At 38.4% G+C, this 251608-nt stretch overlaps 1 protein-coding gene and 2 pseudogenes across 7 annotated transcripts; 2 read left to right on the forward strand and 1 right to left on the reverse strand.

Moving 5' to 3' along the window:
* Positions 1-19825: 19825 nt before the first annotated feature.
* LYST (lysosomal trafficking regulator) lies at positions 19826-243389 on the forward strand. Of its 6 annotated transcripts, none has more exons than XM_033198012.1 (53): positions 19826-20344; positions 72356-72445; positions 75610-75808; positions 93377-93467; positions 95927-98009; positions 99999-101028; positions 102391-102552; positions 103991-104147; positions 105041-105267; positions 105771-105837; positions 112536-112645; positions 115053-115479; positions 118563-118707; positions 120006-120179; positions 124221-124381; positions 125244-125434; positions 135092-135337; positions 137312-137485; positions 138400-138549; positions 142040-142177; positions 146346-146544; positions 149778-149909; positions 152805-153432; positions 154930-155107; positions 156662-156831; positions 158992-159222; positions 160094-160260; positions 160906-161058; positions 166106-166297; positions 168204-168382; positions 170713-170919; positions 178108-178284; positions 178859-178935; positions 179070-179258; positions 181574-181719; positions 181808-181904; positions 182931-182992; positions 184443-184498; positions 188431-188583; positions 190166-190410; positions 193190-193256; positions 194614-194770; positions 197790-197930; positions 200678-200895; positions 204508-204738; positions 209860-210049; positions 213428-213564; positions 217580-217678; positions 227086-227225; positions 227608-227705; positions 239822-239978; positions 240377-240448; positions 241329-243389. In XM_033198012.1, the coding sequence occupies exons 3-53, from the start codon at positions 75617-75619 to the stop codon at positions 241465-241467; spliced, it is 11409 nt and encodes a 3802-aa protein (XP_033053903.1). In that variant the 5' UTR covers positions 19826-20344; positions 72356-72445; positions 75610-75616; the 3' UTR covers positions 241468-243389. The 6 variants fall into 6 exon arrangements, with proteins under 6 accessions (XP_033053903.1, XP_033053906.1, XP_033053907.1 ...); XM_033198014.1 differs by lacking the exon at positions 19826-20344 and adding an exon at positions 36635-36753 and having other exon boundaries at positions 152961-153432; positions 241329-241929; XM_033198011.1 differs by lacking the exon at positions 19826-20344 and adding an exon at positions 36690-36753.
* On the forward strand, positions 41715-41764 carry LOC117076929 (annotated as a pseudogene).
* Positions 173628-176266, reverse strand: LOC117075557 (annotated as a pseudogene). Its single transcript, XR_004434052.1, has one exon. The product of XR_004434052.1 is annotated as an L-lactate dehydrogenase A chain-like (transcript).
* Positions 243390-251608: the final 8219 nt, after the last annotated feature.

Below are 251608 nucleotides of genomic sequence, written 5' to 3' on the forward strand. Positions count from 1 at the left end.
CCCGACAGGCCCTGGTGAGTGATATTCCTCTCCCTGTGTCCATTTGTTTTCATTGTTCAACTCTCACTTATGAGTGAGAACATGCGGTGTTTGGTTTTCTGTTTCTGTGTTAGTCTGCTAAGAAAGATGGCTTCCAGCTTCGTCCATGTCCTGCAAAGGACATGAACTCATCCTTTTTTATGGTTGCATAGTATTCCATTGTGTATATGTGCCACATTTTCTTTATCCAGTCTATCATTGATGGGCATTTGGGTTGGTTCAAAGTCTTTGCTATCGTAAATAGTCCTGCCATAAACATACATGTGCATGTGTCTTTATAACAGAATGATTTATAATCCTTTGGGTATATACGCAGCAATAGGATTGCTGGGTCAAATGGTATTTCTGGTTCTAGATCCTTAAGGAATCGGCACACTGTCTTCCACAAAGGTTGGGCTAATTTGCGCTCCCGAAAGTAGGAGAATTTCTATGCATGACAAGTAAAATGCCTCCATCCCCACAGGGAAAGTACAAGAAAGCATGTCTTCCAGCTTAGAAACAAAAACCCTTTAAGGCAGTCAGAGCCAATGGCATAGTTTACCTTTTTTGCTTTTATTATAACATTGTTTGGCCCAGAACCCACCACCCATTTGCTGAGGAAAGTGTGCTGGCTGACTTTCAGAGGCAAGTGGGGCAGGAACAGGTGAAAAGGAAGAAATCCACTATCAGTATTTCATCATCAACTGGGCAGAACAGAGCCTCAACCTGGATCTGCCTTTACCTCTTCCGGTGCTGTGAACTCTTGGCTTGTGCCACATTTTCTCTCAATGGGCCACACTTCCTTTCTTTACTGACATTTATGCCTAGTGCAGTGGAGGGACAAGAGGATAGGCAGCAGGCCAAGTCGTTCTGGGTGGCCCTGGGTGGCTGGACTCACCAGATTCTTGGACTTGCCATCTGACCATACGCAAGCCACTCCTCTTTCAGTTTCTGCGCCTATAAAATGCATGACTCACCTCACAGAGACCGAGAAATTCGAAATGTTCCTGTCTTTCAAGGGAAAGAGTTATAAAAAAAGAAAAAAAAGCTACTGTAGATGTACCTATCAGGCTATTACTAGACCAAAGCTAAAGCCAAGGCCAAAGCCAGCTTTGATTTCATTTCAAAGCCTGAAGCAAGGAACCTAGTGTCGGAACTTTAAAGAAGCATGCTGTTGAAAGTAAGCCTTTCCAGCCTGCAATTTAGATTCAGATTCACACACATCCCACAGTGGGGACCTTAGTTCCCCTACAGGTACACACAGTAGGACTTGAACCAGCAACTTTGCCTTTTTAGCTAAACAGTAATGTGTTGACTGCACTTACAGCCAGAGCCCGATTGGCATACCGGCCATATTTGCTGACAAAATTAAGTCACATAGTCTGCAAACGAATGTTTTAATTATTTGTGAATTTATTTCTATGAGAAGTTTACAAAGGAACACATATTAAACCAAATGTGTAGTTATGTATTTTACAAGTCACTCTATTTAGGAACAAATTGTATACTCAGCCCATCATGAGCTCCTTAAAGACCACTGTGTTTTATTTATTTTTAAATCTCCATCTTTAAAATACCCTTAAAATAGTTTGTGATCAATAAATGTTGACTGACTGACTAGTTATTCCGTCAAACACGATTTCTATAGTCTGTTGTAGGGATAAGAGGGAAATAGAAGATGTAGTCTTTGCCACCAATTGGAGGTGATGGAGCAAACGGATTAAACAGACATACAGCGAAAGGACATTGCACAGTGAAAACCAATTTGCGTTTATATGGAACTTGCCTGGTTTGGCAATATTGATCATTCATTCATTTAATCTTTCATTTTTATCATTCAATACATATTTTGTAAGCACGTTTGATGAGATAACAAGAAGAAGGCCATGTTAACTCTGAATTATGCTCAGTTCTTGAGTCTTCTTTGACTAAATAGGCAACACATGGGCAGTTCCATGGACAGTGTCCAGAATCGCTACTTTAGAGAAGCAAAAAGATACTACAAGAGCTCAAGGGAGAAAATGGATCCAATCTAGGGGTGCCGGGTGGGTCCATCTCAACCACCAAAGAGCACCTGCTTTCAGGGACATCATTTCAAACACGGAGAGTAAAGAAGGGAAGGACAACATGGAATTTAGGAAAAAAGAACTCCTTCCAAACTCAGGAACCTTAATAGTCTGTAAGCAGGGATTTTGACAAATGCTTTTGACTCAGAGATTGAGAATTGTGGTTTAATAAAACTAATAAACTAAAAACTAATAAAAATGACACAAATGACCTTGTACTGTGGATAAAGGCAATCCCACTGTCGTTCATTTCACTACCAGCTCTGTCCAGAGGAATAAAGTTCACCTTCAGCCCCTCTTTACATCTGTGGATTCCTGAAACTGTGGCCAACCAAATCCCAACTGCCCAATTTCTCCTGTGTCTCCGGTGGGGTTCCCAAGAAGCAGGAGGATTCTTGAGCAAGTGATTCACTGGGGCAGTGGTCTCAGGAGGAGGGGAGTGAGGAGGCAAGAGAGCACAGGGTGGGTTTGGGGAAAGACAAGCAAGGATGTGGTCTCAGCTGGAGACCAGCTTCAGGTTGATCCCTCCAGGGAGCTCGGGAAGCCCAAAGTGCACCGCAAAGGTAATGCCCCCTTGATGCTGGGGGCCGAGCTTTTGTATGTTTGGGCCAGACTGCCTTTTGGGAGCCATGACTCCCAGGAGAAGAAGGGGCTGTGAGTTGTCATCAGCCAGCCCTCACAGCAGCTGGGGGTAAAAGGGACCTGGATGGGGTACCCCTATCACCTACCATGGTGAAATATACTAACCGCTGAATACAGGTGAGCTCAGTGAAGGGAGATGCTAATCCGCAAACCATACATCTTGCCATTATATTACAAAAATAAGTAACTCAAAATCAAAGCTGTTTGTACGTCCCCCAAGCACCTCAGATTCAACATATCCCAAACCTAAGTGTCACCTCATGTCCCTCATCTTACCAAACTTCTTCCCTGGTATTCTGTTTGTCGATGGGATTCCATCATAATGAGGTCATTCAAGCTACTGATTTCTCTCTCTCTCTCTCTCTCTCTTTTTCTCTCTCTCTCTAATCTGTTCCACATTTAATCAATAATGAAGTCCTACCAGTTTTACTTCTTAAAGGTTCTTAAACCTATGCCTGACTCTCCCTCTTCATTACCACTGACCCAGGGCAGATCCTGGTCATATCTCACCAGATCTCCCTGCCTCCAAACGCGTCCTCCCCAAATCCAACACCTCCCACTCCATTCCTGGCTAAAATGTTCAGTGACCTCTTTCTATAGAAATGTCCAAACTGCCGACCTTAACTGCCAGCAGCTTCCCTGAACAGGCACCAGCCCATCTCGCTGACTTATTTTTCAGCACTTTCTGACTTGCACTTTATTTTCTAACCACACTAAACTGCTGACTGTTGCCTTGCCCACAGAGTGCTGCTCTCCATCAGGCCTGGGCTGATACTGTTCCCTCTTCTGATAATGCCTTTGTCCTCTTTATCTGGTTCACTTGGATCAGATGGCACCTCTCCAGGAAGCCTGCTCTTCCCTCAGACTGGGTTCAGTATCCTTCCCCTGTGTGGTTTTTTGTCTTTTTTGTTTGTTTGTTTTTTGAGACAGAGTCACTTCGTCACCCAGGCTGGAGTACAGTGGTGCGATCTTGGCTTACTGCAACCTCTGCCTCCTGGGTTCAAGCGATTCTCCTGCCTCAGACTCCTGAGTAGCTGGTACTACAGGCATGCACCACCACGCCTGGCTAATTTTTGTATTTTTAGTAGAGATGGGGTTTCTACTAAACCCCTGGGTTGTTGGCCAGACTGGTCTCGAACTGATGGACTCAAGTGATCTGTCCACCTTGGCCTCCCAAAGTCTTGGGATTACAGGCATGAGCCATGGCGCCTGGCCCCCTTTGTCTTTTACGTAGCAAGCCACTGCAATTGCTACATAATATTACCTTCCCTAGACTGTGCGCTCCCTGAAGTTCGGAAATGCTGTACCTTATTCGTATTTGTACCCTAGGTGTTTAATATAATAACTGGTACTTTGTAGGTGCTTAATAAATGAATGCGGAATGGACGAATATTTTATTGAGCTCTCCCACCCTCTTGAGACAGTTTGCCATTTGAAGAAACTAGATTAGTGTAAACTAATATATGGTTCCCTAAGGTGGCAGGAGGCACTTCCAACACTAAAAGAACAGTACAAGACAGTATATATTTCATTTCAGAGCTGCAGAAGGTGATACAGTCAACAACTTGGGGATGTGGGATAAGAGAGATCAGAAATGGTCTGGGGAGATTTCAGATCAGGAAGAGAGCAGCTCAGAAGGACGGGTTACAAAGAATTGGCGGCTATCTCACCCTGTTACGGGGTGTGGGTTTACCCACCACCAAACTGGAGGAAAAGTGAAATAGTTATTGATTCATTTGTCAACCTTAAGTAACATGATTTAGAACATATGATTATGTATAGAGTTCATTGGAGCTCAAAGCCAGGAATAGCCACCAGGAAGCATGGACTTCAGAGAAATGGAGCCAGTGATCTAAAGTAAAAAAGTTAAAGTCAGCTGGGTGCGGTGGCTTATGCCTGTAATACTAGCGCTTTGGGAGGGTGAGGCGGGCGGATCACGAGGTCAGAAGATCGAGACCATCCTGGTTAACAAGGTGAAACCCCGTCTCTACTAAAAATACACAAAATTAGCTGGACGTGGTGGCGGGCGCCTGTAGTCCCAGCTACTCAAGAGGCTGAGGCAGGAGAATGTCATGAACCCAGGAGGTGGAGCTTGCAGTGAGCTGAGATCCGGCCACTGCACTCCAGCCTGGGCGACAGAGCAAGACTCCGTCTCAAAAAAAAAAAAAAAAATTAAAGTCTTGCTTATATAGGCAGAAAGCAAAGAAATGTAGTAGGATTAGAACATTCCATCTTAGACAATGAGATGATTGTAAAGACTGTGTCAGCAAGTTAAGAAGGAAGTGAATCTATAATGAAGATCAATAGTGAAGGTGGAAGGGATCTTCCCTGGCCCTCTTTTACAACATTTTACAAAACAATGTGGTAAGAAAGAAGGCTAATCTATAATCAGAGAGACAAAGGTTACAGCTGCCTGTTTATGTAACTTGAGTCCCATAATCACACTCCTTCAAGGTTCATAATATTTTAAAGTTCCAACAGCCTTTATTTTGAAATACTTATTTTCACACATTCAACAAATACTTGTTGAACATGTACAATGAGGCACAGGCCTAGGTGCTGGAGGATATAGCAGCAAACTCAGAAGGCCTTATCTCTGCTCTCATTGAGCTTACCAGGTGGTGGGGAGAGAAAACACAAAAGTAAGCAAAGAAACATGTCATTACACATAGTAATAAGAACGTGAAGGGACTAAACAGGATGGTGGGAGAGAAAATAGCAGGAGGACTGGGAAGGTCTCCCTGAGGATGTGGTTTTAAACAGAAGTTGGCAAGGACAGGAAAGAGAGGAAGGAGGAGCACCCCAAGACACAGGCCTGAGGGACTGCCCATTCAAGAAACCCAGAGGCCAGTGCAGCCTCAAAAATGTGGGCTGACAGGGCACAGTGGCTCACAATGTAATCCCAGCACTCTGGGAGGCTGAGGCAGGAGAATTGCTTGAGGTCAGGAGTTCGAGACCAGACTGGCCAACATAGTGAGACTGTCTCTACAAAAAGTAAAAAATAAAAATTAGTGGCCAGGCGTGGTGGCTTACACCTGTAATCCCAGCACTTTGGGAGGCCAAGGTGGGCAGACCACCCGAGGTCGGGAGTTCAAGACCAGCCTGACCGACACGGAGAAACCCCATCTCTACTAAAAGTACAAAATTAGCTGGGTGTGGTGGCACCTGCCTGTAATCCCAGCTACTTGGGAGGCTGAGGTAGGAGAATCACTTGAACCTGGGATGTGGAGGTTGCAGTGAGCCAAGATCGTGCCATTGCACTCCAGCCTGGGCAACAAGGGCAAAACTCTGTCTCAAAAAAAAATTAATTGGGCTACTTGGGAGGCTGAGGCAGGAGGATTGCTTGAGCCCTGGAGTTTGAGGCTATAGTGAGCTATGATCACACCACTGCACTCCAGCCTGGGCAACAGAGCAAGATCTCATCTCTAAAAAGATAAAAATTTTAAAATAAAAAAAAAAATTTGAAAAGTAAATCACAATAATAATTTTTTAAAGGTGGGCAAAGGACATCAAGGCCTGACCGTATCTACAGTGGGGCAGGCAAAGGGAGAGCAGGTGGACCCAAGTCAGCCAGGATAAGTTTAGATTTTGTTCTAAGTACTACAGCTGGCTGGGGAAGAGTTTTAAGACAGAGATGACGTGGTGTGATGTATTAATCAGTGCAGTTCTTGCACTGCTATAAAGAAATACCTGGGACTGGCTAATTTAGAAAGAAAAGAGGTTTAATTGGCTCACAGTTCTGCAGGCTGTACAGGAAGCATCAGTTTCTGGGGAAGCCTCAGGAAACTTACAATCATGGTGGAAGGCAAAGGGGAGTAATGAATCTCACAAGGCCAGAGCAGAAGGAGAAGAGAGAGAGGGGAGGTGCCGGACACTGTTAGACAACCAGATCTCATGAGAACTTACTCCTTATACAGTACCAAGGGAATATTGTGCTAAACCATTCATAAGAACTCTGCCTCCATGATCCAGTCACCCCCCATCAGTCCCTACCCCTAATACTGAGGTTACAATTTGACATGAGATTTGGATGGGGACACAGATACAAACCATGTCATGTAATTTACATTCATATGGGGATCCTCAGGTTGCTGGGAGGAGACAAGATTGAAAAGGAGTTTGGGAAGAAGGGAGAGCCATTGGGGGTGGGTAGGACTAGGATTAAGCTATTGAGCTTTTCTCTTTGGGAAAGACTATTATTTACCCCATTTTACAGCTGAAGAAACTGTCTTTTATTTATTCATTCAGAGTTGGGATGGAGCCCCAATTCTGTTCTATCCCTGAACTGATTCTTAAAACCCAGCTGTCCCTTTTTTTTTCAGACAGTGTCTCACTCTGTTGCTCAGGCTGGAGTGCAGTGCAGAGATGCAATCACAGCTCACTACAGCCTCAACCTCTTGGGCTCCAGTGATCCTCCCACTTCAGCCTCCCAAGTAGCTGGGACCACAGGTGTGTGTCACCATGTCTGGCTAATTTGTGTGTGTGTGTGTTTTGGTAGAGACAGGGTTTCATCATGTTGCCCAGGCTGGTTTCAAACTCCTGGCCTCAAGTGATCTGCCTGCTTCAGTCTCCCAAAGTGTTGGGATTACGGGCATGAGCCACCACTCCTGGCCTCTTCTGTAATTCTTGTGTTCGGTTGCACATAACTTCCAGACTGGCAAAGATGAAAAGAAATGATAATATCCATTTTTGGAAAGGATGTGGGGGAAAGGGGACTTCTCACCCACTGCAGGTGGGAATGTGAATTTGTTCTGTCTTTCCAGGGGAAACCCGATGACTGGAAGAGGTGCATCCTCCTAGAGCCACCACATCCAGTTTTAGGAACCCTAAAAATAAATAAATAAATAAAAAATAAATAAACTGTCTACTTAGCCAAGATGTTAGAAAAACTCTTGTGTGTCAGTATTTGTAAGAGTGAAATAGGATCCAGTGAGAAAATTGGGTTACCCAAGGATGCACGGTATGATCCCATTTTGTAAAATGTATGTTTATACCTATAGAAAAAATTCTGGAAGAATCTATGCCAAAATATTAAGAGGAGTTATTTCCAGATATTGGCATATCTGGAGATTTTGTTGTTGCTGTTTTTTAAAATTTAATTTAATTAAATTAATTAATGAATTTACTTTTGAGATAGAGTCTCCCTCTGTCGCCCAGGCTGGAGTGCAGTGGCGTGATCTCGGCTCACTGCAAGCTCCGCCTCCCGGGTTCACACCATTCTCCTGCCTCAGCTTGCCAAGTAGCTGGGACTACAGGCGCCTGCCATCACGCCCAGCTAATTTTTTTTTGTATTTTTAGTAGAGACGGGGTTTCACCTTGTTAGCCAGGATGGTCTTGATCTCCTGACTTCGTGATCTGCCCATCTTGGCCTCCCAAAGTGCTGAGATTATAGGTGTGAGCCACCGTACCTGGCCTGTTGCTGTTTTTTTAAAAATCTGTCATGTCTAATGTTTCTAAATCAAAAGATGTTAACATTTTTAAATTAATAAATAATAATTGTACATATCCATGAGGTATATAGTGATGTTTTGATATTTATAATATATAATGATCAGATTACAGTATCAGTATATCCATCATTTCAAACACAAAAAATGTTAACTTTTCACTGACGTATAACATATGTACATAGAAAACAGCACACATCTTATGTTCACAATCTGATGAATGATCACAAACTGAACACACTCACGAACAAGACATTGATCAAGAAATAGAACATGACCAGACTCCTAGAAGCTCTCTTCACAAAATCAGATTGCATCTACTTTGCTGTGTCTGGCTTCTTTCATTCCAGATTATGTTTATGTACATTGAGTGCACATGGACACAAAGAAGGGAGCAATAAACACGGGGCCTACTTGCATGTGGAGGATGGGATAGGTATGAGGATCAAAAAACTACCTATTTAGTACGTTGTTTATTACCTGAGTGATGAAATAATCTGTACACCAGACCTCCATGGCTTGCAGTTTACCTATATAGCAAATCTGCACCTGAACCTCTGAACCTAGGATAAAAGTTAAAATATAGGCTGGCGCGGTGGCTCACACTGTAGTCCCAGTACTTCGGGAGGCTGAGGTGGGCGGATCACCTGAGGTCAGGAGTTCGAGACCAGCCTGACCAACATGGTGAAACCCCGTCTCCACTAAAAATACAAAGATGAGCTGGGTGTGGTAGTGCATGCCTGTAGTCCCAGCTATTCTGGAGGCTGAGGTGGGAGAATCGCTAGAACCTGGGAGGTGGAGATTGCAGTGAGCCAAGATGGCGCCATTGCACTCCAGCCTGGGCAATAAGAGGGAAACTCCACCTCAAAAAAAAAAAAAAAAAATTATGTGTGTGTGTGTGTGTGTGTATCTACACGTATATGTATATATAAATATAACTTTTAAAAAAGATTATGTTAGCCAGGCACAGTGGCTCACACCTGTAATTCCAGCACTTTGGAAGGCCAAGGTGGGCGGATCACCTGAGGTCGGGAGTTCCAGACCAGACTGACCAACATGAAGAAATCCCATCTCTACTAAAAATACAAAATTAGGCGTGGTAGCACATGCCTGTAATCCCAGCTCATAGGGAGGCTGACACAGGAGAATCACTTGAACCAGGGAGGTGGAGGTTGCATGAGCTGAGATCGCACCATTGCACTCCAGCCTAGGCAACAAGAGCAAAGCTCCGTCTCAAAAAAAAAAAAAAAAAAAAAATTATGTTTATGTGATTGATTCTTTTATGTAGCTGCATTTAATTGTAGTAAGTTAATCGATTGATTAAAATCTTAGAATGGTCACACTTTGTCTTCTATAAATATGACACTGCAGAATCTGTGATATCATAAGCATTTTGTCACCTGATGAAGCACTTTCCATCTAGACTAGCTCTAGGCATTATCATTATCCTCATTTAATAGAAAAGGGGCCTGGGATTAAAGGGTGATTTGCCTTGCACAGGTGGCCAAGCCAGGACTGGCTCTTATCTAAATCCATGCCCTTTCTGCCCCACCCCATTGGATTAAGAGCAAAGGTAGCAGTGGCTGAAATGAAAGGAATGTTTTGCTCACCATTAGACCCTTTAGACATTGAGACAAAGTTACCAGGGAAAGTTGTCTAAACTTCTTTCCTGAAAATCGTTGTGAAAAATTGGGAAGGCAAATGTCCCATAAATATTCATCCAGCTTCAGTATTAATTATCTCCAGAGAGAATTTCTTCTGCTAATACTATGATATCAACATTTCTCATTTAATACTATTAATCATAATGCCTTCATGAATACATTGCATATGTAGTATATGTTTATGTATCATGTGGATTTTACATTTGCATATGCCCACTTTCCTCTCCAGCTTAATGAATGTGAATGATTGCAGCCTCTTAGCAATAAAGGAGTGTCACTTCTCATTCACAGATGAGGAAATTGAGGCCCACTATCAAATAGATGGTTACAGCAGAACTGGAGCAAAATTCAGGTCTTTAGGCTCCCAGTCCACAACTCTTTGGAGCACACATGACTACATAAAATGAGAAACTTTGTTTCTACTTGGAAACATAAACAATGATAATCCTAATTGTTATTAAAACTGTGAAAGTTTTTTTTTTCCAAGACAGTAGGGCTGCGTGACTTAGTTTTATGTTATCATAAAATCATGATATTGTACCCTAAGATAATGATCCTTCTTTGAAACATGATTCAAGTGTCCCTATGAAGAAACTAATTTCACAATCCAGTACACTTCATAGGAATTTCGGAAGAAATTAGGCAAATTAGCAGAGAAAACATGGACTTATCACCTCAAATATTGACTTAAGCGCTAACAGAAGTAACCTTACCTTATATAGCTGTGGGACTTCAAAAGCAGAAGTGAGGCCATAGAAGAGCTTAGTCTAAACTCGTCCCCGCCTTCCCCATTCCTACTTCCGCTTCTGTGGATATTCCTCTTTTTTCGGTAATTTTAGAAAAAAAAAACAAACATGAAATAGTTCACATCCGGAGTCTTCCTACCTCTGAATGCAGAATTCACTGCGCTGAGAGCTTTTCCCCAGGACGTTGGGCTTTGCTCTCACCTGGTCACCTTTCAGGAATCCCAAAAATGGAAGGTCTGTTTTACCCTGCAAAAGAACAGTATGTGCAGGTCAAAGGACAACAGATAAGCCTATTTATTTTCCCAGAGACCTTGGCCAGGCCCTACTGTCTTCTCTTCCCTTGTCGTCAGGTTGCGGGTCAGCCTCAGGTCATGGGTCAGGTCGGGCTTGCACAGCCTTGATCAGGTCCCAGGGCTTCCCTCCCCACCCTCCCTGGTGGGCTTTCTAGGCTTCTTCTTTGACAGCCTCTGTGAACCTCTGTCCTCCCAGTTACCTTTATAAATAGACAATAGGGAAAAACAAATATTTCAATAAATAGTTGAATAAGGTCTCAGAGCTGTTGCCCTTCTAATGACTGTTAGACACCGGGAAATACCTCAAATTTCAGAGCTCTGGGCCATCCCCTGTCCTAGATCTGGGCCTCCTAGGGTAGCGCTGTGGTCGGGTACACACCTTGAATGCTGAGTAAATACACAACTTTCTGGGCTTCCGGTGGGAACTCTTAGAACACGCTATATGGCATGAATATTTTCTCTCCTAGAGAAGACGGCTGAGCCCTGGGACTCTTGTCTGCTGACCTAGACTGTAACAGAGCCTCACAGAGGTCTTTTTTTGTCCTCAAGCCCAGAGAACTTCAGAGCCAGCTGCCTTCATGTGGGTGAGTGGGTGGTGCACAGCTTAGGCAAGGCTGAGCGACAGGAGCTGCAGGGAAGGTGTGGCCTCCTTTGTGGGGTCAACAGTGGGCCCAAGTCTGGGCTGGGTAGTTGGTGAGAGTGAAACTGGGTTGATTGGGAGAGGGACTCCTGGCAGTGCCCCTGTCTGAAAGGGGGGCAAAGTCTCTCAGAAGATCCATGATCCTGATCCCTCACTGAAACTCAAGTGCCTTGAGAAATCCTCTGCATTGCTCATGACTAACATTTAATATAGCAATAGTTGTGTTAGGCCCTTTGAATGATAAACACCACGTTCTGGATGAGGATGATCTCTAGGAAGAGGCCATGGGAGAAATATATCAATGAAGTTTCATATCCATAACGTTGTCATTTTTAATACAAGTCTTATTTTGGGATAATTTATAGAAAAATTACAAATGTAGTCCAAAGAGTTCCCATATACCCCTCAATCCAGTTTCCCCCAGTGTTGACATCTTACATAACCATGGTACAGAAATGAACATAACTCAGAAATTAACACTGGTACAGCTAAACATTAGGTTTTATTCTGATTTCACCAATTTTTTAAATAAATGCCCTTGTTCCTTTTCAGGATCCAGTCCAGGACCCGACATTACACTTAGCACAGCCATATTGTTTTATGTTTGAAAAGTTTTAAAAAAAGATGGCAAAATATTAAGATATGATGAAACTTTCCGGCAAGAACATAAGCTTCATTATATTGCTTTCTGGCCATTATTGGAGAGAACTTATAGTGCTTATGAAGGAGGCTCTGGAGATAAGACAAGCAATTCAGCTTCAACTTCTGGCCCAAACACTCTAGCTGTGTGCTTAATCTCTCTGAGCCTAAATTTCCTCAACTCAAAAATAGGGAAGATAACAGTATGTACCACTTAGGCTTACTCTCTGAGGTTTACATGGATTAAGTCACACAAGGCAACTAGAATAGTGCTCAAAAAATGTTAGCTATTATTATTAATTGCATATGTAATTCACAATACAATTTTCCTGAAAATAGCTCCTTTGAGAGTCTCTGGAGTTCATTTTAATAAGAAACCACAACCTTCATTGTATATCTACTCCCCATGATAAAACTTGTTACATTGTATTGTAACTATGTATTTCTGTATCTGTCTTTAACAGTATTATAACTATTTGTTTCTGTATCTATTTTTAATAATATTGTAACTATTTGTTTCTATATCTAACAATATTGTAAATATTTGTTTCTGTATCTGTCTTTAACAGTATTGTAACTATTTGTTTCTATATCTGTCTTTAACAATGAACTCTACTTTGCGCAGCCAGGCATATACAGGAGGAAAGTGTGTTTAGTATGAAGGAAGAAAGAAAACATGGAAAGTGGGTAGGTATCTCCTCCAGATGCTCTAATGGGGGACTCGGGGCCAGAGTGGGGCACAGCATTTGTTCAGATCAAGGGAGCTGCATGTTTCAGGGCAAAGATTTAGCAGGGATGAGAAGATGAAATAACAGTGTAGAGAGAGCTACAAGCACTGAGCAGAGGGGCAGGGGGTACGTGGGTCTAGATGCAAATAAAACACTTTCTGACCTTAAGAGCAGGCACAGTACAGGAGCCTGGAAGTACTTTTCATCCCCAGGGCTGAACTGAACATTCCACTGAACTCAACTGGGACAATGGCTGCAGTCAGCTTTCATCCTTGATGCTGAGTACTGAGCAACCCCTCCCACACTTCACCTTTTATTTATTTATTTATTTATTTATTTATTGCTTGATTGAGATGGAGTCTCATTCTGTCGCTCAGGCTGGAGTGCAATGTCCTGATCTTGGCTCACTGCAACCTCCACCTCCTGGGTTCAAGTGATTCTCCTGCCTCAGCCTCCCGAGTAGCTGGGATCACAGGCATACACCACCACGCCTGGCTAATTTTTGTATTTTTAGTAGAGGCAGGGTTTCATCATGCTGGCCAGGCTGGTCTCAAACTCCCGACCTCAGGTGATTCTCCCACCTTGGCCTCCCAAAGTGCTGGGATCACAGGCCTGAGCCACCACGTCCAATCTTTTATTTATTTTTTTGAAACAAGGTCTCACTCTGTTGCCCAGGATGGAGTGCAGTGGTGTGCCATCACCGCTCACTGTAGCTTCGACCTCCCCAGGCTCAGGTGATCCTCCCACCTCAGCCTCCCAAGTAGCTGGAACTGCAGGCATGGGCTACTATGCCAGGCTAATTTTTGTATTTTTTTGTAAAGACAGGTTTCACCAAGTTGCTCAGGCTGATGTTGAACTCCTGGGCTCAAGCATTCTACCTGCCTCGGCCTTTCAAAGTACTGGTATTACAGGTGTGAGCCACTGGAGGGGAACCACCCCATCTTTTTTTAAAACAATGTAACCTTTCTTGTTTGTTTTTTGCTGTTTTTGTTTTTGTTTTGTTGTTGTTTGTTTGTTTGTTTTCTGTTCTGAGCTAGAGTTTTGCCCTTTCACTCAGGCTGGAGAGCAATGGTGCAGTTTTGGCTCACTGCAACCTCTGCCTCCTGGGATCAAGTGATTCTCCCATCTCAGCCTCCCAAGTAACTGGGATTACAGGTGCCCGCCACCATGCCCAGCTAATGGTTGTATTTTTAGTAGAGATGGGGTTTCACAATGTTGGCCAGGCTGGTCTCGAACTCCTGACCTCAGGTGATCCACCTGCCTCGGCCTCCCAAAGTGTTGGGATTACAGGTGTGAGCCACCGCTCCCAGCCTTTTGTTGTTGTTGTTTTGTGAGATGGAGTCTCACTCTGTTGCCCAGGCTGGAGTGCAATGGTGCAATCTCAGCTCACTGCAACCTCTGCCTCCTGGGTAAAAACAATTCTCCTGTCTTAGCCTCCCAAGCAGCTGGGATTACAGGCACACACCACCATGCCCCACTAATTTTTGTATTTTTAATAGAGACGAGGTTTTACCATGTTGGTCAGGCTGGTCTCGAACTCCTGACCTCAGGTGATTCACCTGCCTTGGCCTCCCAAAGTGCTGGGATTACAGGCGTGAGCCACCAAGTCTGGCCACAATGTAACCATTTTTAAGTGTACAGTTCAGTGTCATTAAGTACATTCACATTCTTACGGCAACCTCACTACTATCCATCTCCAGACTTTTCATCTTCCCAAAGGGAAACTTTGTACCCACTAAACAACTCCCCATCCCCCTCTCCTAGCAGCCCCTGTCAACCAGCATTCTACTTTCTGTCTCTATTAATTTGACTACTCCAGGTACCTCATATAAGTATAATCATACAATATTCATCCTTTTGTGACAGGCATGTTTTATCATAACGTCCTAAGTGTTTATTCATGTTGCAGCATGTCTCAGAATCTCTTCCCTTTTTAAGGTTGGATAATATTCCATGATATGGATACATCACATTTTGTTGTCAATTAATCCATTGAGGGACACTGGGGTTTCTTCTACCTTTTGATTACTGTGAATAATGCTGCTTTAGACATTACTGTACAAGTATCTATTTGAGATTCTACTTTCAATTCTTTTGAGTACATACCCAGAAGTAGAATTACTGGATCATATGATAATTCTATGTTTAACTTTCTAAGGAATGGCCTTTTTATAGCAAGAAAGGGTTCTGGGGTGTGGGGGGTGGTGAGGAGGAGGGATGGTAGTTCTGAGAATTGAGATTACTTCAACATTCGTAAGAACCTCAAGGATGGTAGGTTGGAGGGATCTGAAAGTTAATGTAGCACAGCTGCCTTCTAACACTTACAGACTCGCTTCTATGCGGTGTTTCTTCTAGGGCTGAAATGCTCTGAGGTCTCCCTCTGCTGCCTTTACCTCTCATGGCCACAGAGATAACGTGAATCTGTCTGCTTTGTGACAGCCCTCAGGCCTCCGAAGACAGCTTTCTTGTCTCCCTGTCTTTTGTCTTCTAGAGAAAGCTTTGTGCTTAATTTTTTTTTATTTTTATTTTTGGTAGAGATGAGGTCTTGCTATGTTGCTCAGGCTGGTCTCAAACTCAAGGCCTCAAGTGATTCTCCTGCTTCAGCTTCCCAAAGTGCTGAGATTACTGGCATGAGCCACCATGGCCAGCCTGCTGGTTTTTAACTGTTCCTCCTATGACTCAGTTTTATCCTTATCCTAGGTACTCTCTGAATGAGTTAATTTCTGTACAATACTTATAAGAGTGGTATTCTCAGCAGAATGAAATACCCCTGGCAAAGTCCAAGCAGCATGGCCTAGAGAGAGTTGATCACTTCCTTTATTCTAAATCCGGGCACCAAACGACTGCTTGGGCAGGGCAGGGAACAGACAGGTACAAGTCAGGCCTCTGTGAGACAGCTGGGATTGGTAAAACCCAGGGTTAAATGGGAAGCATGCTGGCTTGCAAAGGTATTTACCTGGACAACAGCAGCAGCCCCAACCAAAGAGAGGATGTACGCCAAGGACAAACCCTCCAGCCTGTTGTCTCCTTTATTTTTTGATAGGTAGGTAAAAGACGGATGAGGACTGCAACCATCACAATGTGGCCTCATATGGAGCTTGCTTTCAACTAAAACCCTGAACACCTTTTCCCACAAGTGCTGCAAAATACCTCCCACCTATTCTTTACTCAAACCATTGATGTTTTTGATTCAATGGCAGAGCCCGACATGGCACTGACCTCTATTAAATGCCATGTTAGAATGAGCTCATCTCTTTAACCTTCAAGATGCGTCTAGTCTTATTCTGCCGTCCTGTGTATTTAGTCCATCTCCCAACTTTATGTCTTAGCTTGTCAATGATGAAGGAATGCTTAGCAATGATGAAGGAATTTTAGGAGCTTAACTGACTTTTTCAGTCCTCTCCATAAAGTAGTGCGGTATGTACCACCTCAGCTGGACAGTTGCTCTTATATCTTTCATATTCAGTTGATCTCTGAACTCTCCCAAACAGCCTGGCATAGAATGAAGCCTTGTGAAGGATCACAACTTGAAGTCTGCCTAACACTTCACAACTTCCCGTAACTTCTGATATATTTTTAATATGCCATTCTCTCTTCTCTAATAAGAATGGCAGACAACCTGTGAGTAGGCTATAATATTTAATGAGTTACTATGTTTTTCTGTGGATATTTTTAAAGGAATACAGTAACTCTTTAGGAGACAAATGCTTTTTTCCTCCTTGCATTGAATGCCAAGTAAAATTTGGGTAAATTTATAAATATTTCTTTCTTTTTTTTTTTTTTTGAGATGGAGTTTCACTCTTGTTGCCCGGGCTGGGGTGCAATGGCATGATCTCTGCTCACCGCAACCTCTGCCTCCCAGGTTCAAGCAATTCTCCTGCTTCAGCCTCCAGAGTAGCTGTAATTACAGGCATGCGCCACCGTGCCCGGCTAATTTTGTATTGTTAGTAAAGACGGTGGGGGGGCGGGGGGGAGGGCGGATAGGTTTCTCCATGTTGGTCAGGCTGGTCTACGAACTCTCAACCTCAGGTGATCCGCCTGCCTCGGCCTCCCAAATGCTGGGATTACAGGCGTGAGCCACCGTGCCTGGCCTATAAATGTTTCTTTATCAAATAAACCTGGTGGGGGCGGTCAGCCCTATATTATCCATCTTTTCTTTTTACCTTGATTACCAGTAATCTAGGCCAAATTCAGAGCTCAGATAATCAGCTCATCTCAGGCAATTGGTTATATTCACCCCATTTACAGAGCCCCTACTGTATTTTTAATCTTAAATTACCCTAGTTTTGGAATCGGTATCAACTTTCTCAAGCCAATTAGTATCACTCTGCACATCAGAAGAATGTTTAAGTAAACAGTAGCCACCCAGAAAGGATTTCTGTCTTCCAAATTAATCATTTGCATCCTGTTCATTAACAAGGGACTCTAAGTTCATAATAAGGCCAAGATGTATTTTTTTTCAAAACATCTTCAAGAGGAAAACATTAATTCAGTACATCAAGTTATGATAGGTGATCTAACATTAGTAGAATTAAACGAGGCAGGAAGTGCTATGAGAAATGCAAGTAACACTTAAAGAGGTAAAGCCTTCACAGCTCTTCAAAATGCTTCAGGGGCTTTTTAATATGTATTACAGCATGAAACAGAGCTAACCGACATTTCAAAGGAAAGAAGGCCTTTTTCTCCTAAAGGTATACATTCACAGTGACTTTATTATCCACAGCATTCAGCCAGTTTTCATGTTGAATACATAAAGAACTTTCTCTCAGTACCTTTGACCCTTAACATCTCTGCTGGGTGTGAGTTAAACTCAGCTGATATGAGAACAGTAAATACAGTCAAACCCACACTCATTACACCGAGTGCAGCTGGGGGAATACATCGACATGGCCTAAACAGTGATAAAAAGGGACTGCAATAATGATATATTGAAGAAATGTTTATCAAGAACCTAATACCTACATGGTACATAATATACTAGAATACATTTATAAATATTTGTTGAGGAACTAATTATAAAGACTATGCCACGTGCTTTAGGGTTCAGCCATAACCTATTATAAGTAATACCTGTTATAAGTGGGTACTTGTAAGAGGTATTACCATATTACCTAAGCACTCGCTTTAATACTCATTGTTCTAGGCTCCACCTGATGTTATGATATGAATCTTTTCAGCTATACTCTGCGTCCAGAAGATCACATGATTAGCATCAATTTCTAAGGACAGTAATAAACTTGATAGTTCTGAGCGAATACATACACTATAGAATGGTCATTCAACAAATATTTATTGTCTGCCCACTATGTAGTCTATATATACATATACATAACACACGTGCAAAGAGCAGTCTAGTCAGTAGTTTGGGAGGATGGAATTGGATGTTAAAGAGGCCTGGGTTCAAGCACCAGTGCCACCATTTAAAAGCAGTGAGACATTGAACAAGTCTTAGATTTCTTATCAGTAAAATGGGAATAAAAGTACCTATCTGGAAGAATTGTTGTGAGGATTAAACACAATAACACTGATGAAATACTAGCCCAGGACCTGGCATAATTGCTAATTTGAAAAGAACAACTTGGCAAAGTGCTAGTTGGGAGGCCAAGGTGGGAGGATTGCTTGAGCCTGGGTGTTCAAGACCGGCCTGGGCAAAATCGCAAGACCCTGCCTCTAAAAAATAAAAATAATTAGCTAGGCATGGTGGTGTTTGCCTGTAGTCCCAGCTACTTGGGAGGCTGAGGCAGGAGGATCACTTGAGCCCAGGTGTTTGAGGCTGCAGTGAGCTAACGTCATACAACTGTGCTCTGGCCTGGGCTTCAGAGCAAGACCCTGTCTCAAACGAAAAAAAAAAAATGGTGACATTGTTTATACATATATGTACAAAAGTTTCTAAATAAAAATATTAATTCAGAAGTCCATAACAGGCATGGTATTAAAAAGATGACAGTAGGCCAGGCGCGGTGGCTCACGCCTCTAATCCCAGCACTTTGGGAGGCCGAGGTGGGTGGATCGCGAGGTCAGGAGATCGAGACCATCCTGGCTAACACAGTGAAACCCCGTCTCTACTAAAAATACAAAAAATTTAGCCGGGCGTGGTGGCAGGTGCCTGTAGTCCACTCAGGAGGCTGAGGCAGGAGAATGGTATGGACTTGGGAGGCGGAGCTTGCAGTGAGCCGAGATCGCACCACTGCACTCCAGCCTGGGTGACAGAGCGAGACTCCATCTCAAAAATAAAATAAAATAATAAAAATATGACAGTAGTTTTTAATTACAATATTTTAAAGGTAACAACAGCAGGAGAAAAAAAAAAAAGAAAGGTATATTTTAGCATAAAGCAAGGGCAAAAAAAAGACACTAGGAGTTTGGTGAAAGTTTGCCACCAGAAGGCTAGTGGCAATATTTAAGCTTCAAACTCATATTCCGGGCCAGGTACAGTGATTCATGTCTGTAAACCATGGCTTTGGGAGACTGAGGCAAGAGGATGCCTGAGGCCAGGAGTTCAAGACCAGCCTGGGCAACGTTAAAAAATAAGCCGGGCATGTTGGCTCATGCCTGTAGTCCCAACTACTCAGGAGGCTGATGCAGGAGGATCTCTTGAGCCCAGGGGGTCTAGGCTGCAGTGAGCCATGATTGTGCCACTGCACTCTGGCCTGGATGACAGAGCGAAACCTTGTCTCTGAAGAACTCAGATTTTGGGGTTTAGTTCTATGTCCTCCAAGGATTGCAGCCTTCTCAAACCAAGAGTAATGATGGTCCTCACAAGGACAAACTTAGGTCCGCCCCCTCTGCAGAAGAATCAGGGAATTATGACTCATAGGAGCCACCACAAAATCACTAACTGGAAATCCTTGCTGCAGCTACACTGCAAAAGAATCGGACTTGATTTGCCAAATTCCCCATGTGATACAAGCATGGCCACCTGCCAAAGAGCCAGAGGGAGAGAGGGCCACTCGCCTTCCTGGTGACACAGAGATTTCCTAGCCCCGTTACCAAACAAAAAAGCAACGCAAGGGCTTCTAAGAAGCCATCCCAATGACATTTTGGCTTTGAGAAGAGCAGTCTTCATAGCAGAGGGTTTGGGCTTTTGACCTCTTTCAGCAGTTTATTCACTCTTACATGGGGAAGTTGTATTCTGAGGTTTCTGTGGTGCGTGAAGCTTTTGCCTTCACCATCTGTTCCTGTGTCTTCCTTGGGTGACATCAGAGTACAGCAGAAATTTCCCTTGCCATCTAACGGGGTTTTGGGCTGTTTGACTCAACCGTGCATGTTCCTCAATGCCAGGAGAATAATCCTACCCTAAGTCAGCTGAACAGAAGCCAGGATCTAACTGCAAACAAGAGACCCAGCTTACCTAACAGCATGGAAGAGACCAGTTTCATTGCAGCTACCTGGGAAGATGGTTGCTAATTAGCCTGCAACAAAGAGTTCCTTGCTCATCTAAAGAAGGTAATCACTGTTCAGGTAGGTTAAAGTATTTCTGAGACTTTTCAGTGCCAGCCGAGAGCATGGGCAGCTTGGGAGGGCAGGCTGGGTGCAGACTGAGAGCTTTAAGTACCACAGAAAAAGATGACTGGTGGATGAATTCCTGGCAGTCCTGTTGCCTCCAGGAGCTGGCCCCTGCAGACTACTTGCTCAGAGAGTGGCCAGGACTGCAGAGAAACCGTAGGGGAGAGTATTTGAGGAGGGAGAATATGGATACTTTTCTGGAGTGGGGTGAGCCAAATACATTCATTGGAGAGATTCCAATCTGAGTCTCGGGTGCCAGTAAAATTGAGATTATTTGTCTGGGTCATGGCATAGTTATAAGGACTCACTCAATACACGTGTGCAGATGGACTCATGTGGGATGTTTTTAGACAAGGCACATGAAACTGAACATATCCAACATGGACTTACTCTTTCTCTCCTTCTCACTTCTCACTGCTAGCCCTCCCTAACCCTTCAGCCTCTGTTATATTTCTGATCTATGCTAAGGCTATCTCACACCCTTAGATTTCACTTACCACCTCTCGTAGGTTCCTACACCCTCTTAACACCTCTCTCCGTTTCCACATACTCTCAGCTGGGGCCCTCCTCATCTTTCTCTTAGGCTATTGCAAGAGTCTCCTCACCATTGTTTCTGCCTCTAGTCGCTTTCACCTCCAATCGTCTCTTCATGCAACTGCCCACATTCTCTTTCTGAAATGCAAGCTTGGTCATGTCTCCAGCTTAATGGACTCCAGTAGCTTCCCAGTACCTATGCAATGAAGTCCAAAGCTTCTGCATGGCACACAGGAGCTTTCAAGATGGGCTCCCTCTGCCATCGCAGCTTTATCTCCAGCAAGAGTCCGGGACTGTCATCATCTGGATTACCTGCTGTTCTCCTAATATGACCTTGGAATTGCCTCCTTACTTCCTATGCTATTCCCTCAGCCTGGAATATCTTTCTCTTGTCCTGCCTGCCAAACTCCTCTTTTTTCAAGACAAAGCCATCTCCTTTGTGAAGCCTTCCCCATCCTCCTTCCTCCAGATCTGGGTTAAGTATTCTGCTTCCTATTCGTGTGTGTGTGTGTGTGTGTGTGCACGTGTGTGTGAGTGAAAGAGAGTGTGTGTGTGAGTGTGTGTTTAAATATACATAACATAAAATGTGTCATTTTAACAATTTTTAAATGTACAGTTTAGTGACATTAAGTACATTCACATTCTTGTGTAACCACCACTACTATCCATTTCCAGGACATTTTAAACTTCCCCAGCTGAAATTTTATACCCATTAAACACTAACTCCTCATTTCCTTCTATCCCCCAGCTTCTGGCAACCACCATTCTATTTTCTGTCTATGTGAATTTGACTACTCTATATATGTTATATGTAGGGTTTATCCTTTTGTGATAGGTTTTTCTCACTTAGCATCATGCCTTCAAGATTCATCCATGTTGCAGCATGTGTCAGAATTTCTTTTCTTTTTAACGTTGAATAATATTCCATTGCATATATGTATATATATGTAAATATATATACACACAGTGATATATATATGTGTGTGTGTATATATATATATATATATAAACCATGTATCACTTTTTCTTTTTTCATCTATCAATAGACACTCGCATTGCTTCCCCTTTGGCTTTTGTGAATAATGCTGCTATGAACATGGGTGTACGACTATCTCTTTGAGATCCTGCTCTCACTCTTTGATACGTACCAGAAGTGTAATTGTTGGATGGTGTGGTAATTCAAACCCCTATTATTTTTCCTCAAAGCTGATTGTGCATGTTAAATATGCATCTTCAATGTGGTAATGTAGACATACACAAATTCCCAAGGAATAATTTTAGATAATTAAAGCACAACAAAGACTCTGCAAAGAACATCTGACTCTTCCCTGCGGTAAAAGTATGTTTTCCACACAGTAGAACTTGCAAACCTGTTGAAACGTGACAGTGTGAATAACACTTGCAATCTAAAATTAAACTCTGGCAAAATACTTCTAAGGAGAAAATCCTTTTAAGAAAACCAGTGGGTAAGTTTTGTAGTTATCACTTTGTTATGACCTGCTTGGGAATTTGGAGTTAGGAACCCCAGTTCCAGCCCTGCCCTGCACATCACGTTTAGCAAGTCACTTAATTTCCTAGGCTGATTTTACCCTCAGTAAAGTAACAAGCACCCCTTTACATTCATGATAATAAGGCAACCCAAGTGAAAGCATTCTGGTAACCTCAAAAAAGTGGGATCATCTGAATTATCACAATGACCAGCACCCCATGTAACACTAGGGATCCTTTCCTTTCATTGCAGACTCAAATGACAGTAAATTGGACTCATGGTCCTCTCTCAAAGGAAGCTAAATTGAATTCTTTTTTTTTTTTTTTTGAGACAGGCTCTGTCACCCAGGCTGGAGTGCAGTGGTATGATCTCAGCTCACTGCAATCTCCACCTCCTGGGTTTAAGTGATTCTCCTGCCTCAGCCTCCCAAGTAGCTGGAATTACAGGTGCCTGCCATCATGCCCAGCTAATTTTTGTATTTTTAGTAGAGATGGGATTTCACCATGTTGGTAAGGCTGTTCTTGAACTCCTGACCTCTGGTGATCCACCCACCCTAGCCTCCCAAAGTGCTGGGATTACAGGTGTGAGCCACTGTGCCCAGCCACGAAATGGAATTCTTTAGAGGACAAAATGCAGCAATACTTGATCTTCCCATTTGCATAAGAAAAATCTTTGAAGATGAAGTAGAATCGTAGGGACATTTAGGGTGATAAGATAAGTGCTGGTGGGATTTTAAAACATCGCAATTGAGACATTTTTCCATGAAAAAAAAAAAAACAGGCACAGAGAAGGAAAGCCCTGAGGCAAGAATAGAAAAAATACTCTTGGTAAAAACAGACAGTAAGTCCTACATGGTATGTGTACATTCCATCTAGGCAGTATTGGTTATAGCATTAGAATAAATACCCTAACCCACTTCCCATGATTCTTTCTGGTTTGCTGTACATATCAGGTGTGGCAAAGATGTGTGTATAGTCACTGTTATGATGGTGTCAAATGACGACACTTTTACCGAGTAATAAATCAACATGGGATCCTTGACTTAGAATAACTGACTAATCAACTTACTTGTACATCTTACCACCTCCATTCTTACCGTCCATGTTTTCAGAATGTCTATGTTATTGATTCTCCACAACGGAAAGCAGTATAAGGCAAGTCTGCTGAGTTTTTTTTCACATATATTGCTAAACTAATATTGAGTGAGATATAGTCTTCCTTCTTCTCTGAAATTGAGGCAGTGGTCAATACAAAACAAAAACAAAAAACAAAAACAAAAACAAAACAAAACAAAAAAAACCATGTTTGAGATAATTGGAGAAGTCAGACAGCCTAACCAATGACTTGTAAATACAAGACATAAAAGGTATAGTGCTGTGCATGTAATTGCTGATAACTCGAAGAAAAAATGAGACAAGAGTTTGCTCTTCTGAGAAACTTAGATCCGTTCTCAATCTGGGCATAGCGGCTCACACCTGTAATCCCAGCACTTTGGGAGGCTGAGGTGGGCAGATCTCCTGAGGTCAGGAGTTCGAGATCACCCCAGCTAACATGGTGAAACCCCGTCTCTACCAAAAATACAGGAATTAGCTGGGCATGGTGGCGCGTGCCCGTAATCCCAGCTACTTGGGAGGCTGAGGCAGGAGAATGACTTGAACCCAGGAGGCGGAGCTGGCAGTGAGCCGAAATCGTGCCACTGCACTCCAGCCTGGGTGACAGAGCGAGACTTTGTCTCAAAAGAAAAAAAAAAGAAAAGAAAAAAGCTAGATCCATTCTCAGAGCTTTCAGTTTATGGTTCCATATTTCTCTGTTTTAGAATGCTCAGAAACAGCCTGGAAAACTGAAGGGCAGTTAACATGTAATAAAAGTGGCATTTCTGATTAGAGGGGAAAAGATGAGTATAATGAATGGTGTTAAAGGAACAGACTATGTAACTGGAGGAAAATATTTTTCGCTGTTCTCTTTCCCTTCAAACAGTGTCCTCCACACATGTTGTTAGGTGTCTGGTTAGGGAGCCAGTCAACACAGGTAGCACCTGGAGTGCCACTCAGCAGTTCTTGAGGTGAATATTGTTGGCAGGCAACCATTCCTGCCATATGCTCCCTCCTTTTGCAAAACCAGTCCCCAGTGGCCAAAGATTTGTCTTGCCTTCAGACATCTATTATATGCCCGCCTTGGTCAGAATTCACCCCCATACCTGCAAATGTATTCTCCCCAGTGATAAATGCTCTAATATCATTTCTGTGTATTAAGAGTCAGCCACAAGTGGGTAGGGATACTCACCTCATAGTTGTCTTCAATGTGTGAAGAATGGCTGATAGTGGTGATTTACACCTGTAATCCCAGTGCTTTGGGAGGCTGAGGTGGGAGGACTGCTTGAGCCCAGGGGTTTGAGGTTACAGTGAGCTATGATTGCACCCAAAACTCCAGACAGGGCTATAGAACAAGACCCTGTCTCTTAAAAAAATGTGTTACCTATTGGGTACGATGTTCACTACTCAGGTGATGGATACACTAACAGCCCAGACCTCACCACTACTCAATATATCCATGTAATACAATTGCACTTGCACCCCTAAATCTATAAAAAAAATTTTTTAAAATATTAATGTGCGAAGAACTGTGTTCATTGGATTGCCTAAGCCCAGCATGGTGGGCGGCAAGCACGGGTTAAAAGCCAAGTTTCCAACAATTAGCAAAAGCACAGCTGCCAGTAAATATGGTATCATCTGTATCCCATCAGGAAACCCTTGCTCTCCTATTAGACCTAATTATCAGTCAGCAGCTGAGTTCCAAAAATGGTGCTATGGGTTTGGCAGGAAACAAGTCAGGAGAGGTTATCCTGTTGGGTGAGAGGTCCTGTGACGGTGTTTTACAATACATTTCCTGGTCAGCTATTACTGTGATTTGGTGACCTCAAAATCTTGGCTGGTGCTTTTGTGTCTGGAGGAGGAACCTGGGCAGTAGGAACCACAATGGTGGAAGCAGGGCGGCCATCATTATTTTTACTTCAGGTTGCTAGTATCTGACTATTAGGGAACTATTAGGTCCAAGGAGGTGGAATCAGGGAGAGTGGGATAGAAGGGAGACTATCTTCTTGAAATCACACAGAATTCAGGAGAAGCTGAGTTCGATGGCAGCTTGCACACTGGCCACAGAGTCCACTTGCGGAGCTAGAGTTGCTCTGCCACAAGCCACTCCCTCATTGCTCAGGGTGGGAATGCAATTTGCCAAAACTGCCTCCTGGCCTGAAGTCCCCCCTGCAGCTGAAGGCGGAGCTCACCTGCTCCTGGGGATGTGGCCTTGGGGCTTTGCTGATTACGCTACCCTACCTTGCCAACATGTGCGAAGTGACAGGATGATTTTTAAAACTATAAAGATCCAGAAGAGTACATTATTAAGTGGGCCCAGACATGTTTAAATGCCTTGCATATTTGAGGCCCTTCCCAATTCACAAAGGTGATTTGGTACATCTTATCTGAGTCAACGGCCTTCTTCAGATTTCTAGAATCTAGTAACACCCTGTTGCCCTGTCTTCTTGATATTCTATTTCAGTGATTGGTTTTCCAACCTAATGTCTGCATTTGCTCCAATATCAATGTGGGTTTTAGATTTATTATTATTTTTTTTCTGTGGCAGACATTGTCAGATACTTCAGAATAGATCACACATTTTATTTTCCATAAGATGACCCACCTGGACTACATCTACACTGTTAAGCAATATAATTGTCTCAGAACTGTACTCACGGAATAGAAACGTTAAAAAAAAAAAAAAAGTTCACCAGCCAGGCGTGGTGGCTCACGCCTGTAATCCCAGCACTTTGCCAGGCCAAGGTGGGCGGATTACCCGAGGTTGGGAGTTTGAGATCAGCCTGACCAACATGGAGAAACCCCATGTCTAACTAAAAATACAAAATCAGCCGGATGTGGTGGTGCATGCCTGTAATCCCAGCTACTCAAGAGGTTGAGGCAGGAGAATTGCTTGAACCTGGGAGGCGGAGGTTATGGTGAGCAGAGATTGTGCCATTGCACTCCAGCCTGGGCAAGAAGAGTGAAACCCCATTTCCAAAAACAACAACAACAACAACAACAAAAAGTTGACCATAAGTGAACTGTTCACAAACTGAATTCTGTGTTCCCATGATTCCTATATTTCTTCCTCTGATGTCAGCACAATCTGGGGAGGGAGAAGGATTTTTCTTCCATTAGAGGCTCCAGCAAACACCTGATAGACTGAGTGACCTCTCTCTCTCATGGCTGGTGTGTGGTGCTGGCCCCTCTGGATAGCAGGACAGGGCCATTCTCTTTTCTCTGGTATAACCACCCGGTTATATGGATAGCATATCAGTGCTGACTTTGACCAGGGATCCCACAGACATTTTAGGGAAAATAAGCCTTTCTGTTTTAAATCTCAGATGCTTTTGTCCAGGACTGGACATAGAAATATCTAGGGAACAGGTAAGGAGCAAATCTGGATGCCAGACCCTCTGTCGTGCTTACAATCACCTGCTCCATTCTGCAACCCAACTTTTATTATCAGATAAGCTTTTGTACCTGGGAAGGTCTGAATGAGAGTTCTTCAGTCACTCATCTGAACCAATGCCTGGGGTTGCCCCACCAGGACTCCCATAACTCAGACCATCTAAATTCTAGTGGTAAACATAGGTTAGGCTTAAAGTGGACCATGCTACACTAATATTCAGTTTCAATTCCAAATATGACAGGCCTGTGCCTCTCAAATTAGCTTACGTAGTGAGCTGCGCAAATGATTGTGTCATTTTTACTAGTTTAGTTTCTCTTTGCAGAAAACAGCACTTTACTAACAAACAGGATGTCGCACCATAGTGCACACAGAAGTCAAATACTCCGATCTGCCAGGAACAAAAAATCAGAATTTAAATAAAATCTCCTCAAGTATGAGAATCAGCTCTAGCAACTGTTGGCCATGTGGCTACAGATCATAGAGAATTCATTCAACTATTTGTATTCTTCTGTGTCATCAGCTTCCTCGTTTATCTAAAAAATTAATTGAGCAACTACTATCTTGGGCACCTGGGAACACAAAAAGTCAAAATGCAGTTCCCACAACTTAATAAACTCAAGGTGTATTTGAGAAGACAAACCATTTTTTTTTTTAAGAAAATAACAATAGAAATACTGTGGGAAGCAAGAGAGGGAGGGAAAACGATATTGGATTGTGTTTTGGTTTTTTGGCCACGTGGGATGTTCTTTGCCTTTTAGCAGATAAAAAAGAAAATGCATTTTCTTTTTTTCTGGAGACAGTCACTCTGTCACGCAGGCTGGAGTGCAGTGACATGATCTCGGCTCACTGCAACCTCTGCCTCCCAGGTTCAAGTGATCCTCTCACCTCAGCCTCCTGAGTAGCTGGGACTACAGGTGCTGCCACCATGCCTGGCTAATGTTTGTATTTTTAGTAGAGATGGGATTTCGCCATGTTGGCCAGGCTGGTCTCAAACTACTGGACTCTAGTGAACCACACACCTCAGCCTCCCAAAGTGCTGGGATTACAAGCATGAGCCACCATGCCCAGCCTAGAAAAAGCGTATTTTAATTTAAATCCTAACTCATAAATAGGGAAAGATCATGCCTTTAGTACATTCAATGCAGTTTGTTTGTTTTTGTTTGTTTGTGTGTTTGAAACAAAGTCTTACTCTGTCGCCCAGATTTGAAAATCATACCTCACTACAAGCCTCAAACTCCTGGGCTCAAGCCATCCTCATGCCTCAGCCTCCCATGTAGCTGGGACCACAGGTGTGTGCCACCATGCCTGGCTAATTTTTTACTTTTGTAGAGATAGGGTCTCGCCATGTTGCCCAGGCTGCAGCACAGTTCTTATGCAGGTATAGGATGAAAACTAATTTAGACAACCAAGCAATTGTGTGGGGCAGGACTCCTTCCATCAGCATGACGTAGCTGCCCCCTGGCTTAGGGTAAATTTTTATCCTTTGGTGTCTGGTCCTTATTAAAACAGACTCTCCACCAGCCACTCTGGAGAGTCAGAATAACTTGTTATTACAGTTATGAAATGCTTAATCAGCATCCCACTAATCGCCACACAATAGGCCCAAGATATTTGTCCCAGGATATTTAACCTGTGCTTTGAGGTTTTTCAATAAGTGATTGGACATTGTAAGCGACATGGAACATGCCTTAGTTAAAAATGACCATAGGAAATAGGGAACAGTGATCTATGCAGCTACAGTGGGAGCAGAGGGAAAACACAAATCATCTTCCTCCACCCTCCTGCCTGCCTTCCCAGCATCACTCTCAGCCTCCCTGAATTGTGGCCTTGACTCTTTCACTTTGGAAAAGATCTTCAAACCACCGTGATCTTTCCCACCAGGCTTTCCCCTGCTGTTCCCTCTATTCTAGGAATAGAGGGAACAAAATGCACTTTAACGTGCATATAAATCACCCAGGGATCATGTTAAAATGCCAAGCCTGACTCAGTAAGTCTGGGGCATGGCCTGAGATTCTGTGTTTCTCTCAAGCTCCCAGGTAATGCTGATGCTGCTGGTTGGAGGAGGAGCCTGGGCTTGGAACAACACCCTTGCTGTCCATCCCAGCTCAGCTGTCAGTTGTTTCTGGACACGTGGATTTTACGCACACACGTCTAGGCACACACACGCACATACAAATAACAACCATATCAACACAACCAACAAAACAACAAACTCTTTCAGGGACCAATCAAATGTCCAACTCTTAATTGTCAACTGATTGGTCCAGAAAGGCTATTTGAGATATCCAAACTATTATTTCTGTATCATAAAAGGAAGATTATTTAAATTCTCCAAAAGTAGGAAGGTCTTAGTTTCAGAATAAAGGACAGTCCTTTGGATAAAATTAGCTTTATGAAAAACCCACTGCATTACTCTTATTTTAAAAAATTTATCCTAGACTGGAGGTGCTTAAAACATTAGGAAAAACTGGCCTGCTCAAAGCCCGCTGAGTGTTTGCATCTCAAGTTTAGAGGCTGCCTTTCCAAGAAGCTTTTTATGATCCCGGGACGGGGGCTGGATGTTCCTTGGTGCTGCTCCAGAGAATCCTACGCACCATGTTGCCATAACCTTCATCTCCCTCTACTCTAATTGCTTGTTTACTTGTCTGGAGTCCAAGCAGACCCAGAATGCCTTTCATTCCAAAGCCTTGAACATTGCAAGTATACAGAAAATAAATGAAGGTCTGAAATAACAGATCAACCTTGCAATCTTACTACTGTAGTGGATTCTGCATGTGGGACTAGGTAGAGTTGGAGACATTTTTTGAAATGGTGCAAAATTGTGGTGTTTATAGAATGGTGAAGTGTACATATTCAGAATCTTTTTATGTAGTACCATTTTTCGAGGAGGCAGTGAAACACACATGTATATCTTTACCTGTTCCTTACCTTGACTCTGACTCACCCTTTTCAACTGCTGTTTTGAAGTGGTCAAGTGATATTCTGTTCTATGCATCTGCTGAGAACTTATGCTCTCTGTGTTTTTCCATTTCCTTCTGAATAAGTGACCGAGAGTTTTAGCGAGTCCTTGTAATTTTTAATCTGCTCAGATAACCTGGGCTCTTGGCTTTATAAACAGGAATGAATAGGAAACCTGTATTTCAAATGATAATGTTTCTTAATTTCCTCGCACTTCTTAGCCTGTCTATTGTGTAGGACAGATTTAGTTCGCTCTTCCAAAATAAACAGCTAGTGTGGTTTCAGGTGAAAGTTACTCAGAAATGTGTAGACGGCAGGAATATATTGGGAATTAAGATAGACAAATATTGGCTATTAAAGTAAGTAATGCCAAATAAACCACTTGGCTAAGAATTATGCTCAATAATGGACCCAAATCCCTCTTTTTTCAATGATAGTGGTGGTGATAGTAATAATAGCACAATAATAACCACAACTCTGTGTTTGTGTGTGTGTCTACTAAAACACCTGTGGGCATGTCCGTCAATTACCAATGATTGTCTCCAGGGTGAGGTCATGGAATACTTCCATTTCCTACATTGTATATTATATATTTCTCTAGTGTTTGAGTTTATTACTATAGCATATATTTTCTGTTGTAAGCAGAAAAACAGGTCAGAAATTTTAAATGGAAAAAACAAACGTGTATGAGAATTAACGACACTGTTGCCCACAAGTACAGTCTTTCCTATATATGAAAGTAGAACACCAAGACACATTCGGCCTGAGGTTTCCACAGGAGAGGGGAAGTTTCAGTTGTGTTAACACTTTTGGTTGGTTGGAAAGGTCACCTCAAGGAAATAGTTTTTGATGTTTATGTCAGGACTCAACACAATACCCCAAAGTTTGGTGCCTTGGCATGCTGAGTACTTTGAAAGAGCTGCAGGAAACCAAGAGAGCCTCAGAAGCAAGATCTGTTTCACCTTCTCTCCCCCTCCTTTCTCCTGCTTCTCTTTCTCATTCAAGATAGGCCGTGGAAACTCTAAGGCAAGCCATAGAAAGTAGAACTCCTCCACCACAAAGCAAGCCATAAACCTGGAAATATTATTCTTTTTCTTCCCAACTTTCTTTTTGTTTTTTGAGATGGAGTCTCGCTCTGTCACCCAGGCTGGAGTGCAGTGGTGGGATCTCGGCTCACTGTAACCTCTGCTTCCCAGGTTCAAGGGATTCTCCTGCTTCAGCCTCCTAAGTAGCTGGGACTACAGGCGTGCACCACCACACCTGGCTAATTTTTTATATTTTTAGTAGAGATAGGGTTTCACCGTGTTGGCCAGGCTGCTCTCGAACCCCTGAACTCAAGTGATCTGCCCGCCTCCCGAAGAGCTGGAATTACAGGTGTGAGCCACTCTTTCTTCCCAACTTTCTGTATAAAAGCTGGCCATAAAAAAATTCTCTGACCTCCCCTGTTGGATGATTCTAGGTCATAAGACCTTCATTCCAGAGGCATCCTGCCCTGTATCCGGGAAGAAGGAATGCTGCATAGAGATGCCAAGAAGAATCGGAACAGACAGGCATTGCTGGATTCCCCCTCAGTCTATTACCATCAGATCAAACTCCTCTGTCCAATCACATTTCTACAGTGCTGTCAATTCTTCATTGATTCTAAGCAGAAAAACGGGTAGTTATCCCTGGGTCTTCTGGTCTTCATTTCTGAAGTCTTTCATGTTACATAAAACTTTTTTTTTTTTTTTTTTTTTTGAGACAGAATCTCATTCTGTCGCCCAGGTTGGAGTGCAGTGGTGTGATCTTGGCTCACTGCAATCTCTGCCTCCCAGTTCAAGCGATTTTCCTGCTTCAGCCTCCTAAGTAGCTGAGACTACACACACGTGCAACTACGCCTGCCTAATTTTTGCATTTTTAGTAGAGACTGGGTTTCGCCACATTGGCCAGGCTGGTCATAAACTCCTGACTTCAGGTGATTCACCCACCTCGGCCTCCCAAAGGGCTGGAATTACAGGCATGAGCCACTGTGCTTGGCCCCATGTTATGTAAAACTTTGATTAAATACATTTATATATATTTTTCCTGTTAATCTGTCTGTTTTATTTCAGAGTCAGCCAGGAACCCTAGGAGGGTTGAGGAAACTTTTCCTCCCCCACATGTATAAATCTCTTAATGCAAGAACATGAGAGTTTTTGAGTAAAGTATAGATGCTGTCACCAGAAAACGAATCTTGTCCCAGACCTCAAGAGCAGGTTCTTGGATCTTGCACAGGAAACAATTCAGGGTGAGCTGCAGAGTATAGTGAAGTTAAGATAGTTTATTAGAAACTACTCAATTACAGAGTAGGGTGTCCTCAGAAAGCAAAAGGAGGCACTCACTACCTTAAACGTAGTGCTTGCTTATATAGGTTGTTAAGAATAGTGTACTTTATTACAAAGGCTTGTGATCAGCTTGTGACATGCTATTAGTATTGTTATTTTCCTATGTTACTATTGATTTCAGCAAGAATTAATTATATTATATTATAATCTTTATATAATAATCTTTAATTTATATAATTATATTAATTATAATATATTATAATCTTTATATAATTATATTATATTACAATTTTTTAATATTACAATCTTTAAAGCAAAACCTAATCTTAAACTAAGAATGCTTTTTGTTCTTAAAGTACTAGGACAGTTCCATAAATTCTGGGTCTTTAATTAGTTATTAGCATCTTAACTCATTCCCTCAACCATAAACATCTTGTGACCAACAGTGCCCAAGCCCTTGGCAATGTAACACAGCAGGTTTGGCTTTATCTGGCCTTTATTCAAGATAGAGTCGCTCTAGTTAGGACGCCTCTGACAATACTTTCAGGTATTTCAAATGCTATCAGTGATTTAGTAGAGAAAATTACATGAAAGAATCATACTACAACCAAATCTGATAACTTTTGCAACATGAAGTGGATGTTGGTAACAACTTAATGAAGACATTAATTACGAATTGACCTCTTCATAAAGTTTCAAGGTGGCTACCAAGATGCACCATTTTAAAAGATGCATATGCATCCTAATAAGGTAAAGCACTTCAAAATTAAATTATTAAGTGACACTCAAAATGAAATTGATGCAGGTCTTTAGTCAAATGCATAATTTATTCATCTGTATAATTCTGAGCTTCTTGCTATTGCTGAAATCGCAGTCTTGTATTCCTCTACCACTTCACAAGTCCATTTCTGTTCCCATGCATTGTAGTAGACAGTAAGATTGTCCAGCTCCAAAATTATGGTCAACTTACTGTTTGGATATTTATTTGAATTTTCAACAAAATTTTCTTAATTTAACTATTTATCCAAATATTTACTGAGTGTCTACTAAGTGCCAGGCACTGTTCTGGTCCTTGGGATACAACAGAAATAGAACAAAGATTGTTGCCCTTGTAGAACCCATAGTCTAAACAGGGGTGACAATGAAAATAAGCATAAGAAATAGACACATTATGTAGTATGTCAGACGTTGATGGGTGCTATGAAAGAGATGATGTTTAGAGTTACAGGTTACACTGTGATAAAAGAAACACTTCAACTGAATTAAATTTGAAGGAGTTCAACCAAACAACAAATGATTCGTGAATCAGGCAGCCTTTTGAGCCAAGGGAGGCTCCAGCGCAGCCACATGGTGGGAGATTTACGGACAGAAAAAGGAAAGTGATGTACAGAAAATGGAAGTGAGGTATAGAAACAACTGGATTGGTTGCAGCTAAACATTTGCCTTATTAGAACACAGTTCAAGCATTTGATTGGCCAAAACTCAGGAACTGACACAGTTGTGGGCTACGGCCTGTTTACACCTTCATTTGTTATAGCTCACGATGTACAGAAAAACCTTTAGGCTGAACTTAAAATATGCAAGGAGGCAGTTTTAGGCTAAACTTGATTTAACAACTGTGTCAACTCTCACCAATGCCACTGTTCCCTCCCCCAAGAAGTGACAATGTTTCAAAATACAACTATTTTAGGGAACATTTGTGAGATGAGGTCCATTCATGTGTGGGGTCCAGGGCAGAGGCCCCTCTTAACTAGTTTAAGGGTAGTATTGAGGGTAGACTTCACTGAGAGGTGAAATTTGAGCAAAAACATGGAGAAGATAAAGGAGTTACAACTGCAGCCATGTGGAGAAAACAAATTTCAAGCAGAGGCGCCAGTCAGTGCAAAGTTCTTAAAGCAAGACTGTATCTGGCATGTTTGGTAAACAGTAAAGAAGCAGGTATGTAGGTAGTGATGGGAGAGTAGAAAGAGACGAGGTTATGAGGAGCCAGATGATCTAGAGCTCTGTAGGCCATTGTAAGAACTTCGACTTTTATCTGAGAGAAGTGGAGAGCCAATACAGAGATGTGACATGATTTGATTTATATATCCATTTAGTCACAAATACTTTTTAAAGGTATTTTGGAGAATAATTAAATGTGAAATTATGCACATTTACATTGGCTGAGTTGTTTTAAGCTGGGATGTTACAATCCCATTTAAGATTATAATTCTGGAGTCAAATTAGCTGAAGACTTTCTGGCTTAAAAAGTTTTCCAGCATGTGATACATGCATAAGTAGAGCTTTCTTCTATATACTTATTACTTTACTTTTTTCTTCTTTTTCATGTTCTTCACTACACATTTTGTGTGTGTTCCTAGGAAATCTTTTAAACTAAGTTTTATTTGATATGTATATTTAGTATCGATGTTCTAAAATACTATTGAATAAAATACACACTGCAGTAGCTTAAAATACTAGAACCGAAGCCAGGCGTGGTGGCTCACGCCTGTAATCCCAGCACTTTGGGAGGCAGAGGTGGGGGGATCACCTGAGGTCAGGAGTTCGAGACCAGCCTGACCAACATGATGAAACTCTGCCTCTACTAAAAATACAAAATTAGCCAGGTGTGGTAGCACATTCCTGTAATCCCAGCTACTTGGGAGGCTGAGGAAGGAGAATCACTTGAACCCAGGAGGCAGAGGTTACAGTGAGCCCAGACTGTGCCACTGCACTCCAGTCAGGGAAAAAAGAGCGAAGCTCCATCTCAAAAATAAAATAAAATAAAAAATACTGCTACCAAAAAAAAATAGTCACAAATGACATTACTTTGTGCCTTTTACGAACAACTAATACTTTGAGGGCCAATTGTATACCATTATCATCTAAAGTCTGTTTCATTTTCTTCGCTTTAATGAAATCATGATAATCTATTATTTTCTACTCAAGGTTAACAGAAATTAGCTTGTTACTTAATATTTCTTTGACTTGTTTTGTCCATTAAAAAAGGGGGTGTTTTTAAGATTAGTGGGTGAAAGTTAATGTATAAATAAAAGTAGACACAACTTTAGGTAAAACTATGAAACAGGTTAAGTTTGGCTTCCTCTTTTTGTCTCAGTTCAGACACACGCACCTAGCACAATAGTTAGCGCATTGTAGGTGCTCATTAAATACTGGTTAAATGAGTGATAAGTTCCCTGAGGCATTTGCTTCCTGCACTTGTTAGGGTTCAGTGAGCTGAGATCCCTCCAGCCTGGGCGACAGAGCGAGAATGTGTCTCAAAAAAAAAGATAAAAAATAAAAATAAAAGACTGCCTGCCAGAGGAAGTGGGCAATCTTCGCCTAAAGATATGAACTGCTAATGGTTAAACATCAGACCTCAGAGAAGACATATTTTAAAGCGGGGAGTTTTCTCCAAGAGCACCCTGTAAACCACATCAGTGGGCAACTTAACGCACTTTGCTTGTCATTGGGTCAGATGGGAGTTTGAGGAATTGAGAGTAACATTTGGTATATAGACTTGGGACATAATATCTTGAATTATTTCTATTTCATAATTCCTGTGCAAAAAATTATGGGAGTTGTTGATTCTACAGCAATTCCTGTCAATTTGTAGATTATCTGCTTATTAATAGTTTGCATTGTTTGGTAGAACTTGAAAACTACCGAAGGATTACAGTTCAGGCTTTTTCCCAGTACCTCTGGCGTTGCTGTCTCAGTGACTAGAAGGTGAGGCGGGTGGCCCTTGAAATGCCAAACCGCCTACCACAGCAGTCTGCCAGCCGCGTGCTGGGCGCAGAGCCAAGGATGCAGCCAAAACATCCTGGGTTTAACCTACAGCTCTCACTCTTTGGAGGGACTGGTCTATTAGGGCATATGACACTGACAGTGCGCACTGTATACAAACCGTGTTTGAACAGGAGTCGGTTGGAAAATACACCACTGCACTGAATTACTTCTGCAGTGGCTTTGCAAAGCACTTGTTTCTTGAAAGAAGCCGACAGTAACCATTAAAATATAGCTTTTCCCAAGGCATCCCTAGGGGTGCCTTGTGGGTAACCCTTTCTCCCTCTCCTGACTCCTTCCCGTTATTTCTTTTATCCTCATCCTCTAGACCTACACAATGCGACAGGTTGACAGTCTGTGTTGAATGGAAGAGGCGGATGCTGCGCTTGTGTTTGGTGCTTCTCAAACGGTGCTCGCTCTCCCCAGGGTCTGACACTGCCCACTACGCAGAGCCCTGGGTGGTAGTGCGTACGCATGGTATAACCCCCCACCGCTGAGAAACCCAGACCCGTCCCCGGTCTCAGACTTAAGGGTCGGCCCGCCCCCCTGCCTTCCCTATTGGCTCGTTGGTTCCACGCGTCACGCCTGCGACGCCGGCGCTGTCCTCCCAGAGGAGGCGGGGCTTACACGCGCGAGGCCGAGCCAAGAACGCACGCGCAGACGAGCGGGTCTGGGTCCGGGCGAGGGGAGGGAGGGGGTGGTGTTCTCGGTTTCCTGGGTTACCTGAGCGGGCGGGGGTGGGGTGTGCGCGGCGGCGGCCAGCAGCGGCGTCGGCTCGGGGTTCTCCTGGAGAGGGGGAGTGCGCGGCGGCCGTAGCTGCCACAGAACAGGTAAAGGCGGCCGCCGGGCGCCGACGCTGCCGGCAGAGGGTTCCGGGTCCCGGCCCCTCTGCGTGGCTTGGAGGGGAGGCGGTTTGGGGCTGGTGGCAGTTAGCCTGGGCTGAGGGCTGGGGCCGCCGGGCTGAGGGCGCGAGGGCACTCGGCCTGACGCGCCAGCTCGGGGCGTCCTCTCTGGCTTCTGGGCTCTGGGACTTCTCGCGGCGCCGGGCCGCCTTTGACAGCCGCCGAGCCGGGGGCGGGAGCTCAGCTGGGCCCCTCTGGGCCATTGCAGCGGCTACTGGGCACTAACTTTATTTCGCAGCGCGCGGGGGGCGAGGTCGAGCAGGCTGACGGCGCTGTGTTGCTACCTTTATTTTATTTTTTGATCCTGTGCCGCTGCACTACTCAGCCCAGCTGGGCCCCGGCTGTCAGGTTGACGATGGGAGTTGACGGTTTCCGCGCCACCACCCAGCCGGTCATTCCCCGCGCTCCTGCCCTGCGGTGCTCGCCCACCTGTCACCTCTACCGTGCGCCTCGGTCCGCTCTTTCCTCCTGTCCGTGACACCCTTTGACTGGGCGAGAGCCTCTCTTTCCAGGGGATCCCCTGAGACATCTGCTGTCTGTCTCCGGCATCACCGGAGCCTGACTGAGATGCCCCTTCGCTTCTGATGGGTTAAATAAACTGGGAAATTACCCAAGAAGACTCCGGTGTAAAGCCCAGCGAAGGGGTTGCTTAATGGTCCAGGGGACACAGAGGCGTTAAGAAACATTTCCTTAACGCTACTTTTTATCTGGTTAAGCAAAACATAACAAAACATCCCCGATATGCTCAGTAGACCATACACACCCAGCGACAGCCCTTGATAGTTAATGGGGTTTGTTTTAAGCAGATAGAAAATTTTAAGGGAGTCGAATTCTGTGTTGAATGCGTTCGTGTTGAATTTGGGCCAGTGTTTCCTTGAAGATCAAATGCAGGTTGCATTTTCCTTTTGTTTGTTTAACAGATGGATAGGGCAAACTGAATTAGACTTTTCTTCCTAATGATTCTTGGCTCTTCTGCGCTATTACTTTAAAATTCCATGCCTAGATACCCTATGCTAATAAAGATGTTGACTTTAAGCTTTCAATTTATAGATGTAGTTGATTAATATGGGGTATCGGTTTTAAAGAGCTTTATTAAATAGCCAACAACTCTTTTTCTGATAGCTCTTTGCTGTCACCCATATTGTTACTACAAAGATTGGAGAATTTGGAGAAGGGAGGGCATAAGGAAAACTGAATTGCTGTAATTTAATTTACATGAACATACTTCATAAACTATATAATTATATATATGTATTTAGTAAACATTTATTGAGCACCTACTGCATGTTACTTTTCTAAGAATATAAATATCCTCTCCTTCATGGAGCTTATATTCTAGTGGGGACCTCAGATAATAAACAAATAAAATATGTGCTGTGTCAGATGGTGTTAAGTACTACAGAGAAAAAGCAGGGAAGAGGGAGGGCAGGGAACCGGGAGAGGTTGGAATTTTAACTAGAGGCAGTCAGGGAAGGCTTCCTAGAGAAGATGACATTTGAGCCAAGACCAGAAGTAAGTGAGAGGTAATCCGTGCGCCTCTCTGAGGGAAGGATGTGCTACCAGAGAGGAAGGCATAAGGGCTTGCGGAAGCCCTGTGTGCTGGGCATGTTTGAGGACAGCAGAGAGGCTGATTTGGCTGTGGTGGAGAAAGCAGAGGAGTAGAAATAAAGTCAAAGAGGTTAGTGTGGTGGGAGATTAGACTGTGTAAGGCCTTGAAGGCCCTTTTAAGGACTTGAGTTTCTACTCTCAGTGAAAAGGGAGTCCACCCTTTGAGTAAAGAATCTTACCTTTTATTTATTTATTTATTTTGATGTGTTTCTTTATTTTATTTTTTATACTTTATGTTCTAGGGTACATGTGTACAACGTGCAGGTTTATTACATATGTATACATGTGCCATGTTGGTATGCTGCACCCATTAACTCGTTATTTACATTAGGTATATCTCCTAATGCTATCCCTCCCCCCCACCCCACCACAGGCCCCAGTGTGTGATGTTCCCCTTCCTGTGTACAAGTGTTCTCATTATTCAATTCCCACCTGTGAGTGAGAATATGCGGTGTTTGGTTTTCTGTTCTTGCAATAGTTTGCTGAGAATGATGGTTTCCAGCTGCATCCATGTCCCTACAAAGGGCATGGACTCATCCTTTTTTATGGCTGCATAGTATTCCATGGTGTACATGTGCCACATTTTCTTAATCCAGTCTGTCATTGATGGACATTTGGGTTGGTTCCAAGTCTTTGCTATTGTGAATAGTGCCGCAATAAACATATGTGTGCATGTGTCTTTACAGCAGCATGATTTATAATCCTTTGGGTATATACCCAGTAATGGGATGGCTGGGTCAAATGGTATTTCTAGTTCTGTATCCTTGAGGAATTGCCACCCTGTCTTCCACAATGGTTTACAGTTTACAGTCCCACCAACAGTGTAAAAGTTCCTGTTTCTCCACATTCTCTCCAGCACCTGTTATTTCCTGACTTTTTAATGATCACCATTCTAACTGGTGTGAGATGGAATCCCATTGTGGTTTTGATTTGCATTTCTCTGATGGCTAGTGATGATGAGCATTTTTTCATGTGTCTGTTGGCTGCATAAATGTCTTTTGAGAAGTGTCTGTTCATGTCCTTTGCCCACTTTTTGATGGGGTTGTTTTTTTCTTGTAAATTTGAGTTCTTTGTAGGTTCTGGATATTAGCCCTTTGTCAGATGAGTATATTGCAAAAATTTTCTCCCATTCTGTAGATTGTCTGTTCACTACTGCCCAAGGTAATTTATAGATTCAACGCCATCCCCATTAAGCTACCAATGACTTTCTTCACAGAATTGGAAAAAACTACTTTAAAGTTCATGTGGAACCAAAAAGGAGCCCGCATTGCTGAGACAATCCTAAGCCAAAAGAACAAAGCTGGAGGCATCATGCTACCTGACTTCAAACTATACTACAAGGCTACAGTAGCCAAAACAGCATGGTACTGGTACCAAAACAGAGATATAGACCAATGAAACAGAACAGAGCCCTCAGAAATAATACCACACATCTACAACCATCTGATCTTTGACAAACCTGACAAAAACAAGAAATGGGGAAAGGATTCCCTATTTAATAAGTGGTGTTGGGAAAACTGGCTAGCCATAAGTAGAAAGCTGAAGCTGGATCCCTACCTTACACCTTATACAAAAATTAATTCTAGATGGATTAGAGACTTAAATGTTAGACCTAAAACCATAAAAACCCTAGAAGAAAACCTAGTCAATACCATTCAGGACATAGGCGTGGGCAAGGACTTCATATCTAAAACACCAAAAGCAATGGCAACAAAAGCCAAAATTGACAAATGGGATCTAACTAAACTTACCTTTTATTTTATTTTATTTTTGAGACAGGATCTCACTTTGTTTCCCAGGCTGCAGTGCCAGTGGCATGATCACAGCCTACTGCAACCTTGACTTCCCAGGCTCAGGTGATCTCACCTCAGCCTCTGAAGTAACTGGGACTTCAGGCACATATCACCCACCGTGCCCGGCTAATTTTTTGTAAAGATGGGGTTTCGCCATGTTGCCCAGGCTGGTCTCAAACTCCTGAGCTCAAGTGATCCATCCACCTTGGTGTGTCAACATTCTGGGATTATAGGCATGAGCCACTGCACTCGGCTCCAGACTTGCCTTTTAAAAATGATAATTCTGGTGGCCAGATGGAGAATAGACTTTGTTGTAGGGAAAGGGTTGAACAGGAGCAGAAGCTGGGATACCAGTCCAGAACTGTTGCCGTAATCCAGGCAACAGAGATAATGTAGAGATAATGTAGCTTGGACCAGAGTGGAATTGGTGGAGGTGGTGAGAGGTCATTGATTTCAGGGTAAATTGAGGGTAGAGGATAAAAGACTCCAAAATGTAGTTCTGAGCAAGTAGAAAGATGGGGTACTTGTGTACTGAGATTAAGTTTATAAGAGGAGTGGGTTTGATGGGGAGAAGGTTGGGAGTTGGTTAGAAGACAATAAAATTAGACATCCTAGTTTTTAAAGAAAAAAATTATTCAGTGATACTTGTTTAAGAATGGTAAGTAAGACTTTATTCAGGACCATCTCAATAGGTATAGAGACCTTTGCAGAGTGGGGCCCTGCAGTAGGGGAGAGAGACTGGGCTCAACTCCGAATACAGCATGGGAAAATGGGAATTGATAGCCAAAGAGCAGTGTGGGGATCCGTGGATGGAAAATTGCTGAAAGGAAACATCAGGGATAAGGGGGATTCTGGCTAAGCTGACCTAACGGGATTCTTGCTGAAGACAGGCCAGGGTGATCAGACATTACCTGGGGAATGGTGGAGGATGAAGAACCTGATCAGATATTTAGGATGATTAGATATCCAGGATGTTATGCTAAACAGGCTTAGCAGGGTTCTTTGCTAATACTGGATTTTACAAGGAAGTGCACAGATGGGCCTCACAGAAAATTCAAAAGCCTAAGTAAGTTCGGCCAAGCAAAGAATTTTTGTCAAAGCTGAGATTATTAGTAGTAAACGCAAGTGACTTTGTTTTGAAGAGACATTTTACATTACCTTGACTATACCAGGGGGTTAAAATTTTCACCCATAAACAGCCAACTTTGGTTTCATGATTATTTTCTTCTTAGTTCTTTTGGCCCAACCTAGTCATTCTTTTCCCAAGTGTAGTTTTATTTTTGTTTGATTGCACTCACATAATGTCTTTGTTAGTTTCAGTTGTAGAGAAAGCCATATAGTCCAGAATTTCAGAGTACCTTTTTGGTCTGTTGCTGTATTTAACTTGAACACCTTCATCTGATTAATCTTTTCCTCAATTATCTTTAGTTGCTGGCTTAAGTTCAAGATTTTTTTTTTTTTTTTGAGACAGAGTCATTCTTTGGTTTCTCTTCAAATCGTATAAATCTTTCACCTTTTACCAAAGATTTCTGTGGAGACAGAGTCCTGCTCTGTCACCTAGGCTGGAGTACAGAGGCGGGATCTTGGCTCACTGCAACCTGCACCTCCCGGGTTCAGCCAATTCTCCTGCCTCAGCTTCCTGAGTAGCTGAGACTACAGGCGTGTGCCACCATGCCCGGGTAATTTTTTGTATTTTTAGTAGAGGTGGGGTTTCATTGTGTTAGCCTGGATGGTCTCAATCTCCTGACCTCGTGATCTGCCCTCCTCGGCCCCCCACTGTGCTGGGATTACAGGCATGAGCCACTGTGCTGGACCAAGTTCAAGATTTTTTTTAAGCCCTAAAATGTTATCAAGTGTGGCTTTACTTGGCCATTTGCAAAAGTACAATGGAAATGACACATTTTTAATACTTTGTAATGTCAAAAGACAAAATTACAACAAATTTAGCTAAAAGATCTTACTTCACCTTTATTTGCCATTCTAGAATCAGGCAACACCTCATTCTATAAAATAGAACAAGTGTTCTGATGAGCCAAGCAAAAGTGATTGGTTTTATGGTAGTCTTACCTTATCTTGAAGGGATGTGTGTGTGTGTGTGTGTGTGTGTGTGTGTGTGTGTGTGTGTTGAGATGGAGTCTTGCTGTGTTGCCCAGGCCAGAGTGTGGTGGTGTGATCTCAGCTCACTGCAAACTCTGGCTCCCAGGTCAAGCGATTCTCCTGCCTTAGCCTCCCAAGTAGCTGGGACTACAGGTGCCTGCCACCATGCCCGGCTAATTTTTGTAATTTTAGTGGAGATGGGGTTTCACCATGTTGCCCAGGCTAGTCTCAAACTCCTGACCTCAACTGATCTGTCCACTTTGGCCTCCCAAAGTGCTGGGATTACAGGCATGAGCCACCGCACCCAGCCTTGGGGGGATATGTTCTAAGATCCCCAGTGGAAGCCTGAAATGGTGGATAGTACTGAATCCTATATACACTATAGAGCATGATGGTATGAGACTTCATCATGCTACTCAGAACAGGGTGCAATTTGAAATTTTGAATTATTTCTGGAATTTTCCATTTAATATTTTCAGACCGCACTTGACCTCAGATAACTGAAACCTTGGAAAATGAATCTGTGGATAAAGGAGTACTACCATATAGACTGAAAAGGGGTGAGGAAAGCAGAAACAGAAAAGAAAAAGCAAATTGGTCACATGTCTTATTAAGGTTAAAGCAGATGGGACTTCCTTATGTCAGTCTTATCATATCATATCATATCATATCAACTGGCATGTTTGGAATTTGACTACTAACTCTATCTCTCCTGATTGCTTGGAAAGTCAGATAAATAATTTAGTTTTGGCTTGGTGAAGTGGAACTTCAGCATGCGTGACTCCATTTTTATTTGATCTGTTGGCCCTAGTGCAGGAGGAGCTCAGTCTAAACCAATAACCTCCTATAAATTTCATTTAACACTGATAAGTTAGTAATATGCAGGGATTAGCCTAATTATTTTGTTTCAGTAAAGATGGCTTGAAATAAATGGGCCATCACATGTTAAATGGAGATCTTTTAAATCAAATTATATAGTATTTGTAGCAATAGAATTTGCCCTGTAAAACTTGGATTAAAAAGTCTATCAGTCTCCGAAGCCAGGTGCTGTGGCTTGTGCCTATAGTCCCAGTTACTTGGGACACTGAGGTGGGAGGATCGTTTGAGCCCAGTTCGAGTCCAGCCTGGGCAACACAGCAACACATCATCTCTTTTTTTTTTTTTTTGAGATGGAGTCTCGCTCTGTTGCCCAGGCTGGAGTGCAGTGGCCCAATCTCGGCTCACTGCAAGCTCTGCCTCCTGGGTTCACGCCATTCTCCTGCCTCAGCCTCCCGAGTAGCTGGGACTACAGGCGCCTGCCACCACGCCTGGCTAATTTTTTGTATTTTTAGTAGAGATGGGGTTTCACCGTGTTAGCCAGGATGGTCTTCATCTCCTGACCTTGTGATCCGCCCCTCTCAGCCTCCCGAAGTGCTGGGATTACAGGCGTAAGCCACCGTGCCCAGCCAACATGTCATCTCTAAACAGAACAAACAAACAAAACATATGTATGTATATCTCAGTCTCCTGGAATTTAAAGTCTGCACTTTAAGAACCAGGAAATAAGCAAATTTTTTAAAATGGATTTTCAACCTAAATATATCTTTAAAATGTGTAAAAATCTGTCAGATTAATAACTAATTATAAACTGATCTTGGAGTCTTTGAGGACACTGTATTGTCTTTGATATTGCTTTCTTTTGCTGCTGCATCTCACCAGTATTTGGCTTTGTACCTCTTAATTCCCTGGCTTTATTTACAGTAATGAGAGAGGTCTGATACGTTTGGAAATGTTGAAGGCGTTCCAGGTGTAACTGCTGAAAAACAAAAGTCTTACCTAATAACATGAAAGATTAATGCTTAAAATTGATCATCTTAATCAAGAAAGGAATAAAATAATTTTCAAAAGGCTAGTCATTTGTTCTATTCAAATATGATTCTTTGAAATTAAAACACAAAATGGATGAGGACACAAGAAAGCTTTTCACTATTTTAACTGAATGGAAGAAATAAATGAACACTAGGGTAGAGTACTACACATATTAGAAATGTTTATAAAACTAATGCTACTCATCTTTTAAAAGCAGTGTTTATATAACAGATTACTACTTAGCAATAACAAATAATGAACTTTAGATCACACAACAACATGGATAAATCTCTAAATAATTACACAGCATGAAAAAAGCCAGACCAAAAAGTAAAAAAAAAAAAGTACATACTGCATTGTTCCATCTATAAAATTCTGGAAAATGCCTATTAATCTAGAATGGCAGAAAGCAGATCAGTGCTGGCCTGGAGATCAGGTACAGAGGGAAGGGGCGGGAAAGAGGGCGAACAGAACAGTAGAGTACTAGGAATCTTCAGGTGGTACTAGATATGTTTGCTATCGTGATTTGATGATGGTTTCATGGGTGTACACATATGTTGAAACATATCAAATTATGCACTTTAAATATGTGGTTTGTTACATGTCAGTTATACCTTAGTAAAGTCGTGTTTAAAAGTGGCTTGACCATGAAAAGACATGGGGAAACCTTCAGTGCATATCACTAAGTGAAAAAAGGCAACCTGAAAAGTCTGTATACTTTATGATTACAAGTATATGGCATTCTGGGAAAGGCAAAACTATGGAGACAGTAAGAAGATTAGTGGTGAAGAGAAGGAGGGATGAATAGGCAGAGCACTGAAGATTTTTAGGGCAGTGAAACTGTTCTATAGATACCACAGTAGTGGCTACATGTCATTGTACATTTGTTGAAACCCATAGAATATACAACATCAAGAGTGAATCCTAATGTAAACTGTGGACTTTGGGTGATAATGACCTGTCAGTGTAGGTTCATTGATTATAGCAAATGTACCAGTTTAGGGGTGCTGTCCATAGTTGGGGAGGCTGTACATGTGTGAGAGCAGGGTATACATGGAGACTCTGTACTTCCTACTCTATTTTGCTGTGAACCTAAAACTCTTCTAAAAAATAGTCTTTTTTAAAAATGAGGATAGAAGATTTTTGCCAGAAACCTGAAGAATTGCATATTTTACATTTTAAAATGGGGGGAGAGGAAGGTAAAGTCAAGAAACTATATATTGAAAATCTTGACACTGATTGATTCCTAGAAAAGCTGTAGACCAGCTTGCCAAGTGCTTAGTGATTTGTAATTAGAAAAGAAAGCACTGATTACTAATACCCAGAATTTGTTTAAGAACAAGTCATATTAAGGTAACTTCATGCTTACTTATGCCAAAGATATAATAGTATTTGTATGATAATCTTTGTATAGTACTTTATAACTTACAGAATACATTCCCATTTATTATTTTATTTAACCCTCACAACATCCCTTTCAATTAGTGTAAGATGAGAAAGACTTCAACAGTAATAATCCCAGGAAGGCACAAAGGGGACAGATGTGAGAGATTTTAGAAAGGCCTCGTGTAGTTATGGATAAAGGAGAGGGAGGAATCAAAGCAGGCTTTAAGGATTCTAGATTGTCTGAGGGTGAATGGTGATGCAGATAATTACTCATAATTTAAAAAATACGGGTGGAGGAATGGATTTGGAGATGTGAAATCTCCATCGGTTTTCTTCAGTTTGGTGGAATTAGCTGTTTTATTTCCTTTGTTGAAACTGAGTCAGATATAAATACATTAAGAACAAAAAGGCCTGGTGTTCAGGAGAGAAGCCTAAACCCAATAAAACAATCTTCATTTATTCAGTAAATGTATTCTTTCAAATCCTTTTGGTAATGTAGGGAGGTTAGTGGGTGGAGCTTGAGGAAGTAGATGTGATCATTGGGAAGGTTTGTTTGTTTTAAGGATGGAGAAGCCAAGGACACTTTAGTGGATTGAGGGAAAGGGTCCACTGAAGAGGAAGAAAATTGAAGTCACAAGAGATAGAAGATAATTGATCAAATGTAACCAGAGGAAATGGAAGAGTCAGGTCCAAGAGGACAAATGAAAGAGTTACCCTGAAGAAGAGGAATGATGTATCTTCTTGTTTAAAAACGAAAAGGAAATAGTGGGTAGATATAGATATAAGTTAGTATCCAGGATGGCATCTCTTTTCTCTGTGAAGTAAGATTTCCTGCTGAGATTGAGAAGGAAGAACATGGGTTGGAGTATGCTTGAGGGCAAAAGAAAAGTTACTATTGAGATTGGAAAAGAGACTTAACTAGGGGCATGTGACCTCCTTGCTGAATCATGATGAATACCCTTCCAAGGCTTGAAATCACAAATGTACAGAGGCCAACAGGATGGTTAAGCAGTGTTCTCCAGCAGCCTGCCTGCTCCCACTCCCCTTCCCTGCCCCCCAATAACAATGCAGAAAACAAATAGACTGAACCTGGACCACTCCCCTTCCCCACCCCCCATAACAATGCAGAAAGCAAGTAGACTGAACCTGGTTTGAGATTGGAAGGGAAGATGTAATGGAAAACTTGAGTAGGGGGTAGTGGGAAGTCAAGGAATAGAGAGTGGTAATGAGGCTGCTAATTGAAGGGTTGAGCCATAGGAATCCTACTTATTAAAGAACAAAGCCAAGCCAAGACAAGGCTGGTAAACGTGGATAATGAAGAGGATGAAGAATCTAAATGAGTAAAGGGCAGGATTAATGGAAATAAAAGAGTACTAGAGATGGAAAAATTGGCACATATGATGTGAGAATTCTCAATTTAAGATTCTGGAGTTAGAACAGTTTCAGGTGATGATAAGGGCCAAAGAATGACCAGTGATGGGTGGATAGCCAAGATTAATAGTGCTAATTATAACAATATTAATAAAAGCTACTATTCATTGAACACTGTGTAGTAGTCACTATACTAAATATTTTCCATAGGTTATTATGCTTATGTTTCACATATTAATATCAACATTTTACAGATGAGGAAACTGGGGCTCAGTGAGATTAAATAACTTTTCCCAAGGCACACAGCTAGGAAGTACTTGTGTCTTTCTGAGTCCTTCTAGCTTTGAAGCACTTATGCCTGACTACTAAACCATGCTAGCCTTCTGCAAAGCAGGGGTCATTGAAGAAGAAAAAGGCAAAGAGCTTGAAGTCCTGTGTGTTGGGATTAATTGTTCTTATGGATAATGAAGTCTTCAGAATATATAGCTCCTGTGTGGAAAGGAAGATAGTAATGTGACAAAATTCCCAGTAAATGGAGATGGCTGACTCAAAGGTCAGTAGGTGACAACTGTAAATATAGCTATAATATAATCTTAAAAGTGGATAAAATCGAATAATAATGACTCACAAGTCATCTTGAGAAACTAGGAGAATACTGACTTGTCTTCCTGACCCCCAATGTGATGCATATGAAAATATTAACCATTCATTTCTTAACCCTCTGTTCTCTCTTGACTTGTGAAATTTTATGTATATATATGTGTGTGTGTATAATTACATGTTTATTTGTGTATATATATTTACATATGTGTGTGTATATATATCTATACACCTGTGGGCACATGCACGCGTGCGTGCACACACACAAACACACACACACACACACAACTCTGTTTTGGTTTTCCTCCTACCCCTCTAACCACTCCTTCTGAGTCTCCTTGGCTGGATTCTTCTTTGCCAGCTCCTTCATGTTGGTGAGCCTCTAGATTTGCTCCTCCTCCTCACTTCTTTTTCTCTGTGCTTTCCTTCGACGATCTCATCTATTTCTAAGGTTTCATATACCATCTATATGTTAATGTCTTTTGAATGTTCATCTAGAGATGAATCTAGAACTTTCTTCAAATCCCAAGATCCTTATATAGGAAGATGTACCCAGAAGAAATAGCCCGTGATATTTCAGGGCAATATCATGTGACTAGAAAAAAACATCTTAGGCTAGTAATCTCCACTCATGCCCATCTAGTTCAGGGCTCAGTTCACTTATTCTGAACATCCACAACCCATTTCTAAGGTGATAGCTTCTCTGGTTACTTATCACTGATATGACCAAACATCTTGATTTGCCTAAGATGGCTCTGGTTTATGCCTATTGTTTGAGACCAACCTGGCCAACTTGGTGAAACCCCATCTCTGCTAAAAATACAAAAAATTAGCTAGGTGTGGTGATGCACACCTGTAATCCCAGCTACTGAGGAGGCTGAGGCGCAAGAATCGCTTGAACCTAGGAGGTGGAGGCTGCAGTAAGCCGAGATTGCACCACTGCACTCCAGCCTGGGCAACAAGAATGAGATTACATCTCCAAAAAAAAACCAAAAAAACAAAAAAACAGTGTATCCTGTGTAACTTGTAAGAGCTGCTTATATCCATTAGCTCACTCTTATCCTACTTTACATATTTGAGTGTCTAGACTTCATGGCACCTTTACTGTATTATGACTTAGAGTTTGTTCAAGATTAAAATCTTTTGCCATTTCCTGAATTTCTGCTTAATGATGCTTCCAAAGACAGTAATACTGATAATTATTCTTGAAATATTTCTCTATTAGCCTTATTTAAACATTTTGGAGAATGTTTCTAAAGTCATTTGTTCCACATTACTGAAATATATTTATTTTCTCTTCACCTTATTTTTTAAAAAATAGAACCCAGTAAGGCAGTTTTGATAAAACCTGATTATGCACAGTTTAAGGAAACATTCAAGATGTATAATTTTAATCTTAAATTAATCTTGATACTGACTACATTTTCTGAATGTTGTATTCTCATAAAAGTTCACAACTCAAAGAGGCATTTAGAGATCATCTACTTTTTGTTTTTTAAATCTCTGTAAGAATAATGCGCATCAGAAAGGTTAAGCACCTTGCCTGAGATTCTAAAGAGAACAAGGCAAAACAGAAAACTGAGAATCTCTTGACTTTTAGTCTACTATTCTTTCTGTTATACTACCAACCTTTTGAAAATTTTAATGTATTTTAAGAAAGTGATCTCATAACCAAAAGATGCCTGTGCATCATAGAAACCCAAAGTGTTTGGTTTTCAATATGTAATTTGCTTATTTTAACCCTTTAACTTTAACCTTTTTTTCTTCACACAAGCCTACATTTAGACCACAGTGATAGAAACTACCCAGTATGATAGAAACTACCCAGTGTGGTGGGAAAAAAAATTATGTGGGTGGAATTTGAAATGCCTTTGCTCAGAAAATATTTATATGTATTCCTTTCTTGTTTGTGTTCTGTGCCCTGCTCCCCTAACTATCCATCTCCACACATGATTATAGAACAATACATTCTGCCACCGGATCTCAGTTTGATCTTGTGGTTATCTTTCTTGGTGTGAAATGTTTTACAACAGTAAACACATTTTTCTGTAATTGACTGCCTCAATTATTATTTTTTCTTTCTTTTGAAGGGAAGCTAATTTTTTGTGTGTCTTAAGAATTATGAAATAAGAGGGAACGTGCTATCTATACATGCAAGGTATATTTAAAACATAAATATCTGTGTTCAGTATGTCTAAAACTTATTTTGCAGAATCTTCTAAAACTTATTTTGCAGAATCTTCTAAAACTTATTTTGCAGAATCTTTAACCTTATGCAAAATATATATGAAAAAAGTTTATTATTATAGTACAGCTACATAAATGATTTTCATTATTTTCATTTCACATTTAGGATAAGGCTCCAAGCTGTGGTTTTGGCATTCCTCAGGAGGTGTGGAAAACCATCATGCTTATAATTGATTTTCAAGAACGTTTAAGCTGTGTGCTCTGAATTGTAATCTTTAACACAGTGTGAATAAGCATCCAAAATTTTATTGCTGAAGGTTTTTGGTTTTAATATGAAAAATGTTTGGTGAGGTTTTTTGGTGTTTCAGTAGTGCCTTAAATGCTTATTGTGGAATAGAGAAAGGCTTTTGTAAATGTGACTATTAATTTCTCACAGCCTTAGCTGTGGGAAGATTTCCTAAAGGTATTTGAATACTAAAATGTTTTCTATCAAAGTTAGTATTAAATGAATTGGTGTTTATTTATTGAACTCTTATATCTGTGGTACTGCATTAGATGCTAATATTTTTCTGATCAAATAAGATCTGGTTTCCTTTCTTAAGAAAAGTATAATCTAGGCCGGGCGCGGTGGCTCAAGCCTGTAATCCCAGCACTTTGGGAGGCCGAGACGAGCGGATCACGAGGTCAGGAGATCGAGACCATCCTGGCTAACACGGTGAAACACCGTCTCTACTAAAAAAATACAAAAAACTAGCCGGGCGAGGTGGCGGGCGCCTGTAGTCCCAGCTACTCGGGAGGCTGAGGCAGGAGAATGGCGTAAACCCGGGAGGCGGAGCTTGCAGTGAGCTGAGATCCGGCCACTGTACTCCAGCCCGGGCGATAGAGCGAGACTCCGTCTCAAAAAAAAAAAAAAAAAAGAAAAGTATAATCTAGTTTTAAAAGAAACAATATAATACAGTGTGATGAGTAATAAGATAGAGGCATGTGGAAAAGTAATTAATTGGGAATTAATGGGAATTTCCATAGCAACATGATAAATTAATTGAGAAAGTGTATACCCTTTGAAGGAATTCCAGAGTGGTACAACGTGTTATGTGTTGGGAGTTTGGAAAGGTAAATTGTGGCAGGTATTGCATACTTTGATAATAAGCAGTTGGGATCTTCTTCCCTATGAATTGGAGTGACGTTTGTCATTCCAAGGGATATGACTGACATTTTTAGTGGTTGTATATTTAGATTAGACAAAAAGTAGACCAGACAAGGTGATCAAGTAGGAGGTTGTTAGTATTGCAAGTAAGAGAGGAGTTGAAGGTCTAAGGATGCTTAGGTGTAAGGTTAGAAGGGAAGGACCAGATTCAAGGCGATGATGATAATATCGAATAATTACTGATCTTCCTGCAATCTGCAGGCACTGTGCTATGCATTTTACATGAGTTATCTCGTTTAATGTTGATATTCACAACAACTGCAGGTACTCTTATGAACTCAGTTGTATAGATGAGAAACTGAAGCTTAGAAAGAGGAAGTTGAGTATGCAAGGTCATAGAGCAGCAGATGCAGAGGTGAACCAGTAAGTGGTCAAGAGGGAGAATTGACTAGGCGCTAGATGAAGTGCTGTTCTGGTTTCTCACCTCAGTGACTGGGTAGAGACCATTAACTGAAAGAGGAATGAAGAAGGAAGAGCTGGCTTATTGGGGAGAGAAATCAGTGTTTGCTTTGGAGAATAGAAATTTGTGTATAGAATACAAAGGGATTGCATGAGCCTGAATCCTGGCTCTGACACTTAGTAACTCTGCGACTTTGAGCAATGACCTAACCTTACTGTGCTTCAGTTTCCAATATGTGTCACCCAGGGGTAATAATTACTTAGGAGATTGTTTGGAGGAGTAAACTAACTACTTAACTAGAATGCTTACAGTAGTACTTGATGTATAGTAATCAATCACTGTAGGTGTTAGCCAGGTTATTATCGTCATGCTATAAAAATCCAAAGGTCTGTTTTGAGGAGGGATGAAGTAGTCAGTGTAAAACATCTAGCACATTCCTTCTAACAGGTATAGAAAGCTGGGGAGATGATTTACCTGGATGAACCTTCATAGTTCCTTTAAATGCTGTCTCTCTCTCTGTAACTACAATGTCTCAGAATTTCCACCCTTGTATGGTGCTCAGGGCCGAACACAGGTTCTTCCTGAGTTCTATACCTGGTTGCCGAATTTGTTTTTAGGAAAAATGAACTACGTGTTGAAAGGTTTAAGTTTGTTGCATTTTAGTGTGACTTCCTCTGAATTTCTATTAAAATTTTGCCTGGCTGCCTTGTGCCTGAGATTCCGTTATTTCCTGCCCAGCTTGTCCTGCAAGGAGCCAGAGTAACCTCTCCTTCCTAGGTCAGCCCCAGGTTTCAAGGCAGCTGGAATGGCGTGTTAACCAAGATTTCATGGGCTTGGGGAGAGGGGCAGGGAAATAGGGAAATAGGCAGTGTTGTTTCTTGACACCCTGAAATACGAAAAAATAATAGGTACACTTTTCTGGGCCATTGCTTTCTTAGATTTCCATTCTTCCCCCACAACTACTGCTCTACTGCTGCTATACATGTTTTTTTTTTTTTAGTTTTCTTTACACAGTTCTACATACATTGGAAATATTTCATTAAACACATTTTTCTACTTTAACTTAGCCTAAATGCATAATACAGAATAAATATAGGAACAGCACAACCATTTATTTCCATATTCACTAGTTAAGGATTATTATATTCCCACATTTTAAATACAGAACATCTAGTTCAGAGCCAACTCTTACCCCTCTGATGCTGAAATTTCTGATGCTGTTTAGAGCTGAAGGTGTTACTTTTTGTTAAAATGTAAATACTTCTTTTCAAGAGGAGCAACATTTTTTTTTCCAAGGCATTTACTTTTTGGTATAAATGTACAGTGTAGAAACATGGAAAAAGATAACAAAGCTGTAAAACACCTGGAGAAGTTTGGGGAGGGGCAAGAAGTTTGTGGTGCTTGGAGGCCTGCTTGGGAGTTGGCACTAAGTACAGCTGTAATTAGTCAGTTTTCTGTCCTGTCCATAGGGAAAACTGTCTAATTACAGTTGTAAGTTGTGCCAGACCTAATCACTAAAATGCTCTGAAAGATAGAATTCTGAAAGATATAGTTTGGTTGTGAGTAGTCTGTCCAAAATTGCATGCAATATTAGGAAAAACATTGGATAGGAATCTGCAGACCTAGCTGTTAAGTCCTCTGACTTTTGGGAAATCTCTGAACCTCTGTTTGCCTTAGTTTATCTGTAAAATGTTGAGGGAGGTGATATGGTCATTAACCCAGAGGTCATTTAACTCTCTGAATGTTGATTGTAGAATGGATTCTCATTTTAAAATAATTTATTAAATGCAAACTCTGGCAGTTTTCCTTTATTGTCAGTCAACTTGTCACTTACCTCAGTATTAGTTGAAAAAATTTGTTTTGAGTATGGCAGTTACATCTTACGTATGTCTGTGTTCCAGAGGCTCATTTCTAAGATGGTTGTTTAGAATGTTTAGAATGCATAAGATTTACCCTTACAGACAAAATAAACTACAGTATACTGGAGTGTTGCATTGTGAGACTTCCCCGGGAAAAAGGTCTGGCAAAGTGCTGAGATTACCTCAACAAGTGTAACTGGCTTACTGTTTGCCTTACGTGCTGCTATCCAACTTTTGGAGCCTTTCCCCAGATCGTTGGAGCTACCACAAATGGCTTGGAGGTACAGGAATCTCCTCTCCCTCCCTGACAGGCAGGGTGCTGGGGGAGAATGGGGCAAAATATATCGCTAGCAATTCAAGTTGGAACTCTGAATTCATTTTCCAATTGAAGTATGAGTTGTTACTAAGATTCTGTAGGGTCTGTAGTTAAAGCCTTAACAGCATTTCCTTCCTGAAGCTGTCCCAATGTTAGTATCTACGGAACTGGAGACCACATCCTAACTTCCTAAGACTACATGACATCTTGACTTCTAGTCAGATGCTCCTTAATGCACTATTCAGAGAAGCAAGTTCGGTAGTTGTCAAGAAGGGCCTGGGCTCTAAACAACTGCTATCATTTCTTTTAAAGTTAATAGATTCAGTGAAAGTTGAACATACCCCCAAGTATGGTGAATGAATAGTCAGTAAATATGGGATCATGATTTGTCTTACAGAAGATTTCAGTTTGTGAAACCATTCGTATTATTGTTAAAGTGGTTTTCATGAATTTTCTTATTCAGTTATTTAATTTAGAACTTTGTGTCATATCTTTCCCTGATCTGCATTTTAAATTCCAAGAGGAATTTGATCACACAAAGCCCATTACATATTTTAATTTCCCTTATTTAGTGAGTACCATATTTTGCTTCAGTATTCTCGAGAGTGTATTTATTATATACTACAAAATAGATTATAAAGGTTTTTATATTAAAGTAAATATATGAAAATAAATTCCTAATGAACTTTCTGTTTTGTCTTTAGTTAGGAATCATTCTTTTTTTCCCAATAAACGTCATATTTTTAATTTTTATTATTTTTAGTTTTTCCGTAAGTTATTGGGGTACAGGTGGTATTTGGTTACATGAATAAGTTATTTAGTGGTGATTTGGGAGATTTGGGTGTACCTATCACCCAAGCAGTATACACTGTACCATATTTGTAATCTCTTAATCCCTTGCTCCCCTCCCATTCTGCCCCCCAAGTCCTCAAAGTCCATTGTGTCATTCTATGCCTTGCATCCTCATAGCTTAGCTCCCACATATCAGTGAGAACATACGATGTTTGGTTTTCTATTCCCAAGTTACTTCACTTAGAATAATGGTCTCCAGTCTCATTCAAGTCACTGCAAATGCTGTTAATTCATTCCTTTTTATGGCTGCGTAGTATTCCATCATACATATATGTACATACATACATATACACACACACACATATACATACCTACCACAGTTTCTTTATCCACTTATTGATTGATGGGTATTTGGGTTGGTTCCATGATTTTGCAGTTGTGACTTGTGCTGCTGTAAACGTGTAAGTATCTTTTTTGAATAATGACTTCTTTTCCTCTGAGTAGATACCCAGTAGTAGGATTGCTGGATCCAATGGTAGTTCTACTTTTAGTTCTTTAAGGAATCTCCATATTGTTTTCCATAGAGGCTATACTAGTTTACATTCCCACCAGCAGTGCAAAAGTGTTCCCTGTTCACCACATCCACGCCAACATCTACTGTTTTTTGATTTTTTTATTATGGCCATTCTTGCAGGAGTGAGATGATATCACACTGTGGTTTTGATTTGTATTTCCCTGATCATTAGTGATGTTGAGCATTTTTTCTTGTGTTTGTTGGCCATTTATATATCTTCTTTCGAGAACTATCTATTCATGTCCTTAGCCCACTTTTCGATGGGATTGTTTTTTTCTTACTGATTTGTTTGAGTTTGTTGTAGATTCTGGATATTAGTCCTTTGTCAGATGTATAGATTTTGAAGATTTTCTCCCAATTCTGTGGTTTGTTTACTCTGCTGACTGTTCCTTTTGCCATGCAAAAGCTTTTTAGTTTAATTAGGTCCCAGCTATTTATCTTTGTTGTTATTGCATTTACTTTTGGCTTCTTGGTTATGAAATCCTTGCCTAAGCCAATGTCTAGAAGAGTTTTTCCAATGTTATCTTCTAGAATTTTTACACTTTCAGGTCTTAGGTTTAAGTCCTTAGTACATGTGTAGTTGATTTTTGTGTAAGGTGAGAGATGAGGATCCAGTTTCATTCTCCTACAGGTGGCTAGCCAATTATTCCAGCACCATTTGTTGAAAAGAATGTCCTTTCCCCACTTTATGTTTTTGTTTGCTTTGTCGAAGATTAGTTAGCTGTAAGTATTTGGCTTTATTTCTGGGTTCTCTATTGTGTTCCATTGGTCTATGTGCCTATTTTTATACCATTACCATGCCATTTTGGTGACTATGGCCTTCTAGTATAGTTTGAAATCAGGTAATGTGATGCCTCCAGATTTGTTCTTTTTGCTTAGTCTTGCTTTGGCTATGTGGGCTCTTTTTTGGTTCCATATGAATTTTAGAAATTTTTTTCTAATTCTGTGAAGAATGATAGTGGTATTTTGATGGGGATTGTATTGAATTTGTCGATTGCTTTTGGCAATAGTATAGTCATTTTCACAATATTGATTCTACCTTTCCATGAGCATGGGATGTGTTTCCATTTGTTTGTGTCATTTGTGATTTCTTTGAGTAGTGTTTTGTAGTTTTCCTTGTAGAGGTCTTTCAATTCCTTTGTTAGATGTATACCTAAGTATTTTTTTTTTTTTTTTGGAGCTATTGTAAAAGGGGTTGAGTTCTTTATTTGATTCTCCACTTGTTTGCTGTTGGTGTATAGAAGAGCTACTGATTTGTGTACATTAATCTTGTATCCAGAAACTTTGTTGAAATCTTGTATCCAGAAACTTTGTTGAATTATTTTATCGGTTGCATGAGCTTTCTAGAAGAGTCCTTAGGGTTTTCAAGGTAAACAATCATATTGTCAGCAAACAGTGAAAGTTTGACTGCCTCTTTACTGATTTTGATGCTCTTTATTTCTCTTGTCCTACTGGTCTGGCTAGGACTTCCAGTACTGTGTTAAGGAGGAATGGTGAAAGTGGGCATCCTTGTGTTGTTTTAATTCTCAGAGGGAATGCTTTCAACTTTTCCCCATACAGTATTATGTTGGCTATGGGTTTGTCATAAATGGCTTTTATTACATTAGGGTACGACCCTTGTATGCCAGTTTTGCTGAGAATTTTCATAAAGGATGCTGGATTTTGTTGAATGCTTTTTCTGCATCTCTTGAGATGATCATGTGATTTTTGTTTTTAATTCTGTTTATGTGGTGTATCACATTTATTGACTTATGTATGTTAAACCATTCCTGCATCCCTGGTGTGAAACCCACTTGATCATGGTGAATTATCTTTTTGATATATTGTTGGATTCTGTTAGCTAGTATTTTGTTAAGGATTTTAGCATCTGTGTTCATTAAGGATATTGGTCTGTAGTTTTCTTTTTTGGTTATGTCCTTTCCTGGTTTTGGTATTAGGGTGATGCTGGCTTCATATAATGAATTAGGGAGGATTCCCTCTTTCTCTGTCTTGTGGAATAGTGTCAAAAGGATTGGTACCAATTCTTCTTTAAATGTCTGGTAGAATTCTGCCTTGAATCTTTCTGGTCTTGGACTTTTTTTAGTGGTAATTATTAAATTACCATTTCAATCTAGCTGGGTTTGTTCAGAGTATCTGATTCTTCCTGATTTAAGCTAGGAGGGTTGTAGTTTCCCAGGAATGTATCCATCTCTTCTAGACTTTCTAGTTTATGTCTGTAAATGTATTCACAGTAGCCTTGAATGACCTTTTGTATTTCAGTGGTAACAGTTATAATATCTCCCGTTTCATTTCTTAATGAGGTTATTTGGATTTTCTCTCTTCTTTTCTTGGTTAATCTTGCTAATGGTCTATCAATTTTATTTATCTTTTCAAAGAACCAGCTTTTTGTTTCATTTATCTTTTGCATTTTTTGTTTGTTTCAATTTGATTTAGTCCTGCTCTGATCTCGGTTATTTCCTTTCTTCTGCTGGGTTTGGGTTTGCTTTGTTCTAGTTTCTCTAGTTCCTTGAGGTGTGACCTTAGATTGTGCTCTTTCAGACTTTTTGATGTAGGCATTTAGGACTGTGAACTTTCCTCTTAGTACTACTTTTGCTCTATCACAGAGGTTTTGATAGGTTTTGTCATTATTGTTATTCAGTTTGAAGAATTTTTAAATTTCCATCTTGATTTCGTTTTTGACCCAATGCTCATTCAGGAGCAGGTTATTTAATTTCCATGTATTTGCATGGTTTTGAAGCTTCCTTTTGGAGTTGATTTCCAGTTTTATGCCGCTGTGGTCTGAGAGAGTGCTTGATATAATTTCAATTTTCTTAAATTTATTGAGACTCGCTTTGTTGCCTGTCATATGATCTATCTTTGAGAAAGTTCCATGTACTGTTGAATAGAATGTATATTCTGCAGTTATTGTATGAAATATCTGTATATCTCTGTCAAGTCCATTTGTTCCAAGGTAGAGTTTAAATTCATTGTTTCTTTGTTGACTTTCTGTGTTGATGACCTGTCTGGTGCTGTCAGTGGAGTATTGAAGTCCCCCACTATTATTGTGTTGCTGTCTATCTCATTTCTTAGGTCTATTAGTAATTGTTTTATAAATTTGGGAGCTCCAGTGTTAGGTGCATAAATGTTTAGGATTGTGATATCTTCCTGTTGGACAAGGCCTTTTACCATTATATAATGTCCCTGTTTGTCTCTTTTAACTGCTGTTGCTTTAAAGTTTGTTTTGTCTAATATAAGAATATCCTGCTGGCTTTTGGTGTCTATTTGCATGAAATGCCTTTTCCCACCCCTTTACCTTATTTGAGTCCTTATGTGTTAGGTGAGTCTCCTGAAGGCAATAGATGGTTGGTGAGTTCTTATCCATTCTGTGGTTCTGTATCTTTTAAGTGGAGCATTTAGGCCATTTACATTCAATGTTAGTTAGCATTGAAATGTGAGGTATGTTTGCATTAATCATGCTCCTTGCTGCCTGTGTACTTTTTGTTGTTGTTGTTTTTTTGTTTTTGCTTTTTAACTTGCATTTTTGTTTTATAGGTCCTGTGTGATTTATGCTTTGAAGAGGTTCTGTTTTGATGTGTTTCCAGGATTTGTTTCAAGACTTGGAGCTCCTTTTAGCAGTTCTAGTGGTGGCTTGGTGATGGCGAATTCTCTCAGCATTTGTTTGTCTGAAAACGACTTTATCTTTCCTTCATATATGATGCTTAATTTTGCTGGATACAAAATTCTTAGCTGATAATTGTTTTGTTTGAAGAGGCTGGAGATAGGGCCCCAATCCCTTCTAGCTTATAGGGTTTCTGCTGAGAAATCTGCTGTTAATCTCATAGGTTTTCCTTTATAGGCTACCTCCTGGTGCTTCTGTTTCACAGCTCTTAAAATTCTTTCCTTCATCTTTTTTTTTTTTTTTTGAGACGGAGTCTCGCTCTGTTGCCCGGGCTGGAGTGAAGTGGCCGGATCTCAGCTCACTGCAAGCTCCGCCTCCCGGGTTTATGCCGTTCTCCTGCCTCAGCCTCCCGCATAGCTGGGACTACAGGCGCCCGCCACCTCGCCCGGCTAGTTTTATTTATTTATTTATTTATTTTATTTTTTAGTAGAGACTGGGTTTCACCGTGTTAGCCAGGATGGTCTCGATCTCCTGACCTTGTGATCCGCCCATCTCGGCCTCCCAAAGTGCTGGGATTACAGGCTTCAGCCACCGCGCGCGGCCTCTTTCCTTCATCTTAACTTTGGATAACCTGATGACAATGTGCCTATGCGAAGACGTTTTTGCGATGAATTTCCCAGGTGATCTTTACGCTTCTGTATTTGGATGTCCATGTCTCTAGCAAGGCCAGGGAAGTTTTCCTCAATTATTCCCCCAAATATGTTTTTGAAGCTTTTAGAATTCTCTTCTTCCTCAGGAACACTGATTATTCTTGGATGTGGTCATTTAACAGAATCCCAGATTTCTTGGAGGCTTTGTTCATGTTTTCTTATTCTTTTTTCTTTGTCTTCGTTGTATTGGGTTAATTCAAAGACCTTATCTTCGAGCTCTGAATTTCTTTCTTCTACTTGTTTAGTTCTATTGCTGAGACTTTCCAGAGCATTTTGCATTTCTAAAAGTGTGTCCGAAGTTTCCTGAATTATTTTTTATTTTTGTTTTCTTTATGCTGTCTATTCCCTTGAATATTTCTCCCTTCACTTCTTGTATCATTTTTTGGATTTCCTTGCATTGGACTTTGCCTTTCTCTGGTCCCTCCCTGATTAGCTTAATATCTACCCCCCTGAATTCTTTTTCAGGTAAATCAGGGATTTCTTCTTGGTTTGGATCTATTGCTAGTGAGCTAGAGAAATTTTTTGGGGGTGTTGAAGAGCCTTGTTTTGTCATATTACCAGGGTTGGTTTTCTGGTTCCTTCTCATTTGGGTAGGCTCTGTCAGAGGGAAGGTCTAGGGCTGAAGACTGTTGTTCAGATTCTTTTGTCCCACAGGGTGTTCCCTTGATGTAGTATGCTCCTCCTTTTCCTATGGACGTGGCTTCCTTTGAGCCGAACTGCAGTGATTGTTGTCTCTCTTCTGGGTCTAGCCACCTAGCAAGTCTACCTGGCTCCAGGCTGGTATTGGGGGTTGTCTGCACAGAGTCCTGTGATGTGAACCGTCTATGGGTCTCTCAGCCGTGGATACCAAGGGCCTGTTCTGGTGCAGGTGGTGGAGGGTGCAATGGACTCTGTGAGGGTCCTTAGCTTTGGTGGTTTAATGCTCCATTTTTGTGCTGGTTGGCCATGGTTTAATGCTCTGTTTTTGTGCTGGTTGGCCTCCTGCCAGGAGGTGGCACTTTCTAGAAAGCATCAGCTGTAGTAGTACAGAGAAAGATCTGCGGTGGGCAGGGCCCTAGAACTCCCTAGAGGGCTAGATGGGCTTGAAAACTTCCCCGAGGCTATCCGCCTCTCAGCTGGGAAAGAAAAGGGCTTTAGTTCTTTCCTCCACCTGTGAAGTCTGCTAGCTGGATTTGCACCCTCCCCCGAGTTCTGGCCAGCAGGCTTCTCACCCAGTTCAAATTATTATAAAGTTAGGCTAGAGAATTTCTTCTCCTTGTGGAGTTTTACCCCCGCTCCTCTGGCCACCCTCCCTATGGATCTTTGTGGTGCCAGGCAGGAATGGGCTACTTAGGGACCCAGGGAGCTCCTAGGGCCTTTCTACTGCATTCTCTACCCTTGTATTTTGCTCAGCTTGGCTCTCTAACTTGACTCAGCTCCAGGTGAGGTCAGAAACTTCTCCAGCAAACAGACCTTCCGCTTCTCCAGTGGGAGTGTGTGTTCGGGAGAGGAGGGTCTCCCTTTCCCACTTGCACAATTGGGGCACTCACAGTATTTGGGGGTTTCCCGGGGCCTGCAGGAGCAATCTGCTTCCTTCAGAGGGTCTGTAGGTCCTCTCGGGATTGCTGGTTGGGTCTTGCAGTCGATCTGGAGCTAAAATTCACAATGCGAGCCCCCGCATGCTGCTCTGTCCAGAGCTGCAGTCTAGTCCTGCCTCCCATCCGCCGTTATCCCAGGAGCTCCTCTCTTTAGTTAGGAATCATTCTGATGGTTGTTGCTTAGCACATCTAGTATTGACTAAAAAGTTACACAGTAAAGCTTAGATTAACAGATATTTTCTTGCTTAAATATTGTACAGTTCAACGGATATGCTTTAACTGGCTTATTCTTTAAAGAGAATTATATTAATCTGAACAAATGCAGTTTCCCCGCCCGCTTTGGTCCCCTTCCGCCCACAAGCGTCCTGCATTTCAGACATATAGTTCTATGTTGTAGTTTAAAAAGTTTGTAGAGAGAGGTTTAAAAATCTTGTTTCCAGGTGTATGTATTACAATCCAGTGGACTTGAGTAAAGGCTCTGGGTACCATTTAGAGGTAGTATTTAGTGTTAGGGAAACACCTTTGCCTGTTGTCTAATTACTAATTGACCTGACAGAAGAGGAGAGGCTATGTATATTCTAAACTTGCTTATTTCAGTTCAAGTTAATTAGCTCCAAAAACATATGTAACTCCAAGACAACTGGGATGGGGGAGTCCGGTGACTAATCATTTCTGTGACCGTGGACCTGTAGGCCTCAGTTTTTGTCAACTGTAGAATGTGGGGTTAGAGAATATGATATCTAAAATTTCTGACATTATGACAACATATGATTCTAAGTTATTCATGTTTATTCCTTTATTCATGTCATTTATGAAATGGCATAGTGTTTTCTTTTTTCTCCTAACGTGTTGTAAAGACTATATGAGATCTTTGAGAAAGTTGCTAATCAATCTGTCATCAATTTATATTAAACTCTGGAGAGATGGGATTTAGAATAGTTAAATCCATATAAACTAACCTTTTATTTTCAAGAAGGCTGCTTCAAATCATGGCAGATTTTGATTTGACAGAATTTATTGGGCATTTATTATTCTGTACATTATTTTGCCTAATTATTACCATAACTGATTTATCGCAGTCTCCTCTTTGGCACATAACATTTTTGAAAAAAAGTCTTTCCAATGGCAATTTCTCTAATACTACTGAATTAAGAAAATTAGGCAAGCACATAGTGTTATTTTAAAAGGGAATTTTCCAGGATTTTTGGCATTTGGTGAAAGACTAACAATCAAGTCTTTTGGGTGTTACTGTTTAATGAGGAAAAAGTGTGCTTTCTAATCAAGCTATAAGAATAAATATCATTATTATAACCTTTTTTGCTGTTTTTTCCTTTGACTTCTTCTTTTTTTTTCTTGTGGAAGCCGCAAGACAGGGAAAAAGCAGAAAATACAGGGACTCCCTATTTTTTTTTTCAGTGCTTCCTTGGAAACCGCGTGATGAAGCAGAACATCATTTTCCTCACACTCATCTGAGGAAAGCTTGCAGTGATCTTTTTCTTCCTTCAGATGGCACTGTCTGTCATAAGGTGTGCAGCTAGTACTGAGACATAGAGCCGTAAAATTTGTCAACAATGTTTACTGAGGTTATGTAATTTCTTGGGCTCCCACATAGCAACTCTGTGGGGTAGTTTATGGAAGAAGAAGCCAAACTTCACACAGCTCTGTGTGACTAGCTAGATATTGCTAGATTCCTGATGTGCTGCTTCTGGGTCCTATTTCACTACTGTTATGATGCCTACTGTATGTATATCCCACTATTCAGAACAGATTCATAAATAGTGAAAATAAAATGAGCTAGAGCATATTAATATTAAAATATTTAAGAAATAAATATTGGAATTAATGAATTTGTGAAAAAGGGAACTGTAGCACAATGGACCCCTTTCCCTTCTTATCACTGTGGCCACTGGCTATTTGATATTTATTGAAAAGGAAACTCAGCCACCTAGGGACCATTTCTTGCCCTGTTGTTGAGCTTGAGATTGTATTTTCAGTGGTACATGTAATGTCCTTGGTAGCACTGCCTAGAACACAAACATGACAAGGCATCTAAAAATGCCATTATATGAGGAGCAGCCCTAAAAGTGAAGAATATATGTGATCATGACTTGGTGTGAGGGGCAGGTGTAGTAGTTCTCTATGTCAAGAAGATAAATGCGTGAAAATCCACAAGACTGAGGGTGATAGCTTAATTCTGTAATCTTTTATGTGGATAATAAGTTGTGGAAATTAATCACAGAACCAGAACAGAGCTAAGATGTCAAAGTTAACTATGCAGATGTCTGCAGGAAGTCTTACTCAATGAAAGCAGAGCCACTGTTGACTTACTTTAGTGACCATTTCATTTCCAGAAGGTAAAGGAAATGATCCAGGGAGCCAGTACTCTGAGTCTATCTTTGGCCTAATTTGACTACGAGGGACTTAATTAGACAAGTTAACCTAATGAAAATCCTGAGAGAAAGGCCATGCCATTCATTCAACAAATGAGTAGCATTGAATGCCTTATGTCAGCTGTGTTCTGTTCTAGATGCTAGAGATTTAGCAGTGAATACAATAGACAAAATCTCTGTCATTATAGAGCTTTCATTTTAAGAACTTACAATGATCTGTTGTCCAAAAATACTAGCTTCATGGTTACTTAACTGCAGGGACCTTAACTTTCACTTCACTTTAGACATCTGCTTGCAGGGCCACACTCTGGATGTTGTTGTCATCTGGGACTGCTTGTTTCAGAAATCTAAAAATTCCAACATCTTAATTCCTACATTGTGTACTCTTCAGTCTTGTAGAGATCCACACTTCCTTGGTTGCCTGGATTTTCTCCTTGTCTATCAACACTTATTTTCCTGGCCTCTTTCTTTTTCCTACACAGACTGTGTCTCGTTTTTGGCCATAAGGACTGTTCTTCCACCCATACTCTTGGGTCCCTTTCACTTATGCTTCTGCTGCCTCCACCCACCAAAACTCCCATTTCCAGATCAGTGATAACAGTCTGCATTGTCTACTATTAGACCCAAGCAGTTGAATCCTGCTGTTGAATCTGAAATATCTGAAAAAATCCATACCACTAGAAATTCGTGGTTTTCCATCTCTGCTAAGCTAGTAGCCAACCAGTAAATCCTTTTGTCTGTCATCACTACTTTCCCCCATTTGACTATTCTTCCAATAATTATTCTAAATTACTTAGCCTTTAGCCGCCAATCTCTAGACCCCCCCCCCCTTTTTTTTTTTTGAGACAGAGTCTCGCTCTGTCATCCAGGCTGGAGTGCAGTGGCCCGATCTAGGCTTACTGCAAGCTCCGCCTCCCAGGTTCACGCCATTCTGCTGCCCCAGCTTCCCGAGTAGCTGAGACTACAGGTACCTGCCACCACACCCGGCTAATTTTTTGTTTCTTTAGAGACGGAGTTTCACCGTGTTAGCCAGGATGGTCTAGGCCCCCTTCTTTAAGCAGACGACTTTGCCTGTTACTTGAATGAAAAAAATTGAGGCTGTCATTCTTGAGCTCTCTCAGTTTCTGGCCTTCCACCTGTTTTCTATATCAGCAACTCTCCCTACCTCCTTTCCCTCAGCCTCAGAGAATGATGTGTCCCCTCCTGCTTCTCCCGCCCCAGCCTAACCTCTTCACCTATGCCCTTGATCCAATCCACACTTATTTTCTCTATGAATTTTGTCCTTCATTCATTCGTTCTCTTGCCCCTGTCTTCAGTATCTTCCCTTGTGCTGGCTGCAGTGATATGCTAGTAAATTGGCTCTCCTGGAGAAAGAAACACAAAAGACCCTAATATGTAGCATTTGCCCATATCCGTGGCGTAAATACTCTCACTATGGTGATTTTAAGTTACCAACATGGTGCCAGTGATGCTGGGAAGAAGTACACACAATCGGAGCTAATAGGGGATGGCTGCCAACGCCACACCACCTCTTATTTCTTATAGCCTAAAAATACGGTTCTTCCAATTCCTTTAAAAAAAAAAATCAAAAACAAATACTTAAAAAAAAAAACCTTCCTTGACCTATGCTTCTTTCTCCAGCTCCTCTCTCTTTTCTGTTTTTCTTTTCTAATCCTGCCTTCTCAGAAGAGTCTATACTTGCCTATTTCCTTATTCGGTCTGGCATTGGAAACCATGAGATGGAGTTAAGGATGGTTGTTGAGAAGGTATATGTTTTGAGCATTGCTGAAATTGGAATGAAAGGCATGCTGGATTTAGTCTTAGTAGTCAGTGTAAAGAAGTTGGTCACTGGCCTAGTATACCGAAGACTCAGCTCACCTGGTGTGGAGTGGTTTTGTCCTGACAGCAGACTCTGCACACATTCCTTAGTTCTTCTTGTGTGTGCTTCGCAGGTGGCAGTACCATTTAGCCAGTTAACCAAGCTAGTATTCAGAGAGTTGTCCTGATCCCTCCCTTACCACTCACTTCTCCATCCAATTAATCACCGAAATTGTGCTCATTTTGACTCTTGGATATTTATCAAAATTATATTATTCTACTGTTGCTTTAGAAAAAGATCTCCTTACCATTTTCTTGGAGTATTATACCAGTCTCCAAAGTGGTTTTCATGCAGCTGGAGTCTTCTTCATAAAATGTGTCTTCCACATTGCCAGTAGAATGACCTATGTGTTCAAGATTGATCATGTCACTCACATGTTCAAAATAATTCATGGGCTTCCTGTCACCTGTAGCAGTGGGTCTCAGCCCTGACTGTTCATTAGAATCACCTATGAAGCTTGTTAAAAATACCAATGTTTAGGTCTTGCTGTGGGTTTAGCGGATTAGGGTCTCTGATGATGGGGCCTAGACAAATTCTATAGGTGATTCTGATAAGACTTACTAGCCAATAGATTAAAGCCCAAGGTTCTTAGCATAGTGTACAAAGCCTTTCACCATCTGGTCTTTGCCAGCCACTCCCTCCATCCTCAATTTTCCTGTTTCTCATTTTGTAGTTGTGATACCAAACTTACTGTAATTTCCTCAGTGACTTAACTTGAGCTGCTCCTTCCATCTCTAATGCTTTTCTTCCCTTCTTTTCTCCCTTTACCTGTACAACTTCAGTTTACTCTTCATGAAGCTTCCCTGGCCACTCAAATTGGGTTAAGTGTCCCTTAGCAGTACCTAGTACCCTATATATTGATTTGCCTTTGCCACCATAATGTAATCTTCTTGAGGGCAGAGACTGGAATTACTTTATGTTCTTAGTGTTTGATTCAAAGTGGTTGTTTTGTAAATGATAGTTGGCAGACTAATAAACAGGAAGAGGAGTATGGAACAAAGCCGGAATATAGAGAATTGGAATACAGAGTTCCTAAAATTCAAAGAAAAGGTACGTAAGATGCCAGAGATAGTCTCTTGAAGCGAAAGTTGTTGTAAGGTGATCATAGGCAGTATCTGTACTAAACAATTGGAAGTAATATGTGAAGGAAAGGGATAGGATAAGTGGCCATATGAACTAATCATTTTATTTATTTATTTATTTATTTATTTATTTATTTATTTATTTTTGAGACAGAGTCTCGCTCTGTCGCCCAGGCTGGAGTGCAGTGGTGCGATCTCAGCTCACTGCAACCTCCTCTCCTAGGTTCAAACGATTCTCCTGCCTCAGCCTTCTGAGTTGCTGGGACTATAGGCATGTGCCACCGCACATGGCTAATTTTTGTATTTTTAGTAGAGACGGGGGTTCTCCGTGTTGGCCAGGCTTGTCTTGAACTCCTAACCTTAGGTGATCCACCCACCTTGGCCTCCCAAAGTGCTGAGATTACATGCATGAGCCACTGTGCCAGGCATGAACTGATTTTTAAATAATATGCACAAGAAAGAAAGAAGGATACGAAACTAAATGGCTGGGTGCAGTGGATCACGCCTGTAATCCCAGCACTTTGGGAGGGTGGAAGTGGGCGGATCACCTGAGCTCAGGAGTTTGAGATCAGCCTTGCCAACTTGAACCTGGGAGGTGGAGGTTGCAGTGAGCCAAGATATATATATATTTATATATATAGATATATATATATATGTGTACATATATACACACACACACACATATAAAACCTATGGAATAGGAACACAATCCTGGTGGAATAATGAGCTAAAATTTTGAAAAAGGTTGGCCTGACCTTTTACATTTTATATGTAGAGAATGAAGATGAGGCCAGGTGCAGTCGCTCATGCCTGTAATCCCAACACTTTGGGAAGCCAAGGCGGGAGGTTCACTTGAGCCCAGGAGTTCGAGACCAGCCTGGACAACATGGTGAGACCCTGTCTCTACAAAAAGAAAGACAGTAAGGGTGTGGGGATGGGGGGTGGGGCAGTAGAAGGGGGGGAGAGAGAGAGAGAGAATGAATATGTCAAATAAATAATAGATTCTTATCAACAAATGGACCCAATAATCAGATACAGAGAACAAATGAAACTTCTTAGCTTTCTTGTCTTCTCTGACATGGAGAAGGAGCTATACACAGACTAATAAGGGTAGAAGTGAGAAAAATAATAGGAGAAAATTGAAGCCCAAGATTGGGGAGGAGATTGTATCAGAACTCTGGATGCTCTAAAATGAATTCACATCTCAGGGTTAGATTCTGAGAGCAGTTGTTAATGTCATTGCTGAACTAATAATCTTTTGAGTAATTATGGTGAAATGTGAAAACTTGTAGAAGCCTGTAGAGGAATAATGTTCTAAAATAAAAAATAATGTAGATTCCATAGATTTTTGTAAACTTGATGTTACTTCCACAAAAGACTCTAGAGATCATTTTTAAAGATTTTCAAATATTATACTTAAAGAAAAGATGAGCAATAAAGGTTATGTGGGCTCTCTAAGAATTCATTCCAGATCACCCAGTTTCTACCCATAGATTCTACATTTACAGATTAGGAGGATGCTGCAGCTGTAATATGTCTGGATTCCCATTGGGTATTTGACAGTCTACCATTCTATACTTGGGAACATGAAGGAGAATTGGATTATAGTATGGGTATAGTTATTGAACAATGGAACCCAATCTTAATTTAGTTACTCATTGGCAGCCTGGCAGGAAGTCTCTTATAGGCTGCTGTTTTTTGACCCTGTCACACTCATGGGTTTAACACCTCCTCCCCGCTTCTCACTCTCAGCTGGCAATCTTGCTGTTTATTGCACCAAGAAAATAGAAGCACCTGAAAAAAACTTCTTGGTCCTCCTACTGCCAAATATACTAATCTTCCTACGTCTATACTCGTATTCTCTGACATGCTTCTTATTCAATTGGATGAACTGCCACTGTTCCTTCCACTTGTACATTGGTCCTCTTCATTTTGCCTACTCATTGTTCCTAGAATTATCTCTTCTCATTCTAGTTTCTCATCTATTTTCTTTTCTCTGTTAGAGAAATATGCTATATTTCAGCTTAGAAACAAGCTATAATATTAATCAGGTGTTTTTTTAACCTCACTTATCTCATGTACCCCTCAAGCCACCTCCCATTCCCTTGCATGCTTTGTGGCAGAACTTCTCAAAAGAGCTGTCTAAATTGCTTGCCTTCATTTCCTTACCATTCTTTCCCTCTCCATAAAGACCGTTCTTTGAAAAGATTGTCAGTAACTTCCATGTTGCTAAATCCAGCGGTCAATTCCCAGTCTTCATCTTACTTAACTTCTCGGAATTCTTTTTTTTTTTTTTTTGAAACAGGATTTCACTCTCACCCAGGCTGGTGTGCAGTGGTGCAATCTCAGCTCACTGCAACCTCCGCCTTTCAGGTTCAAGCAGTTCTCATACTTCATCCTCCCAAGTAGCTAGGATTACAGATGCGCAGCACCATGCCCGGCTAATTTTTGTATTTTTAGTAGAGATGGAATTTCGCCATGTTGCCCAGGCTGTTCTTGAACTCCTGGCCTCAAATGATTAGCCTACCTCAGCCTCCCAAAGTGCTCAGATTACAGGCTTGAGCCACTGCACCTGCCAGCTTTCTCTCATAATTTTGATACCATTGATTACTCTTTTCTGTTTCAAGCTTTCTTCACCTGGTTTCTGGGAGATACCACTCACCTGATTTTTCTCCCGCCTCACTTGCTGTTACTTCTCAGTCTCCTGTGTTGGATGCCTACCCTCTCCCTTGACTCAGCCATGCTAAGCCCAGGGCTCAGTCGTAACACTTCTCTGCTCCCTTACACTCATTCTCCAGGTCCCCATTGTTCATTATGGTAGCCCCTAGCCACATGTGGCTTTTGTCTGCTATATTGTGTGGCAGAAATTATAGAACATGCTCATCATCTCAGAAAGCTCTGGTGAGCAGCACTGCTCTGGGTTATTTAATCTGTCTAGTCCCATGGCTTGACAAATTTATCGATGACATGCTGATGATTCCCAGACTGATTCACTAGTTCCAGCTTCCCTGCCTGTTTCGATCTTCAGCTGCCTGCTTGATTACTTAATTTCCAAGAAAGCTGCCACACCTTACGTAGCTACAACTGAACATTATTTTCCCTCCCAACTGCTCTTATGTCAGTCTTACCCATCAGTAAAGAGTACTATTCTTCACACAGGCTAAAACACCTTATAGTCTTTTTTGGGTGGACATGGGGAGGGACTTCCATTCTTGGGGAGAAATGGTTTCAGGGGAACACTTCTATTTCCTCTTTCCATGCCTTACTTTAGTTCCTGAGAAGCAAGAATGGGTTGACTTTTCTCACTTTTTCCTTTGCAATTATTTTTTACCTCTTTTCCTCTTGCACTCAATATCCAGTGCATCCAGCATGCATTTGTCTCAGTGACTTGGAACATACATTTCCCAGATACCCACATGGTCCATTTACTTATTCCATTCAAGTTTTTGCTCAAATATTACTGCGTCAGACCTTCTTTGTCTATCCTATCTGAAGCAGCATTCCTATCACTCTATACCCTTACTTTGTTTTACTTTTTCATCGAATTAACATGACCTGACATTATAGTGTATGTTTGCTTTTCATCTGTCTCTACCCCACTGTAATACATGATGGTAAGGATTTTGATTCTGCTGTAAACTCAGTGTGTAAATTAGTAGCTCACATACAGTAAATGTTCAATGACATTTGTTGAATTAGATGACATATTGATGAAATTTCTGATGACATAAAATGAGGCGATGTAGCTAATACATTAAATTAGCATTTGTTTATGTATCTTTTGTTTTTGCTTGTTCATATTTTACATTTTACCAGTCTCTATATGAGAAAAAGTGAAACATTATTTTACTGAGAAGGTCATTTATATGATTGTAGGCATTTGTTACTATGTTTTTCATTTATGATAAATGTTAAGGATATAAAAATTCTAGGAATATTGTTGGGGCAAGCTTTATTATGACATAACAATTGTTGTATTAGAAATTGAAATTATAGTAATAAAGTTAGATTTAAAATTGGGCATTATAGCTATAAAAGGTAAAAAGTAATAAGACAGGGTCCCTGGCCTTAAGTAACTTGTGACCTAGAGGGTGAAACAGTTATAGATAAGTAACTACAGGATGTGTCTATGTAGTTTGGAAGCAGAGGCAAATATATGATGGCCTAAGGGCATCGTTATTAAAAATGTATCTACTTCCAGACGTTCTGGACACCTAGAATGATACAGGATGATAAAAATTAGAATACAGGTGTGTATAAACAGTGCTGGCAGACTGAAGGAGGACACATGTGACTGTGCTGGTGGTTAGAATTAGGATCTTGGATAAAATGAAACTGCATAGATATCCAAGTGAGGCTTTGTAAAATACAGAGATAAAGAAGCCATGCCAGTTTAAGAGCATTAGATAAATCCCTCAGCTTGGCCTAGAAAATGTCCCTCAATAAGAGAAACAGACAGATCTAGCTGACCAGCTGCCAGCTTTCACTTCTTACCGCCATGCTGAGTTAGCTGGAATCGTTTTAGCATCGCAAGATAGATGGCTCTACCTTGTGGCAGTCCAAGCTGGAGGGTGGTAGTAGTCAGAGCAGCTAATGTAATACCATCTTTAGGCTCATAATTTGACCCATAATTTCCCTCCCATAATTTTATTTTTTCCCTTTCCATAATTTTAAAGTTAAAAATATCTGCATGGGCTGGGCCCAGTGGCTCACATCTGTAATCCTAGCACTTTGGGAGGCCGAGCTGGGTGAATCACCTGAGGTCAGGAGTTTGAGACCAGCCTGGCCAACATGGCGAAACCCCCTCTCTATTAAAAATACAAAAATTAGCCATGCATGATAGCGGGTGCTTGTAATCCAGCTACTCGGGAGGCTGAGGCAAGAGAATCGCTTGAACCCAGGCGGCAGAGGTTGCAGTGAGGCCCGAAATCGCGCCACTGCACTCAAGCCTAGGTGAAAGAGTGAAACTCCTTCTCAAAAAAAAAAAAAAAAAAAAAAAAATTGCATGGTATTGATTAGCTCAGGAGGCAGCAGGAACAGGTATGGAAGGTGTATTAGGACTCTATTCCAGGGCTATTTCACTTGGTTGAGCAGTTGATATACTGCTTTCTGGTGCTCTGCCAGAGGAGTGAGGGGGTGGGACTGAAATACACCCTGTGCTTTGATAGCTGTGTGCCCTGCTGTGAAGCTGCTCCCATCAGGAAGGGTTGTTTTTTCCTAATTCACAGAAAGCCCTGCGTAGTCTAACACAGCTGTTTTCTGCCTGGTTTATCTTCAAGTGCCTAGAATAATGTGTGGTACAAGAACCGTTTGGCAAGCTGAAAGAAACTCAAGACAGTTTTCCAGATTTGAGCATTTTGAAGTAATTAAAGATCACTCTGGGCCAGCTACAGTGGCTCACGCCTTTAATCCCAGTACTTTGGGAGGCTGAGGCGGGCAGATCACTTGAGCTCAGGAGTTCAAGACTAGCCTGGGCAACATAGTGAGACCCTGTCTCGTTTTTTTTAAAAATAAAAATAACTTTAAAAAAGTCTGATTTAAAAACTTGTAATTCAAAATATCTTCCTGTTTGCTGCATAACTTGGTAAGGAAACATTTTTCATGCTTCTTCCTGGTAAAAACTATAGAGAAGGGGAGAACAGGTAACTAAAGAGAAATATCCTGTTGCTATCCCAGAAATAGAAATTTATCCTTTAGTCTTCTAGAAATAACCTTCATTATATTGTACACAAAAGATTAATTCATTTAAAAACTTCAATAAAGATATGAAACTTGATGATGATTAATAAATTGATGTTTGGTTTTAGTATTGTCTAAGTTCTTATGTATCCTCAAATACCTTTCATCCTAACAGGAAAGTAATGGCTGTACCTAGGAACTTTGAAGGCCTTTTTTTCTTGATAGTATTTAGATATTCCACTGCCTCCTAGATTCTAGTGTTAAGAAGATTGGTCTAATTCTCCTTTGCATTTAACTTGTGATTTACCTGGAGGTTTTAAGTTAAGAACTGGAAGAGGAAAAGTAGAGAGCTATTATTGAGTTGCTTTTTCAGACCACTGTGTTCCAAGATTCCCTCTCAAGAGGAATTCTTGAAGTAGGCATTTTTTTAGTGTGCTCCTGAGATTTAAAAATTTCACTGGTTGCTTCATACATCATGTATGAAGAATGGCCACTGATTACGTCACAACTTTATTTGTTAAAATTATTTGTGGTTTACTATTGTCATTAATATTTTTGTCTTTTTTTTTTTTTGTAGGTGAAGCTTTGTTCTAAGAATATTTGTTTCATCTAGTTTATGAGCCCAAATGATATAGACTCTAAATGTTATAGCAGTGGTGAAAGACTGGTAAGTATATAATGTAATAAATATTAACCATCAACATACTTGATTTTGAAGGCTTCAAACTACATAATTATGTGACATTCATTAAACCCCAAAGTTAAAACAGCTAAACTTTTCTTAGTAGAGATGGATGTATAGTTTGTGGTTTATCCATACAATGGTATATTGCATGATGGTTTAATGGAATGAACATAACATTAAGAGGAAAAAGCAAAGTTGCCAAAGGATATATACAGTGTACTATTTATATCTGGTTGTTGGCTATAACCTCATGTTATATATTCTTTGTTTCTGGTTACATTAAATATTAGAAAAAAATTTAAAGAAAATACTGTGCAATCATCTTTTCAGTTGACATTCAAAATGGCTGAAAGTCATTCAATTAAATTCAATATTTCTGTTAGGAAGAGGCGAATGCTTCCTAATGTACAAAGCAAAAGTGTCCCCATCACCACAACTGATGTTGTTCTGTTAATGCAAACTAATACAATTAGATAGAATAATGGAAATTATATGAATATTGGATAAGATAATTCAGAATTTTTGTTATTTGTAGATTATAGAGTATTAAATCTGGGAAATTCAAAACAAAATAATAAAAAAGCTCAGAAAGAAGTTTAGATATATGATTATTATATCAAAAGAAATCCGCTTCCTATGTGCCTACTATATACCAGTTTTAAATCCTAGAATATATAATGGAAAACAAAATCCCATTCATAATAATGGCAAAAATATAAAGCACCTTGAAGTAAACCTAACAAGAAATATGTAAAACCTTCCCTATGAAATAACAGCAATTTCTACTTCAAGGAAATAATAAGATAAAGGTGCAAGTAGTATAAGGGTGTTAATTGTAGCTTTGTTTATGATAATAAAAGACTAGAAACAATCTATTCAAAAATAAGAGATTGGCTGCATAGTAAACTATAATATAATGCAATATATGTAATATTTACATGTAGCAGTATGCCATACAGCTATTAAAGAGTGAGAGCTCATGTGAAATGTTTTTCAGTATATCTGAATGAAATAAAAGCAAGTAATAGATCATGTGTATACACTAGCCTATTCATATAAACATGTATATATTTTATGTACATTTTTAAATCAAGAAAAAGCATACATTTCTGTTGAGATTATAATGCCTTTTACTAATATGGCGTTAACTGTTATATCTAAAAATTTATATTGATTTCCATTATCTTAATTTCTAGAAGATAGACTTAATTATTCCCGTAATTTTTCAGTTTTTCACATTTTTAATATTTCTAAAGTTGCAGTGTATCTTTCAATGGATGATGCCGTACAAGCACTTGTGAAGTAGTTGACATGGTCTGCGCATGAGTGCACTTGATCATAGACTTTCACATTGTCAGCACTTCAGCAGACTTTGGTGCATTGCTGGTACTATACCTGTTGAGTTTTAAGTGTCTTCCTGGTTGTTTTCTGAAACTTTCTGCTGATACCATTTGGTAAGATCAAGAAAGCACCAGCATATAAACTTATAGAATGACATTGGTAGCTTTGAAGGAAAATCCCGGAAACAATAGTGCAGTACTCTTAAATGCTGTGTCATGAATGGTCTTGACGGCCCAGAAGGTGATATTGTAGGGAAATTTTATGTGATAAGAAACATTGTGTCATAGTTTAATTCTTTTTTAGTAGTGTACTAAATAATTATGTATCCTAAAATTATTGACAGATTCAGTGAAATATATTAAAATTGGATAAATATGAACTGAATATAAATGAGGTTATTGGATTTATTGAATAATTTTACTTTCTGAAAGTATGTAAAGAACCAATATTAATATATAATAGAGGTTATTGCCACATTTTAGAATGAGAGATGTACTTTATACTTTTCTGTCTTCTTTCTAATGTTCAAAAATATTAAAAATAATGATGTTTGTTATACTAAGAGTTATTGTAACACCTAGAATTCTGATGGAAATCAAATAATTAAACTATGAGGTCCCAGAATGAACAGGAACTAAGTTAGTATTGGGAATTTCTCTGGTATTTCCCTTTCATGTTTATCTACTCCTCTTTGTATCCCGTTGGTTCATTTTTACCTAGTTGGCTTCTTCTGACCCTCAGCTACCTCATATTGACAACCATAGCCCCATCTGTATGTGACCTTTCAGCACATCAACTATATTATCCCTTTAGTTTAAATTCCTGAGAGAGAAAGAAAACCTGATTAGTCCAGTTCCTCTTTGCAATCCACACTATACAAGTCACATCTTGTGATGAGCATGCATTGTAGCTGAATTGGGGCCCAGAGTCTGACTGTGCCTCTTGGCAAGAGGCATGATCATATGCCCACTGCCCTCTCAGCAGGGATTGTGGGGAGGGCTTCCCCCTGAAGCGGGTGAAGGGAGGGGAAGCAATACATGTCTTATTTAACTTAACATCTCTACGTTAAACGTCTTTTAAAGGTTATTGGATACTCAAAATTACTTTTGGCCCAGAGATGAAACTATTTTGAAACTCTTTGGGGATTTTGTTGTTCATGGTTTTTCCCTTCTGAAAATTTGTACATTTTTCTCTGTATTTATGTTTCCCCATTCTGTTTGCTGTACCTTATTTCCCTTAATCTTAAAATGTCACATTACCCTTTATTTGATTTAAATGTCGTAAGAAGTGAAGTGGCATAACTTTAACTGTTAGAATTATTCAGTTTTTATTCACCTGACTGGAAATCCTGTTATTAACTGAACTTTGGTGTTTGGGGAGGATGGGGCAGTGATTGTGGGCTCTATCAAGTGAAAAATGGGTTATAATTTAAAAATGTCAATTTATTATAAAATATGTAAAGCAAGAACATTTTATAAGTAATGGGTTTATTTTTATAGTATTTAAGAAAGAAAGTCTTCTCTCTTAAAAAGAGAAAAATGTCTTCCTTCCAGGTGCTGTCACTTACCCATTCTCAGCTATGCTTAGGTATTTCAAACCTGGGACTCATTTCTGCCATGGCAGGAATTATTTAAGAAGCACCCAACTAGGTTAGAACTATGCCTGAAAATATTATAGAGTTAAGTACCAGTTCCCAATAATTTTAAGCCAATCTTCAGTTAGAAACAAACAACAAAAACACATAGTTTTAAAAGTAAATTTGTATTTATTTTCCTAATCTTTTTTTTGTAATATTTATTTTATAGCTCGGTCATGAGCACCGACAGTAACTCATTGGCACGTGAATTTCTGACTGATGTCAATCGGCTTTGCAATGCAGTGGTCCAGAGGGTGGAGGCCAGGGAGGAAGAGGAGGAGGAGACGCACATGGCAACCCTTGGACAGTACCTTGTCCATGGTCGAGGATTTCTATTACTTACCAAGCTAAATTCTATCATTGATCAGGTAACATGTTTATATCAAATACTTATTTTCATCAGTATATGATAGTTAACTATAGCTACATGGTTTTGGATTACATAGTTTCTGAAGCCTCCTTGAGATAAAGTCTAGTCTTTCACATTATTCCACTAAAAAAAAAAAAAGTGGACCTATTTATAACCATATTGTTTATTTGAATACTTTCAAAACATCTGAAATATCTTAGGATTATGAATGGCCTAAGAACTAAATGGTTTCATATATACTGTGCTTTTTATCCTAATATCAGTGAGATAACTATGGTTGTTAGTAGAAATATAAGATATAACCTTATATTCCTGCATCTTATGTCGGAAACATGATGAATTTTCATTTTCAATGAATGTCAAGTATGTTTTTGAAAAAGTTTTGGAGGCTGCTAATTCTGGAGTGAAAGCAGAGAGTCCTTTTATGTGAACTAATAATTACTGAGTCTTTTAGCTTGTATACATCTAATTTTTCAAACATTGTTGTTTTTGGCTTAATGTATGGTATGACCATATGGTTTTGCTGTTTTCTTATTATAAAATTAACAGAGTTTTAAAACTAGTTGAGACTAGATGTTTTCATCTAACCTTCTTTTGCAGATGAGAAAACAGATCTAGAAACATTAAGTACTCAAAGAAATTAATTTTAAGGCCAAATGTGATTTATATCTTTATTTCATTTTAGTAGAAAATGAATAATTGTTTTGTGAATGTAAAACTCTACAATCTGCTTTCAGGGAACTAATTAATATAGTTAGTTGAAAAAATAATACAGTGTTTGTAACACCAATATGATGGATTTTTTTTTAACACTTTGAGTGTTACCAGCTTTAAATGTAAAACTGGCCATCATTAAATAAAATTTCTTTGCTATGAAAGCACTTTGCTAATAAATACATATATTGAGTAAATATGGACACTAAAACAGTACCTCTGTTTTCACTATAAGCTAAGGAACATAGCAAATACAAATTAGAAAGCATTTACTTGTCGTGGAATTTTTCAGGACATTTGTAGGTTTATGTTTTTTTTCTAAGACAGAGTCTCGTTCTGTCGCCTAGGCTGGAGTGCAGTGGTGCGATCTTGGCTCACTGCAATCTCCACCTCCAGGTTCAAGTGATTCTCGTGTCTCAGCCACCTAAGAAGCTGGGACTACAAGCGTGCACCACCACACCCAGCTAATTTTTGTGTTTTCAGTAGAGACGTGGTTTCACTGTGTTGGCCAGCTAGTCTTAAACTCCTGACCTCAAACAATCTACTGCCGTTGGCCTCCCAAAGTGCTGAGATTACAGGTGTGAGCCACTGTACCCAGCCAAGTTTCTGTATTTTTATTCTTTTTCATGAATGTGATTTGTTAAATGAATGATTAAATATAATTTGATTTTTATATATTTGTATGAATTTTCTTTTTTTTTTTTTTTTTTTTTTTTTGAGACGGAGTCTCGCTCTGTCACCAGGACTGGAGTACAGTGGCCGGATCTCAGCTCACTGCAAGCTCCGCCTCCCGGGTTTACGCCATTCTCCTGCCTCAGCCTCCCGAGTAGCTGGGACTACAGGCGCCCGCCACCTCGCCCGGCTAGCTTTTTGTATTTTTTTAGTAGAGACGGGGTTTCACCGTGTTAGCCAGGATGATCTCGAACTCCTGACCTCGTGATCCGCCCATCTCGGCCTCCCAAAGTGCTGGGATTACAGGCTTGAGCCACCGCGCCCGGCCGAATTTTCTATAAATAAAATTTAAAATCAAAAAATTATGTTAGACCATGTGTAGTGATTTTTTATTTTGAAATTTTGATTATTTAATATGTACACCATGCTGTATTCTTCTTCTTCTCCATGTTAAAAAAATTCAGTGCTTTGTCTTTTTTAAAATATACCATATAAATAGCATCAGAAATAGTAAATATCCAGGAATGACTCTAATAAAATATGTACAGTACTTCTGCATGGAATTCTCTAAAAGATTATTGAGAGACACTAAAGAAGACCCAAATAATTGGAGCATTATATAATGTTCATGTATTGAAAGAATCAATATTATAATCATACATCTTTCCTCCAAATCTGTAGATCCCAATTTAATCCAAATCAAAATCTTAATAACAGCATTATTAAAAATAACATTATTGAGATATTCACATATCATAAAATTCACCCATTTTATGTGTACAATTCAATGGCTTTTAGTGTTGTCACAGATATGTGCATCTGTCACCACAGTTAATTTTAGAATATTTTCATCACCTCCAAAAGAAACTCCATACCCTTTAACTATCATTCCCCTATCCCTTCCATTCGCCTACCCCTAAGCAAGCACTAATCTACTTTCTATCGCTCTAGATTTTATGCTTTCTCTTTTATGTCATGAAATGTCTTTTAATGTATTACTGAATGATTGAAATAATTCATGTCATAACAGCAGCAATAATTTTTCTTTTGGGAATATTTTGCCAGTCTGTAGTGTTAGCCATTCTAAAAGAATATGAAGTAGTATCTTATTGTAGTTTTAGTTCACTTTCCGCTAACAACTAATGATGTTGATAATTTTTTCATTAGCTTATTGGCCATTTGTGTATCTTCTTTTATGAATGTTTAGAAGTTTTGCACCATTTTTAAGGTCAGGTTATTTATTTATCATCAGTTGTAGCAGTTCTTTATGTATTCTGGATACAAGTCTATTGGATTACAAATACAGTATTTTCTTTGTATATATAGTAAAGAGAATACTTTCTCTTTTAAGTCATAAAATATATTTTAAGGTATTAAATGACAATTATTTAGGTCATAAATTAAATAATTTTTTTACTGTGGTGGTATTTTTTAATCCCTTCTTTCCACCTAGTCACTTTTTGGAATATCTGTATCAATAATAGTAGGAACAGTAGATGTGCCTTTGGAGTGAAAATAAATAGCCGTTTAAAACATAGGCCTTTATCAACATTCAGTTCTTTTAGTTAGGAAATGGAGAATGAATGTTTGAGTTTTTAAGGGGAATTAATTGAATGAGATTTTATCATTTAAGATGAAATCATAACACTAGGCACATAGTTGTATGTTTTAGGAGGAAATTTAGTTTTTCTATCTCTGCTTCTCATGAATAGGAGCACTTCTTGGGTACTCTGGGGTGATTTAAACCCTTTCTCACCCACTGGAGTCCTTTTGCTTTATTAATATTTATTTATTTATTTTTGAGACAGAGTCTCACTTTTTCACCCAGGCTGGGGTGCAGTGGCACAATCTTGGCTCACTGTAACCTCAGCCTCCAGAGTTCAAGAGGTTGTCGTGTCTCAGCCACCTAAGTAGCTGGGATTACAGGCATGAGCCACCACGCCTGGGCTAATTTTTAAAAATATTTTTGGTAGAGACAGCGTTTTGCCATGTTGGTCAGGCTGGTCTCAAACTCCTGGCCCCAAGTGATCCGCCCATCTTGGCCTCCCAAAGTGCTAGGATTACAGGGGTAAGCCCCTGTGCCTGGCCTATTAATAGACATTTAATATAAAGAACTAAATAGACTTCATTGAGGTACAATTTACATACAGTAAATGCACAGATATTGTGTATATAGTTAGATGAATATTGACAAATACACCTCACATCAGTAGTCCCAATCCTTTGGGGGGCCGAGGTAGGTGGATTACTTGAGGCCAGGAGTTCGAGACCAGCCTGGGCAACATGGCAAAACCCCATCTCTACAAAAAAATACAAAAATTAGCCAGGTGTGTTGGTGTGTGCTTATAGTCCCAGCTACTCGGGAGGCTGAGGTGAGAGGATTACTTGAGCCTGGGGGAATCAAGGCTGCAGTGAGCCATGATCGTGTCACTGCATTCTGGTTTTGGTGACAGAGTGAAACCCTGTCTTAAAAAACAAAACAAAATCCAAATATTTACACCTGTGTCATCACCACCCAGATCATTGTTCAGAATATTTCCGTCACCTTAGAAAGTTTTGTCATGCCTTTTTTCAGTCAGTCCCACCCCTTCACTTACTGCAAGACCACCACTGTTGTGACTTTTAGCATCTAAGTGTAGCTTGGAATCATGTGGTATGTACTCTCATGTCTCTGAAATTCATCCATGTTCTTGCATAATTTAGTAGTTCACTACTTTTTAATTTCTGATTAGTATTTCATTGTAAGGGTATACTGTAATTTGTTTAACCATTCACCTGCTGTTTAATCTTTTGAGCTGTATGCATTTGGCCATTATGAATAAAGCTGCTTTGAACATTCTTGTAAAAGTCCTTGGATATGTTTTTATTTCTCCTGGGTAAATATGTAGGCATACAATTTGTGGGCAAAGGGTAATGTTTGTTTAATTTTGTAAGAAACTGCCCAACTGTTTTGCAAACTAGTTGTACCATGTTTCATTCTTAACAGCAGTGTATGAGAATTCCAGTTCTATATCCTCTCTAATATTTGATATTGCCAGTCTTTTTAGTGTTAGTCGTTCTAAGTGAATATGAAGTAGTGTCTCATTGTAGGTTTAATTTGCATTTCTCTGGCAATTAATGATGTTGAGCACTTTTTCTTTTTCTATATTTATGGATCTTTCTAGACTGCATTGTGTTCCACTGATCTTTGATGTCATCTTTTATCAGTACCCTGTCTAGATTACTGTAGCTTTTATATAAATAAGTTTGGAAATTAGGTGTTGTAAGTTGTCTAATTTTGTTCTTGTTTTTAAAGAAAGTTTGGCCATTCTAGATCCTTCATATTTCCATATAAATTTTAGAATCAACTTGTTATTTCTACAAAATGCACACCAGGATTTCAGTTGAGATGATGTTGAATCTATAAATCAATTTAGAGAGAATTGACACTTAACAATGTTGAGTTTTCCAATGCATGAACATGATATCAAACTCTATTTATGTCTTCTTTAGTTTGTTTCTCTGCACTATTGAGTGGTTTTCATTGTAGAGGTCCTGCCTGTTGTTTGGTTAAATTTATTCTAAATATTTTATTCCTTTTTGATGCTATTATAAATGGTATTTAAATTTTTTTATTTTCCTGTTGTTTGTTGCTCATAGAAATACAATCGCTTTTCATATGTTGACCTTGCATCCTGTGCCTTTGCTAAATTCATTCATTAGATCTTGAAACTTTTCTGTAGATTCCCTAGGATTTTATATGTAAATAATGATGTCATCTGTGAATAATGATAATTTTACTTTTTTCTCAATTTGTATGCCTTTTATTTTGCTTTCTTGACTTTTGCACTGGCTTCTAGTACAAAGGCAGATGGAAGTAGTGAAAGTGGACATCCTGGTTTAGTGTCTGACCCAAGGAGAAGCATGAGGTATTTCACCATTAAGTGTGATATGAACTCTCAGTTTTTCTTAGACGTGTTTTATCAGAATGAGGGAATTTTCTCCCATTCCCAGTTCACTGAGAGTTTTTATACAGAATGGATATTGAATTTTGTTAAACGCCTTTTCTCCATCTGTTGAAACTAACATATGATTTTTCTTTTTTATTCTGTAATGTAGGTGAGTTATCTTGATAGTTTTGTTTGTTTGTTTTTGTTTTTGTTTTTTTTGAGACGGAGTCTCAACTCTGTTGCCCAGGCTGGAGTACAGTGGTGTGACCTTGGCTCACTGCAACCTCTGCCATGCAGATTCAAGCGATTCTTCTGCCTCAGCCTCCCAAGTAGCTGGGATTACAGGTGCCTGTCATCGCGCCTGGCTAATTTTTGTAGTTTTAGTAGAGACGGGTTTCACCATCTTGGCCAGGCTGGTCTTGTACTACTGACCTCGTGATCCACCCACCTCAGCCACCCAAAGTGCTGGGATTACAGGCATGAGCCACCACGCCTGGCAATAGTTTTTAAATGTTTGCATTCCTGGAATAAACTCCACTTTGTTCATAATTTATTATAAAAGAAATTTAAATCTATTATTAGGGAAAAATACTCTTTTTAAATATCAAAAACATTCTTTTTAAAGGTTAAAGATGACAAAGTTGAATATTTTCACCACACCACCATGCCCAGCCTATCTTTGCTTTTAATCTTGGCACCTGTATCAACTAGATGAGTGACTTTAGTCACTTAATTGCTCCAGAGCACAGTATCCTCATCAGTAACAGGACATTCAGCTGGATGACTTAAGGGATCCTTCCAATATAAAAATGGTCGCTGTGTAATATTTGAAAATAATGGTTTCTGGTTTCTTCTGTGTCCTATTGCCAACATATATGTCAAAACTGGACTGGTATACATGACCATGTGTTATAAATACTACTGTCTAAAATTTCAGTGATACATAATTTCCATACCTATTGCACTCTGTGGATGTTTTATAAAGTTATTTATTTTGCTGAGTAAAATATGAAGTTTTATCGAAGGGGGTTGTACATTTCTGAACAAAATATAATTCAAACATTATAATAGGTTTTTAAAAATCTTTGACTATTTTCTGTGTAGGAGAGTACTTTATTCTTCCTACATTTTTGTAGTATTATCACTTTAATGTATAGTACTGCAGAAATGGCCTACCTATAGTGATACATAAAATAAATAGAAAAACATCAGACCTTTAAAAGTGTGACTACAGTTTATTCACTGCTTTACTCAGCAGACCATTAAGTACCTACTATGGCCCAGCACCTCTGCTAGATGCAGAGATGAAAGGACAGCAACTGTCTTTACCAGGAGCTCTTCGCTTTTGAAGAGATAGACAGATAAATAAATGATGACAAAACAGTGTAAAAAGTATTTGGTGAATGTGGTGGAGAGGGGTCATCAGGAACTGCTTTTTAGATACTGACATCACTAAGTAGGAATTGGCAATGTAAAGAGGCACGAAACACCAGACCAGAGGAATTGCACATGAAAAAACACGGGGGCTAGAGAAAACACAGCACATTCAGTGAACTACAAGTAGTTTAGTGAAGTTACAGCAAAAGCTGTATTTTGCTTTGCTTTTGGTAAAACAGGGATTGGCTAGTGAGAAGACCTGAAGGGCAGAGGCCATGACATGGCAAGCCTTGTATTCCATGTTAAGAAGTCTTAATTTTATTCTGAAAACATTGGGGAAATTTTTAAGCAAGGGAATAGGCAATGAGAATTATTCTTCAGATTTGACAAGTGAGTTAATGGTAAAATTGGCAAGAGTTGTTTCAATAGGAGAATAATGCAAACTTTTAAATGTAGTAAAGGTAATAATAAATGAACATTAATTTACTATATCTAGTTCTATAGTTTCTGTTCACACACAAACCTAGATCTGTCTATGCATGATTGGTCTGACAGGAATGAGAGGGTGTGGGGGATGCTGGCATTCCTACTTCTTGGAGTAGTGAGAGTGTGATCGCAGTGGAAATCTTACCCACTCCACAGTGGTGCTATCCATAGAGAGTAGATAATCATTGAATGATATATCCCCCTTTAACACCCAGACTCACTGAAGCAATGAATATATCAGTTGATTGTGGTGTAACAGACCATGTTCTAAAACTTAGTGGCATAGAACAATGATTTCTTTGCTCGTGATTCTGTGAGTTGGCAGTTCTGGCATGGCTCAGCTGGAATAGCCACTTTGGCTCCTTGAGATATCAGCTGGTCTTACATCTGAGTTTGCAGTCAGTTAGCAGATTAACTGAGGACTGTTGCATGGGGCTGTTGGCCAGACTGCCTCAGTTCTCATCCACATGGCCTCTCATCTTTCAGTAGGCTAGACTCAGTTTCTTTACATGATAATGGAAACATTCCAACAGGGTGCAGAAGCTGCAAGAAGTCACGTAACAACATGTTGATCACATTCTATTGGTCAAAGCTAGTCCAAGGTTAGCTCAGATTTAAGGGATGGGGAAATAGACTCTATCACTTGATAGAAGGAACTGCAATTAATTTTTAGCTGTGTTTAACCTACCATGGTCTCTTCTCTGACCAAAATTATTATTATTCCTCCTACACTCACTCCCCTCTAGGCCTCTTGAAGTATTATTCCGTCATGGCCTCAGGCTTGAATTGATGATCTCATGGTTTACATCAGTTCTGGATACACACAAGGCTTTCACATATAGTGATTTTGTTTCAGCTCTTCTTGATTGAGAAACTTGTGAATTAGACAGGTTATCTGCTCCGCATATGCCCTATATACAATAGTGAGATAGGAATAAGTTAATTATAATAAGAAGAGGGACAGGAGAGGAATATAGCGATCTCTCGGCCATAGCAGTCCTGAAATCCAGTCAGCACATGTTGTCATGGCCCCTGTTCTAGGGTCTGGGAATATATTTTTCTTCTATGGCAGTGGTTCCCTAATCCATGTTTCTCCAGGACTCTTGGTTCCACCCTATGAAGTGTCTTCTCTTTTCTATAACACAGCTTTCTCACCCTGCTTCCTGCCTGTTGAAGAGTGGGGGCCCAGAGGCCTTTTTTCATTTTGAGCTGTCTCTATCCTATCCCTTTTAGGCCAAGCCGTTAGTATTTTTTAATAACCAACTTTCTTTAAAATGTTGTGAGTTTCCTGCGAATCTTAATGGGGTTCACTCTATGCCTCAAAAGCCACATCTATAATAGTCTTTGAGATAGCCCTCTCTGCTTTGTATAGAACAATCCCCTGAAGATTCCTAGTAGTACTTTTGTCTAAGTGATAGGGTCTACTAGGTACCACCTAAGTCTTTCTGGAGTCTTAACAAAGAGTATTATGGCTATTTAATAACCACTCTGCCTGCAGGGGAGGTGGGGCAGATGGGAGCTGGTTGAGCAAACTATGGCCTACAGGCCAATCCTGTTGCCATTGACTTGTTTTTGTACAATGTACAAGCTAAGAATAGTTTTTGCATTTTTAAAGGATTGTTAAACAGAAGAATATGCAACAGAGACCATATATGACTCACCAAGTCTAAAATATTTACTATCTTTTTCTTTACATAAAAAGGTTGCAATTCCTGGTCTAATTCAAGAAAAACTGTTAGTATAATGTTTATCACTAGGAAAAACAGTGCATATAACATAACTATCCTGACTCATCAAAAACATTTGACAAAAGGTCTAAAAACAAATGAAGCTTAGCATAGAGGATTTCTTTCATATACAAAGATTAGAAGAACCAATTTTTTTGTTTTTGTTTTTGAGACAGGGTCTCAGAAAAAAAGACTCTGTCACCCAGGCTGGAGTGCCTTGGCACAATCTCAGCTGTCTATAACCTCTGCCTCCCAGGCTCAAGCAGTCCTCCCACCTCAGCCTCCCAAATAGCTGGGATTACAGGCATGCATCACTGCACAGCTAATTTTTGTATTTTTTGTACAGATGGGATTTCACTGTGTTGCCCAGACTGTTTTCGAGCTCCTGAGCTCAAGCAATCCACCCTCCTTGGCCTCCCAAAGTGCTGAGATTATAGGCGTGAGTCACCATGCCCAGCTGCCAATAACATTTTTAATAAGAAGTTCTACTTGGGACCAATACAAGCATCATTCTTTATTACTATTTCCATTTGATATTATGTTTTAAATACATGTAGTGGTAAAGTGGAATATGAAAGCTAAATGTGGGAAAGAAGGAGAAATAAAAATACTATTTTTTAAAGTAATGTGTACAGAAAAATCCAAGAACTCATCCAGAAAATTATTCACAAAGTTATAGAGTAAAAGGCAAAGATGTTTGTTTTTAGCTGCAGCTATACAGCTAGAAAAGAAAAGGAAAGAGAACGATCCTATTTGTAGTACTAATGTAGAAACTTTCAGATATGTATATACACACATATATTAGAAATAATTATACAATTCTGATAGAAGAAATAAAGGACTTAAATAGTCCATACACATATATTCCTGCTTATGCATGGAAAATAAAATTTAATTAGCATGTCAAGATACAGATTTAATGTAATATCAAAAATACCTATTAGGCTGGGTGTAGTGGCTTACCCCTGTAATCCTAGCACTAGCACTTTGGGAGGCCGAGGTAGACAGATTGCTTGAGCCCAGGAGTTCAAGATGAGCTTAGGCAACATGGCAAAACCCCATATCTACAAAAAAATACAAAAGTTAACCAGGTGTGGTAGCATGTGCCTGTAGTCCCAGCCACTTAGGAGGCTGGGGTGGGAGGATCACCTGAGCCTGGGCAGTGGAGGTTGCAGTGAACCATGATTGTGCCACTGAACTCCAGCCTGGGTAACAGAGTGAAACCCTGTCTCAAAAAAAAAAAAAAAGAAAAAAGAAAAGAAAAATCTATTAGCTTTCCATCACATTCTGGATAGAGTCCAAGTTCCTTATCATGTCATCCAGAAGTCCTTGAACGCTAGCCATCTGGTGCCCATCTTCCTGTGCAGCTTCCTAGTCCAGTTTGTGATCTCAGCCCTTTCCCCTTTGACTCACTTGCCCATTCTCTCCCATCCTGCCACTTCTATTTCTGAATGGCTAGGATAGGCAATTAGTTTAAAACCCAGTCTAAACAGTTATGAAAAGGGCCAGTGCCTGACACCTTGTTGGTACTTGAAATATGTTTCTTGAATGGAAAAATTACCTCAATGAAAGTTACTTTACTGTTTGTTTCTATGGGGAATTTTATAAAGGTGTAACACAGTTATTTTCCCTGTAGAAAGGAAGACATAAAAATATCAGTATTGGCTGGGCGCAGTGGCTCATGCCTGTAATCCCAGCACTTTGGGAGGCCGAGGCAGGCGGATCATGAGGTCAGGTGATTGAGACCATCCTGGCTAACATGGTGAAACCCTGTAGCTACTAAAATTACAAAAAAATTAGCCGGGCATGGTCGCAGGCACCTGTAGTCCCAGCTACTCAGGAGGCTGAGGCAGGAGAATGGTGTGAACCCGGGAGGCGGAGCTTGCAGTGAGCTGAGATGGCGCCACTGCACTCCAGCTGGGCGACAGAGCCAGACTCCATCTCAAATAAATAAATAAATAAAGTAAATATTAAATATGAGTGGTATGTTATTGGCTGATTTCTCTTGATTGAGTGGTCTAGAAATAGCAGGGAATGGACCTGTTCATGGCATATATTGTCTAATATGGCACATTGGGAACTTCCCAGTTGAATGTCATGAGGGAACACTTAATTCCCCTGGATTCTGTGACTATTGTGTGTACATAGGACCTTGGGTAATAAAACTTGGGAGAAAGATCTTGGTTTGAAATAGAGGGCTGCAAATTCTAATTTGCCAGGGTGCCCACAAATTAAGAGTAAAGGATCATATCACTTCTAAAAGGACAGATTTACGAATGTGCTTTCTTTGGAACCAGAAAGGATAAATCTGGGAATAAATCGTGCCCGGATACGAATAAAAAAGTAATACACCCAGAGGATTGAAGAGAACTTTCCCAGTGATTAATTGTGTTTGAAATTGTGGTAATCAAATGTGAAGCAAAGACTCATTTCCCCCAGTGCTATATTGGGCAACGGTGGTGCGGGATGCCCTCTTCAGGACTACAATTCCAGCAGAGGGGCCAAAACCCAAAAATCTGCACTTGCCTCAGTCTCATTATTTCAAGGTCCATGGTTTGCAAGAGCTAACTCACTTCGTGAAATGGGGGCAACAGGAATGTTCTCCCTTTCTCTTGAGGGGAAGAACAACAATCTTGGGTTCGTGTGGGAGGAGAAGCTCCACAGAAGAGGTATTGCTGGGTCTGAGCCTTAAAGGTAGTGAGAAGCCCTCAGCTGAGTAGGAAGGGCCTTGTGTCATGCAGAGCTCTGCCAGGAGTCGGGAATGCCTATTCACGCAGCAGTGATGATTTGCCAGTATACTCTCGTGGAGCAAGGGCTAATTATCAGTACAACATGTCTGCAGCACTTTCTCAGACCCTTGAGGTTTCTGCAAGCTCCATTAGAATGCTATTAGTTCACCTGCCACAGATAAAGACTCGTATAAGAGGACTATACAGGAAAGATGTGCCAAAAATTCGTTTATCTTTTTTTTTTTAAGACCATGTATATTTTTATTGGCATCTTTAAAAATGTTGAGTATGAGCTATACACGGAAATGTTATCTGTACGTCTTTAGTTTTATTATTTGGAAGTAAAGCACATAGAAATGGGGCCCTTTTATATGTTTTATTTTGCATCTAAAATTTAAAGTCATTCATGTTATTGAATACCAAACTCCATGTTAGGCATTGGGTGGCAGAAAAGGGGGTGATTGCTAAGGACTAGGCCTGAGCCCTGGAGTACATGCCCTGAGAAAAGACTGAGAAGTGTGTTTGGGAAAGTTTCCCATCATATTTGGAGATAAACCTGAACTCCTTTGTGTGGTCCCGAAGGGCCCATTAGATCTGAGGCTGCCTGCGCGTCCAACCTGCACCTCCCAGCCTTGTCTCCTAGCCCTCTCCCCCTTGCTGTGTATGTTTCAGCCACTCTCCTTCTTTCTTTCTTTTTTAAAAATAGGATGTAATATAGAATTCCTAAGTTAAAATAATCATGAAAGTAATCATGAAATGATTAAAGTTAATTATAATCATGAAGTGACAAATTAAAAATAGGAAATGACAAACTTCTAGAAAAATATACATCGTAGAATTGACAGGTGTGTATAAATCTCAAACAGTCATCACAGAAAATATTGTAAAACTTACGTATTTTCTCCTTCAAGGGCTTAAGGGACAATTCTATTGCCAGTGGATTCCTTCAAACTCTTTGTGAATAAAGAGTTTGTGGTAACAAATAAGTTTTTTAACTTTTATTTTAAGTTCGGGGTGCATGTGCAGGTTTGTTATATAGGTAGATTGCATGTCACAGGGTTTGATGTACAGACTGTTTCGTCACCCAGGTAATAAGCATGGTACCCAATTGATAGTTTTTTGATCCTCACCCTTCTCCCACCCTCCATCCTGAAAGAGGCCCCAGTGTCTCTTCCCTTCTTTGTGTCCGTGTGTACCCAAGGTTTAGCTCCCACTTATGAAGTGAGAACACGTAGTGTTTGGTTTTCTGTTTCTATGTTAGTTCACCTAAGATAATGACCTCAGCCTCCATCCATATTGCTACAGAGGACATGATCTCCTTCTTTTTTGTGGCTGCACAGTATTTCATGATGTGTATGTGCCATATTTTCTTTATCCAGTCTACTGTTGATGGGTATTTAGGTTGATTTGCTATCGTGAATAGTGCTGTGATGAACATAAGCATGCGTTTGTCTTTATGGTAGAATGATTTATATTCCTTTGGGTATATACCCAATAATGGGATTGCTGGGTTGAATAGTAGTTCTGTTTTAAGGTCTTCGAGAAATTGCCAAATTGCTTTCCACAATAACTGACCTAACTTACGTTCCCACCAGCATTGTATGAGTGTTCTCTTTTCTCCACAACCTCACCAGCATGTTTTTTTTTTTCTTCCATTTTTAGTAGCCATCCTGACTGATGTGAAATGGTATCTCATTGTGGTTTTTGATTTGCATTTCTCTAATGGTTAGTAATGTTGACCATTTTTTCATATGTTTGTTGGTGCATGTATGTCTTCTTTTGAAAAGTGTCTGTTCGTGTCCTTTGGCCACTTTTTAATAGGGTCATTTGTCTTTTACTTATAAAGTTGAAGTTCATTATAGATTCTGTATATTAGACCTTTGTCAGATACATGGTTTGCAAATATTTGCTCCCATTCTGTAAGCTGTCTGTTTTACTCTGTTGATAGTTTCCTTTGCTGTGCAGAAGCTCTTTAGTTTAATTAAGTCCCATTTGTCAATTTTTGTTTTCATTGTGATTGCTTTTGGCATCCATGAAACCTTTGCCAGGGCCTATGTCCAGGATGGTATTTCTTAGGTTATATTCCAGATGGTTGTAGGTGTGCAGCTTTATTTCTGAGCTCTCTATTCTGTTCCCTTGGTCTCTCTGTCTGTTTTTGTACCAGCACCATGCTGTTTTAGTTACTATGGCCTTCTAGAGTAGTTTGAAGTCAAGTAATGATGCCACTAGCTTTGTTCTTTTTGTATAGGATTGCCTTGGCTATTCAGAGTCTTTTCTTGTTCCATATGGATTTTAAAATAGCTTTTTCTAATTCTTTGAAGAATGTCATTGGTAGTTTGGAATAGCATCGAATCTGTAAATTGCTTTGGACAGTATGGCATTTTTTTTTTTTTTTTTTTTTTGAGACGGAGTCTCTCACCCAGGCTGGAGTGCAGTGGTGTGATCTTGGTGCACTGCAGCCTCCACCTTCCAGGTTCAAGTGATTCTCCTACCTCAGCTCCCGAGTAGCTGGGACTACAGGCACATGGCACCATGTCTAGCTAATTTTTTGTATTTTTAGTAGAGTCAGAGTTTCACTGTGTTAGCCAGGAAGGTCTCGATCGCCTGACCTTGTGATCTACGTGCCTCGGCCTCCCAAAGTGCTGGGATTACAGGCGTGAGCCACCACATCCAGCCTTTTTTTTTTTTTTGAGAGGGAGTCTCACTGTGTCACCAGGCTGGAGTACAGTGGCATGATCTTGGCCCACTGCAGCCTCCTCCTCAAGTGATTCTCCTGCCTCAACCTCCTGAGTAGCTGGGAATATAGGCACGCACCCCCATGCCCAGCTAATTTTTGTATTATTAGTAGAGAAGGGGTTTCACCAGTTGGCAGGGATGGTCTTGATCTCTTGACCTTGTGATCCACCTGCCTCGGCCTCCAAAGTGCTGGGATTACAGGCGTGAGCCACCACATCCAGCCTTTTTTTTTTTTTTGAGAGGGAGTCTCACTGTGTCACCAGGCTGGAGTACAGTGGCATGATCTTGGCCCACTGCAGCCTCCTCCTCAAGTGATTCTCCTGCCTCAACCTCCTGAGTAGCTGGGAATATAGGCACGCACCCCCATGCCCAGCTAATTTTTGTATTATTAGTAGAGAAGGGGTTTCACCAGTTGGCAGGGATGGTCTTGATCTCTTGACCTTGTGATCCACCTGCCTCGGCCTCCCAAAGTGCTGGGATTACAGGCGTGAGCCACCATGCCTGGCCCCATTTTAACGATACTGTTTTTTTCTATTCATGAATGTGGAATGTTTTTCCATTTGTTTGTGTCTTCTCTAATTTCTTTCAGCAATGTTTTATAATTCTCATTGTACAAATCTTTCACCTTCCTGGTTAGCTGTATTCCTAGATATTTTATTCTTTTTGTGACTGTTGTGAATGAGATTGTGTTCTTGGTTTGGCCCTCAGCTTGGGTGTTGTCGATATATAGAAATGCCACTGATTTGTGATTTTGTAGCCTAAGACTTTGCTGAAGTTATTTATCAGATCTAGGAGCTCCTGGGCTTTCTTGCTTTCTATGAAAAAGCCAAACCCATTCCCAACACTTCATATACTTTCTAGGAGCCCTTTTCCTCCAAATCTTCGCACAGATTCCTCCTTCTCATCAATGAAGTATCTGCTCAAATAGCCCGTCCTAAATAGCCTATCTAAAATGTTACCCTTTTTGTCACTCTGTAATCTCTTTCCTAGATAATTTCCTTCATAGCACAGTTTTATATCTGAAATTTTCTTATTTTTACCCATTATTTTCTGTCTCTTGTGCTAGGAAGTAGGCTTCATGAGGATATGGATATTGTGTTCACCACAGCATTTGAAGTACCTGACACAGTGCCTGGCCTGTTTAGTAGGGGGATCAAGAAATATTTGTTTAATGGATACAAGAGGAAAATGGGCATTCAGACAGTAACACTTCAGCAGCGTGTTTGCTGGAATGGAAGCAAATCAGGAACATGAAAGCTAAGTTTACTAAGGGAAGCAGGTAGGGTGTTAGAGAAGTCTCCCCACAGAGGAAATAAAAACCTAGAGAATGAGTTGCAGTTTGGCAGATGGGAGGATGGGGTGGAGAACTGCCGAAACAGTGTATGTGAGGAAGACCTACTGGGAGCACAGAGACCAGTAGTTTTCAGGGGAAACCCTTACCAGCTAGATGTATGGGGACGGCTCATGTGTGGTGGAGGGACTTGAGCCTTTTCACAACCAGGACACCAGAAGGAATAGTCCGAATGTCCTGTCTTTACTTTCTTACTTCCTTTGACTCTTCAGCCTATTATAATTGGACTTGCACCCAAATCACTCCATTAAAACTGTGTTAGTTAAGGGGCATTCCAGTTGCTAAATGCTTTTCGGCCATCATGTCACACAGTGAGAGGGCAACAGCTTTGGCCCTGCTGACTCCTTTCTTTCCTGAACTGGTCTCTTCCTTGGTTTCTCTGGTTGTACTTCTCTTTTTTGGGGCTACTTTTCAGTAGAAGCCTTTTCAGGCGTTTCTTTAGCATTGCCCATCTTTAAGTCTTTAAAGTCCAGAGTTTCATTCTTGGTGGTCTCCTATTATTCTATATTCTCACCCTGGGAAAACTCACATATGTTCTTGCCTTCTACCCCAATGACTCCCAAATCTTGTTATTTACTTCATATTTTTTTTTAAGTTCCAGATCTATATATTTACTGTCTACTAAAAAGCTGCCTTCATTAGGATAGCCCATAGACATCTCAGACTCAATATGTCTAAAAAGTGAATCCATCATCATTATCCCAACCTAATACCGCTTGTAAATTTCCTGTCTTGGTGAATACATTATCAGCTACCTAGTTGCCGAAACCAGAAACCTGTGGGTCCTTTTAGATCTTTTTTTTTTTTTATCCCTTATGTACCACAGATAATCAACTGCAAATTATTTTAGTTCTACCTTACAGTTTCTCAAATATGTCTCCTTTCCCTTCTGTTGTTGGAGTACTTCAGAAAGTCATCATCTCTCTCATCTGGATTATTGTTTCCCTGCCTCTAACACTGCTTCCCCTTCCACCTAATTCCGTTCAGCAAATCTGATTGCATCATCATGCCGACCCCCTCTCTCACTGATTGGTGTAAGGCAAGAACTCAAGCTTGAGTTGTTATTAAATCCTTTACTACCCATGTCCCAGGTGTCCCAGGTCTAGCTCTCTAGCTCCCATTCTACTTCCATACTTCTGATAATGACTGTTCCTTTTTCTGAACTCCTAAACTGAATGCTTATACCACCCCTGGATACTTACTTATACTACATGCTTTCTGCTGTTCTTTAACTGTTTATGTGTATGTATTTTATGGACCAAATGAGGGGACCTTCTCCAGGGCTTGGACCATTTCCTCCAGAAAGGGTAAGACAGTATTTTTGTGGACATAGTGTGCAGTCAATAAATATTTATTGGATTACATTCACTAATACGTCTTTCTCTCCTTATATATTATTTATTAATAATGTCAATTTCTCTTTAAAATTGTCTCTGAGTTTTACATTTAACTGCATGAAGGCTTCACATTTTTTTAGTAACTTTGTGGCACTGGTTTGCTAATTAATAGGACTTAACTTTTCATTTTCACCTAGCAAATCTGTTTCTTCATAGGTGAGGAATTCTTGCAATGTGCATGGTGGTAATAACAGCTATTTTTGGAAATATCAGCAAGAGTGTGCTAAATACTGTCAAATACTCTTAGATTCTTCTATGATTAGAATGGCTTATAAACTTAAAAGTATCACAGCTTTAATTAGATTGAAGATAGGTTAATTTGCTTCTTAGCTTTTCAAATGCAGCCTTTCAAGAAAAATGATTTTTTAGTCAGTTTAAGACAAGATATTAGGAATTGATGTATCTTATTGCCTTAGAACATGAAGGATTCTTTTGTTAACTGACACAGGCATTGACATGTAGAGAAGAACTCCTGACTCTTCTTCTGTCTCTCCTTCCACTGGTATGGAAGATACCTGTCCAAGAAGAAAAAGCAACAGGTATGCTTTTTCCCTTTATCATATCACTTGTGTTATCAAAATCTCATAGAAAAGTTACTTCTGCCTGAATGTTTGATTCTGATTCAGATTCAGGACAGTATATGTTATAGTGATTTATTATATACTAAATATGAAAAATTCTTTAGGCAAATACATTTTTCTTTTGATAATACAAAAACCATGGTGCTTCCTGAGGGAAGTACTTGAATGTACTGATGATTAGAAAATGTATGAAGAAGCAGAACACTTATCAGAAGGAGTGAATCTAGGTGTGTAGCATACATCAGAAAAATGGATAGTGAAAAGTTGGAAGTGAAAAATCTGAATAAAGCAATTAAAGTTTCTTTGCTTATTTTAAAGACTGCTTACCAATATTCTTTAAGTGACTTTTGCAGTATTTATTTTAGTTTAGTTTTTCTAGTGTTGCCTTTAAAGGATAATTTTTATTTTATTTTATTTTATTTTATGTTATGTTATGTTATTATTTTAATTTTTAGACAGAGTCTCACTCTGTCACCCAGGTTGGAGTGCAGTGGAGTGATCTTGGCTCACTGCAACCTCAGCCTCCTGAGTTCAAGCAATACTTGTGCCTTAGCCTCCTGAGTAGATGAGATTACAGGAGTGCACCACCATACCAGACTAATTTTCGCATTTTAGTACAGGTGGGGTTTCACCATGTTGGCCAGGCTGGTCTCAAACTCTTGACCTCAAGTAGTCTGCCCACCACAGCCTCCCAAAGTGCTGGGATTACAAGCATGAGCCACTGTGCCCAGCCTAAAGGATAAATTTAATATAATATTTTGTTTCAAGCTTGGGTAGAATTATTACACATAAGGTCAATAGATATTTTTAATTTATGATTTTGAAGAATTCATATGTCTATAAAGTACATGAAACTTTAAATGTTTCATTGGCGAGTTTTCCTCTTGACGCTTTCTTGTGACATGTGACTTGTGAGATGTTTGAAGATCTCTCAGGTTAAAAAAAAAACTATTGTATTTTAATTCCTGTATTTTTAGTGAATTTCATGGAGATTTTTTTAAGGAAGTATCTAAGGTTTTGTAATACTGTTTTTCTGCTTATTTATTGATTCACTAACTCTCTGCTTTTATTTTTTTCTGAGTTTGCAGAATTCACACATTGTTAATCACTTAAGAAATCTGATTAAGGCTCTTTGGGGGAAGTTGTCTTCATTGTCTGCATCTTTTGCTTGGGTGGAATTTGTCAGACTCCTTTTAATTTCTCCTCTTCCCATCTGGTTTGCTTTCCCTGTCTCAGTAAAGCACAGATTTTTTATTTACAGATTTTAATTTACTCACTCTAAATTACAAATACTTTTTTATATAGCTCTTATTACATACTGCAAAGAGAAGGACTGATTTAATTATCTTTTTAGTTAAAAGGAGAATTCATTCATTTCCCCTAAGAAATAGTTACTGAGTGTTGACCATATGCCATGCCCTATCTAGGCACTGGGAATGAAATAACGATGTCTATACCTGGTGCCTAGTTTCTCAAATGCTGAAACATTTAAGAAATAATTTGAATAAAGAATTCTTTAAACCTCAGTTTTGGAGAACATTTGGCATATAGTGTATGATTTTGAAATAATTTTAGGAAAATCTTAAAGTAATTACGTTCTATCAGGTCTATGAATACTATTTTTGAGAATATAATACATCCTTATATCTTAATTAGGGGACTATGGGAGGAGATTTGTAAACAGTATGAACAACAGCACTAAATACCAGATAATCTACAGCATCTCTTATGTTGAAGTTAGAATATAATATATAGTTTTAAATCAGATTTACTTTCTTAACTTTGTTCTCTTTTGTTTGTTGTTGCTGTTTTGAGATAGAGTCTCACTCTGTCACCTGGGCTGGAGTGCAGTGGCACGATCTCATCTCACTGCAACCTCCGCCTCTCAGGTTCAAGTGATTCTCCTGCCTCAGCCTCCCAAGTAGCTGGGGTTACAGGCAGGTGCCACCACATCTGGCTAATTTTTGTATTTTAGCTAGAGACAGGGTTTCACCACGTTGGCCAGGCTCATCTCAAACTCTTGACCTCAAGTGATCCACCCGCCTCAGCCTCCGAAAGTACTGGGATTACAGGCATGAGCCACCTCACCCAGCCTCTCTTTTGCTGTTTCAAAAATCAGTTTGTATCCTTTGAAGTAATGTCAGCTAGTGTTTAGAGTAAGGATAGGTGAGCCTCTGTTTTGTTGTTTTAAAAATCAATTTGTATCCTTTGAACTAATGTCAGCTAGTGTTTAGGGTAAGGACAAGTGTGAGAGGAAGTAACCCAGAGATATGACATAAATGAAGGAAATCAGCCCTGCTGCAAAATACATTGAGGATAAACTCCTTTAGTGAGTGATAAATAAGAGGGCTGTCACCTTAAAATTGAATTTTAAAACATATTGAGGTATTCTAAGTCTTCTTTCTTCATTCTGTTAGATTTTAATCTACCGCTCTCAGCTGATATAATCCTGACCAAAGAAAAGAACTCAAGCTCACAAAGATCCACTCAGGAAAAAGTACATTTAGAAGGAAATGCCCTGTCTAGTCAGGTCTCTGCAAAAGTAAATGTTTTTCGAAAAAGCAGACGACAGCGTAAAATTACCCATCGCTATTCTATAAGAGATGCAAGAAAGACACAGCTGTCCACCTCAGATTCAGAAGCCAATTCAGATGAAAAAGGCATAGCAATGAATAAGCATAGAAGGCCCCATCTGCTGCAGCATTTTGTAACATCGTTTCCTAAAGAAGACCACCCTAAAGCTAAACTTGACCACTTAACAACCAAAGAAGAACAGACTCCTCCAGATACTATGGCTTTGGAAAATTCCAGAGAGATTATTCCAAGACAGGAGTCAAACGCTGACATTTTAAGTGAGCCAGCTGCCTTGTCTGTTATCAGTAACATGAACAATTCTCCGTTTGACTTATGTCATGTTTTGTTATCTTTATTAGAAAAAGTTTGTAAGTTTGACATTACCTTGAATCATAATTCTCCTTTAGCAGCCAGTGTAGTGCCCACACTAACTGAATTCCTAGCAGGCTTTGGGGACTGCTGTAGTCTGAGCGAGAACTTGGAGAGTCGAGTAGTTTCTGCAGGTTGGACCGAAGAACCAGTGGCTTTGATTCAAAGGATGCTCTTTCGAACAGTGTTGCATCTTCTGTCAGTAGATGTTAGTACTGCAGAGATGATGCCAGAAAATCTTAGGAAAAATTTAACTGAATTGCTTAGAGCAGCTTTAAAAATTAGAACATGCCTAGAAAAGCAGCCTGACCCTTTTGCACCAAGACAAAAGAAAACACTGCAGGAGGTTCAGGAAGATTTTGTGTTTTCAAAGTATCGTCATAGAGCCCTTCTTTTACCTGAGCTTTTGGAAGGAGTTCTTCGGATTCTGATCTGTTGTCTTCAGAGTGCAGCTTCAAATCCCTTCTACTTCAGTCAAGCTGTGGATTTGGTTCAAGAATTCATTCAGCATCATGGATTTAATTTATTTGAAACAGCAGTTCTTCAAATGGAATGGCTGGTTTTAAGAGATGGAGTTCCTCCTGAGGCCTCAGAGCATTTGAAAGCCCTAATAAATAGTGTGATGAAAATAATGAGCACTGTCAAAAAAGTGAAATCAGAGCAACTTCATCATTCGATGTGTACAAGAAAAAGGCACAGACGATGTGAATATTCTCATTTTATGCATCATCACCGAGATCTCTCAGGTCTTCTGGTTTCAGCTTTTAAAAACCAGGTTTCCAAAAACCCATTTGAAGAGACTGCAGATGGAGATGTTTATTATCCTGAGCGGTGCTGTTGCATTGCGGTGTGTGCCCATCAGTGCTTGCGCTTACTACAGCAGGCTTCCTTGAGCAGCACTTGTGTCCAGATCCTCTCGGGTGTTCATAACATTGGAATATGCTGTTGTATGGATCCCAAATCTGTAATCATTCCTTTGCTCCATGCTTTTAAGTTGCCAGCACTGAAAAATTTTCAACAGCATATATTGAATATCCTTAACAAACTTATTTTGGATCAGTTAGGAGGAGCAGAGATATCACCAAAAATTAAAAAAGCAGCTTGTAATATTTGCACTGTTGACTCTGACCAACTAGCCCAATTAGAAGAGACACTGCAGGGAAACTTGCGTGATGCTGAACCCTCCTCAAGTTTATCCACTCCTTCTTATAGATTTCAAGGGATCCTGCCCAGCAGTGGATCTGAAGATTTGTTGTGGAAATGGGATGCTTTAAAGGCTTATCAGAACTTTGTTTTTGAAGAAGACGGATTACATAGTATACAGATTGCAAATCACATTTGCAGTTTAATCCAGAAAGGCAATATAGTTGTTCAGTGGAAGCTATATAATTACATATTTAATCCTGTGCTCCAAAGAGGAGTTGAATTCGCACATCATTGTCAACACCTAAGCATTACTTCAGCTCAGAGTCATGTATGTAGCCATCATAACCAGTGCTTGCCTCAGGATGTGCTTCAGATTTATGTAAAAACTCTGCCTATCCTGCTTAAATCCAGGTTTGTATGTGTTTGGGCGGCAGGGGCGGGTGGGGTGTGCATGTCTAGATCTTTTTCATTGGATGCCTTCAGGTGAGTGATGAAATGTATGCATTTAAACTTCTGACACTGATATCTCCAGGGCCTTGGCAGTAGTGTGATTATATTTACTGTTTATTCTTTCCTAGGATTTAATTTCAATTTGTCAACAAAAAATGTTCTCCTTCCACATCAGATTTGTTTTAACCATTTGTTTATGTATGTATGTATTTTTACTGAGCTGTTTACAGAGAAGAGGATAGAGCCATTGATTTTAATTTCTCAAGAAAAGGACAAGTTTTAGATATACTTCTGAGAAAAACATAGATGAAACACAGATATCCAAGAGCAGGGCAAGTTTAATTACTTTATATTTCTTTGATACAATATTATTGACCATTGAAAATGTTTACAAAGATCATATTGGAATGTGAGAAAATGATTATACTATCTTATGGGTAAAATATAAACAATTAAAATAGTGTTAGGCTGGGCGCGGTGGCTCAAGCCTGTAATCCCAGCACTCTGGGAGGCCGAGACGGGCGGATCACGAGGTCAGGAGATCGACACCATCCTAGCTAACCTGGTGAAACCCCGTCTCTACTAAAAAATACAAAAAACTAGCCGGGCGAGGTGGCGGGCGCCTGTAGTCCCAGCTACTCAGGAGGCTGAGGCAAGAGAATAGCATAAACCCGGGAGGCGGAGCTTGTAGTGAGCTGAGATCCGGCCACTGCACTCCAGCCTGGGTGACAGAATAAGACTCTGTCTCAAAAAAAAAAAATAATGCTCACTTATTTATAACTGCGTAAAATATGTAGTATATGTAAAATACATAAAATGATTATTGAGGCAGTGGCATTAATGGGATTGTTAATTTTAAAATATTAAATTTATATTTATAACCTCTGTAATATATGCAGAAAAATTAGAAAATATAGATAAGCAAAAATAAGAAAATTAAAATTACTTTTAATCATATCAGTGAGTTTTCCAGACTTTGTGATTGTCAAATCTGGTGCATTTAAAAATAATTTTATAAATAAAGCTTGCTTCTGATAGGTAGACTGGCCTTTCAAATTAATGCATATAGCATTTTAGAAACTTATACAAATATATCCTATCATTAATATCTTCACGTGTGGCATTTTTTGGTCCATCTTAGTACAACTACTTTAAAACTATTATTGACATTAAATCATTGCCTTACAGTCATTTAAAAATTTTTCTGACGTTTCGACATCATTTAAATAGAACTGACTGATTAGAAAGTTTTGTAACTCTTTGGCATATTTGTAGACAACCTAGATCTTTGTGATGGGAGGGCTGAGAATCACCTAGCTGCCTTATGTTAAAGTTATTAGTAGGATTCCAATGATCTAGACACAAATCTCACCTGAGACAGAGCTGAAAACCTTTTATAGTATTTGTACTATTGACTCTGTGTAACTAGCCCAGTTAGAAGGGAAATTCATGTGATGCCGAACCTTCTGAAGATTTTCAGCTCTGTAGTGTGGTTCTTTCTCTTCATAAGGCATAGATTTAAAATAAACAAAAATTCCCAAATGAACCATCAGGCAGAAAAACTAATGAACAAACACATGCTTACCTGCCCTCAGAGTGTCTATCACAAGTGTGGTGGTGGCTGTGATGTTCAGAATTTATGTAGAATTTGCCATTTGGAGAAAAATATTATTCCTTGAATTGCTTCATTTAATGTGTGGACAGGTAATCTTTTGCTTCTAGACACTGCTGGAGCCATATATACAAATATTTGAAGAAGGATATCAGAGTAATTAGAAAGTAACTTGAGGTCCTGATTATATCTAACTTTAGCCTGATAATTGATGGATAAAATTAGGTAGTGGTTAGTATATCCCACATGCAATACCAATATGTTAAATACTATATGTACCTATTTATAAATGATGTTTCTTTATTTAAAACTTTTTATATGCTTTTTTTCTTTCACAGGGTAATAAGAGATTTGTTTTTGAGTTGTAATGGAGTAAATCAAATAATCGAATTAAATTACTTAAATGGTATTCGAAGTCATTCTCTAAAAGCATTTGAAACTCTGATAATCAGCCTAGAGGAGCAACAGAAAGATGCCTCAGTTCCAGGTATTGATGGGACAGACAGTGAACAGAAGGAGTTGTCCTCTGTACATGTAGGTACTTCTTTTCATCATCAGCAAGCTTATTCAGATTCTCCTCAGAGTCTCAGCAGATTTTATGCTGGCCTCAAAGAAGCTTATCCAAAGAGGTGGAAGACTGTTAACCAGGATGTTCATATCAACACAATAAACCTATTCCTCTGTGTGGCATTTTTATGCATAAGTAAAGAAGCAGAGTCTGACAGGGAGTTGGCCAATGACTCAGAAGATACTTCTGGCTATGACAGCACAGCCAGCGAGCCTTTAAGTCATATGCTACCATGTTTATCTCTCGAGAGCCTTGCCCTGCCTTCTCCTGAACATATGCACCAAGCAGCAGACATTTGGTCTATGTGTCGTTGGATCTACATGTTGAGTTCAGTCTTCCAGAAACAGTTTTATAGGTTTGGTGGTTTCCAAGTATGCCATAAGTTAATATTTATGATAATACAGAAACTGTTCAGAAGTCACAAAGAGGAGCAAGGAAAAAAGGAGGGAGATACAACTGTAAATGAAAACCAGGATTTAAACAGAATTTCTCAACCTGAGATAACTATGAAGGAAGATTTATTATCTTTGACTATAAAAAGTGACCCCATACCATCAGAACTAGGTAGTCTAAAAAAGAGTGCTGACAGTTTAGGTAAATTAGAGGTACAGCATATTTCTTCCATGAATGTGGAACAAATTTCAGCTAGTGAAGCTGCTCCCGAGGAAGCAAAGATACTTACAAGTCAAGAAAGTGAGACCTCACTTCAGAGTATACGACTTTTGGAAGCCCTTCTGGCCATTTGTCTTCATGGTGCCAGAACTAGTCAACAGAAGATGGAATTGGAGTTATCTAATCAGGTAATACTGTGTCCTTAGTTCAGCTGTTATGTAATATATATACATAAATAGATATATTATGTAATATATATTATATATAATGTAATATATATTAGGTTTTATATATATTACGTTTTATATATATATACACACACTTACACAGTCATACACACACACACATTTTTTAAATGTCAGATGAAGAATAATGGATATTGTGTTTCAAAGTTGAAAGATCTAAATCTTTGTGTGATGCTGTTGGCTGCCCTGCCCAGATCTCCTTTACCAAACTGATCACCCATTCACCAACTGCACATCAGCACCCGTCTTCCAGGAATCGCCCTTGGCCAATGGGAGATGTCTCCCAGGGAGTTGCCCGGGAAGGATGCTCATAGCTAATGCTGATAGATGTGGCTCTAAGAAGTGGCGACAATCACTGTGGGGCACTTCAGGCTCCAGAGCTTCCCAGGAAATGAGGACTAGGACTAGGAAATGAGGCTTCTCCTAAAACCACATCTTTGTCCAGATTCTTCCCCTAACCTTTTCTGCTTTCCCTCACATTCTTACAAGTTTTCTCCTGAGATCATTTCTCTACTAAAAAGGAATCCAGGGGCCCGGCGCAGTGGCTCAAGCCTGTAATCCCAGCACTTTGGGAGGCCGAGACAGGTGGATCACGAGGTCAGGAGATCGAGACCATCCTGGTCTACACGGTGAAACCCCGTCTCTACTAAAAAATACAAAAAACTAGCCGGGCGAGATGGCGGGCGCCTGTAGTCCCAGCTACTCGGGAGGCTGAGGCAGGAGAATGGCGTAAACCCGGGAGGCGGAGCTGGCAGTGAGCCGAGATCGCGCCACTGCACTCCAGCCTGGGCGACAGAGTGAGACTCCGTCTCAAAAAAAAAAAAAAAAAAAAAGGAATCCAGGGACTGGGAATATGGCAGACCTCTTCTGTCCTCACTAACTTACCCCTAACTGTTCAGCCAGCCAACAGGCTCTTCCTACTTCAGTTCCAGCCTCCATGTTGCCTTATCTCTAAAAAGTCCTGATGCTTCCACACTGAATTTCCACAATTGAAATTCACATGCTTTAACACAGCGCACAAATCTCTTCAGTCTTGCTTTGACTTCTTTGCTTAGCTTCATTTCTTGCCATTCTTTACCATGCTGCAATGAAAACCAAATAAGATGAACTAAGTATTTTATCAATAAAAATGTTATTAATTTTAACAGGATGTTTGTATAGAGCTAGATATTTATATAGTCATTTTACTTTCATATCAACTGCAAGTAAATGGATTAGCTTTATAGTTAGGTAAATATTTATTTTTTCATCATTTAGTTTTTTAAATGGTTATTAATATTCTTAGTCTCTTTTATTTTACCTTAGAACTTGTCTGTGGAAAATATATTATTTGAAATGAAGGACCATCTTTCCCAGTCAAAGGTGATTGAAACACAACTAGCAAAGCCTTTATTTGATGCCCTGCTTCGAGTTGCCCTCGGGAATTATTCAGCAGATTTTGAACATAGTGATGCTGTGACTGAGAAGGTATGAATAACAACATATAGTTGTGTTCTTTGGGTATGACCAGCAGAGGTGGAAGTTGGGATGAGACTAGGATGCTGATGAATGTCATTAGAGCATATGGACTAGGACTTGGTCAGATGAGTTCAGTGGATCTTATCTCCACCTGATGGATATATGATGGGATGAACAGTATTTTGTCATTGCCCTGTCTTATACATAACAGGAGAGCAATATGATATGCTTTTCCTTATCTAATCTGGAAATTTACTGAGAATTGCTTCCAGTTAAGACAAATATATTACTTGATTTGGTGTATTTTACATATACTTGATAGTTTATTAAATGCTAATTCAGGGATGGTGATGATTTACCTATCCTATCTAGTTCTTTGGTGGTACAGCTAATATTTCCAGAACTCTCTACTCACATTAATTTTAAATCGTTCAACATAAAAATGACTAATATTTACATAGAAAATAGCAATCACAATGTTTTAGTTGTTTAATGTTTTTTCCTAAAACAACTATTTTATTTTTCTTTCCTAAAATTATATGGTGCATAATTAGCTCATTTCCCTCTCATTTTATGTTTATTTTACCTTTAATTGCCATCTGTCCTTTATTTTTTATATAACTTCTCTTTTAATTCCTTGATCTAGCCATGTATATGATGTTTTATAAGGTTTTGAAATAACATTGTATGTTACTATTTGGCATAAGTTAAAAACATGCTGAAATAGCTATTAATATGTTCATCATATTACTGAATTGATTAACTGTAAAATGTTAAAATACCTACTTTATTCTACCTTTTATTTTTGTTACAATGATGAAGTATTCTGAGTTTCTTTAGGTGAAAATGTTTTCTGAAATGAAGGTATTAGTGACATTTTTATAAGAAAAGGAAAATTTCTTTCTTACACAGGAAGTTAATACTGGAACTCTTGATTTCTGAGATGCTTGTTATGTAGACAGTTGCATTCCGAGATATTTTAATTAATCCCTTTGAAAAAAATGTCTTGTCTGCTCTAGTACCTAATTTATGAGGCATTTATAAAAATCCTTATGAAAAAATCTTTATTATTAACAAATGTGCACAAATAATATATATTAGTATTAAATCGTATGAGGTAAAATTTCACCACATTGTGGTTTTTAGTCATTTCCTATTGTATAACTAGAATGAACTTTCTTACATATATTTATTTATTAATAAATAATAAATAAATGACCTATAACTTACTTTGTTAGAAACCCCCTTTTTTGAGGTATTAAGTTGTCTGAAAGCATCTGGGAAATTTTGCTGAGTGAATTTCATAATTTATGATGATTCATATTACTAAGTTTTTTTCTTTAAGAAAATATAGAAACTGTCCTTAACATGACTTTTGAATAAGTATTCTATAACTAAAAACAAGCAAATATTATAACTTTTACCTTTGAATTACACTGATTTATAGAGTCATCAATCTGCAGAAGAATTGTCATCCCAGCCTGGTGATTTTTCAGAAGAAGCTGAGGATTCTCAGTGTTGTAGTTTTAAGCTTTTAGTTGAAGAAGAAGGTTATGAAGCAGATAGTGAAAGCAATCCTGAAGATGGCAAAACCCAGGATGATGGTAAAATATAATTGAAGTGCTTGTGATTAGATCTGCAAGCCAGATCATTGAATAGCAAAATGGTTCATAATAATACCACTTTAGAATTTTGTATTGCCTTACAGTTTAACAAGTGTGTTGCATTATCATTTTATTGATCTTCCCAACAGTCTGGCATTCATACATGCAACAAAGTGATATAGTTTGTTATCACAAACATCGTCTGAGTGCCTAAGAACATGGAGTGAAGGACAACTTCCCCAGTTTCATGTATATTCTAGTGTGAAAGACAATAAATACTAGAAATAGATAATAAAATAGAAATAGATAACCTGGGTGATATTGTAATCGTAACTGGTTGGTAAAATTTATAAATTTCTTAACTATATCAACGTTTTATTAAGAGCACAGCAGTCTTAAAAGATCTTATAAGTCAATTTTTCCAAAATGCAATATTCAATAAAACAGGATTGTTTCTCAGTTATGAAGTCGGCAAAATCGATAATTCATCCAACCAATAGCCAAGCCTGCTATTTTCACAAAGATTTGGGTAGGCAAATTGAACTGCTCTATGATTTAGGTATTTGGGGGGTCAGAAAGTTTGAATAGTTTTTTTTTTTTTTTAAGTTGTGTCCATGGGATGTGTTAAATCTGTATCATATGTCTGTAAAAATTCTTGTTTATTTGTAAAATTTGTAGTTCTACTGAAGATGAAAATTGCTTTTAAGGCAACTTACTAATCTTCAGAATACCCATATCATCGTCATAAGTTGTGTTGTAGGAAAAGATTGGAAAAGGTTTTGTAAGCATCCTCTGAATAGTACTTTTGCCACTAGATCTTCTAAATGATTAATAAAGTTTGAAATATTTAGTGTTTAGGGAATAAAAATAATCTTTTGTTTTTCTCTTTTCAGGGGTAGACTTAAAGTCTGAAACAGAAGGATTCAGTGCATCAAGCAGTCCAAATGACTTACTCGAAAACCTCACTCAAGGGGAAATAATATATCCTGAGATTTGTATGCTGGAATTAAATTTGCTTTCTGCTAGTAAAGCCAAGCTTGATGTGCTTGCCCATGTATTTGAGAGTTTTTTGAGAATTATTAGGCAGAAAGAAAAGAATATTTTTCTGCTCATGCAACAGGTAAAAGATTCATTTAGTTAAATATGATCAATATTTATCAGACCCATCACCCAATAATATCTCCTTATGTATAACCCAACTTTTCTGAAAATTATTTGAGATGATTACTTATCTTTTCTGGTACCTCAGGTGTGTTTTTACCTACAAGTGGTATTCCAAAATCTTCTAATTCCATAGTTTTTTTAAAGTAGCATAAAAAATTAATGTCCTTTGCTAGCCAGTAGTAAAATCTCATCTATTTCCGAGAATGGGTAATATTTTTTTAAATGCATTTAATTTGAATATATGCTCACTGTTTTGAAAAATCAGAAAATTTAAAAACGGTATAAAAAGAAAATGAAAATTAGTATAATCCTACACATAGTAGTCTTTTTAGTCATTTTAAAATACATATATACATATATAGTAGATACCCTATCATATAATTTATTATGACATTACAGTTGTTTCATGCTTCTGTGAGGTAAGTAATTTAATTTTGTATTTTTTTTTGTAATCTTCAGGGAACTGTGAAAAATCTTTTAGGAGGGTTCTTGAGTATTTTAACACAGGCCGATTCTGATTTTCAAGGTAAGTTGAAACTGTTTGCTTTAAACAATAGCTCTGAAATTATTTTATGTAAAAAGTTGATAATAATGGCTTCTGGCTGGATGTGGTGGCTCGGGCCTGTGATCTCAGCACTTTGGGAGGCTGAGGTGGTAGGCGGATCACTTGAGCCTGGGAGTTCAAGACCAGCCTGGGCAATATAGAGAGACCCCATCTATAAAAATCAGCCAGGTGTGGTGGCGCGTGCCTGTGGTCCTAGCTACTCGGGAGGCTGAGGTGGGAGGATCACTTAGGCCCAGGAGGCCAAGGCTGCAGTGAGCCATGATCGTGCCACTGCACTCCAGTCTGGGTGACAGAGCAAGACCCTGTCTCAAAAAAAAAAGTCTTCTATTGGCATAGTGCTCTGTGATTTCAAAAAAGCGTCTTTATATGCATTATCCCATTTGTTCCTCAGATCCACACAATGAAATAGACAGAGTGCAAGAATGTTCATAGAGAGGAAAATCTAGATTCCAAGGGGTTGAGTTGTTCCGGGTCATATACATAGAAGTGGCATTGTGGGGACTGTAACCCAGTCTAACGCCATGTTGTTGCCATATCTGATATTGATTACTCTGTACTTGGTACTTCCTCAGACATTTGAGGAAGTCATAATGAATGTATAATATGATTGCTAATCACAAGAAATCTACATTTTAATTGGAGAATTTAAGGCTAGCCTACACGAGACGTTAATTTTGGTTTGTGTGATGTTTTCTCATGATTAAATTCAGGTTATACATTTTTGGCAGGAATACTCAGAAGTGATATTGGGTCCTTCTGAGTGCATCAAATCAAAAGGATTTATGATATCTGGATCTTACTACTGGTGATGTTAACTTTGATCATGTGGTTAAGGAGGTGTTTGCCGTTTCTCTATTGTAAAGTTACTATTATCCCTTTATAATTAATAAGTATCTTGTGGGAAGATAACTTGAGACTATGTAAATATACTTTTTCTCATTCTTTTATCCACTAATTTTAGTATTATGGAAAAATATGAAAGTATGATGATTCTTGACTGAGACAGTTAATTCTGTGGTATCTGCCAAATAGTGATTTTCTATTTCCATCATTCCTTCTGCATTTATTCACTGAGATTGTACTGTAAGGAAAAGCTTTCTCTTCTCATTCATTTACTTATTTAGTATATGGGTGTATTTTTATTTATTACCCTAGGCACTTAGTGAACCCTTATGTTCTGAATATGTGTTTCCATTTTAACTCTGAGAAATTATGTTCCATTATTTAATAACAGCTTTATTGGGATAGAATTCCCATACCATAACTTTCACCTATTTAAAGTGTAGAGTTCAGTGTTTTGTAGTAGGCAGTTTATTTACAGAGCTGTGCAACCATCACCACAATTAATTTTAGAACATTTTCATCACCTCCAAAAGAAACCCTGTACCCTTAAGCAGTCATTGCCTATTGCCTCTTAACCCTCCCCTACACGGATTCTTCTGCAATTACTCATCTACTTTCTCTTCTGGATGTTTTTCCATATACATGGAATATGTGGTCTTTTGTGACTGGTTTCTTTCACATAGCATGATGCTTTCAACCTTCATTCATGTGGTAGCATGTTTCAGCACTTTAGTTCTCTAATCATGTTTTAAATTTCTTACTTTGTATGGCTTCGTTTTTTTCAGTTTTTTTTGTTTTTTATTTTTTTCTTGTAGACAGAGTTTTGCTCTTGTCGCCCAGGCTGGAGTGCAGTGGTGCGATCTCAATTCACTGCAACCTCTGCCTCCCAGGTTAAGCAATTCTTCTTCAGTTTTTATTAATAGACTATTTTTTAGAACACCTTTAGATTTACAGAGAAATTGAACAGCAATTATAGAGTTCCCTCATTACACCCTTCCCTGCCAGTTTGCCTTATTATTAACATCTAACTTTTTGTGATATATGTATTATAATTAATGAACTTATATTGATATGTTATTATTGACTAAAGTCCATAATTCAGATTTCTTAAATTTTTACATAATGTCGTTTTTCTGTTCAAAGATTTTATCCAGGATAATACTACATAATAGTTAGTTGTCATGTCTTCTTAGGTACCTCTTGACTGTAACAGTTTCTCAGACTTTCCTTGTTTTTGTTGGCCTTGATAGTTTTGAGGGGCACTGGTCAGGTATTTTGAAGAATGTCCCTGTATTAGAATTTGTTTGGCATTTTTCTCATTGTGCTATCTTGTGATTTTGATTTGTATTTCCCTAATGATTAGTGATGTTGAACCTCTTTTCATGTACTTATTGGCCATTTGTATATCTTGTTTGAAGAAATGTCTATTCAAGCCCTCTGCTTATGTTCGAATTGGGCTGTTTCTTTTTTTGTTGTTGAGGTTTAAGAGTTCTCTATATATTCTGGATATTGATTCCTTATCAGATATGTGATATGTTAATATTTTCTCCTATTCTGTGGGTTGTCTTTTTACTCTGTTGATAGTATCCTTTGATGCACAAAAGTTTTTCATTTTGAAGTCCAATTTATCTATTTTTTTATTTAGTTGGCTGTACCTTTGGTGTCATATCTAAGAAATCATTGACAAATCCAATATTATGGAGTGTTCCCTGTAAGTTTTATTCTGAGAGATATATAGTTTTACATGTAGGTCCTGAATTCATTTTGAGTTAAATTTTGTATACGGGGTTAGGTAAGGACCCAACTTCATTATTATTTTTTTGCATGTGAATATCCAATTTTCTCAGCACCATTTGTTGAAGAGGCTGTCCCTCCCCCATTGAATGAAAGTTTTGGCACCTTGGTCAAAAGTCATGATTACACTAGGGGTATGGGCTTTTGAGAGGAAGATCATAGAAGCCAAGTGCCATTGTCATTAAATCATATCAAGGGTACATATTGTCAACATGATTTATAATTGCTGATGTTGACCCTGATCACTTGCATTAAGTAGTGTTTGTCAGGTCTCTCCACTATAAAGTTACTTTTCCCCTTCTCTGCTTCTTTTTTTTGGCTGAAATAACATTCCACTGTGTGGGTATACTGCATTTGATTTTTCCGTTCTTCAGTTGATGGACATTTGGGTTGTCCTACTTTTTTGCTACTATGAATAATGCTGCTATGAACACTCATGTACAGTTTTCTTGTGTGAACATATGTTTTCATTTCTCTTGAGTCATTTCTTTTGGGTCATATGGTAACTCTGTGTTTAATCATTTGAGAAATTGACAGACTATTGCCCAAAATGGCTATACCATTTTACATTCTTACCATCAGTGTATAAGGGTTCTAATTTCTTCACATTCTTGCCAACACTTGTTGTTATATGCCTTTTTAATTATATCTATCCTAGTGGATATGAAGTGGTATCTCGCTGTGGTTTTGATTTGTATTCCCCTGAAGGCTAATGTATTAAGTATATCTTTGTGTGTGCCTTAGTCCCTTTTGTGCTACTGTAAGGGAATACCACAGACTGAGTGATTTATAATGAACAGAAATTTATTTTCTCATAGTTCTAGAGACTGAAAGTCCAAGATCAAAGTGCCAGTGTCTGGCAAGGGTCTTCTTGCTGCATCCTCACATGGCAAAAGGCAGAAAGGAAGAGAGGCAAAAGGGGGCTGAACTCTCCCTTTCATAAGGGCATAAATCCCACCCATGAGGGCAGACTCCTCATGACCCAGTCACCTCCTAAATATCCCATCTCTTAACACTACCACAATGGAAAACCAAATTTCAACTTGAGTTTTGGAGTGGACAGATATTTACACCACAGCAGTGTGCTTATTAGCTATTTGCATATTTTCTTTGGATTTCTTCAGAGAAATGTCTATCCAAATCCTTCAGCCATTTTTATACTGGTGATTTGTGTTTTGATTATTGAATAGTAAGAGTTTTTTATGTATTCTAGATGGAAAGTCCTCATCAGATATGTGGTTTGCAAATATTTTCTCCCATTATTTGTGCTGTCTCTTCACTTTCTTGATGGTTTACTTTGATAGCACGTTTTAAAAGATTTTTATGAAGTCCTATTTGTCTATTTTGACTTTCATTGCTTTGCTTTTAGTGTCATATCTTAGATCTAATACAGGATCATGAAGATTTATTATTTTAAAAAATAATTTTCTCCTCTCCATATTCCCTCCTCTTTTTCTTCTTGTATTCTAATTGTAATCTTGAGCCTTCCCAATTGATCTTGCAAAGATAAGATTATCTTTCCTGTTGTATTGACTGTGTCACTGTTTTTATGCTACATCTTGAGACATTTTTTCAATCCCAACCTTTTATTTAACTTTTCATTTTGGTAATTTTAATATTTAAGAACTCTTTTTTGTTTGATTGTTTTCTGGTTATTTCTTTTTCATATAAGGATATAATATCTCCTTGTATATATTTGATTATAGTAACAAACATCTTAAAGTTTCTTCTGTCCCCAAATTATCTCATTTTCCTCTGGGGTCAGTTTTGTCTGTTTCTTGTTTTTTAAGTATTGTTTTTACTGCTTTAGGTTGCTAATTCTCTAATATTTTTATGAGCCTTTTTAGCCTATTTGTATTTAGTAAAACTGTTGGAGATTTCCTCTAATACTGTGAAAGTGAATTTATTTTCTATTTTGGCCTCTTTCCTGAGTGGGTAGTATGTTGACCTCAGTGTGAATGTGCCATTGGATGATTAGGGGCTTCCCAAACACTGTAATGAAGAGAGCTTTACTTTAGGGGACCATTAGGGATACTATTACCCTGCATGGCAGTTTGCATACCTTAGAAAAATGCGTCTTTCACATATAGGGCTTGGCTGGCTTATAGTACCTTTGTGCTGAGAAAAAAGGCATCCCTTTCTTGATCCAGGCATCACAGCCCAAAACTAGGATACATGGCTTGGCATACAGCATTCATGCTTTATTTTAGTCTCTGCTTTTCCCTCTGGTTAGGCAGTTTGTTCAGTCTGCAGACTGGACAGTTACACTCGGTAGCCATGATGCTAAAAGCCTATATACACCTGAGCTTTTGCCTGGTAATCCATTTCATTTCTTTAGAGAAGAGTTATGAGGTTTGGGACCTAAAAGTGAATACTGAACTATCTGTGCTCTGTACTGAGAAACAGGAGAGAGGTGGATATTCACAGACAGACCTTTCATTAATCCCTGTATTGTCAGCTGCACTCTCACTTTCTCTCCAGACCTTAGATGGACAGCTCGGCTTCCTACTGCTCTGAACCTCTTTTTAATTCAAAGGAATTCTAGGTTGCAGCTTTGTCTTTTATCCATCTGCTTTTCCATCTTCAAGAAATATCTTTAAATCTTCCACTAGATGTGCCCCAGTGCCCACTGCCCCCACATATTTTTGCTGTTAATGGGTTTCTTCCTTCTTATAATTCTGTACTCTAATGCTGTGAGTTTTCAGTAGTACACAGAAGCAAGTGTATATATCCATTCCCCCATTTTTAACTGGAATCTGTTAGTTTTGAACTGGAAAAAAAAAAAAACAAACTAAGCACACACACTTTGATCATATTATTTTCCTACTTAAAAACCTTTAATGGATTCATGTTATGTACAGGACAAAGTCCATGCTATTTTATGGTCTCATTGCAAGTAGTCTCTCCAGATGTATGTACTATTTTGCTACTGTGTCAGCTCATTGCTTCTGCAAAATATGTTGCTTAAATACAGCTTCTATTCTCTAACCTCTAGGTCTTCCAAAACTACCAATCTTTTACAACTTATCTCAGGTTTTAAATCAAGATTATTTCTTTCAGGTCAAAGTGGAGATAATATTTATTTTGTAGGGTTTTTTGTTTTTGGTGAGGATCAGCTGAAATAAAGCATGTAAAAATACTTTGAACACTATAGTTTGCTCTACAAATATTAGTTATTATTTTGCTCTAAAGAATTCTGTGAATTTGTGTATCATCATTTATGTTTTATGCTAAACCTATGATGGAATAAAGAAAATGTTCAAACTAAATAGTTGGTAATATTTAAGTATTTAAAGCATCTTTAATATTTCCACTGCTTGTCATCTAATTTTGTACTTAAAAAGTGATAGATATAATTTAAACGTTTTCAAGATTAGCAGTTAGCAGACTATTTTATGATATAGAAGTATTAGCTTAACAAATATTATATTGATTTATGCTTCTTTACAGAATGCCCTTAGTTTACTTGTAGCTAATTAATCTTTAAGAAAAGTGAGCTCATGCCAGCCGGGCACGGTGGCTCACGCCTGTAATCCCAGCACTTTGGGAGGCTGAGGCGGATGGATCACCTGAGGTCAGGAGTTTGAGACCAGCGTGGCCAACATGGCAAAACCCCGTCTCTACTAAAGATACAAAAATCAGCTGGGCGTGGTAACACGTGCCTGTAGTCCCAGCTCCTCGAGAGGCTGAGGCAGGAGAATCACTTGTACCTGGGAGGTGGAGGTTGCAGTGAGCTGAGATCATGCCATTGCACTCCAGCCTGGGTGATAGAATGAGACTCTGTCTAAAAAAAAATAATAATATTAAAAAGAAAAGTGGTTTTTGTTGTTTTTGACGGTTGGTTGGTTGATTTACATTTAGTTATATGGCTATTTCTTCAGCAAATTTTGTGATTGCTATACTAGATTTTTTATAATCCATTCAAAAAGTGACAATAGTATTTTAGCTCTTTTGGTGAAATTGCTCATTTGTTCCTCTAATTGTGTACTAGCCTTAATTTTTTTCCTCTTTCTTTAATTTAGCATGCCAGAAAGTATTGGTGGATCTTTTGGTATCTTTGATGAGTTCAAGAACATGTTCAGAAGAGCTAACTCTTCTTTTGAGAATATTTCTGGAGAAATCTCCTTGCACAGTAAATATGCTATAATTTTTACATTTTTCACTGATAAATTCTTTCACTTATAATTTTTAATAGAATGTATTTTTAATTATTTAGAAATGTTACTAAGCTCTTTTGATGTGACAATTGGTATAGTCAATTTCATGTTATTATGTGTGAAATGCTCAATTACTTGCATATATTTTAACCATTTCACTTTAATTTTGATTAACCAGACATATCACTGAGATTATCTTTTCTTTACCCACCCCATCCCCAATTTTTGTGCTTCAGAAAAGCTGAATAATTTTAATTACTAAAGAGAACTTAATTGTAAATAGTTATAACCATCTTAGGGATTATCCTTCTCAAAAGGTTATTATCCACTATACTCTTCAGTTATTGTCTACACTTCCCCTTTCCATTGGTGTGGCTTAGTGTCTTTTAAACTATTATTTGCTAGGAAACCCATTTTTATAATGAAACCTTGACTAGAAGCATAAGCAAATAAGAGAGAAAACTTTGGAGCTGTTTCATAGTGGGATTTGGATGTTCCAGAGCCCTGCCCACTTTATCACCCTGCTCCAGTCCCAAGGTTCCTAAGGGAGCTCTGTGGAACATGGGTTAAAAACCACTAGTGTAGATCATTGAAAACTGGCTGCTATATTTGTGGAATGCTTTTTTATTACTTCTTCTGAGTATATTTGTCATTATCATAATCAACATCAGGTATTATTTTAAGCATGACTAGAACATTGTACTAGGTTAATCTTTTTTATTTTTTTCCTTCTCTCCCCTTAGTCATTGTTCTTGCCTTTAATTAAATGTGCATTTCCTCTTGTATTTTCTATAAATTCTACATTTCAGTTTAACCAAAAACTTGTAATATAAATAAAAGTTTAAAACCTTATTTCAGTTTGCCAAACACAGATGAAAGAAAATTTACTTGATATGAAAAAATCATGTGAAATAAATTGGAAAGTAATTGAACACTCAGTTTTATGAAGACAGTCATGCTCTAAAGTCAGAAATCTGGAGAATATGTAATGTCTCTGGCTATATCTCTGATTTAAAAATAATTGGGAGAAGAACCATAGTTTACTTAGAAATAAACATTTTTCGTTGGTAGAAATGATTCTTGATATAAGTATTATTTTTAATTTAAAATTTAAAACCAAATTATAACTATTAAATCTAAATATGTATCAAAAAATCTAGGTACCCCATAAATATATGTACCAACTATGTATCCACAAAAATTAAAAATAAAAAAATTTTAACAAAAAAAATCTAAGGCAGGGCACCATGGCTCACGCCTGTAATCCCAGCATTTTGGGAGGCTGAGGCGGGCAGATCACCTGAGGTCAGGAGTTCGAGACCAGCCTGACTAATGTGATGAAACCCCGTCTCTACGAAAAATACAAAAATTAGCTGGGCGTGGTGGCATGTACCTGTAATCCCAGCTACTCAGGAGGCTGAGGCAGGAGAATCACTTGAACCTGGGAGGCAGAGGTTGCAGTGAGCTGAGATCGTACCATTGCACTCCAGCCTGGGCAATAAGAGCTAAACTCAGTCTAAAAAAAAAAAAAAAAAAAAAAATCTAAACATGAAACAAATTAACCACAAAAGATAACATATTTTAAGAATGAAGGCTGGGCATGGTGGCTCACGCCTGTAATCCCAGCACTTTGGGAGGCCAAGGTGGGTGGATCACCTGAGGTCAGGAGTGTGAGACTAGCCTGGCCAACATGATGAAACCTTGTTTCTACTAGAAGTACAAAAATTAACTGGGGGTGGTGGGGGTAATCCCAGCTGTAATCCCAACTACTCCGGAGGCTGAGGCAGGAGAATAGCCTGAACCTGGGAGGCAGAGGTTGCAGTGAGCCGAGATCACGCCACTACACTCCAGCCTGGGCAACAGAGTGAGACTCTGTCCTTTTTTTTTGAGACGGAGTCTCGCTCTGTCGCCCAGGCTGGAGTGCAGTGGCCGGATCCCAGCTCACTGCAAGCTCTGCCTCCCGGGTTTATGCCATTCTCCTGCCTCAGCCTCCCGAGTAGCTGAGACTACAGGCGCCCGCCACCTCGCCCGGCTAGTTTTTTGTATCTTTTTTAGTAGAGATGGGGTTTCACCATGTTAGCCAGGATGGTCTCGATCTCCTGACCTCGTGATCTGCCTGTCTTGGCCTCCCAAAGTGCTGGGATTACAGGCTTGAGCCACCGCGCCCGGCCGAGACTCTGTCTTAAAAAAAAAAGAATGAAATCTGTTTCATATTTTATCTCAGCTATGAAAATTTTAAAGATGTGGGAGATAGAAAGTATTTAAATAGGAATACTGATATATATGGGTATGTTTGTATTTTCATTTATAATGTAAATTTCAAGATTATTATGTACTTTATTACGTGATTAGAAAGTTTCATTTGTTTTTCCTTTTCTCTAGAAAATTCTTCTTCTAGGTATTCTGAAAATTATTGAAAGTGATACTACTATGAGCCCTTCACAGTATCTAACCTTCCCTTTACTGTACACTCCGAATCTAAGCAACAGTGTTTCATCACACAAGTATCCTGGGATTTTAAACAGTAAGGCCATGGGTTTATTGAGAAGAGCACGAGTTTCACGGAGCAAGAAAGAGGCTGATAGAGAGAGTTTTCCCCATCGGCTGCTTTCATCTTGGCACATAGCCCCAGTCCACCTGCCATTGCTGGGGCAAAACTGCTGGCCACACCTATCAGAAGGCTTCAGTGTTTCACTGTGGTTTAATGTGGAGTGTATCCATGAAGCTGAGAGTACTGCAGAAAAAGGAAAAAAAATAAAGAAAAGAAACAAATCATTAATTTTACCAGATAGCAGCTTTGATGGTACAGGTATGATGACAGGATTATCTGATTTGTACACGAAGAGTTTTCAGACTGTAATTTTCCTTGAGCAGTAAAAATGTAGTAGTGTTCTTAACACTGTCAACATGTTCTTCACCTTAAATGCCTTATTTAGTGATGGTAGGTCCTGACTTATCAAAGCCTGAGTTGTCATATAGCCTTGAATCTCCATTACAGATACTTTAGTTTTCTATAGGGGTGAAGGGAACACCACATATACAACTTTTTCTGGGGTCATCAGCCCCTAGAGTTCCTTATGGAACTTCTTTCCTGGTCCCATTACTGGATTAGGGTGGCTCCTGATGTTAGAAAAGGATAAAACCCTATAGCTGCTCTTCTTTCTGTTATTTCCCAGCCCCTATTAGACAGTCTGCATTTCATTTTCTTTCTCTTTTTTTTTGAGGCAGAGCTTCGCCTAGGCTGGAGTGCAATGGCGCGATCTTGGCTTACTGCAACCTCCTTCTCCCGGGTTCAAGCGATTCTACTGCGTCAGCCTCCCAAGTAGCTGGGATTCAGGTGCCGGCCACCATGCCTGGCTAATTTTATATTTTTAGTAAAGATAGGGTTTCACCATGTTGGCCAGGCTGGTCTCAAACTCCTGACCTCAAGTGATCTGCCCGCCTCAGCCTCCCAAAGTGTTAGGGTTGCAGGTGTGAGCCACCTGCTTTTTGTTTTTGTTTTTGTTTTTTGAGGCTCATTGCAACCTCTGCCTCCCGGGTTCAAGTGGTGCTCCTGCCTCAACCTCCCAAGTAGCTGGGACTACAGGCATGTGCCACCACGCCCGGCTAATTTTTTGTGTTTTCAGTAGAGACGGGTTTCACCGTGTTAGCCAGGATGGTCTCAATCTGCTGACCTTGTGATCCGCCCGCCTCAGCCTATCAAAGTGCTGGGATTACAGGTGTGAGGCACTGCATCCAGCCTGTGAACTTCCTTCTCTCTTTTATTTCAAGTTCTCCTCCTCATGCCATGTCTTACCTCAGTGACCCTCCCCTAGTTCCTGTCACAGAATGTTTAAATGCATCAGCCATCCTCCAACATTAGAATAAATGTCATTCCAGTTCCTTCTTTAACTGAAGAATTGCTGTTATGCTGCACCTTGTTTCTCATATGACTAGGGCAGAAAAAAACTGTTCATTGAAAAACAGTTTATGGTGATGGAAAGTGAATTAGGTGGGATAATTCTTAAGGCCTATGGAATGAATGAAATGACTGGATGAGACAGATGTTTAGGGTTTTATATGTACATGGAGACGTAGGCCTCAATTCCACAAATCTTTCATTATTCATTATTATTAGCTCTTCATTCCACAAATCTTTCTCATCCAGTGGAACCTCTGTTTTAGGACACTATGCCTTCACTAGAATTTTCTGTTGTGGATTGAGTTTTGCCACCTAAGAACTGATAGCTCTACATGTGATAATATTTATTATGATGCTATCTAATGTGCATTGAGTGCTTTCTGTATGTGTGTCACTTTGCTCAGCTGTTTCTATATACATTTTTAATATTAACAAGTTAGTAAGTGCTCATACTATCTGTATTTTTAGAGGAAGTTAAGTAGCATGACCAAATTATATAGCTGGTAAGTGATGGAAAGGAATTGAAACCCACCTGTTTTTAATTCCAGAGCCTTGACATTGCTACTATACTATAAGCTATGCAGATTGCCTTCTCATGTTTTAATGGAGGCAATCTCAATGTAAACAGTCTCTTATAAAATGAATAAATGTACATAGTGACCTGAGAAAAGTAAAGATTAGAAAGTTTTTTCTTAATTTTTTATTTTAAGGATATATTAGAAAACATATTTTAGAAAGATGATTTTGTATAAACACTTAAAAATAGTAGACATATCTAAAAATTTTTGAAGAAAGATAAAGAATATTTTGCTGTGATACCACATCTTTTACCTCTAACTGATGCCTTTGGACAAATTAACCTCTCAGTGCCTCAATTCTGTCACCCTGTATATATTTACCTTATAAGATGGTTGTGAGCATTAAGTTAAATATTTGTAATATTCCTACTCTATAATTCCTAGGTACACACTGGTTTTGTCCTACTGTTTTATTTGTACAAGTTCATATTTGGTATGGAACATTTTAAAAATTTCATGTCAGATATGAGTTCTCTATACATCTTATATCTTGGTCAGTAGCCTCAAAATAATCAGTTACTTTAACTCTTCTTTTTAAAAACTATTGTCATCGCTACGGGGAGTATTTTTTTTTAACATCGGTCATGGTTTTACCTGTTGAAAAATAGCAACTAATATGTATGCAGTCTAGTAAGCAGTAGTGTTCTTTAAAAGTCTGAAACTTTGGACATGCATTTTGTATTATGATATAACATAGCTTTACATAAAGTCACAAGTATTATAATGACAAGTAGATCATCATACATCTTCAGGTAGTGCTGTGTTTTGAAAGATGAGAAAGAGGAGTCAAGATGAATAACCAGATAGTCCAAACCTGTAAGCATTTACCCTAGCTTGCCTTAAAGAAACACTAGAGATTCTGAATCACTTAGCAATTATATTCAAAGACCACTCACCAGGGAATATAAATTATGAATATATTCAAACACTAGAGTTTTTCCTTAAAATTTGTAATATGAATTCAAATTTAAAAAATCATGCCATGTGATAATTCTAGAATGATTTTTGGTAGTGTGAGACAATAACACACATTGACAGTGATGTGTGCTCCCTGGACCAGGGTCAGGGAAGTCATAGTGACGCAATCCAGCTGAAGAAAGAAGCTTGGTACACATTGTAATAGGTTGTCACATAGCAGTCTGGTTATGCCCACAATTGTCCTCAGTTATTATACATTTTTAAACATTTAACAGCTTTTAAAGTACTGAATTACCGTTTTTCATCCCTTGTGCTTTTTTGGAGTTAACATCTATACTCTGGAAATATGGTTGTTTAGAACAGATCAGGCTCAGACATTCTGGGTAGGTAACCTACTACAAATGAACAAACGTGCTTTGTATTCCTGTAAATTCACTTTTCTACTCAATTGTTATGAACCATTTTACTGATCATTTTAACATCTTTTTCTTATAGGGAGCGACAGACCGGAAGGTGCAGAGTACATAAATCCTGGTGAAAGACTCATAGAAGAAGGATGTATTCATATAATTTCACTGGGATCCAAAGCGTTGATGATCCAAGTGTGGGCTGATCCCCACAATGCCAGTTTTATCTTTCGGTATTGATTATCCTCAGCCTCCCATGAATAGATAATGTATTTAAATAATTTATGTAAGAGACATTAATGTGAAATCTGCTAATAAAATTCCATTATAGCAAAACAAAAAGTCTCATTTAAAAATATATACATTCTAACAGCTATTAATACCACTTTTGTAATAGTGTATTATTCTATCCAAAAATCCGTAAAGTCTAAAATATATTAATTCTCGGCTGGGTGTGGTGTCACACCTGTAATCCCAGCACTTCGGGGAGCCAAGGCAGGCATATCACCTGAGGTCAGGAGTTTGAGACCAGCCTGGCCAACATAGTGAAACCCGATCTCTACAAAACAAACAAACAAAAACCGCAAAAATTAGCCAGGCATGATGGTGCATGCCTGTAGTCCCAGCTGCTCGGGAGGCTGAAGCAGGAGAATTGCTTGAACCCGGGAGGCAGAGCCCAGATCGCATGCCACTGTGCTCCGGTCTGGGTGACAGAGTGAGACTGTCTCAAAAAATAAAAAAAAATAAAAAAAAAAAATAAAATACATTAATTCTCTGTTAGATTTTAGATCAAATACTTATTGAAGTCTTATTCTATGGAAATATTCTATCAGATTGTAATGGTCTTAAGGTGTTATTAACAAACATATGTTTTCCATGTGGGTTATATATTTAATAGCCATTACCTGATAAGCTTGGGTTCTCCTTGTTATCTTGTCCTTTTATACTATCTCATTTATTAAGTGGTATAGATACAGGTCTTTTATTTGTATTGAGTATGAATAGTATGATACTATTTGTCTAAAACTCAAATCTAAACAAACCAGTATGTTATTTAGGAATACATACCTTGTAAACGTTACAAACATTACTAGATGCCTTATGTACATTATCTCCTCATTCTTTCAGTAATTCCACAAAGTAGATTAGACCTCCAATACAGTCTGGTATTTAGACATTTATATTAATTTTTCTGTGAACCAAATAATACATTGTAATTTCTAAATGAGCGATGACTATATAAATAGTAGTAATATATATATTTTTACAAACTGAATTCTGAAAATTATTGCCTAAATTATGACTACCAGCCAATGAACCTAATCTATTTCAGTTCGTGAATTGAGGTAATAATAGAATAACTAAGTAGCTTATGGTATAAAACGAAGACCTACTGACTTTTCAAGCACTTAAAATAGAACTGATTTTTAATCTTACTTAAATATTTAGAATTATAGTTACTATATATGTGTTAAATACTGAGGTCAGAATTTTTATGTTTTCAGCCTATGCCTTTTCTCTTTTTTTATAGTGTGTGCATGGATTCAAATGATGACATGAAAGCTGTTTTACTAGCACAGGTTGAATCACAGGAGAATATTTTCCTCCCAAGCAAATGGCAACATTTAGTACTCACCTACTTACAGCAGCCCCAAGGGAAAAAGAAGATTCATGGAAAAATCTCCATATGGGTCTCTGGACAGAGGTAGGAAGCATTTTGAGGAAATGCATGTCAATCTCATTTACAATGTTACGTTTCATTAGTCTACTATAACTTCTGAAACAGATTACAGAAAATTCTAGGTTTTTACTACAATAAAATTTACTATACTTTAACTTACAAATCTGTCAGAGTTGGACTTTTTTTTCCTATTGGTCATTTTCATGCAAAATAAGCCTCCTGTAGAAGTGACTGTTGAAAATTAATATTTGGGTTTGGGGAGCATGCAGGTACCTAGAAATTTAGACATTTATGTATAACTATATATGAAAGAATAGAATCTATAATTTTATCCCACAAGCCTATATATTGTAAAACTGAAGCCATGATAATTATTTAAATTAAGTGGCTAATAAGGTTAATACCTAAATTAAATTAGACTTTCAAAAGAAATTAGAATGACTAGCCTATGTATAAGGTGATAGATTCAGACAGAGTGCTAGACATATACCAAGTGATAGATTCAGGGAGAGTACTGTATGATTTTTACCACATAGGATAATTGTGAGCCAAGTTAATAAGAAACGTCTTGTGGAATATCGTAATGTAAAATTTTAGCCTGTAGGAATTATAAGGTATCTTCGATTTGTAAGCATTGGGAAGTATTGTACTGAATGAAGTAGCATGAAAGAAGATGAGAATTCGAAACTGTAATGTAGCATGGTAGAGGATTAAGCTGGTTGGATGAGTTTAAGTTGAATAATGAGAAATACAAAAGAATGGGCATGGTGAGACTACTTAACAGGCTTTGAATGCCAAGCTGAGAAGTCTAGATTTAATCAAAGGGAACATAATATATTGCATACTTATTATGTTGCAGATCTTTTGCTGGATGCTTTATATACATAATATAATTCTCTCAAAAATCCCTCAAAGTAGATTAGACCATGGAAATAACATATACCCTTAACACAGATTAACCTATTTTTATTCATTCATTTGTTCATCCATCACATTTATTGAAGAATCAGAGTGTTTTGAGCATTTGATATATTAATAAGGCCTGGGGGACAGTGGTAAACAAGATGGACACATTCCCTGCCTTCCTGGAGTCACAGTCTGGTGAGGAATCAGACAACAAGCAAACACAATTAAATGAATATTTGCAAATGATGACAAATACTGTGAGGCTCATGCTTTAAAACCCTGAGACAGAAAATATCAAGTTTGACACTTAACAATGGGTGGATCAGGGAAGGCCTATCTAAGAACAGGGTATTAAAGCTGAGACCTGAAGGAGGAGATGGAACTTGCCCTGTGCAGGTGGGAGGAGGACAGTTTGAAGTGGCGGACAGGGCATCACTGCAGGAGGCTGCAGCAATTGATTGCTTATAGCCGTCCAGCCTCAATAATAGAGGGAGACAGGGAACAGGGGCTTGTGAATTGCTTTATAGTCCATGGTGTCCGCCACAAGCAAGAACATGCTTTGGAAATAAAATTAAGAGTTCAGTTTTGTTGTATTCGTTTAAAAAAAATGTAAAAATACATAATTGAAGCCTAATTTCCATGTTCCATATTCCAAATAAAATACAGTCTGTGACAGTCTCGATCTTCACGCCTGCCATGGCAGCTGTAGCCAATTAGCAAATTTGTTTCCAGAACCTACAGTTAAATTAGATAGAGCTGGGGCTGGAGTTGTAAGTAGAGAGCCCCTTTCTCCTCCTAGACACTCTCCTCTCAATTTCTTAAGCTTTCAACATGCGCCAGGCACTGCATTAGACACTTTATACAGATTACCTAATTTAATCCTCCCAGCAATACTATGAAGTAGATATATTATTATCCAAATTTTACAGATGAGGCAACTGAGACCTAGAGTGACTTGCCCAAACTCATGCCACAAGTAAGGGATAGAGCTGAAAGTTTAAACTCTGACCCTAGGGAGGGCCCATGTTTTCAAACCCTATGCTTTACTGCCCCTGCAGCCTTTTTCTGAATTATGTCAACTGACAGGTATAGGAACCATAAACTAACTATTAGACATGTTCAGAATGAGAGATTAGATTTTTATTGTGGACAGTCTGAAAATTAGTAAGCATAGTCACTTGAGTCACACATCACTCTGTTTTTTTACCCACCCACTTAGGTCTACATTCCTTTGAGAGAATTGTTTGCCATTTGGCACAAGTTAATTTCATTGGTTAACAGAGCAAGTGACCAAGAACAAATATTTTATTCTGTTGACTTACACTTGGTGCTGTAATATCTTCATCACCTTATAAGCTATAGAATAATTTCTAGGCCAGGCATGGTGCTTCATGTGTGTAATCCCAGCACTTTGAGAGGCTGAGGCAGAAGGATTGCTTGAGCCCAGGAATTGAAGACCAACCTGGGCAACATGGAAAAACCCTGTCTCTACTAAAAATAAAAAAATTAGCTGGGCATGGTGATGCATACCTCTATAGTCCCAGCTACTTGGGAAGCTGAGGCAGGAGAATCACCTGAGCCCAGTAAGTCAAGGCTACAGTGAGCCATGATTGCACCCTTGCACTTCAGCCTGGGTGACAGAGCGAGACCCTGTCTCAATTAAAAAAAAAAAAAAAAAAAGAATTTCTAAAAGAGTACGTTTGAAAAGGCCTTTTAAAATAAGGTAACAATACTGAAAATGAGTTAATACTTTCTATTGTTATTAACAGCTTACAAATATGGTGGAAATATCTGGCACATAGTAGATACTTAATATTTGTTTAATTCATTTTGCATTCATCCTGCAGTAGGTTTTCTTTCACCCTTAAAAACACTATTTTATTATTATTTTATTGTTATATTTTCATTTTACTTTAGTTCTGGGATACATGTCAGAACATGCAGGTTTGTTACATAGGTATACATGTGCCATGGTGGTTTGCTGCACCTATCAAGCCATCGTCTAGGTTTTAAGCCCCACGTGCATTAGGTATTTGTCCTGATACTCTTCCTCCCCTTGCCCCAACACCTGCCGACAGGCCCTGGTATGTGATGTTCCCCTCCCTGTGTCCATGTGTTCTCATTGAAACACTCTTATTTTTTAAAATAAAAAATTTAAAACTATTTTAAGTCATAATGCCACTAGATGGCGATAGAGGAGTTTCAGTCACAGCCATTTATTTGGTCAAGGAGAAGTGTGTCATTGAACGTATCTCACATCTTTCCTTTATTTAAAAAAAAAAAAACATGAAAATAGTTAGGTTTATCTGTTACATGTGAAACAGAGAGCCTTAGGCAAAACTTTTAAAATAAATATATACAAAGTTGGATTTCTCATTAAGAGCTACCCATGTTAGCTTATCCTGTCTTCATCTTACAAATTTTAGACTTTGCCTTTATAGATTATCCTCATTGTCTTACAATGGAGTTTAAAACATTCCTAAACTAGGGGTAGAGCTCTGTGGTTTCACTAGTTGATGAAGTCCTCCCTGCTTTGTGTGTCTTTCTGTGAGAAAGCCTTATTTTGCCTTTGCCAGAGCTCTGTCTTTTGTAAGCATTCCTTCACCGTTATCCATGAAGCAAAAGAGACTAATCAAAAGCTGCGTAATCACTTAGCATTAAGAAAACAGAAAATGCAGAAAGCATTGACATTTCAGTGGCTAGACAGAAGAAATTTTGAAGAAGTTATGTTTTTACGGATTAGTTTTCAGAGGCCTCATAGATGACATAACATTTTTGGAATGTTATGGATTCCAATTTTTGGAATTGTTTGTCAAGATGGAAGACTTCTTGGCAAAATTAAGGGGAGGTGGTTGGTTTGTATCTGTAAACCAGGAATGTGCACATGCAGAAGTCAAATGGCAGAGAAAACTTGCAGCAAATGTCTCATCACATTTCCCATGGCCTGCTGTGAGATCATCAAGTATCTCTGGCTCCCCTCTTTCTGCAGCACCTTTGACCAAGAGACAAACAATTAGCCCTCCTCTGGTGCCCCAGTGCCAGCTGGTAATGACCCAAGAAAATTGTTGAAGAATTCCCCATTGTTAAATATTCATGCTTTAAAAATACTTAGTACTAGTACTTCCTAAAGTCATTGCTTTAACTTTGTTTTTAATGTAGGAAGCCTGATGTTACTTTGGATTTTATGCTTCCAAGGAAAACAAGTTTGTCATCTGATAGCAATAAAACATTTTGCATGATTGGCCATTGTTTATCATCCCAAGAAGAGTTTTTGCAGTTGGCTGGAAAATGGGACCTGGGAAATTTGCTTCTCTTCAATGGTGAGTAAGCCATGATTGCACCACTGCACTTCAACCTGAGCAACAGAGTGAGATTTTTTCCTTTGAAACATTTCCAATTTTTTTCTCAGTTGACAAGTATTAAACTAAGTAAATTAACCTGGCTAAAATATCTATCTCTGTTCCTTTACTTGTGTTTAATAAGTACTGTATTTCCAAGATTCTAAGATATACTTTTAAAATATTTTAACATTTTTGTAGTCTAGTTGTGTCTTACAATTGATATATACATTTAATATAAAAATGTATTTCCCCTACCCTCAAAAAAGAAAAGCTCATATTAGCATTTTTTTATACTGGATAATGTAGTATCATTACTAGTAAACTTATCTTGGTTGTCTCCTTTATAATTTTATTATTTCTTATACAAATATCAAATTTTAGGGAAAAATGAGATATATGATTTTTAAAAATATGTCCTTAAACCTGATACATAATAGCATTCAGACAGTGTTTATTGACTAAATAGGAAGGAATAAAGATATTGATTCAAATTTTAGTTAGAAATGGAATTTACCAAGATACAGCTTCCATTATTAAAAAAAAATAAAAAGTAAAATAAATCAGAAAACCTGTTTTCTGGCTAAGGAGCAAATAGAAATATTATGATTTAATTAAAAGCTTCACGATTAACTTTATATACATGAATTCATCTTCCATCATAGTTGGCATAGGTTATTTTCTCATTACACCAATTTGGAAATTGAGGCTTTATCAATTTCATAAAATATAGTGAACAGCTGAAAGAATCTGGCTAAAAAAAATAACTCGTGGTTTTTTGCTTTCTATGAAATATTCTGGTTAGAGTGTTTTAAATAACTAACTTTATTTTTCTGCTATTCAGGAGCTAAGGTTGGTTCACAAGAGGCCTTTTATCTGTATGCTTGTGGGCCCAACCATACATCTGTAATGCCATGTAAGTATGGCAAGCCGGTGAATGACTACTCCAAATATGTTAATAAAGAAATTTTGCGATGTGAACAAATCAGAGAACTTTTTATGACCAAGAAAGATGTGGATATTGGTCTCTTAATTGTAAGTTTTAATTTTATAACTTTTAATTTTATAGTAACAACTGTATTTAGGTGTATTTATTGAAATGTATAGTTATGAATTAGATTTCTAAAGATTTTCATATGGTTCCTTAACATTGTCTTATCTTAGAATTATGTTTTTTTCTGAAAAAAATTGAAACGCTTTGACCTTCTTTCAAAATTTGTTTCAGGTTTTATATTTATGTCTCCATTTCCTTGAAATTATATTTCCATAAAAAGTTTATCAGTTTAGTTTATTTTATACCTACTAATTATTCAGGAAAAATGTTTATGATACAGTGAAAATAACACTTGTTAGTTTGACATGCTCCTAAAAAATGTTGCTCATTATATTTTCTTTCCATACTTATAAATAAATAATACCCATTTATAATGTTAGTTTTAGTTATGTATATTCAGGTCTTAGAAAACCTACTCTTTTTTATTTTTTATTGTTTTTTTTTTTTAAGAGATAGGATTTCACTCTGTCACCCAGGCTTGGGTGCAGTGGTGTGATCATAGCTGACTGCAGCCTTGAACTCCTGGGCTCAAATGATCCTCCCACCTCAGCCTCCCAGGTGGCCGGGTCTACAGTCAGGCACCACCACACCAGGCTAATTTTAAATTTTTGTAGAGATGGAATCTCGCTATGTTGCCCAGACTGATCTCAAATTCCTGGCCTCAAGCGATCCTCCCATCTCAGCCCCTCAAATGGTGAGATTACAGGCATGAGCCACCATGCCTGGCCTAAAAAATGTATTGTTTAATATCAGTACAAGGGGCGGAGCAAGATGGCCGAATAGGAACAGCTCCAGTCTCCAACTCCCAGCGCGAGTAACACAGAAGACCGGTGATTTCTGCATTTTCAACTGAGGTACTGGGGTCATCTCTCTAGGGAGTGCCGGACAATCGGTGCTGGTCAGCTGCTGCAGCCTGACCAGCGTGAGCTGAAGCAGGGCGAGGCATCGCCTCACCTGGAAGCACAAGGGGAAAGGAAATCCGTTTTCCTAGCCAGGGGAACTGAGACACATACCACCTGGAAAATCGCGTAACTCCCACCCCAATACTGCGCTTTAAGGAAACAGGCACACCAGGAGAATATATCCCACACCTGGCCGGGAGGGTCCCACGCCCACGGAGCCTCCCTCACTGCTAACACAGCCGTCTGCGGCGATCTATCCGCAAGGCAGCAGCGAGGCTGGGGGAGGGGCGCCCGCCATTGCTGAGGCTTAAGTAGGTAAACAAAGCCGCTGGGAAGCTCGAACTGGGTGGAGCTCACAGCAGCTCAAGGAAGCCTGCCTGTCTCTGTAGACTCCACCTCTGGGGACAGCCCACAGCTGAGGTCCAATAGGGAAAGCAGCGGGGGCGGTGCAGAGGCGAACGACTCTGTCTGACAGCTTTGGGGAGAGCCGTGGATCTCCCAACGCGGAGGTTGAGATCCGAGAACGGACAGACTGCCTGCTCAGGTGGGTCCCTGACCCCTGAGTAGCCTAACTGGGAGACATCCCCCACTAGGGGCAGTCTGACACCCCACACCTCACAGGGTGGAGTCATCCCTGAGAGGAAACTTCCAAAGGAAGAATCAGACAGGTACACTCGCTGCTCAGCAATATTCTATCTTTGGCAACCTCTGCTGCTGATACCCAGGCAAACAGCGTCTGGAGTGGACCTCAAGCAATCTCCAACAGACCAACAGACAGTCCTTCTGACTGTCAGACGGAAAACTATCAAACAGGAAGGACACCTATACCAAAACCCCATCAGTACGTCACCATCATCAAAGACCAGAGACAGATAAAACCACAAAGATGGAGAAAAAGCAGGGCAGAAAAGCTGGAAATTCAAAAAATAAGAGCGCATCTCCCCCTGCAAAGGAGCGCAGCCCATCGCCAGCAACGGATCAAAGCTGGTCAGAGAATGACTTTGACGAGATGAGAGAAGAAGGCTTCAGTCCATCAAACTTCTCAGAGCTAAAGGAGGAATTACGTACCCAGCGCAAAGAAACTAAAAATCTTGAAAAAAAAGTGGAAGAATTGACAGCTAGACTAATTAATGCAGAGAAGATCATAAACGAAATGACAGAGATGAAAACCATGACACGAGAAATACGTGACAAATGCACAAGCTTCAGTAACCGACTCGATCAACTGGAAGAAAGAGTATCAGCGATTGAGGATCAAATGAATGAAATGAAGCGAGAAGAGAAACCAAAAGAAAAAAGAAGAAAAAGAAATGAACAAAGCCTGCAAGAAGTATGGGATTATGTAAAAAGACCAAATCTACGTCTGATTGGGGTGCCTGAAAGTGAGGGGGAAAATGGAACCAAGTTGGAAAACACTCTTCAGGATATCATCCAGGAGAACTTCCCCAACCTAGTAGGGCAGGCCAACATTCAAATTCAGGAAATACAGAGAACGCCACAAAGATACTCCTCCAGAAGAGCAACTCCAAGACACATAATTGCCAGATTCACCAAAGTTGAAATGAAGGAAAAAATCTTAAGGGCAGCCAGAGAGAAAGGTCGGGTTACCCACAAAGGGAAGCCCATCAGAATAACAGCAGATCTCTCGGCAGAAACTCTACAAGCCCGAAGAGAGTGGGGGCCAATATTCAACGTTCTTAAAGAAAAGAATTTTCAACCCAGAATTTCATATCCAGCCAAACTAAGTTTCATAAGTGAAGGAGAAATAAAATCCTTTACAGATAAGCAAATGCTTAGAGATTTTGTCACCACCAGGCCTGCCTTACAAGAGACCCTGAAGGAAGCCCTAAACATGGAAAGGAACAACCGGTACCAGCCATTGCAAAAACATGCCAAAATGTAAAGACCATCGAGGCTAGGAAGAAACTGCATCAACTAATGAGCAAAATAACCAGTTAATATCATAATGACAGGATCAAGTTCACACATAACAATATTAACCTTAAATGTAAATGGACTAAATGCTCCAATTAAAAGACACAGACTGGCAAACTGGATAAAGAGTCAAGACCCATCAGTCTGCTGTATTCAGGAGACCCATCTCACATGCAGAGACATACATAGGCTCAAAATAAAGGGATGGAGAAAGATCTACCAAGCAAATGGAGAACAAAAAAAAGCAGGGGTTGCAATCCTAGTCTCTGATAAAACAGACTTTAAACCATCAAAGATCAAAAGAGACAAAGAAGGCCATTACATAATGGTAAAGGGATCAATTCAACAGGAAGAGCTAACTCTCCTAAATATCTATGCACCCAATACAGGAGCACCCAGATTCATAAAGCAAGTCCTTAGAGACCTACAAAGAGACTTAGACTCCCATACAATAATAATGGGAGATTTCAACACTCCACTGTCAACATTAGACAGATCAACGAGACAGAAAGTTAACAAGGATATCCAGGAATTGAACTCATCTCTGCACCAAGCGGACCTAATAGACATCTATAGAACTCTCCACCCCAAATCAACAGAATATACATTCTTCTCAGCACCACATCGCACTTATTCCAAAATTGACCACATAATTGGAAGTAAAGCACTCCTCAGCAAATGTACAAGAACAGAAATTATAACAAACTGTCTCTCAGACCACAGTGCAATCAAACTAGAACTCAGGACTAAGAAACTCAATCAAAACCGCTCAACTACATGGAAACTGAATAACCTGCTCCTGAATGACTACTGGGTACATAACGAAATGAAAGCAGAAATAAAGATGTTCTTTGAAACCAATGAGAACAAAGATACAACATACCAGAATCTCTGGGACACATTTAAAGCAGTGTGTAGAGGGAAATTTATAGCACTAAATGCCCACAAGAGAAAGCAGGAAAGATCTAAAATTGACACTTTAACATCACAATTAAAAGAACTAGAGAGGCAAGAGCAAACACATTCAAAAGCTAGCAGAAGGCAAGAAATAACTAAGATCAGAGCAGAACTGAAGGAGATAGAGTCACAAAAAACCCTCCAAAAAATCAATGAATCCAGGAGTTGGTTTTTTGAAAAGATCAACAAAATTGACAGACCGCTAGCAAGACTAATAAAGAAGAAAAGAGAGAGGAATCAAATAGACGCAATAAAAAATGATAAAGGGGATATCACCACCAACCCACAGAAATACAAACAACTATCAGAGAATACTATAAATGCCTCTACGCAAATCGACTAGAAAATCTAGAAGAAATGGATAATTTCCTGGACACTTACACTCTCCCAAGACTGAACCAGGAAGAAGTTGAATCCCTGAATAGACCAATAACAGGCTCTGAAATTGAGGCAACAATTAATAGCCTACCCACGAAAAAAAGTCCAGGACCAGATGGATTCACAGCTGAATTCTACCAGAGGTACAAGGAGGAGCTGGTACCATTCCTTCTGAAACTATTCCAATCAATAGAAAAAGAGGGAATCCTCCCTAACTCATTTTATGAGGCCAACATCATCCTGATACCAAAGCCTGGCAGAGACACAACAAAAAAAGAGAATTTTAGACCAATATCCCTGATGAACATCGATGCAAAAATTCTCAATAAAATACTGGCAAACCGGATTCAGCAGCACATCAAAAAGCTTATCCACCATGATCAAGTGGGCTTCATCCCTGGGATGCAAGGCTGGTTCAACATTCGCAAATCAATAAACGTAATCCAGCATATAAACAGAACCAAAGACAAGAACCACATGATTATCTCAATAGATGCAGAAAAGGCTTTTGACAAAATTCAACAGCCCTTTATGCTAAAAACGCTCAATAAATTCGGTATTGATGGAACGTACCTCAAAATAATAAGAGCTATTTACGACAAACCCACAGCTAATATCATACTGAATGGGCAAAAACTGGAAAAATTCCCTTTGAAAACTGGCACAAGACAGGGATGCCCTCTCTCACCACTCCTATTCAACATAGTGTTGGAAGTTCTGGCTAGGGCAATCAGGCAAGAGAAAGAAATCAAGGGTATCCAGTTAGGAAAAGAAGAAGTCAAATTGTCCCTGTTTGCAGATGACATGATTGTATATTTAGAAAACCCCATCGTCTCAGCCCAAAATCTCCTGAAGCTGATAAGCAACTTCAGCAAAGTCTCAGGATACAAAATTAATGTGCAAAAATCCCAAGCATTCTTATACACCAGTAACAGACAAGCAGAGAGCCAAATCAGGAATCAACTTCCATTCACAATTGCTTCAAAGAGAATAAAATACCTAGGAATCCAGCTTACAAGGGATGTAAAGGACCTCTTCAAGGAGAACTACAAACCACTGCTCAGTGAAATCAAGGAGGACACAAACAAATGGAAGAACATACCATGCTCATGGATAGGAAGAATCAATATCGTGAAAATGGCCATACTGCCCAAGGTTATTTATAGATTCAATGCCATCCCCATCAAGCTACCAATGACTTTCTTCACAGAATTGGAAAAAACTGCTTTAAAGTTCATATGGAACCAAAAAAGAGCCCGCATTGCCAAGACAATCCTAGGTCAAAAGGACAAAGCTGGAGGCGTCACGCTACCTGACTTCAAACTATACTACAAGGCTACAGTAACCAAAACAGCATGGTACTGGTACCACAACAGAGAAATAGACCAGTGGAACAGAACAGAGTCCTCAGAAATAATACCACACATCTACAGCCATCTGATCTTTGACAAACCTGACAAAAACAAGAAATGGGGAAAGGATTCCCTATTTAATAAATGGTGCTGGGAAAATTGGCTAGCCACAAGTAGAAAGCTGAAACTGGATCCTTTCCTTACCCCTTATACGAAAATTAATTCAAGATGGATTAGAGACTTAAATGTTAGACCTAATACCATAAAAACCCTAGAAGAAAATCTAGGTAGTACCATTCAGGACATAGGCATGGGCAAGGACTTCATGTCTAAAACACCAAAAGCAACGGCAGCAAAAGCCAAAATTGACAAATGGGATCTCATTAAACTAAAGAGCTTTTGCACAGCAAAAGAAACTACCATCAGAGTGAACAGGCAACCTACAGAATGGGAGAAAATTTTTGCAACCTACTCATCTGACAAAGGGCTAATATCCAGAATCTACAAAGAACTCAAACAAATATACAAGAAAAAAACAAACAACCCCATCAAAAAGTGGGGAAAGGATATGAACAGACATTTCTCAAAAGAAGACATCCATACAGCCAACAGACACATGAAAAAATGCTCATCATCACTCGCCATCAGAGAAATGCAAATCAAAACCACAATGAGATACCATCTCACACCAGTTAGAATGGCAATCATTAAGAAGTCAGGAAACAATAGATGTTGGAGAGGATGTGGAGAAATAGGAACACTTTTACACTGTTGGTGGGATTGTAAACTAGTTCAACCATTATGGAAAACAGTATGGCGATTCCTTAAGGATCTAGAACTAGATGTACCATATGACCCAGCCATCCCACTACTGGGTATATACCCAAAGGATTATAAATTACTCTACTACAAAGACACATGCACACGTATGTTTATTGCGGCACTATTCACAATAGCAAAGACTTGGAATCAACCCAAATGTCCATCTGTGACAGACTGGATTAAGAAAATGTGGCACATATACACCATGGAATACTATGCAGCCATCAAAAAGGATGAGTTTGCGTCCTTTGTAGGGACATGGATGCAGCTGGAAACCATCATTCTTAGCAAACTATCACAAGAAGAGAAAACCAAACACCGCATGTTCTCACTCATAGGTGGGAACTGAACAATGAGATCACTTGGACTCGGGAAGGGGAACATCACACACTGGGGCCTATCATGGGGAGGGGGGAGGAGGGAGGGATTGCTTTGGGGAGTTATACATGATATAAACGTTATGCACATGTACCCTAGAACTTAAAGTATAATAAAAAATAAAAAATAAAAAAAATAAAAAAAAAAATATCAGTACAAATAGGAATTTTGCTTTCAAAGTATTGCTAATTCTGCTTACATGAGACTCTATTGATTTTTATATATTATTCCAGTATTTTGTTCTTCTGGTATACAATTTAGAAGCTAGTGGTGAAGTTTTTTGTTATAGCAACTAGAAAACTGAGCCTTCATAGTCTTAGAAAATCTACTAAAATCTGGTAGATCTGGCCATGAAACTGGGTTCCTCTTTCTCTTGCTTCTTGTGAGAAGTACAGATATTTCCTACTTGAAGGAGACTACTGTTTTGGAATGTATTTTGTTGTTGTTGTTGTTGAGTTGTGGGGAGGGTAGATGTGGTTGTCAGTAATTACTGGGTAGTAAGGGCCAGGGATGCTAAATGTTCTACAGTACATGAACACTATTATACAACAAAGAATGATTCTATCCTAAATGTCTCACCATTAAGAAAACATCCTTTAGGGAAATGGTTCCTCAAACCTGAGTGTGCACCAGAATCATCCAGAGGACTTGTTAAAATATAGATTGCTGGTCCAGAGCTTCTGATGTCGTAGGTCTGAAGTGTGACCCTGGAATTTACATTTTTAATAAGTTCCTAGGTGATGCTGATGCTGGTTGAGGATCACACTTTGAGAACCTCTGCCTTAGGGAGATTGAGGAGCTCACATAGATGTTTGTTCAAGTAATAACTTTAACTCAGTAGTTTTCGGCTAACGCATTTGTTTTCATAGAAAAATTTCCCTAATCCTTTTATTTTTCCTGAACGATATATAGGTCATATAAGTTACAAAACTCAACATAAATTATCATGAATGAAAATTCTGAGGGTTTTATGTGAAAACTATTTTTAGAGAGCAAATTCTTTAAGCCTGATTTAGTGATTTGGGAGTTACAAGTTTGTGAAAGAATGGTCAGGGAGAAGGGGTACCCTTGGCTGGGTGCTGTGGCTCATGCCTGTAATCCTAGCACTTTGGGAGGCCGAGGCAGGCGGATCGCCTCGGTCAGGAGTTTGAGACCAGTCTGGCCAACATGGTGAAACTCTGTCTCTACTAAAAATACAAAAACTAGCCAGGCATGGTGGCAGGCACCTGTAATCCCAGCTACTCAGGAGGCTGAGGCAGGAGAATCGCTTGAACCTAGGAGGCGGAGATTGCAGTGAGCCAAGAATGCACCATTGCACTCCAGCCTGGGCAACAAGAGTGAAACTCCGTCTCAAAAAAAAAAAAAAAAGAAAGAAAAAAAAAGAAATGGTACCCTCATGTCAGAGTGTGGTGTCAGATTTCTGATTGAAACTACTGCAGGTTTGAAACTTTGCTTTTCCAGCATAATCATACACAACAGAGAGTATAATTGGTTTAACTGGTGCACAGATACACTGGATGGCATGTCTGATTGCTGTGGGTCATAAATAAACCTCAGGCCAGACACAGTGGCTCATGTTTGTAATCCCAGCAGTTTGGGAGGCTGAGGCAGGCAGATCCCGAGGTCAGAAGTTCAAGACCAGCCAGTTTGAGACCAGCCTGGCCAACATGGTGAAGCCTCATCTCGACTAAAAATAAAAAATTAGCGGGGTGTGGTGACACATGCCTGTAATCCCAGCTACTCAGGAGGCTGAAGCAGGAGAATTGCTTGAACCCAGGAGGCAGAGGCTGCAGTGAGCTGAGATCATGCAACTGTATTCCACCCTGGGCAACAGAGCAAGACTCCGTCTTGGAAATAAATAAATAAAATAAAAAATAAATAAATAAATATCAAAGCACAAGGCCCCCATCCAGTTCTGAGAGAAGACACTGAAGCTATATGATTTCCTGAGCCTGAGTTTGGCATCCACTACCACTAAAACCACCTTAAAGTACACTATGGGCCAGACACCAAGGTTCATACCTATAATCCCAGCACTCTGGGAGGCACAGGCAGGAGGATCACTTTAGGCCAAGGGTTTGAGACTAACCTGCAACATAACAAGACCATGTCTGTACAAAAAAAAAAAAAAAATTGATGTGGTGGCAGGTGCTTGTAAGTCCTAGCTGCTTGGGAGACTGAGGTGGGAGGAGCCCTTGAGCCTAGGAGTTCAAGGCTACAGTGAGCTATGGTCATGCCACTGCACTCCAGCCTGGGTGCCAGAGCGAGACCCTGTCTCTAAGAAAAACATACATTCTGCATTTAAAATTAACTTTAATTTTTAAAATAGTTTAGAGAGTCTTGACAGGAGGCCACACACTGATGGAAACTATCCTTTGCCTGGGAGAAATATTTGAAGTTCTATTTTATTTTTAGTTAGGTGTGCTGACTATTGACAATCTGAAATTTTATTCCAGTAGAAAGAAAGATCTAGTTTAGAGTTGCTTTTAAATAAATAGTCAGCCCATGAGCAAATGCAAAGCAAAAATTTCAGAAAAGTTGACCTGACCCTGAGTTCCCAATATTTTTAAGTGCTTAGAATAGTGCCTGGTGTGTAATAAGTGTGGTTTAAGACTTAGTTGATATTAGTAGTAATAGCATAATTTAATATTTATTCTAAACCGAGCAAAGCTGGAATCCTTCTCAACCTTGGTGTGATCTATACAATTGATCACTGCTAAATAAATCACTGATCATTTGCTTTGTGGGAAACTGCCTTGCTTCTAATGTTTATCTTTGTTTAGTATAGTAGCTGTTTTCTAAACAAAGAAAAGGATCAGCTGAGTGTGTTTTCACTTTGGAATACTTACTTGCTAATTGATAGCTTGCATTTTAAACTTTATGTCATTACTGAATGAAAATATTTGTGTTTCAGGAAAGTCTTTCAGTTGTTTATACAACTTACTGTCCTGCTCAGTACACCATCTATGAGCCGGTGATTAGACTTAAAGGTCAAATGAAAACCCAACTCTCTCAAAGACCCTTCAGCTCAAAAGAAGTTCAGAGCATCTTATTAGAACCTCATCATCTAAAGAATCTTCAACCTACTGAATATAAAACCATTCAAGGCATTCTGCACGAAATTGGTGGAACTGGTGTATTTGTTTTTCTCTTTGCTAGGGTAAGAATCACTGGTTATAGTTTTGTCTAAAGAGAAATGACTTATTTATTGTTGATAAATTAAAGGATTTCTTTTGGACCACACGAAAAAGCTACACTCAACTATATTAAACTTTTAAGATAAAAAAATTACATATTAAATATGTTATTAAGCTTTCAGCCATAGATGATTCAGGTTTCTTCTAATTTATGAATATTTTAGAAGTTTTCTATTAAACAAAAATGCAGTTAGTACAATTAAGTGTTAAATGTACAAGATTTTAAATGGAAAGGAGGATACTTTTAAAAATAAATTTATGAAGCTTTTATTCCTTAAATGTTTCCAATGCGTAGGAAAAAACTAAGGGTCAGCAAGTATTTTTTTTTAAAAAAACAACAAAACTTTAATTTGTTTGGGTTTGGAGTTTTTTCAAAAAGGAGAAATATAAAGTTTGACTCAGGCCGTACGTACCATTTTAGAATAAATCATTTAATTATCTGTCCTGATGCAGAGTAGACAGTAATGATAGACTATTTCAGGGATTGCTGAAACCTATATTAGGGAGCACAGATAGTCTCACTTGGGTAAAAATCATTTCTACTTCCTCTGGGTCCACATCCCTGTTTAATTAAAGCAGCTTTGATCTTCCTTCATCCTCGGAATGCCATCTTCATTTTATCCCGAAATATAACTTCTGCAACACGATCAGGTTTTCATAGTCTCCCTATCTAGTTTTCTTTAATGGAAGCATCTTTGATTAATTTTGCAATAAGAAGCATATCAGCATTTGTTGTTGTTAGGGTTCTTACAAATATTTTGTTAGCATTTGATCCCCCATGCTTTGTAATCTGTCTTTTCTTCTTCACCTCTTCCTTTTTCATATTTTTTAAATCTACTGTCTAGTTGAATAGATTCTCTCCTAGTGTTTTAAAATCAAAAGCCCTTTAACTCCTCACCAATATTTTGTGATCTTTTGTACCACTGTATAGTTTCAAAATGTATATCCTTGTTTTCTTCTCTTTCATCAAGGTATTGAATATAATTTTGTTAGTTACATAAAGATTGGATCTTAGATAAAATGTTTACATTTTTGTCTTTATATGTTTAGTATCTTGCCAGTAAGACTTTTAAAGTATGTTTCTAAGTCTAAAACTTAGAAACCTTGTTCAGTATCCTTCCTTTTCCCCTACAAAAATAAAATTCAGTGTCCTTAAAATCCTTACATGCATAACCTGCCTTGTGAGCCTGGTCTCTACAATCCAGCCAAAGAGGCAACCTGCAGCTTCCTAGATGTACTCTGAACTTCCAGTTTAGGCTTTACCCTTCTCCTGGCTGTGCCCTGCCCCCAGCCACCCCTTTATTCCTGCTTTCCAGGATTTGGCTCTCTTCCGAGGCCATCTTATCTCTGTGTAGCCTTCCCCTAAACCAAGCAGAGAGGGGTCAGAATGGTTTCTGTGCTCTCCTGGCATACCTATTGTCTCATTCTTCTTTGGCCTTCAGCATGATAATAAGTATGTGTTTCTTATGTATATAGTAGTTGTCAGAAAGTGTTGGTTGAAGTAAATTGAAGTACAAGGCACAACATATGGTTTTTAGCCTCTTATCTCTTTGACAGAAAAGTAGACCCCATTGGAAACAAGTATCATGTATTTTACTTCTTTTTATCTCCCTTACCACATAGTGCAGAGCCTGTTTGTCTGTTGACTAATTTATCAAAAACTTGTGACACTTTAGATCACTAGTTATAAAATGCTACTGACCACTAAGATTGTTCATGTCATTGTATACTATAGCATATGTAAGAGACTATAGAACATGGAATTTATGCCTTACTCTCAGTTTTGTTTATTCACAATCCTTAAATAGGTAGAGTATGAGCATTAAAAAATTACTTTGTAGAAACTACTGGATTGATGTTACATAGTGGAAGATTATACATGTTAAATTTTTACTCAGCAAATTGGGAGAAAACTATATCCACCCATTTTTTTTTAGGTCGTTGAACTCAGTAGCTGTGAAGAGACTCAAGCATTAGCACTGCGAGTTATACTCTCATTAATTAAATACAACCAACAAAGAGTGCATGAATTAGAAAATTGTAATGGACTTTCTATGATTCATCAGGTGTTGATCAAACAAAAATGCATTGTTGGGTTTTACATTTTGAAGGTATGTCTTCATAAAATTTATTCTTATAGTTTCATATGCAATGATACTCATCTCGTCATCAAAGTCTTCCAATAATAGTTTTGTGTTTCAGTTATTCCTGAAGAAAATGGAGGAAACTTATTAGTGTATAGTTAATAAAACTAAGGTACTCTTCTAGTTCTTTTCATCATTTAAATAATTACATTTTTCTTTTTTTAAAAGCATTTTTTAAAAGTAAGAAAAAACAAACTCATTGAATTTTAGATCTGGGTGGGCCATAGATAGCTCCCATGCTGTCCCCTCATTCCATAGATTGATAAGATCTTTGCTTTAGCCCCCACCATTATGGCAGAGAACCCAGTTCTCTAGGCACCTAGAGGCACCATTCCATTAGGCACTGCTGCTACAAAGTTAATTTTTAAAGTCACAGATATTCGTGCTCCTTTTTATTATCCCGCTATCATTATATATTTAAATACTTTTCTAGATAAAAGCATTTGGTAACATTGTGAAAATATTTCTCTCTGAGACTTCTAGTACTAAGGCAAAAGATGATTGCTCTACCCTTGCCCCCACCCCTACCTCTTTAAATTGCAAGATCCATACATTGGTGGCATGAATCCTGACTACTTTTTTGAAAAGGTTTTAAAGCCTAATAGAAGATTAATTCAATTTAAAACATAAAAAATGAGTGCTGTTTGTTTTACTCCATGTTTGAACCTGAGTACTCACTTAAAAATATTTGTAAGTTTGGAATTTTCTATTTATCTGAATTGTTTTACAAAACAAGTTAAAGATATTGCGTGAAGCGTTGAATTATTTACTAGCTTTCCTTTGAATTTAATGATTGCTAAAATTGAAAGCTTAATGTTTCTGTTGAACTTTTTGATTAACCAATTACTAACACATCTTATATTAATGCTAATTTTCTATAGACCCTTCTCGAAGGATGCTGTGGTGAAGATATTATTTATATGAATGAGAATGGAGAGTTTAAGTTGGATGTAGACTCTAATGCTATAATCCAAGATGTTAAGCTGTTAGAGGAACTATTGCTTGACTGGAAGATATGGAATAAAGCAGAGGCATGTAATATGTACTTTTTTCTATTTTTTATTGTGATAAAATGCATGTAACACAAAATTTACCATCTTAAGCATTTTTAAGTTTCGGTTCGGTGCCATTAAGTGCATTTACAGTGTTGTCCAACCATCACCACCATCCATCTCTGTAAATCTTTTTTGTTTTGTAAAACCAAAACTTTGTACCCTTTAAACAGTAATTCCCTGTTCCCCCTCTTCCTCTAGCCCCTGGAAACCACCATTCTACTTTTGACTAAGGATCTCATATAAGTAGGATCGTATAGTATTTGTCTTTTTGTGATTAGCTTATTTCACTTAGCATAATGTCTTCACGGCTCATCTGTGTTGTAGCATATGTCCAAATTTCCTTTTTAAGAATGAATAATATTCCATTCTATATATTTACCACATTTTGCTCATCCATTCATCAGTTTAGAGATACTTGGATTGTTTCCACATTTTAGCTACTGTGAATAGAAGCGTGTACTCTTTTTTTTGTTTGTTTGTTTTTGTTTGAAACGGAATTTTACTCTTTCGCCCAGGCTGGAGTGCAGTGACGTGATGTTGGCTCACTGCAACCTCCACCCCCAGGCTCAGATGATACTCCTACCTTAGCCTCCCAAGTAGCTGGGACCACAGATGTGTGCCACCATGCCTGGCTAAGTTTTTGTATTTTGGGTATAGACAGGGTTTCACACATGTTGCTCAGGCTGGTCTTAAACTCCTGAGCTCAAGTGATCTGCCTGCCTTGGCTTCCCAAAATACTGGGATTATACACATAAGCCACCACCCCCAGCCAGCATATTCTTTTAAATATTTATCTAATCATTATTCCGAAGGAAATAATTACTTCAATGTAATGTTAGTTATAAATGGAAATCTGGCACTTATTTCCCATGCAAAGTTTTGAACAGCCATGGGGAATACTGAGCTGAGAGTCAAAATCAAACTTGAGCTGGCTAAGAATACTGCAGTTAGGCAGGAACATATGAGCTTATTTGGATTAGTTGAAGGCTTGCATTTACCATAAACTCTGAAAGGGGAGCCTGCTAAGAGTCAGGAGAGTCAGGTCCAAGAGAGGGAAATGGATACAATTCTAACTAGGGGAGCCACGCTGGCCAGGAGTTAGAGATAAGGCTTCATCATAAGTATAAAGTAAGCAACACAGATTGATCTTAGATGTAGGCACTACATCTCAGCACCTGGAATGGCTGGGCTGGTCTTCACAGGGACCCCGTCAGGGAATCAGTATAGGGTTGTTTCCTTTCTGCCCCAGTGTTAAGCAAGTCTTAATGGTGTAGGCTCATACAGCTTCTTAGCTCTAGTGTAGACTGTTTGCTCTAAGTGTGGCAGGGTTCTAGTAGGTATTGGTAATTTTTGCAAGAAAAAGAAAACTGGATTGTCTAGAACTAATTAGAATATAACAAGATTATCATCAAATATTATTTATGGAGCAATTCAGAATATATGTACCTTTAGAATTTTTTAAAAAATGGTTTTTCCCAACTTGCCAACAGTCCCTAAAAATTTACACATTACCAATAATGAATTGTGAGGTTGAAAAAAGACTCCTTTTTTTTTTTTGAAACAGGATCTCACTGTCACCCAGGCTAAAGTGCAGTGGCACCATCTTGGCTCACTGCAACCTCTGCCTCTCAGGCTCAAACGGTCCTCCTACCTCAGCCTCCCAAGTAGCTAGGACTACATGTGTGCACCACCATGCCTGGCTAATTTTTAATTTTTTTTTTTTTTTAGAGATGAAGTCTCACTATATTGCCCAGGCTGGTCTGAAACTCCTGAGCTCAAGCAATCCTCCCGCCTTGGCCTCCCAAAGTGCTGGGATACAGGCGTGAGCCCCCACACCTGGCAAAACAAAAAAAAAAACACAAAACCTTTTCTAATCTATTAGTAACAAAAATAATTTTAGTTCAGATATGCTAGAGGAAAGAGAATTTTCTATTCTTCCTATAGAAAATTATATTACAAAATTGTTGTTATATGAAGAGGAAATTAAAGAGTATGCAGCCACAAAACAGAGAAAAGTATTTTGAAAGGCATGTCCAACAGCCAACTAACTATTACCATGTTTCTGGATTTTGTGGTATTCATGGTACTTTTCAGTTTTTAAACTTTGTGATTTGTTGTGATTCCTTTTCTCACTCTGAGTAAATATTTACTTTCAGATCTAAAAAATAGAAGATAGATAAGATAGATAGATTAAAATATGTGTAATATTGCAGGGAGAAAGCAAATAATTACGGGGATAGCATATGTAAACAAATTGGATCAAAAGCAGTATAAATGTGTAATAAAGAATATGCTCAGTTGCAGTTTGGAAAATCTAACTTGGACAAAGTTGGACCAAGTGCTTCAAAGAGCAGGCAAATGTGGGGTTGTTTGATTTTAAAAGAAGCATTTTTAAATTGAATTTGATAGTGGTAAGACACATGTTGCTTCTATGAATTTGAAATAAGGTTTTCTTACGTAATTAATTGTTTTTGAACTAAGTCTGGTTTTTCTTTTGTTGTTGTTGCTATTTGTTTATGTTGGCACTATTTTATCTTGTTACTGCTTTTCAGATTGAATCGTGTTTTCATACTTTGGCTGCCTTGTCTTGTGGTTTTCACTTGGCTTTTTCTTTTAGAACATCTTGGCTCTATCTCAGAAAGAGAGAGACCCTGGGTAGAAGAGTATGATTAAGTCTATCAATATCTTGGTTCATTCTTGCCAGATAATGGCAGGAGAAATAGTAGGCTCTGCAACCCAGGCCAGTTAATTTTGCTTTTTGTTAAAAGGTTTATTGAAAGGTCACTTAGGATGATAAGATGAAGGGAAGGTTATCTTTCAATATTAGTTATCAGTATAAGGTCTCTTTTTTTCTCTAGTATTATGGACAAGTTAAGATTGATTCAATATGGGAGAAGCATTTTAAGGCACTGTCAAAGGATGCTAACTACTCTTTGAAGTATATAGTTTGTAATCATGCAGAGAATTCTATTATTTGAACTTGAAAGTAAATTAAAAATGCAGAATTTTCACATTGTCCATGACTTTTTGATTTAGTATGATTTGCTCTAAAATTATTTGGTTAAATGCTGCATATGCAGATTGGTATTGAAATGTATACATTTTTAACAACACTCTTTGAACATAAATTATTTAAAAACAATAATGTTGGTAATGTGTATGCTTCTCTAATTTGAACAATCCCTCTTGATAATTCATCTTTTGAAAATACATTTAATGCCACAGAAAGGGTAATGTAGGAAAGCACCTAATACGATATTGCATTCAACATAGCTATTTAGAAATAGCCTACTGGCAACAAAAAATAATAGGGAATAAATTTTGACATTGGCTTTTTGCAGACATGTAGTCTTTGATACTGAATATATATACAATGTTAAATTGTTGCACGTTGTGTGTCTTCCAAAAAGTATGCTGCATATTTTTCAGTACATATGTGCTTATTGGTGTGTGTTTATCTCCTCAGCAAGGTGTTTGGGAAACTTTGTTAGCGGCTCTAGAAGTCCTCATCAGAGCAGATCACCACCAGCAGATGTTTAATATTAAGCAGTTATTGAAAGCTCAAGTGGTTCATCACTTTCTGCTGACTTGTCAGGTTTTGCAGGTACTTTTTATGTAACTTTACTTTTGGAAATATTTTCCACAGTTGTTTAATAATACTATGAACATCAAATTTTTGTGACACTTTCAATGGGACTTTTTTTTTCCCCCATCTTCTCTTCTCTCCAGATTCTCTTCTTTCAATAAATAGTATAGGAGTTTTTCAATTGCTGCATCTTACAACTTGATCATCACACTGTCATAATTCCTAACTCAATTACAAAAGTACAATTACTAAGTTTCTTAGATGTTTCTTTATGTTGGGATAGAATAATAGTTTTGTAGTGCCTTGAACAGCAAGAATAGTTAATGAATTTTAACTTATTCCATATTCTTTAAATAAAAATTTACAAATATATATTGATTTAATAAGTATACACTTGCTGAAGGTCTATTTTATATGCTAGAATTAGCATTTTAAACTGTATCCAAAATTTTTATTGAAAAGTGACACTAATTTTATCAGTTACATTGTAATGTCTATGCTGTGGCCCTTTTAGTTAATTTTTTTCTCTGCCTTTGTTGATATCATCTAGTATACCGACCAAGCAGATAAAAGGCATCAATACATATCTGCTTGGTGGGTATATTAGACAATTTTCCAAGTTTTTTTTTTTAATGTCTGAGGCATCTATTAGAACTTTGTCAAGTTAGATAAGTACAGATATTCCATGAGATCAGTAATATTTTATATTTTGAGTGCCCTTGTTTCAGTGGCACTAAGGGCTTTTCATTATAGTTGGGCTAAAATTTAAAACCTGTGACAACATCTATAGTGGTTCAAGCCTGTAATCCCAGCACTTTGGAAGGCCGAGACGGGCGGATCACGAGGTCAGGAGTTCGAGACCATCCTGGCTAACACGGTGAAACCCCCGTCTCTACTAAAAAAATACAAAAAACTAGCCGGGCAAGGTGGCGGGCGCCTGTAGTCCCAGCTACTCGGGAGGCTGAGGCAAGAGAATGGCATAAACCCGGGAAGCAGAGCTTGCAGTGAGCTGAGATCCGGCCACTGCACTCCAGCCTGGGCGACAGAGCGAGACTCCATCTCAAAAAAAAAAAAAAAAAAAAAAGAAGTGTTACTATGAGAAGGCTTATATGATCTAGCTACCATTCTAGCTTCATCTTATGGTACTCAGCCTCCTTGGATTTCTTTCCCTTCCTTAAACAAGTAAGACTTTTTTCTGTCTCAGAGTACATGGTATTCTTTTTGCTTTAACAATTATTGATCCCATTCTTTTCATCTGGCCAGCTCCTACTTATCCTCCACGTGGCAACTTAAGACTTATTTCCTGAGAGATACCTTCCCTGCCCTTTCCATATAAATTAGTCTTTTTCCCTTTATACACTGTGTACATACAGTTTGTTATTTATTTATGGAATTATGGTTTATTTCCTTCTGTAAGCCTCCTGAAAGCAAGGATATGGTTTTTGTTTTGTTTTGTTTTGTTTTAAATCACACTGTAATGTCAGTACTTGACACACCTGGGCATCTGATAAATATTTGTTAAATGAATGAATTCCAAAAACACAAAAACATTTTATTGCCTGTCTTGGCCCCTGTGGTAAATTAGACTGTTGTTGTAGGGAATAGAATATGTTGATTGATCTTTCAGGCCCCTTGCTTACTGAGTGTTTTTTGTGTCATTTATACATCAGTTTTCCTCAAAATTTTTTCCTTTGCATATCCATTTTGAAATGTATTGGCCAATTTTCATTAAGTTCATATGACAATGTGATAGTCTTTGCATGTCAGAAAAGTGGCACTTATAAACTTGGAGATTTCCATATATTTTTTCACTTTTGTATTATTTACAAAAATGCTAGAAAAAAATCTAGGTACAAATTTTTTTTCCTTACATGTATAGTTTTTTACCCTTGTTGGTTCAAAGAGCCCACTTATCAAATTAACAGCTATTTATGAAACATAGCTTTATGTCAGGTATTGTGGGAAGTTTATAAAGAAATGAACTTAGCCTTTGCCTTTAAGATACCTCAGAGTGTTTGTGCACTTCAGGAAGATTAATAAATTGGTAGTGTATTGGATGTAAGGCAGTTTCATTTGTTTGTGAGTACAGCATAAAGAACCTGAACCCTGGTGATTAGAATGGGAGTGTTTAGGTAGGGAGCAAATATGAGAGAGATTGTGAGGATAGAATTCATAGGACTTGATTCTGTTTAAATGGAGCTTCAGGAGGAGTCAAATATAACATAAAAATTTCAAGCTGGGAGACCAGAAAAACAATAATTTTATCAGGAAAAAAAGAAGCAAACTTGTAAGTTTTGTAGTTTTTGTATTCTACATTTGAAATTACAGCAGGATATTCAGCAACAGTGAACTGGTAATAGTGAAGCCATCAGAATAGAGAAACACTCCAAGACAGAGAAATGTAGTGAGAGAATCAGAGGGCTGAGGTTTACACCTCAGGAGATACCCATTTTCAGGATGTGAAACAAGAAAAAGGGGCTATTGAAAGAGATATAGAAAGAGTCATTGAAAAGCTAAGAGGAAACTCAGTAAAGTGAAAACCAGAGATGGGCAGAGGGGGAAGAACATGTAGAGAAGGAAGTGATACCTTGAACCAAATGATATAGAAAGTTCAGAGAAAATGTAGGCAGATAAAGGGCCATTGACTCAGAAATTCTTAATGACTTGCAAGATTTCAATAGCATGGATAAGGCAAGAGCCAGATTTCAGGGACTTTGGAGAGCATGGGTGGCAGATCACTGAAGGCAGTGAGAATAAATGATTATTAAAAAGTCCAGCAGCAAAAGCAAAGACAGAAACAGAATGTTCATATAAGGTAAAGTTAAGGGATTAAAAAATAGTAAAATAGAATACCAGTGACTATTGATAAAGAGTCAGTGGAGAGGGCAGGATAGAAGTAACCTGGGCTGGACTTGGGAATGAATCACTGATGCTGCAACCAAGAAAGTTATAAAGATACATGGAGTATGATTTAGAAGAAATGCAGATGGTTGTAGCAGAAATAGTTCTGAATTGGAAGTCATGAGATCTATGTTCCTGTCTTAGCTTTGCGGCTTGACATCTATGAGATCTTGGCAAAGGAGTTTTGTGTTTTCTTCTGTAGACTCAGTGTTCTCTTCTTATATCTGAGATAGTCAAACTAAATTGTTTCAAAATTAGCATCTACATTTTAAGTACTCCAATTCAGTAATACACAAGAGTAAGTGAGAAGAGTAGATGTAGAGATATGTATTTGGAAGGAAGATGAGGAAGTTTACCTCCCATGCCCTTAATCTGAAGACCACCTGTTACCCACTGGGGAGATGGAATTGGAGGATATAAGCAATTTATTTATATACAGCTTTATTTTTAGTAATTTCTTGGCATTTTTCCAACTCTCGTTATTCCAGACAGTAAATGGTGCAGTAGAAAGAGTTCAGAGGCCTGAGTTTGAGTTATAATTATACTACCTACGTATTTTATGTGTGGTTTACACTAGTCAAATAACCACTTTGTGCCTCATATTCTAGAAATTAGGGCTAAAACCTCTCCTAGAGCTGTTGTGAAAAAGAGCTTCGTAAACTGGAGCATATTGTATTAGTGTAACGAGTTTTGTCTATCAAAAGTTTTATGTCCTAATCCCATACTAATATTACTAATAGTAATATTAGTAAAAGAAGAAGAAAAGGTAGTAGCAGTAGTAATAGTAGTTTATCACTAACATTTATATGGGGCTTACCTATATGCAAGGCACTATTCTAAGAGTTTATGTTATTTAGTCCTTATAACAACTCTGTAAAGTAGCACTAGTATTACTCACATAGACAAAGAAAGTGAAGAATGCAGATGTTAAATAACGTACCTAAGATCGCATGGCTAGTGAGTGGAGAAACCAGAATGCAAACCTAGTCAGTCTGGCTTTTGAGTCCATGCTTGTGAGAGTTGTAGTATAAGTTTGCCTCAGTTAATTAAGATAAATGGGCTAGAATTAAGTTGCCATCTGTATTAATGAATTTTTAATAACAAGGTTGCTTGAATTAGGAAATAACTCAATTTAATGAGTTGTTATGGTAATGGTAAATACAGTCAGACTAGACTAGTAAACCAACAGAATTCTACCTTAAAAAGAATATTTTCCTAAATGAAAAATCTTAGTTAAGTTGACAATTCTTTAAATCTAAAGAGAGTTTGATTTTTATTTTTTCAGGAACACAAAGAGGGGCAACTCACACCCATGCCCCGAGAGGTTTGTAGATCATTTGTGAAAATTGTAGCAGAAGTCCTTGGATCTCCTCCAGATTTGGAATTATTGACAATTATCTTCAATTTCCTTTTAGCAGTTCACCCTCCTACTAATACTTACGTTTGTCACAATCCCACGAACTTCTACTTTTCTTTGCACATAGGTAGGTATAATCATTTTTGTTAGATTATGTCTATTTCTACTTTTGTTTTATTCTTCCCACTTGATTCACATTTGTTTGATATTTGAATGGCCTCTGTGCTACTCTAATTACATATTGGGGTTGGGATAGGGCAGAGGGTTATAGAATGAACTAGACATGGCGTCTGCCCTCAAGGAGTCTAAATGCCAAGTAGAGAAAGGGGACATAGACTCAAATAACTACAGTAAAAAAATATATATATTTGGTAAGTATCGAAGAGACACAAAAGAAGAACTAATGAGATTTCAAAGGACAGAGGGTTTCATCCGACCACTGTGGAGAGAATATTTAATAGGTTACATGACATCTGATGTGGACATTGAAGATTTTTAGTAGAATTTGATAGGTAGATTGGAGAGTTACTGTTCCAGGTAAAGACAGTGACTTTAAAGGGAGGAAAAATGGAAAGAAAAAATAAGGACTAATGAGTTTTACCTATGTATAGGGAATCTGTAAAGAAATAGTGACAAATAATGCCATAAATAGAGTTTAAGACCACCATTTACTTATTTTTACCCGAAAGTCATATCAAATAGGTCCTTGAATGTAAGACCAGAGAATTTGAACTTGTATTTTAGTTATTGGTCATTGAAAGGATTTTGTTTGTTTGTTTTAAGCAAAGGCTATGATATAAGTAAATTATTGCAGCAGGATTCAGAAATAAGGAACCAGGGACAGTAAGCCCAATTATAGTAGTCCATGAGAGACAAGATAACAGAATCTGGCCATAGTAATAGTAGAACTGGAAAGGAGGGATAAATTGAGAAGTAGGAAGTTTAGGATGGAATGACTCTGGGGGTGTTAAGGAAAAAGGAGAATGGCTTTGATTGTATAATATATGTTGTATTTGAGGTTCCCTACAGTTATTTATCATATAATTTTCTAGTAGGCAGTTGGGAATGAGGGTTACAGCATGAAGAAGGAAGGGTGGGTTATAAGGAGCAGTCCACATAGAAGTGAGGTGAAGCTCTGAGAACAGATGAGACCACTGAAGAAAAGTAGAGAGAGAGAACGAAAGAGAAAGCTAAGGAAAGAACTGCTGGTAATATTACTAGTTGGAGGGTAGGACAAGAACGAAGAATCAGTAAAAAAAGAAAGATGGAATAATCAGTTTTTTTTAAGAACCAGGGAAATGTAATGTGGTAAGAAAGAAAGCAAGAACGTACCTATAAGAAAGCTGAGTCATAAATTTACATTGGAAAACTGGTTGTACAATAGCCATTTTAAGAGATGTAGTAAATGGGGCCGGGCACGGTGGCTCACGCCTGTAATCCCAGCACTTTGGGAAGCCGAGACAGGCAGATCACCTGAGGTCAGGAGTTCAAGACCAGCCTGACCAACATGGCGAAACCCCATCTCTACTAAAAATAGAAAAAAAATTAGCCTGGCTTGGTGGCACATGCCTGTAATCCCAGCTACTTGGGAGGCTGAGGCAGGAGAATGGCTTGAACCCAGGAGGCAGGGGTTGCAGTTAGCCAAGAGCGTGCCATTGCACTCCAGCCTGGGTGACAAGAGCAAACCTCTATCTCAAAAAAAAAAAAAGAAGAAGAAGAAGAAAAAAGAAAAAAAAAAACATAGTAAATGAATAAAATGAGCAGTAGTAAAGGTCCAGATGAAATTAGATAGCATGACTTTATGGTAGTGTCAGCACATTATAAAGATTCTGGAAGTGGGTTAGTTACAAAGACGGGTAAAATATGGCCCCCTCTCTTAAGATGCTTACAGCTTAGTTAAGGGAAAGAGCATAAATAAATGATTATATCATGCCACATGGAAAGCACAGTGATAAGGAAGTCAACATTTTTGCTTTCTGGTAGCATAGAGCGTATGAAGACTGAGGGGGATTTCCCAGAGGAGGTGTTGCCTGCCCTGAATCTTAAAGGATGAGTGGGAATCAAAGAGAAGGGCCTTCCAGGCAAAGGAAACAGCTTGACAGGGAACTAGGAGAAAGTGGTGTTGCTGAAATGTAATTTATGAAACAAGGCTGGGGTGGGGCCTAGGGACAAATAGTGGTAATTCTTGTGGACAAGAAGCTTGGATTTTATCCAGAGTGGTAAGGAGGCATAGAAAGCCACTGGAAGGTTTTAAGCAAGAGTTGACATTCGAGAGAGAGCGAATTCTGGTAGCTGTGAGGATTTGAGAGTAACGAGATGTTCATCAAGGATACCATTTAGAAATCTGATAGTAATCCAGTTGAGAGATGATAAAGCCTGCATTGTAGCACTATAGTAGGGAAAAGAAGAATTCAAGAAACAAAAAATAAAGTCACGCTAGGCATGGTGGTTCATGCCTGTAATCCCAGCACTTTGAGAGGCCACGGTGGGAGGATCACTTGAGGCCAGGAGTTCAACTCCAGCCTGGCCAACATAGCGAAACCTCGTCTCTCCTTAAAAAAAAAAGAAAAGAAAAAAGAAAAAGTTAGCTGGACGTAGTGGCGCATGCCTGTAATCCCAGCAACTCGGGAGGCTGAGACATGAGAATTGCTTGAACCAGGGAGGCGGAGATTGCAGTGAGCAAAGATCATGCCACCACACTCCAGCCTGGACAACAGAGCAAGGCTGTCTCAAAAAAAGAGAAAAAGGCAGCACAACTTGGTGACTGATTTGCCATGGATAAAGGGAAGGTAGTGGTCAAGGGTGGCTCAAGGTTCCCACATGGGAACTTCCCAAAGAACAAAACAGAAGGAGTAAATTTAGGGCAAAAAGATGATTCAGATTTAGATTTGTTGCATTTGTGATTCATTGAAGAAACGAAGCAGTCGAATTTATAAGTATGAAGCTCAGAAATGATTAGTTTTTACAATGAGACACTGATGGGGATTTATAAAAATGAAAGACACAGTCCTTTCCTCAAGGAATGAACAGATGAACAGTCTCCCTTGAGAGATGATAATAACATATGAAAAGTGAACAGTTAAATGTTAAACCATAGAAATAACTGTCAGTACAGTTGGAATTAAGAAAATAAAAGTTAATGTGGCCAGAAATAATAAACAACAGCAAAATCTGTACTAAAAAATTGTGAGGAGTACGTATTCACATATCAAATGTGCCTTAGTATAAAGTATGCCAGATATTGTTCTCTTTAAACATCTTTTTGTCAAAATTTGAATTTAATGATCTGCTTTTAAAGTTGTATTTTTGTTTTATCCTTTTAAAAAATGTTGCTCTCTCAAAAAAAAATTTGGATTCTAGATGGCAAGATCTTTCAGGAGAAAGTACAGTCAATCATGTACCTGAGGCATTCCAGCAGTGGAGGAAGGTCCCTTATGAGCCCTGGATTTATGGTAATAAGCCCATCTGGTTTTACTGCTTCACCGTATGAAGGTAAAAATAGCAATAATGGAAGTATAGCCTTCTCCCTTTAGTTCTGAATATTCTTAGAGAATTAAATTGTACATATTTTAGAAGTATATATAGTATAACCTCATTCAATCTAACAAGAGACACCCAGCACAGGTCCTCAAGAGAATTGAGAAAATGGATAAGGCTCATGCTATTTTGTTCTGGCATTCTCTGACCTCTCTTATCATAGTCATTTGTCTTTCATCAAGCTTCTGATTTATTTTACCATTTTCTTCAGAAGCTTTTTAAAAACTTTTATTCTCTTCTCTCTACCTAAAACCATGATTCTAGACAACTTCACTTGCCAGATAAATGGCCACCCAATACTCCAGCTTCACATTTTTTGACTCGGTACCCTTTCTCTACTTTGTCTTACCACTCTGCATGCATCTGTCTTGGACTTTATCATCATCAAGAATGCTGTCAAGCATCTGTGAAACTCCAGTATCCCACCCTGTTCTATCTATGTGATCTATTTTTCAATCACATGCATCACTCTGAAACATTTTCAAATATTGTATGTGGCTCCATTTTTTTTCCAGGTTGTTTGAACAGAATCTTTCTGTATCATTAGCCCTCCAGCCAACCAGAGAAACAGAATCCTTTGGGGGAGTTTTGACATGCTGAAAAAAGGCAAAGGGGATGCAGTCATCCTCTGTAATTGAAGACCTCCCATCTTTGTTTTTGTTTTTGTTTTTGTTTTTAAATCACACTCCAAAGTTCCCCTTGTCTCGCTTTGCCTGTCCAGCCTAGGTCACATTAGCCAATAACTTCAGCAGTTATTCAGTTGGAAACTATCTCAGTTTCCTTGTCCCTTTGGCCTGTTGGTATTCTTGAACTGAAAAATGCTAACCTGGCCTCAGTCTCACCGCTGTCGTACTGCTGAATGTTGTAGTAGAGCTTTAAATGCTGCCCTGTAATTTTTAGGTATGTTCAGAATCAATACCCTCTACTATTTCCATAGTAAGTAGATTCAAGTCTTTAAGCCTATGGTACTTTTCTGTCTTCCTAATTTACTCTTAACAGAGTCTCATCGCTACTTTATAGAAAAAAAGAATAGGTGCAGGTTTTCTAGTTGCAAACTGACCATACATCTTTTCCTTACCTGACTACCGTCCTTTTCCATACTGGGACATTGCCCTTATTGTCAGTCCTAGTCTTGTCTTTAGCTTCAATCCTAATTCTTAAATAGTGCAGGTGAGATAGTCATAGAGGTAGATAGAACTAGGTATGTAGGTATTAGTCTCTAGTTTTGTTTTCCTCCCAAAGTGTTTCAGTTATTCTCTGGCACTTTTTATGCCCTTTTATAATAATATTTTAAGGCTATGTTTTTATTAGTTTTTCTTTTCTTTTAAAAAAAAATTTTTTTTAAATACATGAGATAGGGTTTTGTCTTTTTGCCCAGGCTGATCTCGAACTCTTGGGCTCAAGTGATCCACCCACCTTGGCCTCCCAAAGTGCTGGGATTACAGGCTCGAGCCACTGCACCTGGCCTTTTCGAATTAGTGTTATTTGCAATTTTACAGGACATATTTGTTTTTTAAATCATCTGTGTCATTTTGAAACATTTTCAAATGCAATCATACCCCCATTTTTTCCAGATCTTTTGAACAGAATCTTTTGGCAACTTTAGCTCTCTAGCCAAAATCCAGAAATAATTAGAAAAAAAGTCTGAGCTATGGAGCTATTTTATTGCCACAAAGTCTATGCTCTAAAGCAGTTCATTTAATGCCTGTTTACTCTGTATTCATGGTCTCGAATTTTAACCTGCAAAAGAATCACCTGGAGAGCTTGTTGACACTGATTCCTGGGCCCCTCCCTCATACATTCTGTATCAGTAGATCTAGGGTGGAGCCTGAGAATGTGAATTTCCAACAATCCTACAGGTGGTGTTGACGCCCATGCTGCCGGTTCACAGACCACACCTTGAATGGCATGCACGTTTATCCCATGCATTACAATGAGAATAATTTTTCTGGTGTCTTCCTACATAGAATATTAGAAGCAGTAAATTAGAGAGCTGTGATAAGAAAAGAAACTATTACTTCTCACTAATAGCAGCAAGAAGTGACGGCAAAAATGGAGGAGAGAGAGAACTGTCTAGGGCTGTTTAGGCTAGTAACAACAAGTACTACCATTTTTTGAGCACCTATTATGTGTTGAGCTCTATGCTAGGTGCATCACAAATATAATCTCAATCTTTAAAGCAACCCTGCAAAGTAGATATTCTGAACCCTCATTTTACATTTGTAGAAACTGTAGTACAATTAAGTGATTTACCTTGGACTACCTCACTATCATTTGAATCCAATGATACCTAGTTGCAAAGCCCACACTCTTTCCACTGCATCCTAGTAACTGCTAGCCTGAAGTAAATTGAGTTTCACTTAATTCACTTAATTTCAGCACAGTAGAACCATTAATCCTAATGACTGAATCATTCAGTCAATACTGTATTTTGTTAAGAAGACAGGAAAAGACATGTTTTGGGAATATATTAATAAAAAGTGGTTAAAATAAAAATAGTTTTGGCATTTAAGAATTTTAAGCTTTAAACCAGGTGTGGGGGCGCATGCCTGTAGTCCCAGCTGCTTGGAGGCTGAGGTGGGAGGCTATCTGGAGCCCAGGAGTTAGAGGCTGCAGTAAGCTGTGATTGTGCCACTGTACTTCAGTCAGGGTAAGAGAGCAAGACCCTGTCTCTTAAAAAAAGAAAAAGCAAAGGAATTTTAAGCATTAGTTACTTGTAAAATTAACCTATATGGATTTTAACAGTGCTAGATAAATGGGCTTTTGCTGTGGTTGCAATTTATAATGCAAAAGAGAGGTGGTCCCACTTAATAGATTTTTAAGTAGTATTTTTGTATCTACTCTTACTAGGAGAGAATTCCTCTAATATTATTCCACAACAGATGGCCGCCCATATGCTGCGTTCTAGAAGCCTACCAGCATTCCCTACTTCTTCACTACTAATGCAATCACAAAAACTGACTGGAAGTTTGGGTTGTAGTATTGACAGGTTACAAAATATTGCAGATACTTATGTTGCCATCCAATCAGAGAAACAAAATTCTTTGGGGAGTTCCGACACACTGAAAAAAGGCAAAGAGGATGCATTCATCAGTAGCTGTGAGTCTGCAAAAACTGTTTGTGAAATGGAAGCTGTTCTCTCAGCCCAAGTCTCTGTCAGTGATGCCCCAAAAGGAGTGCTGGGATTTCCAGTGGTCAAAGCAGATCATAAAGAGTTGGGAGCAGAACCCAGGTCAGAAGATGACAGTCCTGGGGATGAGTCCTGCCCACGCCGACCTGAATACCTAAAGGGGTTGGCCTCCTTCCAGCGAAGCCACAGCACTGTTGCAAGCCTTGGGCTAGCCTTTCCTTCACAGAATGGATCTGCAGCTGTTGGCCGTTGGCCAAGTCTTGTTGATAGAAACACTGATGACTGGGAAAACTTTGCCTATTCTCTTGGTTATGAGCCAAATTACATCCGAACAGCAAGTGCTCACAGGTACTTATGTGTTTTTGTGCACTCCTTCCACCTTTATTTTACTATTCTTTAAAGACTCTCTACCCATCTGGAAATGTCTTCATTATGCCACTTCTTATAATATAACAAACAGAAAAGTTTATATCTTTATATATGTAATAATAACAGAAAGATATATTTTTCCTTATTTTAATGCTAGATAATATTGAATTCCATATTTAACCAAAATCTAAACCATAAGTAGCATTTAAAATATGTATATATTGTGGTTTAATTCCTTACAGTTATTAAGGAAAAATTCTTCAGGACAGAGAAACGATAGGATTTCTCTAAAGCTTTGACTCATGAGAATGATTCTTTCCACTTGGTGTTCTTGTGAAGGTGGGAGTGGTTTCTAGATTGGGCCTGTCCTGGGTACCATCTCACTTTATTTGAGACAAGTGACTGCTCCAGAAGGGAAGAGGAATGGGTGTCATAGGGTGGTCACTCCATTCCACTCAGGTAATTATAATGCAGGTCTTGGTGCCGAACATTGGCAGTTCTGCTGTGGATGAAGTCAGAAGAGAGCTAAAATGGCCTCAGAAAGAAAAGCTGGTGTTTCCCAGTACAGGCTCACATCAGACTGCACAGAGTCCTCCATGTCATGACAGACATTGCCTAGACGTTGCATTTCTTCAGCCATTTTTCTTCTGCTACCACAGTTTGTTCTCTCTCCAAACACTTAAGGTTCCTCTCTCACCTGAACACAGATGACCTTGCTCTGGTGATGAGATATCCCACTTATCTTTTCCTCTACTTCTGCTATCACAGACCCATAACTTTATATGGAGCTCAGATGCAGCAGTGCTCGAGAGCATTCCTTTATGAAAAAATCTCATTTCACCAGGAGCTTCCAGAAGTTTCACCTGGGCTAAACCCAGCAGCATTTGTTAGGATATGTAGATAGAGGTTTTATTTTCACACTTGGTTCTTGAGAGGATATTCTGTAATGCTAGATTCTTCCCCTGCCAATCTCTCTGCTCTGTGACTGAACTAGGTTTTTCTGACATGCCTACACTCCTAATAAAGCTGTTTCTTCCTTGGTGGAAAAAACATTTCCAATAGTGTCTCAAGTAGCAATGTCCAGTGAAACTCTCCAGTGATGGACATGTTGTATTCATGCTGTCTAATACAGTCGGCACTACCCATATGCCTATTGAGCATTTGAAATGTGACTGATGCAACCGAGGGACTGAATTTTTAGTTTAACTTTAAATAAATAGCATAAGTAACTGTGACTACTGTATTAGACATCAGAGATGTAGAATCGAATAGTGTTAGTAGACTATATGCCCAAAAAAATCAGTGGTAAAAAGTGATGGTAAATTTGTTAATGACAGGTAAATTAGGAAACATTTCTTAAACATTATGAACATTTGTTTCACCTGTTAAAGAATGCTACTACTTGTCACATTCCTGAGGTAATCATCATGTACTTTTCTCATCATGTTAGTAAGACTTTTTTGGTCTCTGTTTTAGTGTAACTGAAGACTGTTTAGTACCTATATGCTGTGGACTATATGAACTCCTAAGTGGGGTTCTTCTTATCCTGCCTGATGTTATGCTTGAAGATGTGATGGACAAGCTTATTCAAGCAGATACACTTTTGGTCCTCATTAACCACCCGTCACCAGCTATACAACAAGGTGTCATTAAAGTAAGGGCAAATACTGGATATGTTATTTTAATTCAGAAAAATAAATATGTATGTAATTTAAAATTTTGAGTATATGCATTAAAGTAGACCTAAATCTTTCTTTTATATTTTAGAATAATTAACTAATATAGTTTGTTACTTACTACTCACATTGTTTTTTAATTTTTTTATTTTGATAGCTTTAGGGATATAGGAGTTTTTGGTTACATGGTCATATTTTTGCATCATCCAGTTTTAAGTCCCTCTCCATATATTGGTTCATATCAGTATGATTTTTAAATCTACCAATAAATCCCCATATCTGAACACTTAGTAAATCTGTTTTGTAAAAATTACAAGGAACACATGGTTCATTGGAAATCTCTTCTTCAGTGTGCTATCAAATTTTAGACATTTACTTTAGGTCTTAGCTTAGATGACACCTTTTCAAAAGACCGTCCCTGATTATCTTATCAAAATCACTTCCGTCTAATATTATTTATTCTATCATAGCATCCTATTTATGTCTTGTAATTATCTTTTTAATCTGTGTACTTGTTTTTTAAATTTCTCACAAATATAAGCTTCATGAGGGTGGGCATCTTGTGTAATAGGTACTAAGTGTATTATTGAATGAGTAAATGCTTGATATGAATAGTTTCCGTTAGAAAACAACCCAATATTAAAATAATCTTGTAAAGATTCTCATTTTCTTTAGTTTGTTTGGATGTAGGTATTGTTTAATCACTTGCAATATAACCTAGTATTGAGCTCCCATTTCATGTGTAAGTCCCTGAGCTAGTTGCAATACAGTATATAGAGGGAAATAATATAAGCTCCTACATTCAAGAATTTCACAGTCTAGAAAGAAGAGTTTCATACTTAACTAAGTAAAATGTAAGGAATTCTGTGATGAGTGCTGCAGTGGCAGTATTAGTAAATACATAGTATTTACAAAGTATTACACTGTGAACTTAGAAAGTTTTCTTAGTAGGGGAATAAATAGATGTGTGTCTGAGGGAAAGGAGTCTATTGCTACTGTGAGAGAGTCATTAAAGGCGAGAAAGAGGTGGAAGGATTAATTTGGTATTACACGTGTTGCATTTAAGATGTTAGAGAAGGGTAGAAATTCGGGCCCTTGCTCAGGATAAATAATCTGTCAAGAAGCCTAGAAGTAGAGCTCTAGGATATATAGATATAGGTATAGATATAGATACAGGTATAGATTTGCAGAGAGAGCATAGTTTATGGATTTCCCCCCCTCAGCATTAGGAACAAATATTCTACTTATACTCAACTAAGGTTGCCAGTCTGCTAGGTGTCCATGTTCAACTAAAAATGCCAGTTTCCCCCATGAGAGAATCATTAAGATCTCCAAGATAGAGTCATCATTAGCATTCTGCAGTAGCCAAAGACAAATTCATTTTTGCTTTGCTGTGGTGATGGCATTTTTGTAAGCTTTCTATGTTCTTCTGTATATATGAACTTAATAATTTACAAATGCAGTTGTGTTACACTGATTTGTATACATTAATTTTAATGCATTATCTAAATTGACTTAAAGTTTTTCTTTAGCTATTAGATGCATATTTTGCTAGAGCATCTAAGGAACAAAAGGATAAATTTCTGAAGAATCGTGGATTTTCCTTGCTAGCCAACCAGTTGTATCGTCATCGAGGAACTCAAGAATTGTTAGAATGCTTCATTGAAATGTTCTTTGGTCGACATATTGGCCTTGATGAAGAGTAAGTGTGTTCTTCCCTCCACTATAATTGGGAATCTTGTCTTTTTTTTTTTTCCTCGGCCTGTTGCCCAGGCTGGATGGAGTGCAGTGGTGCAATCTCAGCTCACTTGAACCTCTGCCTCACGGGTTCAAGTGATTCTCCTGCCTCAGCCTCCCAAGTAGCTGGGATTACAGGCACGCACCACCACACCCAGCTAATTGTTTGTATCTTTAGTAGAGGCAGGATTTCACCATGTTGACCAGGCTGGTCTCAAACTCCTGACCTCATGATCTGCCTGCCTCAGCCTCCCAAAGTGCTGGGATTACAGGCGTGAACCATTATGCCCAGCTTTTTTTTTTTTTTTTTTTTTTTGGAGACAGTGTCTCACTTTGTCACCCAGGCTGGAGTGCAGAGAGACACAGTCATGCCTCAGCTCATTGCAGCCTTGAACTCCTAGATTCAAAGGGATCCTCCTACCTCAGCCTCTCGAGTAGCTAGGATTACAGGCATGCACCACCACACTTGGCTAATTTTTTTTACTTTTAGTGGAGATGGGTCTTGCTGTGTTTCCCATGCTGGTCTCTAACTCCTGACCTCAAGCCATCCTCCTGCCTTGGCCTCCCAGAGTGCTGGGATTATAGGTGTGGGCTACCACACCCGGCAAGATCTTTTGTCTTAAATGTAAAATTTAGTGAACTCACTCTTAACAAAATCTTTTAGTCACCTTTAGGAAAAAAATCTGCTAAAAGTAATTTTCCAGGTAAATCAATGTATTATTTGGCATATGATATTCTTTCTAATATAACTTCATCCTTCATAGTTCATTCATTAGTTAGAAACTAGAAACAGCTGCATCAGATGAAAGTGATAGCTAAGATTTGGCATATAGTATTAACATGAGGAGATTAACCAAAAAGACAGGTGAGGCTGGACATGGTGGCTCTTTCCTGTAATCCCAACACTTTGGGAGGCAGAGGTGGGTGGATCACCTGAGGTCAGGAGTTCAAGACCAGCCTGACCAACATGATGAAATTCTGTCTACACTAAAAATACAAAATTAGCCGGGCATGGTGGCACATTCATGTAATCCCATCTACTTGGCAGGCTGAGGCAGGAGAATCGCTTGAACCCGGGAGGTGGAGGTTACAGTGAGCCAAGGCTGCTCAATTGCACTTCAGCCTGGGCAACAAGAGTGAAACTCCGTCTCAAAAAAAAAAAGAAAAAGAAAAGAAAAAATGAAAGATAGCGCGTGTATTCTCAGTGATAGATTACATAAAGGATCCATATAGGAACTCATTACTCTCCTCAGAGCTTTCAGGTTATCTGGGAGAGGAGTAAATCCCTCATCTAGAATTCCTGGATACACTGATTATTGAGTTTTGACCCTAGTAGAATGCTGATGGATTAGCAAATAAGTGTAAAAATAAAAGAATATTTTTCTCCCAAACCAAAAGTTTGGCAGAAATTAAATTGTAATTTCTGCTTGTGATAGAATAGAGAGAAATGTGTGTCTCCTTATTGTGATAGACAAATTCAGACCTTAAAGAATTTGCTAAATTATTATGATAGTGTCAGTACTACTTTTCATTTATATACAACTTTTGACTTTCACGAAACAGTTCTGCATTACCTTATTTGATTCTCACAATAGCCTTGAGAAGAAAAGAGGACATCTATCACCACATATTTTTGACAGATAAGGAAAATGAGGCACAAAATACTTAGCTAATTTCATTCCATCCCAGAGGCAAGTTGTATTGGGATAAGAACTCAAGAATCATTCCCTTTTGCTAGACTTCTTTTTACTAGCTCACTGTCTCTCAAATACTATGTAAAATAATAATAATGATTTTCCTGTGCACTTGTAGCCCCAAGACAGTGTCTTTGGACATAAGGGGCTCATGGATAAATTAAAATAAATCAGTTAAAACCATAAAATTGCATGCATATTTCACGTGAATGTTTGTGTATTTATCTTGGGATGGACTTCTAGCAACAGCTTTTACCCTATTATTGAAGGGACTTTATAATCTTAAAAACAGGTTACGAAGCCTTACTCCCTCAATTTTTTTTTTATGACTTCAAAATCAAGTTAACAAAATGACCCGTAGTTGCTATCATATTTTCTTGTTTTGTGACTAATTGTTTCTAACATGCTCTTAACTGTATTATTTATTATAGATTTGATCTGGAAGATGTGAGAAATACGGGACTGTTTCAGAAGTGGTCTGTCATTCCTATTCTGGGACTAATCGAGACCTCTCTGTATGACAACATACTCTTGCATAATGCTCTTTTACTTCTTCTCCAAATTTTAAATTCCTGTTCTAAGGTAGCAGATATGTTGCTGGATAATGGTCTACTCTATGTGTTATGTAATACAGTAGCAGCCCTGAATGGATTAGAAAAGAAGTAAGTTTACAATTATTATTTAAAATTACATCTGATAAATACTTTAGAACAAGAAAACTTAAGTATTAGTGTACTTTAATACACGAGTTTACCTATGTAAGAAGCCTTCCTGTGTACCTCTGAACCTAAAATAAAAGTAAAAAATAATAATAATAACAGAAAGAAAGAAAAAAAAAGGAAGAAATTGTATTTACTGAATGTCCCTGTATGCTACTTTATTAACTGGCCCAGGTTAGTTTCCAACCCTTGCTTGATTTGGAAAACCCAGATGGAGAGAAGCATTATAGGCCTAATATCATACATTGAGGTAGATTATCAAGATTAAGATTGAAGACCAAAAGTAGCTAATTCATATTTATTGGGTATTCATAAGTGATTAATATAAATGCAAATCTAATACCTCTTTTAGTCCTAAAAATAACTCTATACAAGTGAGATTCAGAGAGGTTAATTAATTTAGTCAAATTCACCTTCTCTGAAAAGCCTTTGCAGCATGTTCCTGTTCATACCCACACAATCTTCATCCTTAGTGTGGACTAGAAACCTGTCTGTGTGTTCTTATAGTATCTTGTATTAATCTCTAGTGTTACACTTACAACCATTTACTATTTATAGTGATCTGTTTACTTGTCCAGTTCTCTGAAAAACTATGTATTTTTGACAGGTGTCAAAGTGTATCTTATTTCTATTTCTAGCATACACACTACATATTACTTGTAGAATAAGTGTGAATAAATATCGAATGACTGCATGAATGAGTCCAAGCTGGTTGAACAGGAATTTAAACCTTTTAAATCGGTTAGCTGTGTCTTAAATTATTTGTTCTTTTTCTTATAAATGTTCTGTTTTCTTCTTTTGTTGTTATCTTTAGCATTCCTGTCAGTGAATATAAATTGCTTGCGTGTGATATACAGCAACTTTTCATAGCAGTTACAATTCATGCCTGCAGTTCCTCAGGCTCACAATATTTTAGGGTTATTGAAGACCTTATTGTAATGCTTGGATATCTTCAAAATAGCAAAAACAAGAGGACACAAAGTAAGATTTAATTTTTACGAATTTGGGGAGGGAGTTGTATAATACACAAACCTGTTATTTCAGCACAATCTCTTTCTTCTTAGAAACTCTTTTACTAAAAGTTTAACGTTAATTTTGTGATAATATGTATCAGTTTTTAAAAAGAAGCCTTTTTAAAAAAGGCTTGAAAAAGTGGCAAAAATAGAAAGTGATTCCACCATGTAGTTAGTAGTTGGCAATACATAATTGAAAGATGTCACTGATTTTTCTTACCAAGTAGAATTTAAAAGCATATGTTGCATAGTAATACCCTTTTTTTTCTTTAATGGTAATTATTAAAGTGAATATGAAACAAAAGTATGATAATTGCTGGTTAAACTTTTGCCTTATATAGAAAAAACCCTCTTCTTTGAAACAATTTTTAAAATGAAATAAATTTGTGAGCTAATATTTTTCCATTGAAGATTTTTTAGTGACCATTTGTAAATTTGCTTTAAAATTGCCTTTAACAAGAATTTAAAAATGTCTACGACTATCACCCCCATGCTGATCAAAATTTTAAAATTTATGTCTAACAAAACATTTTGTTATGATACATAAAATCAGTTCAATTAAAAAATTAATAACCACATAGCTTGAAAACATTCTAGTATCTTCTGTTTTTAGATATGGCTGTTGCACTACAGCTTAGAGTTCTCCAGGCTGCTATGGAATTTATAAGGACCACCGCAAATCATGACTCTGAAAACCTCACAGATTCACTCCAGTCACCTTCTGCTCCCCATCATGCAATAGTTCAAAAGCGGAAAAGCATTGCTGGCGAGTATTGAAATCATATCTTAATAACCATAAATTGAGGCTAGCTTGACTTTCCTATGTTCTTATGCCATTCACATTTTAAAAATATTTCTTGTTTTACATAAAATTTAAGAAAGATTTTTTCCTGGAGGAAACTATTCTACTGCTTACTTTTAGTGCTTTTCTCATTCAGTTATTTCTTGAGCACCTGCCTACCATGTGCTGAGCATTGTGCTAAAATATTGGAGATACAATGATGAAAAAAAAAACAGACACAGATTCTGCCCCTGCAGAGATTGTAAAATAGTAGGGAAATGTAGAGGGTAGGAATAGAGATTATAACAGGGCAATCTACATCAGGAGTTAGGGAAGTCTCTGAGAAAGTGGGATTTCAATGTAGATGTAAAGGATGAGAAAGGAGTTAGCAAGGTAGAGAGTCAGAAAAAGAGTATTACAGGCAGAATGGATGGCTTATGTGAATTCCAAGGCAGGGAAAAGCTGAGCTTGTTCAGAGAAATAAAGCCATTTAGCTAGAATGTGTCACTTGATAAGACTGGAACACCAGAAGAGGCTGTACAGTATGGTGTGGGCCAAAGTCATTTTTTAATCATGCAGGCCTTGTTAAGGAGCTTAGATTTTATCCTAATGGGAAGTCATCAAAGATTTTAAGTAGGTGTCATACTATAAACAGCTTTCTGTTTTATAAAGATCACTGTGTCTTCTGTGTGGAAAGTGGGTTAGGGGAGAGGAAGAGAAAAGAGGTAGTGGGGAATCCAGGTAGGAGGCTATTACAGTAGTCAGGGCAGATGATGGTGGCTTGCACATGGTTAAAATGCACATGATGTCAGGGCTTGGTATACATTAGTAGATGTCATCAAATAATAAACATTAATATTGTTAGGCTTCCTTATTTTTTCTACAAAATCTGCTATGACCTTTATCTGAATACAACCCAGAAAGATAACATGAACACCACATACACAGGATATACACACATACGTATATATACGTAGTAGATAAATATGCATATGCACGTGCACATACACACCATCTCCAAACAGAGTATTTGGTAAATTGCTTGAAGTTTAATCAGTCTTACTGTCTCAAATTCACTTAAGTTCAAATCTTTCTTTCACCTGTGTTAAGCTGCTTCTGTGTTCAATGCTATGCAAAAATTTTAAACCATGTGAAAAACTCACTTGTAAAGAAAAGCTACCAAGTACACATTGTTTTGCAGTAGTATGTTTAAATTATGCTAAATCAAACTTATATAAATAAAACTTCTACATCTATGTAACTAAACCTACTGCCCTTCTACATTCTTCCTTATTTAATATCTGAATGCACTCTCTTCTTGAGCTGCCCTGCCAGTTGTACATCTCTTTTGCCCTGAGTAGAAATAGTAGAAAAATTCTTTATCAGTTCTAGCATTAATGCTCAGCTTCCTGCATGCCAAAACATGATTGCTGGACACCTTTCCTTTGCAGGACTCCTTATATAGTCAGTGACTGCTTAGATGGAATTCGCCCTCTATTGATATCAGAAAGTATACCTTTGCTACCCCTGCTGTTTCTTTTGTATTGGTACTTCTCATTTTCATATCTATTCCTCCTCTGCTTCCATCCCTAGCTCTCTGGTTTTAGTTGATTATCACCTTGTGCCTGGGCTAACGCAGTAGTCCTCTTGCTATTTCCCATTTGGTCAATGATTTCTCTAGGAGTCTTTAATCTCTCTCTTTAGATACTAGCATTTTTGTCACCTTGAGCCTTAGAGCCCTACATAGCTTCAAGTTTGTTATCATTTTTTTTTTTTTTTTTTTTAGTTTGAGTCATTTTAAAACAGATAATGAACTTTTAGTCTTTTCACTAGATGGCTTTCCTTTTTTCTGACTTCTGTAGCTTCTTATTATACTTGGCCTTGTCTTTTTCGCTCTAAGTAAATGTGATTGCTGTGAGCTGTAGGAGACTTACAGAATCCTACAAGTTTTTAGCTTAATAAAAGACCTTAAAAGTCATCCAGTCCAGCTTCTTCATCTTAAGACCCACTGCATCCTAGAACTAGGGACTGCTGGCACATGCACCCCTATACTCACCCCTTTGTGTCCTACACCACATCTACTCATTCCAGGTCTGTCGTATCTCTTAGGAACCATCTCTCTCTCTCTCTGAAGTCTCTCTCAAGAATCCTCCTTGGTTTAAATACTGCCCTTATTTAAATTCTATCTTTGTGAATCTAGTTTGCAAAATACTACTTTATATGTGTTTGGTTGTTGCTTTGTAATTGTTTTTAAGTTTTTTTTTACACATATGCTTGGGGAAGATTGTGCTGTTTGTTTCTTCACTATTACTTAAAAGTATCATTGAAAGTATATTGGCTTTGTATGCTACAGGTACAAAAACTGCAGAATACTGAGGCTCTTCTGTTTCTGAGCAGTGTGGTTACAAAAACTAATTCAAGGCCATTTGTCCATGATACTAAAGTGACATAGAGGGATTTCTATTTCTGTCATGTCTATCAATTAAGTAATGAATTGTTCCTTCAAAGACTTAAGCTGTTTTCTTTACTGATAAATGTTTAGGTGTGGTGAGGGGGATTCCTAAATAGATTCATTTAGCATTTGTTGAACACTACTGAGATGAGTGACACCTCCAACCCCACTGCCACCCTCTCCTCCTTCAGCAGAAGTTGTGGGAATTGCCAGCAGCTGCAGTTTCCATTGTGGCCACACACCAGACTCTGATAATAGACACATTTACTCAAACCTTGAACCCCAGGATATCCATGATTTGGGACCAAAGTTTCTTCAGCAGTACTCTCAATACATCTAGACCTTAAGTTCTTGTGTTGCTAACGGAGTTAGACACTATTTTATTGTCAGATTAATCTTCTTACAACCTCACTCAGATTTACCATTCTTCTGCTCAGCAACTCTGAGTTGCCTGCCACCCCAGTGAGCAAAGCTCTGATTCCTTAGCCTCTATATCTGTTTTTGGTCTAGATATCTATATCTGTACATACCTTTATATGTAATTTTACCTAAATGGTATCATGCTCTACCTACTGTTTATAAATTGATTTCTATTTCTAGTCATTTATTATAGATATTTTTCCATGTTAAGAAACATAAATATTCTTTTATTTTTAATGATTGCAAAATAATCTATTATTTTGATGTGGATAATCTGTAACTTTTATAGATAAACAAAGGTTTTTTTGCTTGGTTTTTGCTAGTATAAATAAGGTAGCAGTATACACTTTTAAATGTATTTTTTTACTTGTCTGCTTATTAATATGAAAAACTTTACACATCACCCTTAATGCATGAAGGTAGAAGTAGTCAGCATTAGGATATTATTTAGAATGCTAGACATATATTTAAATTGTCATACACTCACACACACACACACACACAGTTATATTAGTAATTCACATAAAAATGAACTTTATATTTTAACCAATAATAATATTAACCATTAAAAGTATTTTATTATTTGTGAGAATTAGACAGGCATTACGTTTTACATTCATTATTTTATCAACAAAACAACTCTTTCTTTATCCATTTATTCAGCCATCAAACATCAAATATTTCTTGAGTACCAACCATGTACCAGTTACTATTTTACCTGTCTTCATGGAACTTGTACTGGGGGAAATGATGAATAAGCATATAAACAAATATACTTAATACAGTGCCAGATAGTGATAAATATCTACCTGTGAAGTAAGCTCTGTTTTCTTTCTAATCTACATCTTATGTATGAGCAAACTGAGGTTTAGAAAGAAATGTGTTTAAGGCCACACTAGCTCTGTGTGGCTTCACAGCAGGAGTGCTGAAATACCCTCCCACTTTTTCTAGTATTAATACATAGTACTAAAAAAGACTTACTTAACATTTCCTTATTCAGTGTATTGTCATACCTCTGAATTACAATCATCAGCTGCACATACAGCATGAAAGCTGTCAGATGTCGACATTAGGAAGCATCTGCTTAAACTCAGTATATTGTTTGACAGTGTAACTCTTGAATATATACAGGATATGAATTTTTGTATTTTTTTTGCCTCAAAAGTGACTATCTACCAAAATATATTAACTGATTAAGAATACTAATTACCCAAAATAGTAAGCAATCTAAAATAGTATTAAAATATTTAAATATCTTACAGGATAAGTCATTAAAACCTGTTATAATTTAGTCATATGTAATTTTTATAGAGGTTATTTATAGAAATTGATACATGTTTTCATAATTTAAAACAAAGGTTCAATTCCAATGAAGGGTTCCATTATTCCTTATCTACCAAGACATCATTTTGGTTCCTATGGTCAACTTCTGATGCCCTTCTCCTTCAGTTCATTAAATCAAGACTCATCCCCCCAGTTTTCTCCTGGATGCGCTACCTGTGTTGTACCTCCTGGAGCAGGTGCAGTAATGGCACAGGAATGCCACTCCTCTATGTTCAGTCTGAGGAAACCTTTCTCAGGAAATGCCTTTGTAGCATTGAATTCCAAATGATGCATGTGTTCTAAATCATTTTAATAACAAATCACTGGAATTATATTCACCTTTCTGATCTCTTCACTTTAATTGACTGATTTCTACTTTGTCACTATATACAATTTTTAAAACTACTTTATGAAATTCAACAACAGTAATTATCCAGAAATAGTAACATTATTACTAAAAAATGATGTGCATTAAAACTTGATTTTGGAATGCAAAGAAGTGAAACAGTATTTGAAACTTTTGTCAAAATGTTCTAAACTAGTTAAGCCCATTTAATACTTTTTAACTTGAACTTTGCCAAATGACATCTGTTTTACTAAGCTATGTCACTAGCTTCAACATTGTTATTTAGGACTTTGAAACCAAAAGTACTGTCGCACTTCTTGAAAGAGGGAGAAACATCATTTTCTCTTAATCACTCTCTCCTTTGTATAAATTGACTTTGTAGTAAATAAGGTTGTTTTCAAGGTCTGGTAATCAAAAAGTTTCAGCAAAAATAGTTTCCTTGATCCTTATTAACACTGGCATTTGATGTTTTAATTTATATACTTTTGAAGGTCCTCGAAAATTTCCCCTTGCTCAAACTGAATCGCTTCTGATGAAAATGCGTTCAGTGGCAAATGATGAGCTTCATGTGATGATGCAACGCAGAATGAGCCAGGAGAACCCTAGCCAGGCGACTGAAACGGAACTTGCACAGAGACTACAGAGGCTCACCGTTTTAGCAGTCAACAGGATTATTTATCAAGGTAAGACTATAGGATTAGTTTGTTTTTCCTCAGCTTTTAAAATGAAGGAGAAGTAATCTAAGAGGAAACTGGTTAGTTTTCAGATTTTTAAGCAACATTATTTTTCAGTTCTTAACATCCATATTATTAAGAGTTTCTTATTTGGAACTGATAAGTCTTAAATAAAAGTCCACTTTCAATGTGTTCAGTGCTAGCCCAGATTGACCAATTTAAAACCATATGGCACTTCCAGTATGATCTTTTGAGATCGTTGTAGATGCACATGCAGTTAAGAAATAATACAGAGAGAGACCCTGTATACCCTTTACCCAGTTTCCCTCAATGAATCTTGCAGAACTGCCATTCTGACAGATGTTTAGTGATATCTCATTGTGGTTTTAATTTGCATTTCCATATTGGCTAATGAATATATATGTACATACTTAAATTGTAATACTGAGAGCAGCCACTAAAAAAAGCTATTCAAAGAAATACACTCCAAAACACTATAAATAATGTTCTCACCACACACCCAAAAAAATGGTAACTATGTGAGGTGATAGATATGTTAGCTAGCTTCATTATGGTGATGATTTGACAATGTATTCGTATATCAAAACATCTTAATTATATATAATTTCTGTTTGTCAATTATATTACAATAAAGCTGAAAATTGTTTTTAAAAAAACACTATAGATAAGTCAAAATGGAATTCTAAAAAAATGTTCAGGTAACCCCAGGAAGACAGGAAAAACAAAACAGTAATTTTTTTTTTTTTTTTTTTTTTTTTTTTTTGAGGCGGAGTCTCGCTCTGTCGCCCGGACTGGAGTGCAGTGGCCAGATCTCAGCTCACTGCAAGCTCCGCCTCCCGGGTTTCCGCCATTCTCCTGCCTCAGCCTCCCGAGTAGCTGGGACTACAGGCGCCCGCCACCTCGCCAGGCTAGTTTTTGTATTTTTAGTAGAGACGGGGTTTCACCGTATTAGCCAGGATGGTCTCGATCTCCTGACCTCGTGATCCACCCGTCTCGGCCTCCCAAAGTGCTGGGATTACAGGCTTGAGCCACCGCGCCCGGCCAGTAATTGTTAATCACTAGAAAAACATGATAAACTCAAGTTTTTTCTTCTTTTTTTAGCTTTTTTTACTTTTCTTTCTCTCTCTTTTTTTTTTTTTTCTTTTTTCTTGAGATGGGTTCTCACTGTCAGTGAGGCTAGATTGCAGTGGTATGATCTCAGCTCACTGCAACCTCTACCTCCTGGGCTGAAGCAATCCTCCCATCTTAGCCTCCTAAGTAGCTGGGACTTCAGGTGTGTACCCTATGCCCGGCTAATTTTTGTATTTTTTTGTAGAGATGGGGTTCCACCATGTTGCCCAGGCTAATCTTAAACTCCTTGACTCAGGTGATCTGTCTGCCTTCACCTCCCACAGTGCTGGGATTGCAGGCGTGAGCCATTGTCCCCAGCTTTTTTTTTTTTTTTTTTTTAACTTTTCTAATGTACATTCTGTGCAACAGACTCCCAAACTAAACTCTGAAATTGAACCATGATTATTACATATACAGCATGTAAATGGATAGCACATGCAGACAAACAGCTCTGTAGATCCACTCATGTAAATATGACATGGTCTTTATGTTCGATTTGTATAATAATCTCATGGTTTGAATCATTTTGCAATTTAACTTACCTTCATTAGCCAATAAATATTTAATTTGGAATTGTATGACATGCATTTTGAAATTTCTGTTATTTTATATGAATTCACTTTTACTACAGTGTATCTACTACATCTAATACACCTGATAAACATTTAAATTGTGATAGCTGAATTAGTAATTAAATACAATATTTTTACCAGTATTATTACTATTTATAATGGCTAGATAGCAGTGATATGACTAACCTTGTATTCTTTTTCTCAATTCAAAGAGTTTAATTCAGACATTATTGACATTTTGAGAACTCCAGAAAATGTAACTCAAAGCAAGACCTCAGTTTTCCAGACTGAAATTTCTGAGGAAAATATTCATCATGAACAGTCTTCTGTTTTCAATCCATTTCAGAAAGAAATTTTTACATACCTGGTAGAAGGATTCAAAGTATCTATTGTAAGTAAATTAATTACATGTGAAATGTTCATTCACACAAAGGAAATAGAGGTTTTATGTTGACTGTATTATACGTTTTCAAAATCATATTTCTTTGTGCTCTTTCAGAGAGCTTTTTAAAACTCGGACAACTTGAATTTTTAATTAGAGAATAATATATATTGCTAATTCACCCTTTCCAAAATGACTCCACTCACGCAGCATTGCTTTTTAAGCCTGTAACCCTAGAAGCTATTTTCTAGTGTTGTAGTTTAGTAAGATCAGCATCAGAAAAGAGTAGATCGTCGTCATTGATGACTACTATGAGAGTTTACATAATTGTTTGTTTTTAAAGGACTGTATTTATAGCTCCTTACTCTCAGTTTTCTGAATTATTATGAATTTTAGATCTTGGCCTAAGTATATCTAACACCTTTAAAATTACATAGAGAATACTGATAAGTGTCACGGTTCATTTATCATCATCTCACTTGGTTTTCTATGGGTCACTTACAGTTGACACAATGGAACAAGTCGGTCAGTTTACTACATAGATAGCAAAAGCCAGTCTAATTCTAGCAGAACTCATAAATCATGACATGCCAGTCTCTAAATCTAAACTAGATTTTGGTGTTTTAGCTCTGAACAGCAAAACCAAGTACAGATTCGCTCACGGGGTCCTTAGGACTAGACGTAATTAGGGAAGAGCTGTTTCTAAAACTCAGAATGAATTCTGAATATACTGCTTCCAGTTTTAAACCATGTACAGGTGATTTGATCAGCATTTGGCTAGGCTTAGTGGGACCGTTGTTAAAACAATTGGTTAATTGTTAGGGAATACTCTATGGTAAACCCGTAGAGTAGTTTCCCCTTATCTTCGGGGATACATTCCAGGACCCCTGGTGAATTCCTGAAACCACAGATGGTACTGAAACCTATATATACTATGTTTTTTCACATGCATACGTACCTATGATAAAGTCTAATTTATGAATTAGGCACAGTAAGAGATTAACAATAATAATAGAACAGTTATAACAATATACTTCAATAAAAGTTATATGAATGTAGTCTCTTTTTACAATGAGTAAATATCTTATTGTACAGTACTTAACTATTTTCAGACCATGGTTGACTGTGGAAAGCAAAACCACAGGTAAGGGGGTACTGCTATATGCAGTGCTTAATTTGTGACTATTATACTCAGTGATGTAGCACAATTCAAGTCTTTATTATGAATCCTTTCTCTTTTTTATTGCAAAATCAACGTAGGCTTATTTATCATTGTGCTTTGATAGTTTTTTTTTAAATTTATAATTTTTGAGCCTTTGATAATTTTTTCATGGTTTAGGACTTTAGCTTCTTTGTCCATCTCTTCTTTTAACCTGTGGTAAGGTATACCTAACATAAAAGTTACCATTTTAACCATTTTTAAGGATGCAATTCAGTGGCACTAAGTATATTCATATTATTGTGCAGCCATTGCCACCATCCATCTCTAGGAACTTTTTTTTTTTTTTTTTCTGAGATGGAGTCTCAGTCTGCATCCCCAGCTGGAGTGCACTGGCTCAATCTCGGCTCACTGCAACCTCCACCTCCCAGGTTCAAGTGATTCTCCTATCTCACCCTCCCAAGTAGCTGGGATTACAGGCACCCGCCACCACACCCAGCTAATTTTTGTATTTTTAGTAGAGACAGGGTTTCACCATGTTGTCCAGGCTGGTCTCGAATTCCTGACCTCAGGTGATCCACCTGCCTCGGCCTCCCAGAGTGCTGGGATTACAGGTGTGAGCCACCGCACCTGGCCGGAACTTTTTAATTATCCCAAATGAAACTCCGTACCCAATAAATAATAACTTTTACCACCCCTTCCCCCATTACCCAGTAATCACTATTCTACTTTCTGTCTCTGTGAGTTTGACTGTTCTAGATATCTCATATAAATAGAAGCATATAATATTTGTCCTTTTGTATATGGCTTATTTTATTTAGCATTCTGTCCTCAAGGGTCATCCATGTTGTAGCATGTGTCAGAATTTCCTTCCTTTTTAAGGATGAATAATATTCCATTGTATGTACATACCACATTTTGTTTATCTGTTCATCCACTGATGGACGTTCAGACTGTTTCCACCTTTTGGCTATTTTGAGTGATGCTGCTATGAACGTTGTATGCCCATCTCTTTTAAACTCCTGTGTGTATGGATATGTATATGTCTTTCTAATTTTGACTATGAAAACCAATCTGGAATAAAACATGTTCTATAATCTTCTTTAGGGCTGTGTTGAGGCTAGCATGGTATTGCGTAAGCAGTCTGATCCTAATTCATTCCTATCTTGATTGATTTTAGAGTTCAAGTAAAGCCAGTGGTTCCAAGCAGCAATGGACTAAAATTCTGTGGTCTTGTAAGGAGACCTTCCGAATGCAGCTTGGGAGACTACTAGTACATATTTTGTCACCAGCCCACACTGCACAAGAGAGAAAGCAAATTTTTGAAATACTTCATGAACCAAATCATCAGGAAATACTACGAGACTGTCTCAGCCCATCCCTACAAGTAAGTATCTCAGCTTTGATAAGATAAGTACAACTTTTGGTGAAATATAAAGTCTGAATAAAACAAGAACTGAAATTAAATTGAATTTTCATGCCTAATTTATAAATATAATTTTCTTACCAAGCAAATTTAACCTAAGGCCTTTCCTTAGGTGCTTTTACACAGGCTCAATTTAACCTCTGTGTTTATTTCCCAATCTTTTTTCTAGTGCCTAAATTAAGAAGTTCTGTTTCAGAGTTTCTGTCAGATACTTTGTAATGTGTTAACATATCTTGAAGTGTTTTCCTTAAGGATTGTTTGGAGGCTTTTTAAAAGGCATTATATTATCTGTGAAACATCTATATTGAATAGCTCAAACAACAATACATATAAACTATCTCAAAAATATGTGTGGTCAGTTAAAATAGAAAAAAATTATTAATCATTTGGAATAATCAAACCCAAAATACCTAAAAGAATTTCAGAGTGTATAAAGTTTATCACTTCAAGAGTGGTAGTTGGAAAGTTTAAAAGGTACATTAAACCATATTGGAGGGCTGTTCTTATAAAATTAAACATATTATATATGTGTTTATATTATATATAAATATTATATATTATATATTTAAAAATATATATATATATATATATTTTTTTTTTTTTTGGAGACAGTCTCACTCTGTCACCCAGGCTGCAGTGGCCGGATCTCAGCTCACTGCAAGCTCGGCCTCCCGGGTTTACGCCATTCTCCTGCCTCAGCCTCCCAAGTAGCTGGGACTACAGGCGCCCGTCACCTCGCCCAGCTAGTTTTTTGTATTTTTTAGTAGAGATGGGGTTTCACCGAGTTAGCCAGGATGGTCTGGATCTCCTGACCTCGTGATCCGCCCATCTTGGCCTCCCAAAGTGCTGGGATTACAGGCTTGAGCCACCATGCCCGGCCTAAACATATATTTAACTTGTGACGATGTTACTCCATTTTTAGGTATTTACCTAAAAGAGAAATTAAAGCATATGTTCATTGAAAGACTTGTTTAAGAATATCCATCGCAGCCTTTTTTCATAATGACCAAAAACTAGAAATATTCAAATGCTCACCAACAGAAGAATGTACAAACAAATTGTGATTTCTTTTTACCTGTAGAGAGAAATCTATATAGACTATTCTACAGCACTGTATAGACTATTATACAGCTCTGAAAAGGAACACACTACTGATCCACCTACCATTATGGATGAATCTCAGAAACATTGAGCGGGGAAAGGGACAGCCAAACACAAAGGAGTACAATCTGTGATTCTGTTCATCTGAAAGAACAAGCAAAACCAAGATATGACGATAGAATTCAGGACAGTAGTTGTCTCTGTGGAAGGGGGATGGTGAGAAAGGGAATTGACTGGAAAGAGGTTTAAGGGAACTTTCTGGGGTGATAAAAATAAGATCTTATTTTGAGTAGTGGTTAAATGGATGTATGCAATTGTCAAAACTCATAGAAACACTTAATATATGTATGCTTTATTATATGTAAGTTATACCTCAATAGAGATGAGAGAGGGTATATTAAAAAGGATAGGTATCCCCAATACATGGAAAACTCATATCATATTAGGAGTCAAAACTATTGGAAGGGATACTTTTAGGTGATTTTTCCAGTATTAACACACTTTCAAGTACACTGAGGGCACTGTCTTCCTTTTCCCAAGACAAAAGCATATTTAGCCTGTATTTTCCTTCTGTGAGAATTTGAAATGGTGTTTTTTTCTTTCCTTTATACTCAGCAAAGTTGCTATCCATCAAAATTCAACTGCGGTGTTAACAGTCCACTTTTTCTCATACATCTTCCCTTCCCCACTGCTTCATGTCTGGCATGTCTTCCCACTACTTCCTGTCTGTCAATCATTATTGAATTTCAGCTTGAAATTTTTAACTGTTGTTGTCGTTGACTTTTTCTTCTCTCTGTCAATCCATTTCATCACCAAGGCCAGTTGTTTATTCACCCACGAAAACTGGGGATATTGTCTTTAACCTAATAGTTTTAGCAACCACTGATGATAATTGCCAAGATCCACTTTTTCATTAAAGAGTTACAAAATAGTGATATCTCTAAGCCTCTCATTCCATCAACATCTATAAGCTCTGACTTTTCTATAGGGAAGAACTTTCCCTTGTCAACTATTTGGCTGCCTTTTTTTTTCTTTTTTTTTCACTGTACGAGATTTATTGTGGGTTTTAGTTAGTATGACACTTGGATAGTTGGTTGCATTGTTTATATGTAGATCTCTTTACGTAATATGCTAATGTACACTACTGATATATATATAGTTCACAAAATAAGATTCTTTGGAACAATTATGCACCATACATGCGATGTTGGATTTATACACTGGATCCAGGATGTGACTTATTGGGAAAAAATGTTGGACCAGGCATGTTCAGTGAAGGAGCCAGGAAGTTATTTATATAACACACGGTAAACATCCATCTGGCTCAAGGGGCAACTGCAGCATGTGCAGCATTGGCAGTGGTGCCTCAGAGGTGGCAGAACTATTTCACACCAACCAGTTTAGGACTACACAAGATTAGTACCATCCAGCCTACAGGATGGTACTATAGGATATAGCTACCCACAGGATATAGTACCTGCAGAATATAGCTGTAGGATTTTACAAACCATTCCTATTTCTAACTTTAGGAACTGACGTTTTTCCCAGTCTGTCTTAACATTACTGCTTTAATCACAGATCAGATAAAAAGGACAATATGCACAACCTCCAACTAAAATCCTGTTGTAGCCTAGACAGTGAAATGGTATGCCATCAGAAGACTTTAAAATTGCAGCTCTTTTTGTCTCCCCCAAAGTGGAACTGCACTTTTCTTCAAACAGCCCCTTAGGAGTCAGAGTCACCTTCACAGGGTCTGAGATTCCGTTCTGTCCCAAGATGCAAGGAACACGAAGGAAGACATCATCCTTTATTCCATAGAGATCCTTAATCATGGTGGAAATTGGGTGGACCCACCCAAGATTCTTCATTATACTGTCTGCCGAATCTGCCACAGAGAGTCCAGTGGCCCACGATGGGTAGCCTTTGAGTTTGATCACCTCGTAAGCACTCTCAGCCACCTGCTTGTGAACCTCTTTCCACTGTTCCTTATCTATATCAGTCCCTAAATCTGGGTGCAGAGTCTTGAGGGAGACACCAGTAACATTCACTCCGCTCCATACAGGCACACTAGAATCTCCATGTTCCCCAAGGACCCTACCCATGACAGCTTAATGGGTGAACTCCCAGCCTTTCCCCCATTGGGTAACAGACTTGGGCTGAGCCCAGATTGCAGCCACTTTCAATAACATGGTTTTTGGGAAAGCCACTTATCTTCCGAGCCACAATAGGTCAAAGATATCCACTGGATTTGAAACAATAAGCAACTTGCAGTTTGGGCTGTATTTTACAGCATTAGGAATGATGAATTTAAAGAAGTTCACCTTACACTGGACCAAATTAAGACGGCTTTCTCCCTCTTGCTGACGTGCCTCAGCTGTGATAATGACCAACTTGGAGTTTGCAGTTACATATAGTCTTTGCCAGAGACAACTTTTGATGTTCTAAGGAAAAGGCTGTCATGATGGAGATCCATCATCTCGGCCTTCAATTTGTCTTCTATGACATCAACAAGAGCAAGTACACCTGCCAAGTCCTTCATTAAGGTACTGATGGCAAAAGCCGTGCCAACAGCACCAACCCCAACAACGGTAATCTTATTCTGGGGAGTCTGTTCTTCCTTTAGAAGATTATGAATCGGCTGATCCTCGAGAGTTTCCATATTGGACTTGGAAACAAAAAGAATCGGGAATGCGTGTCCGGCGGGTGTTCAGGCACGTGGCAGTGAGATCCAGACTCTTGGGCGGCGGCTCCAGGACCTTGGCTGCCTTTAAGTACAGTCAGTCAAGGAAAGGCAGGATAAATGCTGTTTCCTTCCCTGTTTATTAATTTTTAGAATGATGAGTTCATGCCCCTAGTGGCCTCTAATTTTTGTATTTGTTTTTATTTTTGGAGTATCATTAGGAACTCACGTATTTTAAAATAAATGTTATGTGTTTTAGTCTATTGCAGTCATTATTTGATTTGATATTAAAATTAACACCTCTGTAGATTCAAGTTGTTGGGTTGACATGGCCTTTTTCATTTTAACAAGTTAATACGATTAAACTTCCTTGTTTTCTGGCACAGAAGAATGTCCCAGGCCCACCTTATACAATTCCTTCCCCAAACCTAGAACCCAACTTCCCTCCCAAGAAGCCCTTATTTCCTTTTAAGGAGATGATAGCATTTACAGACTACAAATCTAAGGACTAGGTATGTTTATTTCTACTGGGTTGTCGTTTCTTCTCAGGCTTTTTAGTGGACAAAGCTAGGAAATATGTATTTTTTTTAGAAAGACAAAGAAGTCATGAGTTTATACTGACGCTTTCACTTTTTCTTGGATTTTTTTAATTTGTATTTCTTATTAATGTTGATATCTTGGCTCCTGACATTAACATAATCACTTATTTGCTTTGTCTTTCTGCATATATAACATTTTCAAAATAAGATGACCAACATGATCACTAATAACAATCCTGCTGAGTGCAGTTCAAGATGTCTTTGTAGTTCTTTTTGTTCTTAGCATACTGTTATGGTTATATACAGTGAAAATACTGAATTATAAAAGCACTTAAATAGTTTACTTCATTTGGTCAGGCTGCCAACTTCAACCAACTAGGTAGGTAGGTAGGTAGGCTTTTTTTTCCAGTTTGTTTTATAGTTTTTTGGGATTCCTTTGGGGTTTTGTTTGTTTGCTTAATTTTGTTTTTAATCATGTGAAATGTCTACATGGTTCTAAAAGCAACGTTGTGAAACAGCATATTCAGAGAGGTTCTAGCTTTTATCCCTTTCTTCTCCTCATGTTCTTTCCCACACTGTGTAGGTAACTGACTTTTTTTTCTGTTGAAGATACAGGCAAATCTATGTATACATGTATTTACACATGTAAATATTCTCTCCCCTACTTCATAACACAGAGAAAGATAGCAAAGTGTACACACTCTTCTGCACCTTACTCTCTTCACTTAATATATCCTAGAGATCATTATTACATAGTAGGGTAGAGTGATCTTTATGCCTTTTCACAGCTGCATACATTTGATTTGTATTTCATTTGGAATCTGCCTGGGTTTTTAAGCCTCAGATTTCTTTTCTGCCATCGCAACTTGATTCTGATTAACACTCCAGCCTGCTGACCCTCTTCTTTTCAAGATAATCATATCTTTGTGTCTTGCAACCTCTTCACATCCTGTTTATTTTTACTGTCATGCTGTTTTATTCATATTGTCCACCAGCACGGGACACCTTTCTCTCCTTTGTCTATCCATTTCCCTATTCTATCCTTTCATTTGGCCATGACCCAGATCACTCTATACCTTCTTCAAAACTTTTCTCCCTTTCTGTAGTCCACTCAGAACTCTTCCTTCTTAGAACCTTCTTTGAAAAGAAATATTTTACATATTTTAGCACTTCATTATTTTCTAAGGATTCATGTTTAACAGATTCAGTTCCTTAAATCAGTTTTTTAAGGGCCGAAAATAAGATTTTTTTGGTATCTGTTCCAAAAAAATGACAACTTTTATAGTCCCTGAAATGATAATCGTAAGTGATCAGAGGATATTAAAATGAGATATTAGAAACAACTTCAGTGTTTAAGAAAATCATGTGTTTCTTTAGATATTCACAATGAATAAAAACATTTCTGATAGTTTTTCAAGATAATTTTAGAGTATCACTGAATGCTAAACTGAAATATTTTTAAAGTTATATCAAGAACATTACTTTTAAGACACACTTAGGAAAATCTTCTACTCATTTACCATTTTTATTTATTTGCCAACTCTTTGGGTCTTTTACTCACAGAGCTTCTGTTCATTTTTCTCTTTTGGTCAGGTAGCAGCTGTCTCTGACTAATTTAAAATGTTGCATTAAAATGAGCTGTGCTATTTTCACTATTGCATATGTTCATCTTTTGTTTTTGGGAAGTGACATGATATGATTCAGCATGATAATTTAAATATCACCCAAAATGTAATCATTTCCAGATCCATTTTCTGACATTTAATACTATTCACAGTTAAAAATGTCATAAAACTAAATACAGCGATATTTGTGTCAGTGCTGATTTTTAAAGTAAAATATATATGTTTAACTTGTTGGCAAAATTATTGTCTACATAATACATGCTGTACACATTAAAGTCAGGTGTAATATCTACAGCATGTAAGGGCCACTTAAAAAGTCATGAATCAACATTTGGTTTCGGTTTGTGCTGCAAAGGACAATTGTCATTATCTTAAGTGACACTGTAAATTTTGGTTTTAGGACCTGTTAATAAAAGATTGGCTAAAACAACTCTTCCGTGGATATACACATAGAACTGTCTGTGTAGGTCTCACCAGTTTGAGAGTTTTTCACCTTTTGTCCTAGGGAGTAGTGAATGCTTACAAGCTAAAGATAGGTTTTAGTTCTAGAAATTTCACCAACTTCTCTTCTACTAGGCAGAAATCAAAGGAAGAAGAGTAAATAAGTTTTAAGGTCTAAAGGAAGCTTTCTTTCTCTTCTAGTTCAGTTTTTCTGTGAGAAAAACTAAAAATTATCTTCCTTTATCCCACTTTATTTCCTGTATTCCTTTAGCAAGTCCTTTCCAAAATTCTTTTCCCAAAAGCTAGCTGGCTAGCTTGCTTGCTTTTTAAAATATGGTTTATAAGAAAAAATTTCAAACATACAGAGAGTAGAAAGAATAGTATAATAAATACCATGGAATGATCACCTAGATTTAACAGTTACTATATTTATTATATTGACATCATTTCTTCTTTTTCTGAACTATTTTAACATATATGTGGAAATTATGATATTTTACCTCTAAATTCTTTTTTTAAAATATTTTCCTGTGTAACCATAACAACATTGTTACATCTAACAAAATTAGCATTAATCCTCTGTCATCAAATATTCAGTGCGTAATCAGATTTCTGTAATTATCCTCAGAATGTCTTTTGTAGGTGCTTTATTCAAATCAGATGCAACCAAATAAATCTAGCAATATAATGTAATTACTATTAAGTAATTTAAATGTAAGAATTAAAATTCTAAATGACTAAAAAATTATTACTTTTTTTAAAGCATGGAGCCAAGTTAGTTTTGTATTTGTCAGAGTTGATACATAATCACCAAGATGAATTGACTGAAGAAGAGCTAGACACAGCAGAACTGCTTATGAATGCTTTGAAGTTATGTGGTCACAAGTGCATGCCTCCCAGTGCATCAACAAAAGCAGACCTTATTAAAATGATCAAAGAGGTGAGTCAATGAAACCATAATACTTTCTTAGGAGATTCCATCATAGATAAAGAATGATTGACATTACTTTTTTAAGAACAGAGTATCATTGATGATGAACTTGAAGTGATTATTTTATTTTATTTTTCTATATACTGTATTGCTTTTTTCTATGAGAGAAGAAAAATAGGCTTATTTTAAGGAGCACTTTGTTCTCTGTGGTCATCAGTATCCATTATTATTAGCCTTCAGTGGAGGGAAGACTTTTAAAGTGACAAGCAAGCTGAAACGTATCTTGAGTTAGAGGTTCTTTAATGAAAAAGCAGAGTAAGGAGGCAAGCGACTATGTAAACTCATCAGGTTTAGCAACCCTGGTTAACCATTCTACTCTAATTTATGTGACCTAAATTGTATAGACACAGAATTAAAACATTATAACATTGTTTAGATGGTTCATTTATTTTAATATTCTGGTCTCCTAGGGACAATCGTTTTTCCTTTGTTAACTGGGTTTTAAAATGAGTTTGTTGGGCTCTGTGCCAGTGTTAGGTGAGAAATAATAAATTTTATATAGTATATTATCTAAATATTTTAGGAACAAAAGAAATATGAAACTGAAGAAGGAGTGAATAAAGCTGCTTGGCAGAAAACGGTTAATAATAATCAGCAAAGGTAAGATTTTGTATGTTCCAAAGGCATGTCTTTTAGGAATCTATTAGATTTCACGTATACTTTTAGTTTTAAAGTATCATATTTTGATAAATACATTCCATGTATTCTTAACTATGGACAATCTTATTATTTAGTCTCTTTCAGCGTCTGGATTCAAAATCAAAGGATATATCTAAAATAGCTGCAGATATCACCCAGGCAGTGTCTCTCTCCCAAGGAATTGAGAGAAAAAAGGTGATCCAGCATATTAGAGGAATGTATAAAGTAGATTTGAGTGCCAGCAGACACTGGCAGGAACTTATTCAGCAACTGACACATGATAGGTAAGCTGCGGGAGGACGATTAAAATTGTCTTCCATGAAGATTTAAGATGTTGATGTTAAACTGAATTTGTATTCCAGAATTCAGACTCATAAAATCATTTCATTAAATGTTTTTTTGTTTAATCATTTGTGATTTTTTTCATCTTAAAGAATAATCATACGAGTTTTTTTTAATTCTGGGGAAGAAAAGTAATGAGAGGCTCATTAGCTCGTCTAGATAGTAAAATTGGCTTAATTTTAAAATATAGTCTTTGTAAAAGAATAGAGAAATCACTGAAACAGGATGATTGAGAAAAATATATTTTTCTAACTAGTTTAAAATATGTATTACAAATAACAAAAAGAGGGAAATTAGGTATTATTCTCTAAATTTGGTTAAGATAACTGATTCATATGACTTTGGTGTACTAAAATACACTAAATATTAGACACTAAAGTAAATTCCAAATGGTTAAAAGAATTATTCAAAAAGTTTGTAAAGTAGAAGATAGTGGGATATTTGTCAGCTCTTTGAAGTATAGATGACTTTCTAAGTTCAAATGCAATAGAAGAAACTGCAAATATATCAATGGATTTTAACCTTAATTTTTTCCAGTGTGTTTAACAAACATAACAACAACAAAAAAGCCTGGAAATATATTTTCAGCAAATAAAGAGTTATTTTTATTGTTTGAAAAACGTATACAGATTCTAAAGTAAAATATTATGATCCCAGAAGTTCAAATGAGCAAAAGGCATGAACACATTCCTCACATAAGACAAATTGAATTACCAAACACATGGGAAAATATTCAATATTGCTAGAGGCTAATTTGGTTTTCTAGAACCTTTAGATACCACATCTTACTTTTTATGTTAAAAAAAATTTTGGCTGCTAATATTCACAGCAGGGTATTAGCTGTCCTTACTCAGAACTTTGGTGACATTGTACATTTTGACAATATATATTAGTAATCCTAAAAACGTTTTACTTCTAACTTCAGTTATCCTATTTTAGTGATTCTGTCCTAAGGAAAATATTCAAAGTATGGAAGGCAGGCCAGGCACAGTGGCTCACACCTGTAGTCTAGGACTTTGGGAGGCTGAGGCAAGAGGATCACTTGAGCCCAGGAGTTCAAGGCTACAGTGAGCTGTGAATATGCCACTGCACCTTGGCTTGGGCAACAGAGTGAGACCCTGTCAAAAAAGAAAAAGAAAAAGAAAATAAAAGTTTTCATCTCTGCGTTATTTATGCTAGTGAATGAATTAGAAACAAGTTATATATTAGCAGTAATATGGTTAAATACATCACAGTGCATCTACCTTCATATTGGGCAGCCATTCAAAATAATGAGATAAAGATAATACTGTTTCTGTAAAATAAGGCAAATTATAGAAAAATGATCATAATGATCATAACTACAAATTAAAAACAGATGCATGTTTTTTTAAAAAAAGACAACAACCACTACCAGTATTTTGGTATGTTTAGGGTATGAATAAGGGTGGTTTTTTAATCTTATTTATTTCTAAAATTGTATTTAATATGTTTTTCCTGTCTTATTTCATCTAAGATATAAATTTATTTTAAAATCTTTTTTAAAATGTGATTCATACCACAGAAAGAAACTGATTTTATTTGTTTCATTAGAGAGTAGGCAAAATGAGGCCAGGTGAGGTGGCTCATGCCTGTAATCCCAACACTTTGGGAGGCCCAGGTGGGTGGATCACTTGAGGCTAGGAGTTTGAGACAAGCCTGGCCGACATGATGAAACCCCATCTCTACTAAAAAAAATACAAAAATTAGCCGGGCACGGTGGGAGGCTGTAATCCCAGCTACTTGGGAGGCTGAGGCAGGAGAATCGCTTGAGCCTAAGAGGCAGAAGTTACAGTGAGCCAAGATTGTGCCACAGCACTCCAGCCTGGGTGACAGAGCCAGACTCCATCGCAAAAAAAAAAAAAAAAGTAGGCAAAATGGGAAATGTTAAAAATTAATTTGGAAAAAAATTTTTATCTAACCATATTAAATGCAGCATGTTATATTACTAAAGTGTTCATAGTAGTCTCATTATATATATTTTTAAACATTTAATAGTTGAAAGAAACTGGAAGCAGATCTTGCCTTCAAGCGAGGAACTGGGAGACTGGGATTCAGGAGCAAAAAGACAGATTTTATTACTTGTGCTTGTATATACATTCCCTAATCAAATGTATAAATATTTGGAGTTTTAAAATGAACAGATCAGTTGTGACTTATTCAATCTCTATAATGATTTTTTTATAGCTACAAGTCCTGAATGATCACTTAAAACATCCTTTAATCTTTTTATTTGCAGAGCAGTATGGTGTGACCCCGTCTACTATCCAACTTCATGGCAGTTGGATCCAACAGAAGGACCAAATCGAGAGAGGAGACGTTTACAGAGATGTTATTTAACTATTCCAAATAAGTATCTCCTTAGGGATAGACAAAAATCAGAAGGTAATAGTGGCTTCTTAACTCAACATATAAATATAGCAGAGAACTATGGTCATTAGATAAAGATAATGTTTACTTTTCTCCTCAACAGATGTTGTCAAACCACCACTCTCTTACCTATTTGAAGACAAAACTCATTCTTCTTTCTCTTCTACTGTCAAAGACAAAGCTGCAAGTGAATCTATAAGGTAATTTTGAATCCATAGACCTTCACTCTTTCATGAATATACAACAGTTTATTGTAGTGTTTATGTAATATTTATTTCAGATAATGCCATCATTTTCAGAAAAATCCTAAACAGGAAAGGCTCAAGGGAGGACAAGGTTATATGGCCAAAATCTAAAAGGAAATGACATTTCTGATAGCACGGGTTCATGGGATTTCAGTCATCATGTTCTGGCCCTTGTTAGTATACATGTATATACACACACATACACACACACGCACACGTACAGACACACACATATATACACACATATACATGTACACACACACACACATATTTTGTAATTGACTGTTTAACATCTCTGTAAAGTAGATAGAGCTGCCGGTGGTATCATCAAGAGGCAATATAATGTAGTGATTAAAGGTTCAGATTCCAGTTCCTGCTCTTACTAACTCTTTAATCTTAGGCAAATTACTTAACTTGTCTGTCTCAGTTACCTCATCTATTAAATGAAGAAATAATAATAGGTACCATAGCATTGTTGAGTATTAAGTATGTTATTATATATTATTGATAGTATTATCATTGCAGTTATTGTGGTTGTTATACCGATTTCATAGATAAAAAACTGAGATGCAAAGATGATTGGCTAAGAACACAAAGGAACTTTCTGATTCCAAATCTTGTTTTTCCTAGAATACTAGGCTTTTTTTAAAAAATGTATTTGAAGTATCAGAGGTGTGAAACAATGTTTGCTTACTAGAAAATATAAAATATTGATATATCTTTTAAATAACTTAATTTCTATATTCTGTCTACAGGTTATAGGGATTATTAGCCTTTTCTAGGCGTTTCAGTCATTTCTCTTCAACTAGAATGTTAAAAAAGGAGCTAATATTTTCATGTGGGTTTCAACAAGATACCTCATGCTATTGGAGCTCTATCTAGTCTGCTTTGCAGAAATCTTTTACTAGGTAAAATAAAGCATATACTCTCTGAAATTGGTCAAAGCATTTAGTCATAGTAATTTTAAATATGTTTTGACAGAGTAAATCGAAGATGTATCAGTGTTGCACCATCTAGAGAGACAGCTGGTGAATTGTTACTAGGTAAGTCAAATTTTGAAGAATTTTGCACGTATTCACCCTGCCTTATTTATTCTTAGGTTATTTAAAGTGTTTTTTTGACACCATGCCATTAAATTGGATAAACTTTCTGTAGTATCATATAGGCTAGTTTGTCTTAACATTATATGTGATTGCATATGACTCATGAATGTGTAGAAATGATATCTTATGTTCTGAAAAGCACATGAATAGCATTTTAATTTTTATAAAATTAAGTTTCTTCATGAATATGCAATTTTATATTTAACCATTTCTTTTATTATATGCAAATTTAGATTTTTTGAAGTGAAAAATTATTGGTATACTTACCTACTATTTTATTAGATATAACTGTCCATAAGAAATATGTGTACTTTAAGATTGTTCATAGTTTATATTCTCTATTGTACTTCTGAGAGAAAGGCCAAGATTGTTAGTCCATGGATACCTATATAGTTATATTTGGTTGGAAATTTTATTCTCAAAGTATGAAGGAAAACAGTTATACCACTTGGTCTCTATTCCCTTGAAGAACCAATTTGTATGCTGTAGGCTAGGTTCTCAAAGTGTGAGAACTCTGAATTAGTAGCATCAGCATCTCATGGGAGCTTCTTAGAATTGCACGTTCTCACGCCTCAGTCCAGACTTGATGCATCTGAAATTCTGAGGGTGGGACCCAGCAGTCTGTTCTGATGAGCTATCCAGTGATTTGATGTACCTTAAAACTTGAGAATGAATGTTGTAAGCTACAGCCTCCAAGGTCCAAGATGTGGAGCTTCAAGCCTGGTGGGACTAAGGATGGAGGCAGTACCCTTCTCTGAGCTAGCCGTGCCACTACTTCAGAGTCCACTCAGTACTCAAGGGTGATGAGCATGCAGGGGACAGAACCTCAGAGAAGTTCCCAACATTTTAAAACGCGATGTAGGGACGTGGGTTAGCAACAGCCAGCCTATGAAACAGGAAAAAGTTGGGGGCTATGTTTAGGGCCTACTCTACCCTATTGAGTGTCTCAGTCTGCAAAATAATTAAGGATTTTCCTTTTGCTAGATAATTTGGTTTACCACTTGACTTCAATTAGTGTGTAACAAAATAAAGCAAATCAATATCCTTGTAATGTAAGAGTAATGGTAATAATAAATAGCCAACATTTATTTAGCACTGAGCACATAAGCATTTTGCATATATTCTAATTTGATTCCCATAGTAGCTCAGTGAAATAGAGCTTCCTGCAACCTTTTTTTTTTTTAAATAAAGAAATTAAGACACAAAGAGGTAAAGCAACTTGCCCAGGACTTCATGGATACTATTCAAAAATATTTATTGAGTGCTAGGAACTGTGTCTAGGTAGTGAGATTCAAATTCAGACCAAAGGACTCCAGAGACCATGCATTAAACCATGAATAGTAGTGTGCACATACATTTTAAAACCCTTATATCCAATTACTTTCTGCAGGTAAATGTGGAATGTATTTTGTGGAAGATAATGCTTCTGATACAGTTGAAAGTTCGGTGAGTAGAAGCTTAAGTCTGTATTTACATAAATCTAGACAGATTCCAAAAGTGTATCAATTCAGTATAACTAGAAAGAAGGAAGAGCTATTAGAGTTAATTATTTGTCACTCTATGTATAGATTGGTCTGAGTTCCAAACATTTTTTAAAATATAATTTTAAAAAGAAGACTGTGCCATCTCCTCTGGCTCATGGCCCAAGTCTCATAGCAGTTAATATAAGTCATATTCTAAATGCTCCTATTATATCAATTTATGTTCATTTCTTCTTATTACTATCCTCTGTTGCAACAAATATCTACTCCTTGCCACTCCCAGTTCACTATCAAGTACCTTTGCCTTCAGAAAGGAAAAATATTAAATAATAGAATAACTTAAGTAATTCTGATATTCACATAGCTTAATGATAATTGTCATTATTCTAGACAGACTGGTATTAATCAGAAAATAAAGATTCTTCTTTTGTATAATAAAGCTTTTATTTGAATTATCTTTTATGCCATTAAAATATTTTTTGAGATTCCTGTAATAGGAGAAATAAGCTTTTTGTTTCAGAGAAGTTCTAAAGCCAGGAATTTCTAAGGATATACTAAATGAGATTATGTGTGGTTTAATTATCAATATATTTTTTATTTTACATAAATTAGGCCAGTCGCAGTGGCTCACGCCTGTAATCCTAGCATTTTGGGAAGCTGAGGCGAGTGGATCACCTGAGGTCAGGAGTTTGAGACCAGCCTGGCCAACATGGTGAAACCCTGTCTCTACTAAAAATACAAAAAAATTAGCCGGGTGTGGTGGCAGCACCTATAATCCCAGCTACTCAGGAGGCTGAGGCAGGAGAATCGCTTGAACCCGGGAGGCAGAAGTTGCAGTGAGCAGAGATCATGCCACTGCACTCCAGCCTGGGCAACAGAGCAAGACCCCGTCTCAAAAAAAAAAAAAGAAAGAAAGTAATGAGTGAAAACAAGAAATTTGGTTATAAAATAAATAATGTAAAAAAAATCATGAACATATTTAAAGTAGTCAGATATATGAACAGCATTCTTTTCTGACTTACATAGCAATTACCACAGGGTTTGTCCCAGATAGTAAAATATAGTTATGTTAATTTTCAAGATGTATCCTTTTATCAGCCAAGGAATGTAATAGTTGATGTGTGAGACAACTTTTTTGTGTGTCCAAAAGATGACAGTTTTTCACCTTAAAAATTCTACTCAATTTGTGTTTAACTCCATTTGACATGAGGTGTAACAGAAGAGTCTGAGTCCACCTGTCAAATATGTTGGTTTATTTTCAGTGCTTGAGGATACATTCACAAATGCTTGGTCTGGGATGACACCATTTAATTTTAAGTTAACTTGCATGCTATAAATGTATCTTATGTTTAAATAAAGAGGAAAAATTTTTTTAAAAATCTGAAAATGCCCTTGCTTCTTAATAGACAGAAAGATCCTTCCTTCCTATGTACTTTTGTAGTGTTGGTTCTTCTTATATAACATTTGGTATCTTGCATTGTGTATGCAACTGTGTGTGCAAATATTTCATGCCCCCTTTTTGACCTATACAGATTTATTTCATGCAGAGCACTTAGCAGAGTACCTTGTGCATAGATGGTTAATTAATATATGTTGAATGAATGTTGAAACTAAACAAAGGAGGAATTCAGTTTTAAGTATGAAAATACTACATTTTCATTAAGATGTCTTATCTTATTCGTGATATATTCCCTGCCTCTACTTATAAATATTATTTTGGACCAAGAACAATAGTAAAACACACATAGAGTAGGATAATTTGAATCTAAAAAAAAATTAAGGTTTTGGAAAGTTAAAGAGCCTGGGATAAAATAGTTCTTGGCAATTGAGTCCTAAATTTGCTCTGAGCTTCCTGTTAGTCAACACAGAAAAGTAAGTAAGTGAAATTTTTTAAAAAGGAAAAAAAACTGATTAAAAAAAAAAAGAAAACTAGGATGCAGGTTGATGTGAGGAGATAAATTCTAGCTAGTTTTAAACTTTAGTAGAAACTTCTTTCATTATTTCTCTATTAAAAACATGATTTAATTGTAACTGAATACATAATTTATGTATTCAGTTACAAAGACTTAGATGCACTTTTTTTTAAGTTTTTCTTGATTTTGTACTGTGGGAGGGACCTAGTGATGGCAGGATGTGTAGGCCCTGTGGTCCCCGTCTCTTCATTTCAGAATGTGGGGGTTTGTCTGAGTACACTAGGATTAATACTCTCAAGCAGTTTCAACCTTCCAGTGATTGTTTTCCCATCTTCTTTTCTTCTGCTGACCACCTAGCAGGGGAATGTATCTATTTGGTATGTGTTGATCTGTCAGCTTACATTCGGTGGGGCTTTATTTGCAGAAATGCCCCATTAGTTTCAGGAATGCTCCTCCAGAGAGTCCGCTTTCCCTTTGCTGGATGACTCGGAAGCATGAGAACTGTTTCAAAGCTTGGGCGTTTCCAGGCCATCCAGACATGGATTTACCCTAAATCTATATGATGGCAGGCCCACAATTTTGAATTCTCCGAGAAAGGCTTTTTTTCTGTTTTCTAGGTTCCAGGCCAAAAGAGACAAGCTTGCGTCCTGGTTATTCCCCTTTATTATTATTATTATTTTTTTCTTTTCTTTTTTTTTTTTTTAAGACAGAGTCTCACTCTGTCACCCAGGTTGGAGTGCAGTGGTATGATTTCGGCTCACCAAAACCTCCGCCTCGTGGGTTCAAGTGATTCTCCTGCCTCAGCCTCCCGAGTAGCTGGAACTACAGGTGCCTGCCACGACTCCCGACTAATTTTTGTATTTTTAGTAGAGATGGGGTTTCACCATGTTGGCCAAGCTGGTCTTGAACTCCTGACCTCAAGTGATCTGCCTGCCTGAGCCTCCCAAAGTGCTGGGATTATAGGCATGAGCCACTGTGCCCGGCCTATTCCCCTTTATTGATGGGCACGTTTGTTTGTCTAATCTTTCATTAGGCATCCCTTCCTAGGTTTTAGCTTTCTGAAGCAATCTCAATTCCACACCCCGATTCTAGGGGGCCAGGGCCTCATCTTCTGTGCTCAAGTTGCTGTGAACCTACATCAGTTCATTTCTGAAACTGGGGTATGTGCATACATGCATGCGTATGCAGACACATAGAACAGAGCAACCAGAGTATCACTCTCTGCTTAGTGCTGATTTTCCAGTTCCTCTACATTTTTGACCCCTGGGGATGTCATTTCCCTTGTTTTCTTGCAAGCTCAGCTATGTATTTAAAAGGATATTTGCTTAGTAAAAGAAGCCAACCTGAAAAGGCTATATACTGTATGATTTGAACTATATGACATTATGGAAAAGGCAAAACTCTATAGAGACAGCAAATAAATTAGTGGTTGCCAGAGGTTGGGGAGAGGAAAGGAGGGATGAATAGGTGGAGTCCCAAGGATTTTTAGGGCAATAGAGCTGTTCTGTATGATATTGTGATGGTGCATACATGTCATTACACATTTGTCAAAGCCCATGGAATGTACAACACAAAGAGTGAACCCTACTATAAACTGTGGACTTTATGTAAGAAAAATGGTAGCAATATTGTTTCATCAATTGTAATTAATGTCCCATACCAAATGCAAGATTTAATAATAGAGAAACTGTGAGTGCAGGGCCAAGGGAGGGGAGGATACACGGAAATTCTGTATTATCTGCTCAATTTTCTGTAAACCTAAAACTAGTCTAAAAAATAAAGCCTATTAATTTTTTTTCATTTCTAAATTTTATCAAACATTTTGAGATGTTTTGCATTGGGAGAGTTTTCAGGTAATCTTGTCTGCCATCTACCACAAAAAGAAGATTTTCTGTTTTGTTTTGATGCTTTTTAAAATCTAAAATTAAAATAATTATTTGTATTTCTGGCAAAACAAATATTTTTGCCTATTTCTTTGTCTTAGAGCCTTCAGGGAGAGTTGGAACCAGCATCATTTTCCTGGACATATGAAGAAATTAAAGAAGTTCACAAGCGTTGGTGGCAACTGAGAGATAATGCTGTAGAAATCTTTCTAACAAATGGCAGAACACTCCTATTGGCATTTGATAACACCAAGGTAAATTCACCCTTATTAATTGATATATATTGTTTAAGTGCTCATGGGCCAATGTAACTATACTCATACTGAAATCGAATAAAAATTGCCGTATTTCTTAGTCCTGATTAAAGTGAAGCCTTTGTTATATGAGGATTGTCTTTTACCTCCAAAATGAGGTAAATTCTGATTCCCCCAAATGACTGAAAGGAGTAATTTAAACTTGCTCAGTGCTGTAGCGGAGTCCATCTTTGACAAACTCTCTTGACCTCTAATCCTGTCGGCCACCATTTCTCTGCTCTCCTTTATAGAAAACCTGTTGGGGAAAGTTGCATATGCTTGCTGCCTCCAGTTTTCTTTTGAAATGCTTCAGGCAGACTTTCTTCTCACAACTCTCGTCAGGGTCATCGGTAACCTCTATGTTGCTAAACCCCTAATGTCATAATCTTTCTTTGTCCCCATTTTACTTGACCTATCGGCAGTGTTTGACCCAGCTGATTTTTCTCTCTTTAAATAAAACCTTCCTCCCTGACCTTCTGGGTTACCTCCTTTAGGAGGTAAGGGATGCTTGGTGGAGAGGGAGGGGTGGTTATTTTATAGAGTCAGGGAGGGCCTCTCTGATAGGAAGATCAAGTAGAATGCCAAGTCTTTGCTTTGTTAAGTTCCAGTTCTTCAGAGTTTTGAATGCTACTGGTTGTAGGTATTCAATTCATATTTGTTGAATAAATGAATGCCTCCTTTTCCTTCCAGGGCTTGGCTTATAGTCTGTCATAAATTCCTTTCTGTGGACCTTAGCATCAACAATTGGCAACCTTCAGATTTAGGCTACAGGTTTAGGATGTTCTATTCTCTGTGGTTTTGCCTGTTCCATAACTACCAGTAGATTTCCTCATTAAGTTCGCTCTCTCATTATCCATATCTGTGGCTCTTCTTCCTATGTCTGAAGCATATGCCTGCTTAGAATGGGTATTTCATATCTGTTTTTAGCAAAGTTGTCTTGTCTGTTTTTTTCATTTATTAGCAATCATTATTTAATTGCTTTAAAAGAACCAATACCCTTTTTCTGTGACAAAACTATTGTGAATCTCTAAAAAAGAGAGTTTATGTTTTCAATCAGTAGTGAAAATCAAATATCCTATTTACATAGGATTATTTATTCTTATGAGAGAAATATTATCACTCCCATATTATAGACATGGTAACTGTAGCACAGAAGGCTAGCAGGAAAATAGACCACATCTGTCCAATTCAGAAGACCATGCTGTTTCTACTATACCATATTGCATTTATTTAGAATGAAACTCTTCTTTTTTCCTTATTTTTTTTTTAGTGTCTTAAGTGACTTTTCTATACAAACTTTTTCTTAGAAGTTTTTTATTAACATATTTCTCCCGCAGCAAAGCATAGTGGTGAAGAGCCCAGCCTTTGGAGGATGACCTGGACTTGAATCTCAGTTCTCTACCCATTAATGTTACTGAGAAAAAAATATTTTCTTGGAGGACATGAGATTTGTAACATGTCTATAATGTCATGGGTTCTTTGCAGAAAAGTGCCAGTAAGACTAAAAATAATATCTGGGGTTTTTTTTCTACTTCCCTTTTAGGTTCGTGATGATGTATACCACAATATACTCACAAATAACCTCCCTAATCTTCTGGAATATGGTAACATCACTGCTCTGACAAATTTATGGTATACTGGACAAATTACTAATTTTGAATATTTGACTCACTTAAACAAACATGCTGGCCGATCCTTCAATGATCTCATGCAGTATCCTGTGTTCCCATTTATACTTGCTGACTATGTTAGTGAGACACTTGACCTCAGTGATCCGTTGATATACAGGTAAGTTAAAAGAACCTTTAGAGTTCATCTATTCATATGTTGTACTTCTTTATTAAAGTTTTTATTATGAAAAATTTCAAACATGCATAAAATAGAAGAATTATATAAGAACCCAAATACCTATCACCCTAGTTCAACAGTTGTGAATTATGAAGATTTTTGCCAAACTTACATTATCTTTTTTTCTTCTATAAGGCAAATCACAGACATCTTGTTATGTCACTTCTTTGTTCTGCAGTATGCATCTCTTTAAAAAATAGAACACCTTAACCACAGTGCTATTATCACATGTAAGAAAATTGACAATAATTCCATGATATCATCTAATATCTAGTCCATTTCCAAATGTCCTCTGATTCTCTCAAATATAGTTTTTTATAGTTGGTTGTCTTGAATCAGGTCCATTATCATGTTTGGTTGCTATATCCCTGAACATATACCTAGAATCGCCTTTTTTTTTTTTTTTTTTTTTTTTGAGACAGTGTCTTGCTCTGTCACCAGGCTGGAGTGCAGTGGCACGCTCTTGGCTCACTGCAACCTCCGCCTCCTGGGTTCAAGCGATTCTCCTGCCTTAGCCTCCCACATAACTGGGACTACAGGCATGTGCTACCACGCCCAACTAATTTTTGTATTTTCAGTTGAGACGGGGTTTCACCATGTTGGCCACGCTGGTCTCGAACTCCTGATCTCAGATGATCCACCCATCTCAGCTTCCCAAAGTGCTGGGATTACAGGTGTGAGCCATCACGCCTGGCCAATTTCTGAGTCTTTTTGACAAGACCATATTAGTTTCCTTGCTTTCTGACACAACAAAACATCCTAGGCTCACCTTGTCTGTTTTCTTCCAATAAATTTAGAAGAAATGAGAGAATGGGAAATCAACATTTTGAAACCTCTAGTGAAATAATTGATTCAAGCAATAATCATCAATGGATTAAACCATTAGGTACAAATTCAATGGGAGCCTGAGCCCACAGATCAAACTGAGCATCATTAGAGTGGAATATCATAGGCTTCCTGATACAATACAATATAAAGCTCACTCCTCTCAACCATGCAGAATGATAAAAAAAAAAAAAAGGAAAATATATATAAAGCTCACATCAGCACCTATAAAGGATTCTTGACAAATAAAGAGTTGAACCTGAACCTAAGCAAGACTTTTCCAGTCTCTAGGAAATATAGGGGTTATGGGAACAAACTAAATGATGTCACAGGAAGCAATCAGAAAATACAGAATGTGAAGCCTCCAACAGAATAAATGACCTGGTTTTTCCAACAAGTCAGTGTCAAGAGAAAATAAAGAGAAAAAATACATAAATACATAAAAATACATAAATATAAAAAATAATGGCTGGCTGGGCGCAGTGGCTCACGCCTGTCATCTCAGCACTTTGGGAGGTCGAGGTAGGTGGATCACAAGGTCAAGAGATCGAGACCAACCTACTCTACTACTAAAAATACAAAAATTAGCCAGGCATGATGGTGCATGCCTGTAGTCCTAGCTACTTGGGAGGCTGAGGCAAGAGAATGGCTTGAACCCGGGAGGCAGAGATTGCAGTGAGGTGAGATCACACCACTTCACTCCAGCCTGGGCGGCAGAGTGAGAGACTCTGTCTCAGAAAAAAAAAAAAAAAAAAAAAAAAAGTAGGCAGCCATTTTAAGTGATTTTGCTCTATTTTTAGATGTTAATTTGTATCTATTCTATAAAACTGTTTTTAACAAAGTTTTTATGATTAGAAAAATCTCAAAGACAAAATTAGTGCACTTAATACCACTAATTTCAACATTCCTAGAAAATAGTAATTTCTATTTAAAAAAAAAAAGATGTATCAACATATGGTTAAGCAGACCTGGTTTGACTCACTGAAATTTAGGTAAATCTTGCTGTCAGTCTAGTTATGGTGCTGCAGGTTGAAATCCAGGTGGTCCATGCCCGTGCCAGACCAGATGGTTCCTCAGCCAAAAAAGCCTGCCCTTCTTCATCAGAGCTTTTTCTTTTGAGCCTTCAAGTGCCACACAGGGACACAGATTCTGATTCTGACACAGAATCAGAACCACATGATTCTGTAGCTTGTAAAAGTGAGGATTCATTCCTGGAAGGATGAGGATTCATTCTCCTGCTTCAAGGAATGGTGTCGTGTGGTTCACATTCTGTGAACACCGGCACCGACACCTTTGTATGCGTGCATACATACTCTGCACTATGTACAGTGTATCACTCACCATCTGCTAACTAGGTAGCAAAATATTTATTTCAGTTCTCACTCTCCAAATCTCAGCTTGGTCATTTTAAGCACGTGTTATTTCTTCAGTTTTTACTAACTAGGCTAGTAATTACACAGCGTCTTCCTCTGTTCCTAAGTTCTGTCGAAATTGTCCTTCACTCTACACTGCCTAACTAGATGTAGAGTCTGGAAAATGGGACACTAACTTTCAGGGCTTGGTCTAGGAATCTGCTCCCACAAGCAGCATCAGTTACGATTCTAGAGGAAGCTGCAGAAGAGAAAGAAGGATAGTAGTAGCCATTCTTATTTAGGCTACTTGTAAGTCAGTAATTCCTAATACTGACCTGGCTCTGTGGGGAAAATTCTACCTTAGTTTCTGAAATCATAATTTTGAATGGTGACTGTTAGTTGCAAAACAACATGTTTAAGCAGAGAAATAAGGGCGGAGCATTTTGTTGACCACTTACCAACTTACAAGATGCAGACATCTAGGGAGCTTAATCTTGACAGTATCAAAATATTTAATTTTTAAAATTATCCTTTTCTCGTAGAAATCTCTCTAAACCTATAGCTGTTCAGTATAAAGAAAAAGAAGATCGTTATGTGGACACATACAAGGTAGCTTTTGTTTTTACTCATACTTTATTAAATGAAAAATTGTGTTTTGTTTTACAGACTTGTGTTTTACCTGATTTTAAATTTATACAACCGATTTTTTACCTTCTTGTACTAGGATTGACCGACAGCTAGAAATCATTATGTGAAATGAAATATCATCTTCTATCCTGATTTTCTGAGAACACTTTGCCCAGAAAAAGAATACATTCATTTTGGCACAAATTGAAAACCAATAACTCATTGTTTATTCAAGTATATAGTAATCACATTCCTTATAAAAATCACAAAGATTTCCAGGGATCTGCTATTCATATCCCCTAGTGTTATTTATATAATAGTGTTAATATTTTTATAATGTACCGTAACCATTAGTCATATTCAGGAAATTATTCATTGGTTTATTAAACAAAAATTTATTAGATTTTAACATTTTAAAAAGAAAATGAATTACCTTTTTCTGTGAAGTTAACATTAATGAAATTCTATTGGAAATTCAAAAAAATGCAATAACTACACATTACATTCTTCACAGGAGTATCAAGACAGGAGCAACTGAAACACTTTTCTCATATTCATTACATTATTTTATGCCACAGTTCCTGAAACATCCCTCTAAGCATCTTATGACTGTCACTACTTGATTCTTCAGCAGTTGAAAATACATCATTGCTGTGGGAATCAAGAAGTAACTCTTAATTCACTATACCTGACTTTGTTATCAGAATCAGACAGAAGCTATAGGAGACAAGAATAGTGACAGATATTAAATGTTTGGTTGAACTTCCTACTTTATGATGGGAAGACAGGAGTAGTGAAAAATCACCATATTCTCTTTTTTTTTTTTTTATCTCTGGTAACTGCACTGTAAAACAGACTTAAAATGTTATATTATTACCAATAATGTGACATAGTTTTTACATTTCTATTGCATTTCTACTTCTAGAGAAGCAGTTCTCTAAACAACATAGCATTACATCTTGAAACTCTTTTGAAATGAAGACATCTCTAGTGACAGAAGCACCTCTCATTTGTTGGGTGCTTGATCAGCTTAGACATTATGAGCCATTAGTTAGGAGGTGGAGTGCTCAAAGTTGGGTAGGTTACCTATGAAGGAATGAAAGAGTGAATGTGGAGATGGGAAATGCTTCTGAGTGTTTGGGTCTTAGTGAGGCACCAAGGAGAAGACTCCCAGACACTCAAGGAGGCTGAAGTCTCTGGGGCAAGAGTGGGAGGGCCAGCCATGGAGAATGGCCTCAAAGGGGTAGTAGAGAAGGAGAGAATAAAAACCATCCAGCACTTTTCTAGTGTTGCCTGGAGCCCACCGTCATGAATTCTCTGGATTCACTGTTTCTTTCAGTACTTGGAGGAAGAGTACCGCAAGGGAGCCCGGGAAGATGACCCTATGCCTCCCGTGCAGCCCTATCACTATGGTTCCCACTATTCCAACAGCGGGACTGTGCTTCACTTCCTGGTCAGGATGCCTCCTTTCACTAAAATGTTTTTAGCCTATCAAGGTAAGAATTTTTTTTAGTAACTGCATAAAAATCATGTTGGGTCATCAGGAAGGAAAAACAAACAAACAAACAAAAACTTAGGACTGACTTTCTAAGAACTATTGAGACTAATCAAACTACAGGAAAAAGAATTCTATTTATTCCTTCCCCAAAATTCTCCTCAAAAAAGCTATAGTAAGCCAAATCATCTTGCTAATGTCTCAAATTTTAGCCTCAAATTAAATGTCTAAGTTTATAGAAGTGCAATTCACTTTTTAAAAATTAAGATATAATTCACAAACCATGAAATTCACCCTTTTAAAGTTTATGCAGTTCACTTTTTAAAGACATTCTACCTAATACTTATTTCAAATCCAGTAAGTACCTTTGGAGCCTATGTACATTATTGTAGTTTATTATAAAGGCAAGTACATTATTGAGGTTTATTATAACTAACTAGTTAATAAAAGAGGCACACTGGCAACTGCACTGTGGTAGCTTTCTAGTTAATAATCTTCTACCTCAGCATTTTAAGTGACAGACTGGAGGCCTGAACGTGACTTAGATAAGAGTGAATTTATATTTTTATGCAAGGTGGGACAGACTCACCTGTAGTTTCTAATGAGAACTGTGATGTTAGTTCTATAGCTCTTTCTCATGGAATCCAGAATACTTTGAGGAATCATTATCCGTTCTTTTACTCAACCATTCTTGAACTACGTCATGCCTTTTACTCATGTACAACCTATTGGAGGAATGAATTTGTATTCACTCTTATTGGTCTACAGAAGGGGCTTTCCTATGTTTGTCTCTCTGTAAGTAAACAGAACAAATGTTCTATATGACAGCTGTTCAAATATTTGAAAATTGTTCGCCTGTCCCCTTTCTCTCTCTGTCTTGTTTTTCCCCTGGCTAATTATCCTTGGTTAATTTGACAGCAGATTGAGGGCCTCATGGATGCATGGTCCTATCCCAGCTGCTGCAAGGAATACCAAAAAATAAATAGGACAGTTTAGTACTAAATAAGGTGTTTTTTAAACCAGTGTTTAAGCCATCCTTGTTTGCTGTGGTTTCCAAGCCTGTCACTATTCTGAAGATCTTTCTGGACATGTTCAGATTTGTGAATGCTCTTGACGAAAAGAAAAAGACAATCAAAATAAAAAAGAATAATTCAGATGTGTTTGGGCCCCTACAGTGTTTAACAGAACTGTTACCTCCCTCCATCCAAAACTGCATTTCATTTAATGTAGCCCAAGAATCCATTAATATAAAACTACAAATCAACTAAAATTTATAAATATTTTTATTCATGTTACTATTATGAATGTATTCATATATAATATGTTTTCTTCATTATGTATTTATGAATATATTTTGTTTAAAACCTAGGACTACCTCAGTCTCCATTCACTTTCATCTTACTAGTTTCAAGTGATATCTCTTGGCTTTTGAATTCATTTCTTTGGTTTAGTACAGGGATTCTCCACCTTGGCACTGTAGTCATTTCGAGCTGCATAATTTGTTTGTCATGGGAGCTGCTCTGTGCATTGTAGGACATTTAGCAGTACCCCTGGTCTCTCGCTACTAGTGCCAGTGGTACCACCACTGCCCACAGCCCATCCCCCCAGTTGTGAGAATCAGAAGTGTTGCCAGACATTGCCAAATAAACCCTGGAGGGCAAAAGTGCTACTGGTTGAGAACCACAGGTTTAATATATGCATATTCTAGATAATAGGAATTTGTAGTAGTACTGTTTAATAAAATGTAGGAAAATACAGCGAATCTTAAAATCTGAACAGAACCTACCTGATGTGCTTCTCTTGTTCCATATTTCTTTAGTCTTAACTCTAGATCCTTTGACCTCACCATAGCGTTACAAAATTACCTTAATTTTTCTGTTTAGTTTTTTGTTTGTTTTTGAGAATTACCTTAATTTTTCTGAATTCCATTTTGATTGATAACTTTTTCTACTGAGTTAGTAGGTATTTCTTTAAATGGCCTTCCTTACTTTCTGAGAAAAAGTATATGTTCCTAAACCTTATTTCTTCCCAGATTTTATTTAGTGGCCAGCCAATGCCAACTGACTCAACAGAATAGATGAGAAAGTAATACAAGTGACAGAAGATGTTGCTCAGCAGAGCAACTAAGGCTGGGAGAAGAAACCTGACGCCGCGATGTGTTTGTGGCAGTCTCCAAATGAAAAGATGTGTTCAAATTTCAGCACGTTCACAGGCGTTTTAGATGATGCAATATGGTTCCTAAGAAACGTGTAAACTGCTACTGTTTTCAGGGGCCAGCTTTTGGATATCATTTAATATTCTAGGCCTTTTCCTATGGCTAGGAAGTCTGATCATTGTTGGCAGAAAAGAGAGTTCAAACTTAATTCTTGATTATTAATAGTCTACCCTGGGGAAAAAATGAACAAAAGAGGGACTATGCTTAATTTTATTTTCATCCATAGGAAAGTTTACTCAATTCTTTAGCTCAGAGTTAGAACACCCAAAAAACAACGCACCGTAACATACGCCAACCCCCGCCCCCTACCAGGAAAAAAAAGAAAAGAAAAGAAAGGAGAAAAAGTAGTCTTAACAATTCAAAGTGAAGGAATCATTTTGCTCCCTGATGGGGAAAAAACTGTCTACCTACTTGAACTTCAGTTTTCCTTTTTCATTATTCATTCATTCAATAAACCAACCATTATTGAGTATCCATTATGTGCAAGGTATGGGTGATATCCCAGGGCCCTATTTTTGTGAAACTTTCATTCTACTTTGATAGATAGATGATAGTTCAACAAATAAATGATATAAACTAATCTAAGTATATGTATTACAAAAGCATAGAACAGATGAAAAATATAATATCTCAAGTTTATAGAAATACTTATTTTCAAGAACATGAATAACTTCTTTTAAACTATGGGCAAACAAACTGAGCATTATTTTAATCTTTTGAAGTAGCAAAAGTAAATTAATTATGATAGGCCTCAAATAGAATTAGGTCTTTGTGTCTTAATTGTATTATTTGTATTTTTTCAAAGATCAAAGTTTTGACATTCCAGACAGAACTTTTCATTCTACGAATACAACTTGGCGACTCTCATCTTTTGAATCTATGACTGACGTGAAAGAACTTATTCCAGAGTTCTTCTATCTTCCAGAGTTCCTAGTTAACCGTGAAGGTATAGCAATAAATTATTTCTTATTTATATTTCTGAGGGCTTGTGGTTATTTTGTAATTTTCCAAAAATGAAAATAGCTTTTTTAAGTCCGAAAAATTTGAGTCCCCAAATAAGAGAAAATGTTTTTTATTAAGTATATAATTCTATTTTCAAATAAGCTTGAAGATTTTAAGTATTTTATAGTACTAAATATGTTTGGAAAACTGTAACTTTTAACTATTAAAATTATTTGTAACTATGTATTTTTATTTTATTATAGAAATTGCTTTATTCTTTTTTCTGAATACAAAAGTTATAATGTGCTAATTACTTTAAAAATAAGAGGTATGGCTTTATTGAAAGCAAAATGTAAATTAACTGAAATCTCAATTATTTTATGAGGAATGACCAAAATAAAAATAAAATACTCTGGTCAGAATGATCTAATAACCAAAAGGAATACTGGAGTATAAAATTAAATTTTCTGTGATGCCAACCAACAGTCTTGGCTGCCAACCTTAGCTCTTCTTAAATAGAAGAGCAGCTAACCCTTTAAGGGATGTCTTTGGGTCATTTCTTACGTTACTTAATTCTATAATTTTATGTGATCCTTAAGAGCATATGAAACTGAGCCTTAAGAAGTTGGTGTTGGGCAAATTATGTTAGAATTTTGTGGTATAGTATCTGTGTCTCTGAGGTTGTTTGATTGATTATTGAATCATCAGTAGATTCATGCCACCCTAGAGCTTGTTTCATAGTGTTGCTCGAGTGAGAAATGCCTCAGTCAAACATCAGCACCTGCAATTTGGGGTGCCTGCCTCAAAGCTTTTCATTTAGGACTCCTGTTTAAATCTACTCCCTGTTTTTTCTGTCCGTGGTCTCTTATATGTATGTTCTAGCTATCTATGGCTGTATAACAAATAATCTCAACACTTAATGGCTTGAAACAATAACAAATTTATTATCAATCATGGATAATAAAATTATTTTTTATTGGTCAGAAATAAAAAAAATAGGTCAGAAATTCAGAAACAGCTCAGCCAGGTGGTTTTAGCTCAGGGTGTCTCATGCTGTTGCCTTCAGGTTTCTGGAGGTGGAACAGGCAGAGGATGAAGCCTTAGGTAGCTGGAGCACATCACCCTCTCTTCATGCTGTGTTAGTGCTTTTTCATGTGGTCTCTCTGTGTGGGCTAGTTTTGGGCTTCCCCACAGCACGGAAGCCCTGGATGTCCTACTTGGCAACTCAGGGTTCCAAAGACAAGCGTTCCAAGAGGGAGACGAACAGAGGCTGCATGGCCTTTTCCAGCCTGTTCTTAGCAGCCACGCAGCATCACTTCCACTGTAATCTTCCTATTCGTTGAGGCAGTCACAAGTGCCTTCCTAGATTCAAAAGAAAGGAAGATAGACTTTGCCTTGTGATGGAGAGCAGCAAGATTCTGGAAGGGCATGCAAGACAGGAAATGCTGTTATAGCCAATTTTGGAAAATACAATTTTCTACAGCATATATCACATCATTTCCTATCAGTGTTCCTCTGGGACTCTCGTACATCAGTTGTCTGCTTTGAGTCAGGAGTGTCTGCCTCTGTGATGTTCCCTCAGAACACCTGAAAGCTGGGAAAGCTTGAGTTTATACAAATACCCTGTTATGCACCCCATCCCCAGCCCATTCCCAGGTGCCTCCTTCACTGTTAAATAAGTTCCTGCTGCTGCCTCTCCTGAAGCCACACACATGGAGTTCCGCAGGTGCTCAGCCAGTCCATCCTAAATCAACCATGCAGCTCCTCCGTACGATGACTGCTGAGCTTTCTGAGATGCTCCCATCCCCATCCCATGTGAACTTATATATGCCCTTGATTTATATTCCATATCATATCATTTCAAAATACTTCCCAAGTATTTTGGTGAAGAGCCTTCTGTTTTTCCAGATCAAAACTTAATTTTATATGGAGCTTAATCAGCTTTAAAAGGTCCTTTTAAATTGGTATTATGTTGTGGTGTTCAGCAAACTAGAAAATGTAGCACAAAAAGCCATTTCTGTTTAAAGGTAACATTTCCTTTAGGATAATTTTTTTAAATAAGCACTTCTGAGATTTTTGTTTATACTGGCAGACTGATGAGACAATTAGATATTAGCTCATTTACATCACAGAAGAACCCTCTTATTTCCTGTGTTGGGATAATTTTGTTATCTATGGGAATGCTTAGTAGAAAGGAAGTCAGAACAGACCTATAGACTTATAAAATTAATAGACTGTGGCAATTCATTCTAAGAATGTATATACTTTATATTAGTTGAGTTTTTAAACTATAGAATACTAATATTTACTAAATATAATCTTAAATTTATTAAAATGTTAATGCCAGTAGTTCAGAAATGCTTCTACAAAGCCTTAGCTGGATTCTAATCGGGTTTACAATTGAATAGATATATAAGTACTAAATGCCCTCGAAGAAGTGAATAGTGAGAATATTGGAATTAGTAGGCAATGGTTTTCTCCTTTTCTTCAATATATTATAAAGTGGTAGAAAGATAAAGTTGAAAGATCTCAAATTTAATTATGATAGCATTAGCTCACATAACCCTATTAGTAGGTAAATAAGTAGATGAGCTGTGGTGTTTCTTATTTAAAATGTAAATCCTCCTTCCTATTCCTTTTTTCGGTTGTAGCACACAAACAGCCATTTTTGTGAACTCTTAAGAACTGCTCTGTGGCTGAATGAAACCTGTTTTGGGAAAGTTGAATATTAATATTAATCTTCTCTTTTAGGTTTTGATTTTGGTGTGCGTCAGAATGGTGAACGGGTTAATCACGTCAACCTTCCTCCTTGGGCACGTAATGATCCTCGTCTTTTTATCCTCATCCATCGGCAGGCTCTAGAGTCTGACTACGTGTCCCAGAACATCTGTCAGTGGATTGACTTGGTGTTTGGTTATAAGCAAAAGGGGAAGGCTTCTGTTCAAGCAATCAATGTTTTTCATCCTGCTGTAAGTGACTCTTTTAAAATAATCTATATTTATATAAGATAGAACCTGAATATTTTGAGGTTAGTTGTTCGACTGTTCCTTTAAAACACCCAAGTTACCAAAGAGAATTGGTAGTAGCATTAAACCATCACCTAAGATTTTTCAGGTTTTATATTTCCTCTCATTAAAAACAAGATACTATCTTTTTCAGAGGTTACCATCCCCAGGTTTGATGATTCACTAGGTGAACTTGAGGATTCAGCATATAGTCATCCTTCTAGTTCAGGTTTATTACAGTAAATGATACAAAGTAGAATCAGCGTGGGGCAAAGTCTGGGAGAAACCAAGCACAAACATCCAAGAATCTACCCCTGGTAAAGCACAAAGAGCATACTCAACCTCCTCCAGCAACGAGTCATAATAACACATGTGATATGTTGTCTGCCAGGGAATCTCATGAGAGACTCACTGTATAAGATTTTTATTGAGGTTGACAATGTAGGCACCCTCTGCCTCACACATACTGAAATTCCAGCCTCTCAGAAGGAAAGCAGTTGTTCTGTATAAACCGTGTTGTTTGTACAGTTTAGGCACAGTAAGTCACTCTTATCAATTAGGGAATGGTAGGACCTCTCCTGAAATTCGAGTTCCCAGACAACAGGCAAGGGCCAACTTTGCAAGCAGGCCTTTCCAGAGATAGCAGTCAATCTTGCTATGTTAACTCTTTTCTGCACACTATCCTACATACATGGTCTACTTTAAAATGGCATCATGTTTTCTTATTACAGAAAAAGTACTTGTACTTTGTTAGAAAAATGTATATAATACAGACTAGCAACAGGGAGAAATTTTAAAGTCCACTTTAATATCACCATCCAGAGATAAATAGTAAAAGCACCTTTAGACTTCTTTCTATAGATATGTATCATTCCATTTATATAATAATAATATTAATGCTATTTGGTAACCTTTTCTTCTCCCTAATAAGATAATCTTAAATTTATTCAAGTCATTAGGTATCATTCTACATTATTTTTAATGGCTTCTTAGTATAGGTAGAGCATTCTTAATCCAAAAATCCAGAATTCAAAATGCTTCAAAATCAGAAACTTTTTGAGTGCCAACATGATAATCAAAGGAAATGCTCATTGGACCATATCAGATTTCAGATTTTTGGATTAAGAATACTGAACTGCTAAGTAAATAATGCTAATATTCCAAAATCCCCCCCAAAACCCCTGAAATCTAAAACAATTCTGGTTCCAAATGTTTGTATAAGGTGTACTCAACATATGTTCTCAAGTATAGCTATAGAATAGTTTATTTAGCAGTCTTCTATTGTTGGATATTTAGTTAGGATTTGTTTGCTATTAAAATTAATATTTCTATGGTTATTTTTAGGTACATCTTTACTTCCTTAAGATAAATTCCTAGAAGTAGAATTGTTACATTTTTATTTTTTATTTATTTATTTATTTGTGAGATGGAGTCTTGCTCTGTCACCCAGGCTAGAGTGCGGTGGTGTGATCTCAGCTCACTGCAACCTCTGCCTCTCAAGTTCAAGCAATTCTTCTGCCTCAGCCTCCCGAGTGGTTGGGATCACAGGCGCCCTCCACCACGCCTGGCTAATTTTTGTATTTTTAGTGAGACAGGGTTTCACCATCTTGGCCAGGCTAGTCTCAAACGCCTGACCTCGTGATTCATCACCTCGGCCTCCCAAAGTGCTGGGATTACAAACGTGAGCCACCGCGCCCGGCCTACATTTTCAAGTATACTTTTTGAGGTTGTTGGATAGACTAACTTTAGAAAAAATAATCTTACCTCTTCAGGAAACATTTATTTTGCTAGGCTCTGGGGATGCAAAAGTAAATAAGACTACAAGAGGGTGAAGCGGGTTAGGAGGAAAGCCAACTTTCCTTTCCAAGGTAGATGGGCCTGCCTGGATGTAGTGGAGACTCCAAATGCCGCCGCTGAAAGGAAATCTCTTGAGGAGTGGGAGGTGAAAAAGCAGATTCTGAAAAGAAAGATACTTCCTTTCAAAAGGAAATATCTAAAGGACCTCTCCACTAACTGTAATTTTCTGTGTTGATTGTAACAAATCTACAAGAGTTTATAACAAATATAGGTAAAATGCACACACGGAACCTACAGTAGACCACTCCGTATCTGAGCTTTTTTAGGCCAGTAGTCCATTCCCCAAAAGTAGCTTTAAAATAAAAAGCTCATTAGTTTATTTTGTTCCATAATTATTTTGAGTACATCTGAAGTCATGTAAAATTAAATTTCTTAAGAGATTTATAATCTAGAAAAGAGAATAAGATAGGTTTCCTGATTATTCTAATAGAAGATAAATGCTATGGAAAAGTTCATTCTAAAAAAGGAGAAAAATGTAGTTTGGTGAATAACAACTTCACATATAATATTAATATATAAGGGAGGAAAAACACTTTCTTTTCCTCAGGTTAACTAGAGTCTCTGCAAAATAACAAAAACAAAGAAAAACAAAAAACCAGATTAACAAGAGCAAATCATATAAATTTATTTAATGAAAGTTTTATGTGGCACAGGAAGCTTCACATGGAAATAAGACCCCAAGTAGTCTTTGGAATTTTATTTTGGCATTTATAGAAATGTTATGTCTAGATATGTAATGAAAGCTACTACAACGGATTAAATATTATACTAACAGCTAAGCCATCCAAGTGGATATGTACGAAATATAGCTGATCTGTACTCAATTACTGATCACCAGCTTTAGAAATAAAGAAGTAAATGCACATTGCTCTCCGTCTGACTTTACAGGATAATGACACTAAGAAATAATATTCTTCTTGGCCAGGCGCGGTGGCTCGTGCCTGTAATCCCAGCACTTTGGGAGGCCGAGGCGGGCGGATTGCCTAAGGTCAGGAGTTCGAGACCAGCCTGGCTAACATGGTGAAACCCCATCTTTACTAAAAATACAAAAAAATTAGTTGGGCGTGGTGGCACACGCCTGTAGTCCCAGCTGCTCGGGAGACTGAGGCAGAAGAACCGCTTCAACCCGGGAGGCGGAGGTTGCAGTGAGCCAAGATCGTGCCATTGCACTCCAGCCTGGGCGACAGAGCGAGACTCCGTCTCAAAATAAACAAATAAATAAGAAAAAATATCCTTCTTAGTGCAATAATTTTATTAGTACAATAATACCCTTTACATTTAAGAGCTTTGAATTTTCATTGCTGCTCTTTTGGTTTTATCTACAATATTTATTAGAACCTAAATAATGCTCTCTTTATCTACCAGCATTGTATTTTAACTTCATTTTTGCCTCTTCCTATATATTGCTTTGAACAAGCAACTTCTTCAGTAATTTAATATCAAGTCTTATATGATATTCTCAGGTCTTAAATTAAAAACTGATTTTATAAACATACCTAATTATAACCAGTCAAGATACATTGTTTTTGTTCACCTATTCAGAAACATTGATACTTCTGATCTCAGTGAGACCATGAGTGATTGTTAACCTGAACAAAAGCATTTTTTCCATAACCTAGAATATAAAACAAAGTGTCGTTTTTCCCTTTGGTATTATATTATTGCCAAGTCTTTCTTTTTACTACATATGTCTTGTTCCTTTATTCTTTCACTCCGCAGACGTATTTTGGAATGGATGTCTCTGCAGTTGAAGATCCAGTTCAGAGACGAGCGCTAGAAACCATGATAAAAACCTATGGGCAGACTCCCCGTCAGCTGTTCCACACAGCCCATGTGAGCAGACCTGGAGCCAAGCTCAATATTGAAGGAGAGCTTCCAGCTGCTGTGGGGTTGCTAGTGCAGTTTGCTTTCAGGGAGACCCGAGAACAAGTTAAAGAAATCACCTATCCGGTATGTCATTTGGATTTCAATTGAATGCAGATGATGCCAGGCACTCTCCTAGGTGCCAGGGATACAGTAATGAATAGCATAGTCCTGTCCTAAAGCTGTGTGCCAGTCAGTGCAAGACAGGTGCAGCAGCGAAAGCAGAATCCTGTGCGAGGTAAATGCTGTGTTAGCGATATGAGAGAGTGCTTTGGGGAGCTCAGAGGAAAGAAGAATTGATTGTTTCAGATAGTAACCTCCCTCAGAAAGCAGAGAGAATGGTTATTCCCAGGGAAAGCCTCCCAGGGCAGTGACATAATAGGATTTTGCAAACAAGAAGAGAAGGACTAGAGAATAGTTTGAGCATTGGTATGCCAGTGTACACTTATCATCCACAATCAAAAGGATTGACCAGTGATGCGGATGTTTTGGTTTATGCTTAAGGGAGAACTTTACATATTTCTTTGGCCTCCCCAGGTTGTAATGATAAAAAGTACTACGTCCAAAAATAGGAAGTAGGTAAAATTTTTACTTCAAAATAGAAAAATCAAGCAAGCAAGCCTTAAAGCTAAAGTGGATTTTAATCTTCAACTAAATTCTTCATATAAAAACAGCATAAGATAGTAGAATGTGAATTGTGAACACTGTAAGGGTTTACAGAAGGAAATCACAGAAAATGAAAAGGTAAGGGAAAGAAGTTGTAAAGGACCTTAAAGAGGAAATAATTCAGTGTATCTCAAAGTGCAGTAATCTGTGACCTATTTTAAGAGGAAAAGGTTTTTACACACCTACACCTTGTTTTGACTATTATTCCTTATAATAATATTACTTTATGTAAGACAGAACACTGGATATAAATTATTTGTGCTTATAGCTCACATATGTCAAATGGTCATGTTAAATACAAACAAAACTTATTCCACCAGTGAAATTCAATTTTAAAGCATTAATATGGTAGACAATGTTGTTTTGCTAAAACTAAATTACGAGTGTTGAGTTTCATAATAGAAAACTACATTTTTTGTTTTCTGTTTTTGAAGCTTCACAAATCACTTTAGTCACTGTAATTACCAGCATCACTATTTTTAACTACGATCTGTCACTTGATTGATTGATCGATTGAGACGAGTCTCGCTCTGTCACCCAGGCTGGAGTGCAGTGGCACAATCTCAGCTCACTGCAAGCTCCGCCTCCCAGGTTCAAACAGTTCTCCTGCCTTAGCCTCCTGAGTATCTGGGATTACAGGTGCCCGCCGCCACACCCAGCTAATTTTTGTATTTTTAGTAGAGATAGGGTTTCACCATATTGGCCAGGCTGGTCTCGAACTCCTGGCCTCATGATCTACCTGCCTCGGCCTCCCAAAGTGCTAGGATTACAGATGTGAGCCACCACACCCAGCCCAATCTGTCACTTTAACATGTCAACATAATTTTACAGTATATCCCTGAAAATTAATAAATGCCATTTAATTTACTACTATACTTACTGCTCATTAGCTGTTAAAGTTGGATCTGAGCAGTATGGCTGCTCGCAGTGGGAACGTGGTACCAACCTGCTTCATTCCCACCTCAGGACCTTTGTGATGACTGTTTCCTTCACCTGGAATAACCACTCCCCAGATAAATCCCCAGTTTGCTCCCTCATCTCATTCAAGTCTCTGCTCAGACATCTCTTCCTCGGAGTCTTCCCCAGCCCCCATTTAAATGCTTTCCATAAGCTCTGATTATATCTAAGTCTAATTATGTCTAGAACAGGTGTTCCATCATCCTCAGACCCCTTCCCCTTCTTTTTGTGTATAGCACTTCCATCACCTGACATATTGTATATGTATTAGTTTATTTATTTGTGTATACTCCCATCCCAAATAGAATGTAACTCCATAAACACAAGGACTTTGCTCTTGTTCATCACTGTGTCCTCAGTTCTTAGGAAGGTGCTGGGCATATAATAGACACTCACTGTTTTTTAGATTAATGTCTTCTCTGATGCAAGTTCTTTAAGGTTTGGTTTGCTGCACTTCTGTGTGATGTGTAATGACATTTATGCCACTGCTTTTCTTTATTTGAACCACGGTGAAACCTTCCATACCATACTGCTTCTTGACTCCGTGGGCCTTCACTTGACATCTACACAAAATGCAAACACAAGCCTTGAAACCAAGCAACAGTACTCATTTATACGGGGGTCATCTGGATGACCCAGACATGCTTGTGTGAACTTCAGTTCACCATTGAAGTTCAAAACAATCAGAGCTGTATAAAAAGCATTTCAATAAAGCACTCCTCTTTAAATATTCTATGAGAAGTGGCTGTTCATATCCTTTGCCTACTTTTTCATGAGGTCGTTTGTTTTTTTCTTGTAAATTTGTACAAGTTCCTTGTAGATTCTGGATATTAGACCTTTGTCAGATGGGTAGATTGCAAAAATTTTCTCCCATTCTGTAGGTTGCATGTTCACTCTGATAGTAGTTTATTTTGACGTGCAGAAGCTGTTTAATTAGATCCCAGTTGTCAATTTTAGCTCTTGTTGCAATTGCTTTTGACCTTTTCATCATGAAATCTTTGCCCATGCCTATGTCCTGAATGATATTGCCTAGATTTTCTTCTAAGGTTTTTACGGTTTGGGGTTTTACATTTGTCTTTAATTAATCTTGAGTTAATTTTTGCATAAGGTGTAAGGGAGAGGTCCAGTTTCAGTTTTCTGCATATGGCTAGCCAGTTTTCCCAGCACCACTTATTAAATAGGGAATCCTTTCCCCATTGCTTGTTCTTACCAGGTTTGTTGAAGATCAGATGGTTGTAGATGTGTGGTGTTATTTCTGAAGTCTCTGTTCTATTCCATTGGTCTATATGTCTGCGTTGGTACCAATATCATACTGTTTTGGTTACTGTTGAAAAAGAAGCCCAAGATCACTGATCATTAGAGAAATGCAAATCAAAACCACAATGAGATACCATCTCACACCAATCAGAATGATGATTATTAAAAAGTCAAGAAACAGTAGATGCTGGTGAGGCTGTGGAGAAATAGGAATGCTTTTACACCGTTGGTGGGAATGTAAATTAGTTCAACCCTTGTGGAAGACAGTGTGGCGATTCTTCAAGGATCTAGAACCAGAAGTACTATTTGACCCAGCAATCCCATTACTGGGTATATACTCAAAGGAATATAAATCATTCTACTCTAAAGACACATGCACACGTATGGTTTATTGTGGCACTATTTACTATAGCAAAGACATGAAACCAACACAAATGCCCATCAATGATAGACTAGATAAAGAAAATATATACCATGAAATACTATGCAGCCATAAAAAAGAGTGAGATCATGTAATTTGCAGGGACATGGATGAAGCTGGGAGCCATCATCCTCAGCAAACTAACACAAGAACAGAAAACCAGACACCACATGTTCTCACTCATAAGTGGGAGTTGAACAATGAGAACACATGGACACAGGGAGGGGAAAAACACACACTGGGGCCATACAGGAGGGTTGGTGGGGAGGGGAGGGAGAGCATCAGGACAAATAGCTAATACATGCAGGGCTTAAAACCTAGATGACAGGTTGATGGGTGCAGCAAACCACCATGGCATGTGTATACCTATGCAACAAACCTGCACGTTCTGCACATGTATCCCACAACTTAAAAAATAATACTGATAATGATAATAAATATACTATGATATAAAATAGTTGCCATTGTATCTTTCTGTGTCATTGAAAAACTAGAAGTTTAAGCTCTGCAACTCATATAAAAGTAATTTATATCTGGCAAGGAACTGTGAATGATAAATTATAACTATAAAATTTAACACAAAATTTTTCTCAACTTTAATATTGATAGATTTGTATCCCACAGGGGAGCCACAAGAAAACACTGATAGACAAAATTTTAGAAGCTTGTTTTTAAAATGCCTGATCCTAACCTCTCTGTGCCCACATGAGCATTCCTGAAGCTCTTAAGCTTTTCCAGAGATACTCATTTTTTAGACCGCTATGATATCATTTAAAACTGTATATTAACATGTCCGCTAAATAGTCTGACAGAATTATTAGAGCCCCTGAACAGGCATGATTTTTTTATAAGATAGTATATAGGTTAATGATGCCTCTTTTTTCGTTTATTTGGAAAATGACATAAGCAAGTTTCACTAAAAATCTTAGGTTTTTTACAGAAATGACTGAAAATTGCTTAATATATTATTTTTATTTTATGTAGCATTTCCTCTGAAGAGTTGAAAGTAAAATAATGGGTTAAACTCTTAAATGTCTAAAAGGAGAGAATCCATTTTAAAAAAGTTCAGTAGAGGATAAAACAGTCATAACAAGAACAAAAAGAATAGAACTGTTGAGGGAAACTCGTTAAAAGGTCATCATGTCTTTTCTTCTTGATTCTGAAACTTTTTAATAATTGTTTTTGCTTGAAGTCAAGGAAACCTTTTCATTACTGTTCACGGGCAGCCATATGGGTATCTCTCTAGAGGCTTCACTCACCTTTCTTCCCCCAAATCCTCTTGTTCCTCAAGCTCTACCTTTTGTTTTTCACTGACAATTCTTTCTCTTTTATTCTCTAGTACTGGCTAGAGATTCTCTAATCCTCTCAATATGTTCCATAGATAAACACTTCCCCTTTCACTCATCACATATCTATTTGAGATGAGAACCTGCTATGTCCTGGCACAAAGATGAATCAGAGGTGTCCCCTCTCTTGAAGGAGCTCATAGCTGAGCGAGGTTTCCTGTGCTACATGTGGTCTTGATTTCTGTTGCCATATGTACATATGGCTTGTCATACCACCAAATTACAGTCTTCCGGTAAGTATCAACTTTAGTTTAGGTAGTTCAACGAGAAGGAAGAAATATACTAAATTTTTTTCTCTGCTCAAATTTCAAGGAATTGTGAATGATTAACCACATATTTTCATACAAATTAGGCCAGAACCACAGAGTAAAACTCAAATAAGGAACAAATATTTCTATACTCTAAGCATGGGAAGTAAAAAATATGAGTAAAATAATTCTTGCCCTTACAGACCTTATAATCCATATTACTTTCTCTTACTTTGTTTAGCACTTAAATTAGAAATAATTCTATACTTACTACCTTTTAAAAAGCCATACTTTTTATTTGTCTTGGTTTTAGAGTCCTTTGTCATGGATAAAAGGCTTGAAATGGGGGGAATACGTGGGTTCCCCCAGTGCTCCAGTACCTGTGGTCTGCTTCAGCCAGCCCCACGGAGAAAGATTTGGCTCTCTCCAGGCTCTGCCCACCCGAGCAATCTGTGGTTTGTCACGGAATTTCTGTCTTCTGATGACATATAGCAAGGAACAAGGTAAAATAAAATGTAATGAAGATCATCCTGGATATATCTTTCATGAGATTTGAGTATTTCTAGCTCATCTGTGCTGCTACTTTGAGTCCTTGGTGGAAAAAACTCAGCTCAAATGTGTGGTTTTTTAGTACAAAGTGGGAAAGAAAACATACTACATGAAAAAACTGAGAGTTAAATGCAGTGCCATTTGAAATGAGAGGAGGAACTTGAAGGGGACAAGAATAAATGGTTATGTTCACAAAATGAAGATGTTATCAGTTTGACAGAAATGTACACTTTGAGGCTGTTGAGCCCCAGAATAGACAGACGTATTTGACCGACAAATCTACCACCTCAGAAGATATAGTCGTGGGTTTAAGCAACAAACACAACAAGGATGTCAAGATAACCTTGAAAACAGGTTTTTTTTCTTGTGTATATCAGTAGTTTATTGTTTTTATTTTTATTTTTTTTATTTATTTTTATTTTTTATTATACTTAAAGTTCTAGGGTACATGTGCACAACGTTCGGGTTTGTTATATATGTTTAAAACACGTATTCCTGAAAACCAATCCTTTTCTGACTCCCCACATACTGACTCACTAAAAGCAACATGTGGGAAAGTGCTGTGCAGTAGAGGCCTCTTCACGTTTCTAAATGTCAACTAGACACTGGAAAACTAGGGACATTTTGCATTGAGCAGTCCCTCAGCCATTCCAAATTAACCATTTCACTAGAAACAAAAGAACTCTTCCTACTTGCTAGGCATGGACGTGGGGCACCAAAATGAATGACCTAGGGCACTCATCTGTTTCTATCAGGTTATTTGCAGACTTGCCCAAAAGCCAGTGTGTGGACTAGATGCCATTAGCAGCCGGCACTGCTGGCAATTACCGTTACCTTCTGTGCACTGTGCTCCTTGGGAGCTGTATATAGCCTTCCACCCGAACTGCAATACAAAGGGGCCAGCACGCAGAGAAAACATCAGTCACTTAAAGAAATTAGGTATGCTAGCTGGGCCGTGGTTCTTTTAGGCTCACTCTTATTTCTGTCATGAGATGAATGATTGTTTTTATAGTAGTTAGAAATAAGAGAGTATGCATACCGTTTTATCTACATTTAGTGAGTTAATAGGATAAGGTAGATCTGTTTAATCATAATTATTGTGATAACAATGGTTTATTCTTACTAGTATGTTACAATTAGTTATGAGGTAATTTACAAGTAATTTACTAAAAATACCAAAGTACCAACATGGGTGAATTATTTACCTTTAAAAAATTAGAGTACAGTAAAATTTCTCTCTGTTGAGCAAAAGAGAAAGAGCAGGTATTATCACTTAGCATTATGGGACTTAAACATGTCAGACATATTCTAAGCCTATCTTATTTGTGCTACTACAGTCGTGAACCCTTAGTGTGCCCCTAATAGCTATGTTCATTCAAATTACACTTAATTTCCTCGCACAATGTATTTGGAATTTGTCAGAACTTGGGTATGTCCAGAGCAGTAGTGTAATAGAACAGTTTCCCCCATGGTCTCGACAGTCACAGTTCCTGAGTTTTGCATCCTTGCCCAGCTGCTTACTAGCTATGTGGCCTTGGGGAAGTTAACTTCGTGCTTTGCAAATCCTGGCTTTTGATCTATAAAGCAGGAATAACAAAATAATTTACCTCATAGGGTACTTTTCTGTAAGGATTCAATACAATAATGTATGAGGATGATGAGCATAGTGCCTGGTTCTTTCTAAGTGCTTAATAAATGTGTATTGGTCTATAAATACCCTAGGGTCTGGAAGGGATCAGTGTTTACTAGATACACCCAACACTAGACCCAGCAAGGAACAGTCCACATAGACATTCTAGAGAGGCATTGACTGAACAGTATAGCTTACAGATGAAAGTTAGGTCACTTGTTAACACAAGAGACACACTGCATCAGAATCTCTGGGGCTTGAATCCAAGCTTATACACGCTGAAAATCAATTTTAGATTCAATTTTAGTAGATCCTATTTAAGATACACTGTCCTAGTAGGTAAAGGAGAAGTTCTTTTTCTGAAAGAAGAAAAAAAAAAAAGATGATGCCTCATGTGTTACTGGAATGAGAAACCTTGGTTTATGGAGCACTTGCTGCATGCCAGGCATTATGGTAGGTTTTGAGAGGACTCAAGACTCATGTGGTTCCTTTCCCTAGCAGCTTATATTTAGAGCAGTTTCTATTTAGTGAGTAGATTCCAATTTCTTTGTTGCAAAATGTTGTCAACATTTCTTATTTTACTCAACAAAACAAAAAGCTGTGAATTGCCTATTTTCAATATGCTGTTGATTCATTCAAGAAATATTTATTTGTTATACTCATCTATATGCTTGGTATTCTACTAGAATAAAGAAAGAATATTCTGTTTCCTTTAGGAACTTAAAACATTGCAAGTTTCAAGGGCAGTACCATTTACAGCATCTATGCTGCATTTAGCTATATCCAGCATACCAACAAAGCATAAATAATTAATAGTACTGGGAAATGATATCAAAATTTCCAAATTTTTCTGCCAAGAGAACATAATACTATGTTGTAAAAGAGAGAGAGGGCTGGGTGCAGTGGCTCAAGCCTGTAATTCCAGCGCTTTGGGAGGCCGAGGCAGGCAGATGACTTGAGGTCAGGAGTTCGAGACCAGCCTGGCCAACATGGTAAAACCCTGTCTCTACTAAAAATACAAAAAAATTTAGCCAGGCATGGTGGCGAGTGCCTGTAGTTCCAGCTGCTGGGGAGGCTGAGGCACAAGAATCACTTGAACCCAGGAGGCGGGGGTTGCAGTGAACCGAGATCGCGCCACTGCACTCCAGCCTGGGTGACAGAGTGAGACTCTGTCTCAAAAAAAAAAAGGAGAGAGAGAAGAACAGAGCCTCCTTGAATGAAGGTCTGCCATACACAGTCCTGCAGTTGACAGGATTAAATGATCCCTTCTCAGGGGAGGTGTTGCTTCCACTCTAGTGTTGTCTTCCTGCTACTAGCAGTTGTCTATCCTGGGTGTCTAGAAAGTTAAATAGTATCTAGTTCATATTTATTTTTAAAAGAAAAGGTGTCTCAGAACATGAAAAGAGTAAGCTTGACTATCATGTTCTTTTATAATAATTTCTTAACAGAAATTTTAGTTCTGAATCAAATAAATCCCAAACAAAACAACACAAGTGAAAAAATATAATCCCACCCTCAGAATCCTATTAGCATGAAAGAAATAAAACTAAGAAAATGTTCCATTTTAGAGATATAAAGATGGTTTTGCACCAAATGATATGTTTTGCTGTGTAAACTTCACCCTTTAATCTGCCAGTTTGGGGCTTTCATGTAACAATGGAGCAGTAACAATCTGATACTTTTCTTTCTCCTTCTCCTTGAGGTGTGAGAAGCATGAACAGTACAGACATTCAGTGGTCAGCCATCCTGAGCTGGGGATATGCTGATAATATTTTAAGGTTGAAGAGTAAACAAAGTGAGCCTCCAGTAAACTTCATTCAAAGTTCACAACAATACCAGGTAAACATTTTTATTTTTATTTTTATTTTTATTTGGAGACGGAGTCTCACTCTGTCGCCCAGGCTGGAGTGCAGTGGCACATCTCGGCTCACTGCAAGCTCTGCCTCCTGGGTTCACGCCATTCTCCTGCCTCAGCCTCCCAGGTAGCTGGGCCTACAGGCGCCTGCCACCATGCTCAGCTGATTTTTTGTATATTTTTAGTAGAGTCGGGGTTTCACTTTATTACCCAGGATGGTCTCGATCTCCTGACCTCATCATCTGCCCACCTTGGCCTCCCGAAGTGTTAGGATTACAGCTGTGAGCCACTGTGCCTGGCCAACAATTTTTTTTTTTTTTTTTAATTTTAGACAGCATGTTGCTCTGTTCCCCAGGCTAGAGTGCAATAGCACAATCTCAGCTGACTGCAACCTCCGCCTCCCAGGCTCAAGTGATCCTCCTCCCTCAACTTCCCAAGTAGCTGGGACTACAGGTGCATGCCACCAAGCCTGGATTATGTTTATATTATCTGTGGAGATAGGGTTTCTCCATGTTGCCCAGGCTGGCCTCAAACTCCTGGGCTCTAATGATTCACCCGCCTTGGCCTCCCAAAGTGCGGGGATTACAGGTGTGAGCCACTGTGCCTGGCTTGTGTAAATGTTTTTGTGGAATCTTTATAATAGTTAAATACAATGCATAAAAATGAGTCAGACTGGCCGGGCACAGTGGCTCACGCCTGCAATCCCAGCACTTTGGGAGGCCGAGGCGGGCAGATCACCTGAGGTCAGGAGTTCAAGACCAGCCTGGCCAACATGGGGAAACCCCTTCTCTACTAAAAATACAAAAAAAAATTAGTCAGACGTGGTGGCGCATTCCTGTAATCCCAGCTACTCAGGAGACTGAGGCAGGAGAATCGCTTGAACCCAGGAGGCAGAGGTTGCGGTGAGCCAAGATCACGCCATACCATTCCAGTCTGGGCAACAAGAGCGAGACTGTCTCAAAAAAAAAAAAAATCAGACTGATAGCAGCTAGCTTGGTTGGTTGGTTGGTTGGTTGGTTGGTTTTGAGATGAAGTCTCGCACTATCACCCAGGCTGGAGTGCAGTGGTGTGATCTGCGCTCACTTTAACCTCTGCCTCCCGGATTCAAGCGATTCTCTTGCCTCAGCCTCCCAAGTAGCTGGGACTACAGGCATGTGCCACCACGCTTGGCTAATTTTTGTATGTTTAGTAGGGACGGGGTTTCACCACATTAGCCAGGTTGGTCTCAAACTCCTGACCTCAGCTTAATCTCCTGCCTCAGCCTCCCAAAGTGCTGGGATTACATGCGTGAACCACTGTGCCCAGCCAAGCAGCCAGTTTTTAATATCCTGCAACTTGTCCAGTCAAGAAGCTGATGTTAGGCTGGGCATGGTGGCTCACACCTGTAATCCTAGCGCTTTGGGAGGCCAAGGCAGGCAGATCATCTGAGGTCAAGAGTTCAAGACCAGCCTGGCCAATATGGTGAAACCCCATCTCTACTAAAAAATACAAAAATTGGCCACGCATGGTGGTGGGCACCTGTAAATCCCAGCTACTCGGGAGGCTGGGGCAGGAGAATTGCTTGAACCTGGGAGGCAGAGGTTGCAATGAGCTGAGATCGTGCCATAGCATTCCAGCCTCGGCAACAAGAGCAAAACTCCGTCTCAAAAAAAAAGAGAGAGAGAGAAGCTGATGTTTATAGTACTTACAGACTTCCTAACTACCATGATTTGTGTCCCCCAAATTTGTTTTCTACCCATTTTCTCATTGAGAGAGTATTATCATAATCTCCTACTCAACATCAGTAAAAGGGCGTAGTGTTTGAACCAAATCAACATTGCCTTCTTCTCAGTGTTCACTCACCTTTGTCATTGAGTCATTTTCTGTAACCATAGTGCCATTTTTTATACATGATTTTTCCTAAATGGACTGGATATTCAAGCATCATGATCACTGGGCCTATAGCCCTGTGATCTTTGTTAGTGTCCCAGCTTTGTTATATACTAACTACAGCCTTTGACTAGTAACTTAACCTATCCAAACTTGAGTTTCTTTCCTCCTCATTACAACCAAGATAATAGTACTCACACTACTTTCTCAGAAAGCTGCTGTAAAGTGTTTCCAGTGTTTGTGAAAGAAACTTGTAAACTGTAGAATACCGTGTAAATATACAGTACTGCTGCTGCAGCTGTTACCGACTCTTAATTGTGTGGACAGCCTTCTTTTTTGACTCCCTTTCCATGGGAAGTTCTCTTACCATCCTCTGATTTCCATTACCTACATAATACCTGCTGCCTTATCATCTGTCCTAAAATGTATCCCATTCCCTGAGCTCTTTAGAAATGGAGGAAGCTACTTAGGGGAATTTTTAGCAGTGAAAGCAAGAGGAGCAGTGACTTGTTTGCATAACCCTCAATATCCCTGACCAAAATATTGCCACCATTTGTTATATAGCTTACCAGGAAACTGACAGAAGTAAGAATAAAGAGACAGTGAAAAACAACTTTACTAGGAACTTTAATAAGTTTTTTTTTTTTAGTTTTGAAACATATCAGGCTGCATTAATCAGAGCCTTTTTATGCAGATAGAAATATATATATCCAAACACAAACAAGTTATAACCATAAATCATGGCAAAGCTGGTAATAAAACTAAATTGGAAATGAATATACAAAATAAATGAAAACACAAAAACGTATTATAGAATCAATATGTCCCTTACTGCACCCTTTTTGGCATTATTGTAAATTGGGAAAAACAGAGAAATATGTACATTGGAAGTTAGATATACAATACATTCTACCTGTCAAAATACACTGACACAAATTTATGAGCAGATTTATTGTTGTCATCAATAATCTGGATTTACAAACATCTTGACTTTCCAATGAAAAGTGAAGAAAAACAAATGAAATCATCATCAGTATTAACTGAATGTTTTCAATGCAATGTTAAAGATAAAAGCTTTCAATCAAATTATTTCCACCTTTAATTACTAGGCATTCCTTCTATTTAAGAGTTGGGTACTGTTACATTAGATTGATGTGGTGCGAAGAGAGGACAAAGATAGATAACTTTAAAGAAGCTTTCCAATTCACTAATATATTTTCACCAGTGCAAAGACAAGCATTTAGTCAAATTGTTTTTGCCAAGTAAATTGACTGTTAGTTTAGCAGATCCAAAGTTTGAATAAAGTTGGTTAAAATTCTTATTTTTATTTTTTTCTAGCTTTATTGGAATAGACAAATGAAATTGTATATATTTAAGGTATACAATGTGATGTTTTAATATATGTATACATACATTGTGAAATGATTACTACAGTCAGGCTAATTAACACATCCATCACCTCACATAGTTAGCATTTTTATGTGTGTGATGAGAATTTTAAGATCCACTATCTTAGCAAATTTCAAGAGTACAACACAGGGTGGGGGTCAGCTGGCGTGGAAAAGAGGACCTGTCAGGCCACACAGAAAATTAACTCAAACCTGAATGGTGCCTCCGTGGTTAGGACTGAGGGATTTTGTACCAAAGGCATAATCCCATCTTTTACATTCACATTTATCTTTCTTTCTGCTCCTGCTTAACAATCTTTAGAACTATTAGAAGCAATCCCTCTATTTATATGTACCCTGTTTCCCCACCAAAGACATAAAATGAGGAAAATAAAAGCAAAAAGCAAATAAATGTGTGAAGTACACACACATTCACACTCAACCTTGGATTTAATCCTGAATCATTTTGTTAAATGTATCTAAATATATATACATATGTACACATACATCTCCACACAGGCACGTATACACATTATAATATATTTTAATTTGGAAACAACATTTAGACATTTGGCTCAAAGTTACAGAATATGATTATATCTGACACGTTTCTAACAGTTTCAAGAAATGTTTACCTAATATTTTTGTATTTTTGAGATTAAAAAAAAAAAGTTGTCAGAAAAGTAGAAGTATTTTTCATTCTTTTAAAACATGATCATCTTTGATTTGTCCTTTTTTAAAGGTTACTAGTTGTGCTTGGGTGCCTGACAGTTGCCAGCTGTTTACTGGAAGCAAATGCGGTGTTGTCACAGCCTACACAAACAGATTTACAAGCAGCATGGTAGGTTCTGGGCTTTCTGTATGGGTAGTATGGGACTTTGTCAATGAAGGGAAGAAAACCTTTATGAAGTATAATTCATTTTGCATAAGATTAACTTAAAATGTTTATACCTTAATCTTCTCCCTACATTAGGTCTTAAAAATCTTTAGGGTTTATTAGAATCATGAACAATCTTGAAAACAATTGTAGTAGTCCTATTTTTTTTCAGAGACAGTATTTTGAGTTATGATCTGTTTTGTATTTAAGCTTTTAAATGACATTTGGTGCTTACCTGCATTTGCGATATCAACCTGAATGCTTAGGAGTATCCTGTAAGAGTCTATCTGTTTGAAAGCTTAGAAACCCTAATGTCCCACATTCCCATACCTTCTGGGTAAACTAAATGACAGCAAAATCTAAGTAGTCTGTCTGGATTTGTACCACTTACTGGAAGAAATTTTATTATTTTTTAACCATTCACTGAACTCCCAGGATTTTGGAGTTGAATCATAAAACAGAAGAAAATAAGACACATTATGCAAGACTTCTTTTCATTTACTGTTTTTGGGGGGTTGTTTTGTTTTGTTTTTGTTTTTTGAGACAGAGCCTCCCTCTGTTGCCTAAGCTGGAATGCAGTGGCACAATCTCGGCTTGCTGCAACCTCCGCCTCCCGGGCTCAATCAGTTCTCGTGTCTCAGCCTCCCGAGTAGATGGGACTACAGGCATGCGCCACCATGCCCGGCCAATTTTTGTAATTTTAGTAGAGATGGGGTTTTGCCATGTTGGCCAGGCTGGTCTTGAACTGCTGGCTTCAAGTGATCCTCCCACCTTGGCCTCCCAAAGTGGTGGGATTATAGGCATGAGCCATCAGGCCCGGCCTGTTTTTGTTTCTTCAATCTGCCTGTGGTGCAGTTGAGGATGTGTGGCAAGTTTAGGTTGATAACTCAGTAATCATCATTCTGATCCAGAATTTTCACTGCGCATTTTTTCCCATTATAATTTTCTTTATAGTATTAAATCTCTTTTACTGGGTGAAACCTGTATTTCTAGCATAGGGTGACTCCCAGGTTCTTCCTTTTCTTTCTTTTTTTTTTTTTTTGAGACAGAGTCTCACTCTGTCACCCAGGCCTGAGTGCAATAGTGTGATCTCGGCTCACTGCAACCTCCACCTTCCGGGTTCAAGCGATTCTCCTGCCTCAGCCTCCAGAGTAGTTGGGATTACAGGCGCCCACCACCACACCTGGCTTATTTTTGTATTTTTAGTAGAGACAGGGTTTCACTGTGTTGGTCAGACTGATCTCGAGCTTATGACCTCAGGCCTCCCAAAGTGCTGAGATTACAAGTGTCAGCCACCATGCCCAGCCAGGTTCTTACCTTTTTTTCCAAGCTTATTCCCTTTTGAACTCTTGTTAAGTTTCTTTGCATGGTCCCTGAGGTATAAATGTGACCATATTTTGTTTCTGTCTCTTAGTCTAAGGAGCCATTAAAATAGTTTAAGCAGGAGTTATATGATCCAGTCAGCATTTTAGGGAGATCACTGTAGAGCCTGCAAGGGGAAGCACTTCCAAGGGCGTGAGACTGGCAGCCAGGACACCAGCGAGAAGGCCACTGCAGTGATCCAGGGAGGAAGCAAAGAAGGGCAGGTTTAGGAGCCAGAACAGTGGGGTATATGCTCTGAGAAAGGCTCACACCCAGGATAAAGGACCACAGAAGAAGGACATCCAGACATCAGGGAGCCTGATAAGTTACACTTGAGCTGGATCCTAAAGGATCAATCTACTATAAGTGAAGGAAAGAGGAAAGAACATTTCAGGCAGAGGAAATAGTTTACACAAGGCCTGGAATCAAAGGCTTGGGTTTTTGGGGGGTAGCAAATACTTTTCTGTGTAGTTTAGAGGGTAATGTGTTGGAGAAGAATGACAGAAGCAGGGCAGGAAAAGATTGAGGCCAGTGATGAGGTTTTTACATGCCATGATAAAAAGAATGCTAAAAGAATATAAGCAGGGTGTGGTAGCTCACGCCTGTGGCCCCAGCACTTTGGGAGGCCAAGACAAGAAGATTGCTTGAGCCCAGAAATTTGAGACCAGCCTGGACAACATAGCAAGATCTTGTCTTTACCAAAAAACAAAAATAAAAAAATTGGTCAGACATGGTGGTGCACGCCTGTGATCCCAGCTACAAGGGAGGCTGAGGTGGGAGTATCACTTGAGCCCAGAAGGTCGAGATCACAGCAGTAAGCCGTGATCACACCACTGCGCTCCAGCCTGGGCGGCAGAGTGAGACCTGACTGATGAAATTGTTTTTTAAAAAGGATATAAGCAGAGAATATAAGTGTCATAACTTTTTGAATGTCTCCTTTTATCACCTTTTGATTCCCAAAGGCTTAAAATGAATGTTAATTTTATAACATCTGTAATATTCATGCTGCCGTTGCCCTTGATCTTCTGAGCTCCCCTTTCTGACTTTCTCCCACAAACCTATTCTAAACCCTGCTCCTAGGGCAGTTGTCTGCTTGTGCACTTGGATCATTTTGCATCATGACATGGACACCTTTTTTTAAAACTGGCTTTATCTTTTGCTTTTTATTTCCTTTTGCTTTTGCCAACACTTTGAACAGCCTTGTTCTTAGTTTTCCCAACTTCTCCATTTTTCATTGTACACTAACACAGTGTGCAGTACGGGTTTTAGAAAAGAGGTTAAGCTGTCACTATAGGAGTGTGCACAGGATAGCTTTGAGGAAGCAGATCAAGAGCATAGCTATTACAATTTAAATACTGCAAGACATACACTTCTTTTAGTTTTGAGGTCATGACACACTTGTGAAGGCTTATGTTGCTTAGCTTTCCTCAGTTGTATATTTGCCTTAAAGCAGATTTTTCAGCTAATTTTTATAGGATTTTTTTCTACCTATTAGGTAATCAAATCATGAGATTAATAGTTACTATTAAACAGTGCCAAAAAAATCTAACTTAGTAGTGTAGTTTTATCAGTTTGCTTTGAGGGGAAATTACTTGGGTATTTGTAGACATTGTTGTTGCTTTTTCCCAGGGATCATGTTGCTATTCTGGCATCTCTAAGGTTGTGATTCTGACCCTGAGCCTGTGAGATTAGCAGGAGACACCTCATGTTCACTGGTTTCTATTCTTCGGCTTTCCTGACCCACCGAATGCCATGGTTTTAAAAGTGTTCCTGTCCTCCTTTGGATTGTCTTCCACACAGACAAAAGATGCCCCCCCTCCAGCCCAGTGCCACATGGGATGTGGCCAAATGCTTGTTTGAAAATACTTTCAAGGGGATCTTATGAAATACTTTCCTTAGCTAGTAAGCATATCTAACTTTGAGCACCGTAAGTTTCTGTTGGAGCACCCAAGATAAAGTCTTCTAAAATGCCTTCTAGGTAATGATGAATAAGTTGACTTGTGATATGGGATTGTTACCTATAAGCCATTTAAATGTTAGAGGAGAATATCTTCTAAATGTGGTCACTGGTAACATTTAAATGTTAGAGGAGAATATCTTCTAAATGTGATCACACTGATCACAACAAATAGTTGCTGTCGGGTTATTCTGTCACTAAGTAACGTGGCCGTGTCATCTTCGTATAAGTGAAGACCTATATATCTGTTCTCTAACTTGAGGGTGGTAGAAGAATATGTATGCAGCTTATACAAGGTAGTATTACTTTGTTCAAGAACAGTGTTTAAAAGAAGGCGCCAGCACAAGAGACCTGCTCTACCCACCGGAAGTTATTTTCTGACCCGTCAGTGAATTGTCTAGTAAATTAGCCTTTGCAATCATTTCAAAGTGCAGAGTTTATTAAACAATTATCAAATACTACTATTAGGAGCCCTGTGTTGTGTTTACCCATAACTGTTATTCATTTTACAGAGTAAAAGGTGGAGAATAGGTCAATAAATCTGTACTCTCTGTTTCTTCTGACATATTTTTTACAATACTGAATGGGATTGACTATGGTCAGTAGAAGAATGGCCTAAAACTTTAGGAAAATATTGGCCCAAGGAGACCAAACTTGTAACTTATCAAGTAGAACCTTAGCCTCACTTTAGTTTTAATGTTGAAGTAACCCACTAATCTGTACTCAGTGAATTGGAGATAGTTGTTCTGTTTAAAATTGGGACACTGGAGAAAAAGTATGTGTGGAAAAAAATAACAGAACTTCTAGAAATGACATAATAAAAACAATAGTTAATATTTACTGAGTGCTTACTTTGTATTAGGCATTGTTCTAAACTCTTTACATATTCTGATGTATTAATTTTGGGCTCAAGTATCTTTATTTTTCTCTATATTCTTTCATCTGATTACATTCCTATGGTTTTAACTCTTGGCCCTAAGCATAAAACAGATGTGAGGATGATCTTATTCTAAGTGCTGTGTGTTGTATTCCAGCCCCAGGTTGTCTGGTACTTTCCTTTCTCATCTCCCACCTGGCTCATGGCCTCTCCTGCATCAGTGGTGCCTGCTGTGGGCTTCCTGAGGCTGCACAGCATGCTTCTCACTGCTTGTCTGCCACATGCTTCTCTGGGGCTTCCTTTCTGTGTGCACCAGCAGCCTGCTGAGCTAAGGCACCTTCCCTTTCCTTGTTGCTCTTCTCTTTCTCCACTTTCCTCTTGGGCATACAGGGTCTTGCCCTGTCACCCATCCTAGAGTATAGTGGCACCATCACGGCTTACTGCAGCCTCAACCTCCCAGGCTCAAGTGATCCTCCTACCTCAGCCCCATCCCCAACCCCCCACCAGTAACTGGGGCTACAGGCACACACCACCATGCCCTACTACTTTTTAATTTTTTTTCTAGAGACGGGTTTCCACTATGCTGTCCAAGCTGTTCTCGAGCTCCTAGGCTCAACAATCCTCCTGCCTCAGCCTCCCAAAGTGCTGAGATTACAGATGTGAGCCACACATTAAATCTTCTCAATAACCCTTTGATGTAGGTTTTGTCATTATCTCCATTTTTACGTGAGACTACTGAAACATACAGTTAATCCTTCTTGTTACCTGCCCAAGGTGTCACAGCCGATTCATTGGAACAGCTAGTTAAGCAGCAGATTACAGAATTAATGAACTGAAAAAAATTACACAGAATATAAAATAGAAAGATAAAGAAAAAAATGAGGAAAGAGGGGGTATGAGGCCTAGAATGAGAGCATCCAAATGTGGTGAGTAGTTACAGGATGAGAGAATGGGAGAAAGGCCCACTGTGAAGAGATGATGACTGAGATTTTCCCACAATTAAAACTTGAATTTTGGATTAAAGAATCACAGCAATTCTTGGCAGGAGAAATAGAAATGAGTCAAACCTCTCTCCTCCAGGTGTCCCCCTGACCATTGCCCCAGCTCAGCCCTTTGCATCCTGCCCGGGTCCCTATGTTGACCTTCTCAATGGTGTCCTGGCCTCCAGTCTCATGTCCCTGGAAGTTGAGTCTCCTTGCAGGCTCTGGAATGGCCTTCCTAAAATGCCGACTGCATCACATTACTCCTGCCCCAGACACTTCAGTGACTGTTTATTACTTGGGGGGTAAAATGTAGGTTGCTAGGCATCACACACCAGGCTCCGTGCTCTGACCCCTCCCTGCCTTACTGCCCCCTCTACCTCACCACCCCATTTCTTCCTGCTCCCTACCTACCCTGCTCCCAGTAACATTGGCAGTGCCACTTTCTCTCATATCTCCTTTCCCTCACACATGCTGTCTTCTTAGCCCAGAGTGCCCTTTGACAGCCATTTTTCTTTGAGTAAATTCTGCCAGTTCTTCAAAACTTCAGTTCATAGGCCGTCTCCCAGGGAATCCTGCTTTCACTCCCTGTCCCCAGTCTGAGGAAGCGACTTATCTGCGGGTCCCCGGAGTTCTCTGTGAAAATCATCTTTGGTAGCCCTCACTCCTTACTGCCATGGAGCTCCCGGAGGGGAACCACATGTGCATCCCCCGCTCCTGGTTTAGTGACAGGCACAGAGTAAGGGCTACTCAGCAATGTTTGTTGAATGAATAAATGTATTGGTTGCATTCCACATTACCTCTCTCTCTCTCTGTAATATGAAAATCACTTGTAGGCCGGGCACGGTGGCTCACGCCTATAATCCCAGCACTTTGGGAGGCTGAGGCGGGCGGATTGCCTGAGGTCGGGAGTTCGATATCAGCCTGCCCAACATGGGGAAACCTCTTCTCTACTAAAAATACAAAAATTAGCCGGGCATGGTGGCAGGTGCCTGTAATCCCAGCTACTTGGGAAGCTGAGGGAGGAGAATCACTTGAACCCGGGAGGTGGATGTGGAGGTGGAGGTTGCAGTGGCCAAGATTACGGCACTGTGCTCCAGCCTGGATGACGAGTGAGACTTCGTCTCAAAAAAAAAAAAAAAAAAAGAGAATCATTTGTTTGTCCTTATTTAAAATATCTGTAGGCCAGTCAAGTGGTTCATGCCTGTAATCCCAGCATAGCACTTTGGGAGGCCTTCCCAGGTGGGAGGACCACTTGAAGCCAAGAGTTTGAGACCAGCCTAGGCAGCATAACAAGACCCCATCTCCACAAGAAAAAAAATTAAAAAGTAGTTGGGCATGGTAGTGTACATCTATAGTCCTTTTATTCATGTGGCTGAGATGGGAGGATCACTTAAGCCCAGGAGTCTGAGGCTACAGTGAGCTATAATCACACCACTACACCACAGCCTGGATGACAGAGTGAGACCCTGTCTCAAAAAGCAAAAAAAAATAAACAAAACTATGATCATGGCCAATGGCCAACAAGAGATTTCCTGTTTCTTAAAAAAGTTGTTCAGAATAATCCTCCCCTGAAACAATGAAGACTGGATAAAATATATATACAAAAATATATCTTTATAAAATATATTCGTGTTTTAATATAACCTATAAGTATATATTTTAATATAATGTAAATATATACTAATAAAATATATTTTTATTCAGTCTTAGTTGTGTGTGTGTGTGTGTGTATATGGGGGTGTGTGTGTGTGTGTGTGTGTGTGTATATATATATATGGCCTTAAAAGCATTGAAGATCTGACAAGCTAGTAGGAAACTACCAAGCCAGAGAGGTAAATAAGCAGGAAGGAACTTTAGCCCTGAGGACACTGTCAATCCTGAAACACTGACACTGTCCTTGGACAGCCTCTATGGAAGAAATGGAAGACAGGATCCAGGAACTAAGCAAGCTGGGGCGTGCCAAGAGAGTGCGCTTCCCAAAGGCTGGTCCCTAACGGGCGGTGCCCTCAGAATGAAAATGAGTTGCATGGGAGAGCCCTTGCGTGGAGTTATAGCCTGGGCTGGAATTCCCGGGGTTGTCTAGGATCCTCAGAGACTTCACTTTGCATTACGGTGGCCCCAGGCTGGTGTGGGGGTCTGTGTCATCTGGCAGAAACAAGGAAGTTACTCGCATTCTGTTCCACAAATAGAGGAATTCCCACAAATAAATGTTTTAATGTAGTGACAAATACACAAAACCAGGCACACACACAAAAAATGCAGTTAAGAAAATAATTTATGAAAAAGTTAAAAGTATTATAACTTTTATAATTTATTTTATTATAAAAATAAATATCATTTAAAGCAACCTTGATTGCCACTTGAAACTTAGGAAATTTTCAAAGATTTAGAGTGGGGCCGAATCACAAACTCAATGCTGCAACCCAAGCAGAAAAGGAAGGGGCTCAGGTCCTTTAGAGCAGGGAATTCCTTGGTCCTACATACCTCAAAGCATGATCTGAAATGGGTTATGGGCATATCCCATGGCTCTGCAAACTCCTGGCTGTGGACAGGGTCACAATCCAAGAGCCGGAATGGCTCTAAAGGGAGGGCCTGGGGGTCCAGGCCTCCGACTCTTGCTCTTGTTAAAAGCTGATCTGGTCGCTGTGACGGTTTTCAGGTGAAAGTCACATGCCCTAGATAAACAGGCAGTTGCTAAACAGCTCAAGCCAGTTTTTCTAAGGAATAATATGAGCCTGGTATTGCCTGGTCTTTTGATTCTTTAAGTGTAAAATATGTATTTTTATGTATATAAAAATATGTAACTGGACTACAGAGCAGCTAAGATAGATAGCTATACCTAATATATCAACACAGATACATTTCAAAAACAATGGTGTTTTTGAGAAAAGGCAAGATGCAGAAGATACCTAAAAAATAATACCATGTATTTAGAATTCATAAACATGAAATACAATATAATACATGTATGTATTATACAGTATGTTGTTTATGGCTATAGTAACATAATAGAAGTATAAAAGCTTACATAGGAACATAAATACAAAATTTAGGATAGTAGTAACTTCTGACAAGAGAGAAGAAATAGGATGTAGAACAGTACTAAATTATATGTACAATGTTTAATGCTTTATTTAAAAAATAAATTGATAATATAAAATGTTAAGATTTGTTAAACTGGGTAGTTAGTATATAGGTCTTTATTATACTTATTCTTTCTACTTTTCTATAATTTTGAAGGGGAAATATTGAAATGCTTTATAATAACACACAGTTAACCTAACAAAGCAAGAGTCAAACCCTGTGTGGACATCTGGTATCTGTGAGCCAATGTGGCCCTCAGAGCACCAGTTTGCAAGCTTTGATTTAGAAAGTCAAGCCATAACTGTTGAGTATCGGTAGCATTAGGCCCCATCACCATTGGTAACAGCACCAATTGGTATGACACGTTCTGAAAGTACACTGTCAAGAACTATAAAGTTATTAATATTCATGGACTCACTAGGAAAATGTTGGAAATTTTAGCAGAGACAGGGTTTCACCATGTTGGCCAGGCTGGTCTCGAACTCTTGACCTCATGATCCGCCCACCTCGGCCTCCCAAAGTGCTGGGATTACAGGCATCAGCCACCACACCCAGAATTTTTTTTTACAGAAGCATTTCTTCTTAAAAAACTTTAATTATTTATTTCCCAAAGGTCTGCCCTCTAATCTACTAAAAATCTTTTATACATGAAGAATTTATGGTATTATCTATAATTTGAAAAAAATAGAAACAATTTTAAATGTCTGTCAATTAAGGATACTTGTAAATTACGGTGTACTAACTGTATAGAATATGATAACACTATTAAAAATTATTTTGAAGACAATGTCAAAATTGGAAAATGCTTATAGGAGAATATGTAAAATATAAAATAGGATATTTTTTATGTGGCAGTATTACAACTGTAAAAATACATGTATATTTGAACAAAGATTGGACAAGAATAGACAAAAACAAAACAGATAAGTTGAAATTATGAGGAATTAAAAATTTTTTAATTTCTTTCTTTGTTTTACTCTGAATAGGATTGAAGAATGATATGTTTGAGAAGACCATTTGAGTCACTTTGGTTGTTTTATTTTTGAGATACTATACTAGAATACTTTTTGTTGTGGTTTTTATCTTATACTTAATTTTAAAATTTCAGCCATCAGAGATAGAAATGGAGACTCAGATACATCTCTATGGTCACACAGAAGAGATAACCAGCTTATTTGTTTGCAAACCATACAGTATACTGATAAGTGTGAGCAGAGACGGAACCTGCATCATATGGGATTTAAACAGGTACAGAAGAAGGTCTCCAAATCAAACACAGCATTTGTAATATATCCATTTTTGCTATATGAAATAAACCAAAATAATATCTTTACATTATAATCATTTTAACCATGAAACACATGCTTAAAGGTAGTAAGATTACCTTTATATTTTATTGAAGTCAAACAATCAGGAAAACATGTATGCCTTATGTACAATAGGTACATAGACTGAGAAAAAGAATTACAAAATAAGAGAATAATTATATTTAATGATCATATACAAATTCATGTCTTTTGTCTTTCAGGTTATGCTATGTACAAACATAGACTGAGAAAAAGAATTACAAAATAAGAGAATGTAATTATATTTAATGATCATATACAAAATCATGTCTTTTGTCTTTCAGGTTATGCTATGTACAAAGTCTGGCGGGACACAAAAGCCCTGTCACGGCTGTCTCTGCCAGTGAAACCTCAGGTGACATTGCTACTGTGTGTGATTCAGGTGAGCTTGCTCCAACCCAAAGCACAGGGCTGGCTGGTGCTCTGACAGCACATTCGGCCAGTGGTTACCTCCTAGATCAAGCCATTCTCTCAGGTCCCTGCCAGATCTAAATACTTTGGTAAAAGCATGTACATGTATAGAAGTACAGTATGGTCTGAGACTGAGTTCATCAATTTAAGCCTCAGCTTATGCAGAAGTTAGTACTGTCATAATTTAACTGTTTTCCTGATATATGTAAAATTGCATTTGAGTACATGTAAAGCTAAGCAAATTATTGTTACATAATTTTTTGAGTGTTCTTGGTTTTGACTTTTCTCTCCTTTTTTGCTTCTGCTTTATAACTATTACCTTTGTTACCCTCCTCCTGTGAAAGAACAAAATTTTAACAAATTGAGTTGAAAAATTGAATTAGCTTTTATTAATGATTCATGAATCAGGCAGCATTCCATCTATGAAGTAGAAATGTACCCCAGTGAGCTGAGCAGAGGAGGTACGCTTTATAGGCAGAAAAAGCTGAAGAAAGCAGAAATAAGGAACAAAACTCAGATTGATCGTTCCACAGTTACCTTCCTTAGAGGATTAAAGCAGAAGGGATTTCCTTATCATACCAGCTCAACTCAGTGATCCCTTATCATCGATTGCTGTGAATCTCCTGTTTTTTGGAAAACTGGCCCATTTCCAAGTTCAGTTGGATTGTGTGTCACCTCGCACAAGTGACTACTCCATTCTAGTTTAATCTGGTATGTTAGGGCCTAGTGCAGGAGCTCAGTCCAAAACACTGGCCTACCATAAATTTTATTTAACACTTCTGACTAAATGAAAAGCCTCAGCAGATGTCCAGCTTGAATATATGTCTTCCAGTTTCGGAGAGAGAGCAATAGTATAGAACAGTAAATGGAAGTATAATTTGCCTTAAAAATTACGTGACAAAAATATATCACCTAATGAAGAGTCTTTTGTTGTTGTTGTTTCATATATACCTGTTAAGAAACCAATACATCCAGCAGAAAAGAACAGTTGGAAAATTCATGAATTTTCTGTTTGCATTTCTATTTTTAAGGGTCTTAAGATGCAAAGGATCCTTTGAAAAACTGCTTCTTTCTTCTGTCCATTCAGTGTTGGGCATACCTATAGTGGGTAGTCCTCTATACTTTGCTTGCATTTTTTACATTCTTTTCTTCTAACACAAAATGTATGGTGTTTTTCCAGACACCAACCAGTTCTCTGACACCAACTGGGTGTCCAACCATGTAATTCAATTGTGACACTTTGAATTGCAAATTTGGAGGCTTCCATGAGCCCCACCCTCAGGTTCAATAATTTGCTAGAATGACTCACAGAACTCAGTAAAACACTGTTTATACTTAACAACTATCATTTATTATAAATGATAGAAATGAACACCAGCTGAAGAGGTACACAGGGCCAGGTCTGGAAGTGTCCTGAGTGCTGGATTGTCTGTCCTCCTGGAGTCAGGGTTGTGGAGTTAGGGTGCACCACTTTCTGGCACGTAGTTGTTAGAAACAAGTGCTTGGTGCCATAAAGAAAAACTAGCACTTAGAAAATTTCTCAGGAAGGCACATTTACTTCTGCAGAAAGGTGCTGCCTGTGTCTGACCAATCGTAAGAGCACACCGAACACAGGAGAGAAAGGTTTTTATCCCTAACGCAGCTCCTGTTGCTGTGTCCTCTCCTCATTGGCTGGAGTCGGACTGCAAAATCTAAACTAACCCAGTTGCCTAAGACTTAAACTTTTCTAAATATGGTAAACATGCAGTTTGCCAGAGGAGGGGAGGAAGAGACTGTTGCTAAGGCAGAAAGGGGAGTTTACAGAACAAGTCTGGGCATGTCTGGGCATGGAGAGGTTTGCTAGTTACAAATTAACCAAGAATGGGGGCTGTGTACGGAGCAAGAAAGACCAAGGGAGCTTGGAACTTATTATTTATGACACCTTGCCCCTCTTTTGATTTTATAGTTCTTCCTCTTCAGATTTCTTAAATTTTTCTAACATCTCTTGGCTTTGTAGTTCCTTTTGGTTGTTTAAGAGTAGGAACTTATTTGAGTAGGGTTGGGGAGAATAGAGAGAGGTTTTGGTAAGGGCTTTTTCTATAAGCCTTTGCCTTAATCCACGAATACAAGGTATGATGCAGCAACTTACAAGAATGAGTACACTGCTAACAATTGCAAGGGGGGTAAAGACTGATGCTATGAGTCCTTTCTATTTTCTAAACCATTTTTCTATGAATTTTCGGCTAATTTATTTGCTAGGGTGCTAAGGCCCTGTAAGACTTTTGTGATTCTTCTATTGGGGACTGTGTTGTTAGGGATAAAAGTACAACATTGGACTCCAGCCATGACACAGACCCCGCCCTTTTTGGCCAATATTATGTTAAGGGCTATTCTGTTTTCCTAAGCCATCTGACTGGTAGGACCTAATTGTTCAGCTATTCCTTTAATGGCATCCCTAGTATAATTAGCAAACTTCTGTTGATTACAATAAAGGTAATTTATCCAGTCTGCATTTTTGTTTGCAGTTACCCATGAGAACAATATAGATTTAAATCCTGCAGCTGTTTGATTCCTGGCTTTAAATTCATTTAGCACCTCTTATGGAACTTTGATGGCATTTATATATATGTGAGGATCAAAAGACCTGAGGGGGGCACTTTTTTTTTTTTACAATTGTTCTTTCTATTTGGTTGATGAAATGCCAGGGTGAAAGGGATGGCTAATTGGATTAGAGCGCAAGTGCCGCTCCATTTACTTGGCAGAGTACTTAATAGTGGTCCACTGCAGTACTACCATACATCCGACTGGGGATGAACAAGGGCGGACTGGCTGGTTAACTCTTAAAAAGGCTTAGATTCGCTGCATCCTGTTAGGCTTCCAAGGAATTCCAAATTTTCCCCTCATCGTGAGAGACACAAGATAAAATTGACAGTGTTAATTGGAGGCCAAATAGCTCTCAAGGGCTGACCCACAGAGCCTTTAACTTCTGGGAATAGTAACAAGAGAGATTGGCATGCCTTACTGCCCCAGGCTGTGGGGTCTTGGAAGAGAGCTACTATGCAGTTCATATTCTGTTGGTCAGAGGACCATCCAAGTGGAAAGCGGACGATTTGAGTGTCTAGTCTGCCTGTTGTACAAGCGTAACAATTGCTTTTATTTAAGGTGTGAATGGAATATTTAATCCATTTCAGCCAGGCATTTATATCTTGGTACCCAGTTTTTATGGCTGAAGTTTGTTTTAAATCCTTGACTTTTATTACAACTACCTTGATTTTGTCATTGGGCATGAAATGGGAGATGGTTTGATTGGATGGTCTTGGGGAAGGAGTAACAATAGAGGATAGAGGGGAAGAAACAAAGCGCTTTTCAAAGAAGCCTATAGAGTCCTTTCTAACGACATTTTCTCCTAGACCATAGAAGCGCCTAAGTTGGGGTTAGAGTTGCTAGAGGTAGGGATAATAATAGAGACGAGTAGCGGGTTGCACTGGTAGGTTTGACAGTTGTGGGCGGTGGGGGTGACTCCTTTGGTGAAATGGAGGTAAGGCTTTAGGGTGGCGCAATCATCTGAGGATGTCTAACCTTGATTTTTGGTGATCTAAACAACATATGCCCATTGAGAATGTAAACTGGGGAGAGAGTGCCGATCCCCCCACCATAGGCAGGATAAGGGGGCAGTAGCGGCTTCCCTGGAGGGGCAGAGGTATTTTTCTGACGCTATTTCTCCTTGGCGTTGAAGGTTCCTGAAGGGTATAACAAAACAAGCATTAAAAGTCGTAGTTTGGGGTGAGCTTGACTTAGTTACATTAATAGTAAAATGGGGGGAGGTGGTTAAGGGAAAGAGAAGAGGAAAAAAAAAAAGAGACAGACTGATTAGACTTTTCTTTTTAACATTACTTTGGTGGGACTTGGCCCTGGGACAACAGTCCATGGCTTTGAAGAGGGCAATGCTTTCTTGACTTGGGTTTAATGGGTCTACCCTTTTTCAGCAGTTGGGATTACTGTTTCAGTTGTTAAGAGCAGCAGGTAAGGTCCTTCCCAGATGGGCTCGAGCTTTCCCTCTTTCCAGCTTCTGATACGGATGTGATCTCTGGGTTGGTGTCGGTGAACTGGGAATTCGAGGGGTGGAGTTTGTGCTAGGAGGCTTTGAGTCTTCAGGGAGTAAAGGGTGAAAGACAGACTAAATACATAGTTTCTAAGAAACTGATCCTTTGTCTCAAATGTTGGGAGGTCAGTAGTGGAATTTAAATAAGGCAACCTATAAAACATTTTATAAGGGGATAAGCCGATATCTTTCTAGTGAGCAGTTCGGACTCTTAACAGGGTAGTGGGAAGACATTTAATCCACGGTAACCGAGTTTCTAGAATTAATTTGGTTTGGTGGTTTTTTTTTTTTAATTAAGTTTAGAAAAGTTTCTTTAGTGATAAAAATAATCAAATCCCTTTTCACAATGGAAAGTTCTACATGATCTTAAGAACTAAAATATGATTTGAAAAACAATATGGAAAGTTATTTGCAGTACAAACTCTATCACATTTACTTAAAAAGCAGCCGAAGTTGCTTTTTTCTAGGTATACAGGCAACAGTCCACACCATTCAACACTACCTCCCTTTTGTGAAACACTTTCTTCTGGTGGCTTTCAGAATACTAGTCTCCTGATTTTTCTTGGGTCACTGGTGGGTCCTTCTCAGTCTTTTGCTGGTTCTTCTTCTTTTTGTCTACGTCTTAATGATGGCATATCTTAGGTCTCTGTCTTTCGCTGCCTTGTCTTCTATAGCTGTACTAGGTGATCTTATCCAAAGTCATGCTTATTCCCTAATGACTCCCAGATTTATTTTTCCAGTTCCAAATTGTACCCTGAAATCCAGAGCTGGATATCTAAATTGCCTACACAGCATTTCCAACCTAACATAGCCAAAACAAAACTCGATTCTACATTCCTCCAAACCTGTTCCTTCTCCAGTATACCTCATCTCTGAATTTCAGAATTCGCCCAGTTGACAGGTAAAAAACCTGAGTCATCCTTTACTCCTGTCCTTCTTCCTCCTTATATCCAAGCTATTAGCAGACATTATCTTCTCTACTTACAAAATAGAATCTAACCTCTAACTTCTCCTACCCTAACATGTATCACTCTAGTCCAAAACCGTTACCTAGAACACTATAATAACCTAACTGGTGTTTGCTTTCCTCTTTAATCTTTTTCAGTCTAACTTTCACACTGTAACTCTATATTTCATAAAGATAAATCAAATTATGTCATCCTCTTCTTAATCTAATTGCTTCCCATTTACATATCTATGCCAGACTATGAGGACCTGGCTTTCTTCCTTATGTCACTTCTTACTATTCTTCTCTCTTAATCACTATGCTGTAACCTCACTGACCTCTTGTTATTCCTTAAACATGCCAAGTAAGTTATATTTTAGGGCCTTTTCACTTGCTTTTACCTTTATCCAGAATGCTCTTTCCCCAAATATTTATATGGCTCATATGCTTACCTCATTGGGGCCTCTGCATATGTCCTCTCTTCAAACACCCTTCCCCAAGCCATCTTATCGAAAGTAACCCTCTCCACATTCTGTCTCAGTGGGATTCATCCTGGGATGCAAAGATGATTCAACATATACAAATCAGTAAATGTGATCTATCATGTTAACAGAATGAAGGACAAAAGCCATATCATAATCTCAAAAGATACAGGAAAAAGCATTTGACAAAATTCAACACATTCTATCCCTATTCCCTGCCTTTTCTTTATAGCAGTTAATATGTTATATTTGCTTATACTGTTATTGTCTGTCTTCTCCATTGGAATGTAAACTTCATAAAAACAGGTACTTTGGGCTGGGTGCAGTGGCTCACACCTGTAATCCCAACACTTTGGGAGGCTGAGGCGGGTGGATCACTTCAGGTCAAGAGTTTGAGACCAGCTTGGCCAACATGACAAAACCCTGTCTCTACTAAAAATACAAAAATTAGTTGGGCATGGTGGCAGGTGCCTATAATCCTTGTGAAAATAAATAGTTTAAATACTAGCTCCATTTCTTTCACCAAACAGAGCTCAGGTTTACTGTCTTTTCATTATCTTTCCAATATTTTAACATGAGACTTAGAGGGCTATCAGAGGGAATCCTATTATCTGCTTTGCTCTTTGTAGTTTTTGTTTTACTAGGGTTATTTTCCATCCTGGAAGTTTTAGATGTGTCCCTGAGTTTCCTGAGTGTGTTGGGCTCAACTTCTCTTACTAGAGATTTCTTGCACCCTTTCCCTGGAGGCTTAACCCCCCTCCCCACTGGAGGTTTCTTGTGCTCCTTTACTTTACTCCACACTCGCTTTGCACTTAATTGTGCATCTCATTCACGCACTTTCAACCTCCAGGATGTCCCGACTACCAAGGAAGTACTTCACTGCCCCTGCAGCTTTTCTTACCTTGGTCTTTGCACAGAATTACTTGGTCACCATGTAGGCCTTTTCCTCCCATGTTACTGAGAGTCTGGGTATATTCATCACGCTGGGTGGGTCTCAGTCCCTCACTCTTGAGGCTGCTGCAATGAGACACGTCTCCTCACAAGAGATAATTGGAGACCCTTCTCCAGAGGAGAATGGTATCCCGGATGAGCCCCCATTTTGTTAGAAACAAGTGCTCAGTGCCGCAAAGAAAAACCAGCACTTAGAACATTTCTCAGCAAGGCACCTTTACTTCTGCAGAAGGGTGCTGCCTGCATCTGTCCCATTGCAAGAGCATACCCAACAAAGGAGAGAAGGATTTTTATCCCTAACACAGCTCCTGTTGCTGTGTCCTCTCCCCATTGGCTGGAGTTGGACTGCACAATCTAACCCAGTTGACTAGGACTTAACTTTTCTAAGTATGGTAAATATGCAGTTTGTGAGAGGAAGGGAGGAAGAGACCATTGCTAAGGCGGGAAGGGTAGTTTACAGAACAAGTCTGGGCATGTCTGGGCATGTAGAGGTTTGCTAATTACAAATTTAGCAAGGGTTGGGGGCTGTGTACAGAGCAAGAAAGACCAAGGGAGCTTTGAAGATAAATTATTTCTGACATAGTTGTGTTCACCAACCTAGAAGTGCTCCTAACCTTGTCATTTAGGGACTTTATGGAGGTTTTGTTAACATAGGTCAATCTCCAGCCCCACTCTGCCTCCCAGTGTCACTGTAGAGGGTCTTGACTGCAAGTTGTCCAGGTTCTTGGTGTTTTGAACGAAGAATTGGACAAAACACCCAGCAAAGCAAAGAAAGAATGAAGCAAAGAAAGAACAAAAGCAGGAATTTATTGAAAATGAAAGTACACTCGACAGTGTGGAAGTGGACCCAAGCAGCAGCTCAAGGGCCTTGGATATAGAATCTTCTTGGGTCCAAATACCCTCCAGAGGTTTCCCATTGGCCACTTTATGCTCACCTCATGTGAATGAGGTGGTATCCCACAATCAGTCTGATGGGTTGCCTAAAACCACCAATCAGAGGCTGAAATGGAGTTACAAAGGTCACACTCCTGTGCAAACATCTGATTGCTTTTTGCAACCAATCAGAGGCTAAGGTGAAGTTACAAAGTTGCAAACGAAGACTCCACCAACAATCAGTTTGATTGGTTGCAGACAGCCAATTTCCCATCTGCCAGCAGAAGACATGGGGGTGGGGGTGGGGTTTGCAAAGGGAGGAGCCTTTTTTTCTTTAGGCGTGGAAAGTTAGGGTTTTCCTTTCAATTTCGTTCTAGGAAGTCAGTGTGAAACGGCCTTATGTTCCCTGCCTCCAGACCCTATTCTCCTGCCCCACCAGGAGGTGGGCATGAGAGTTGGGGTCTATCTGGAAGTTTTAGTCCTCAATCATGTGGTTGGTTTTCTGGTGGCCAGCCTGTAGACTGAAGCTATGTAGTCCTCCCCACTGTGAGTCATCTCATTAGCATACAGAAAACAGTAAATTCCAAGGGCTTTAGGGACTCTGTCCCAGGAACCAGGGACAAAGATCAAATACTTATTTTTCATTATACCACAGATACCTGTTAGGATTTTGTTATTGTTGTTTCTACAAAACATTCATTTATTCTTGTATTCAAGAGAAGTAATATCTTCAGTCATGATTAGATTTCAGATGTGAAAGAATTTTTGCTAGTCTTAGCCCCCAGTCATAAAATAATGTCATGAAAACATTTTTATTCCCTAATGATTATAACTAAGGGAAAAGATCTTAAAGAGTTGATTTGGGTAGTACAAGTGTATGCAAATGATTGATGATTTTGCTAATTGTTTTTCGTTGATTTGTGCATTAGCAACTTTTAGTGTGTCATGTCAAGAGGAATGCTGGGGAAATAATATAATGATTATTTATATGGAGTTCTCTGTTTTCTTGTTTTGGCAATATTTGAAAGTTAGGACTGATCCTGAGGGAGCTGAATTTTGTAAAGTTAATTACTTTCCTGCTGCCAGTAGTGATTTATATCTGTGATATTATATCAGCTAGTCATATGGGAATGAGAAACAAAATTACTTTTCTGCAATTACCAACTCACTAGTAGGGTATTCAGGTATCCCTGGATAGCACACAATATAATAGAGTAGTGGGTAAAACTTTTTTCCAATTTGAACAAAAAGGCCTTGTCAACTTTTTAAAGGTCTCTTGATACATATATAAAAGAAGTCATAAAGAGCACTTGGTATATAGAGAACATAATTTTTTAAATTACTTTTTTAAAGAGAGGTCAACCTTATCTCTAGGGACCCAGACTAGAGTTCATCCTCCTATTTTCTTATAGACCAAGAAGGAAAGAAAGTTATCAGATTTAACCTATCAAAAATTTTGACTATTTATTGGATACCATCCAAGTAATCTTAAATATATATGTGTGTGTGTGTGTGTGTGTGTGTGTATGTATATGTATATATATACAGTCAACCCTTTGTATCTGTGAGTTTCACATCCGTGGATTCAACCAACCTCAGATTGAAAATATCAGGGGAGGAAAATGGATGGTTGCATCTGTATTTAGTATGTACAGACTTTTTTTCTTATTATTCTCTAAGCAATACAGTATAACAACTATTTATATAGCATTTATATTGTATTAGGTATTATAAGTAATCTAGAGATGATTTAAAGAATACAGGAGGAGGCCAGGCACAGTGGCTCACGCCTGTAATCCTAGCGCTTTGGGAGGCCGAGGTGGATGGATCACGAGGTCAGGAGATCGAAACCATCCAGGCTAACACAGTGAAACCCCGTCTCTACTAAAAATACAAAAATTTAGCCAGACTTGGTGGCACCTGCCTATAGTCCCAGCTATCCAGGAGGCTGAGGCAGGAGAATCGCTTGAACCCGAGAGGCAGAGGTTGCAGTGAGCTGAGATCGTACCACTGCACTCCAGCCTGGGCAACAGAGCGAGAGACTATCTCAAAAGAAAAAAAAAAAAATACAGGAGGATGTGCATAGGTTATGCAAATACTACACCATTTTATATCAAGAACTTGAGCATCCATGGATTTTGATATCCTCGGGGGTCCGGGAACCAATCCCTCTTGGATGCCTAGGGACAACTCTATATTATGTGTCTGTGCTGTATGTGCAACATCTTCTCAAAAGTTACATTGACAGGCTTATTCCTCCTGATCATAATTTCTCAGTTCTTATGATGGGATATGGTTTTTATAGTGATAAGATGTGAAATGTATTAAACTGTGAAAATGTAATCAATATTGAGGGGGGGATGTGTTTACCATTCTATCACTGGATCAAAATATATGCCTTTGAACTAGGGTGAGACATCCATAGCCTGGTCCTCTGTTGCCAGTGGCAAGATAGAGTTAGTAAAATATTCTAAGATTCAGAGTGCGGTGGTTCTTTAATTTATTTTGATTTCCATGACTATGTATACAAAGGATAGAGATGCTTTTCAGGAATGCCTAAGTTTTTGACTTTTAGTTGATGTGTTAAATCATACGTGCAAGCAGTCTGGTATTGGGTAACAGTGTCAAATTTTGATACTTACAGAAGTAGGCAGATGAGTAGTTATTTGGTTTTGTGGTAGCCCAAGATACTGAGTGAGCTGCTAGGATAATTCTTTGGCTACTAAGTTCCATGCCATACTTCAGAGTCCAGGCCCACATTTAGATTTTTTATTTTGAAGGATTAAGCCATGCGGTAGTGGTAGCTATGGGTTACAGTGACAAACCCCTACCTCAATATATTTTATGGCTATGTTTCCAGTGACTTCAATGAGCCTTCTAGCCTTACTAGTACTCATCTAATTACTTTATCTTTTAAAAAAAATATTTTAGCCAACATTTAATTCAAAAGAAACCTTTAAATGTAGCCTACTCATGGAAAATATTTTATGTAAGTGGAATCACATAGTACCTGTCTTTTTGTGTCTGGCTTATTTCACTTAGCATGATGTTTTCAGGGTTCATCCATGTTGTCGCATGCTTCATTCGTTTTTACAGCTAAAGAAAATTTGTGTGTGTGTGTGTGTGTGTGTGTGTGTGTGTACATACTACATTTTGTTTATGCATTCGTCTGTTGATAGACATTTAGGTTGTTTCCTCTTGGCTATTGTGAATAATGCTGCAATACACTGGGCATTTTGATCTGTGGTTTTTGATGGTCTTTGGCATATTTTTAAATAAAGCATTGTTTATATGTTTATTTGCTATAAAATATGAAATATTTTCATTGTCTTAATAAAAGAGAAAAGCAAAGCCTCTACTTATATGTTAATGAAAAGAAAAATTAAATGTACTGAGACTATGCCATCAAACTTTATCGTGCCTCCTAACCACTTCATCACTATGAGAATATTCCCCAGAGAAGGCTGGACGCATCATCAGGCCCCAAACCACCCTGTTTATAAAGCATGGCAGGCAATCATGCTTCCCCCAACCCCAGAAAACTAAAAGAAAAACTTTTGGTTACTCTATAATCTTTGAAAAGAAAAAATTAGTTTAATAAGGTATTGCTTTATAAGATTTAATCTTAGATGTTCTGAAGAATACTTTTTTTTAAGAATTAAGTTTTAACTCAGGTAATTTTTACTACACCTTTTATTTTTTTTCTCTTCAAAAGTCATAGGTCACTGTTTTTTGTTTTTTGTTTTTTGTTTTTTTTTTTTGAGACAGAGTCTCTGCTCTGTTGCCTAGGCTGGAGCACAGCGGCGCCATCTCGGCTCACTGCAACCTCTACCTCCTGGGTTCAAGTGATTCTTCTGCCTCAGCCTCCCGAGTAGCTAGGACTACAGGCGCCCACCACCACACCTGGCTAATTGTTTTGTATTTTTAGTAGAGACGGGGTTTTACCACGTTGGGTAGGCTGGTCTCGAACTCCTGACTTTGGGTGATCCACCTGCCTCAGCCTCCCAAAGTGCTGGGATTACAGGCATGAGACACCACGCCCAGCCAAGTCACTTCTTATAGACGGTTTCACAGAATATTTCCTTCACTTTTTGCAGACTGTTTAGCTTTCCCAGTATTTTCAATCATAACTCATATTTGGTGGTTCATATGTGAAATATTACAGTTACACAAATATGATTATTTTACCTTGTTACTGTACATCATAGATTGCTCTTTTTATTTTTATTTTTTCACTGGTTATTGTCTTTTGATTAATACATAAAGATCTATGCAACTTGGCCTGGTGCAGTGGCTCACGCCTGTAATCCCAGCACTTTGGCAGACCCAAGTGGGCTGATCACTTGAGGTCAGGAGTTCAAGACCAGCCTAGCCAACATGGCAAAAAGCCATTTCTACTAAAAATATAAAAATTAGCCAGGTGTGGTAGCGAGCATCTGTTGTCCCAGCAACTTGGAAGGCTGAGGCAGAAGAATCTCTTGAACTCGGGAGGCAGTTACAGTGAGCCAAGATCACACCACTGCACTCCAGCCTGGGCGACAGAGTTAGACTCTGTCTCAAAAGAAAACGAAAAAGGAAGATCTGTGCAACTTGTGTAGTGATTTCATTTATACAGTCTTAAGTCACGGGTTGTCTACAAACTTCATCAATAAACAAATGAGCTTGCCCTTCAGGGGTGCCCTTCTGGGGTCAAATGTGGTGGAGTCTGAGACAGCCACATTCTGGTAACCTGCAGGATAATTTGGGTGTTTTAGCTGGTGGAGGCAGTGACCTCAGACTCTGGACGGTGAACGGGGATCTCGTTGGACACGTCCACTGCAGGGAGATCATCTGTTCTGTGGCTTTCTCCAACCAGCCCGAGGGAATATCTATCAATGTAATTGCTGGGGGATTAGAAAATGGAATTGTAAGGTAAGAGGAATTTGGATTCTCTTTTATTGATTTCATAAGGACATAGTTTCAGAAATTAATTTTTAATCCTAGGCATATTAATATTCAGTACTTAGAGATTTAAACTCACCTTGGGATATAGGCTCTTTAGTTATTCCTGTTTTATTTCTAAATAATAAAGATAGCTTTAGTACAGTTTTGAAGTTTTATGTTAACTATAAAAGATGAACAATATGAAAGTATACAAAGTTAAAAGTTCCCTTATTCCCACATCTACCCCCCCCGCAAACTTCCTAGGGGGAACTACTGTTGTTTGTTACATTTCCTTCCAAATGAGTTTTAACAAATAAACAAATATGGGGGGCTTTTTAGGGAGAGTAATTTTAGTTTGCATAATTAGATGGTTTTTTCCCTTCTAGGTTATGGAGTACATGGGACTTAAAGCCTGTGAGAGAAATTACATTTCCCAAATCAAATAAGCCCATTGTCAGGTAAGATCTTCTCCCCTTTATGCTTGAGAATATAATTTGTGATTGTATTTTTTGTAGAGAGGTATTTAAGCACACAGACGTAAAGAAATGTGTGATTGAAGTCATCATGAAAAGCCAGCCGTTAAACACACAGTGTATTGTCCATGATCCAGCAGCAAGAGAGACCACACTCCTTGTCTTCATGGATCTTAAAATCTGAGTCAGTGACTCAAAGTCTAATGGAAAGACAGTGTCTCTGGAATCATAGAGACTGTATTTTTTCCTTTCATATTTGACAAGACCATAATGGTGATTGATAGCTGCAGGGGTGCTTGACAGGATAGATAAATAATCAGTTACTCTTTGCTTAGTTAACAAATTTGACTTTAAATAATTAGAAATAAAGTGATTCAAATTCTACTTTATTAAATTAAATGTATTTTCAGTGTACCAAATTTAAAGTTGAAGGAACCTAAATTATTAATGTTACATTTTTTTTCCTTTTCTCTTTCAGGGAAATAATATATAGCCATAAAATACTTATTTATCTTTATAAGGAGAAAATATAGTACTGTTACATTTTTTTCAGTTTTGTACACCCAAATACTTGTTGTTTATGTAATAAAGCATAAACAAAGAGGCAAAAGAAGAATAGAATGTACTGAGCTTTGTGATCCTGATTTTATTCTATATCACCTCATTTACGAGCATCTCCAACTTATCAGCAGAGTGACTATATTAGAATTACAGGCAAAACCAATGAGTTATAGGCAGTCATTTAGTTTATGTCTCTCTGCGCCACTGAAGATAACTTCTTTACACTAACCTCAGTGTGATGACCAATATGCTAATACCATTTTAAGAAATATAATATACAAACGGGAATTTTTTTTTTTTACAGCCTTACATTTTCTTGTGATGGCCACCATTTGTACACAGCAAACAGTGATGGGACCGTGATTGCCTGGTGTCGGAAGGACCAGCAGCGCTTGAAACAGCCAATGTTCTATTCCTTCCTTAGCAGCTATGCAGCCGGGTGAATGCAGATGAATTTTGCGTTCTCCAAAGCACTTTAACTCCAAACTAGATTTGTTGACTTCACCAGTTTTAGGAGGTTGAACCTAAAGAAATGGATGACTGAACAAACCATCCAAATAATGATAAAGTCTATTCATCTGCACAAAATTCTGAAGATTCACATGATCCTAAGAGGAAAGTTCTGTTCTATTTTAATGGTAATCTGGAAGATTGTGTCAATATGCACTAGCCAACAAGTTTTAAGCCTTGCATGGTACATTAAAATTATGTTCTTAAAATTTTTTCCCACCAAGGTATTCCAAAGAAAATATTAAGGTCTCCCCTTTTTCTGTGATTCCAAAAGAACCAGTACAATTTAAATTGGTTAGCTAATTGTTTAAATAAAACACACTAAAATTATATTTTAAAAGTTTTCTGCCATGAACTACTACTCCCACCACACACACATGCTCCAAAAGAGGAAAGAAAAAATGCTAATTTTTAGGACTTGATAATTGCTTTATTTGAGAAGCAAATTATTCAGTAGGTGCCTCTGTACCAAATATTTTATGGAATATCTGAATACTAAAAATAAACTATGAATGAATCTCAAAGTTAGGCAGTTTTTGCCAGTTTCCCTCTTAGCTCAAAGGGGAACCAGAATTTTTTTGACAGCCACAAACAAGAATACAGGTGTCTTGGATTTCAGACACATTCTGTTTCTTCATAAAAATTTTACTTAAAATCTGTAACACTAGATATTGAATATCCTTAAGTTGAGTCACTAAGGTTTAAACACAGTGGTAAGTCTTAAAGTCTGCTATTTATAGAGCATTGAATCTGTACCAAATTGCAATAGAAAGCCTCCAGTATGCAAGAAGTTTGCATGGGTATTAAGAATACAGCCTAAATAAGGCATTTAATCTAATCTGCAGGAAGAATTTTCTTCCCCAAAACAGAATTAGAAAAGAAAAGGAGACAGCTTACTTTATTTTAAACAGGAGGCAGAATAATTCTTTTAGGAAACCATTTTCATTCTGTTTCTACTAACCTATATCATCTGAGAATTCTAGGAAGAAGAATAAAATGTAGTGTATTCCACAGCAAACTTACATACCATAAAGACAGAATTCCTAAATGTCTTGGAACCGTCTGTCTCCTCCCATATGATGGCTGTCTGTATATTTTTACTTGGGGTGGTGCTTTATTGGCTTTGAAAACACTGTCAAATAAGCTCAGTAATATGTTACCATGGGATAAAAATATGTATCCCTGCCTAAGAATAACTTGTGCATTTGTTATGGAAATTTAATTCATATGGTGTTTACAGTACTACTTTTGTAACTTCCAGACTTTCTAAAACATTCTGCTTAAAAACCATATAAAATATAATTCCAAAGTCTCTGCTGTCAAGATAGATTCGAGAGAAAGCAAGTGGCCATGTATGCTTTAACCTTAAACTGCGTACACATGTAGTGATACCTAGGCTGCATTTAGATCACCATGTGCTCAGGCCAGGTGTTAATCCTGAGGTCCATGGAGGTGCAGAGATGAGATTACTCCATTCACGTTGAAGTGATTTGCTTTGTTAACAAAAAATTGCAGCTATTGTCTAGCTTTCATTTTTTTACTGAGAACTTTAAATTAGTCCCCTATTAGAATAGGGTTGCTACTCAGTCTTTTTTTAAAAACCGAATTTCATCATTTATCTAAACAGAAAATATGCAAAATAACTGGTCTTGTTAAGAGTGCAATATTATATTTTTATGTACAAATAAAAATTAATTTGGGGGGATTATTTATTCAGCATGAAACCTAATATGTATATGTTTGAAATACTTCATAATGTGCATGTTGTAGCAAACATTTCTGTAAATTATCACAAGCTCTGTTACCTTTATATACACTGCCACTTCAATTTGGAAATAAATTTCATAAAAATAGATGTAAACACCTTTTCTTTAAGCTATTTAAATATTATGAGCAGATCTCAAATCAATGACTTTTTTTGTAACCCACATAGGTTTTGTGTTTAGCTCCACTATGCGTTTACATCACTAGATAAAGATAACTTTCTTTTTTTTTTTTTTTTTTTTTTTGAGAGAGATGGAGTTTTGCTCTGTCACCCAGGCTGGAGTGCAGTGGCGCGATCTCAGCTCACTGCAACCTCTGCCTTCCAGGTTCAAGCGATTCTCCTGCTTCAGCCTCCCAAGTAGCTGGGACTACAGGAGTGTGCCACCAAGCCCGTCTGATTCTTTTTGTATTTTTAGTAGAGACGGGGTTTCACTGTGCTAGCCAAGATGGTCGTGATCTCCTGACCTCGTGATCCACCTGCCTTGGCCTCCCAAAGCGCTAGGATTACAGGCGTGAGCCACCATGCCCGGCCTAGCTTTCATTTCTTATTGTGGTTTTTGTACTAAAATTTTATGTTTCAACCTTTACTACCCTTAAATGGTGTGGACATTAGTCCCAAGAGCAAACCGCTCATTTTAAAGAAAAGACCATCTGCTCACCGCCATCCCCACAGCAGATCTATATTGAGCCCTGGCCAGGTGCCAGGCACCGCACCAAGTGCTGAGGATACTTGCTGCATGAAGCACAGTGGTCCCTGCACTCCTGGAGGTTACAGGCTGATGGAGAAACCACCATAGACAGCATACAACGTGTACAGTTACAAACCATGGTAAGTGTCAGGTAAAATATAGGGTACTCTGAAAGAATGTAAGAGGAAGGACTTTATTTAGATTGAGGTGATCTAGAAAGCCTCTTGAAAATTTGAAATTTTTGGCCAGGCACGGTGGCTCACGCCTGTAATCCCAGCACTTTGGGAGGGCGAGGTAGGCGGATCACTTGAGGTCAGGAGTTGGAGACCAGCCTGGCCAACGTGGTGAAACGCCGTCTCTACTAAAAATACAAAAATTAGCCAAGTGTGGTGGCGGGCGCCTATAGTCCCAGCTACTTGGGAGGCTGAGGCAGGAGAATTGCTTGAAACTGGGAGGCAGAGGTTGCAGTGACTGAGATTTTGACACTGCACTCCAGCCTGGGCAACAGAGCGAGACTCGGTCTCAAAAAAGAAAAACTGAAATTTTTGTTGAAACCTAATGAATGATTAGAAATCTGGTGAAGATGGGGACCGATGTGTTCCAGGTAATACATGTTCAATAACTGGGGCAGGAGCATCAGCAAAGGCCCAGGGAAGGAAAGAGCATCCTGTCCATGTCTCAGCTTCTTGGTGGGTGGGGGTGGGAGTGAAAACGGTGGGTGACGTCAACAACAGCAGTCCAAGGACCTGAGTTCTGCCCTTCTTTCTGCTTTGCCTCTGTGGTATTTTAAGACTCTCGAGACTGCAGCATTCCTGTTTCTAGGTGTCTGTCCCAAAGAGAACTGAGCAGTAGCATTTTGTCAGTGTAAGCCTGCCAGCCCAGATGTCCCCTCTTTACCTGCTAGTCTCAGTTGGACTCACCCTTCCCACAGTGCTCACTGAATGCCAGTTCTGTGCAAGCCCGAGGCTAGAGGCTGGGTGGGGAAGGGAGAGGCGGGGGATTCTTTCCAGCTCAAAAGAGCTCATGCAGGCAGGCACGGTGGCTTACCCCTGTAATCCCAGCACTTTGGGAGGCTGAGGTGGGCGGATCATGAGCTCAGGGGCTCCATCACCAGCCTGGCCAACATTGTGAAACCCTGTCTCTACTAAAAAATACAAAAATTAGGCGGGCATGGTGGCACGCGCCTGTAATCCCAGCTACTGGGGAGGCTGAGGCATGAGAATCGCTTGAACCCAGGAGGCAGAGGTTGCAGTGAGCTGAGATTGCGCCACTGCACTCCAGCCTGGGTGACAGAGCGAGACTCAGTCTCAAAAAAAAAAACAAAAAACAAAAAAACAGAGCTCATGCCTGGTGACCTGCTTCTCACAATTTTGGATGACTTGTTTATGTTCTGAGGGGAAAAGCAAAAAACAAAACAAAAAAAGAGCTACAAGGCCAACTTTTTTTTTTTTTTTGGAGACAGAGTTTTACTTTTGTTTCCCAGGCTGGAGTGCAAGGGTGCAATCTCGGTTCACTGCAACCTCCACCTCCTGGGTTCAAGCAATTCTCTTGCCTCAGCCTCCCCAGTAGCTGGGAATACAGGCGCCCGCCACCATGCCCAACTAATTTTGTATTTTTAGTAGAGATGAAGTTTCATCATATTGTCCAGGCTGGTCTTGATCTCCTGACCTCAGGTGATCCACCTGCCTCGGCCTCCCAAAGTGCTGGGATTACAGGCGTGAGCCACCGCGCCCGGCAAGGCCAATGTTTATAAAAATGAGTATGGAGGAAACAAACTCAGCAAGTGAACGTTTTTTGTCAATAATCGCAGAACAGTGGGGGTTCTCAGATCATCCGTGTTGCAGGCCCTCTTTCTTTGCTGATTACCCTTCAGGTGTCCCCAGTTTGTCCCAAACTGTCTCCCATCTTGGACAGCTATATTGTTTTTTAATTGTACTCCTTCTCAAGATAACACTCCATGTACTGTGAAGCCAAAGCACTTTAAAACCTAACGAACTTAAAACCTTGAACCAGAAAGACCAACTGAAAAGCATTAGCAGTTGGAGGGAGACGGGGAGGAAACAAAAGAACTGCCACTGGAGAGAACAGTTCACAATTGAGGTCAAAGGAAGCAAAAGAGCTTTTAAGTTGAGCACAAACTGGTATTGCGGAGTATTGCAAAGGCTTCATGTTGCATGCAGGATTTCCCCCGGTGTTACGTCGTTTTCCACTGCATAATTAAGGCAGCTACATTTGCCGATACCAAACATACACGTACATGTCCACTCAGTTGAGAAAGAGGTGCCACCAATACCGTGTGTCATGTGACAACAGAAAACTATATCTTGCCACTTTGGGACACTGGGTTGCAACTCAGCTGTTTGAGAGAAATTAAATAATACAGTGTATCCTTTGAGGCCAAAATGACTAGAAGATCGTTTGAGACTAGGCTACAATATTCCTGCTCGAGAGCTGAGCTCGTTTCTTCCCCCATGAATGAAGTTAATGAGAGATGAGTTTGGAAAAGATTGTCTTGTGGCAAAGTTTGGCTCATTTCCAAAAGTAAATTCAACGGGTCTTGCCAAAACTTCTGAAGACTGACAATAATGAACTGGTCTTTCATTCTCAGATTTTAATTTTGTTAAAATAGCTATAAAAGTTCTTGTAATCCAGTTCCAAGAGTAAATAAAAAAGACTGTCTTTTCTGAGACTTTTAGTAAAAATTAACCTATAATTTTCACAGTAGTTGATATAATCTAAATACAAATGAGTCATTAGGTAACTTCATTATGTAGTTTCGATACACAATTTTCCACACAGTAGTGGTTTAATACAACCAAGTAAGAGCTACTTACATGTGTTCCTATGTGGATATGAATTAGACATTCTATTTTGTTTTCTACACTGGTCTGGAGAACAGGGTGAGGAGGTAAAACGCCTCACAGCCTGAGGTGGAGACTGGAAGAACAGCTGTTTTCCACCACCCTTTCCACTATGTGCATTTTTAGACCCAAGCATTGTTCTCTGTTCCCTGCTGCAGGCATTTCAAAGCCAGCTTCAGCCCCACCTCATGGATACATGTGCTCAATGGTGCTGCTCACTGCTTTATGTTTAACTGGTAGTCTCTGCCACTGTGTTCTCCTGAACTTTAAATTTCCTCAGTTATTACAATCAGTTATTCAGAATATACTTAGTGTTGGACAATCTTTCTCTTGTGAACAGCGATGAGTTTCAAAAACAAAAACCGTCAGAGCTGAATCTGAGAAATAGAACTGTTTTAGTCAAAAACAAGTTACAGTTACAAGGCACTGAAAAAAATGTGTAATTTGGCAAGTAATTCCAAAAGAGGAATTTTTTTAAGATTTTGAGCAATGGGTAATATCACTGGAATAGGGTAGATTAGGTACTTGGGAGAAAGGAAGGAAGAAAGCAAGCCAGTGTCACAGGACGGATGGACAGGTACCTGTCGCACTGTTTCTTTTCTTGAGTTTTTGTTTGTTTGTTTGTTCGTGTTTTTCGAGACAGAGTCTTGCTCTGTTGCCCAGCTTGGAGTGCGGTAGTGTGATCTTGGCTCACTGCAACCTCCACCTCCCAGGTTCCAGAGATTCTCCTGCCTCAGCCTCCCAAGTAGCTGGGATTACAGGTGCGTGCCACCACGCCTGGATAATTTTTGTATTTTTAGTAGAGATAGGGTTTCACCATATTAGTCAGGCTTTGTCTCAAACTTCTGACGTCAGGTGATCTGCCGGCCTCGGCCTCCCAAAGTGCTGGGATTATAGGCATGAGCCACCGCACCCGGCCTTCTTGATCATTTTTAGAAAAACTTCCCAACCCCAAATAAACTACCAAGTCCTGCTTGCTTTTCTTTGTGTTTGGATAACGTCCTTCACAAAGTGAAGCCACACTGGATGATCTGCAGTTACACACTTTCCTTGGCGTGGACTTATTTCACTCCCCCAAAGGTTCTCTTAACTCTTTTCTTGTCCTCTGTTTTAGTAGCTTACAGTTCTTCCTTATTTATCTCAGGATAGTCCCTTATACAAATATTAAAACAAGAGTAAAAATGACAGAGTTGTGTACACATGTCCTGCCAGAAATGACAAGCGCTCCTTTTAGATCCACTGAAAAAGGCTTGTTTAGAGCCCTATTTAAGACCAACAGTTTCATTATCATTCAGGGACAAATTGTGCCAGAAGCAACCCGTCTCTCTTTCAATCTGGTAATTCTTATCTTTTCTCTATGCATTAAATCACTCCATATTAGACAATATTTTGCAGTTTTTATTATCCTGCTATCAACTGATGCTTGGGAACTTTTTATTGAGGAATAACATTCAAAAGCTAAGGCTGTTCTTTTAGTAATTTCCTTCCTAAGTGATGCCACTCATATATACCAAACTACCTTTGCCAAATCTTCAAAAAAAATTAAATTTAAGCAAGTCAATGAGTACATGGTTTTCCTTGATGTCCCATTAAACATGGAGGCATGGTTGCTCATTCTTTTAACATATTTGGGCTTCTACAACATACCAGATACAAAGATTTATAACAGAGAATCTGCTCGCAAAAGAACTCCATGAGAAAGGAAATGTAAAAGGAGAACTGTGACACAACCAAGTAAATTTTATAATAGAAGCAGCTACGTATCAGGGTGACTAAAATGGGAAGATGGAGCAGTCAGACTAGGTTTCCCAAGACATTAAAGATATAGGAAAATCTTGGCCGGGCGCGGTGGCTCATGCCTGTAATCCCAGCACTTTGGGAGGCCGAGGCAGGTGGATCATCTGAGGTTGGGAGTTTGAGACCAGCCTGACCAACATGGAGAAACCCCATTTCTACTAAAAATACAAAATTTAGCTGGGCATGGTGGTGTGTGCCTGTAATCCCAGCTACTCGGGAGGCTGAGGCAGGAGAATCGCTTGAACCCAGGAGGCAGAGGTTGCAGTGAGCCAAGATCACACCATTGCACTCCAGCCTGGGCAACAAGAGCGAAACTCTATCAAAGAAAAAAGGTATAGCAAAATCTTGAAGACAACAATTTACCAGATTTGGGTCAAGGTGGAAGGAAACCAGTAGTGCCAAGGCTCAAAGGTATAAGAAGGCGGGGAGTGGAAGTGCTCAGTGTGTCAGGGACAGAGGTGGAAGAGGGGATCGGGGGAAACGAGTGTTAAACTATAACGGGAACTTCTGCCTCTGTCCAGTTGGGGAAAACTGAGATCAGACTTACCCTGCTATCAAAAACAACTGGGAAACGCGATGATCTGTGAGGCAATGATTTTCAGTGTGGAAGGCAGACAGCACAAGATATGATGCCTGAAAGAAGGGAAATTAACTGAGTAAATCGTACTGTTGTCTCGGTTTTCTGTACTTAAAAGGTAGCTACAGTGCAGAAAGATCCAAACAAGAGCACAGAAATCATGCTGAGATGAGGAAATGGAGACCAGAGTTTGGGGGAAACTCTGAGAAGCTGGAATTTGTGGGGCACAGAACACCATACAGTAGGTTGCTGCTCAGCAACGAAGAGATCCAGATTGAAAACAAACAGAAATCGTCAGAGCTGAACCGAAAACTAGAACTGTTTTAGTCAAAAACAAGTATATAGTTATGAGGTACTGAAAAAAAATTGTGATTCTGCAAGTAATTCCAAAAGAGGAATTTTTAAAATATTTGGAGCAACGTACAGTGTCATTGGAATAGGGCAGGTTATGTACATACTTGGAAGAAACGAAGGAAGAAAGGAAGCAAGCATCACAGGCTGGATGGACAGACACTATGTCTCATTGTTTCTTTTCTTAATGGTTTTTAGGAAAACTTTCCGACCCCAAATAAACCACCAAATCCTGGTTGCTTTTCTTTGTCTTTGGATAACATCTTTCACAAAAACGAAGCCCACACCTGATTATCTTCCCTTACAGGGTAATGCCTGTGGGTCCCATGGAGGCTCTGGCTGAATACTAAGCTATATGTGCATAACACAAAGCTCCATGGGTCTGAGCAAAGAATGTACAGGCAGCTGTAAGCTGAGCAATTCTCGGAGCTCACAGGGGATTGAGATACAGCTGAGTTCCAACCCACCAAAGGGGAAGAGTTCATTGAACACACAGGCATTCAACTGTGACCCCAGAAGAGTCACACCCTGGTAGGAAGGCTAAACTAGTCCTAGAATAAACTAATCCTATAATAATAGCCATGAGCCTTTAAGACAACCATCAAAAGGATCAAACATCTGTAAGTACCTTCCAAAACAAAGTCCCTATTCTTTAAAAGAAGAGAGCATCTACTAGAAATGCGAAAATTAGCTGAGTGTGGTGGTGCATGCCTGTAGTTCTAGCTACTCTGGAGGCTGAGGAAGAAGAATTGCTTGAACTGGAAAGCGGAGTTTGCAGTGAGCTGAGATTGCACCACTGCACTCCAGCCTGGGCGACACAGCGAGACACTGTCTCAAAAAAAAAAAAAAAAAAAAAAAAAACCTAGGCACACAACGGTGTATATTTACAATGTCTAGCATCCAAACAAAAATTGAGATATACAAAGAAATAGGAAATGTGACCCAAAACTGTGACACAAAATAGGTGAAAACTGTTGATAAAAACAGAACAAGAAGGAAGGAAATGAAATAATTCACATACAAGCTTATTAAAAGAGCATTAAATGTGCTCAATATATTCAAAAGTTTAAAAAGGAAATAAATTTAATGAGAAAAATGAAAATTCAAAAAACTAAACAGAACTTCTAGAAATAAACATTGAATATCTGAAATGATTTTTCTGTCACACCAAGCATGTGAATAAAGAAAAGTTTACTGGCTAGGCTTAACAGCAGATTAGACACTTCAAAAGAAAGGATCAGTGAACTTGACATTGCAGCAGAAACTGTCCAAACTGAAACAGAGAATAAAGAAATTCCTAATGAACAGAGCTTCAGTGACTTACAGTACAATATCAGATGGTCTATAGAAAAAAGAGACGCATTACATACCTAGGAACAGGACAAAGATCTGCATTTTTTTTTTTTAAGACAGAGTCTCACTATTGTTGCCCAGGCTGGAGTGCAATGGTGCCATTTCTGCTCACTGCAACCTCCACCTCTCGGGTTCAAGCGATTCTCCTGCCTCAGCCTCCTGGGTAGCTGGGATTACAGGCGCCCACAACCACGCTCAGCTAATTTTTTGTATTTCTTAGTAAAGATGTGGTTTCACCATGTTGGCCAGGCTGGTCTCAAATTCCTGACCTCAGGTGATCCACCCACCTCGGCCTCACAAAGTGCTGGTATTACAGGCGTGAACCACCATGCCCCGTCTGAAGATTTCTTCAGAGAAAGTATGCAAGCACAATGAATGACATCTTTAAACTTCTTCATGGTGTCAATCTAAAAAAATCCGCCAAAAACAAAAGCAAAATACTTATATTCAGAAAAACAAAAACAGACAATCACCAGCCAATCTGTATTACCAAAAACAGGTTAAAAGATGTTCTGCAGGTAGAAGGAAATGATATCAGACAGAAATCTGGATCTCCAAAAATAAACGAAGAGCATCAGAAATGATAAAAATAAAAGACTTTTCAAAATAATTTCTAAATGTTTCAAAAGAAAATTGACAGCTTAAAGTAAAATAATGTTCTGTGGGGTTATTACATATGTAA

This window comes from Trachypithecus francoisi, unplaced genomic scaffold (genome assembly GCF_009764315.1).
Source record: "Trachypithecus francoisi isolate TF-2019V2 unplaced genomic scaffold, Tfra_2.0 Lachesis_group5, whole genome shotgun sequence".
In the NCBI taxonomy this organism is placed as follows: domain Eukaryota; kingdom Metazoa; phylum Chordata; class Mammalia; order Primates; family Cercopithecidae; genus Trachypithecus; species Trachypithecus francoisi.

Excerpts from the sequence above, each read along its gene's own strand:
- LYST (XM_033198012.1), top strand. The coding sequence starts at position 75,617 with ATGAGCACCGACAGTAACTCATTGGCACGTGAATTTCTGACTGATGTC. Across the intron at positions 182,993-184,442 it reads AGCTGGTGAATTGTTACTAG|GTAAATGTGGAATGTATTTT; the intron begins GTAAGTCAAATT and ends TACTTTCTGCAG. Across the intron at positions 240,449-241,328 it reads TCAAATAAGCCCATTGTCAG|CCTTACATTTTCTTGTGATG; the intron begins GTAAGATCTTCT and ends TTTTTTTTACAG.